This window comes from Leucoraja erinacea, chromosome 21 (assembly GCF_028641065.1).
Source record: "Leucoraja erinacea ecotype New England chromosome 21, Leri_hhj_1, whole genome shotgun sequence".
Lineage (NCBI taxonomy): Eukaryota > Metazoa > Chordata > Chondrichthyes > Rajiformes > Rajidae > Leucoraja > Leucoraja erinaceus.
Window position 1 is genome coordinate 18487260 of NC_073397.1, and position 282733 is coordinate 18769992.

General features: G+C 44.1%; 4 protein-coding genes across 6 annotated transcripts; all 4 read left to right on the plus strand.

Annotated features, from left to right (window-relative positions):
* The first annotated feature begins 58836 nt into the window (after positions 1-58836).
* On the plus strand, positions 58837-148525 carry unm_sa1614 (un-named sa1614). 2 transcript variants are annotated; one of them, XM_055652284.1, is made up of 28 exons: positions 58837-59338; positions 81590-81662; positions 87925-88070; positions 91394-91465; positions 93143-93192; positions 95789-95918; positions 99494-99579; positions 107838-107913; positions 110297-110383; positions 111069-111169; positions 115475-115544; positions 117032-117119; positions 118137-118185; positions 120788-120951; positions 124815-124948; positions 126964-127055; positions 128647-128833; positions 129242-129327; positions 130421-130536; positions 132149-132216; positions 133271-133378; positions 134475-134712; positions 137218-137418; positions 138525-138585; positions 138895-138953; positions 141461-141642; positions 143263-143385; positions 144181-148525. In XM_055652284.1, exons 1-28 carry the CDS (start codon positions 59231-59233, stop codon positions 144253-144255), a joined length of 3030 nt encoding a protein of 1009 aa, XP_055508259.1. In that variant the 5' UTR covers positions 58837-59230; the 3' UTR covers positions 144256-148525. The 2 variants fall into 2 exon arrangements, with proteins under 2 accessions (XP_055508259.1, XP_055508258.1); XM_055652283.1 differs by having other exon boundaries at positions 58841-59356.
* A 1394-nt stretch (positions 148526-149919) lies between these two features.
* On the plus strand, positions 149920-171886 carry znf341 (zinc finger protein 341). Its single transcript, XM_055652285.1, has 15 exons — positions 149920-149979; positions 153674-153784; positions 154211-154362; positions 155034-155186; positions 157663-157851; positions 158433-158652; positions 159889-159973; positions 161734-161996; positions 162825-163006; positions 163356-163564; positions 164077-164173; positions 164641-164773; positions 165539-165650; positions 168619-168689; positions 169829-171886. The coding sequence occupies exons 1-15, from the start codon at positions 149949-149951 to the stop codon at positions 170278-170280; spliced, it is 2460 nt and encodes an 819-aa protein (XP_055508260.1). The 5' UTR covers positions 149920-149948; the 3' UTR covers positions 170281-171886.
* A 312-nt stretch (positions 171887-172198) lies between these two features.
* Positions 172199-196484, plus strand: chmp4ba (charged multivesicular body protein 4Ba). 2 transcript variants are annotated; one of them, XM_055652287.1, is made up of 5 exons: positions 172199-172527; positions 185709-185886; positions 187700-187814; positions 193947-194073; positions 195357-196484. In XM_055652287.1, the coding sequence occupies exons 1-5, from the start codon at positions 172344-172346 to the stop codon at positions 195419-195421; spliced, it is 669 nt and encodes a 222-aa protein (XP_055508262.1). In that variant the 5' UTR covers positions 172199-172343; the 3' UTR covers positions 195422-196484. The 2 variants fall into 2 exon arrangements, with proteins under 2 accessions (XP_055508262.1, XP_055508261.1); XM_055652286.1 differs by having other exon boundaries at positions 172200-172527; positions 195354-196484.
* A 43498-nt stretch (positions 196485-239982) lies between these two features.
* On the plus strand, positions 239983-276349 carry raly (RALY heterogeneous nuclear ribonucleoprotein). Its single transcript, XM_055652288.1, has 9 exons — positions 239983-240330; positions 266297-266561; positions 267342-267414; positions 268148-268198; positions 269037-269197; positions 270908-271021; positions 271114-271280; positions 274468-274512; positions 275195-276349. The coding sequence occupies exons 2-8, from the start codon at positions 266306-266308 to the stop codon at positions 274507-274509; spliced, it is 864 nt and encodes a 287-aa protein (XP_055508263.1). The 5' UTR covers positions 239983-240330; positions 266297-266305; the 3' UTR covers positions 274510-274512; positions 275195-276349.
* Positions 276350-282733: the final 6384 nt, after the last annotated feature.

Here is a 282733-nt window from a genome sequence, read left to right on the forward strand (position 1 = left end):
AAAGAGTAAATTGTAACTAGTGTGTAGGATAGTGCTGGTGTACAGAGTGGGTGTGATCAGTGGTCTGTGGGCGTGAAGTGTGTGGGCCTGTTTCCACACTGTATCTCAAGTCTAAAGACTGAAGTCAAAGGTCACACACAGAGTACAGTGCGTCCATGCATATTATTAGACTGTACCTACTTACTATGGCACCTTTGTCACAGGGAAGCACAGTGGTGCAGCGGGTAGTGCCGCTGCCCCACAGCCCTAGACACCTGGGTTCGATCCTGACTACAGGTGCTGTCTGTACAGAGTTTGTACGTTCTCCCTGTGACTGCGTGGGTTTTCTCCAGATGCTCCGGTTTCCTCCCACATCCCAAAGACGTACAGGTTAATTGGTTTCGGTAAATTGTAGCTAGTGTGTCGGTTAGAACTAGTGTACAGCACTTTGTGTTCACCTCCAGCTATTGTCACTCACTCCACCTATCTGCCAATCAAACCCCCTTCACTTGAATCCACCTATCACTTGCCAGGCATTGCCCTGCCCACCTCTCTTTTCCAGCATTCTCTCCACGACTGCATTAGATTGAACAAGGGTCCTGACCTGAAACGTCATCTGTCCATTCCCTCCACAGATTCTGCCTGACCTACTGAGTTCCTCCAGCACTTTGTGTTTTGGTCAAGATTCCAGCATCTGCAGTTCTTCATGTCTCTCTTATATTTACTGTTAGTAATGCACTCTATCTGATCCATGGAACTGAATCCTAGTCAACGTCTCCAGTGGTAGAGTTGCTGCCTTCCCCAGAGACCCAGGTTCAATCCTGACCACTGGTGCTGTCTGTGCGGAGTTTGCACGTTCTCCCTGTGACCTCGTGGTTTTTCTCCAGGTGTTCTGGTTTCCTCCCACAATCTAAAGACGTACAGGTTTGTAGGTTAATTCTTCTGTAAATCGCCCCTAGTATGTAGGATAGAACCAGTATTGGTGGTCAGTGGGCCAAAGGGCCTGATTCCATGCTGTGTTTCTCAACTAAACTAAACGAAGATGGGAGCCATTTGAAAGTGAATCATAAAAATGGGCAGAAACACAAAAGGGGCAAATGGGGGAGAAAATAAATGAATGAAGTTTAAATATTCCTTGTAAACATGGAAGACTCAAAGGTTAATGTCATCAATACATGGACATAAAACATCGCAATGTATGCTGGTTCAATAAAACCTCATTAATTAATTTGAATAAAAATGTTTAGTCTGTAACAATTAGCTTCCAAACCATATCTGCCTGAGGACTCGGGAACAACACAAAGGACAACACAATGAAACAATTTAGACCGCCATATGCTAGGACTACTGAATATTTTATTAACCGCTGTGCATTTCTAATGTATGATAGATATAAATATTTAACTGGGGAAATAGACTTTAGTTTAGAGAAACAGCGTGGGAACAGGCCCTTCGACCCACTATGTCCGCCCAGACCAGCGATCCCCGCACACTACCATCATCCTACACACAGGAGGGACAATTTACAATTTTACCAAGCCAATTAACCTACAAAACTCTGTCTTTGGATTGTGGGAGGCAACCAGAGAAAACCCACATGGTCACAGGGAGAATGTACAAACTCCATACAGACAGCACCCGTAGTCAAGATCAAACCTAGTCTGTGGTGCTGTCAGGCAGCAACTCTAGGGCTGCGCCACCGTGCCGAGTTAATTACGAAGATCACCAAACTAGCCCTTAACGAAGCATGTTAGACAAAATAGTTGGTTGTTCCTCCCTCTTGGACTCCTCCTGTCGGCCAGTTTAGTTTAGTTTAGGCGCAAAAAAAGACGTCTCACCCCATCGAGTCCATGCCGACTTACGATCACCCGCACACTAGAACTACCCTAGGATCAATTGACAATCTTTACCGAAGCCAAATACAAACCCGTTTGGGACATGGGAGGAAACTGGAGCACCCAGGTCATGGGGAGAACGTACAAACTCCACACAGTCAGCACCCGTAGTCAGGATCGAACATAAGGCAGCATCTCTACTGCTGCACCGTTGTGCCGCCCCGAAGAGATGTTCTCCAGAGATGCTGCCCAACTGTGGTAGCATTGGCCAACTTGGCACTGCACTTGGCCACACAGTCATCATGAGTGTATATGGAGTGTACAGTGACTAGAGCAAGGGATGGACACACAAACCTGAGGGACACCAGTGTTGAGGAGCAGCATCTATAGAAAGGGTTTTCGAGTTAACATTTCAGGTCCAAGACTCTTTGTCAGTGTGGGGGGAATGCAAGGATGACCTCTTTCTGTCCTGTAAAATTCCATGACTGTCTTCATCAAATCGAACCAATGGCTAAGAAAGCACACCAACAACTCTACTTCCTTATAAGGTGTAGGAAGTTCCGCATGTTCCCAACGACTCTCTCCATCTTCTACAGATGCACCATAGCAGCATTCCATCGGGATATATCACACCATGGTTTAGGAACAGCTCCGTCCAAGTCCGCAAGAACTTGTGGACACAGTCCAGATCACCACATAAATCAACTCCCTTCCATTGACTCCATCTACACTTCACGCTGCCTCGGCCAGGCCACCAGCATAATCAAGGACAAGAAGGGTCTCAACCCGAAACGTCACCCATTCCTTCTCTCCAGTGATGCTGCCTGTCCCGCTGAGTTACTCCAGCATTTTGTGCCTACTTTTGATTTATACCAGCTTCTGCAGTTCTTTCCTACACATAGCCAGTCTCATCCCACTCCCTCTTCCATCAGGCAAGAGGCAGAGAAATTTGAAAAAGCACACCTCCAGATTCATGGATAGTTTCTTTGCAGCTGTTATCAGTCAACTGAACTATCATCCATCACCAACTAGAGAGCGGTCCTGACCTCCCATCTACCTCATTGGAGACCCTTGGACTATCTTTAATTGTACTTTATCCTGCACTAAACATTATTCTCTTTATCCTGTGTCAGTCTACTCGGGGGTTATGGGGAGAAGGCAGGAGAATGAGGTTGAGAGGGAAACATACATCAGCCATTTGGGTGCAGAGTAGACTCGATGGGCCAAATGGCCTAATTCTGCTCCTATAACTTATGAATATGTATACAAAAGCTACTCACTGTATCTCAGTACAAGTGACAATAGCAGAACTAGGATCATCCATGGATTAGTGTGGAATAGTTGGAATAGTATGCAACTGTAACTTATTTGTATTCAGGAGTACTGTGTGAAAAATTAAATAGTAGTGAACAGGTTTATCTAGTGAGAATAATTTGCATTCATTTTGTACTATTCATGACTTCAGGATATTCGACCAGACTTTATGATGAATAACTTATTTAATCTTGTTACTATTATAAATTACTGGATGTAATTACAGTGACAAATTTTCCAGCTGCTTCACGGGTAAAATGTTGTGTTCCCTCACTCATCGAGAGCCAAATGGACTGCCAAAAAGTCAAGAGTATTTCATTGTCATAGGCACCATGAGAACAATGTAATACTTACTTGGTGCAGGTTTACAGACATATTAATTACAAGCAGAATGATCCCAGGAATTATTGGGTTAACATATGATGAGTGTTTGACGGCACTGGGCTGTACTTGCTGGAGTTTAGAAGGATGAGGGGAGAACGTCATTGAAACGTACCAAATAATAAAAGGCCTGGATGGAGTAGATGTGGAGAGGATGTTTCCACGAGTGGAGGAGTCTCAGACCAGAGACCATAGCCTCAGAATAAATGGACATACCTTTAGAAAGGTGATGAGAAAGAATGTCTTTAGTCAATGGGTGGTGAATCTGTGGAATTCAGTGCCACAGACAACCGTGGAGACCGTCAATGCATATTTTAAGATGGATATTGACAGATTCTTGATTAGTAAGGGAGTCAAGGGTTGTGGGGAGAAGGCAGGAGAATGGGGTTGAGAGGGAAAGATGGATCAGCCATGAATGAATGGCAGAGTAGACTTGATGGGCTGAATGGCCTGTTTCTGCTCCTACAACTTATGAACTTAAGAACCTCACCACTAAATATATATAGAATAAATGCTCGGATATTGTAGGGAAACCAGTCCATATAGTGCAAGATAAAGTATGAAGTGCAATTTTAGAGCAGAGTGCATTGCAGTTCAGTGCTTTAGGTAGGGTTTCAACCCGAAACGAGTAGGGTTTAAAGGTGCTTTATTTGTCATATGTGCAACTGCACAGTGAAATTCGTATTGCATATTTACACATGCGGGCGCTGCCATATTTTGGCATCATTTGCAAAGTCCAAAAACCGGTTCGCTCAGTCCACTGGAGCGGTTCCAGATCCAGGTACAGGTACTGTAAGCCCCAGGCTTCTGCAGTGCCTTCCTCCATCGCCTTCTACGAAGAGAATCGCAAGAGGGAAGTGTTGAGAGTGGGGTTTAGGTTTATTGGTGTCACACATACAGTGAAAAGCTTTGTCCATGTTATCTAATGAGATCAGATAGTACTATATGTAAATATAATTAAGTCCAATTCCAAAGCACAGAGGAAGATACAGAATACAGTCTCAGCATTGTAGTGCACCAAATCCGTAGACAAAGTCCAATTTCTGCAATGAGTTCATCAGTTCATAACTCGTAGGAGCAGAAGTAGGCATCTCACCCCATCGAGTCTACTCCACCATTCAATCATGGCAGATCTATCTTTCCCACTCAATCCCATTCTCCAGCATTCTCCCCTTAACTCTTGATACCCTTACCATTCAAGAATGAGTTGATTGTGTAGGAAAGAATTGTAGATGCTGGTTTAAATCGAAGATATCGCAGAGATATCGCAGAGATGCAAGAGATATCGCAGCATCAAAGCCCAGACTACAAGACTGCTAAACAGCTTCCTGCCACAGGCTGTGAGGCTGCTAAACAGTCACTCTGTACTCACAGCCACCTGATTCTGCAGCTTGGCACTGGCCACTTTAATAACTGGCACTGGCCACTCAAATCAGCTGCCCCGGACATTTTTATGATTGGTTTTACTGTATTTTAACGTTGTTGGTTTACCTGCTTTTAACTATTTATACTGTTCCATCAGGGACTGGATTGTTTTTAGTGTTATTATGTGTGAAATGTTTTAAATTTCATGTGCGGTGCTCCGGTATTCCCTGGGAAACGTCTTTTCATTTTGCACTGTACAACTGTTGCTTGCAAGATGACAATAAAGGTTGATTGATTGAAATGCTGGAGTAACTCAGCGGGACAGGCAGCATCTCTGGAGAGAAGGAATGGGTGATGTTTCGGGTCGAGACCCTTCAAGAATCCGTCCCTTTGAACGCTTCAAGAAGGGTCTAGACCTGAAACGTCACCCATTCCTTCTCTCCAGAGATGCTGCCTGTCCCGCTGAGTTACTCCAGCTTTTTGTGTCTATTGGTCGGTTTGCGTTATGGTCTGGGCTTTCATGCTTCTGTATGTTCAGCCTGATGGGAGCTAGTAGAGGAAGGAATGACTGGATGGGACAATTCTGAGGGAGTGGGTACAGGGAGACGATGGAGCTAAGAGCATGTGTGTGTTTGTGTCCACATGCATGAGCTTAGAACATAGGGAATGTGCCTAGAGCACATGTGTGCGACGGAAAAAGATGTTTGTCCATGTGTTTATTCAGTATGTGCCAGAGAGCCTGGTCTCCAATTGTCCTGGACTTCCTTCACATTAAACCAATACCTCGTCCTGTCGTATCTGAGTACTTAAATACCCAAGAAGATAAAAAGATTCTCTGTGACACATCTTTTTCAAAGAAAGCATATTGAAAGATTTTGCATTGGAAGAGACCCTTTGGCCACCGAGTCCACGCGGTCCATCAATCACCTGTTCTCACTAGTTTTCTGGTCTTTGTCTAACCATACACCTATCAAACACACCTCCACACTGGTATCAACCTAATACCTGCCAGGCCTTGTCCTGCCCCTCCTCTCTTCGAGCTCTCCCTCCCCCCCCCCCCCCCCCCCCCCCCCCCCCCGACCCACCCCCCCCCCCCCCCCACCGACCCACGGTTGCCAGAGAATTCACAACTCTCTGGGTTAATTTTATTTTTTTTCTCATCTCAGTCCTAAATTCCTAAAAGGCCGACAATCCTAAATTCTTAAACTGTGACCCCCGGTTCTGGACTCCTGCAACATCGGAAATATTTTTCCTGGATCTAGCCTGTCCAATCCTTTAAGAATTTTATATCTTCCGATAAGATCCCCTCTAATTCCAGCGAATACAAGCCCAGTCGACCCATTCTTTCATCATATGTCAGTCCTGCCATCCTGGGAATTAACCTGGTGAACCTGTTGCACTCTCTCAATAGCAACAATGTCCTTCCTCAAATTAGGTCCTCTGTTTTGCTGCTTCCTGTGGCCAATTTATATGCCTCTTCGTTGGATTTAGCACTATGTTTGATTTCCCTCGTTAGCCACGGTTGAGCCGCCGTCCCCGTTTCATTTTTTCGCCAGACAGAGATGAACAATTTTTGGAGTTCATCTGTGCGGTCTTTAAATCTTTGACATTGCATCTCCACCATCAACCCTTTAAGTATAATTTGGCCATCTATCCTAGCCAATTCTCATCTCATACCTTCAAAGTTTCCTTTCTTTAAGTTCAGGACCCTAGTCTCTGAATTAACTGTGTTCCCATTCTAATGCAGAATTCAACCATATTATGGTCACTGTTGCCCAAGGGGCTCTGCACAACAAGATGACTAACTAATCTTTCCTCATTACACAATACCCAGTCTAGGATGGCCTACCCTCTAATCAGTTCTTCTACATATTGGTTTAAAAAAGCATCCCATATATATTCCAGGAAATCCTCCTCAGTGCTGTCACTAATTTGGTTGGCCCAATCTATATGTAAATTAAAGTTACCCATGATAACTGCTGTACCTTTGCTACACGCATCCCTCATTTCCTGCTTGATGCTATCCCCAACCTCCCTACTGCTGTTTGGCGGTCTGTATACAACTCCAACAAGTGTTTTCTGCCCTTGTCTATTTCCCGAGGAACAGTGAAAAGCTTTTTTGTTGCGTGCTATTTAGGCAGAGGAAGTACTATATATGATTACAATGAAGTCGTCCACATACAGATGCGGGATAAAGGATGTACGGAATAAAGTTTAGTGCAAAATAAAGTCTGATTAAAGATAGTCCGAGGGTCTCCAATGAGGTAAGTGGAAGGTCAGGACCAGTCTCTAGTTATTGATAGGATGGTTCATTTGCCTGACAACAGCTGGGATGAAACTATCCCTGAATCTGGAGGTATGTGTTTTCAAACCTCTTGCTTGATGGGAGAGGGGAGAGGGGAGAAGAGAGAGTGCCCGTCGTCAGACTCGTCCTCGATTATGCTGGTGTGGCCTTGCCGAGACGGTGTAATGTGTAGTTGGAGTCCATGGAAGGGAGGTTGTTTTGAGTAATGGTCTGGGCTGCGCCCACAATTCTCTGAAATATAGAAAAAATATATTGATAAAATATAATATATTTAATGTAATAAAATATTAAGCTCTGGGCTTAAAGTCTGGAAAATCCCAGGGAGGTTTCCTGTGTGAGACAGCCCTGAGGATTCCGTTATAGGTATGTCTCATATATATTTAGCAGTAGTGTAAAAATAAATGTATAATATTGAGCTTAATTAGTCACCCCAATTATATTACCCCCACCCCCCCAGGTCAATGAAGTCATTACCTACTGACGTTTTGAAACTGGGCATAGATTTTTTCACTGATTATTGCCTTAAGTGGCAATTGGAGGAAAAACAGGCGAGGAGTGTGTGTTTTTATTCCATCTCCCCGAGCCCTGATGGTTGGCAGCAAGCCTGAGGGCACAGACTGGGCAACCACTTGGAGGCTATTGAGACATTGTGCATCATTAATTTTTTTGCTTATCTGCGTTCTTGTTTCAGGCTGAGGAATGGTGTAGCATGAATCGCTGCATCCAACAGGCAGCCAGCATCGTCAGAGGCCCACGCCCAGGCCTACGTTCTCATCTCATTCCTGCCATCGGGAAGAAGGTACTGGAGCCTGAAAACTGTAACATTGAGGTTCAAGAACAGCTTCCTCATTACAGCCATCAGGCTTTTAAACATTGCCACCTCCAAATAAGCTCTTAACTGTATAGATTTAGCTGCATTGGTTTTGTGTTTTTGCACTATTATTGTTTGTTTATTTGTTTGTTTTTTTTGTTTGTTTGTGTGTGTGTGTGTGTGTGTTTGTATTTATATATATATATACTCACACCCACACACACACACACAAACACAAAAAAACAAACAACACACACACACACACACACACACACACACACACACACACATATATATACACACACACATAAATATATATATACACACACACATATATATATATATATATATATATATATATACTACTATGGGACCCATTGGTCTCAGTCACACGCGAGGGGGGCTTTCAGTGTTGAGTTAGTTTGTACTATTTGTTATTTGTTGATCACAGACACCCTCCACCACACACACACACCACACACACACACACACACACACACACACACACACACACACACACACACACACACACACACACACACACACACACACAGACTCATTCTCACACACACAGAATCATTCACACACACACACTCATTGACACACACTCATTGACACACACACACACACATTCACATTCACGCGCACACACACACATACTGAACTTTTTGTTTTTTATATTGTTTACAGAGTATTAGATACTCTGTCAGACATATGACCATATGACAATAAAAGACTCTTCTCAGGTCACGAGTGCCACTTCCAGTAATTATCAGCAGAAAAATGTATGCCAAAGTCTGTCGGTAATGATGTCATGGCCCGGAGGGGATGTAGGGGGGGGAGGGAGCGTGATATAATTGCGGTGACTAATTAAGCCTAATATTGGAAATGGTGCACTAGTATTTACTTAGTGCCTTTTGTATTCTCAGAATGTGTCTGAGAGCTTAATGACCAATGAATCGATGCTCAGTCGCAGCTGTTGGGAGCAGATGCAGCTGCCTATTTCACACTCGGCAAACGTTTCATGTAGCCATTCTGAGCTCATTCTGTCCGCATGATGACTGCTGGAGTTTAGAGTATTGTGCTCAGCTCTGGGCACCATGTTATAGAAAATGTGTTGTCAAGCTGGAAAGGGTACAGAGAAGTTGGATGTTGCCAGGGCTAGGGGGTGTGAGCTATAGGGAGAGGTTGAGTAGGCTGGGATTCTATTCCTTGGAGCGCAGGAGGATGAGAGGTGATCTTATTGAGGTGTATAAAATCATGAGAGGAATAGCTGGGTAGATGCACAGAGTCTCTTGCCCAGAGTAGGTGAATCAACGACCAAAGGACATCGGTTCAAGGTGAAGGGGAAAAGATTTTATAGGAATCTGAGGGGTAACCTTTTCACACAAATGGTGGTGGGTGTGTGGAACAAGCTGCCAGGTAGTTGAGGCAGGGACTATCCCAACATTTAAGAAACAGTTAGACAGGTACATGGGTAGGACAGGTTTGGAGGGATATGGACTAAACGCAGGCAGGTGGGATTAGTGTAGCTGTGACGTGTTGGCCGGTGTGGACAAGTTGGGCCGAAGGGCCTGTTTCCACACTGTATCACTCTGTGACGATGCTCACTAGAGCAGGTTGTGGAGTGCTGTTAGTTGCTGAGGGCCATTCCAGGGACTGCGCCAGAACTGTCAGGAGGACAGTGGATGGCACAGTGGAATAGCAGTAGAATTGCTGCTTCACAGCGCTGAGACTGGGGTTGGTTCGGTCCTGATTACGGGTGCTGTCTGTATGGAGTTTGTACGTTCTCCCTCTGACCATGTGGGTTTTCTCCGGGTGCTCCAGTTTCCTCCCACACTCCAAAGGCGTGCAGGTTTATTGGCTTCTTTAAATTGTCCCTCGTACTATAAGGTGAGATGTATGAGGTGAAGATTTAATGGAGTTGTTTGGGGCAAGTTTTTTTACATAGAGGGCGGTTGGAGCCTAGAATACATTACCAGGGGTGGTAGTGGAGGCAGGAGCATTAGTGGCATTTAAGAGGCTTTTAGATAGCCATGTGGAAGTACAGGGAATAGAAGGGGATGGATCACGTGCAGGCAGATGCGATCAGTTCAGCTGGCATTCATGTTTGGCACAAGCATTGTGGGCCGTTCCTGTGCTGTACTGTTTTATGTTGTACTTGGCATTCATGGAGTCATTGAGTCATATAGCATGGAGCTAAGCCCTTCTACCCAACTTGCCCATGCTGACCATGATGCTCCACCACTACTTCATGCCAGTCTCACCTACCCGCATTTAGCCACAATCCTCTAAACCTTTCCTATCCTTGTACTTGCCCAAGTGTCTTTTAAATAGTTATATTATCTGCCTCAACTACCTCCTCTAGCAGCTTGTTCCATATACCACTCTGCATATCCTGAGAATCATGGATAACCTGCTTTCATTAAAAAGTGGAAGGTGTCTGTGTGTACTCTGTTAACATAACATGCAGTTGCTGTTATACACCAGAGAACGTTTATTCATTGGAGCGCAAGAGGCTAAGGGGTGATCTTATAGAGGTATATAAAAACACAAGGGGAATAGATAGGGTGAATGCTTTAGTCTTTTACTCAGAGTAGGGAAATCAAGAACAAGAGGACATTGGTTCAAAGTGAGGGACAGCATTTTATAGGAACCTAAGGGGCAACATTTTCACACAGGTGGTTAGATAGAACGAGCTGCTAGAGGAGGTAGTTGAAGCAGGTACTATAGCAACATTGAAAAGGCATTTGGGCAGGTACATGGGTAAGAAAGGTTTATAGGGATACGGGCAGGTGAGATTCATGCAGATGGGATATGTGGGTTAGCATGGGAAGTTGGGCTGAAGTGCCTGCCTCCATGCTGTATGACTTTATATTATTTGATAGAACTACGTCTTGGGCCGGCAGCAAGAAGGTTTCAATACATTGGAGACTAGATCTGGTAACTTAAAATGTATGCATACATTTGCACATACTTTAAGTATACATAGAGTCTGAAACATACGCCGTGGAAACAGACCCGTTGGCCCAACTTGTCTATACCGACCAACATGTGTGTACTCTGACCATGCCCCCACCATGAACAACACAAAGTCCCACATACATTCTTTACCTTACTTACCGCTGCACCTTCATTTCACCACCTCCTCCCCTCACTCATTCCTCAGTTTCTTTTTTGCCCCACTCCCCTGTGCCCCACCTGGCCTCGCACCTATTTCTCCCCTCCCCCTCCACCTACCTTCCTTCCTCTAGCTTCACAATTTGTAACTTTTCTATCTGTATCTCACACCTTCTGTCTTTTCATCTCTGGCCTTTCTTCAACCATCTGCTTATCAAACCTCCCACCCCCCCCAATCCATTTTAAGAACGTTTCTGGCCCAAAATGTCACCTATCCACATTTTCCAGAGATGCTGCCTGACCTGTTGTGTTACTCCAGCATTTTGTGTTTATTTTGTAAACCAGCATCTACAGTTTCTTGTTTCTCCACCTAAAACTTGCCAGGTTTATCCCGCCCCCGTCTCTTTTCCACCTTCCTCTCCCCTTACTATAATCAGTGTGAAGAAGGGTGAGCCGCCAAGGTACTCCAGCATGTTGTGTTCATTGTGTCCACTCCTCACCAATCTCTGGTGTCATTCATTGCGAAAGATTAATGGATGTTGTCACACAAGTTGCGGTGCAGAAGTTACAGAAGGTGCATCAACGGGTTTGGCAAGTAGTCAGAAAAGCAAATGTCATCTGAGCTTTATTGTAAGGAAGTTAAATTTAGAACGCGGAAGACTTGCTCTGGAGAAATCACACCTGGTGCTCTCCCTGTTTCATAGTGCCAAAATAAATTCCTTCAAGTTTCGGTATAGCATGACAGAGGGTAGTGCTTTAAGGAGAGAATGAGTAATATTTGCAATGAGTAGAATTTGCAACATCACCCTGTGATGATTCGGGGTGTTTTTTTTAAATTAAAAAAGGCACAAAGACAAAAAGAGACAATGTGAGGGGCAGGTCTTTACACCGAGGGTGGCGAGTGCCTGGAATGCGCAGCCAGGGGTAGTGGTCGAAGCGATTGAAGAAAATACAATAGTCGCATTTAAAATACTTTTGGATAGGCTTATGAATATGCAGGGAATATAGGATAAGAGTTATGTGTGGGTAGATAAATGATGGTCTTGACATGATGTACAACACAGGCATTGTGGGCCGAAGGGCCTGATCTTGTGCTGTACTGTTTTATGTTCCATGAACCGCAGATGCTGGTTAACTTTTAAAAAAGGACAGCGGGCCAGGCAGCATCCCTGGAGAACATCCCTGGGTAGCTGCTGTTTTGGATCGGGACCTTTCTTTAGACTTTTCCTTTTTGCAGCAAAGATTTCTGAGGACGTTGCCAGGACTCGAGGACCTGAGCTATAGGGAGATGTTGAGGAGACTAGGACTTTATTTCTTGGAGCGCAGGAGGACGAGGGGTGATCTTGTGGAGGTGTATAAAATCATGAGCGGAATGGCTCGGGTAAACACACAGAGTCCCTTGCCTGGGATAGGTGAATCGAGAGCGAGAGAACATAGGTTAAGGTGAGAGGAGAAAGATTTAATAGGAACCTGAGATGTCACTTTTTTACACAAGGATGGTGGGTGACTGGAACGAGCTGCCGGAGGAGGTAGTTGAGGCAGGTACTATCACAACATTTAAGAAACATTTATACAAGTACATGGAAAGAACAGGTTTAGATGGATATGGGCCAAACTCGTGCAGGTAGGACCTGTGTAGATGTATTTTGTTGGGCATGGGCAAGTTGGGCTGAAGGGCCTGTTTTCACACTGTATGACTCTATGTAATGAAGGAGAACGTCTCTTGATGTTTGTATCTGGGGCCACCTGTGTTAATAAATACAGACATAGAACAATTATAATACTTGTTTTATCAGAGGCCAACGGTTCACTTGGAAGCAAAGTTAGACCATGACATAATCATGACAAGACAAGCAAGTGGTGTGAAGTATTTTGGGGGAAAAGCAAAAGGAATCAGACACATGAACCCAGTGGAATAGATGGAGGTCCAATTAGATCAGATATGCTATTCATGTTTCACCAGAGTACCACTGAATCCTTCTGCATGTCAGTAAAAAGTTAAGATAGTATCTAACACAAGTTAGAGCAATTGCATGAAGGACTGTTTAAACCTCTCTAATAAGGGCGGCACAGCGGTAGAGTTGCTGCCTTACAGCGCCAGAGACCTGGGTTTGATCCTGACTACGGGTGCTGTCTTTACGGAGTTTGTACATTCTCTCTATGACCGAGTGGGTTTTCTCCAGGTGCTCTGGTTTCCTCCCACATTCTGAAGATATACAGGTTTGTAGGTTAATTGGCTTTGGTAAAATTGTAATTTGTCCTCGGTGTGTAGGATAGTGCTAGTGGACGGGGTGATTACTGGTCGGCGTGGAATCATTGGGCCAAAGGGTCTGTTTCTGCAGTGTTTCTCTAAAGTGTAAAATCTATAATCTTTGGTAAAATCTATCAGGTTGGAAGAGATTTTTTAAATTATAATGTGAAACTGCTCCCCCTACTGGTCAGATGACCGCACAAAACAAAATAGCTTTGAAGGCATGAGGAACTGCGGGGGGGGGGGGGGGGGGGGGGGGAAAGAGGGGGGGGGGGAAGAGTGGGGGGGGGAAAGAGAGTGGAGGGGGGGAGTGGGGGGGAAGAGTGGGGGGGGGGGAAGGGGGGGAAGAGAGTGGGGGGGGGGAAGAGAAGAGAGGGGGGGGGGGGAGAGAGAGGGGGGGGGAGAGGAGGAGGGGGGGGGAGGAGGAGGAGGGGGGAGCGGGGCAGAGCCATTGTGATGTCATCAGCCAAAGCCGCTCAGTTCTACTTTCAAAGTTATTTCAGGTTCTTGAAGATTTTGATTAAAGAAATAATGCTTGAAGATTTTTGACTCCACGGGATCAATCACTATCGGAATATGTAAACATTTCACCATCAGCGCATCGTTCTTTTGAGAAGTTGTGACACACAAATAAATACACAAATCCACGTACAAGATAAAGCCTGATTAAAGTTAGTCCGAGGGTCTCTAATGAGGTGGATGGGAGGTCAGGATATTTGGGACATTTTCTATATTAAAAGCCAGAGCAATTGCATGAAGGACTGTTTAAACCTCTCTAATAAGGGTGGCACAGCGGTTGATGTTTTGTATCACCATTCCCCTTTAATATCTCAACTGAGAGATGTTTCCTCTAACACATCAGCCTGAAACAGCCTAAGGATGCCCAGGAGGTGTCCTCAGTTCACCTCTTGCACTTAAGTGACAGCAAGGCTAATTATCAGTTGCAACTGGCCCTCTTCACTCCCCCTCTCTTTCCCTTACACCACCCATGTGTACCCATTTCTCCGTGTCCCCTTTCCCCCTCCCCTGGTACCTTCATCACCTGCACCCCCCACTCATGTCCTCCCCCTGTGCACCCTTACTCCCCGTCCCCTTCCCCCCACCATTGGGTATATATAAAGGGCGTGAGAAAAATGGGTACTTGTTTAAATTAAAAATTGAATTTGATTCTGAACCAGCATCTGCAGTTTCTTTTAATCAATGATAAACAGCATAATCAAGGACCTGTCTCACCCCGGACACTCCCTCATTTCCCCTCTCCATCCAGAGGTATAATAGTATGAAAACGCATATCTCCAGATTCAGGGACAGTTTCTACCCAGCTGTTATCAGGCAACTGACCCACCCTCTCACCAGCTAGAATCCGGTCCTGACCTCATATTTACTTCATTAGAGACCTTCTTTAATTGGATTTTACTGGATTTGATCTTGCACTAAACATTATTCCCTTTATCCTGTAGCTGCACACTGTAGATGGTTTTATTGTAATTGTGTAAAGTCTTTTCCATGACTGGATAGCACACAACAAAAAAGCTTTTCACTGTACCTCGGTACACGTGACAATAATAAACGGAACTAAACTTGTATATCTATAAGGAGACAGCATTATGATTATATAGTTTAACTAAAACACAGTGTTGTATGCTCTCAGCACTGACCCATTAATTGAGTTTGGTTTAGAGATACAGCGCAGAAACAGTTCTTTCAGCCCACCGTATCTGCACCGACCAGCGATCCCCGTACACTAGCATGATCCTATACACTAGGGACTTTACAAATTCTTACCAAAGCCATTAACCTACAAACCTGCACGTCTTTGGAGTGTGCAAGGAAACCGGAGCACCTGAGCAAAACGCACGCGGTCACAGGGAGAACGTGTAAACTCTGTACAGACAGCACCTGTAGTCAGGATCGAACTCGGCTCTCTGGCGCTGTGAGGCAGCAACTCTACCGCTGCACCACCTTGCGGCCCCTAAATTAGATTGACGCGTTTAAATTCACGGAACTGGTTGCTTGCAGCCTCTGGGAATGCTTGGGTTAATGAGATTGTGGCCACAGCCAGCAGGGCGGCTCTGTTGAACCTCATCTATTTCCTGGGACAGCTGCTATCAGTTAATGATTTTTCTGCTGTTTGGGACTAGCTGTGTATTTAATGGAGGGCTCCAATTAAGGGGCCATCCTGGACAAAATAGCAAAGGCATAGATAACATTGTCAACTGATCTGGAGTCCTCATACACATTTATTTTGATAATATTTCCCAGAAAAGGAAAATATAATTGTATACTTTTGTTTGATTTTGTGCAGTTTAATATCTCGAAGGAAGGCATATAACTCACTGGTTGCCGTTGCAACCAATTCCCACCCTGCCTTTTCTGTGTGGATAAACCTCCACTCTTTGAATCAAAGATTATGATTGCATTTGGGAAATTGGTTCACTGTCTTTGTCAACGGCTACTTATAGCATCTACTGCTACAAGAATTCAGAATTGAATTCTTATTCTTTAATTAATTGAAAGATACAACATGGAAGCAGGCCCTTCAGCCCACCGAGTCCATGCCGACCACTGATCACCCGTTCACACTCGTTCTATGTTACTCCACTTTCCCATCCACTCCCTACATACTAGGGGCAATTTACAGAGAGCCAATTAACCTACAAACCCACACATTGATTACAGCTCGGCATTTAATACAATCATCCCCTCCAAGCTGGTTAGCAAGCTCTCAGATCTGGGTCTCTGTGCCACCCTCTGCAATTGGATCCTCATTCAAAGACCACAGACTGTTTGTATTGGTGGAAATGTGTCAGCCTCGATAACAATCAGCATGGGAGCACCTCAAGGCTGCGTACTCAGCCCCCTGCTGTACTCACTCTATATTCATGACTGCGTAGCTGATCATAGTGCGAACTCCATCATGAAGTTTGCTGACGACACCACTGTTGTGGGACATATCACTGATGGGGACGAGTCAGAGTATAGAAATGGGATCGACCGACTGACCAAATGGAGCCAGCACAATAACCTGGCCCTCAACACCAGCAAAACCAAGGAACTGATTGTGGACTTTGAACGGGGTAGGATGGGGACCCACAGTCCCGTTTATATCGATGGTGGAGAGGGTCAAGAGTTTCAAATTCCTGGGTGTGCATATTTCTGAAGATCTCTCCTGGTCCGAGAACACTGACGCAATTATTAAGAAAGTACATCAGCGACTCTACTTCCTGAGAAGATTACAGAGAGTCGGTATGTCTAACTCTCTCTAACTTCTACAGGTGCACAATAGAGAGCATGCTGACCGGTTGCATCGTGGCTTGGTTCGGCAACTTGAGCGCCCCGGAGCGGAAAAGACTACAAAAAATAGTGAACAATGACCAGTCCATCATCGGCTCTGACCTCCCTACCATCGAGGGGATCTATCGCAGTCGCTGCCTCAAAAAGGCTGGCAGCATCATCAAGGATCCACACCACCCTGGCCACACATTCATCTCCCCACTACCTTCAGGAAGAAGATACAGGAGCCTGAAGACTGCAATGTCCAGGTTCAGAAATAGCCACTTCCCCACAGCCATCAGGCTATTAAACTCAACTGAAACACATTTCTGAACACTAATAGACCATTTAGACCATTATCTGTTTATTTGCACTTTATCTGCATATTTACTGATGTGTGTGTATATATTTAAATATTGGTATGTGGAATCACTGATATGATATGTTGTGTATTCGTGCCTATTATATTCCATTGTGCCGATGCAAAGCAAGAATTTCAATTTCCTATCTGGGACACATGACAATAAACTCTCGTGACTTGACTTGACTTGACATTTTTAGGATGTGGGAGGAAACCCACATGGTCACAGGGTGAACATGCAAAGTCAACATACCCGAGGTAAGAAATTAGATTAGAAATTAGTACCGATAATATTCTCTACTTCATCCCATTTTCTCCCGTTTCCAAAGTCTGCTAGATGAAAAAATTAGTTAAGAAAAAAAGATGCAATAGAACTCGTTTAGTTTGATTTGGTTTGGTTTAGTTTATTGTCACACTAGACTAAGTGGGACCCGTTGGGTCCCAGGTTCACAGGGGAGTGCTGGTCCCCCAACACAATATTCCACCTCTCCACCAATTCCAATATTGGTGATCAGTGGGGGGGGGGGGGGGGGGGGGGGTTCTGGAGTGCAAGCATGGGTGTTGTGGGGGTCAAGTCAAGCACAGTGAGATCAGGGCGAACAACCATTTCAAGTCAATCTATTCCAAATTGAGTCAAGTCAAGTCAAGTCAATCCATTTCGTCAAGTCAATCCTTTTCAAGTCAAATCAATCCATTTCAAGTCAAGTCAATCATCTCATTGCATTGTCATTTCATTTCCATTTTGCATTGCAGTTTCAAGCACAGGGCAGGCCAAACAACTCATTGCATTTTCAATAAGGGCTAACAAATCATTTATTGCAAGTACATTGCAGACTCACAGTTAAGTTGATTCACAGCTTAGAATCACAGTTGTGGCCTCTACCTCTCGATCTTCCAGAGTGACTGACTCGCATCCAGGCATCCGGGGTTTTATAGTCCTGCCCCCCCACCCCCTGGAAGGGGCATTACTTTCATCATGGTGATTGACAGGCGAGGACCAATCAGCTGATCTCAAGATTTTTTAAACATTCAAAACTTTTTTATTTTTCTTCGATCGGAAAAATCGTTGGGGCTGCCTCGAGGAGGACTGTGAGTAAGATGGCCAAATATCATAGCGACATGGGGTAGCGTTTTTTATAAAAACCAATTAACAGCGCAGACTGGAAGTGGTCACGTTGAGACTTTTAGTTATATAGATGTATTGAGGTACAGTGAAAAGCTTTTGTTGTGTGCTAACCACTCAATGGAAAGACAATATATGATTATAATCGATTCATCCACAGTGTACAGTTACATGATAAAGGGAATAACATGAATAACTTTTAGTGCAAGATAAAGTCCAGTAAAGTCCGATCATAGGTAGTCCGAGTATTTGACTCTCCCTCTGTGCCTGTGAGGGGGAGAAAGGCTAGCAGACGCTGGTACTTAATAAGCATAGGAAGGAACTGCAGATGCTGATTTACACCAAAGAGAGACACAAAATGCAGGAATAACTCAGAGGGACAGTCAACATTTCTGGTGAGAAAGAATGGATGATGTTTCTGGTTGAGTCCCTTACCACAGACACTGGTACATAATAACATGGGTGAAGGGAACCCGCAGCACGCTAGTCTCCATTAGATTTTCTTCTCCGTTAATTACAAAATGACACTGGAATGTCATAGGGAATTTTGACTCCACTCTGGTGGAAATTAAACCTTCTAACTTGGTGTCAATTCTGCAACCAACTGTGGTAATCTTCGGACAATGGGACCGTGTTTATGCTGTTGTTCTGACACTGAGTATGCTGTATTTGGAATAGTGCTGACTGTTGTGTTGGGGCTATTTTGATGATAAAACAAAATGTAATGACAGTGTTTATACTTGAATGAGGTAAGAATGACTGAATGAATCATAGCTGACATCAGCAAGAACTGGATTTGCTGAAACAAAGAACTGCAGATGCTGGTTTATCCTAAAGATAGGCACAAAGTGCTGGAGTAACATGGGCCAGGCAACATCTCTGGAGAACATGGATAGGTGATGCTTCGGGCCAGGACCCTTCTTTTGAATGTCACCGTGCACCGAATCCTTGGGAATTTCTACATCACCCGGACTTGGAAAAATACCACCAGTCCTTCCCCATCACCATGTCTAAATTCTGTATCCCCCCCCCCCCGGCGCCACCCATTCCCAAGAGCTGTGTGGGAGCAAGCCAAAATGTAGAAACAAAGAACTGCAGATGCTGGTATATACCAAAGATAGACATAAAGTACTGGAGTAACTCAGTGGGTCAAGCAGCATCTCTGGTGAAAATGGACCAAGTCTGAAGAAGGGTCCCAACCCGATACGCCACCTATCCTTCTCCAGAGATGCTGCCTGACCCGCTGAGATACTCCAGCACTTTGTGTCTATCTAGGACTGGAGTTGAATTGTCAGGAATACCAATGCAACACCACAACAATTCATGATATTAAACTCACTGTTGCTCTAGGGTGTCTTGGGAATAGGAACTGTTGTGAGCAGGATGCTGGATTTAATGCAAAATAGTTCAAAGGTTCTTTATTATCATATGCACAGAGATACAGCAAAATTCTTTTTTTTGCAAACCGGTATGGCAGGTATTGCCATACCTAAGTACAACCCCCTAATTAGTACAAAGTGCATAGAAATAGTCTACTGAGACCGCAAGCAAGAGTCGCCAGGTTTAGAGCGCGATTATCGAAGTTCCATCTGGACCATGTGCTCTGTCTCCTGAAACAGTGCCTGATCCAGGCGAGCCCCAGGCTCCACACACTGACAAGGCCTGAGATCAGGATCGGACACGGGTCTCTGGCGCAGTGAGGCAACAGCTCTACCGGCTGCGCCACCCTGGATTTCTGGATATTGAGGGAATCGAGTGGTAGGGAAAATGGAGTTTTAAGTAAAATGTGAGATATGGTGCGATGGGATAGCAGAGGAAGACAGAAGGATTTTGTGCTCGAATTATTATTAAGCCCATGACAATCACAAGGCAACCCCTGCCTGTACATTAAATCATAATTGTTTTCAGCTGTTTTGCTACTTGCAAAGGGTTAACTGTGTTTAATTATATTGTTGCTTTCGTATTATGAAAGATTGACCTGGCTAACCGATTGGTAACGACACATCTGTCATCTTGTCAGATCTCTTCCATATTTCTCTTCTAATGGCCTACCCATCGCTTCAAGGTTACTTTGATCTGTTCAAAGTGAAGCAGACAATGTCGGCTTGCTGCTGCTACTGCAAGCAGGTTAATCAGTAAGATTAACCAGTGGAGCAAGAATTAACTGAAGCATTAGTAGTCTAAGTGTGTGCTGTGATGTCAAATTAAAGGTAATTGCTATGACACAACGGAAGGAGCAAAGGTCAAATCCATCAATCATTTGATCATCCCTCACAGTTTGTTAATGTACCAGAACCATGTCTTAAAGAATACTATGATTATTGTATGTATCAGAGCCAGCTCCTAATCCGAAAATAACACATTAGTAATTTTGCCTCTGAAACTTGTCTCGTGCCAACGTTAGATCAAAAATAGTTACAACAGTTATTTGGGACAACACAGTGGTGTAGCAGGAGAGTTGCTGCTTTACAGCGCCAGAGACCCTGATTCAATCCTGACAACGGGTGCTATCAGTACGGAGTTTGTACGTTCTCCCTGTGACCGCATGGGTTTTCTCTGGGTCCTCCGGTTTCCTTCCACACTCCGTGGAGTGTGGGAGGAAAAAGTCCAATGTTTACTATGGAATAGAGGGGAATCCGACAATACCCTAGCTTATAGCAGGACTGTGCTGTAGCCTGATAACAGAGGGGAAGAATCTGGTGCTGCGTGCTCTCAAGTTTCTGTACCTTCTGTCTGACGGAAGCAGGGAGGAGAAGGAAGGACCAGGGTAGGACACGAAGCGTAGATGGAGATAATGGTGGGGGAGTCTGGTATGTGTGATAGACTGGGCCACATCTACACTCTGCAATTTCTTGCGGGCTTGGGCAGAGCAGTTCTCAAACCAAGCTGTGATGCAACCCAACAGTATGCTTTCTTGGGTGTAGGGCTTTCTTCCTGAGGAAGTAGAGGTGTTGAAGTGCCTTCTCGGTTGTCACATCAATGTCTGAAGAAGGGTTTCGGCCCGAAACGTTGCCTATTTCCTACGCTACATAGATGTTACTGCACCCGCTGAGTTTCTCCAGCACTTTTGTCTACATCAATGTGGAACTTGAAGCTCTCAAACATTTCCACCAGCGCCATTGATGCTGATTGGGATATGTTCAGTGACCCCCCAATTTAATGGACTCCTTTATAATGGATTTCAGTGATAGTGGACAGACCTGTCCATGCCACCCCTGACTCGCAAGGTGTAGCATCGAGCCCTTCTTCACCAATCGCACGGTGACGCCGCTATTGTTGCGGATCACGTTGTAGCCCCATGGGTACAGCACCTTCTTCAGGCTGCCGCCACTGACAGGACATGCGTGCTCACTGTGTGGCTCCCTACCCTGCTCCTCGCTCCATCGCTCTGCTCCTCAGCCTCTCCACCCCTCCCAACCCCCCCCCCCTCCCCCCTCTGCTCCACAGTCACCTCCTCTTCCTCCCATTGCTCTGTCCACTCAGCCTCTCCACCACCCCCAACCCCCCCCCCCCCCCCCCCCACTGCATCACTGTCACCTCCTCCTCTTCTCCACCTTGGAAGATGTCAGCGACTGCGGGGGAGAAGGAAGAGGTGGAGTGGGGACAATGCGATGGTTCACAAAAAGAAGTGGCAGCTGGTGAGAAGGGAGGGAGCCCAGCGGTGACCGAGCACATCCTGTCAGTGGGGGTAGCCGAGAGAAAGATGGTCAGGGGCTACAACGTGAGCCACAACAAAAGCCATGTTAATCGGGCCATGCGGTAGCTGGTGAAGAAGGGTCACTGGTGCAGACCAGTGGCGTTGGCACCTAGTTTTAAGGTGAAATTACACAAAATGCTGGAGTAACTCAGACTGAATCAGTCTGAAGAAGGGTCCCAAAATCACTCACCCATGTTCTCCAGAGATGCTGCCTGACAGTGACACTGATTTACTCCAGCACTTTGTGTTCCTTTGTGTATTAACCATCATCTGCAGTTCTTTGTTTCAATTACATATGTACAATCGTACAATGATAATCCCTTAATTGGTCCTAGTGGACAATCGTCAATAATGAACACCATTCCCCCCCCCCCCCCCCCCCACCCTCCAGAAGTCAATAACTAGCTCCTTTGCCTTGTTCAGTCAATTGCTTAGTCACTGGCTCGAAGACTCAGCAGAAAATGATTTGGTGGAGCAAACACCACAACACAATTATGGGCAAAATAATAAAGCTCTTGGGTAATTTCACAAGATCCACCGCTTGCTGGGCTTTAAATAAACCAGCAGCCCTTTAAAACATTGTTCTGCTGCCTGTTCTCACCCACTGAGTACGGTGGCTAGTTTCCAACTGACCGTCTTACTAACTGACATTAGACAGCTGGTCGTCTCTAAGACTGTACTGACTGATCAATTTGCCTGGAATTTGAATGTCTGATAACCAAACAACCAGATGTTCAAGAAATCAGCTGGAACTTCCTTTGCTCTTAGGTACCTTGAGAGAACTAAAAATTATTGAATTTTCAGCATATTACTTCGTAAAATGAAACGTTAGTCAAGTAAAGCGTCTTTGGCTTTTTCATAGCAAAATTTAAAAGGTTTCTCTTAGAGGAAGAAATAAGACGACATTACTTGCATTGGCAGGAATATAGAATTCTGCAGAAAAACTATTATTTGTAATAATGTATGAGCCACATTATTTTTCCATGAGGGAATGATAGCAGTGATAAGAGAGCTCTACGTGTAGGAAGGAACTACAGATGCTAGTTTAAAACAAAGAAAGACACAAAAAGCTGGAGTAACACTGGGTCAGGCAGCATCCCTGCAGAAAAGGAATAGGTGACATTTCGGGTTGAGACCCTTCCAAGAGCCAGGGGAAAAGGAAATGAGGGGTATAGATGGTGATATAGAGAGATATAGAACAAATGAATGAAAGGCTGTAGGCTACGTGATAATGAGTTAAACAGACAGTGAAACACTACAGGACGACAGAGAAACTAGTACGACAACTATGGGGGAGGAATGGAAAGAGATAGGATGCAAGGGTTACTTGAAGTTAGAGAAAGCTCTGTTTAGCTAAATGTTCCCTAGAATGATAGGGAAAAAATGCTTAATCTTGTAGAAATTCCCATGTTATCAGCAACTGAAGACTGGATAACAACAGCGTGCAGAGCTGCGATAAGTTCCAGTGAGGGATGAGGAAGATGCTAAAGTCTGGGAGATTTTTTGTGACCTGGAATGCAAGAAGGCATCTGAAAGTGGAGTTGCAGAAATGAACAGAGGAAATTATGAGGCTATGGATTAAATGAGTGGTTTTAATTGGATGACTCTTTAAATTGGATGGCTCTTAAAGAGCTAGAATGAATACATGGGTTTGATCCTGACTATGATGTACAGAGTCTGTAACGTTCTCCCTGTGACTGTGTGGGTTTCTTCTAGGTGCTCCAGTTTCCTCCCACATTTCAAAGACATGCAGGTTTGTGTTAATTGGCTTCTGTAAATTGTCTCTAGTGTGTAGGATAATACTAGTGTGCGGGTGATTGCTGGACGGCATGGTCTTGGTGGGCCGAAGGGCCTGTTTCCACACTGTATCTCTAAACTAAACACGGTGATGGTGTAAATCAGTGGGTCAGACAGCTAGAGAACATGGATAGGTGATGTTTTGGGACGGGACCCTTCCTCAGTCAGTCTGGGTCTAATGTGCAGTGCCTCATTAAATGAAACAAAGGGGTCACTTCTCCAGAGCATTGGTCTGATATGTTGAATATTCACATTAGAACAGGAAATGCTAAGTATATTGTCCTAAATATCACCCTCCAACAGTTTGTACTGTAGAATGTTAACTTTGATTTTGTGCTCAGCAATTGAATCCACAGTCTGAGCCACAGCAATGGAGCCCTTGCACTGGGCTGAAAGGGGGAGGTATGTTAGGAAATAATAATGCAGTTGAAGTTGAAATGGCTCTTCTATGTCTCATATACTTCATCCCTGATTTATGAATTCTGACACTAAACATAATTGAATCCAATTGACCAGGTTTGATAGGGTTAGGACCACCTAGTGTCTCTATAGCTGAATTCTCTAAGACACCATCGACTGAATTATTACCCAAGGCTCCTACTAGTTATTTTTTTGTGCCTTACATTGTCTATTTTTAAAAGAACAATGTTCATATTAAAAGATAACAGATTATGATGCAAGAAAATCACAATACGCAATATTGATACTTAATACAACATTGTGGCCATGTGAAACCCATGCATTTAGTTAAGTTTAGTTTGGAGATATAGTGTGGAAACAGACTTTTCGGCCCACTGAGTCCGCATCGACCAGCAATCCCTTGTGCACTAGTTCTATTCTACACATTAGGAACGATTTACAGAAGCCAATTAACCTTCAAACCTGCACGTCTTTCGAATGTGGGAGGAAACCAGAGCACCTGGGGAAAACCCACGCGGTCACAGGGAGAACCTGCAAACTCCGTACGGACAGGATCCGTAGTCAGAGTCAAACCTGAGTCTCTGGCGCTGTAAGACAGCAACTCTACTGCTGCAGCCCCTTCCATTCATTCATTCATTCATTCATTCATTCATCTGTAAATTTAATTAGTACTTTCTATCTCTGGTATTTAATGTTGTACTCCAGCATTGTATCTTTTTTGTATTCATTCTAGCTCTTTAAACCATTCATTTAATCCATAGTCTCACAAATTCTGATCCATCTTCCTGTGGATAACATCAGAGGTAGAATTTAGTGCTCTGATCTCCATTGTGAACTAGCAATCCGAGAGGACTTGTTTGGGGTAAGTATAAATTAATGTTTCAGGCTGTGGGAAAAAAAAGTCACAACATGCTAGATTAACTCAACATGGACAGGGGATGTTTTGGGTCGGGACCCTTCTTCAGACTAATAAGCCATCACTGATCAAGCTGTAGATTTGTCATCAGAGTTGGCACGATGATAAGATGAAAGCAGAATTCAAGCCAATGGTCCTGGCTGGAGTCTCTACGACAGAGATTAGAGATATGATCATTATTGCGCATCTTTGGCTGTGTTTGCTCAATCAATGAGTAAAGTAAAAAACAAGATAATTAGATTTTGAGGCACAGAGGGAATCCAGAACTCTCAGGGTTGTGTGAAGCCAATAATGTCAAAAAGGCTGAGCAGGTTTAAGAGGTTACTCCAGTTTCTCTTCACTGCATTCCCACTATAGCAACATAACGTACCTGTCCTTTCTTCCTCGTGTTTGTTTTAAATGCATCTATGGTTTTCATTTCCACTGGTCCATATGGTAATATATTCCACATTCTCACTACTCTTTGGGTAATGGCCAAATTACCCCCAAATTACAAATTTTGATTGAATTGATTGAAAGATACAGCATGGAAACATGCCTTCGGTCCACTGAGTCCATGCCGACCATCGATCACCCGTTCACACTAGTTCTTTGTCATCCCACATTCTCATCCACTCCCTACACACTAGGGGAAATGAATAGGCCCTTTGGCCCATCAAGTCCATGCTGACCATCAATCTCTCATTCACACAGTTTTTGACATCCCACTTTTGCAGCCACCCTCTAAACACTCGGGGCAATTTACAGGCTCTTCGACCCATTGAATCCATGCCGGCCTTGGCTCACCCATTTACACTAGATCTGTTATCCCACTTGCTTCCACCCACTACACACGATGGGCAATTTACAGAGGGCCAGTTAACCTACAAACCCACACATTCTTGGGATGTGAGAGGAAAACCGGAGCGACCGGAGGTAACCCACGCGGTTACAGGGAGAACTTGCAAACTCCACACAGACAGCACCTGAGGTCAGGTTCAAAGCCAGGTGTCTGGCACTGTAAGGCAGCAACTATACTAGCTGCATCATTGTGCCGCCCATGTTACTGACTATTTTAATTGTATCATAATTTTGAAGGTTTCCCTGCTGTGCCTCTAGTGGAGTGCATGGGCATTCAACAGTAAAGCTAATTCAAAGTATAAAGTTCATTGCTCGGGGAAATTGAAAGCATTGACCTATATTTAAACTATTCGTGGAGCATATGTTGATGCACTTGACTAAGAGAATGTTGTCCATTGTGACCTCTTATGAATAGATAACGAAAGAGGCTGTGTAATGGCTCCTGAATCTACTCTGCAGCCTCTCATTCCAGTCTAATAAATTTAATTATATTTTAAACAATTTGTTTTCATTATCTGGACAGTGGCTGTTATCATGTTACAGAATTATAAAACATTTATTTATGTGCTGTAATACATTGAAGTTCTACTTCAGTAATCATTGTGAATTGAGCACGACTAATTCGCTTGGATCTCTCAATGCAAAAGGTGCCAGGATATTTGCACATTGTATCTCCAAACTGTAGCAAAAGATGTCTGAGAAAAGTTACAATCATGGTGCAGCTATTTTGATGCATAGGATTTCAATTTAGTTTAGTTTAGAGATACAGAATGGAAACAGGCCCTTCGGCCCACCGAGTCCACGACGACCATCGATCACCCGTTCTCACTTGTTCCGTGTTATCCCACCTTCTCATCCACTCCCTCCACACTGCCTACTCCACAATTTACAGAGGGCCAATTAACCCTACGAACCCGGATGGCCTTTGAGATGTGGGAGGAAATCGGAGCACCCGGAGGAACATGCAAACTCCACAAAAGACAGCATCCAATGTCGGGATCGATCCCGGATCTCCGGCTCCATGTGGCAGCAGCTCCACCAGCTGTGCTACTGTTACAAGACAACTAGTGGCTGTCCAAATGTCTCTTAAACATAGTGACTCATTCTGACTCCACCACCTCCCCTGTCACTGTGAGGCAGAGACTCTATTCACCAGAAATTAGAACTAATCTTTACTGCTGCAGTATTTTAAATAAATATTCCCCATCTTTGGGCACAACAGTGGCTGCTGCCTCGCAATGCCGGAGACCTGGGTTTGATCCTGACCTCAGGTACTGTCTGTGTGGCGTCTGTACGTCCTCCCTGTGACCATGTGGGTTTCCTCCTGTGCTCTGGTTTCCTCCCACATGGACATGCAGGTTTTGTCGGTTAATTGGACCTCTCTAAATTTCCCCTAGTGTGTAGTGAGTGGATGGGAAAGTGAGATATCATAGAACGAGTGTGAATGGGTGATCGATGGTCGGCATGGACTCGGTGGGCCGAAGGGCCTCTTTCCAGGCTGTATCTCTAAACAAAACCTCACTAAACTAAATCTTCAATCGTTTTTTTTTTATTTGGCTGAAGCCTGGAGCAGTATTGATCGCCCAGAAATGAGGAATAAAATTGCAGAGCCAAATCCAGGATAATACCACCCTGAAGGCATTTTAATCTAGTCTATTTAAAGCATTATTTTGACAAATAGGTTGCATTTGCCAGCTGATCCATGGTTTCAATGCACCGAGCCGAAGCTTTCAGGATCCTCATGATCATCATCAAGGTGAGAAATTCATTGCAAGAGAGCAAAACGTGTCTGGACTTGGTAGAGAGTTAATGTTAAGTACTCCACGCCCAGTCATCAATCACAGGGCTTTAAATGCATGCGGCATCCTTACATCTGCTCCTTTGTGACATCTACATCCACGTATCATTTCCGTACAGCGGGTAATGTTTTCAAATTAATCTTCTCCACCACATCCCTCTCCCATAGTCAATGTACCTGGGTACGTGTGACAAGAAAGCACCAGTGAACCGTTGATTCTTAGCAGTTTGCTGTTAATAACAAAACGAATAGCAATGGAAAAACACCCATAAAAAATTATAGCAGACACAAGGAACTGCAGATGCCAGTTTACAAAAAAGAAGACACAAACTGCTGGAGTAACTTAGCGTTCACACTAGTTCCATGCTATCCCACTCCCTACATACTAGGGGCTCCCTACATACAGATCCTTCGGCCCACCGAGTTCATGCTGTTCATAGATCACCCAGTCACACCAGTTTTATGTTATCCTACTTTCTTATCCATTCCCTACACACTAAGCACAGTTTCCAGAGCCCAACTAACCCACAAACCCGCATGTATTTGGGATGTGGGAGGAAACCGGAGCATCCAGAGGAACCCCACGCTGCCACAGGGAGAACGTGTAAACTCAACACGGACAGCACCCGAGGTCAGGATCGAACCTGGGTCTCTGGCGCTGTGAGGCTGCAGCTCTATCAGCTGTGCCTCTCTTCCAACCAAAATGAAAATTAAGAGCTCACTATTCCAGATGGATATAAAATAAATAAATAATATGGGCATATAAATAGATTATAAGAACAATTATGTTCACATCAATGGCATAGTCACTGGACTGGCATTCAAAAGCCTCAAATTATTCATCTGGAAACTTGCATTGGAAGCTCATAACAGAAGCAAGGGGATTTAAAAACCCATCTGCTTCACTTATATCCTCCAGGGTCAGAAATCTGCTCGCCCTTCCCATGCCTGACCCACCTGTGTATCCAGACACACTAAACAATGCTCTGAGTGAATCTGGCAATTGACTGTCTGGGTGGGGGGCAGGGGCAATCAGAGCTTGATAATAAATGCCGCTATAGAACAGTAGAGCACAGGAACAGGCCCCTTTGGCACACAATGTCTGTGCCGAACACAATGACCTGAAGAAGGGTCTCGACCCGAAACGCCACCCATTCCTTCCCTCCAGAGATGCGGCCCGTCCCGCTGAGTTACTCCAGCTTTTTGTGTCTTTCTCCGGTTTCTATCAGCATCTGCAGTTCCTTCTTACACAATGACAAGCCCATCTCTTATCTACCTGCACATAATCCATATCCCTTTATTCCCTGCACACCCTTGTGCCTATCCAAAAAACTCTTAAATGCCACTATTGTTTCTGCCTCCACCACCCCCCGGCAGTACATTCCAGGTACTCACCACTATGCGTAAACTTGTCCAGCTCTTCTCCTTTAAATTTTGCCCCTCTCACCCTAAAGCTACATCCTTACCAGCAAGCAATATCCATGCCCTGTGAAGGAATAATCTAAAACAATAATTTTAATTTTAAATACATTACATACGAAAGAAGAGATAACATTTTCACTTTGAACTGGGAGTTTTACAGGCCTCAAAGAACAATTTGAATCTCGGCAAGAAAATCGATTTTGATAATTTTGGAAAGCCACATTTCTATACGTTGTTATCAGTGTTACTTTTTAAAAGCATAGTTTCACATTCCTGAAAAGATTCCCCCTTGAGGTTTATGTTCCAAGTCGGTTTCCACTGAGAGGTGGGATTTACAAAGAGCAAGTCCCGGCATGTGTCGTTAAACAGAGACACTCATTGAAACTACATGGGATGACCCATGCTGTTATTACTGTTGAAACTACATGAACCTATTCATCATCTATGATATACATCTGCTGTCTTAACCTTTTTGTTTTGGAGAAAAGAGCCACAGCTTTCTCAATCCTTCCTGGCAGATGCACGTTCAGACTTCTGTTGACATGCTGCTAATCCTTCTCTGAATCTTTCCTCATGCTTCTGCTCAGTATTGTCTCATCAAGATTCTGCATGACTTCAAACGTAATGCCTTTGTGTTCTATTGCCAGAATGCTCTTCTATCTAAGAAGAGCAGAATGACGTTTTTAGTTTAGTTTAGTTTAGAGATACAGTGGGTATTCGGCCCACCGAGTCCACGCCATCAATTACCCATTCACACCGTCTGAAGAAGGGTTTCGGCCCGAAACGTTGCCTATTTCCTTCGCTCCATAGATGCTGCTGCACCCGCTGAGTTTCTCCAGCTTTTTTGTGTAACCACCCATTCACACTAGTTCTGTGTTATCCCATTTTCTCATCTACTGCACACTAGGGGCAATTTTACATTAACCTACAAATGCGCATGTCTTTGTAATGTGGGAGGAAAACGGAACATCAGGAGGAAACCCACAAGGTCACAGGGAGAATGTGCAAACTCCACATACAGACACCACCCGAGGTCAGGATTGAACCTGGTTCTTTGGTGCTGTGAGGCAGCCGTTCTACCAGCTGTGCCACTGTGCCGCCCGTCAATTACATATTGTGACGGCTTATACATCATTTTTCATGGTTATTGGCATCTGCTTTCAAACTAAGGTACACTATTCTTGCAGAAATTTGCTGAGCTTAAACTTTGCATTGAACTCATGTGGACACAAAGTGCTGGAGTAACTCAGTGAGACAGGCAGCATCTCTGGAGAACATGGACAGACAATAGGCACAAAATGCTGGAGTACTTCAGTGGGGCAGGCGGCATCTCTGTTGAAAAAGGACAGATGATGTTTTTGGTCAGGACTGATCCATGTATTCTCCTATTTTTTTTCATGTATTCTCCTGAACGTGTGTACTTGTGAGTATGTGTATATATACACACTGAACTTTTTTTTCTCTCTTGTTTATCATAATGTTTAGAGTATTCTATGTGCACATATTCTGTTGTGCTGTGGCAAGTAAGGATTTCATTGTTCTATCTAGGACATATGACAATAAAACACCCCTGACTTGTCAATTCCTACAAATCAGATTTATTTTCTCCTAGACTGTTAGCAATCAACAGACCTTCTTGGTCACATATGAAATTCTTGCAAGATTCTATCGACCATGGGCTGGAAAATCTTAACCATAGGGTATGTTTGATTGTGGAACACACTGTGCATTTTAACAGTCAGGATCTGCTGACTGTCTTTGTCAATATTCAATTATGCAACTTCAAGGGAGAGATCGAATTTTGTGAATACCTTTGATCCTGGTAAGTCCACTTACAAGATTCGCAAAGAAGATAGGAGATTGTTTGCAGTTTGATTTCATGTGATTTTGTAATCTCTTCACTAAACCACTATTGATGTGGTCCATTCTGGTGGCTTTACACAAATATACTTTTAACCAAGGCTGTTCAGTTCCTGTGGTGAGCTGGGGGGGGGACGAAGGGAAAGAAACCTGGAAGTTTCCCAATCCCCCGCATTGTCACAAAACTGCGTTTCTAGATGGAATCCAATTCACTGGAGCTGTGACGCAGATGCTCTATAAACTTCTATTGTTACAGTTTCATCCTTGTTTAGTTTAGTTTAGTTTAGAGATACAGATGGAAGCAGGATCGTTGGCCGACCGTGTCCATGCCAACCAGCGATCTCTGCACACTTGCACTATCCTACACACATAAGGGACAATTTACAATTAGCCTACAAACCTGTACATCTTTAGAGTATGGGAGGAAATCGGAGCACCTGGAGAAAACCCACGCAGATGACAGGGAGAACATACAAACTCCATACAGACAGCACCTGCAGTCAGGGTCGAACCCAGGTCTCTGGAGCCTTTCGGCAGAACTGTACTGCTGCTCCAACAGCTGCCCTGATATGTCTGCAGAGCAGCCTATCATGTGTATTTAGGTTCAGGCTTCAATTTCATACTCCCTAGAGATGAGCAACAATAGTGTTATAATTAATGACTGACAACTGTTTGTGAATTTTATCTTTCAAAAGATCTGATGTAAAATGGAATAAGGTTTACTTATTGTTTAAGAAAGGACTGCAGATGCTGGAAAAATCAAAGGTAGACAAAAATGCTGGAGAAACTCAGTGGGTGAGGCACCATCTATGGAGAATCTCCATAGATGCTGCCACACCCGCTGAGTTTCTCCAGCATTTTTGTCCACCTAAGGTTTACTTATTTGTCTGTTAAGGTATTTATTAATATTGTCTGTTAAGGCAGCTGTGGAGATTGGAATGATCCTGTTAGTTGCAACCCATGGCAAATAAAGCATTTAGACCGGGGAATGTGGATGGCTAGGGCTGGTTTTTGTGGGCTGCAAGTCTGGAAATCATTTTTTTGTGGAACAGAATATGCATCGTATCAGAAGAAAAATCTGATTGATCTTCTCCCCCTCCGTTATCGGGCTTCCAAAAGCTAGAGTACTGTCCGATCCACCTCTACACCATTGCAGACGAAGGACTTTGTCTATGGAACAGATGCGCTACAATGCTATATTCTGCACTCTGTATCTTCACCTTTGCTCTATCTATTGTACTTGAGTTTGACTTGATTGTAACTATGCCTGATATATCTGGTCAGTTTGGTGCACATGACAATAATAAACCAAAACCTTATGCATCTGATGCAATTTCCACACCAGACCAGAACTGAATGACTTCACTCTTCACTAATCCAATGAAACCACCACCCACAAAATCACTCCCAGTACCTTATGCTAGAATTGATTTGGGTTGGGACTCCAGTCAGATGAGTCAAAAGTATTTAATTGTCATATGTACTCACAACAGAACATTCTCACCTGCAGCAGCATAACAGGCCTATAAACACATGCATAGATAACGTGTAATCAACTAAATAAGCCAATTTGATTAGTCAGGGTGTCAGACTTTATGGGGTCTACAGAGGGCTATAATAAATGTACAAGAGTGGTCATATAAATGGGGATTCAAATTTTCTGTGGAAAAGACAAAGATAATGTTTTTTACTAGGAAGAAAATTGGTAGTGAGGTTAAACTAAAATTATATAACCAGGAATTGGAGAGAGTAAAATACTATACATTTTTAGGTTTATGGTTTGATGAGAGGATTACATGGATGGTTCATATTCAGAAAGTAGTGGACAAATGTAAGAAGATACTTAATGTAATGAGATGTTTAGTTGGATGTGATTGGGGGGCAGATAGAACAGCTTTGAAGGCTATATACACTGGGTTAATTAGATCTGTGTTAGATTATGGTTGTGTGGTGTATGGGTCCGCATCAAGTACTTCTCTTAAGAAAATAGACAACATTCAATATCAGGCATTGAGAATATGTACAGGTGCAATAAAAACAACTCCAACAGCAGCATTACAGGTTGAAATGGGGGAGATGCCTCTAGAGATGAGAAGGATACAGCTTTCATTGAATTACTGGATTAACCTACAGGGCCACAGTCAAGAACATCCAGCACAAGTTACTGTCAAACCATGCTGGGAAAAGGAGAGAAGGGAAACAAAAAGTTTTGGATGGACAGTGACCCAGAGAGCATTACAAATCAGCATAGCACAATTAAATGTGGTTCCAACGGTTCCATTACCTTCAATTCCACCTTGGATACTTCCAGATGCAACAGTAGACTTTACAATATTAGAACAGAAAAACAAGGATAAACAACGTATGTATAATTCATTCATCATACAGGAATACATTGACAGATACTACAGCTTTGTCCAAATTTATACAGATGCATCAAAAGATTCAGTAGATAAAGTAGGAGTAGCATTTATTGTACCAGAATTTCACATCAAAGTAGGGAAGAGGATCAATAATGAAGTCTCAGTATACACAGGTGAAATGATTGCAATATTGTTAGCGGTACCGTGAGTCGAGGATACCAGGCCTTTAAGGACAGTTATTTGTTCAGATTCAAGTTTAGCAATAAAGAGTTTACAGCACAGCCATTCAGACAGTAGACTAGTAGGCTTACAGTCATATTTTTATGGGTACCAGCACACATTGACATTAGAGGAAACGAAATGGCAGATAAGGTAGCAAAAGAGGTAACAAAAAGAAGTAAGATTGATTTAAGTATTAACATAGGTAAAACTGAAATCAAAGACATTATTAAGCAAAGACGGAAGGAAAGATGGCAAAAGCAATGGGAGGAAGAGCGGAAAGGACGGTGGTTCTACAGAGTCCAGAGGAAAGTGGGAGAAATGAGATGTGCGGGAAAAAACAGAAAAGAGGAGACAGTAATTTCAAGACACACTGGTCTGAACAGTACACTTTTTATAATAGGCAAGCATAATACAGGCAGATGTGAATATTGTGGGCAAGAAGAGACAATAGAGCATGTCATTGTACATTGTGAGAGGTATGAGGAAGAAAGAAGACAAATGAGTGAACGATTCAGAAAAGAAAGAGTACAATTTGATTTAATAGATATTTTACAAAAGAACTCCTATAAGTGCTATCAAATCCTAATGCTTTTTCTCAGGGTAACCAATTTGTTTGGAAAGATATAGGTTATTAGTATATAAGTTATATGTTATTTGATCCACACTCCATACCAGTTGGTGGCGGTAATGCACTAAAAAGTTGTTTGCCAACCGCCAAAAAAAAACTACTTAGAAGAAGAAGAAGAAGAAGACGTTATGGGGTAGAAGGTAGGAGAATGGGATTGAGAGGGAAAGATAGATCAGCCATGATTGAATGGTGGAATAGACGATGGGTTGAAAGGCCAAATTCTGCTCCTGGAAGTTATGAAAACAATTCAATAAATTAATAACCCAATGCTAGTGCAGCAAAGCCAGAAGTCCTGTTTCCTCCTCACCTCAGGTCCCATCCCTATGCCTAAAAGACCAAACTCACATAAACCAACCTCCACCCACTCTGATCCTCTAACCCGTTGTTAAGGCCATGCACCATATTTTGATTCCCATATTTTCCAAATTACAATCAACCCTCAACCCCTTGGCCCAAGCTCTTACATCCAGACTCCTGGCTACGACCCTAATTGTTCTCCACCCACAAGGTTCTGATGTTCTCCGTAACCACCCTGTCACACACCTGACTCAGCTATCTAGTCAGATACAGCAACCACCCCCATTTTGTTTTTGCTGTGACTATCTCATGAACAGTTTCCCTAGTGCCCATTGCAGCTTCATGGAACAGTGGTGGAAGGAGCCGACAGCGTTGCTCTGGGCCAGACTAACCCCTACGTTATCGATCCAATGCCGCCGGGACACAAGGCCTTACAGTGAGAAAATAATGAATTACACATCTCTCTGGGCCAAGTTTGGAGTTTTTAGAGACTGGAAGTTGCAAGATTGTGAAAGAATGTGGTGACTCTCGACGTGCTGTTCCAGAAGGGGATCTATTATACTCGTGTATTGCATGATTTAACTGGATAACATGCAGAACAAGCTTTTCGCTGTATCCTATACACATGACAATAATAAACTAAACTAAACTTAACTCTGCAAAGTTTATGAACTCTGTCAGTCTTGGGTTTTTCTTCATCTAACATTACATTCATAGTTACTATTTCCAAACAGAAATCCCTATTTGGCAATGCCAAACGATTTCTTTTCTGATTACTTGTATTTCCCTTTAGGAAAAAGATGGCTGTATGTTGAAGTGGCAGTTTTAACTTGTGGTGAAGATGAGGAAAGAACAAACTTCCCTTCTTGGATTTTACTTTTGAAAAGTAACTTTAATCAATGCACCAGTCTTCTCTTATCCCTCTGCCATAAACTGCCATAAAATTAATTCTCAATTAATGAAAGCCTTTTAAATAGCACATATTATATGTTCATGTATTAAAAAAGAATAAATCAATTGGACAAACCAGGGTTTAGTCATGTGTAGGAAAGAACTGCAGATGCTGGTTTAAATCGAAGGTAGACACAAAATACTGGAGTAACTCAGCTGGTCAGGCAGCATCTCTGGCGAGAAGGAATGGGTGACGTTTTGAGTCGAGACGTCTGAAGAAGAGTCACCCATTCCTTCTCTACAGAGATGCTGCCTGGCCCGCTGAGTTTAGCATTTTGTGTCTATCCAGGGTTTATTCAGTTTATTTCTCATTTTACTTCGGAGTCACGTGAGTGACTACGTGAAGAACCCACCCAGTGCGCAGGCGCGGCATTACGCCAGCAGCGCAACAGCGGCGGCAGCTGGAGTCAGGCTCTCCAGCTGCAGGATAAAAACAAGACCTCAGGTAAGTGTGTTTTTTGTTGTATTGGAAAAAGCAGTCGCTAGTATGGCTACGAGAAAGCGACTAGCAAAAAGGACTGCCTGCCCGACTACCCCCGAGGAGGGTTCGATATCCGGGCGGCAGCCACTGGCGGCGGGACAGCTGTTCGAGCGCTCCCAAACACCTGAACCCGAGCCGCTCCCTGTGCCGCCGACTTCTACACCGCGCACAGGGAGGAAGTCCACCCGAAAAACGGACCGGCCGGTGGTCTCCGATTCATCGGAGGAACGGGATGAGTCTCCCCCTGCGAAGCGGAGAGACAGCCGCCTGAGCTACATGAGGCAGCTCCTCGAGCAGATGCTCGAGCAGGAGATGCGAGAGAAGCATCCCTATGGAGGACGGGCTGAGGCCTCCTCAAAACTGTCATCACACCCCTCTGCTCCCTCTTTATTTGAGGTTAGCAAGGGAGGCCAGGGCTGGGCTGGCTTAACTCATGGGCAGGCGGACGACTGCGCCAGCATGCCAGGGGAGCAGGAGCACGAAGAGCTGCTGGGTGTAGTTGACCGCTATGCGGCACCTCCAAGGGCAGGGAGAATGCTGGAACCAAGGATGGCAGCAAGCATAAACAGACTCTCGAACAAAGCCCTGCAGGAGAAGGTGATTCTAGAGGCACTTGAAACCTACACAGCACCTGAAAACTGCGAGTCAAAACAGTCAATGGACAAATTTGGAGCCAGCTCGGACAACATATCCGTAGCCAAGAACTGAAGATGCAGCGCATCTTAAAGCTCCACACAGCGGCCATCACCGCCTTTGCTCGGTCCGCTGAAAACACCGATCTCACCACCTGTCAACAGGACGTACTGGCACTCATGTGCAACACCCAGTATGAGATGAATAATCTGAGGCGGGAGAACATTAGGCCTGCCCTTAACCCCAAATATGCGGGGCTATGCAAAGCCCCTGCACCAGAAAAAAAGGCACTGCTGTTTGGGGCCGACCTTGCAAAAAGGCTAAAAGAACTGGAAGAGGCAGCCAAACCTGTGGGCCTCATGAGGGCAGGCCCAGCACCGAGCAGGGCGAAAACACCCAGTTGGCAGCACCCCTCGGCATCCACCAGCAAATACCGACCAAGGACTGGTGAAAGCCTGGTGACCGCTCCTCAATTACCCCCACAGTTCTATTTTAGAGAGGGGCCCAGAGCGGAGCCGTGGGAAGATGCGCCGCCCTATGACAGCACCGTTAACAGCACCATCGACCCAAGCCTACAAAAGAAGACGTTCCCAAAAATAAGAATGAACTTGGAGGTAGGTGGGTCTGGTTCCTGTCAACATACGCTGAACAAGGGTGCTCTATTAACAGGAGGGCGACTACGCTTGTTCAAAAACGTTTGGGGTACTATCACTAACAACAAATACATACTCAACAGTCTTAGTGGATACAAAATTGAATTTAAAACAGGCATAATACCGCCGGTTCAGCATATACTCCAAAGGGTATTCCTTCCCACTGAGAAAGAAAAGCGGGAAGGACAAGCTGAACTAGATAGGCTCATGTCAAAAGGAGTCATTGAAAGGACCAGACATGAGCCATTGGAATTTGTATCAAACATATTTACCAAAACCAAAAAAGATGGTGGATGTCGCATCATCATTGATCTAACATCACTAAATGAATCTGTTGAGTATATACATTTCAAAATGGAGACATTTGTCACTGCCAGACAACTGATCTCAAAAGGATACTTCATGGCAAGCATAGATATCAAAGATGCTTACTATTTAGTACCCATTCATAAGGATCATTATAGATATCTAAAATTTATCTGGATGGGGCAACAATGGCAGTATAAAGCATTGCCCAATGGCCTAACGTCAGCCCCAAGATTATTTACCAAAATACTTAAAGTAGCCATGAAAATACTAAGAGAACAAAAATATATAGTCATGGCATATCTGGACGATATTCTCATATTGGGAAGCACCAAGGAATTAGCTGTGGCAGCAGTTTCAGCTACTAAACAGCTCCATGAAACGTTGGGGTTTATCCTACACCCAGATAAATCAAAATTGAAGCCGTCAACTAACATGGACTATTTAGGCTTCACTATTGATTCAATCCATATGACTGTTACTCTGCCAAGGGATAAAAAGGTTGCATTAGCACAAGCATGCAACAATTTAATGGTTAACAAACAACCAACGATCCGACAAGTTGCCAGAGTAATTGGAAGTATTGTAGCAGCAATTCCAGCTACACAATTCGGACCTTTGCGCTATCAAAATCTGCAAAGAGCAAAGGTACATGCACACATCAATGTTGGGGTCATTATGACCGAAAAATGTATTTACCCACTGAAGCTATATCAGAACTACAGTGGTGGTCAGAAAATGTTTGGCACAGTTTCAGTCCCATTGTCATCACTAATCCTAACTTAGTCATCAGAACAGATGCCAGTGCTTTAGGCTGGGGAGCTACTAACTCTATATCCAGCACAGGTGGCAGATGGACTAACTCAGAGTCATCGCTATTACACTCACTGGGCATAAACTATTTGGAAATGCTGGCCGCCTACTATGGGCTAAAAGCATATGCATCTAAGATGCAGCACGTGCATGTTAGGTTACAGAGACAATACAACGGTGGTGGCTTACATCAACCACATGGGTGGCATAAAATCATTATCATGCGACAAATTGGCTAATGCAATCTGGCTATGGTATGTCAAGAGACATATTTGGTTATCAGCTGCCTATCTACCAGGTAACCTAAACACAGTGGCAGACACCAGGTCACGAAAATTCAATGATAACATCGAATGGATGTTAGATCCAAAAATTTTTGCGAAAATTATCAAGCAATATGGAACGCCAGATATAGATTTGTTTGCGTCGAGATTGAATCACCAGTTACCATGTATGTGGCTTGGGAGCCAGACCCTGAGGCAGCAGCGGTAGATGCCTTCACGCTGGATTGGGGAAATTTCTTCTTCTATGCTTTCCCTCCCTTCTGCCTCATCAGTCGGGTACTCCGGAAAATTCAGACTGACTCTGTTTCTGGAATTTTGGTCATACCCGACTGGCCTACCCAACCATGGTTCCCAGTCTTTCACGACATGGTGGTTGAGTCACCAATGGTCTTTCATAGCGACCCACAACTGCTGACTCACCCAGTATCCGGCATGAGTCATCCATGCCATCAAAATATAAAACTCCTGGTTTGTAGGTTCTAATCAGACCTTACCAGGGACTGGGGCTATCAGAACGAACAATCGCCACCATGTCGGCAGCCCTGCGGGATTCAACAAAGAAGCAGTACCTGACGTACGTCAAGAAATGGGAAAAATACTGCTTGGACGCAGGGACATCATATGACAAAGCCTCAATCACCGACGTGTTGGAGTTCCTGGCCCACTTATACCATGATCAGAAGATGAGCTACAGTGCCGTGAATGCAGCACGAAGTGCCCTGTCTGCTTACCTTAGACCAACAGGACACCAGAGCATAGGGTCCCACCCGCTAGTGATAAAGCTCCTCAAGGGGATTTATAACAACAAACCCCCAACACTCAGATATACCCATGTATGGGATATTAGTGTTGTGTTATCACACCTCAGAGGATGGCCACCAGTGGGATCCCTCAGTCTAGAGCAATCTACTCTTAAGACACTTATGCTCATGGCGCTCGTATCTGCACAAAGGGTCCAGTCGTTACATAAGCTACGACTGGACAACATGGTAACTACCCCAGACTGCATCACATTTGTCATGCCAGGTCTAGTAAAACAAAGTAGGCCAGGTATGCCCAACTCACCAATTATCTTCCGGGCCTACCCTCCAGAACCTAGGCTATGTGTTGTGACCCATCTCCAGAACTATGTAGACACAACCCATGAACTTAGAGGGAGTGAGAAAGCCTTATGGGTCAGCCACAGGAAACCTTTTGGACGGGTAACCAGCCAAACCATATCAAGGTGGCTAAAACAGGTCCTGAAAGCTGCGGGAATTAATACTGACGTTTTTAAATCCCATTCCAATAGGGCAGCATCTACATCAGCGGCGGAACGGATGGATGTCCCAATAGACCACATCCTAAATACGGCAGGATGGTCAAGGGAGTCGACATTCCGCAAATTCTACGATAAACCGCTGATGAAACCAGACCTATTTGCAGAAAAGATCTTACAAACTGCAAATTTATAATTTAAGCCCGGGGGAGCTATTTTTGAATTTTGTTATAGTTAAATAAACATTTTTGTTTTAAAAAACAAACAGATTCGTTGGTCTTTAGATACCACTTCCTCCCTCAAAAACTTCGGCAGCGAGTGATATAGCTGTTACACGGTTTGAAATCACAGACCTTTGAAATCTTCACGTAGTCACTCACGTGACTCCGAAGTAAAATAGTAAGATTAAACGAGTACTTACCAGTACAAAGTTTGATCTGTATTTTATGAGGAGTTACGATGAGGGATTACGTGCCCTCCGCTCCCACCCTCATTATATGGATCAAACTAGAAAACTGATGTCTCCTTAATCTTTACTATCTTTACTTCAAATATTGTGTCTACCTGTGATTCCACACCGCTGCTTGGAAGTATGCCGCGCCTGCGCGCTGGGTGGGTTCTTCACGTAATCCCTCATCGTAACTCCTCATAAAATACAGATCAAACTTCGTACTGGTAAGTACTCGTTTAATCTTACTATTATACATGATACTGATAAAGAGACACGAGGAAATGCAGATGCTAGAATCTTGCATATAGCGAAACGTGCTGGAGCGGGTCAGTAACTCAGCGGGTCAGGCAGCATCTGTGGAGGACATGAATAGATAACTTTTCAGGTCAGGACCCTTCTGCAGACATAGGAGATCATTTTAGAGATAAGCTCTGGCTCAAAGATCCTAAAGCTCCTTCTATGTTGCAACAATTCTATGATCCATATAGGATCATAGAGCATAGAAACAGGCCATTTGGACATCGTCCATGCTCACTGTTGACCATTTTTACACTCATCCCAAATTACTCTCCTCCCATTCCCATTAGCACAACTCAGATTCTCTTACATACCTGGGACAATATAGACTGACCAATTAAACAGTCATTATATATTCGGGATATGGTAGGCAATGGGAGCATACACTTCATTTTAGCAGCTTTATTCGTAGGCTTACTTCTGATTAGTTGATAATTGTTCAAATGTTTACAATAATCAGCAGTTAAACATGAAACCCCTTCATACTGAAATGTCTCAATCAATTGGATGCTGCCGAGATCAATGGATGAGCAGACATTTGCTTTAATAAGCAAACAAGGGCAATTAAACTCAGGTGTACAAATTGTCAGATACGATTATAATTAGGAAAGATTGCCAACCAAAGAATCCATTATGCAATCACAGCTAAATTCTAATTTGTAAATATACCAACTTGTTGGAGAGTTTTGAACAACGGGGATATAACTACAAGAGGCTGGATATTTAAAACTGAGCTTTTTAGAAATTTCTTCCAGCAGAAGGTAATGTATCTGGAATTCTCCACCTTGTGGGTGGTGGAAACTGGATCATCGTAAACATTGAAATGGGCCTTTCTGATGCTTGGACTTCTTGTTGTGCTTGTTACTTTTCTTGCAACACCCAACTTGGCCCCTGGGGTGCCATTCTGCTGTGGTGTGCATCCGGAAGAAGAATTGTGTCACCAAACCAGCTTGGCAATAGCAATAACTGAAATAATAACATCTGCTTTATAACAGTATAATACTCCTCCTGCATGTATTGTCCATCAGCTCTATGTCTGCTGAGTTACACAGGCCCTTGGTTCAGTAACAGATTGAAATTACAATGGCCAGGTTCAACAGCAACTAATCAAGAAACAAATAAATGGGATATTTTACTTTCCATTTAACAAAAGGACATTGACAAGTTACAATATCATAGGATTTATGGGATATTTTATTTTGCTAACTCAGTTTGGTTAAAATAGAATATACTTTTGTCTAACCATCTGCCTATCAAACCCCCCACCCCCCTCGCCTGCGTTCACCTATTCCTTGCCCAGCTTTGTTCCGCTCTTCCTCTTTTCCAGCTTTCCTCCCCCCTCCTACAATTCATCTGAAGAAGGGTCGCAACCCAAAACATCACCTATCCATGTTCTCCAGGGATGCTGCCTGACCCAATTAGTTATTCCAGCACTTTGTGTCTGTTTTTGTAAACCATCATCTGCAGTTCCTTGTTTCTTTCATATACCATGCTTTCCATTGCTCAATGTGCTCCAAAGCGTTTGCATGTCTGTCACCTCCTCGGGCCTTCAGAGATCTTTATTCTTATCTAGTTTTTTCTACTTTTGTATCAACAATTTGTCTTGCAGCTCCTTTAAATTTCTGCTTAAAGTTTTGCCAATCGGTTGCTCGCCATTCGTTTGCTCGCCAACTTGTTTGAACATGTTGCCTAAATGCAACTTGGTGTCAGAAAATTGAAATGCCATTCAGGGATGTCTAAATGCTCAGAGATGCCTTTAAGCATTGAGAAGTCTTTTTCATAGCAAAATCAAATCTCTCTAAGCAATTGTTGGATTAGCACTGTGTTGCAAGAAACCGTTTCTTCATAAAGATATGCTTTCTTTATATAGAAAATACAAAATCTAATTTGCACAACATCCTGCATGAAGAAATGGCAGATGACGTATTTTGCTTTTGGGCCTATCAATCCCAAAATAAGCTACATCAAATATATGTTTTCTTAGTACATAAATGTCATTTTCTTTAAAGCCATCAATAGCTCCATTAAATGTTGTGCTCTTTGACATTTTACTTTTCAAGATTTTGACAGAATGATGCTAAAAATCATTAAATATAGTATTAACAATAATAGCCTGGTATGAATTACAATTGACAATTTAAATGTGAATAGTTTCACCTCAACATCAGAAGCATCTAGGTTCAAATTCCATTCCACTGATTTGATCATAATAGTCTGAATGAACACTTGCTGTATTTCTGATGGTGTGCAATTATATCAGAGATAGTAACTTTCTGACTACATTAAATTTAGGCTCCATCTACTCGTTCATTTGAGCATAAAAAAATCTCACACCACTATCTTGAAAATTAGAGCACCTGATCATGGTACCCTAGCTCTCCCACTCGATCTATATATTTTTTTAAATGGATGATATGTGTGAAAATGGGCTTTCTGATATTATTCTAGAAAGCCTAATTCTAACTTTTAAGGCTCTGGACAGTTTCTCAGTATCTATTAGTTTTGACACTTAAATATCCTGATTAGATCACTGTTTTAAATTAATTTTCAAAGCGATACAAACAATTAATGCATGTGACCGCTAAGTTTAACTCTTTAATTACCAATATCCACTGAATCATTATGTGATAATCAAGTTTGCTGATGACACTGTGGTGGTGGGTCTGATCTCAGACAACGATGAGAAGGCCTACCGGGAGGAAGTGGCTGATCTGGCACTCTGGTGTCAGGACAACAGCATCCTCTTGAACATCAAAAAAACAAAGGAGCTGATCGTGGACTTTAGGAGGGCACATCATCCGAGGACGTACACTCCATTGAGGATAAATGGGGATACTGTGGATAGGGTGAGCTGTTTTAAATATCTGGGAGTCCGCATCTCTGGATATGACATGGACATCACACGCCGCAGCACTTGTGAGTAAGGCAAGGCAGCGCCTTTACCACCTCAGGCAATTGAGGAAATTCAAAGTGTCTCCGAGGATCCTCCAGTGCTTCTACTCAGCGACTGTGGAAAGCATCTTGTCCGGAAATATCACAACCTGGTTTGGGAATTGCTCTGCCCAGGACAAGAAGGCTCTGCAGAGAGTAGTGCGTTCAGCCGAATGCACTATGGGAACTTCACTCGCCCCTCTGCAGGAACTATACATCAGGAGGTGCAGCTCCAGAGCCAATAAAATCATGGGAGACCCCTTCCACCCCTGCAACGGACTGTTCCAGCTGCTACGGTCAGGCAACCGCCTCCATTGCCATGCTGTGAGAACGGAGAGATGGAGAAGGAGTATCTTCCCAGAGGCCATTAGGACGGTAAACTCCTATCTCACCAGGGACTAACTTTTACTGTACCACTCTACTGCTTTCTTTTTTAAATTGCTGTTTTTTTTCCCCTCTGCCCACAATATTTAATATGTAAAGAATATGTGATTCAGTTTGGTTGTTTGTTTGTTTGTCTTTTTGCACAAAGTCCGCGAGCATTGCCACTTTTCATTTCACTGCACATCTCGTATGAGTATGTGACGAATAAACTTGACTTGACTTGACTTGATGCCGATAAGACTCGATCATTTTTCAGAACTTGATACTTGAAAGGTACATTCCAAAGATGTGCAGGTTTGTAGGTTAATTGGCTTCTGTGAATTGCTCCCATGTGTACGATGCAAAAGTGGAATAACATAGTGTACGGGTGACCATTGATCAGTGTGGACTCAGTGAGCCGAAGTGCCTGTTCCCATGCTGTATTTCTAAAACTATAACTAAACAAAGCCACTCCAAACTTCCAACAGATTTCACTGCTCGCAATTGTTTTAATGGTAGGCTTAAGACCCAAAAATATTGTGCAATGTTTTCCTTTCTTTCTGTACAAAACTGTGATGGTACGGCAAACCATTCGGGCCCAAGCAGAGCAACCACAGCTGATCTTAGCATTCTTCTCGCAGGACTGAATGCCAGCCATGACTAAACAAATTTAAAATGTTTGAATCCTCCTTTTCACATCCTATTACCCTTCAAACCACAATCTCTTCTTAGCTGCAGATAGCACAAGCAAGCACCTCTTAATTCTCCGAGCACCAAACTGTTCTCTTGTGCAATAAGTATCTAACCATCCTCCTTTCAACTATGCATAGTTCCAGTTCATGCCACACGTGAATGCATTCAATTTGAGCAGCTCTAGCCAAATTTACATCCATGGAGTTCAAGCAACAACCACTTTGAAATCCAATTTCAAAGCCTTATTATTTTACTGTTTTAAATAGTTCTGCTTTTTACTCTATTGTTTAACTGCATAAATTGTTCCCTTTTCTTGTGGTTAAGACCTTTCAGTTCCTTTGCCAAATTCAGTTTTATCATAAAGTCAAATAGGAAGCTGCATAAAATATCAGAGCTGGCATTGGGGACTGGCAGGATGTGTTTGTGGGGGGGGGGGGGGGGGGGGGGGGGGGGGGGGGGGGGGGGGGAGGGGGGGGGGGGGGGGGGGGGGGGGGGGGGGGGGAGAGGGGGGGGGGGGGGGCATCAATGTTTTCATATGCGCAACTACGGCCATGTGTCGATTTGGTTTAATTGTTGGGATCCTTGTGAGTTCAATTGCTTTGATGGATTTGTATCCAGGCTACTGATGGAACTCATCTATCGCCAAGAATCAATGTAAGGCATTGACAAAGATAACTGTTTGGTGTTGTTCATGGGCATGAAACTGAAAGGAGAGTTTCCAGTGCTTATTGGAACCTTAAGTTCCATGACCTATTCTAAGTATGGCCTGAATCAACATATTTCTAGATGCAGTCAAAAACTAAAGCTGCCATAGGATTATTGATGACGTTGTTCCTTACAATGGGCACTCTGTCCAAAGAGGTTAGATTGATGCTTTAGCTGTGTTATGCTTTTTGTATTGGTGCTCCATGTCACAATGTTGATTAGGCTAACTCTCGAGTACTCAATTAAGAAAATGCTACACCCTCAGGAGCATTATTTTCCCAAGTAGGAGGGATTGCTCTGGTGCCCGGTTCAATCAACTTCATAGAACATATTAGTCATTTAATCCACTGCAATTTCTGGAACCATCTTGTAGCCACTTTGGCTACCATGATTCCAAGTTGCCAGATTGACCGTAAACATCTGAGCTTCATGACTAGCTCTATATGTGCAAGTCTTTTTTTCCCTTAGTTGGTAAACAGGAAGATGGTACGTGTCTAATTTTGGAATGCATGTTAGATATAGGGGCAGCTTTCCATCAAATAATGATGCCTAATATTTGTACAAAAATTGACAATGCTTAAAAAGGGTTAATTAGGAATAAAGATCAAATCTGAAACCTCCTCAATGTATATAATTGAGTCAGCCATGAGGAAAACTATTCTGAACTGTTTCCTCTAATCTGCCATCTATTTCTGGGTACTTTTGGGAGTTCATGAATCAGCTGTAAATATTTCAGAAATATAATTGGAATTGGAATTCAATTAAATAAATCTGAAGAAAACAGTTATAAATTAAATTTAGAAGATAATTTGACCAATCTTAATATTGTATGTAATGCAGCCAATGTAATAGTACATCTCAATGCCCTTTTTGGGACATTCCTGTGTACAGGTTTGCTTTCATGTCTGCCTCCACAAAATAATTTGTCAGTTTTTAAGTACTCTAGGAAATTCTGAAGATTTGAAAAAATTATATAAATCCAAGATTTGCTTTCTATTTGCTTTCAAATAGCTCCACTTTCTCTTAGGAACACACTTGTCCACTCAACTGCAAAATCTCCTCAAGGTATGTCTATTTTGAAGAAGTTCTCCTCCTCTTTACCCGAAACGTACCAATTCCTTCTCTCCATAGATGCTGCCTCACCTGCTGAGTTTCTCCAGCATTTTACCAGCATACCTTTGATTTTACCAGCATCTGCAGTTCTTTCTCAAACACTTGTTTTAACAACAGGTGCTGAAATTATGATTAGATAGTAATTTTCTTCATAATTGAATTTCTGGGTTACTTCAGTATATGTTATTGCAATTCCCTTGTCTCATTTATTTGCTGATAATTCTGCCTATCATCAGGGTCTTGCCTCCAAGTCTTCTGTCTTTTATGGGATCTGTTATAAAAAAAACATTACATTCAGGTTACATTTTAACCAATTATAGTTGAAATACTGCAGTTTAATTTTCTACGTCCACACAGAAACTGTGATACATTCACTTTTTTTCTGCTGGTGAGGAACATCTATCTACAAGGTTCATATCAAAATTAAATGGTGGTGTAAATGAACAAATAGCTAAATCTAATCAGGTCTCATGTAAAAAATTATTATTGGCAAGAAGACAGCCAGGGCTATTTAAGAATAGGATCACCTCCCGAAAATGCAAATATCTTTGAATTAATGTGTGCTTTAAAGGTATAGTGGGACCCTGAATGAAGAAAATTGTATTTGAATACAGATTAGGTAATCTTTGAATTGGTCATTGACTTTAGTATAGGTTTAAGGTGAAGCGGAAAAGATTTAATAGGAATCTGAAGGGTAACCTTTTCACACAAAGGGTGATGGGTGTATGGAATGAGCTGCCAGAGGAGGTAGTTGAGGCAGGAACTATTACAATGTTAAATAAACAAATAGACAGGTACATGGAAAGGGCAGGTTTAGAGGGATATGGCCCAAATGCAGGTAGGTGGGACTCATGTAGATGGGACATGTTGGTCTGTGTGGGCACGTTGACTGAAGGGCCTGTTTCCACACTGTATGACTATTTACAACATGCAAGATAGGTTGCATCTGTATAAAAAATTACACTATGAAATACTGAAGAATGACCGCTGAAACAAAGCATCACAATTCAGATACCAGATTCCCAAATTCCCTTTCTATACCTCTGTAATGAGTTTTAAGATATCTATCCTAATTATCTGTAAATGGTGTAAAATTGCATCAAATGTTTGATAATGCTCCTATAACATGCCTTGAATATTCTACTTCATTATAGGCGCAGATTAAATTGTTCTCCAATAAAAGCATTAAAAGTCAACTAACAACCATGGATGATAAATTAAAGATGTGCAATTTTATCTTATTTTCCAACAGCCTATATTTTTTTTTTAATGGAATTGAGAAATCAGCAAATAATGCAACACTCTGGAAAGATTGCAAGACTAGTTTGAATGTCTACAATCGCTCCCAAGACAGAGTGCCTGCAATTGTGCAGACAGTTTTTTCTGACCATTCCATTTAAAAATTGCTGTAGGGAATTAAGTTGCATATGATTTCCAGTGTATGTACAGAGGAAATGAAAGCAAGTGCCTTCCAGCAACTGCCACTCCCTGCTGAGTTCTGAAGTAAAAATGTTAAAATTGAACATATGCTAAACTGTCTAACTTCCAACTTGATTTCACTGAAAAATCTAATTTTATTTTGAGGATAATGTCACATATTTTGATTAGGTATCTAATTTGGTTAGGAATTGAACTGGAAAATGGATGTTATTTCTTTTTTTGCTGCAAATTAAAGCATTAGTATAGAACAGATTCTTAACTTCCTATAAAATGCAATAAATGAGGAACTACCCATCAAAGAGTTGCAGATTGACATTTTACAGAAGAGTCATTCTCTGCACATTGAGCTGAGGAATCAAATACTTTTTGTTTTTCGTAAGCACCTATTATGATAGTTTGCAGAAATATAAGCAGACAAATTTTTCAACACAATAATGTAGATCAATTTTCCTTATAAAACATGGTTTCCATTTGCCACTTAGTTCAAGAAAATGATTAAAGAAAGTGTCTGTGGGAAGAAACCTATGTTCTTATGAATGACTATACAGGAAGGTTGTAGAAACTTTGGAGAGGATTCAGGAGGCTTACCAGAATGCTACCTGGATTAGAGGATATTAGCTACAAGGAGAGGTTGGATAAACTTGGATTGTTTTCTCTTGAGCGTCGGAGGTTGAAGGGAGACATGATTGAAGTGTATAAAGTTTTAGGAGGTGTATACATAGGATAGACAGTCAGAACCTTTATTTCCCAGGGTTGAATTGTCAAAGACTAAAAAGCACAGCTTTATGATGAAAGAGTTAGTTTAAAGGAGATGTGCGGAACATGTTATTTTTACACATAGTCAGACATACCATAAGTGTGCTTGGTGGTGTATACATATGATAGTGGCATTTAAGATGCTTTTAGATAGGCATATAGATATACATAGGTGGAGAAATATGGATTACATGTGGGGAGAGGAGATTAGTTTAACAGAGATATTTCCAATACAGCAGATAACTGTGATCCTCTCAGCCTAACAAAAGTAAAGTTCTGTTATTTTTGTTACTTCTTTAATTCATTTTAGATACCACTCATAAAGATACAGAACACAAAACGGAGTTTCAAAGCAGTTTTGGTTTTAACCTGGGGCAGAGACTTGAGCACAAATGACTGAACCAGTGGATTTTTTAAATAAAACGTACCAGTACACAGATCAATTAAAAATTAAGCTACATCTATCAACAATTTTATGCCATCAATATACAACGCCTCCCTACTGTTTTGAATTTTGTGGCCAATCAACTTCTAATTTAATAAAATTAGAGTAACTGAAACTGAAAGTATAAAGAAAAACTGAAAAGTATAAGGTTAACAAATCTTAAAAATTAAAACATTAATATTATTTTTAACCTTTTAGAAGTGCCGGTACACTGTACTGGTGCTTACTATCACAAATAAAAACACTGGCCTAATTGATAATTAAATCTGACATTTCTGTTTCATTTTAACATTTCAGTTCGGTTTCTTGTCCAAAGCTGTAGGTTTGCGCAGGAATTAAACAACTGAATGCGGAAGCCATTATGAACCTTAGCAAATGGCCCTTGACAAGAGAGATTATTTGGAAGCGAGTGAGGAGATTCTACACGACAAATGAAAGAAAACATTCTTTCTGAGATCCGAAGAAGAAGCCTGTTCCTCTGAGGTCCCAGGGAAGTTTGTTTTACTTGCCGTGGCCTCTTCTGGCCCTTTGCCTCATGGTCTATAATTGTTAATCTATTGGAGTACTAAATATCAACAAATAGCAGGAAGTGGCTGTCACTTGTTTTTTTCACAAAGTAACAGCTACTTCCCCATTTAAAAAAGACACAAAGTCAGCGGGTCAGGCAGCATCCCTGGAGAACATGGATAGGTGGCGATTCGGGTTAAGACTGTCCTTCAGATTGTTTAATCCAATTAGGTTTCCAAAGGGTTCTGACCCATACATTTTGTTCAGGGATGCTGCCGGACCCACTGAGTTACTCCAGCACTTTGTGTCTTTTTTTTGTAAACCAGCATCTGCATTTCATTGTTTCTACTTCTACATTATTCTCTGAAAACTGAAATATATGAACCCAGAAAGCATTCAGCTTTCTGAACCACTAAATATGTACAAGGTGGTTACTAAATGTATATCAAACCTGGACAAATCATTACATTCCTATAATTGTATGCAGACACCAGCAGAATATAGTGTGGTCTTGCATGTATACAACTGTCCAAACAAATCTTTGTACCACCAGATGAAATGCAAAATAACCACTTGTACGTAAAATAAAAATCTCAAGCAATAATTTGAAAAGATCTTCCATTTAAAATTGATATTAGATTAACCAAAGTATAGTAATTGATCTTAGAGTTAGATTCTTAATCTTCAGCTATTAATTACTGAAGCAAGCGCCAGGTGGGTGAGCCATTTCAAGATCAGTCTTCTCAATGTCACGCAAATGGTAGCTCACTATCTGACTGATGCAACTCAAATACCTAGTAAACCCATACTGACAGGCAAAGTGAAATTGGATTACCACAAGGCTGTTCTCCCAGTTCCAAAACATAAAACTTCTAGTGTAAAGTATACTTATAATTTCCTTAACATTTCAATAAGGTTTCAATGGTTCAATGGTGGATCAATGTTCCTTTACGTGTACCGAGATACAGTGAAACTTGATTTACCATAGTCACACCAAAAAAGCATAAAGATTAAACAAAAACAGCCACCACAGCGGCATGTGAGAATCCCTAGCGCACACAACATAAGCAGAGACCCACAGCCATCAGTTCAATATCCGGGACTCACACACGCTCCTTTACCATGATGTGACCAAAGTTGTAGCGACCGCTGTCACTATCTTTGCAGTGCCTGTCCACCCGAACAGTCAGAAAGCCATCCACAGACTCTGGGATGTCCTCATGGTGCAATGTCCCTGCAAACACTGAGATCACTGTACTCACGGTAATCCATCCGGGTCCTCACCCGTGCAGGCAGCACGTCCATCTTGTTTTTTGGCGACCTCACATTCCACACTGTGATGGAAGGAAGGCAAATAACTTTTAACTTCTTCCTCCTTATTTCCTGCGTTCGGGGCGATTGAAACATCCACAGTTGGGGTGATCGAAGCTCCCGCAGTTGGCAATCGAAGCCCCCACAACGGGGCGATCGAGGCTCCCGCGATCGGGACAGTCGAAGCTCCTGTGGTTGGAGCTCCCGAAGTCAATCCCTAACAAAGGGACCGCCAGCTCTACAATGTTAGGCCGCAGTGCAGACGGAGATATGATACGATACGGAAAAAGTCACATCTCCGTCGAGGGAAGAGGTAAAAAAAGTTCCCCCAAGGAAACTGTGTAGCTGTTACTCTGTGAAAATACAAAACTAAAGATACACTAAAACATACAAATAAAATAAATTAAAAACAAAAGAAGAAAGGAACAGACCGGCTGTTCGCGAGGCTGCCACATACAGCACCACCCGATTTAAGTTTTACATTGCCAATTAGTTTGTAAAAAGGTCCAGTGCTTCAATGGGGAGATGGTCCAGCCAACCATTGAAAGTCGTAGTCATAGATTTATGTAGCAATTTGACCACGCTGAACAAGTTGCCCACCTGGGCAAGTCTCCTTTGCCTGCATTCGGTCCATATGCCTCTAAATTGGTTCTATTCACTTACCTGTCCAAATGTCTTTTAAATGTTGCAATTGTGCCAGTCTCTACCGCTTCCTCTAACAGCTCGTTCCACATTCCAATTAAATTCTATGTGGGTCACTAAATCTACAAATTCCAATTCTATTCCACTATTCCAATATGAACTAATTCTGATCTGTTGATGTTAACTTCAGATTGTTAAATTTACCTTTAGTTTCTACTCGTCCGGTAAACAATTAGGCAGAACAATTATCTATTGCTAGATTTGGCCCATGACCAACTATTCTTCTAAACTCTCCTGCTTGAGTTTGAAGACTTTGCCCCTTATCGCTTTATTATTGGCTGCTACAAATATTGGGATTTCTTACTTTAACTCCTCCACCTCTTTATTATACTTTAAAGCAAAACCTCAACCTATCTCTTTGACCAAGTAATTAAAAGACTGTCTAATATTTCTTCATGGATTTGCAACCAATTTGTTTAGTAACATTTCTGTGATAGGTCGGGATGTTTTATTATGTCAAGGTGGAAAAGGTAGTAAAGGTAGATTGCTTTTACCTCATTTCATAGTGAGTGATATCACAACCAGTAGAATAGAAAGATAAACAGAGACGTAGTTGAATTCATGAAGGGATGTGAACACAAAAAAAGTAGTATTCTAAATCTGAGGCGATAAACGATCTGAACCTATTTCAGGTTAGCAAACATGGAAATATTCCATGGTAGTCAGGATGTGGTGAAGAATTGGATATGAACACCTGATCTTTGGATGTTGAAGATTATGGAGCATAGAGGAAACTTGGAGATTGTAATAGTCTCTAAAAATATCAATACTGAGTGTACAAAGCTGCAAATAAAGGCTTGTTTTAGACATGAATAATAGTTTTACCAAATCATTCTCTGTAGGATAAATGGCGTATTTAAAGTTGGAAGTAATTTCCGGATCCTGCAAGCCATATAGGGGTTTTAGGAGATCCAAATTAAAAATGGTACAGATTGGCTTAAGTGACAGATCAATAACTTTTGTGGTAGACTCGAAGATCAGTTATGAATCAATAACTTTTCAGATAGAATTCTTGATCAAATTTCCAGTATTTGGGAAATGTCTTTATTTGAGCAACTGATTCTACATATTATGGGTTTGGTTTAGCACTCTATACTTGAATTCTATTTACTGTATCTGGAGGATTACTGTGTCTCCATAATACTTTCAATACGTTCTGAATCCCAATATGCCAGTCAAGCTGTGATTTGGCATGGTGCGACATTAAACTGTGCACTTTAAACAAAATCTGTGAAAAATGAGAGAAATACATGAATAGTAAATAAAGAATCAACGGAAGGACAGGGTTAATTGACCAGCCAAAAGCTTCGTCTATAGACCCCCAAAGGCAAAGGAAGAGGAACCAAACGATTGCCTTGTATCAGTCTTCACTAGAGAAAGTAATCCTGTCCATTTCTCAGTAAATAGTGAGAAAGCAGCAAACTGAACAAGATAAAAACACAAATAATGTACATAAAACAGTCAATTATCCAACTTCAAATACATTGCTCCTGGTCATCTCAGAACTGGCCATCGTTGCTGCTTTTCTTTCATTTGTGCATTCTGGTTCCAGATGAGAGACAACAATGGCTTTAATTGGCATATGATATCAAAGGACACCAGAATACATTATAGTTTGTGATTATCTGTATTGGAAATAGAATCAGGTGACAAGCTTTTCCCTTTGAGAATAGGGAAGATTCAAACAAGAGGACATGACTTCAGAATTAAGGGACAGAAGTTTAGGGGTAATATGAGGGGGAACTTCTTTACGCAGAGAGTGGTAGCGGTGTGGAATGAGCTCCCAGTGGAAGTGGTGGAGGCAGGTTCATTGGTATCATTTAAAAATAAATTGGATAGGCATATGGATGAGAAGGGAATGGAGGGTTATGGTATGAGTGCAGGCAGGTGGGACTAAGGGGAAAAAAAATTTGTTCGGCACGGACTTGTAGGGCCGAGATGGCCTGTTTCCGTGTTGTAATTGTTATATGGTTATTATATGGTTATATGGTTATGTCTGCACCTTATTCAATTAGATCACTATTGACTTTCTACCTTAATTCAACGTTCTGGTCCTGATGTCCATTGTATCTCGTCGGGTCCAAGGACACGTGTGTATCTCTGACTTAGATTTATGCATCACCCAAACATAAGCAATATATTACACAGACAAAGAAGCTTAACTACCCACTTAATTACTATGTTCTTGGTATTGGTTTATTATTGTCGTGTGCAGCAAGTTATAGCGCATAAACTTTCTTTTGCATGGTATCTAGGCAAATCATACCATAATTAAACAGTACATAAGTACATCAGTAAGTGCAAAGAGAAAATAAACAGTGCAGAATACAATGTTACAACCACGGAGAAAATGCAGGTTAAAAAAACCGCAAGATCTGCAACGAGGTAGATTGGGAGATCGGGACAACATACTTAGCTTGTGCGAGGTCTATTCTATAGTCCGATAAGAGAAGCTATTTCTGAATGTGGTGCCTGAATGGGACTGGGGAGAAGAAGGAATGACTGGGGTGCAATTGGTTCTTGATTATGTTGGCTGCTTTCCTGAGGCAGCATGAAGTATAGATGGTGTCAAAGGGGTTGTTCTTCACGCAAATCTATCTTTGTTCTTGTTTGCTTTCTCTCTTCCTCAGTTCTGATGAAGGGCATTTGACCTGAAATATACATTGTATTTCATTCCGCAGATGTTGCCTGACCATCTGAGTTTTTCCAGTATTTTCTCTTTTTATTTCAGAATTCTAGTATTCAGTTTAAAAAAAATCTGTTTATTTAAAACAGTTGATGGTAGAAATCACTTAGTCCTGATAAGATAGTTCTCAGGCTACTGAGAGAAGGGTGGACATCGTAGAGCCTCCATTCACAATCTTGCAGTCCTCTTAAGATATGAAGGGTTGCAAATGTCAAAATTCTCATTTAAAACAAAAAGGGATAAATTCAGAAAATATACCAATTGATCAAACTAATTTTGGATGGATTTTTCTTTTGGAAAGAATAATCAGACAAAAAAAAGAATAGATTTGTTAAAATCATATGTTGGAACTACTATATTTTTTAATGATGTAAGTAGAATAATTCTTTGGGATTTTACAATAATAAATCAAAATTGATAGAGGGTTGCAAGATCATTGATTTAAAACATTAACTCTCTTTTTCCATGGATGCTGCCTGACTGCTGAATATTTCCAACAAATATTTTGTGTTCGTTTAGAGATTTATAACACTGGTAACTCACCAATCATCAATTCTAATTGCAATATTTTTTATTCCAGTTAATCAAATTTAAATTTCCCATCTGTTGAATGTTTGATCAGAACAGAACTCTGGAGTACATATCCAGTAATTTAACCACTCGATAAATTAAGATGCCATTTTCCAGTGGTTGACATTTCATGTGTGGGTTTTCAAACTGCATTTGGTGAAGTGTCATATAAGAGAGTTTGTAGAAAATTAAAGTCAAGAGGTTTAAAGGCGTTGTGGCAGCATGGATACAGAATAACTAAGGGGCAGAAAGTATAATGTTGAATGGCAGCTTCTCACGCCAGAAACACAGTAATTTTCTGCAGGGGTCCGTGTATAGAAACTGTTCTTTTTGATTGATTGACAGATACAGCATGGAAATTTGTCCTTCAGTCCACCAAGTCCAGGCTGACAATCGATCACCCATTTACACAAGTTCTAAGTTATCCCACTTTCACTCCCAAAGCACTTGGGGGCAATTTAGAGGCCAATTTATCTGGAGCACCCAGAGGAAACCCACATAGTTTGAGGGAGAACATGCAAATTCCGTAGACAGTGCCCGAGTCAGGATCGAATCCGGGTCTCTGGCACCAAGGCAGCAACTCTACCAGCTGTGCCATTGTGCTGCCCCTTTCTTATATATTACTGTTCTGTAGGAACGAACAGCTTATGGTCTTACTACGAAGTACAAAGAGTAACCCATTTACTTCAAGACAGACATTTGTTCACCAATCCCCACTTGAAGGGGGATAACTAGAACCAGGATATTTTAGCACTAAAAAAACTGAAATAGGCAGGCAAAAAGGCATAATAAAATTACAAAAAAGGCACAAAATAGGCATTTATTGACCAAAATAAGGCATAAAAGCATGTATTTCCACCACCAAAATATGGTTAAAAATGATAATATAAAGGTATACAACATTAAATGACCAAAGTTGCCTGGTTTCACATAATTACTAGCAATTTTTTCAAATTATCTGGTGTTAAACAATGCCGTCTGTCATCATAAAATGCTTGTTGTGAAAAATGTATTTCTACCTCAGTTGAGGTCACTGGTGCATACCCGAAACAAGCTACAGACTCTATATCCATGTCAATATCTTGTGCATTACAACTACCTTTGAGAACTTTAGCTATGTTGTGTATTTCTTCAAGATCTTTGTTAGCTACAATCACTCTCACATTTTCCTTGTCAGTCTTTACCTACATCGCCAGGAACTTTACGGATATCGTCAGTTACTTTGTTGCAAACCTACAAGTTATTCACTAATGTTTCGCCACGTTTCTCAAGGGAAGTGATAACATGTGGGAAGTTTGCAAAATTGGAAGCAATAAACACAAGATCGCTGTGGAGGGACTTTTTCTGCATGATTTCACTGACGATCCTGACTGCAGCAGATTCTTCTTCTTCAAAACAGTTGACGATTTATTTTATCTTTTTTTAATTTGCAGTATAGTCGAGTACATGTACCCCACCTAGTCAAAACGGGCTGAGGAGGTAGCGGAATCTCGGGTGCTATTTCCTTGAACAACTGCACACGTGACGGTGCTTTGAGGAAGATTTTCTTGACATTGGAAACTAGGCGATCGACATTTGGAAACAAGCTACGTATGTGCTTGGCAATTCTATGAAGTCCTGGAGCTAAGCATGTCAAATGCAACATTTTGGGGAATAAAACTTTAAGAGCAAGAGCAGCTTTTTTCATGTACTTTGCTGCATCAGTCACAAACAGAAGTACGTTCTCGTGCTTTATACCTTCTGACCAAAGTCCAACAAGTGAAGATGTAAACCACTGAGTAATAATTGAGCTGTTTGACTTCTCCAATACTTCCGATGTCAACATATATTCCTTTGATTGTTGACCTGCCTCCAGTGTACCGATGACCACATTGGCAACATGTCTCCCCACAGCATCGGTTGTCTCATCTTTTGAGATCCATATTTTGTTGTATGCAACTTCATCTCTAATTTTCTGCACAACAATGTTGAAGTTGCTGTCAACATAATTTTTCCATAATGATGACTTGCTCAGTATATGTTCCTCTGTGTATTTCTCTAAAAAACCTCTGAGGGATTTGTTTTCCAATTTCCACAGTGGAATTCCAGCATCAATGAATGCCTTGCACAGATCACTCAAAAACTCAGATTTGCAACTGGAGCCAGTAGTAAATGTAGTTAGGAGACCAGCTTGGGTATTTCGCTTGGGTAGTCTACACCCCAGCGGTATGAACATTGACTTCTCTAATCAGCGGTATTAACATTGACTTCTCTAATATTAGATGGCCCTTGTCTTCTCTCTCCTCCCCCTCCCCCTCCCCCATCCCAGCTCCACTTCTGGTCCTACTATCTCCGCCTCTTCCTCTGACCCCCACACCAGTCGCCTATTCCTTCTCTCCATAGATGCTGCCTCACCGCTGAGTTTCTCCAGCATTTTTTGTCTACCTTTGATTTTCCCAGCATCTGCAGTTCTTTCTTAAATAGATCTTGGAGAAGTCTGAACCAGCGGGCAGCGGAACGAACGAATGAATGACAGTGGCACCCCCGGTTTTAATATTAACGTGTTAACATAGAAAACATCATTGTAATCACGGTACATTAGAGAAAATAACCCGACCTTTAGCAAAACGGCAAAATAAGGCTAATTTATGCAATCGATCGTGAAAAAGGTATTATCCTGGTGAAATCATCAAAAAAAGGCATGAAAAGGCACATGTATGGCAAAATCCTGGCTGTAGTGATAACAAAGCACCAGACTCTTACTTCAGTTTGGATGTAACATCTTTTGGTTGGAATATGCTAAAGGGAGCCCCTTAACATCTCCTTCAGGTGGACACCAAAGGAGCCCATGGTATTTCTCTTGAGAAGGTCTGAAGGGGCCTGATCTGAAACATTGCCTCTCCATTCACACCACAGATGCTGCATGAACTACTGAGTTCCTCTGCCACTTTGTATATTTTGCTCAATACTCCAGCATTAGCAGATCCTTGTCTCCTTTCTTGAGAAAAGTTAGTTTGGTTTTGTCCCTGTAGGTAATTTCACAAGGAGCATCACTGTTGTCTTGGTCAATATCACACCATGCAATTTCATATCCATTTTCCTCTGCTCTTGGGAAAGGTTATATTGATTATTGATGTTGAGGCAACTTCATGAGGAGCATCTCTGAAATTGTTGGCATGGCCAATATCTCACCTTACCATTTCATGGGCAAAGTAGATGCTACCATTTGCAATAGTCAATACATTTTAAGGGAATCGGAGAAGACCTGAACAAACCCAAGAGAGAATTGTATACACTTCCAAAGTTTGGAGGCAACTGAAAAAAGACAAAAGATGTTGCCAGGACTCGAGCGCCTGAGCTATAGGAGGAGGTTGAGCAGACTATGACTTTATTCCTTGGCGTGGAGGAGGCTGAGAGATGATCTTTTAGTAGTGTGCCAAATCATGAGGGGGATAGGGTGAATGCACAGTCTTTTCCCTAGAGTAGGGGGATCAAGAACCAGATGACCAAGGTTTAAGGTTAGAGGGGAAAGATTTAATAGAAATCTGAGGGACAACTTAATCAAAGTGGTTGTATGGAATCAGCTGTCCGAGGAGGTAGTTGAGGCAGGTTCTATACCAACCTTTCCTATCCAGATACTGGATAGGAAAGGTTCGGCGGGGGCCAGTGCAGAAAGCAAGAACTGCAGATTTTGGTTTAGACCAAAGATGTACACAACGTGCTGGAGTAACTCAGCGGGTTAGTCAGCATTTCTGGAGAACATGGATGGGTGACGTTCGGGTCCGCTGAGTTACTCCAGCACTTTGTGTCTTGTGCTTGGAGGGATATGGGTCAAACACGGGGAGGTAGGATTTGCATTGATGGAGCATTTAGGTCGGCATGCGCGAGATGGGTCGATGAGCTGTGTGACTCTATACGAGTTACCGGGCATCATCATGATGGATGGTGAAGATGTCCCCATCCCGACTGCGTTGACCGTGACCTCGATGGACCAGAAGATATCCGACTCCCCCAGGGCGGGCGGCTATTCTACCCCTCTGACCGAGTGGGAAAGGGAGGGAAGAAGGCGCGGGGACGTTGGGCACGAGGCGCGCGCGGGATAGGACGCTTGGGCGCGAGCAGCAGGAATGTCAGGCGCGCGCGGGGTGGGAGACGGTTGGTTGCGAGGCGCGCGAAGAGATGGGAGTCGGTTGCGAGGCTGGGGGCGCGCGTGATGGGGACGGTCGTTCGCGAGGCGCCGGTCGCGGGAGCGCGCGCGATTGAGCCGGGCGCGCGTCCGTCCTCACCCTCCCTCCCTCGCTCCCGCTAGCGTTTCCTTCCCCTGTTGCCGGGCGGACGGCGCTGGTGTGAGGGCGGCAGCGGGGAGTCTCTCCCTCACTACATGTGTGTCTGTGTGTGTGGGGGGAGATCTTTCTCCTCCTCCTCCTCCTCCTCCCCCCTCTCTCCTGACGGGACTGCAAAAAATATATATAGAGATCAGAAAGAAAATCTATCAAATCCGGATAAAACAAACGAAAAGCAAACATGCCGGAGGTGATCACGGTGCCGGAATTTATCTGCGAGACCCAGGAGGACCACAGCTCGCCGACGACCTCCTCCTTCACCACCAAGATGGCAAGCTGCAGGAACACGGTAACAGCGCTGGAGGAGGTAAAGTCCCCCCTCAGGTTACCCCCAGGTCCCTGCCGTACATCCCACCCCCTCCCAGAGGCTCCTACCCTCCCTTTAAATGTCCCTCCTTGGTCACAGGTAGACAGGGTGCTGAAGGATGAAGGGTCCCAACCCTAAACATCGCTTGTCCATTCCCTCCGCAGATGGTGCGTGATCTTCTCAGTTCCTCCAGCACTGTGTATCTTTTCTCATTTGGTGTAGAAGTGTTTTGGCATGCTGCCCGTCGTTGGTCAGGGCATTGAGTATTGGATGGCACGGTCCTAACCTCGGGTGCTTTCTGTGTGGAGTTGCACACTTTCCCTATGAATGCGTGGATGCGGGTTTCCTCCGGGTGCTCAGGTTTTCCTCCCACATGCCAAAGACATACGTTTGTAGGTCAATTGGTCCTCTGGAAATTGTCCCTTGTGTGTATGGAGTGGATGAAAAAGTGGGATCACATATAACTAGTGTGTACAAGTAAGATACACACAAAATGCTGGAGTAACTCAGCATGTGAGGGAGCATCTCTGGAAAAGGAATAATAGGTGACATTTGGGGTCGAGACACTTTTTCAGAGTCTTCTCTCTAGAGATGCTGCCTAACATGCTGAGTGACTCCAGCATTTTGTGTCTATCTTCAGGGTAAGCCTGAATCTGTAGTTTGTGTGCAGGTGATCGATTTGTCAGCATAGATTCGGTGGGCCAAAAGGCCTGTTTCCATTGCTGTATCCATCATCAGACGGAGACAGGAGCACAGGTTGCCTCATGGCTGCAGCACTGAGGCAGTGCCGCACTGTCAAAGGTGCCATCTTCCCGCTCAGATGATAAACCAAGCCCTCGGGTGAATCTAAAGGTAGGGAAAAATTGAAAAATGCAGCACACAAACCGGACTTTCAGCTTAGCTTGACCATGCTGATCACCCTTTCATGCTAGTTCTATGTTATCCCTCATTCTCATCCACTCCCTACACTCTAGGGGTAATTTACAGAGAGCCAATTAACCTACAAACCTGCACGTCTTTGGGATGTGGGCAGCAACTGCACAGTCATGGGAGAACGTGCAAACTCCACACAGGCAAACTCCACACACAGGATTGAAGCCGGGTCTCTGGTTCTATGACACAGCAGCTCTAACAGCTGTGCCACTGTGCCACCTTAATAAATCTGTAGTGTTAAACATACAATTATAATAGTATTATAGTGATGCAATATAGCTTGATGATAAATTTCGGAGGGATAGAAGATAGAACAGTACAGCACAGGAACAGGCCCCTGGCCCACAATGTCCGTGCAGCATACGGCTGGTTTGTATGCTGCATCTTTCAATCAATCAAGGTTCCTAAGTTAAATGAATTTCCTTTGCCTGCCTATTATCCATATCCATCTATTCCCTGCACATTGATGTGCCTACCTAAAAGCCTCTAATGCCACTATCATGTCTGCCCCCACCACCACCCCTGGCAACACGATCCATTACATTCTGTGTTTTAAAAAAAATCTTGCCCTGCAGTTCACCTTTAAACTTTGCCCTTCTCACCTTAGAGCTGTGTATGCCCTCTAGCCTTTGACATTTCCATCCTGGGAGAAAGGTTCTGGTAGTCTACCCTATCTACTACGCCTTTCAAAACCTCTTTATACCAGGTCTCTTCTCAACCTGTTATGTTCCAACAAAAATAATCCAAGTTTGTCCAAACTCTCCTTATAGTTAATACCCTTTAATCCATCCAGGCAGCATTCTGGTAGCTCTTCTGCACCCTCTCCAAAGTCTCCACATCCTTCCTATGTTGGGGAGAGCAGAACTGCACACAATATTGCGAATGCATCCTAACCAAATTCCTCTAAAGCTGCAATGTGACTTCCTGACTCTTATGCTCAATGCATCATGTGGCATTACTCTTTGCAACATTTAGCCTTGCTGACCAGGGGTGAATATCTGGACATTTATAACACTGCAATAGCGAAGAACATGATTTTATTCCATAATGCATATATTAACATTTTAGCCAATTTAACAGATTATCGTCCAGAAGCTTGGACAATTCATCTGGAGATGGAGTCCCACCATACTGGCTGGAGATCTGAAATTGAACAAATGGTAGCGAAATAAATGAAATACTATTATCCATACTCTTGAAGTGACCAGATTGTTGTATAAAAAAACCCCCATCTGGTTCCCTAATTTGCTTGATGGAAAATCTGCATCTCCGGCCCAGTCTGGTAGATCTGTAACTGTAGTAGGCAAGCTGGGGAGCAGTTAGGTTTGGACAGTAAATTCAAGGTTTGCCATTAAAGTCATGGGATTGCCATCTGGATTTATGACCATTCATGATACTAACCTATTGTTACTAACCCATGCCAGATAGCGCTGGATTGTAGGGCAGCTTTGCCTGAGGATCTACTATCACCCAATACAATCACTCTACTCTTAAATTTATTTTCTTCACTTTGTATCTTTGCTTTCGCTCTACCTATTGTACTTGAGTTTGGCTTGATTGTGTTTATGTGTAATATCAGATGTGATTGGATAGTTTGCCAAACAAAGTTTGTCACTGTACCGCCTATAGCAGAGATCACTGTACATGTATAAACTTATAGTGATCTCCACGTGCTAATAATAAACCAAAACCGGTGTTGCGTAACATTATGACTCTATACACTTGGACAAATACATGATAGCGAAGTTTTAGAAGGACATGGGGCAGGGACAGGCACGTAGACTAGCTAAGTTAGGCAACTTGATTGGCGTCAACAAGTTGGGCAAAAGGGTCTATTTTCGCATTGTTTAGTTGCAAGACTTTATGACTCGCTTTCTACAGTATTTTGCTTTTTAGCTACCTAAGGCGTAGCAAAATTTTAAACTTGTTACTCTCCATTTTCCTTATAACTAATGCTATTACTTAGCTTTGTATCATCAATTAATTTAGATGTGTCACACTTGGATTCCTCATCCAAATCATTGATATAGATTGGGAACAATTGTAGCCCCAGCATTAATCTCTGTCGCTCATTATTAGTTACGGTCTCTCAACCCAACAATGGGATATTTCTTCCTACTCTCTAAGTTTTCTCTTTATTAACCAACCTTCAATCCACACCTGAAATGTCCCCTATCCATTTTCACCACAGATGCTGTCTGAGCTGCTGAGTTGCTCCAGCACTTTTTCCTTTGTATATTAATAAGCATCTGCGGTTCCTTCTATCTTCAATTCATACTAGTTTAATACCCTCTGTTCCATCAGCTCAAGTTTACTTTAATAACATCTTTTATGGAATCTTATTGAAAGCCTTTTTGAAAAACCAAATGCAGCACATCCGCTGGTTTACCTGATCTATTTTACTCGTAACAACCCCAATAAAACTCAAATTTGTCAATCGTTATTTCCCTTTCATGAATCCACATTGGCTGTGGGCAGCCCTTTATTTTTTTAAAGCGTTCTACCATTTTCTTCATAATAGATTTTAGAAATCTCCTTGCTATTGATGCAGGGTTAGCTGATCTGTAGTTTCCTGTTTCTTCTCACAAATAGTCGAGGTTACATTTGCTGCCTTTCAATTTGGGGAGGTATTTTGCAATTTCAGAAGATGACAATTTGCGCATCCCATTATCTTCATTACTATCTCCTACAAAACCTTGGGATGCAAGTTATCAGGATCTAGAATTTGATTTGCTTTTGATCACATTAATTTCTCCAATTGTTTTCACTAATGCTAATATTTTTTCCACTCAGTCTAAACCTGTTGTTCTCCACTATTTCCAAAAGTTTTGTTCTCCACCACTTCCAGGAGTTTTTTTTTGTTCGTTCCATGAAGACTGATGCAAATTATTTGTAGATCACAAAGTGATGGAGTAATACATTGGATCACAGAGCATCTCTGATGGGAATGAATAGGCGACGGAAGAAGGGTCCAGGCCGAAACATCACCAATCCATATCCTCCAGAGCTGCTGCTTAACTAGCTGAGTTCCTCCAGCACTTTGCATTTTACACAAGATTCCAGTATCTGCAATTCCTTGTGTCTACAAATTAATACTACCTCTTATCAATTCCTTACTCCCCATTATAATGGATTTGTTTTAACTTAGCATCATGTCATCACAGACATGCTGGGCAGAAGGCATGTTCCTGTGCTGCACAGTTCTATGTTCACTTGTCCCAGTCTGTATGAAATTTTATGTATCTGCAGAAATCTTTACAATCTTTTTTCGTTCCTCACTAGCTCACTTGTGTTCTGCTTTTTTTGTCATTATCAAATTATTGGTTCTTCTTTTGGGGAATTTTGAAATACTATATACTTATTGCTCTGGTTAGACAGGTATGTGCAAAGGAAGGTTTGTAGGAATATGGGTAAAATGGGGTAAATGGTTATATCTTAGATGGGGCATCTTGGTCGGCATGGAAGGCTTGTTATCGTGCTGTTTGACACTCATTAATTTTGCAGGAAAGAAATGGTAAAGTCATAAGGTCATAAGTAATAGGAGCAGAATTAGGCCATTCTTCCCACCTAGTCTACTGCATCATTTAATCATGGCTGATCTATCTCTCCCTCCTAACCCCATTCTGCCTTCTCCCCATAAACCCTGATATCTGTATTAATCAAGAATCTGCTATAAAAATATCCATTGATTTGGCCCCTACAGTCTTCTTTGGCAAAAAATTCCACAGATTCACCACCCTCTGAATAAAGAAATTATTTTCTCATCTTTCTGAAGGAACGTCCTTTAATTCTGAGGCTGTGACCGCTAGTCAGACTCTCCCACTAGTGGAAACATCCCCTCCCATCCACTCTATTCAAGCCTTTCACTATTCAGTAAATTTCAACGAGGTCTCCCCTCATTCTTCTAAACTCCAGCGAGTACAGGCTCAGTGCCATCAAACGCTATCATTGTCTATCGTAATTGTCGCACTGTCACATACAATAAATGCTATACTATCACTGGAGAATTGGTATAAGGCATAATATGTGGCTAAAGGCTGATAAGTCTGCTAGACTGGATATCTTTTATCCTAGCATCCTAGAAGAGGTGTCTGCAGAGAGAGTGGATCCATTAGTTATCTTCCAAAAATCTTTAATTCCTGGAGTGTGTCAGAAGATTAGAAAACTGCCAATGTGACATTCCTTTTTAAAAATGGAGAAAGGCAGCAAGGGCTAATTGAGCTGATTAGCCTGATATCCATTGGTGGAAAAAATGTTAGAATCAATTATTTAGAAAGTAATAGCAGCACATTTGGAAAATCCTAATCTAATTTTAAAAATGTTAACTTTGTTCATGAAGGGGAAATTGGGTCTGATAAATTTATGAAAATTGATGGAGGAAGTCTCGACCAAGTGGATGGTAAATTTATTATATACTAGACTAAGTGGGACCCGTTGGGTCCCTGTCACATGGGAGGCCTGGTCCCCCAACGCAACCAGTTCTCAAAGGCAATATTCCACCACTCACCCATAGCCCCCAACTGCGCAGGCGCGGCTCATTTCCCCTCATCCCCCAGCACTCCTTCCCCTCTCTCCCCCTCTCCCCTCTCCCCCAATCCCTCCCACCTCTCCCTCCCTCTCCTTTCCCCTACCCTCAGTCACTCCCTCCATAATTCTCCCCTACGTACTCCCTCCATAACTCTCCCCTCTCCCCTCCATACCCCCTCCTATATCCCCCACCTCCCCACTACACACCTCCTCCTCTCTCCCCACTATCCCTCTCCCCTCCCCAATTGCCTTCCTCTCCCTCTATACCCCACTCACTCACTACCTCCCCTACTCCCTCCTCTTCTCCCTCTATTCCCCTTCCTTCCTCCCCCACTCCCCCTCCTCACCTCCCCCACTTTCCCCCTCTCCCTCGTTATACCCTCCTCTCCCTCAATCTCCCCACTCCCTCCTCACCTCCCCAGGATCTTAAGGGTGCCACTCCTTTCCCTCCTTGCGTGCCCGGAGGAGTAGCAGCCGTCGGCCTCAGGGCCAGGCTCAGCCGCCAGGCCTCGGATCCTCGGCGCGGCATCAGCCCGCCGCCTGGGCTTGGAGCAGCAGCAGCGGTTGGCCTCAGAGCCAGCCTCAGCGCCCAGGCCCCGGATCGTCAGTGCGGCCTCTCCCGCCCCGGAAACTGGTCGCCGCAGCCAGCCACACCGCTCAGGCCCTGGATTGTCGGCGTGGCCTCTCCCCGTCCCCGACCCTGGAGACGGCAGCCTCAGCGCCCAGGACCTGGATCGCCACGGGCCCAGAGTAGCAGTAAAATGCTGTTTTTTAAATCTTACCTGAGTCGCCGTTGTGACAAAAAGATGGTGATCTCTATTCTGGAAAGGCCCCAACTGCGCAGGCGTGGCTGAAGACCCGTCGGGTGCCCTTTGCAAAGCCAGTAAAGATGCGCATGGGAACTCTCTCCCAACTGCGCATGCACAGGTGGGGACGCTGTTTTAATTAAAGTTAATTAAAAGTTAACTTTTAAAATATACCATCAATCTGAACAAAACTTGTTTCATTTACAGCACAAGACAGTGGTGAGTAATGTGAGCCAGAAATCGTAGCCCTATCGTGTATCGTTTTGCACATAGAGAAACAACGCAAACCTGCAGATAACAAGATGAGAGTTTTAGTTATATATATACTAGACCAAGTGGGACCCGTTGGGCCCCGTCCCCCACGCAATAATGCACCACTCACCTGTTCCCCCAACACAACCCGTTTCCACCACTCAACCGTTCCCCCCACTCACCTGTTCCCCCAACGCAACCCATTCCCCTAACGCAATAATCCATTACTCACCCATAGCCCCCACGGGAGGCCTGGTCCCCAACGCATCCTGTTCCCCAACGAAAGATTCCACCACTCACCAGTTCCCCCAATGCAATATTCCACCACTCACCCATAGCCCCCAACTGTGCAGGTCATTTTAAACTTTAAATAATGCAATTGCACTAAGATTTAATGTGATAGAGGTGCCATCGACAAGGCCATCTTTTGTTATCCAAATCTAATCATTAAACTTTGTTGTGCTGAGTTTTAGGCTGGCAGATTCTTTCCCTGGAGGACATTTGCTGTGAAGGACTCAGTGTTCTAGGATAGAAACATTGTAGCCGTTAGGGCATTGTGACGTCATAACTGCCAGTGCAGATTTGGAGAAATCCAACTATTAAATGTCACTTTCAAACTTTTAAATCTCCCCCACTACATCCCTCTCCTTACAACAATGTAAAAACACTCTCATAGCTCGTGTATTGGCAGTGGAGATCCCATTGTGATGTCATTATCGGTTTTCGGAATCTTCACGGCAGCTTGGGTAAATGAGATCCCATTGTAATTGATGACTGTGAGATGCCATTGCGACATCATCACTGGAAGTTACTGGAAGAGTCCCCCTCTCAAAGGCAGTTATTGTTTTCAAAGTTGCCTTTTATTAAACTTTAAATATCAATAACGCGAAATATAACATAAAATCTGAAGGAAACTTGTAAGAACGACGACGGGTAGAAGCTGAGTACGGTTCTGCAAAACCTTTTGCACTATTGTGTACCGTTTTGGCGTAGTTCCTTGAGATCGTTCACACGCACGCAGGCAGACAGACGTCCAAACAAGACGAGACTTTTAGTATAATACTAGACTAAGTGGGACCCGTTGGGTCCCTTTATCACACGGGAGGCCTGGTTCCTCCAAAGCAACATTCCACCATTAAGCCATAGCCCCCAACTGCGCATGATCTCCCTCATCCCACAGCACTCTGTCCCCCTCCTCTTGACACTCCCTCTACTTTCACCTAGGAGGGGGGGAGGGAGAGATAGAGGGAGGGAGAGAGGGAGGGAGAGAAGCAGAGTGAGAGGGAGGGAAGAGAGAGAGGGAGATGGAAGGAGAGAGGGGAGAGAGGAAGAGAGAGAGATAGAGGGAGAGGGAGAGGGAGAGAGAGAGAGGGAGGGAGGGAATAAGGGAGGGAGGGGAAAAACGGAAAGGGGAAAGAGAGGAGAGAGGGAGGGAGGGAAAGAGAGGGAGCGAGAGGGAGGAAGGAAGGGAGGGAGAGAGGGAGGAAGGAAAAGGGAGGGAGAGAAAGGGGAGAGGGAGAGAGGGAGTGAGAGAGAGGGAGGGAGAGAGGCAGAGAGAGAGGGATGGAAAAAAGAGGGAGGGGGGAAGGAGTGAGGGAGGGAGAGAGTGAGGCCGCGGGCGGGCGAGGACCCGAACGAGAAACGCCTCCGTTGCCATGCTGTGAAACATAGAAACATAGAAATTAGTTGCAGGAGTAGGCCATTCGGCCCTTCGAGCCTGCACCGCCATTCAATATGATCATGGCTGATCATCCAACTCAGTATCCCATACCTGCCTTCTCTCCATACCCTCTGATCCCCTTAGCCACAAGGGCCACATCTAACTCCCTCTTAAATATAGCCAATGAACTGGCCTCGACCACCCTCTGTGGCAGAGAGTTCCAGAGATTCACCACTCTCTGTGTGAAAAAAGTTCTTCTCATCTCGGTTTTAAAGGATTTCCCCCTTATCCTTAAGCTGTGACCCTTTGTCCTGGACTTCCCCAACATCGGGAACAATCTTCCTGCATCTAGCCTGCCCAACCCCTTAAGAATTTTGTAAGTTTCTATAAGATCCCCTCTCAATCTCCTAAATTCTAGAGAGTATAAACCAAGTCTATCCAGTCTTTCTTCATAAGACAGTCCTGACATCCCAGGAATCAGTCTGGTGAACCTTCTCTGCACTCCCTCTATGGCAATAATGTCCTTCCTCAGATTTGGAGACCAAAACTGTACGCAATACTCCAGGTGTGGTCTCACCAAGACCCCGTACAACTGCAGGAGAACCTCCCTGCTCCTATACTCAAATCCTTTTGCTATGAAAGCTAACATACCATTCGCTTTCTTCACTGCCTGCTGCACCTGCATGCCTACTTTCAATGACTGGTGTACCATGACACACAGGTCTCGCTGCATCTCCCCTTTTCCTAGTCGGCCACCATTTAGATAATAGTTGCTTTCCTGTTTTTTGCCACCAAAATGGATAACCTCACATTTATCCACATTATACTGCATCTGCCAAACATTTGCCCACTCACCCAGCCTATCCAAGTCACCTTGCAGTCTCCTAGCATCCTCCTCACAGCTAACACTGCCCCCCAGCTTAGTGTCATCCGCAAACTTGGAGATATTGCCTTCAATTCCCTCATCCAGATCATTAATATATATTGTAAATAGCTGGGGTCCCAGCACTGAGCCTTGCGGTACCCCACTAGTCACTGCCTGCCATTGTGAAAAGGACTCGTTGAGTCCTACTCTTTGTTTCCTGTTTGCCAGCCAGTTCTCTATCCACATCAATACTGAACCCCCAATGCCATGTGCATTAATAGCCCAATATCTGTTATTTGCACTTTATCAGTTCATTTATTCATGTGTGTATATATTTATATAATGGTATATGGACACGCTGATCTGTTTTGTAGTCAATGCCTACTATGTTCTGTTTGCTGAAGCAAAGCAAGAATTTCATTGTCCTGTCAGGGACACATGACAATAAACTCACTTGAACTTGAAAGAAGAAAACTATCATGCAAGTGCAGCAGTAAATTGGAAAGATTAGGAATGTTGGATCTTATTTCAAGTGGTTTAGAGTATAAATGTAGTTAAAGCTTACTTCACCTGAAAATGTTCCCCCTATTAACTGGGAGAAGATTCAGCAAGTTGATCTGTGACATGGAAGAGTTGTTTGACGAGGCATGCCTATACAGATTGGAATCTATTCAATGGAGATAAGAAGAATGAGAGGCGATCTTATTGAAACATAAGAATCGTAGGGGCTACACAGTAAATGCTGACTGAACATTTCCTCACATGAGAGAGTCTAAAACCAGAGTGCAAAGTATCAGAGTAGGGGTTGCATATTCAAGACTCTTGTCCGGAGAGTTGTGAGTCTTTAGAACGCTTTGCCACAGAGAACTGTGGGCAATAATTTTTAAGGCTAAGATAGGTAGATTTCTGTTCAGTAAGGTAATTGAAGATTAAGAGAAATTAGAAGAGTGGACTTGAGGAATGTCTGATCAAATGTGATCCATTTAGTGGCAGAGCAGCTCAGGGAACTAAATAATCTATTCGTATTCCTATTTATGGCATTAATTTTGTGGATGTTATCCATTACTTTATTTGTTATTGTGCCTTTTAACGTAATCTCAATCTACCATTGCCCATTCATACATCATACTTTTATAGTTAGCTTGTTTATTCAATTTAACACTCTGGTTTCAGATTTAATTCTATGTGAAATTATATCAAATAATCAGTTTGGTCTCGAGGCCCCTTAATTACCAGATTGCTAATCAATCTTTTCATGTTTGACAATACTAAATCTAAAATAGTCTGCAGTGCCACACTGATTGGAAAATAATTTCTTGTATACTCTGAATTTGTCCTCCACACTATTACTGTTTATATGGCCGCCCTGCTTATATGTACAGTAGATTGATGTCTCCCGTGACATTGCATTAATCTTGTTAAATTACCTAAGTCTAGTCTCCTGATTTATAGATTGCCGCTACTGTTAGGGGACATGTGGAACATTCCCACCCTTTGCTCTTTTATTTTAATTTCACCCAAACCAGTCTACTTAAATTTCCGAGCTAAGATCCTCCCATCCTTTTATTATTGCAGCTATGTCTTCTTTTCCATCAATAAAACGTTTTAATTAAGGTGTAAGTGTCCTGAAATATTTAATTCCCAGCCTTTGTTACTTTGCAACCATATCTCTACAATGTGAGCTTTTAGATCATATTCATTTATATGCAGCATTAATTCATCCACCTTGCTTTGAATTCTGCAAGCATCCAGATAAAGATCCTTTAATTTTGTATATAGTTGTACACTAATTTGAAGTATACTTTTAATCTGTATCCTTAATCACTTCCTGCCAGACTCTTGTTATCATTATCAATTTCACTACACTAACTACCACTTTTGTCTTAACTTTAGAAATGTTTGCCTCAACACGACAGGCCCTCCCTCCGAACTCCAACTATTTACCTTAAAATGGTTCCTTTTACCCAGCAGCACAGTAGCGCAGCAGCAGAGTTGCTGCCTCTCAGCACCAGAGACCTGGGTTTGATCATGATCTTGGATGCTGTCTATGTGGAGATTATATGTTCTCCATGTGACCACATGGATTTTCTCTGGTGCTCCAGTTTTCTCCAAAATTTCAAAGACGTGCAGGCTGGAAGGTTAATTGGTTACTGTAAATTACCCCAGTGTATTGGAACCGAAACTGGGATAACATAGAACTAGTGTATGGGTGATCGTTGTGTAGGAGGGAACTGCAGGTGCTGGCTTAAACCAAAGATAGACACAAAAAGTTGGAGTAACTCATCGTGATAGACAGCATCTCTGGAGAAAAGGAATAGGTGACGTTTTGGGTCGAGACCCTTCTTTAGACTGAGAGTCAGGGGAAAGGGAAACTAGAGATATAGGCGATGATATAGTGAGATATAGAACAAAAGAATGAAAGATATGCAAAAAAGTAACAATGATAAAAGAAACAGGCCATTGTTAACAATGGCTGATCTTTCATTCATTTGTTCTATATTTCTCTATATCACCGTCTCTATCTCGCTTTCCCATGACTCTCAGTCTGAAGTAGGACCCTGACCCGAAATGTCACCTATTCCTTTTCTCCAGAGATGCTCTCTGACCCGCTGAGTTACTCCAGCTTTTTGTGTCTATTTTATGGTTGATTGTTGGTCGGCATGGGCTGAAGGGCCTGTTTCCACGCTGTATCTCTAATACTAAAACTTGCATGGCCCTGATTCATCAATGATATTCATGATCTTATTAAATGGTGGAGCAAGCTAATGGGCTCTTCATGCTTCTGTTTAATTGTATTCTTATGGTCTTTTAGTAACCTTTTTCATTCTGCAATTTCATGAATTGTTATATTATTGTGTATTAACATAATCATTCCATTGCTGATCTTACTAATATTATTGTTCTGGTTGGCTAGAATACTTTCATTATATTGACATCAAATAGCCGCTTAAGCCCCTGTCCCACTTTCCCGAGTTACTCACAAATTCTCCCGAGTTTTCCCCTTGATTCAAACTCGGAGATGCCAGCCGTAGGTACTCGGGGCTATTTTTTTTACTCGTGGACATTTTTCAACATGCTGAAAAAACATCCTGACTTAACTGATGCCCCGAGTACCTACGGCTAGCATTACGAGCCGCCACAAAATATCTATGGACTCCTACAGACTCGCTACGGACATTCTCCGAGTGTGAATCAAGGGGATAACTCAGGAGAATTTGTGAATAACTCGGGAAAGTGGGACAGGGGCTTTAGGTATTAGATAAACGTATCTCTGAAATCCTAAAATAATTAAAAGACTGCTGGTTGGAGCAGACTGGGTGGACAAAAAAGTATGTTTCCGTGTTGTAAAGTCTAAAATTCGCTGTGAAGTAGGGAAGATCCACAGCTCTTTCATATAACAAAGTAATAATCCATTGCAGGTAGCTATGCGATAGTCCCATTCCCAAGGAAAGATTGCTTTATAGGAAGTTGTGTTAGAAAAGCAATAATGTTCGTGGGGAAAGTGGGTTAAGAGCCAGAGAGTTTCAGATTTGCAATAACAAGTTTTTTTTTCCAGCAGGATTTTTAGGAATAAAGGTCTTTTTAATAGCTCTAAGTTTCTTTTTTTGGTGAGAGGAAGCATAAAATACTAAAGGCTGTATGCAACTGTTTATTAGAGTATCATTGCGCATGTGTCAATATAAACAATTGCTTGTCAATTTCGGTGACCACCCAGGGTGAAACTAGCAGCTATTTTCTCAGGATACAATGTTTCTGATTAAAGTGGGGGGTTACATGGAAACAGGCTTTTTTCCGCAGACTGTTTTTTCCCAAGACAGTTTTTTTTCCAGGTTGTCAATTTCCAAAGTAACTGTTAATGATTCACTAGTTCCCATTTGAAATAAAGTTATAACTAATTTGGTTCACGTGTTCCCTAATTAATCAGTCTTGTTATATCCAATTAGTGTTATGGAAATACACATCATAACAAAATTGCCTGTACGAATATACTATTTCCAGGGCAATTAATTTTGAAAGTTAAAATATCAACCATACCAAGTAAGGTTTTAAAATGCTGGATAGTGGAACTGCTGGAGAGTCTTTCAAATCCTATGTTAACATATTATTGCATGTTTTCTGAAGCATCCAAAAGGTATATTGTCCTCCCTTGTCCAGTCCCTTCCCCCTACATCCGGGACATTTTATAAGCTCTCCAACATTCCAAAAACTTCCAAGTCCTGGCTTCCCCCCACTGCTTCACCTTTATCAAATGGAACATCAAGTTCCTTTACCCCTTCTCCATCACAAATGCATCAGAGTTCTCAATTTCTCCCGAAAACAGACATCCGTTCAGCTCCCTTGAAGTAATATTCCCCATGCCTGATGGAACTTTCCTTCCCCTCATCTACATTCCTTTTAATACCTCACTTTCTTCAGTCAAAGGTGGAGCCATGGTATCTCACATGGGCCCTAGTTATGCCAGTCTTCGTAGAAAGGAGGAACTGCAGATGCTGATTTACAGAAAAAGACACATAGTGCTGGTGCAACACAGCAAGTCAGGCAGTATCCCTAGAAAATATGGATAGGTGACATTTAGGGTCGTGACCCTTCTCCATGCATATCTTTTTGTTGGCTTTTTGAACATAATTTGCACTAAACCTAACCTGTCACCAAACCTCAAGTCTTTCTTTGCTTCATTGACAATTGCTTGGTGGCTGCCCCCTGCACCCATGCTGGACTCGTGAATTTCATCAACTTCACCACCAACTTTCACCCTGCCCTCAAATTCACTTTGACCATCTCTGACATCTCTCCACTGTCTCCAAAGACATCTACAAATCCACTGACTCCCACAAATACCTTTACTACAATCCCCCTCTCCCAAGTGGCTATATTTTAGCATTTGAATGCTTTTTCATACAAATTGGCACAGTCGCACATTACTCTGAAAGAGTCTTCACATGAGGAGAAGCTACGTCCCATTGCAATAACCCTATGTTCTATTTGTGTTGTTAAGATGCAAGTCATTACAGTATAATGATTACAAGTTGCTGTGCTTCTTTCATTTGTTTTATTTTTCTGTTTATAATTAATTGAGGATGTGGCAGCCAAAACAGAGCATTATCAGATCAGATATCACACTTTGTGAATTGGGCAGCATTTGAATAGTCTCTGCTTCCAAGAACTCCATGGGGAGCCCATTCATTGATTCATCAAATGCCTGGTAAAATAATTTGCCTAAAGACTATAGTGAGGAAAGAGACAAGTATGAATGTAAGGAACAGTGGACAAAATCCTCGGAGCTCCTGCTGAATTTACTATCAGAACCGTTAAATGTGTTGTGTTATTTATTTCCTGGTAGATGATCAGATAGGCTAACTAGGCAGAAAAGCCAGCGATAAAAGGCCATAGCTACAGACTGCAGAAACAAGGAACTGCAGATGCTGTTTTACAAAAAAGGACATAAATAACTCAACGGATCAGGCAGCATCTCTGAAGAACATTAACAGGTGATGTGTTGGTTCGGTACTCTTCTTCAGTCTGAAGGAGGGTCCCGACCCGAAATATCACCTATCGATGTTCTCCAGAATGCTGCCTGACCTGCTGAGTTATTTATGTTACTCCAACACTTTGTTTTCACAGCTACAGACACAGACTATTGTGGAACCTCCCAGGCAACTGAAACATGGAAATGGTAGCAGCCTGGTGGGGGATGTTGGTGGCGGGAGAGATAGGGGTGAGGAGATGGTTATTACAATGAAATCAAAGAGTGAGAGAGGCAATGAAATATTTTTACAAACAGAACAGAGACCTGCATGTAAACCATACTGCAAATGTATGGCTAACAATGCATTAAGGGCCTGTCCCACTTAGGCGATTTTTTTCGGCGACTACAAGCGACTTAGGCTTTTTTCACCTGGCCACAGGGTGACGCTTGTATGGTCGTGAGTAGTCTCCTCGTCGCCTAAAGAGTTATAATGTTTTTCTGGTCGCCGCTGGATTTTGAAATGTTCAAAACTTTTCGACGACTGGGCTTGACCATAGCTTGTCTTCTCCTTTCGTAGGTGCTGTCGTAGGTTGTCGCCAGGATGACGCATGTTGTCGCCAGGTGTCGCTGGGTGCTGACCAGTGAATTCCATTGGCGACTACTTACGTCAACCGGCGACAGGTACTGGCGACTGAATTGTCTTCTTAGTTGACGCCGACAGGGTCGTAGCTTGTCGTGGGTGGACGCAGGTTGACTTCGGTTGTCGTAGGTTGTCGCCTGTGTGGTCGTAGGTTACTGTAGGCATAGTCGTAGGTGGACGTTCTAAGTTGCCATAGCTTGACGTCGACTAGGTGGTAGATTGTCTTAGACAATGTCGTGGGGGGGGCGGGGAGGGGGTCCAGTCGCCGCTTTTTCGGCGACCTGCAATGACTGCAACCGCCGGCAGTCGCCAAAGAAATCGCCTAAGTGGGACAGGCCTTTACAGTCACACATTTTAATTTTAACATTTAGTTAATGGTTAATATGCAGGTTAGAATCCCATGGTGTACAAACAATCCTGATTCCTATTTCAAGAAGGAATTGATTTTGTAAGCCCCAGGCTGATGGATGAATGACTAGATATGACAGTTTACATCTTTGCTGCAGCCCTTTTTTACATGCCAATTGTCCATTACATACTAATATTTATTGTCTACCATAATTATTTTTAATGGCCAATTCTTTACATTCACACATTCAACAGTGCATTTAAAAATAGAAAATCTGCAGTGATTGGAATATATAACCATTAACAACTTTCAAACCAAATTGCATATGGGTGGCAGATCAAGTGAATGGGGAAACATCGCCTTTTGTGATCAGAAGTTTTATTGATTGTACAAGGTAAATAGTTACTGGAAAAATATCAGCATTATTGCAGTGATGACACAAATGGAGAACAATAATATTTTCCAATTTCTTTCATCACTGAAAAGTTTAAACACAAAGAGAAAGAAAACTTTATTTCTGTGTAAAATCGTCATTTAAATGTTTGTTACTGCTTATCCATTGTTATACCGTCAAAATGTAATTTTCCAATGTACTGTAGTATAATTTTCCCTTGTATAAGATTTATTTAAGAATAGGGTTTTTTTAATGCTTAGGTTTATATGACATTTTTACCTCAAATTGAATATGAAATTATAATTCTCTAAACTAAAAAACTAAACTAAACTAAAAATGTAATGTTTCCATTCATTGAGGAAAGTGACTACGAACACTGCCTTGATTTCTGCTTTATACACAAAGTGCTGGAGTAACTCAGTGGGACAGGCTGCATCCCTGGAGAGAAGGGATGGATGATGTTTCGGGTCGAGACCCTTCTTCAGACTGATGTCAGAGGGGTGGGAGATAGATAGATAAGGAAGTGGGAAGGTGTGAAAATAGGGCAAAGGGAATGGAGGTCAAGGAAAATATAGAATAGATTATTGTTAGCTGGGAGAAGGCAACAACAAAGCAAACAGATAAAATGTAGTCGGAGACAGTAAGACTGGTCGGAGAACTGGGAAGGGGGAGGATTTAGGAAGGAACTGCAGATGCTGAGTTAAACCAAAGATGGACACAAAAAGCTGGAGTAACTGATCAGTCTGAAGAAGGGTCTCGACACGAAACATCACCCATTCCTTCTCTCCAGAGATGCTGCCTGTCCCGCTGAGTAAAGGCCTTGTCCCACTTACGTGTCCTTGACACGCAAATTACGCAATCTCGTCGTCGCGTTGAGGCGCACGGGCATCGTGTGGCCGCGCAAGGCCGGTCCCACTGAGAAGCGCGGAGGGGTATGGGGTTGTGCGCGGTATCGCACGGCGCTCCGGGATTTTGTAGCGAACTAAATCTTCGCTCGCCACCGGCCTGTCGCGTAACTGACGGCCGGTGGCGACAAGCCCAAGACCCTGGCACGACGCAACATCTCACCTCCAACAGCAGCAGAAGCAGGCAAACGATCGTCGAACTCAGCCTGGGGCTTACGGCCGTTGCGGTCCGGATCCGCTCCCACTTCTACTCCCAGAGTGGGGCCAAGAAAAATGAAGATAGACACAAAATGCTGGAGTAACTCAGCGGGACCGGCAGCATCTCTGGAGAGAAGGAATGGGTGATGTTTCGGGTCAAGACCCTTCTTTCAGACTGAAGAAGGGGTCTCGACCCGAAACGTCACCCATTGCTTCTCTCCAGAGAATCTGCCGGTCCCGCTGAGTTACTCCAGCATTTTGTGTCCATCTTCAAATGACGTCACACGCTCCAGACAGCTGTGCGGACGCATGAAGTCCTGCACGACCTTCGCGCCTCCACGCGACGACGAAGTTGCGTAATTAGCGTGCCAAGGACACGTAAGTGGGACAGGGGCTTTACTCCAGCATTTTGTGTATCTGAGAAGAAAATTAAGATTGGTTGTCAACACTAGATTGAACACAAATTTGAGCAGACCTACATGCATGAGGGAAATGGACAGGCAGAGAGTATCTTGGGTAGATAATTTAAAAGATTTGCTTCAGCATGAAGACATTTCTTTTCATCTTAATACTGGATAACCAATTAATAGCTTTAAGACTATGACCCTTGGTAATAAACACTCCATCCTTTTTGAACTGTAAAAAAATTGTATTTTTCAACAAGATCACATCCCATTCATCTAAACTCCAGGCTAAAGACCAAGTCTCCCAACTTAGGAATCAAACTATATAACCTTTGTTACCCTCCAATTGTCCCATATGTCCTTGAGGTAGTGAGATCAGACTGGCACGCAGTATTTCAGCGTGTAGGACGGAACTGCAGATGCTGGCTTAAACTGAAGATAGACACAAAATGCTGGAGTAACTCAGCGGGATTGGCAGATTCAAGATTCAAGAGAGTTCATTGTCATGTGTCCCTGATATGACAATGAAATTCCTGCTTTGCTTCAGCACAACAGAAAATAGTAGGCATTGACTACAAAACAGATCGGTGTGTCCATATACAATTATATATGTATATACACACATGAATAAATAAACTGATAAAGTGCAAATAACAGATAATGGGCTATTAATGTTCAGAGTTTTGTCCGAGCCAAGTTTAATAGCCTGTTGGCTGTGGGGAAGTAGCTATTCCTGAACCTGGTCGTTGCAGTCATCAGGCTCCTGTACCTTCTACCTGAAGGTAGCAGGGAGATGAGTGTGTGGCCAGACTGACACAAACAGACTGTGGTCTGTGAATGAGGAAGTCGAAAATCCAATTGCAAAGGGATGCGCAGAGATCCAGTTCTGCGAGATTGGTAACCAGCTTGGAGGGGATGATTGTATTAAATGCCGAGCTGTAATCAATGAATAACAGCCTGACATATGAGTACCTCTGGAGAGAAGGAATGTGACGTTTCGGATAGAGACCGGAAACGTCACCCACAGTATTCTAGTTGCAGTTTTCCAAGGGCCTAATGTAATTGCAGAAATAAGTCATTACCCTTCTACACAATTTCTCTTTAAGTATAGACCAACATACAATTTGCCTTCCATTCTGACATGTTCAGATGGCTTGTAGGTTGGATTTATGTTGCCATTTAATTTTATATCCAAGCAGAACTCTATCATTGCTAATATGACTAATGAAGCTGTAATTGCTACACTTTCATTTATAATTTCTTGAAATATGTGGGCTTAATTCCAATTTTATAAAAAATTGTGAATTCCTCCTGTTGCCATTAAGATTATTCATGAAGGATCAGTGGACAGTTTAGGCATTAGGACTTGTTTATAATGGGAACTGGAACCATGTTAAGCATTACACTTCAGGAGAGGATGTTGTAGGCTTGGATTTGAAATATAAAGAATGCTTTAAAATAATGTCAGCACTGAAACCAAATGAGGAAATACACAATTGCACTTCATGGTCTTATGGGATTTCCAAAACTATTTCAACAGGGGTTTGGGCTTTATCTTTCCATATATGGTAATAAAGGCCATTTGGCAAAGAGCCAGTCACATCATTGAAGTTCCTGAACAGAGTTCAAAATGAAGACTATCTTTACTCCCTGTTCACTTTGCTCTAATAGTTGTTTCATGTTTGCTTGTACATCATTGTACTTTATAAGGAACCAGACAATTTCCTCAATTCATCTTCTCTATGTGTCATTTGTGTTCGCACTTTGATATCGACTGTTCATTCTTTGTTACAAAACCCCACCATAAAACACCTATGGTAATTTCTATTCTATTGGGAATAGCATACATTTATTTAGGGGCAACATTTGATTGATGTGTAGAATGAACTATTCCCTCATTTTTCAATCTCAGAAAATTATAACTATTTACCAAATAGATTGCTGATATAACACCAGAGATTACATAATCTATTGCCATTTATAATCAATATTTCTGTAAATTCTGCCTTAAAATTACAGTACAAGAGCCAATAATAAGAAACGTATTTATTTATTTTGATTTCACTTTGAATATTTGAGATTTTTGAAAACATTTGAAGAAACTTTTTAAGGGTATATTCAAACTCATCTCTTTTTATTTATTAAGTTGTAAGCAATTAGTTGCAACCTATGGCATAATGATTAGTGACTAAGCTATTATACAAGAGCTATGTACAATCTAAACTGCATTTTAGTTCAAAAGATTGATGAAATAATTGTTTATGGCATTATAGGACACAAAAAAGATATGAGGAGAAATTCATTTCCCCAGATGATGGAGAATTATTGAAATTCCAAGTGGAGGCTATTTTTCTTGAGCAAAGAAAGTTGAGGAATGACGTTACAGCTTTGTAAAATTATGAGGGCCATTGATGGTCGTCCTTTTCCCATAATATCAAAGTCTAAAGCTCGAGAGCATAGTTTTAAAGTGAGAGGGGAAAGATTTAAAGGAAATTTGAGGAGAGTTTTCTTCGCAGAGAGGGTGAAAGATATCTGGATTGAGCTTCCCAATTTCCCGCTAACCTACATTACTTGTAGTCCACCAAAGTTACAATGTTTAAAAGACCACTTTCAAAAGTATATGGATATGACAGATTTAGAAGGGTGTGGGCCAAAAGCAGGCAAATGGGATTAGTGTAGGCAGGCATCTTGGAAAACATTGACTACTCTCAAGCCTTCCGGAACCAGGCCTGTGGCTTGAGAGGATACAAAGACCTTTGTGAAGGCCTCACCAATCTTCTCCATTGTCCCATCTCCAGGGATAGATACCAGCAAGCCCTGAGGACTTCAAGAGACCCAACACCACCTCCTTCTTGATCTGAAAATGCCCTTGCATATTAGTGATTTAATAAAAGTGTTTTAACTTAACACCTCTGATTGCAGATTGTATCTTTACATGCAAACAGGCCACCCCCTCCCACTGCCACAAATGAAACCTCATTTTGGCCCTTATACTTTTTTCAATTCTGCATTTTCTCTGTAATTCTAACTGTAATCCGCACTCAGTTTATTTTCTCTTTTGCACTACCTGATCTCAGTAAGCTACGATTTACCTGGGTAATACACAAAACAAGGATTTTCACCATTTTGGTACACATGACAATAATAAACGTAAACTAATTTAAGGATGATGCTTTCTCGCCACTAGATGCACAATACTCCTTTAATGTCAGGAGAAATAAGTTAATGGGATTCTAAAATGTGCCAATTCTTGCACCAGAGGTAAACCACTGACTTTCCTTCCAACCAGCTCATCATATTACTCTCCTCCAGTTCCCCACAAAACAGAAAATGTTGATATTGTATAATATACCTTGGCTATACCTTGGCAGGACAAATCAAAATAGGACGTACATGGTAAATGGTAGGGAATTGAAGAATACAGTTGAACAGAGGGATCTGGGAATAACCGTGCATAGTTCCTTGAAGGTGGAATCTCATATAGATAGGGTGGTAAAGAAAGCTTTTGGTATGCTAGCCTTTATAAATCAGAGCATTGAGTATAGAAGTTGGGATGTAATGTTAAAATTGTACAAGGCATTGGTGAGACCAAATCTGGAGTATGGTGTACAATTTTGGTTGCCCAATTATAGGAAGGATGTCAACAAAATAGAGAGAGTACAGAGGAGATTTACTAGAATGTTGCCTGGGTTTCAACAACTAAGTTACAGAGATAGGTTGAATAAGTTAGGTCTTTATTCTCTGGAGCGCAGAAGGTTAAGGGGGGACTTGATAGAGGTCTTTAAAATGATGAGAGGGATAGACAGAGTTGATGTGGACAAGCTTTTCCCTTTGAGAAAAGGGAAGATTCAAACAAGAGGACATGACTTCAGAATTAAGGGACAGAAGTTTAGGGGTAACATGAGGGGGAACTTCTTTACTCAGAGAGTGGTAGCGTTATGGAATGAGCTTCCAGTGGAAGTGGTGGAGGCAGGTTCGTTGGTATCATTTAAAAATAAATTGGATAGACATATGGATGAGAAGGGAATGGAGGGTTATGGTATGAGTGCAGGCAGGTGGGACTAAAGGGAAAAAAAGTTGTGTCGGCACGGACTTGTAGGGCCGAGATGGCCAGTTTCCGTGCTGTAATTGTTATATGGTTATACCTATTTGAATTAGTGATTAAAACAAAGGTCGTGATAATATTTAAGAATACAATAGTTGTATGATTTGAAGGAAAGGAGAGTATTTCAAAAGTTTAGCTATATGCATTAAGACCACAGTGTTGCTTATTTGGGAAATAAATACTTTCTTATGTTGAAAAGGCTGATAGTTCTGAATCGTTGCAATTCCATTGCTTATCTCAATTATCATTTCCAAAATTGAGATAATATTGTCCATCATCATCCATCAGCTCTGCATTTATAATGTTGAGATTTACTTTGCCATTGCTTTCCCAAACAGCTACCCATCTTCCACTTTGTAAAGGTAAATTCGTCCAATACCATGTTGCTTGTATCTCACTCATCAACTTCACTTCACCCAATTTCCCACAAACCTACATTGTTTCCAGTCACCCAACATTCACATCTATGTGTTGTGTAAACCCTCTGTGGCTTTGTCCTTTTCTATCACCATAACCTCTGAAAGCATTTTTTTTTCACCTTGTTCCAAATTCCAAATAAACTTGCATGGTCAAGTGCAAATTTGAGACTGATGTTTTTTTTTAATATAACCAATAACGTCTTAAAATCATTGTGCAAATTCTCCAACTTATGGTCACTTTTATTAACTATTATACTTGTAAAGATCCATTGACGTTTTATACATGAATGTCTTATTGTCTTTCCCTAGGCTTTAGACAAGGACAGATTTGTACTCCAGAAAATGAAGAAGGCAGTCAAAACAAGATACACCACAGGGCAAGGTAAAGAGTTCTGGTACATCTTTAAATTTAATAATATTTAAAAACACATTCAAGGACGGTCTTTTGTTATACATAATTGTGAATATTTAGATCTTATAATTTTGCATTTAACACATCAGGAATCTCAGATAGATCCACCACGCACCTGCATCAGACTCTTCTTTGTTGATTATTACTTCACCTTCAACAACGTAATCTCAACAAAACTCCTAGACCTAGGAGTCAGCACCTTGCTCTGCAACTGGATCTATGACTTCCTGAGCCACAGATTACAATCAGTGAGGACAGGCGACAAAACATCCTCCATGATAATGCCTAACATCAGTGCCCTTACTATACTCTTTATACACTTATAACAATGTGACCAAATTGTGCTCTAAATCCATTTTGAAATTTGCAGATGACATTACCATGGTGGGCTGAATCTCGAACAATGATGTGATGGGGTACAGGAAGGAGTTAAAGCTTAGAAACATAGTGTCAAAACTACAACCTATTTTGTGTTGTCAGCAGGACAAGGAGCTTGTTATGAACCTCAGGTAGCAAAGTGATATACGTGCCCATGTCAGCATCAATGGTGGCGACCATCTCCAGATGGTTGAGAGCTTCAATTCCTTCTGCATAAATATCACCAACAATTTGTCCTCGATCAACATTGGACAAAAAAGCAGACCAACACCTCTACTTCCTGTGAAATGTAACAAAGTTCGGCATGTCTCCAACAACTCTTACCAACTTCTTTGTTGGAAACATCCAATTGGAATCTTCAGTCGAACAGAAGATACAAAAGCTTGAGTGCCACCAAACTCAGGAACAACATCTTTCCTGCTTTTCACTGTAGTTCGGTACACATGACAATAATAACCAAATCAGTACCACTTTCAGTTGAATCCAAAATAAAATTGCCGGCTTTTGACTTCACATATTTAGTTTTGTTGATGTAGCCCTATCCTTGTCCTTAACATCTCTAGACTTGATCGCTCCAAGACATTCTTGGATGTCCTCCTATCTTGTGCCCTTCATAACTTGAAGTTAATAAAACTCTGTTGCTTATTTTCTATCTACCAACTCGTGCTCACGCCTGTGCTTTCTGACCTATATTGGTTCTTGGTTAGGCAGTTCCTGAAATTTAAAAAAAAAGCACACTTGTTTTCAAACCTCTCCAAAATCTCACCCTTCTGTGGTTCTATAATCTCCTCCAGTCCTGTAAAAATCCCAGATAATAACTGAAAATAATGGAAACACTCAGCAGATCAAACACAATAAGTGGGGAGAGAAGCAGTCTGCAATCAGGTGCAGACCAAAGTTGTCATGGTAACAATTAGTTTTAAACTAGGAGTTCGGGACAGAAAACAAACAAACAGTTTTTTTAAGGTGGCGCAGTGCCTTACAGCGCTACAAATCCGGGTTTGATCCTGCCTAGGAGTGCTGTCTATACGGAGTTTGCATGTTCTCCATGCGACCACATGGGTTTTCTCCGGGCGATCTGGTTTCCTCACACTTTCATAAGACGTATAGGTTTGAAGGTTAAAATTGGAAAATTTTCTGTAAAATTGTAAATTGTCTCTAGTGTGTTGGATAGTGCTAGTGTAGGAGGTGATCGAGGTCGGTGGGCCAAAGGACTGTTTCCTTGCTGTATCTCTAAAGTCTAAGTCTAAAGAAATAAGAGACACAGTCTGACCTGCAAAAGATGAAGGTCAGTTCTAGGGCATCTTCATGCAGCTCTAACCGAACCTTGGCTCACCCATGAGCATCAGGTCATTGTCTCCTAGACGGTCACTGATCTTCTATAGTTCCAATCTTATTGTTCCTCAACCTCCCAAATACCTCTCTTATTACACCTCCCCAAAATCCACAAGCAAGACCATTCCGATAGACCAAAGATAGATACAAAATGCTGGAGTAACTCAACGGGTCAGGCAGCATCTCTGGAGAAAATGGATAGGTGACATTTCGGGTCGAGACATTTCTTCAGGGCTGGTAAACCATTATTTTTTGCATGCTGTTGTCCCATGGAACTTATTTCTTCCTATCTTAATTCATTTTCCCTCCTTGTATACTCCTTTTCTTTCATATCTGTAATGCCTTTGAAGCCCTCCACCACACTTTTCAGTTTACCGGTTCCAATCAGCTCTTCTTCACTATGGACTTCTGATTCTTGTGTATGGCCACCAAGATGTTATGAGGACCCATCACTCATGCTTGAATGGAAGACAATCTGTTCTCTTCCATCACCCTATTCCTTTACTGGTTGAACCTTTGTGTACATTAAACAACTTTTTGACTCAAATCCGTTCTCACCAACTCACTTTCCATAATTAAAAGGTGCAAATTGCCTTTCTGGATTGTTTGATATGAGGAAGAGTCCTTGCTAAAGTGCTTTTCAGGCTTTTTCTGCCTCATCTGTCTTCTTGTCGTACAGAACACACATATTCCAATTTGCCCCCCTTGCCAATATGTCCCCCTTGTAGTATTCATATGGTAAAATTGAGACGCCTCCCTTTCTTTACATCTCTATCTCCATTTCAGATAATAGGTTAGCCAATATCCCATTATAAATTCACCAACTCCCATAGTTATCTCAATTATTACTCTGCTTCCGGTACATTCCATTCTCCCAGTTTCTTTATCTTCATCATATCTGCTCACATTATGAGTCTTACTACTCCAGTACATCTCCTCCTAGCCAGGACAAAGGTATCACCTTGTGTCATCTGTCTCACCGATCTACACAGTCATTGGATTACCCTCAATAGTTTCTGACAACTCCAATGAATTTTCACTATCAGACACTCTGCATTTTGAAAGGACCATTCCCTTAATAATTATTTGGTCCTCTCCTCCATCTCCACCATCTATTCTCCTTCTCATGGCAGTTTTCCATGCAACTTCTGGAGGCTCAATACATGGCCTTGCAGTATGTAAGGACCGAAAATCTTTAGTAGTTCACTTGCTCTTCTTCCAATCTCATGCATTGTATTTGGTCCTCGCAATGCATTCATCTCTGCATTGAAGAGAAGCAAAAGATGAGGGGATAATTGCTTTTCAGAATACTTCAATTCATTCTGCAAGAGCATCCTTGAGCACCCATTTTTGCTTTGTGCGTCTCACCCATTTGGCCCAATATATGCTCATGGATCAGCAATCAGCACCTGTGTCTGAGTACATTGGTACTTAATATTGAATTTGACAATTTCAAATTATTTTCTTTTCTCTCTGGAGTAGTGCTTGTATCTGATTTACAAACTTTATTTTTTTCGTTTTTGGTCACAAACTTTCCCTTTAAATTCTGCAACTTAAAACATATTTGCTTTCTAATTTTTCCAGTTCTGATGAAGGATAACGTTCAGGAACAGCTTCATCTCTACAGCCTACTACCCTCCTTAGGCTAATAAACACTACAACCTCCAAATAAGCTCAGAACTACATAGACTATTATTGTTATTATTACATTATTAATGTTTGTTTGTTTTTGTGTGTGTATATTTATATATGTTTATATGGGTGTTTTTTGGGGGTGGGTTTTCTCATTTATTCTATTTTCTACAGTGTATTATGTTTAGATATTCTGTGTGCTGCTGCAAGTAAGAATTTCATTGTTCTTTCTGGGACATATGACAATAAAACACTTTGACGTTTCTGCTGAGTGCTTCCATTATTTTCTATGTTTATTTACAGGACCTGCAATTTCCAAGATATTTGTGCACCTTCACTACTAATTTTCTAAATAACCCCTCGTTTAGTTTGATTTATTGTCATGTGTTCCGAGGTACAGTGATAAGCTTTTTGTTGCATGCTATCCAGTCAGCAAAAAGACTAGACATTATTACAATCCACAGTGTCCATTATGTCCACAGTGTGCAGATACAGGTTAAAGGGAATAATGTTTAGTGCAAGATAAAGTCCTCAAAAGCCAGATTAAAGATAGTCAGAGGGACTCCAATGAGGTAGATGGTAGCTCAGGTCTCCAGTTGTTGATAGAATGGTTGTTGTTGATAGAATAGTTCAGTTGCCCGACGACAGCTGGGAAGAAACTGTCCCTGAATCTGGAGGTGTGCGTTTTTACACTTCTGTACCTCTTGCCTGATGGGAGAGCGGAGAAGAGGGAGTGACTGGGGTGAGACTATGCAAAGGTATGCAAAAAAAGAAATGTCACTACTGAGATATGCGTGGCAATAAAGTACCATTGAACCAAAACTTCCAAGATATTTGTGCTCCATCAGTTCTAACCTCTTGAACAGCCCTACCTTTAAGTACTTAAGCATTTCAGCTGCAAGACATTTAAACTAACTACCCTTTGAAGGACCTTGTTGCGTAAATACAGATCGTTGTTGTTGATGCATTTATTATTATGGAATTTGATATCCAAGGCGTCCATGTGATTGATGTTTGACGAATGTATGCATTGGGTGTATTGTAATTATGGCTTATTGATGTAGGATTCTTTCACTTCATTGTATAACAATCCAAATGACCAGATTTGAATCTGAATTAGTCACTATAATTAAAATGACCTATTTTTGCCAGTTTTAGCCAATCTCATGTGACGTGAGTGAGTTGTGAGGGGAAAGCTGCTGCTGATTTTTTCATCAAGCTGAATGAGATTTTAGCCACTTTTGTATCTGCACAGAAATTAAGCAAAAGATACACCAGGTCATTTGTAATCTTTACGCATTGATTGTTTCTAATGAAAGCTGTTGTCAGGTTAGTGTGCAAAAAAAGTAATCAAAGCTACAGTCAGCATAATAACTCTTATAAACATATTACTACTGCATTTAAAAAGGTAAATTTGTACTGTGATTTGTCCTGAAGCTTTGTAGCTATCCCGACTGCCACAATAAAATTGACGGCGCTGATTCATCACTAGACTTTACAATTGTCAGTTTGGTATTAGAAATTCAATTTTGAAGGCATGCTTCTTTTAATTGCGTCTGCAGCCATTATACCAATTTTATAACATCAGAGCTCATCAGAAAAGGAATGCTTGTTTATGTCTTTTAGATAAAGAAGGAGTATGGTATGCTTGCCTGTATCCGTCAGGCGTTGAGTACGTCAGGTATTCATTTTGCAGCTTTATAAAATTTTGCTAAAACATTTGTAGTATTATTTGCAGTTTTGTCACCTCATGAAGGATGTGGAGAGGGTGCAGATGATAGTGCCCAGATTAGAGGAGATATAAGTGGTTGGGCAAACTTGGATTGTTTTCTCTGGAATGTTGGAGACTGAGGGGTGACCTGATAGAAGTTTATAAACTTATAAGAGGCATAGATAGGGGTAAACATTTAAACTTTATTCCCCAGGGTGGAAATGTCAAATACTAGAGGGCACAACGTTAAGGTGAAAGGAGATGGTCAGAGCATATTTTGTTTACACAGAGTGAGGTGGGTACTTGGAATGCACTACCAGATGTGGTAGTGGAGACGGATGCTATTGTGGCATTTAAGGGGCCATTAACATGCAAGGAATGGATGGATGTGGGTAATGTGCAGGCAGAGGATATTAGTTTATCTTAGCATCACGTTCAGCGCAGATACTGTGAATCGAAGGCCCTGTTCCCTTGCTGTTCTATATTTATTTCACAATTTCTCATGACATTCTGCTTTCTAAGGGTTGAGTGCAAGTGACACATATTCAAATTATCTGTGTCATTATAAACCAATTCATTGACCTAGTAATGAAGTGTAGAGCTCAAAATTGTTGGGCAGCTTCAAATATTGGTGGCTTTAAAAGGTGACAGAATTGGATTTCATATTTTCTATGAATTATAAGAAGTTTACATCACATTAAATGTCTGCCATAAACTACAAAATCCTGCAATGGTGAACTATATTATGGTAACAACAAACATATGCTGAACACACAAAGTAAAGCATCACCATGGATGACACAGTGTGGACTTCATTAACAAATATAAAGTGCTCTTTAATTCATTATTCATTATTGTGATTTATTTTAATATATTCTTTTATTTCTCCCCGCCTCAACTAGAGAAAGGAATATTGTTCTGAGTTTTGCAGTACTGATGGATGTCTCTTGTGATTTTTTTCTGGTAAATGTAGATCATGCCTTTTTTCCCATTACAGGTTGGTCAGAGCTCAATTGCCAAAAAGTAATGCTTTGAGATGTGAGAAGATGAATCAGTTTCTTTTTACATCCATGAAAATAAATGCAGTAGAGTCAAAGAAACATTAGTAACATTAAGCTATATATGGGAATATATCCATTTCCAGAAAATAACTTCTGTTTCTATTTACATTTGCAGAAGACATATCCCTACAGGAAACATTCATAAATGAACTGGAAAAACTTGTAGCTAATTTCCAAAGTAATGAAGAGCTAGTACTGGCTGAAGCTTTCAGTAAATTTGCGGAATACTCTAGAGAGCTGCTGACACCAATGAGAAACCTGGTAAGGCCCGCAGTCGATGTGCAAAAATTAACTCTGAAGAATTAAGGATTTAGAGGATATTTTTCTTTTTTTGACATTTCTTGAATGTTTGTTTCAAAAGTTTAGTGATATAGCACCAAACTTGTGCCTTGCTTGGAATGTTTAGAACAGAACACACACCACATAATTGTGCATAAGATTTACAGAAATTGTTTTGACAGCACCTTCTAAATGTTTTGTATGTTTCTAAACAAAGTATGTATTTTGTTTGAAGATAGACACAAACCTCTGGAGTAATTCTGCGGGACAGGCAGCATCTCTGGAGAGAAAGAATGGGTCGAGACCCTTCTTCAGACTCTAGTCCCGAAATGCCACCCATTCCTTCTCTTCACAGATGCTGCCAGTCCCGCTGAGTTACTCCAGCACTTTGTGTCTTTTTCTTTGGTTCAAACCAGCATCTGCAGTTCCTTCCTATATATTTTGTTAAATATTTGCAGTTTACTTGTATTTGCAAAACACTGGTAAACATTATTCTGTAAGTCGGGTTGACACTCGTGTCCAGCTTTGTTCAATTGGTTTTAGTTGTTTAAATATAAGGTATGAATAAAAGGAAACAATTTAGAAAAATTGAATAAATCACAAACATTTAAGAAAAAACCAACAACTAAAATTAACTAAAAATTGTGTACTGTCACGTGTACCAGGCTACAGTGAATAGCTTTTATGGTGTATGCTACCCAATCAGCGGAAAGACTATACATTATTACAATTAAGCAGTCCACAATGTACAGATACAGGATAAAGGGATTAACATTCAATTCAACATAAATTCCAGTAAGGTCCGACTGAAGATAGTCCGAGGGTCTCTAATGAAGTAAATGGGAGGAATGATGATAGAAAGGTTCAGTTGCCTGATGACAGCTGGTGTCTACCGAACTTGAATATGGTGTGGAATGGTTAGAGAGTGAGCCGTGACTATCTACTTGACTGATATGCTGTGTAAGCTACTTGTGAATCTGTGGTTCAAAATATATAGTGACTCCAAAATACCTACTTGTATTCGAATTTATCTTTAATGGAAACTAAAATGAAACAGAGAGCCAAAAAGTTTAGATACATTTATAGATAAAGCTAAAGTTAAAATTCTAAATTAAAATGGTTTAGAATTCTAAATTGAAATGGTTTGGTCTTCTGATCAATAATACCGACCTGCTGTTGTCATCAGAGATAGCCTATATATCTATTTTGCACAGTGACAGCACTGCAAGAAATATCGTAACCCAAAAATAAGACTTAGTTCACCTTTGGATAGTTGCAAGTTTTGGGGAATACATGTAGTTCTGCTGTAATGCATGTCCATTGGGAAACATGCTGTTCTTTTACACAGTAAAAGTCGAAGGCCTTTAGGTTTTACTGAATACTTATATCCATTTTCATTGTGAACCTAGAATTCAAGCACAGCAAAAGTTTTTATGTACCCCAAATATCAAAATATCCCAGCTCATGTAAACTCGCCCTTAAAGTTAGGTTTTAAATCAAATGTTGATATAATAAAATAATATTTGATGGAACGAGGTTAATGGCAATTAGCCTTTCGGTTTGTGAGGGCAGGGAAACGTAATTAAAGTGAGAACAAACAGCAGGGGGATAGATTGGAATGTGGGGGAAATGGAGAAGAGCGTTTGTGGCTTCATTTTTCTAGAACGGAAGTTCATCTATTCAGCTTAAGATGATGTCACACCTTAAAGCTATCTATTGTATTATTTTTGCTCTGCAAAAGGTTTTGTAGAGTACAAAAAGTTGTATGCCCTGTGATACATAAACAATAATTGCACTATTGTTAGTCAAACAAAGGTTATTATGATTCTTTGCTTAGGCACAACCTAGTTAGCTATCGATGAATAACATTGTGATATCACAGTGAATAAGTTACTGGATCATCTTACAAATTTCAAACCAAGCTGGGGAATTGAAATTAAAATAATTAAATACCTTACATTTAAATAAAATTCTAAGCAACGATGTTAAAATTGTTGTATAGTTGTTAAAAGGCCATATATTATCTAATGTCCAACAGGAAAGGATATATACTATCATTGCTCAATGTTGCCGTTATTGTTCCAGAGCCACCACCATTGTAACTGTCAACTGCCTCCTCAGTTCAAGGTGATTAAGGGTGGACAGTAAATGGCAATATCAAAAGAATTAATATAGAAATTCAATCTGACACATGCATTGATGTGTAACAGTTAATTTGCACATTCTAGTTATAGTAAAAGTTTTTATTCTGACCTAGTTTCTCAAGTGTTACTTTATCCAAATGTTTAAAATTCAATGAGCTAAATATTACAAAAGGATATTTGGGAATTATTAGTTCAAATGAGGATGCTAGATGAAAACATCCTAGTGCAAGATGTGTCCATTTCGATGATGAAGAGAATTTCAGTATTCTACCAGTTATTTTGATAACACCAATATTTTTAAAGTGTTCCAAAACATGACACAACTTGCTTTTAATTCCAGTTTGCGAAAGACAAGCCAGAACAATGTCAAGAAAATATCTAACTCTTCAAGTAATTCCCCTGTGGAACTCATTTAAGAAAGTTTGCCATAGATCAGTATATCATAAATGAACTTTATACCAGGACTCATTAGCAAAGTATTTAAATAATCTAGTTTATGTCAAAAGTAGAAACTGGATTCAGTGTCCCTGCCTTGTTCAGTTACAGCATGACTAACCTGTTTCTTTTTACATGGTTATGCTTCATGTCCTTTGATAACTTTACCTAACAAAAATCTGGCAGCTTCATTGATTTAAATGAAACACACACTGTATTACAAATAATATGGCATAGCTCACTTTTCACGATTCATCTTTTCTGAAACTTCTCTCTCCAATTGTTTAAAAGGCACCAGTTTCTTGTTACAATTCTAAGAAGCAAAAAGCAGTAAATCTTTATGAGGTTTAGGAGAGTACTGGCAGACAATTATACTGCAACAGGCATAACCATGCCCATTCTTGTCCTAACCTGACATCCAAATGAGCATTCTTACAGCATTGTCTACTGAACATGACTGTGGAACAGTGCTCCTCACTGAATCTCCCATTCAGGTGATATACATTTTTCAAATTATTGCAAGCTGAAAATTAAAGCTGGCCCTCCCTTTTTTACTTACCTCCATAACCTTGTTGTCTTTATAGAAAACATAATTGTCATTATATTTACATGTCCTAATTTTACAGTTGCTGTACATGTATTCCCTATCACTCCTTCATTTATTTGATCCATGTTATCTTTCAGTTCTTTCACCATAATTTTCTTGACCATAATTTTCTCTTTCAGTTGCAGAGTGCGAACCATATTGTATTTTTTCTGAACTCCCTGCTAAGAGGAGAACTGAAAGGAGTCAAGGGGGTAAGGAAGTATTGACTATGATCTGACAGAAGTTGTTTGAAATAAGTTATATTATAGAGTTATCATCCATACTGAAAATGGCTCTAAACAATCCTCCTGTATCAGACTCTTGTTACCAGATATATGAACCATATTAAGGTTGATCTGCAGAAGTGAATCTCAACAAAGTGGAGCAAGACTTTTGGGTACTTAGCCTTGTCTGGGGACATTGAGGAAGGGTGGCTCATCCCAAATCATGTACGTTCTTGATTGGAGCACCCTTAAAGTTCTTGACAGGATGAATGTTGGACTGGATAAATTAAAAAAACACATTATCAGGAAAATGGAATACACCAAATGAAGGCAAGCACAGCAGTAAGTGTTGAGGTATTCGGCATAAGAATTTCTCTGCCTAGTGGAAGCTGAATTATTACTGGCAAAGATATGATACAAACAAGATAAAGATTTGATTGTAAAACAGAAACAATTATTGCAACTCTGTTTCATGGAGAGCTACCAAGATTAAGATCAGTAAAGATAGAACAGGCAAGTTAATTTTGTTTTCTTTAGAATTTCTTCATAGAATTTGGAGTGCATTCTACGTGTAGCTTTATATTTTTGCATAATTCCCATAACTTTCCAAGCCGCTGAGGAATGTTTCACCCGACGCCGGAGTTCCATCTTCACGACAAGAGGGCCCTGAAAATTATCAGACTGGCTGCAAGGCCACAAATGGTACCTCGGGTGTTTCACAGAGGAAGAGGACTTAACTTTCTGGTGCCTTTCCCCACAGTGGAAATTTTTGATTCTGCTGTGGGGGGACGTTTGTGTTGAACTCTATAATGTATTGTGTCCATTTAAAAAAAAAAATTTTTTAACCTTTTTCTATGGTTTGTATGGAAACTTATTATCTATTTTATGTAAAGCACTTTGGTGTCAATGCGAGTTGACTTAAAACGTGCTACATAAATAAAACTTACTTAAGAAAGCAATATTAGCAGCAGGAATGCAGGAAGCAGTCAGCAGGTTAGGCGACATTGGAACGTCGAAGAATCGTCAACTAGACCCATTAAATGTTTCTCTTTCCATAGATGCTACTTGATCTGTTGAATGTTTTCAGTATTTTATTTCAAATTTCCATCATCTGTAGTTTTAATTTATAAAGCAGTTGCAGGCATAGTTGGGTCACACAATGTGTTGGTCAAAAGGGAATGTGCAACGTACGCCTCATCATACTCGGGCTTCTTAGCATTTGAACTTGCAACTGGGGAAGCGTAGTGGTAGAGCTGCTCCCTTACAGTGCCAAAGACCCTATCATGACTACGGGTGTTGTCTGTACGGGATTATACGTTCTCCCAGCGACCGCATGGGTTGTCTCCTGGTGCTCCAGTTTCCTCCCACACTTCCAAAGACATACAGGTTTGTAGGTTAATTGGCTTTGTTTACCAAAATTTACCAATAAATTATTTCCCAAAAAATTGTTAAATGTCCCTTGTGTGTTGGGTAGTGTTCGTATATGGGGTGATCGCTGGTTGGTGCAGACTCGGTGGGCCTGTTTCCGTGCTGTATCTGTAAAGTCTAATGTCTAAACATGAAACGTGAAAAACACGTCAGATATTATAATTCCAATCATACCATTAATCTGCATAACAGACAACATATTTACTGATTCAATTTACTTTTTATATTTTGTTGCAGGATATAAAGAAACCTTTTGACAAAGCTTGGAAAGATTATGAAGGCAAATTGTGAGTTAAAAAAGATCGTTTTAACATGTCATGTATTTTCTTTTTTTCTTCCTTTTCGCTTTTGATAGTTATTAGCAAAGATCACAGAATCTCACAGCACAGAACAAAGCATTATGATCTATTCTGTCCACTGAATATTAGAGCTATCCAATTAATCTCTCTCCCTTTCATTTATGTTGCTGGGTAAATTTTGGTTTTGCAATTAAATATCCAGTTACCTTTTTGAAGTTGTTAATGAATCTACCATCATAACTTGAGATCACTTCCTTAAAATAAAATTGTTAACTAACTAAACAATAATGAAATTTAGATAAACTTTGCTTTAAGTTTTATTTTGAAGGATTCTGCTGGAAGTTGATACAGAAACCAACGAGCAATAAAGATTAACTGAAATGTTTTAAGGAAGTCTTTATGTTTATTATGAATGAACAAGACTTTGGTTTATGTTTGTGTCAAGACTTTCCAATCTGAAAGCATGATTAATCCATATTCATAAATCTGACCAATTATGTTATTGGCAGGATTTCTGAGTTATGCATTTTAGATTGGATAGTGTAGAGATATTGAGGAGTGCACCAGACATTGTTTATTACTGTTATAAGATTGAAATCAGGAAAATATGATTTAAAATTGAAAGGTGCTTGTTTAGTTGTGTTACAAAAAGTTGGTCCGTGGCAGGCGAACACTTAGTTTGAGGGCAACCCAGGCGTTGCTGTAACGCGTCACTTGGACCACCAAAGACTGCAGGTTGAAACTAATGGTGTACAAAGGTCTTTGATTGTGTCATTGCAAAGAAAATCAGAAAAGTTCCAGATCAAGTTACAGGGATGGGGAAGTTCAGAAGGGAGACTTGCTTGAGTATCAGGAATTGTGGAGGAGTGTCACACGTCAGGTGGTGGGTAGAGGGGCAAAGTCAGCTGTTGAGGATTGGTGAGGTTGGGGGCTGGCGGCAGGGGGGTGTGGGGGGTGAGGCAATGGTTGGGATGTTGGGCATGCAGATCAAGTCAATGGAGCTGGGGATAGGAGAACGTCTGACAAGGGGCGGCAGGTGGAATGGGTAGGGGTAGGTTGGAGATTCATAAGTTCTTGTTCTTTAGTTATAGGAGCAGAATTATGCCATTCGGCCCATCGAGTCTACTCCACCATTCAATCGTGGCTGATATATCTTTCCCTCTCGACCCCATTTTCCTACTTTCTCTCATAACCCCTGACACCTTAACTAATCAAGAATCTGTCAATCTCGGCCTTAAAAATATCCATTGATCTAGCAAGATTCAGCAGATTGGTTGTAAGGGAAAGGGTTGTGAGCTTTTGAGTTGGTGGTGTAGTGTTCTAAAGGAGATCTATTAATTACATTATTTAAAGAAGACCTAAACTGGCAGGATCCTCATTCCTGGGCTTCTCATCTCTGCTTGGGAAGATCCCATTTAATTTACACAGCTGCATGGCAAACAATATGATGAACATTTGTTTGAGTTGTGAGTGCCCAGCAAAATTTGGGTCAGCTACACTTAATTTCTCCGGGTAATACCATTGCATTTGCAACAAAATTATTATGTCTCCACCCAACACAAAAATGCTTATGTGGACAAGTTTAATTCATTACAGGAAGTGCCTGATTGAGTTTCTACAATACCTAGGTTCTATTTGGAAAATAAAGTAATCATGTTGTACTTTATGAATATCTATTTTCAAACTTGTAGCACTGGAAAGAAAAGACAAAAGAATTTCCAGTCACAAAATTGAAAGCAGTAGCCCAGGTGCAATCTCACGAAGCTCACAAAGTAGGCAATTACTTGTCTCTGGCTAATTGGTCTAGTCTCGATCATCAGTAAATGGTGGAAGGTTTATCCATACTGGACACTTTCTCATCAACGACCTCCTTATCCTTACAGACACATACAAGGAATTGCAGATGCTGGAAACTTGAGCTAAACACGAAGTGCTGGAGAAAGTCAACGGGTCAGGCAGCATCTGTGAAGGGAATAGACAGACAAAGATTGTGTTGGGGCCCTTCTTCAGAAACGGGCAAAATTTGACCAAGTGTGTTATCAAACGGAAGTCAATGGAATACAAAACCATCTAAGTACTTGGAGTTATGCTTTATAGGGATGTTGTCATTCTTCTTGATTGCAGACTATTGCTGCAGGAGTTCCTCAGGACAGTGTCTTGACCCCAATCATCTTCAGTGGGCAAGAATCAATGACTATCTATCATAAGGTGAAAACTGAGAATATTCATTGATGATTGATAGTGTTCAGACCAAACTTTCCACATTGTTCAAATGGTCACAATTCCTGACCAAATGAAGCAGCCCGTGTCAGCATGCAGCAAGACCTAGGCATTAAAAGAATTGGCACCCCATTAAACAACCCAAACATCAACCTAATTCCCTTCATCATCACACAGCAGATGCAATATGTGCCGACTGCAAAACTACTGAAATTATTCACCAAGACTGTGGGCACCTTCTAAACCCATGATCCCAACCACCAGGATGGTTAAGCACTCATGGCGTACATACTTGCATCACCTGTGAGTAACCTTTTAAAATAAGATAAGTTTGTCACTTGAATGCATTCTCTTTGTTTGACAGTACCAAAATTGAAAAAGAGAAAAGAGAACTTGCAAAGCAGTACGGAATGGTTCGAATTGAGGTAACCGGAGGTGAAATAGCAGAGGAAATGGAAAAAGAACGGAGGATGTTTCAGCTACAGATGTGTGAGGTTGGTGAGAATTTCTGATGCAGCTATTTTACGGTTCAGAGAAGGTGACATTGAAACAGAAAGCCCCCCGCTACTTGTTGTGTTTGGCTTAATGCAATGATCAAGTGAGAAATCATTTACAAGGCTGACTTCAGTCATCATATATCTATGTAATTGATTTCCAGGAGATTCTGCCATTTTTCCTGAATTGCAGCCTGTTCAATATCATCTAGATATTTATGGAATTTTTCCTGATAAATTATCTTTCAAATGTGTCACCTGTTCATTCAAAATAATTAATAATCACTGTGGATTAGTTTTGCCCAACACAATATTATTTAAGAAGACACAAAGTGCTGGAATAACTCAGCGGGTCAGACAGCATCTCAGGAGAACATGGATAGGTGACGTTCCTGGGTCAGGAGTCTTCTTCAGATTGAAAAAGGGTCCCAACTCAGAACCTGAGTGTTCTTCAGGGATGCTGAGTTACGACAGCACTTTGTGTGTTCCTTTGTAAACCAGCAATGACAACCAGCATCTGCAGTTCCTTGATTATACAATATTATTTCAATTATCCACAATGACATAATACAAGATATCAACGAGAACCACTTTTCAATGTAAAAGGTATTTCTTGATTTTTTTTTTCCACTCTTTTATTCATAATCTTTATAACAGTTTTGCTGCATGAATAATGGCTCCAAAATTGGTTAAATCGTAATAGTTTTGGGGGCAATCACATATTTTAATACAGCAGTAGTTTGTGGCACCATCAAAAAATGTCAGACTATTTTGATGTTCAATGTTCAGCTCACAAAAGCTAATCTTACAGACTTCATATGATTTTCAAACAGTTGCTGATAAATATGAATTTGACGCTGCAGAAAGTTAGGATTTGTATGTAATGACATATTAACCTTTTAATAACAAGATCTGTGTTCCTGCAATGCCACACATATTTGGAAACCATGAAAAGAACCAACTGGAATTGAGGAGTCTCACTCCTGCAGGTAGTGAATTGTTCCTTGAGATTTTGTCATTTTTATGTCTTTCCCTTCTATTTATTCACTTTTTATTTACCATTTTGTATCTAGTAATTCCAATTCACTATGTGCTCATCATATCTCTGCTCTCAAATTTAATTGCTAAAGGAGATAGTGTTAGTGTGGTGGTTCACCAAAATCGCTGATGCGAGCCATACCATTAGCAGTTTATAAATGGAATAATATTTCATACAACACGGAAACAACAGCTCTGCCCAATTCGTCCATTCCGACCAAGATGCCCCATCCAAGCAAATCCCACCTACCAATGCCTGGCCTACATCCCTCCAAATAGTTCCTATCTATGTACCTGTCCAAATATATTACCAATATTGTTATTGTATCTGCCTCAGCAAATTCATCTGGAAGCTCTGTCCATATACCCACCACCTTCTGTGAGGGAAAACTCTCAGGTTCCTGGTAATTATTTCCCCTCTCACCATAAACCTATGTCCTCTCGCTCTTGATTCCCTTGCTCTGGGAAAAGACTCTGTGTATTTGCTCCATCCATTCCCACCATGATTTTATACACCTCCACACAATCATCTCTCACCTCCTGCGCTCCAAGGGATGAAGTCCTAGACTACAGCCAACCTCTCCCTGTAGTTTAGGCCCTCGAGTCATAGCAGCATCCTTGCAAATCCTCTCCGCACTCTTGCCAACTTAATGGCATCTTTCCTGTAGCAGAGTGACCAATACTGAACGCGGTACAACAAGTGCAGCTGCACCAGTTTCATGTATAACTGTAACATAACACCCCAACTTCTATATTCACTTCCCTGACATATGATGGGCAGGCAGAGGCATTCTTCACCACTCTGTCTACCTATAACACCATTTTCTGGGAATTATGTACGTACTCCTGGAATCCTCAACTAAGACATTCCCCAGGGCCCTACTGTTCACTGTAAGGATTTTACCTCCCAAAATGCAACATCTCAAATTTTGCTGAATCTATCTATATTTGCCACTCCTTGGCCCACTTGCCGAGCTGATCAAGTTCCTATTGTAATTCTTGATAACTATCTTTACTGTCTATTTTAGGTTTGTCATCTGCAAAGATAGTAATCATACCTATTACATTCTCATCCAAATCATTGATAAATCACGCCTGAAGAAGGGTCTCAACCCGAAACGTCACCCATTCCTTCTCTCCAGAGATGCTGTCGGACCTGCTGAGTTACTTGAGCATTTTGGCTTTACCTTCAATTTCAACCAGCATTTGCAATTCTTTCCTACTTATTGATGTGATTGACAAACACCAAATAGCCCAAAACCAATCCTTGAGACACCCCATTAGTCACAAGCCTCCTGGCTGATCCTGTCCTCCTGCTAATTATACATAAACCTTCCCAGTACACTTGAAAACCTGTCCGCCAGGATAATGGTCCTCCTATTATTGTGGTGCAATAATATTTCAGCCTGGAGAGGAAAAAATAATTCAGCTCAGTAGACACATTGTGAAATCTCCCATTCTAGAAAATGCTGACGTATTGTGTTGATACGTCAGCTTGCCTTTAAGGCTTGCCAGTAGTATCCACACTAGTATTTTCTCACTTTGGTATTCAGTTCCAGCAATTTGCAATTCACCTTGCTCAGCGAGAAAAGCCAATTATTCTGTGCCACTGGTGTGCTTGTGTACAGGAAATCTAATCATTGTTTGTGTCTTGTTGGGTGTGGGTAGTGCAGATATTTTCAGAGCTGGTTGAAAATTCTGTCTTGAGCTCAGCCAGAAAGTCCACAATTATCTGTAGACAGAAGAAATTAATGCGACTGAAAGGATGTCATTATACCTTTTGAATCTTCGTGTAATAACAAACATTTTACAAGATCATCTTAATTGTTTTTTATTCTTGACAATCTCATCAGATTTTTGGAAGATCATTTCTGTTTCCACATGCTTTGTACAAAAGCTGGAGTCTTCTCTTCTACCCTTGTTAATAATTTTTATTTTTCCACTAGCTCAGTCGTCCACTGATGACTAATTTTCCTTCACTGTTGATTGTTATTGAAATTTTCCAGGAATCTTTCTGTGACAAATGCAGTTTTTCACTGCCAGGTTTACTTTCCTGCTTGAAGATATAATGGTTCAGCGGTGGTGCCAAATAATGCTAAGTTGGCTACCTTTCTCTTTGTCAACACGTCATTTTTATTTCTATAAACAATTATATCAAATTGTTGATTTTAATCAAATTTTCTAACAACATTGCTGCCAAAGAATACCTGACATTTTTACTGTCAGCAACAATAATTTTTTGTGGCATATTACAATAAACAGATACAATATAGATGTGCTTCAATGTATTTGGGCTTCTTAGTTACGTTAACATGGTGAAAATGTCGGGCAGATACTTTTCCCCAAAATCAATAGTGCTATTCGACCTGCAACATCAGCTGAATTTGTAGCACATGTGCAATAGTATTTGTTGTCTTCCTCTGAAACAACTGGCTTTTAAGAACCTTAAAACACAGCCACTCACAAAGTAATCGATTTCTTGAAGGGAGTAAAGGAAGTATAATTTATGCATTGTTTTTGTTTTGGTTTATCTTTAGTATCTGATAAAAGTGAATGAGATAAAGACGAAAAAAGGAGTGGACTTACTGCAGAACTTCACCAGCTATTGCCATGCACAGTTTATGTAAGAATCAACTGTTTTTATTTTCATGATTTTATCCTATTCATAGGTACACTTCTGGACTGATTAAATAATGTTTAGGGCTGAAATTGTATTGTGTAAGGAGATAGATGTGTGGGTCATAATGACATATATCTGAGTTTCTGGTAAGCATGGAGCAGTGCCACAAAGCTTATTCTGTTTCAGCACTACTTACCAATGTCATCTCGGCAAGCCACAGGATGATTAGTTCAGAAAAGAAGATTGCTGTACTGAATTTAGTCGAGGAGTTCATGGGTACTGCGAATTGAGGCACTTGGTTGCCAGAGTGTAGTGAACCTTACAATGAGAAAGAGTTTTTAAAAAACCCCATAAAATGCTGTAGTAATGCAGCAGGCCAGGCAGCATCCCTGGAGAACATGGATAGGTGACCTTTTGGGTTGGGACCCTTCTTTTTTTTTTTTTTTGTTTTTTTTTTTGTTTTTTTTTGTTTATTTTATTAGAAGTTAATACAGTACAAAACAGTACAGTGGAACCTAATTTTAGGTGCCAACTGTGTCATACCGTAATCCATTCTATGTACAACCTCTAGTTTTATGTTTTGAGAAGGAAGTAAGTGAAGTGTGTATATAAAAAAAAGAAAAAGTGGAAAGTAGAAATAGGAGAGAAGGCCCCTTAAAAGAGAAATTTTCGAATCTTTATTCGGAGGTGTAGATCTATCCACGGCATGAACTAAAATCAGCAATCTTTACGGTACCGCTGCATCACATGATTCCAAAAAGTCGATGAAAGGGGACCAACTCCTTAAGAATTGGTCATATTTATCTATTAGTCGGAGTCTCATTTCTTCAAGGCATGCTATGTCCATCATATTCCTAATCCACATTTTAACAGTTGGTGTGGTTGTATTTTTCCAGAATTTAAGTATCAATTTCTTTCCAATTATTAACCCATAATTTAAAAAAATATTTTGGTCTTTATTTAAATTGATATCTTCTACTATTATTCCAAATATAATCCATTCCGTTTTAGGTTCTATTCTTGACTTGAAAAGCTTTGTAAATATATCAAATATATCGCTCCAAAATTTATTCAACTTTGTACATCCTACAAATTAATGTGTTATATTAGCGTTTTGAAACAAACATTTATCGCATCTGGGAGAAATGTTTGGATAAAATTTATTCAACTTTGCTTTTGAATAATATAGTCTATGTAATAATTTGAATTGAATTAAATTATGTCTTGCATTAATAGAACAATTATGTGTGTTCATCAGATACTTTTCCCATCTATCCTTCGAGATCTTTATCATTAGCTCATGTTCCCAATCTTCTCTTAGTGCTTCTGTTGAGGGTAATTCTCTATTTAATATATTATTATAAAAGTATGATATTAGTTTTTGTGAATCAGCCTTAATATTCATTGCTTCTTCTAAAGGGTCTAAAAATATAGTTTGAAATCTATGTGTATATTTCTTCATAAAGTCACATATCTGTATTTATTTAAAATATTGATTATCCTTCAGTTTAAATTTTAATTTTAAATGTTGAAATGATAACAGTTTGCCCAATTCATACAGGGTTGGGACCCTTCTTCATTCTTCAGACCTCTTTAGGGAAGTGTATGATGTATAGTGTGCCTAAAATAACCTGTACTCGTGGTTCATTTTTGTGGACATAAATAAAAGCCACAGCCAATAATGTAAGTGATAAAAAATTATTCAATAGGAAATCTGAGATACCCCGGGAAGTGCAAGAGGATTTAAAGGATTCAAATGAAGCTGATAACATTGCTGATACATAAATACATAGAACATAGGTGCAGGAGTAGGCCATTCGGCCCCTCGCCAGCTCAGCCATTCATAGAAACGGAAAATAGGTGCAGGAGTAGGCCATTCGGCCCTTCGAGCCTGCACCGCCATTCAATATGATCATGGCTGATCATCCAACTCAGTATCCTGTACCTGCCTTCTCTCCATACCCCCTGATCCCTTTAGCCACAAGGACCTCATCTAACTCCCTCTTAAATATAACCAATGAACTGGCCACAGCTACCTTCTGTGGCAAAGAGTTCCAGAGATTCACCACTCTCTGTGTGAAAAAATGTTTTTCTCATCTCAGACCTAAAGGATTTCCCCTCTATCCTTGAACTGTAACCCCTTGTCCTGGACTTCCCCAACATCGGGAACAATCTTCCTGCATCTAGCCTGTCCAACCCCTTAAGAATTTTGTAAGTTTCTATAAGATCCCCCCTCAATCTTCTAAATTCTAGCGAGTACAAGCCGAGTCTATTTAGTCTTTCTTCATATGAAAGTCCTGACATCCCAGGAATCAGTCTGGTGAACCTTCTCTGTACTCCCTCTATGGCAAGAATGTCTTTCCTCAGATTTGGAGACCAAAACTGCACACAATACTCCAGGTGTGGTCTCACCAATACCCTGTACAACTGCAGTAGAACCTCCCTGCTCCTATACTCAAATCCTTTTGCTATGAATGCTAACATACCATTCGCTTTCTTCACTGCCTACTGCACCTGCATGCCTACTTTCAATGACTGGTGTACCATGACACCCAGGTCTCGTTGCATCTCCCCTTTTCCTAATCGGCCTGTTTTTGCCACCAAAGTGGATAACCTCACATTTATCCACATTATACTGCATCTGCCATGCATTTTCCCACTCACCCAGCCTATCCAAGTCACCTTGCAGCCTCCTAGCATCCTCCTCACAGCTAACACTACCCCCCAGCTTCGTGTCATCCGCAAACTTGGAGATGTTGCATTCAATTCCCTCGTCCAAATCATTAATATATATTGTAAATAGCTGGGGTCCCAGCACTGAGCCTTGCGGTACCCCACTAGTCACTGCCTGCCATTGTGAAAAGGACCCGTTTACTCCTACTCTTGGCTTCCTGTTTGCTAGCCAGATCTCTATCCACATCAATACTGAACCCCCAATACCATGTGCTTTAAGTTTGTATACTAATCTCTTATGTGGGACCTTGTCGAAAGCCTTCTGAAAGTCCAGATATAACACATCCACTGGTTCTCCCTTGTCCACTCTACTACTTACATCCTCAAAAAATTCTATAAGATTCGTCAGACAAGATTTACCTTTCGTAAATCCATGCTGACTTTGTCCAATGATTTCACCACTTTCCAAATGTGCTGCTATCCCAACTTTAATAACTGACTCTAGCAGTTTCCCCACTACCGATGTTGACCAACTGGTCTGTAATTCCCCGTTTTCTCTCTCCCTCCCTTTTTAAAAAGTGGGGTTACATTAGCTACCCTCCAATCCTCAGGAACTACTCCAGAATCTAAAGAGAATTCAATGTGATCATGGCTGATCATCCACAATCAGTACCTCATTCCTGTCTTCCCCCCATATCCCCGATTCCGCTAGCCATTTTAATTCCTTCATCTAAATCATTAATATATATTAAGAATAGTTGCGGTCCCAACACCGAGACTTGCGGCACCCCACTAATCACTACCTGCCATTCTGAAAGGGAACTGTTAATTCGTACTCTTTGTTTCCTATCTGCCAACCAATTTTCTATTCATATCAATACCCTACCCCCAATACCATGTGTTATAATTTTGCCCACTAATGTGTGTTGCGGGACCTTATCAAAGGCTTTCTGAAAGTCCAGATTCACTACATCCACTTATTCGTTTTACTTGTTACCTCTTCAAAAAATTCCAGAAGATTAGTCAAGCAAGATTTCCCCTTTCGTAAATCCATGCTGACTTGGACCGATCCTGTTACTGCTAACCAAATGCGGTGCTATTACATCTTTAATAATTTACGCCAGCCTCTTCCCCACCGATATCAGGCTAACTGGTCAATAATTCCCTGCTTTCTCTCTCCCTCCTTTCTTAAAAAGTTGGATAACACTAGCTATCCTCCAATCCACAGGAACTGAATCAGAATCTACAGAACATTGGAAAATGATCACCAATGCGTCCACGATTTCCAGAGCCACCTCCATGAGTACCCTGGGATGCAAAACACCAGGCCCTGGGGATTTATCAGCCTTCAATCCCATCAGTCTTCCCAACACCATTTCCTGCCTAATGTGACTTTCCTTCAGTTCCTCCGGCACCCTAGATCCTCTGTCTCCTTGTACATCTGGGAGATTGTTTGTGTCTTCCTTAGTGAAGACAGAACCAAAGTACCTGTTCAACTCGTCTGCCATTTCCTTGTTCCCCATAATAAATTCGCCTGTTTCTGTCTTCATGGGACCCACATTTGTCTTCACTAATCTTTTCATTTTCACATACCTAAAGACGCTTTTACTCTCCTCCTTTATATTCTTGCCTTCGTACTTCATATTTTCTGCCCGTATTGCCTTTTTAGTTACGTTCTGTTGTGCTTTAAACATTTTCTAATCCTCTGGCTTCCCGCTCATCTTTGCGACTTCTCTTTTCGATTTATACTGTCCTTGACTTCCCTTGTCAATCACAGTTGCCTCGTAATCCCCTTAGAATCTTTCCTCCTCTTTGGAATGAAATGATTCTGCATCTTCTGGATTATTCCCAGAATTTCTTGCCATTGCTGTTCCACCGTCAACCCTGCCAGGGCCCTTTTCCAGTCAACTTTGGCCAGCTCCTCCCTCGTGCTTCCATGGTCCCCTTTGTTCAACTGCAATACTGACACTTCTAATGTTACCATCTCCCTCTAAAATTGCAGATTAAAACATATCATGATCACTACCTCCTGATGGTTCCTTTACCTTGAGTTCCCTTATCAAATCTGGTTCATTGCACAACACTAAATCCAGAATTGCCTTCTCCCTGGTAGGTTCCAGTACAAGTTGCTCTAAGAATCCATCTTGGAGGCACTCCACAAACTCCCTTTCTTGGGGTCCAGTACCAACCTGATTTTCTCAGTCTACCTGCATATTGAAATCTCCCATAACCACCGTAGCATTATCTTTGTTACATGCCAATTTTAACTCCTGATGCAACTTGCACCCTTTATCCAGGCTAATGTTTGGGGGCCTGTAGATAACTCCCATTAGGGTCTTTTTACCGTTACAATTTCTCAGTTCTATCCACAATTACTACATCTTCTGATTCTATGTCACCCCTCGCAAAGGACTGAATTTCATTCCTTACCAACAGAGCTACTCCACCCCCTCTGCCCACCTGTCTATCTTTTCGATAGGACGTATACCCCTGATTATTCAGTTCCCAGCTCCAATCCTCTTGCAGCCATGTCTCTGTAATTTTCACAACATCATACCTACCAATCTCTAACTGAGCCCCAAACTCATCTACTTTATTTCTTATACTTCACGCATTCATATATAACACTTTTAATTCGGTATTCACCTTCCCTCTCACACCGGTTCCTATTTTCACTTAACCTTACTCTCTTATCCCTACTTGAACTTTCCATCCCATTAATTAGGGTACCTTTTGTAACTTTATCTGCACTCTCTTTCCCTGTAACTCCATCCTTATACTTCCAATTTGTCGACCCCCCCCCCCCCCCCCCCCCCCCCCCCCCCCCCCCCCCCCCCCCCGAATCCACCCTTGTAGCACTAGCAAATCTGCCTGTCAGAATGTTGGCCCCCTCCAGTTAAGGTGCAACTCGTCGCTTTTGTACAGGTCACCCCTACCCCCAGAAGAGATCCCAGTGGTCTATAAATCGAAATCCCTGCTCCCTGCACCAGTTCCTCAGCCACACATGCAGATCCCCTATCTCCCTGTTCCTGCCCTCACCAGCACGAGTAACTGGAAGCAAACCAGAGATAACCACCCTAGAAGTCCTGCTTTCCAGCCTTCTTTCTAAATCTCTAAACTCACGTTGCAGAACCTCCTTCCTCTTCTTCCCGACGCCGTTTGTGCTGATATGCACAACCACGTCCGGCTGCTCCCATTTCCCCCTTGAGGATGCTCAGCAATCGATCCGACACGTCTTGGGAGGCAACACACCATCCTCGAGTCTCGCCTGTTGCCACAGAATCTCCTGTCCGCACCTCTCACTATTGAGTCACCTACCACTACGGCGTTACCTGATGTAGGTCTCTCCGGTTGAGCCACAGCGCCAGGATTTGATTGAAAGACATATCCGTCACTCGGACTGGAAGATAGCACCTTTCATTGATGATCAAATTCTCACACAAGTTTTACACTAGCAATTTCCCTTCCCATTTAAAATAAAATGGTATACCAGTACAAAAGAATAGTTACTCTATTTTTTGAAATGTAAGCATTTTTGTGTCAGTTACAGTGGCCCCAGAAAAACAATATGGCATTGCAAAATTATCACAGATGCTGGAGGTGGTTTTGGCCCACCATTAGTGGTATTATATTAAGGTGTTATATTTCGGTTGGCTAACAGATTGCTAGCCTTAATTGTAAAAAGGATACATTTGTACAAACTAGAAATGCCTGGTGGAACTCTTAAACATTTAAATTAGCCATTTTAAATTTAAATTACTTCAGCTTGTAAAAACATAAAATTGGATGGTCTGTGGTTTGTCTGGCGGTTCATATTATTCTCCCGAGATATATCTAGAGGGCAGAACACTCAAGGGCCTGCTGCCAAAGTTGAATCTCATTAGATATGAATGATGGTTTGGAGCTGGGTCTGTAATATTGTCAAACTGATTCTGTGCCAAGATATTATACATACTAATCCGCAGCTGGAAGTTGCTGAAAGGAATATAAAGCAGCGAGATCTAAATTATGTTGTCCATTCCCATGTCAATTTCTTGCTACTACACCTGATGTTGTTATTAGAACATCCATTAAATTTTACTGTTGAAAGAGAGCAGGCTATCTCATTAATGTTGGATTTGGGATTTTTCCACCATGCCTATATGCCTAGAACATGCATTTCAACAGCCTGGTTGTGCTAAATGAGCAGAACACTTCATAAAATCATAAGACATAGGAGCAGAATTAAGCCACTTGGTCCATCGAGCCCGCTCTGCCATTCGATCATGGCTGCTCTATTTTTCCATCTCCTGCCTACTTCCTGTAACCTTTGATTCCCTTACTAATTAAGAACCTATCAATCTCCACTTTAAAAATACCCAATGGCTTGGCCTCCAGAGCTGTCTGTGGCAATAAATTGCACACATTCATCACCCTCTGGCTAAAGAAATTCCTTCTCATCTCCATTCTAAATGCATGTCCTTTCATTCTGAGACTGTGGCCCTCTGGTCCTGGACTCTTCCACTACTGGAAACATCCCCTCCACATCCACTATCCAAGCCTTTCATTATTCGGTAGGTATTAATGAGATCCCCCCCCTCATCTTTGGCCTAATGTCAGTTCAAAGGTCAGCAAAAAAGTTAATTTGCTTAAAGAAATTGTTATTGAAGTTTCCTCCCTTAAATCATTAAAGCTTCACCTGTATGATTAAGCAGACAGTTGCACACAACATGTTGGCTCATGAAAAGTTAGTTGTGTCGTTAAGGGACTCTGTCCATGGTAGCCTCTGGCTGAGGGAAAGTGAAGGTGTTGGGGAAAGGGGGTCGGGTTTGTATTTACAGCGAGTGGTAACAGCAGAAGATGAAGGAGATGGAGAAACCCCTCCCCACCCCTGAAACAATGATGGGCAATTGAACCCATGTCATGGGGAGCACAAGCCATTATGAAGATGGCATCATCAGGACCACAGATGAAGGCATCTGTGCACAGATGTTTTGAACTATTCTCAGCCTTATTGGCAATGACATTAATGCATTAAAATGACAGTGAAGATTTAGAAAATATAAAACAATATTCCAGTGGAGACACTTTTTAAATCATCCATGAGATATTTCTTATTTTGTCATGAATTAAGGTTATTAATTGTCAGTATGTGTTCCAATTATTGTTGTTATGTAATTAACCCATGCCATGAATACTGATTACATTATAATGTACACATATTTCATTAAATATGCTGAGTTTAACAAATACACTTATAAAGTAATAGTGCAGACATAATGAAGTTAAATGAAGAAATGTAAACTATTAACTTGAAACATAACTTGGTGGTAGTTTGTCCTCAATTGGATGTGCTGAAAATGTTCATTTGTGTGCATGTGCTGAAAATGCTCACTTAGGCAGGAGAGGGGAAAATGTTCATTTATATTAAATGCCTTTTGAAAATTTAGTTCCATTGACTTGTTGTGGACCTGTAATCACATGCAGCTGAAGACAAATGTAGACCCTGGAAGTCTGCTATCAATGGAAAAATGTCGATGTTGGAAAGTCTAATGATATTAGTCTAATATTTAAAAACAATGATGAGGCTTTACTGTCATTGGTTACAGATTCTTTCAAGAAGGCTTGAAAACAGCTGAAAAGATTAGGCATTACGTTGAAATGCTTGCAGCAGATTTACAGAACGTGAGTACACTATACAATGTTCCAGTTCACCTGACCCTGTATTACATCATGATCAACAGTGTTGATTGATTACAATATAATTAGAGACGTTGTTTAGGCTTGCATGAAATGAAGAGAACAGCTCAGTAAGCATAATAAGCAAAATAAGGGAAAATACAACAATGTTTTATAAAGACAAATGGTAAGAGGAATGACTGGCGCCCAATAAAAGCCTTTGAAATAGAGAAGTAAAACATGGATAAGGTCCAAATGTGTCTGTGCCTGTCTTCACAGAAGGATGGGGGGGGGGGGGGGGGGGGGGGGGGGGTTGAATCCAGAATGTGATAAATGTGAAAATTTGGAGAATGGAAATATTAAGATATTTCCATCTTTTAAAATAGGTATATCATTAAACCCACATAAATTATAATAGAGTCTATAAAGAAAATGAAAAAAAGGAAATGGTGGATGTTCTACCCATCATTTTGTGGTTTGTATGTAATTATCTAAGTGAGTAACATATTTTGGGGATTTAGTGACGTCAAGTATACATATATGCATCATGTGGAGGGAGTTCCTTCCTATTAGAGTCAGAATAAGCACCTTTGTTTGAAGCTCCTGAGTCATGCAGCTGTTGTCAGAAATATAAGTTACCAACAGCATCAGTTGCCCACCTTGATATATATATTGCAATTAGTGACAAAATTTGATAAAGATTAAAAAAGAATTGAGCAGAAAAACAGTAAAAAATATTCACAGCCCTAATCTTAGAGCTGATGTATGGATACTACGTAGCTGTAAGGGAAAACAGCCAAAGATGGGCCCAGATGGTTCACTCTCTTTACTATAGGTTTAGAAGGTTCATTTTTCAAAGGACTACATGGGTCAGATTAAAGGCAGACATGGAGAACAGCAGACAACAATGTTTGATTGATAGATAGCCAAAGTCTACCTGAATTATATACCCTCTGTTCTACAGCTGGGAAAACAAACCTAGTCACCCCAGTCTCTCCAACCCAGCAACATCCTGGTGATTCTCCACTGCACACTCTCCAGTGAATCACATCTTTCCTACAGTTAGGGGACCAGAGCCTCATGCAGTGCTCCAACTGAGAATAATCTGTCTGCTAACATAAACTGCAGGTGCTAGTTTACAAAATGACTTACAAATAACCGCTCTATCTTTGTATTCAATGCCCTGACTAATTAAGGCCAGTATCCCTTATGTCGTCTTAAGCATGATTAGCTACCTGCACTACTACCTTCAAGGATCTTTGAACTTGTAAACTAAGATCCGTCTGCTCCTCTGTATTCCCAAGGATTCTACTCTTTGTAGTGCGTGCCCTAGTCTCCTTAGCCCACTGAGGCATCAAATTCCTTCTTATTATGGAGGTTTGCACTACACTTCCACCTCCCCTTTTGTTGAATCGTCCAATTACTAAGTCAATTTTTACTATTGCTGATTAGTTTTTATTCAGGATCTCACCTATAGACCCTGACTCCAGAGATAATAGTAGTTTAGGAAGAGTGGGTATTTTTCTCAATTCTCACTGAATCAATATTATCAAAAAGATATTTAAAGGTTTTTCATGCGGTGACTATGAAATTTCACATAACAATTAATTACAGCCCATTGTGACCACATTTAAGAAGGATGTCAAAGCTTGGAAGAGAGTGCAAAAGAGGTTTACTGTAATATATTTTCAGAGTGACTGACTTCATTTATGCAGAGAGACTGGGGTTATTGTCATTTGAGTGGGCAAGGACACAATATGGATATTTAAAATCAGCTATAAGTTTGACAGGAAAGAAGAAAAAATTACTTCCAGCAATACAAAGCTTGGTAACCATAGGATACAGATTGCATATAATTGAAACATTGACAAGAGCAGCACAGCTGGTAGAGCTGCTGCCTCACAATGCCAAAGACCCAGTTTAACCCTGACCTCGGGTACTGTCTGAGTGGAGCTTGAATGTTCTCCCTGTGACCACGTGGGTTTGCTCTGGGTGCTCCGGTTTCCTCCCAAATCCCAAAGACGTGCATGTTTGCAGACTCGGTGGGCCGAAGTACCTGATTCCATGCTGTATCTCTAAGCTACACTAAACAAAGCTAAACTGCATGAAATGTTGGAGAATTGGTTAAGTGGTCAGAGGTCAGCATGTGTAAATTAATTTTCAGCAAGCTAGGAATTAAAACCTTGATGATTTGGAGTAAAGAACAACAAACACAGGGAAGCCAGTTTAAATGAGTTATTTTATCTTGGCCCAAGTCATATAGTGTTGCCAAAGAATACGCTTTGTTCAGGGAGGAACTGCATGGAATCCCTTGTAAAATGCGTGGGATGAAAAGAACAAATTCCTGATGTGCAGTTTCAATTAAACCATTTGTCTGTCATTGCTCCAGATTAAACAGAACCAGGAGGAGGAAAAGAAGAAGCTATGTAGCCTTCGAGATCAGCTCAAACCAACTTTACAGTTAGACCACAAGGAGGTTTGTCAAATCTGTTCTGTTTATTGAATTGCCATGATATAGATTTGCTTTAATATATAGTGTTCTCATTGTCTAGTAATGCATTGAATATAAAGCTGAGAACACAATTAATTAATATGCTGTTTCCAGATCTAATGAGGGAGGAAAAAGTCAGCTTTGTTCAGTCATGTTGGCGCTCATGTATTATTTAAGTCACATGTGGTGTATGTATCAACGGAATGTGCTGTGGTCTTGGCTGTGTTATGTATAACACTTACCTGCAATTATATGCAATTTTATTGCTTAATTAAGAAATAAATATTAACATTATAAATATTACAAAGACCCTACTGCTCAGATCAGATACTATAACCCCTGAAACTACAAAGAAACTTGAAAAATTGATGAATAGCTCAAATGAAAATTTAATCTTGACATTATGGGTATGCCATCTAGATTTCTACTTTACAATGGGATGAATTTCTCATTATTAGTTAAATCAGCCCTTGTTTTAATCATTTTATTTATTTTCTATTCTTTTCAAGCAAAGTTTTCGTACATATTATTTCCAGCATATGTTCTGCAAGAACATGTTCAATAATAATAAACTCTGCTTATTTGTGAAGTGCACAAGCAAAGTTTTGAACACCATGACCAAGGGACTTTCACCGATGTTGTCATTTGTTTATGATTTCTTTTCCTGTAGGATTCTACGAACCGCCAGTCCGTTTACAGTATGCACCAACTTCAGGGCAATAAGCAATATGGTACTGAAAAAGTGGGAATCCTGTACAAGAAAAGTGATGGGTTAGTATGATTGTAATCTCATCTACCTGGAAATCATAGGTCTTACAAGTATTTCACTCCGGTGGGATATGCCTTCAAACTGTGATTTATTTTGTGGTTTAGTCTGCAGCAGTTAGAATTTGTATTTGCCAAAAAGAAATCAAGGAAACTAATTGCTCAGAGTTATAATAGTTAGGAGGACTCGCCCTCTGTAATAATCAAGCTGCTGAGGATATAGACGAGTATTTTTGAATTGCAAAGATCTTGGCTAAGTGACTTCTTATGCTTTTGGGTATTTTATATCTATTGTTGTCATCTAACATAATGTTAATACTCTGGAAACAAATAATATTATCAAGGATTTTGCTGGAATAAAGTCTGGTATGAACATTTGCATGCTCTTCATAAATATTGAACTTTGAACAATGTTTGTTAAGAATAATTCAAGAAGGACTAAGTACTTCAAATTGTTCTCACCTCCCTCTCCTAAAAGGCATTTCAAATGCTGTTTTCAAAATACTCATTTTGCTGCAAGCAATTCTCCTAAATCCACTTTAAAAGACATTTTAACTCTTCTCCACACAGAAATGCTGGCTGTGCCAATAATGCTTACAATAATGCTTTAAAAAAAGTTGCGCCATATCTCATCTTCCTATCCCTCTGCTGCTGATCACTTTGCATCTTTTCGACCAAACTTGATGGGCACAAGGTTAAGCCATATCAGCTTTTAAAACCATGCATCTAACCATGATGAAAAACAGAAGTATCATTCATGTTCTTAAGGTAGACAAAAATGCTGGAGAAACTCAGAGGGTAAGGCAGCATCTATGGAGCGAAGGAATAGGTGACGTTTCGGGTTGAGACCCTTCTTCAGACTGATGTGGGAGTGGAGGGGGGGAGGAGAAGAAAGGAAGAGGCAGAGACAGTGGGCTGTGGGAGAGCTGAGAAGGGGAGGGGGAAGAGGGAGAAAGCAAGGTCTACCTGAAATTGGAGAAGTCAATGTTCATACCGCTGGGGTGCATACTACTCAAGCGAAATATGAGATGCTGCTCATTTGCAGTGGTACTCATTCTGGCCATGTTCTTAATGCTTGTCTTGTGCATGTCTTTGCCTGACCCTGTACTCTGCTTCTCCAATGGGTATTCTGTGGCTAGTAAAAGGCTGTTGTATAACAGGGAAGAAGGCCACAGTTGAGTGTCTTGAGCAATATGGACCAGCTCACTGAGAGGCAATAGTCTAGACCGTCTGGGACACAGACAGCAGAAGAACACTCGTCAAGTAGCAGGGGGATGGGAATGCTGAATACTATTATCCCGAGAGAAGGCAAAACTTTGTAATGAAACCACCGCGTCATGCCAAAGATTGCATCTCAGCGATCCTAGCAATCCTAGCAGGCTGCTAGTGTGTTGTGATACCCTCAAAATGTCACCGAACATCGATATTGAGAGCCACGTCAGGAATAGCTGCCAAGCCACACATCTGGGATTCCACCGTAGCAAGCACATATCCAATGGATTCCTCATGCTCCTGGAGGAGATGAGATATTGATCATCAATGCTGCATAATGGTTGGATCCGCAAGTTAGGCTGAATCTGCAAGTTGAGATGGGCATTATTTACGTTATGGAAAAATTGACTCCAGGCTCCAACCAAAGACATGTGGAAGGTTGGAGCTCGACTCCCCCTCACATTGCTTTATATTTATGGGTAATTTAAGGTATGTCTGCCAATGGACCAACCATTTCATTGTGAATGCTTCCTTCTGTAAAAGCATTCTTCTTAATCTTTAGGGAACGGGGGTTCCCCTCTTCTATTATGGATGAGGCTCTCACCAGGGTCTCCTCTATATCCCGCAGTTCTGCTCTCACTCCCCATACTGCACTCGTAACAAGGACTGAGTCCCCGTTGTCCTCATCTTCCACCGTATCAGCCGTTGCATACAACATATAATCCTCCGACATTTTCGCCACCTTCAACGGGATCCCACCACTGGCCACATTTTCCCATCCCCTCTCCTTTCTGCTTTCCGCAGAGACCGTTCCCTCCATAACTCCCTGGTCAATACGTCCCTTTCCACCCAAACCACCCCCTCCACTTTCCCTTGCAACCGCAGGAAATAATAATAATAATAATGATAATAATAATATATTTTATTGTATTTGGTATGCAGCTTCCATCCGATAATCATAACTTAAACAACTAATTAAATTTAGATACCCCGAGAAACATTTTATATTTAAAAAAAAACAGTAAAACAGTCAAAAGTGCAAATATGTCTGTGCCGGGTCGATGTGCGTGAATACTGTTCATGGGGGTGGGGGGGGGGGGCACTCAGCAGGGCCGGTTCAGAGCAGCGATAGCTCTGGGGATTAAGCTGTTCCTGAGTCTGGAGGTGCGGGCGTAGAAGGCCTTGTCACGTCTGCTTGAAGGTAGGAGTTTGAACAGACTATTAGAAGGGTGTGAGGAGTCTTTGTGGATGCTGACGGCCTTCCTGAGGCACCGTGTGTAGTAGATGGCCTCCAAGGCTGGTAGCTGTGTCCCAATAATCTTCTGCGCTGAAGAGCTATCCTCTCCGCCTCCGTGCAGCTGAGATACCACACAGAGATGCCATGTGTTAGTATGCTCTCTGTGGTGCTGCGGCAAAAGGTTGTCAGCAGCTGTTGGGGCAGACCAGTCTTTTTCAATGTTCTTGGGAAGAACAGTCGTTGCTGTGCCTTCTTGACCAGCGCAGCGGTGTTGGTGGACCATGTAAGGTCCTCTGAAATGTGTGTGCTCAGAAACCTAAAGTTGGACACTCTCTCCACACTGTCCCCATTGATAGAGATTGGGGCGTGTTCCCCATTTTGTGTCCTCCTGAAGCTGATAAATGCTACACTTTACCTCCCCCCTCGACTCCATCTAAGGACCCAAGCAGTCTTTCCGGCTGAGGCAGAGGTTCACATGCACCTCTTCCAACCTCATCTACTGCATCCGCTATTCCAGATGTCAACTTCTCCACATCGGTGAGACCAAGCACAGGCTTGGCGATCGCTTCGCCCAACACCTCCGCTCAGTTTGCAATAACCAACCTGATCTCCCGGTGGCTCAGCACTTCAACTACCCCTCCCATTCCGAATCCGACCTTTCTGTCCTGGGCCTCCTCCATTGCCAGGATGAGGCCCAGTGAAAATTGGAGGAACAGCACCTCATATTTCACTTGGATAGTTTCCAATTCCAGGTAGTCCTTGGTTTCTCCCTCCTTCCCCTCCCCTGCCCAGCTCTCCCACAAGCCTACTGTCTCCGCCTCTTCCTTTCTTTTTCCTCGCCCCTCCCGACATCAGTCAGAAGAAGGGTCTCGACCCGAAATGTTGCCTATTCCTTCCCTCCATAGATGCTGTCTCACCCGCTGAATTTCTCCAGCATTTTTATCTTAACCTAAGAGTATGTGGGTAACAGTTTGAGTTTGTGATCGAGAAGGTGTTGGTTAGCCACCTTCTTGAACCACCATAGTCCTTCCAGAGAAGGTAATCCTACAGATCTAATGGGTAGTGAGTTTTTGGATTTAGAGCTCGCAACAATTTAGGATGGGTAGTATGAACTGATTGAATTAGTGGAAATAAAGTAGTTTCCCTGCTTGAAAAGTCATCAAATATCTTGCAGCCTTGTATCTATCTTTGGGGCTTGATTCCTCGTTTTGACCTTGTTTCTCTTTATGATTGACTCTCTGCCATGGGAACTTAACCAGCACATGTGAAAAGAGGTGTTTGTCCTTCTTTTCATCAACCAGAGCCATGTCAGAGAGGTGGGGTGCCCACAGCAGTCCATTCTCTGTTGCAGCTTTCTTGCCAACTTCCATCACTAAATATAGGCACAAAACAAATACCCAAAGCCATCAAACCGCAATTTTAAATGTATCTCTCTCCACAGCTAGTACCTGATCTGCTGCATATTCCAACAGATTCTGTTTTTATTTTAGATTTCCAGTGTCTACTGTCTTTAGCTTGCTACTTTCCCCTTTAAGAACTGTAGGCATTGTTTAAATTGGCTTTGGCTAGCTTAAACTGATTCTAATCACTCAATAAATTGAAACATGGTCCTGGGCCAATACAATAAATAGCAGTGCTTAGAATGTTCCAACATTTTTTTAATGAGGTTGCAGCAGGAATATTGTGTGCGTTCTGCACCTTGTTAAATGTGCATGGGTCTATTTCACTTCACAATCCCAGCATTCACTTTCTGTGTATACATTTTTTACCCCATTGTTATATAAATGGGTTTGATGATATTTTCTTGATTAAAAAATATTTGAAATTGAGCAGTATTGTTTTATAAATATTTTCTCATTCAGGTTGAGGAAAGTTTGGCAGAAGAGGAAATGTATCGTAAAGAACTGTTACCTCACCATATCGCATGGAACAGTGAGTTTAACATGGGAAATCATCTGTTGTTGATTTTATCTGCCACCAAATGCCCCTCAGTTTACAATCGCCTGGTGACTGAATAAATTCAAATTTCTTCACACAACTTTGTCTTTCACACTGACTAGTGCTAATTTCCCCAGAGCATAAAAACACATAACTAGGAGCATTCATGGAAATCAGATGGAATTTAAAACGGAATCACCATCATGATGAAGTGTACAGCAAGTCCAGGAACATTGGTACACATTTAATTTGGAAAGGATTTTTTTTTTCCTCTCATGGCGGATCCACACATGGCCACTGTAATTGTAACAATGGTCAATTGAAATACTCTTGCAACAAAAATGAGAAGTGCACAGATTAGCAGTGAAAAGCCAAGCCACCCTCAGCCATGCATGAGCTTCAGGCTATGTGGCCGGGATAGGATATAGAAGTAAGAGTGGGAGTTGAAGGCTGAGAGGCTTGTAAGTTAGTTTTGTGACTCAATAAAGTGTCAGCTCTTCCTGTTCCTGTGTGATGAAGTTGTGTACTGATTTGAATAATACTTTCCATGTTTCCATACAACTGCTCTACTGTAGAAACAAGAAACTTCAGGTGCTGGTTTACAAAAGAAGACATAAAGTGCTGCAGTAACTCAGTGGGTCAGGCAGCATCTCTGGAGAACATGGATAAGTAACGTTTCAGGTCTACAGGAAGGGTCCTGACACGAAACATCACCGAACCAGCACCTCCGGAGATGCTGCCTGACTCACTGAGTTACCCCGGCACTGCTATATTGTATTTGCCAAATAGAAAAGCTGAGGTGACTAGAGGTGGATAGAGCCAATGAGCAAAAGAGGATCTTAATTTGCACCAATGCTTGAGACTGCTGCTACTACAGGAAAATGTTTTGTTACCTACAAAATTCTGCCACTTATTATTGAAAACGGTCAGGAATTGAGTGGATAGTAAAATGCCTTTTACATTGTTATTTACCTTCCCAATTTCCAATGCACAAACAAAGCAAACTATCCCTACAATGTATTCCATGCGATTGTGAATATTTATTTCCTCCATGAACATAAACAGCTTGGATCATGACATTTGGTTTGGGGCAGAATCACACTAAGTACGAACCATTAGAGACTGAAACGTTTTGTTTTAGAACATAAAGACTGGCATTGTTCAGTAAGTACATCATCGGTACCTTTTTTCTTTAACCTCACGTCTCTATTTTATAGACTTCCCCAAACTAATGTGAGAATACCTTATACTGCCCCAAATATAATTCTTAATCTTACAACTGCAACAGAGCTACATCCTATATTACTATGCAGTCATGATTTATTTTTGAACTAGCATGATATATTTTCATGCAATTGCAGGAACCACATTGTGTTCAGCAGTGAGCAAATGTTCTTTTTTCCCCTGTGCTTTTATAACGTGGAATGGAATAGTAGGATACATTATCTTAATGTCCTTTTATTCATTTCTATTTTTTCCAGCCAAACCGACAGCCAGCAAAGCTCAACCTCCTCACCTGTCAAGTGAAGCCTAGTTTGGAAGATAAAAAATGCTTTGACCTAATTTCACGTATGGACAATCATTTTGCTTTTTTTCCACTATTGAATATGTGCTTATTCCCTAATATGTGCTTATTCCATCACTCTATGAATCATGCTGCTTAATAAAACTTACTTATGATTAGCAGTTGGCATATCATTTGTCAGTACTCAGAGGTTTTTACATATTGAAATATGATACTCCTACACACCATTATGAGCAGCATTATTTGTTGCCCAGCATGTCAGTGCTGACCAGCAAGTATCTATCTTTGCTAATCCAATTCACCAGCACTTGGTCCACAGCCTGCGTGCATTGTGTGAGTATCTGCATCCGATGCTTACTCAGGCACTGTTTTCCAGATTCCAATCACACTCTCGGTGAAAATTGTCTTCATCAGATCATTTCTAAACCTCTCAAATATTGCCATATATTATCTCCTCTTGTTTTGGTTACTTTTGCAGTGGAATGTTCTGTGCCATGTACCCTATTGTGGCCCTTTATAAATGTGTACATTACTTTTGGGTCATCTGAGCCTCCCCCATTGAAAAAAAGAAAGCCCAGCCTACCCTTAAGTGAATGTACTCAGTCCCAGGCTACATCCTGGTAAATGTCTATAAATCCTCTCCATTGCAATCCTACCTACAGAGTGGTGAACTAAACTATAGACAGTAGTCCAGATGTGGCTTTGCCAGTGTTTTATAAATTTGCATCATCACCTCCCCGCTCATATGTGCACACATGTACATTGTCTTTCTCTAAGATAAAATTGTACTTTATTCTAAGTACAAATGCAAGCTATGAAAGAAGCAGTTGCATTGCAGAGAGTTCCAACCCCATTTTCTCACTTGTGTCCCTTCACTTGGTATGTGGTGAATAATTATAATTCTAGATCAAATTATATGATCTTTATTTTCATTTGCTTTGAGATCCAAATATAACTAGATTTAAAGAGGAATTAATTTCATATCATAGAGGTAGGTCTACAATGTAGTTGTTTTATCTCATTCAGTTATTCTAATGTAATATAATTTGTTTTGCTTTTAGATAACCGCACCTATCATTTCCTGGCAGATGATGAGCTGGACTGTATGGCGTAAGTAGACAGCTGACCAGTTGTGGGTTCGCACATGTAGATAATAGATTGCTGAGCATTTTAGAAAGCTCTCAGTCTATGGGCTCAAATAATTTGAGACTTTTCCTTTGAAAGCTAGCCAAAACCAACTATGTATTTTGATGTTAATAAATCTATAGTTTCTTATCATTTAACACGTGGGTGAATTTTTTATCTGCAGGACAAATTTTCTGAATATTTTACTTGGTTGTATTTTTTTTATGTGCTATTGCTGTCACTTTTGAAATCTCTTCAATTTTCTCGTTTATTTGATTACAGCAATTTGTTAATTTTCAAACCGAGTGTAGAAAGGATTGCTTATGTTAAAATTGAGCGTGGATTTTATTGCAATGCTTTGATTAACTGGAACGGTGTAGATGTATTTGCACACAAATAGACCTAAAATCAGCAATGGTTTTGTCCAGATATATTTTTCTCATATTTTCTTTATGGTTATACATAGAACAGTACAGCATAAGAAGCAGCCCTTCGGCCCACAATGTCTCTGCCGAACATGATGGCGAGACCAGCTCCTATCTGCCCGCATGTAATCCATATCCCACCATTCCCTGCATATCCATGAGCCTATCCAAAAGTCACTTAAATGCCAGTAGGTGGCACCCTTTTTCAGACCCTAAAGTCGCCAATCTATGTTCTTCAGGGTTGCTGCCTGACTGCTGAGTTACTCCAGCATTTTGTGAATTACTTTGGTAAACCAGGATCTACAGTTCCTTGTTTCTGCACAACCATGTTTGATGTTAGATATGCATCCAGTGGATGGTTTTCCATTGCCATACGACTAGTTTTAGATGCCTTAAATCAATCAATACTACCTTCATATTTAGCTACTCTCTCCATCCTGATACTCTGTTCTTGTATCTATCTGGATCAAGGCTGAAATATTTTGATCAAATGTTTTTGGCAAAAAGAGCATTGGAGAGAGAGTTATTGGTGAGTGTCAGCAACACATGTACTTCCTGTGTCTCTTCTCTGTTCTTGGCTTTCACACTTGAACTTAACTCCATATAGAAGTGAGCATCACTTTCAATTTGAGTGCAGCTAGAAAGCTGCTGCTTGCAATTTAGTCCCTTTTTATGTACTGATAGGTGCTGATTACAGTCAATTAACAGGAAAGTAATTCAGAATTATGATGGTTACCACTGGCATCTGAATTGACTCTCATACTTTGAGTTCTGCGTTTGTGGTTAGACTATTTTAGGCTGTTGCTTCACAGTGCCATCTGCACATATCTGATTGAAACTTGCCTCTCATTTTATATTGCATTGCCACTTCCATGTTCCATTCGTGCTATTGAGGGAGTGCAGCATTGGTTCACCAGGTTAATTCACAGGATGGCGGGACTGTCATATGTTGATAGAATGGAGCCGCTGGGCTTGTATACTCTGGAATTTAGAAGGTTGAGGGGAGATCTTTTTGAAACATATAAGATTATTAAGGTTTTGGACACGCTAGAGGCGGGAACCATGTTACCGATGTTGGGGTAGTCCAGAACCAGGGGTCACAGTTTAAGAATAAAGGGTAAGCCATTTAGAACGGAGATGAGGATAAACTCTTTCACACAGAGAGTTGTGAGTCTGTGGAATTCTCTGCCTCAGAGGGCAATGGAGGCTGGTTTTCTGGATGCTTTCAAGAGAGAGCTAGACAGAGCTCTTAAAGATAGCAGAGTCAAGATGGGGAGAAGGCAGGAACGGGGTACTGATTGTGGATGATCAGCCATGATCACATTGAATGGCGGTGTTGGCTCGAAGGGACAAATGGCCTACTCCTGCACCTATTGTCTATTGTCCATTGGGTGTCCCTTTTTTTTTTTTTAAGTTGATATTTTTTATATGTAATTATTTTTCTGTCACCTTTCAGGATTAAATTCCATGTGTCATTGCCCTGCCCATCTTTGAACTGATAAATTGGGAAGGGCTATGGCAGATGGAAATTAATAGGCAATCCTACCAGGAAGGCTAATAATATGTTCCTTGAATGATTGTGCCCTAGGGAACATTGAGGAATTAAGGGACCTTGCTCTACAGATATCCCTGAAGCTGAGGGCATAGGTAAATAGGGTAGTCCAGAAGCCATAGGGAATGCTGGCCTTCATTAGCTGGGACACTATATATAACAGCAGGGAGGTCTTGACAAAATATTATAAAAATATTGCTTACTCCACAGCTGGAATATTGTGTGGAGTTCTGGTCACTGCACCATAGGAAGTATGTGCTTGCACTGGAGAAGGTGTAAAGGAGATTGACTAGGGCATTAGGTATACAAAATTGCTGGAGAAACTCAGCGGGTGCAGCAGCATCTATGGAGCGAAGGGAATAGGCGACGTTTTGGGCCGAAACCCTTCTTCAGACCCTTGACTAGGGCATTGACTGGGATGGAATGTTTCGGTTATGAGGAGAAACTGGATAAGCAGTATTACAGCTTTAATGTCTTATCGTTATCTTTGCATCATAGTTGTAACAATAGATATTTGTACATTTACGTTTCAATAAATGTCTCGGGCTAACTAGATATTGTGAATGACCAGAGATTAACTTAATGAATGCTCCTCTCCATTTTTGTCAAGGTGGATTTCTGTTTTAACTAACTGCAAGCAAGAGGCTCTAAATATGGCTTTCCATGAAGAGCACAGTAGTGCAGAGAGTAGTATTGAAGACCTAACCAAAGCCATCATTGAAGATATCCAACAAATGTCGGGGAATAGCGAGTGTTGTGATTGTGGAGCAGAAGGTGAGACGATGGTGTTAAGAAAGTGAGATGAAATGTCTTTGTTCTTATCCAAAATAAAAACAGAAAATTCTGGATATATTCAGCGCATCAGACTTTTGTAGAGAGGTTGATGAACTTTCATCAGTACCCACAAACTCTGCTTAAGAAATAAGAGCAGGAATGGACCATGTTTCCGGGAAGTCCAAGGTTAATGGGCGTTTCCTAACCTCTCTATCTCACCTTCCTCTCTTTCAAAATCGTGTAATTTCTACCTATAGGTTTATTATATAGACTGCAGTATTTCAGTCGGGGTGGCTCACTGCACCTATTTCAGAGATGAACCATAAAGCCGTGAGCTTGCCAGTGATACACAATCTTGCGTATTAAAAGAAGAAAAGTTGCTTAATTCAGGCCTGTGTTTTATAGCAAAGGCTAATATTTAAAGAATAAGTATATTTACAAGAAATACATATCCCTTTAAGTCCCAAAATCCAACCTGAGGAGTAATCTAGCCATAGATAACAAGAAAAATTAAACAAGAAGCGCAGATCCAAAAGAAAAGAACAAATTGAGACATTAACATTATAAAGGGTACCGAGAGGGTAGACAGTGACAAGTGTCATCACCACTTTATTAACCTGCGATGCCACTTTCAGGGAACTATTTACTTGCACTCCTGGAACCCTCTGTTCTGCAAAGGACCCAGGGCCCTACCATTGATTGACTTCCCAAATGTAACACCTCACACTTACCTGAATTAACCTCAATTTGCCATTCCTTGGCCCGTTTGCTCAACTGATCAAGATCCCACTGTAATTCTTGATAGCCATCATCACTGTCTACGATACCACCAATTTTTGTGTCATCTGAAGACGTACTAATCATAAGGTACAAGAGAACTTTATTTATCCCAGGAGGGAAATCGGTCTGCCAAGAGTCATAAAAGTGAAACATGAAATTAAAGTGGCGAGTGGAAAGTCCAGGATTGGGGATGTGCAAAGATTGTGGGGGGGGGGGTTACTCAGTCAACCCCACGACAAAAGGGGAGGGGTTGTACAGTTTGATAGCCACAGAGAGAAAGGATCTCCAATGGCATTCTGTGATGCATCTTGGTGGAACCAATCTGTTACTGAAGATGCTCCTCAGGTTGACCAGTGTGTCATGGAGGAGGTGAGCTGCATTGTCGAAGATGCTCCGCACTTTGAGGAGGATCCACCCCTCCAAGATCACCTCCAATGTATCCAACTCCACTCTCAGGACAGCCAGCCTTCCTGATGAGCTTATTGAATATGCCTTCTATATCCACATTCTAATCATTGACATACAGTGCCCTCCATAATGTTTAGGACAAAGACCCATCATTTATTATTTGCCTCTGTACTCCACAATTTGAGATTTGTAATAGAAAAAAATCACATGTGGTTAAAGTGCACATTGTCAGATTTTATTAAAGGGTATTTTTATACATTTTGGATTCACCATGTAGAAATTACAGAAATGTTTATACATAGTCCTCCCATTTCAAGGCACCATAATGTTTGGGACACATGGCTTCACAGGCGTTTGTAATTGCTCAGGCGTGTTTAATTGCCTCCTTCATGCAGGTATAAGAGAGCTCTCAGCACCTAGTCTTTCCTCCAGTCTTTCCATTACCATTGGAAACTTTTATTGCCATTTATCAACATGAAGACCAAAGTTGTGCCAATGAAAGTCAAAGAAGCCATTATGAGACTGAGAAACAAAAATAAAACAGAAATATCAGCCAAACCTTAGGCTTACCAAAATCAACTGTTTGGAACATCATTAATAAGAAAGAGAGTACTGGTGAACTTACTAATCGCAAAGGGACTGGCAGGCCAAGGAAGACCTCCACAGCTGATGACAGAAGAATTATCTCTATAATGCAGAAAAAAACCCCAACACCTGTCTGACAGATCAGAAACTCTTCAGGAGTCAGGTGTGGATTTGTCAATGACCACTGTCCAAAGAAGACTTCATGAACAGAAATACAGAGGCTACACTGCAAGATGCAAACCACTGGTTAGCTGCAAAAACAGGATGGCCAGGTTACAGTTTGCCAAGAAGTACTTAAAGAGCAACCACTGTTCTGGAAAAAGGTCTTGTGGACAGATGAGACGAAGATTAACTAATATCAGAGTGATGGCAAGAGAAAAGTATGGAGGAGAGAAGGAACTGCCCAAGATTCAAAGCATACCACCTCATCTGTGAAACACGGTAGAGGGGGTGTTATGGCCTGGGCATGTATGGCTGCTGAAGGTACTGGCTCACTTATCTTCATTGATGATACAACTGCTGATGGTAGCAGCATAATGAATTCTGAAGTGTATAGACGCATCCTATTTGCTCAAGTTCAAACAAATGCCTCAAAACTCATTGGCCGGCAGTTCATTCTACAGCAAGACAATGATCCCAAACATACTGCTAAAGTAACAAAGGAATTTCTCAAAGCTAAAAATGGTCAATTCTTGAGTGGCCGTAAATCACCCGATCTGAACCCAATTAAACATGCCTTTTATATGCTGAAGAAAAAAATGGACTATCCCCCAAAACAAGCATACGGTAAAGATGGCTGCATTACAGGCCTGGCAGTAACTGGTGATGTCCATGAATCGCAGACTTCAAGCGGTCATTGCATGCAAAGGATATGCAACAAAATACTAAACGTGACTACTTTCATTTACATGACATTGCTGTGTCCCAAACATTATGGTACCCTGAAATGGGGGGACTATGTATAAACACTGTTGTAATTTCTACATGGTGAAACCAAAATGTATAGAAATGGCCTTTATCAAAATCTGACAATGTGCACTTTAACCACGTGATTTTTTTTCTATTACAAATCTCAAATTGTCGGATGCAGAGGCAAATAAATAAATGATGGGTTTTTGTCCCAAACATGGAGGGCACTGTAGATGGCAAACTGCAACTTGGGCTGTGCATCGATCCATGGGGCAGACCACTAGCCACAAGGTTCCAGACCGATAAACAACCTTCCACTGTCACCCTCTATTTCCTACATTAAGCCAATTCTTATGCAATTAGACACAAAGTGCTGGAGTAATTCAGAGGATCAGGCAACATCTCTGGAGAAAAGGAAAAAGTGACGTTTTGGGAAGGGTCGCGACCTGGATAGTCACCTATAATTTTTCTCCAGAGATGCTGCCTGACCCACTGTGTCACTCCAGTACTTTGTGCCTATCTGGTATAAACCATCATCTGCAGTTCTTTGTTTCTGTATGCAGTTAGCTAGCTCTCTCTGATTAAATTTGATCTAATCTTGCAAGATCCCACTTAATTAAAAGCAATATTAACATTAATAATGAGCATTATGTTGGGAGACTATTCCTAGTATTTCTCCAGTAGTAATCCTGCTCAGAATGAGAGGCACCTCTAGGTCAAATATTCAGTATATGTGCTTGGCTGAGCTAATAGTGCAAAGCTGCCATCCATGGGATTATAACTGGACACTTGCAAAACCATTTACCATTGAGAAATACAAAGTCTGAAATGATCTTCAGAATGCTTAGAAGAAAACAAAATAATTTATTCCAATCCTTTTCAAGAATTGGCACCAGGCTGCACAATTGGTTGGGCAATTGGAATTTACAAATGGCTAAACTGATGTAATTAATTACGAGGAAGCACAGTACTTGGAAATAAAAACAGAATATGATTTTCTTTGTCCTCTTTCTGGCTAACTATTTGACGATATTATTTTTAGAAATGTTTACTATTTCCCAACCGCGCCAGCTACCACTTGCACAGCACATCTGTATTTATTTTTTGTCATTTTTAATTATATTGTGTATTAGTGAGTATTTGCAATAATTACATGTAGTTATTTTCGATTTTCCCCGCAGGTCCAACCTGGCTTTCTACCAATCTTGGAATCCTGATTTGTATAGAATGTTCTGGAATTCATCGGGAGATGGGTGTACATTACTCTCGTATACAATCTCTCTCTTTGGATAAACTTGGCACCTCTGAACTTTTGGTGAGATTCTGTTTTATTGTTCTATTTTAATAGCCTATTTTAGAATTGTTTTGCTGTAAAGAAAAATACATTCTGTTGGACAACCATCATGTCCCTGATATTTATAGGAAGGAACATAGTAACATGGAGATAGGTTGGAGACACAAGGAACTGCAGGTGCTAGAATCTTAAACAAAGCACAAAGTGTTGGAGTAACTCAGGAGGTCAGGTAACATCTGTGGAGGGAACGGATCAGTGGCATTTCAGGTCGAGGCTCTTTTTCAGATTGAAGACGGGTCCTGACTTGAAATGTGCTTGTCCATTCCCTCCACAGATGCTGCTTGACCAGCTGAGTTCCTCCAACATGGTTGTTTAGCTTCTTAAGCATGTTCAGCTATTCAGTGAGGTAATATCTGAACCGGGCCCCTAATCTGTGCATGATTTGTCTCTTTCTGGAACTTAAGTGCATAATTTAGTACTTTTTAAAGGAAGTTTTGTCTTCACTCAGTGTGAATTCTATATGCAATGGAGAACTGAGTGCTGAGAGTGAAGAGGATGCGTATAATTTGGTACCCGGACGTGGCGCCGACAGACAAGAAGCCGAAGCAAAGAAGTCGAAGCCAAAGAACGGAATGGAAACGAGGCCGAAACGACAATAAACCGAAAGAGTCCGAAGACAAAACGCCTGCTAACCGAAAGGATGGGACGCCTAAATGCAAACTAAAGGAAAGGGCGGGACGCCTAAATCCCAAGGAACCGAAAAGAGAGATGGGAGAGAGAGAAGGGAGGGAGAGAGAGAGGGGGAGAGAGAAGAGGGGAGACGGGAGCGTGGGGTTCATTTTCCCACACAAGCCATAGGTGACTGGGCAATCTGAACCCAAGCACCAAGTTGATAGCGGCCGAAGGTGTGCATCGCACGGGACAGCCCCCACTCTCCCACGACCACCCTCCGCGGGCTGCTGGTCGGGTGGAGCAGAGGTTTGGGACAATGTTCATCCCTTCACAGTGATGTGATGGACGCGGGGGTCTGGACCAATCGCTGAAAAGTTCCACCCCCCCCCCCCCCCCCCCCGGCAACGTCAAGCCCGTTATTGGACTTTTCTGTTGAGCGGCAGTCGGTCTTTTGGCCTGTAGGTGACGCCGCCTTTCGGGTAGGTGGCGTTTCGACAGAGCGGCCATTCGGTAAGTTTGCTTTTAGGCGATGCAGCTTTTCGGTTCCTTGGGTTTTAGGCGTCCCGCCCTTTTGGTTAGTTTGCATTTAGGCGTCCCATCCTTTCGGTTAGTGGCGTTTCGTCTTCGGACTCTTTCGGTTTATTGTCGTTTCGGCCTCGTTTCCATTCTGTTCTTTGGCTTCGACTTCTTTGCTTTGGCCTCTCATCTGTCGGCGCCACATCCGCACAGGGTATAATTTATGGTCATTAGTGAAGTCACACGTCAATTTAGAGAGCTCCATAATACATATAGAAAACTTAATGAACACATAATGTAAATCATTTGGGCTTTACTAAAATACTCACAAAATGCTGGAATAACTAGGTGAGTCAGGCAGCATCTCTGGAGAAAAGGAGCAGGTGACATCTTGGGTCAGATCTCTGAGTTGAAGAAGACCCAAAACGTCACCTATTCCTTTTCTCCTGAGATGCTACCTGATCTGCTGTTACTCCAGCATTTTGTGTCTGTCTTTGGTGTAAACCAGCATCTGCCGTTCCAGCCACACATAGGATTTACCAAATTAGAAACAAAGATAGTAATTTTGAATAGCAAATAGAGGATTATTTCTGTAGGTACAAGGAACTGCAGATGCTGGTTTAAAAAAAGACACAAAGTGCTGGAGTAACTCAGCGGGTCAGGCCGCATCCCAGGACAACATGGACAAGTGCCGTTTCGAGTCGGGAGCCTTGTTCAGACTGACCAGCTTAGTACTCCAATATGTAGAGATTGTTTAGCTATTCGGTGAGGATTACTTCTGATGTTTTGATAGGTTGTGTTTGTTCAAGAATTTGTGAAAATTAATTTGTGATGTGCTTATTTTACAGTTGGCAAAGAATGTTGGGAATTCAAAGTTCAATGAACTTTTGGAGGCTAATCTTCCAAGTTTACCAGTAAAACCAAGTACAGACAGTCCCATGTGAGTAAAAATCAAAAGGAAATACTAAACATTAAAAAAGCTGTTGATGCTAACTGAACAAGACCATAACTTTTCATTATTTCTGCTATCAATTATTTTATTCTTGTTTTTTGATTTAAATAACAATAAAAAACATTTGTACATATACATCTATATATATTTTTAAAATGTTCCTGAAACCAACTGCTTATATACTTACACTCAGGACCAAGAAGAAATCTTTAGTTACAAGGATATGTAACAATTAGCTAAACAATTAGCTTCAAACATTTTCCCAGTACCTGTCACATACTCCGCTTGCTGGGGAGCTTTGGAAACTCAATTGGAAAGGCATTCCTTTCTGCCCTGCCATGCTTAACAAACTTCCTTTGTCTTTTTAGAAACCAGGAACTGTAGATGCCTATTTGCAAAATAAAGTGCTGGAGTATCTTAGCAAGCCTTGCAGCATCTCTGGAGAACATGGATAGGTGATGTTTTGGGTCGGGTCTGAAGAAGGGGACTCGATCGGAAATGTCACCTATCCATGTTCTCTAGAGTTGCTGTCTGACCCTCTGAGTTACTCCAGCACTTGTGTTTTCTATTCCTTTGTCTTCTTTTCAGTTTTGACGAAGGATTGTCAACCCAAAATGTTGACTCTGTTTTTCTTCTCACAAATGTAACCTGATTTGCTCAGTATTTCCAGCATTTTTTATTTTGGATTTCAAGTGCCTGGAGTTTTTGGATCTCCACTCGTGCCTACCCATTCAATCCCCATGAACTCTGGAACAATCCCTCTTTCCCGACATCCCCATCTTCCATTTTGGCTAGTTCTGATCCTCATCCCAACCTCATAATCAACTTGTGTAGGAAGAAACTGCAGATGCTGCTTTACACTGAAGATAGACGCAAAATACCGGAGTAACTCAGCGGGTCTGGCAACATCTCTGGAGAAAAGAAATAGGTGATATTTTGGGTCAAGACCCTTCTTCAGACTGATTGTAAAAGAAAGCTGGAAAAGGGGAGGGGCAGGACAAAGCGTGGCAGGTATAAGTCAAAACGTGAGGGGGGTTTAACATGCAGATGATTGCAACAAAGATTCAGTAGGTGAGAGACAGGTTTGATGATTTGCTGATTGTGCAGCCAAGGGGAGAAAAGTAACATGTGAGTTACTGGCGTGGAGCAGCGATATAGGTGGGAGTCTGAAGAAGGGTTTCGACTCGAAACTTCACCCATTCCTTCTCTCCAGACATGCTGCCTGTCCCGCTGAGTTACTCCAGCATTTTGTGTCTACCTTTGATTTAAAACAGCATCTGCAGTTCTTTCCCACACAATATAGGTGGGAGTCCAGGGCCTGACTTTGTCCCAGTTCTGACTGCATGGGGACTGCAAGTGATAGAATAATGTTTATAGTTTTAATAGATTTCAAGATTTCAAGGGTTTGACCCCCTTCTAGTGTTTGCTTTAAGGTGCCTTTTCAAGCATGATACACTTTCTAGTTGTCTACATTATGTTTGGTTGTTTTACCAACATCTAAACTGATTGAGATGTTCTGATATTTAAAATAGACCCTCAGCGAAAGTTAATCTAATCAAAATGTTCTGTTGTTTTAAAGGGCAACACGAAAAGATTACATCGTTTCCAAGTATATAGCTCATCAATATGTAAAAGAGACCAATGGTACTCCTGTGACAAAGCTGAATAATTTGTACATTTCCGTGAAAGGCAAGGATATATTTGCATTGTTACAGGCCTATGCAGAAAAAGTTGACCTCAGCGAATCACTGACGTTATTTGATCAGGTAAGAGAGGCACTGCACAGGAGTTATTGACAGAATAAATCACTGAACGAAAATTAAAACCCAGTTATATCATTCCTTGTTACGTTTTGGAGGCGCTTCCGAAACCCCCTCAAGCATGATTACTTTTATAGAGTAAGTGTTGCAGTAAAGATTAATACAGCAGTATTTCTTCACGCAAATAGTTAATTCAGTTGTTTCTCTTTGATGTTAGCAAGAATACATAAGAAATAGGGTGAGAGGTAATCGCACAAGACTTTGAGCCTGCATTATTATTTAACAAAGTTATGGTTGACCTTCTGGGATGTTAAAAAATAAAATAATGAAATAAATAAATAAATAAATAATATGGTGATGTAGGCCGCAGCCTCCAGATTAAATATGCATCCTGTGTGTACGTTTAATTTGCAGGAACCTGGAGAAACCGCTCTGCATCTTGCCATACAGCATGCAGACCGCACCTCATTGCACATTGTGGATTTTCTGGTTCAAAATTGGTAAGTTAGAATCTTCATACCTACCTTTCCATGACCATACAAAGTGCATTTGCTAGTTCTGTGATAGCAGATGGGTTTTGGATGGTAGTATCTTTTGCTGTGAGAATTGCTGATGTTTGATGGACTGTCCTACGTCACAACTCGGCAATTTCGTACGTTTAGAAGTTATAGGAGCAGAGGTAGGCCATTCGGCCTATCAAGTATCTCCACCATTCAATCATGACGGATCTATCTTTCCCACTCAACCCCATTCAACTGCCTTCTACCCATAACACTTGGCACCTTTACCAATCAACCATCTGTCAATCTCCATCTTAAAAATACCCTATTTCTTGCAGTCTTTGGCAGAGCAATTGCCATTTCAAGAAATAACATATTTCAGAGATGTCATTGATAAATGCTCTCCTTTTCTTCTTGTCCGTGCTCCAGTGACTGCAAGCTAATGAAAGTGATCAAGCAACCAGGACCATGGACCGCAAACCTCACCAAATACATTTTAGTGCACACCACATGGGTGTTGGGAGATTGGGAGCGTGCTGGGACCAGTGCCTGCTGCATAGCCTTTCATGCATGGTTATCATTTCCTTTGTCTAGAACATACTGGCGAACAGGAGAGCTGAGCTATTGCCTGAGGGCCTCTAGTATGAGGAGGAACACGATAGGGGATGGCAGAGGTTAAGGATCTGGAGAGACTGCAAAGGAGGAAGGTTCACATTTATGGAATCTCCCATTGCTGTATAGGTTGCACGCCTGGTTCATAAGTCTTAGGCGCAGAAGTAGACAATTCGGTCCATCGAGTCTACTCCACCATTCATTCATGGCTGATCTATCTTTCCCTCTCAACCCCATTCTCATGCCTTCTCCCCACAACATTTGGACACCCTTACCAATCAAGTATCTGTAAATCTCCTCCTTACAATATGCATAAACCTTCGCGTGGTCTTGCATCTGTGGAACATGGGAGAAATGCTTCCCCGTAACAGCAAAATGTATTATTTATTACTCATCTCACACTGTCTGGAATGTGTGTAATCCAGAGAATAGATGATCTATTCTCATTTATGAAAATAGTATAACTTTTTTTAAATCCTAGTGGGAACCTCAGCAAGCAGACAGTGAAGGGAAACACAGCCATTCATTATTCCTGTCTACTCAATAAAACAGAATGTCTCAAACTCCTTCTGAAAGCCAAGGCCAACACCAGTGTTTGTAAGTACTGCATTGTTCAACACACTGGTAATAATGCAATCATTTTTACGTCAGATATGTTACTTTTGAGATTATAATATGGTTTATATATTAATCACCTGATTAATTCACGTATCCTTACATCAATTTTAAATTATCTTTCTAAGAAAATCACATTATTATATAGAACACAGAACAGTGCATCAAAGGAACATGATGTTTATGCGAAAGATCATACCAAATTAATTTGATCCCTTCTGCCTGCACGTGATGCTTATTCCTCCATTCTCTGCATATCCATGTGCCTACCTAAAGGCCACCACTATCTACTATTGTATTTCTTCCACCACTCCCCCTGTCAGTGAGTTCCAGGCCACTGCCATACTGTGTGAAACAATGAGCCCTAAACATCCCCATTAAATTTTCCCCCTCTCGCCATCAAACTATGCCCTATATTATTTGACATTTCCACCCTGGGGGAAAAAAGACCACCTATCTTATCTATACCTCAGATAATTGTTAACTTATAAGAAGTCATCCCTCAGCTTCTCCAGAAGCTCCAGAGAAAACAATCCAAGTTTGTCCAACCACCCCTTATAGCTGATACCTTCTGATCTAGGCAGCATTCTGGTAAACCTCTTCAAAACCCTCTCCAAAGTCTCCACATCCTTCTTGTAATAGGGTGACTAGAACTGCACACAAAACTCCAAATGCTGCCTCGCCAAAGCTTCATAAAGCTGCAGCATGACTTCCTGACTCTTAAATGGTCTGACCAATGAAGGCAAGCATACCATATGCCTTCTTTACCACTCTATGTACTGTGTTTCCCAGTAAACACCGGGAGAAATATACTTAAAATGGTGCGACAGACTACCACCACCGATTATTTCAATTTTAAAATGTTTTGCCCATTCCTGGAATTTCCATAGAGGTAATAACCATCGTTGTTATCCTTATCATAACTACAATGGAAGATCAATAAAATCCGTCAAAAGAATGACAAAAATAAACAGGAGTCATCAAGAAGCTTGTGAAAAGAGTAACCTAGGAGCCAATACAGACTTGATGGGCTAAATGGTCTGTTTTGTGGTGTTCTGTTCTCTGACTTTACTGTACCTTTGAGTTAGACAAATCCTGAAAAAAAGGAAACCATCCTTTGGTGTGCTCCTAGCTTTGTAGTGTTCAGCAGAAAACAGCTATTTTTATGTGGCAATAATGGAAAAAATCAATTCCAATACAGCATAGAAACATGCCTTTCAGTCCACCGAGTCCACAACAACCATTGAACACCTGTTCACATTAGTTTAAGGTTATCCCACTTTCTCATCCACTCCCTACACACTATAGGGGCAATTTACAGAGACCAATTAACCTACAAACCCGCTCATCTATGGGGTGTGGTGGAAAATCCTTAGCACCCAGAGTAAACACAATGGTCACAGGGAGGACGTGCAAACTCTACACAGACAAAACCTGAGGTCAAGATCAAATGGAGTTTGGAATTGGGAACACAAAAAAAGGAAAGAGCAGAGAGGAACACAGATGTCCAAAGGCTCATTCATTGATCAAGTTCACCCATGAACATTTTACTGCAAAATTAATACCTGAAGTTTTGTGTTTGATTCTTAAACAGTAAATGACGATGGAGAGACTGCGATGGATATTGCTCGAAGACTGAAGCACCAATGTTGTGAAGAGTTGGTATGAAATAGTCACGTTCATCTGCCTGTTTACAATAGCTGTATAGTAATCAATTTGCTCTTTATTAACTTATGAACCATTTTCCTTGGTTCTCTGAAGCTTCTTTTCTATTTAGATAATGATAAGGGATAGGCTAAAATATGAGCTGAAAAAAATATGGTTGACTTTAATCAATTTTGACCAACTGGGGACCGAGTTCCTCCTCTAATCAACAGATTGTGTTTATTTTAATGAATATTAATTTGATTTTCTGGCATAAAATCCACGTTGGTTTGGAACAGCCAGAGTTAATCAATCTGTCAATTAGATGATCTGATCTTTAGATCATATGTAAACAAATATAAATTCTTCTAATTGAAACCAATTGTTACGTTTGCACAAAATAAATACAAATAATATTTTTATGCAAAGCACAACATACCTTTGAAGCATCTTAACGTACTTCACACGATGAATTTATTTTTGAAGCACCAAAATTCTGGTTTTCAAGGTGATGAGGCAGATGGAAAATTCAAGAGGGAAACGGAAAGAGGGCATGAGAGGAGGAGAGGGAAAGAAGAAGAGAGAGAAAAATTCACTGCTGTCGTTCCTGAAATAAGCCAGCTAATATGTGTACTGTCAATTCCCATACTTAGTAGGAAGACATTAATCTGATAACGATTATTTGGCATTGTGATTAAAATTGGTCAGGATGCTGATAGAAATGCCCATTTTTCTTTGGTCATGCTGCAGTATCATTTATCTAAAGGACAAACTGGTTCTAGGTCCAACATCCATACAAAGACTACAACGTTGACCCTGCAGCTATTCCGGCGTATGTCACTGACCATGGCTGCTAAACATTCTGATAGAAATTACTATTCAATTGCATTTGTGAGGTAAAATAATGGGAATGTTAAACAGAAAGCTTTTGCATCATTGGAATAACACTTCAAGCTGTATCACTGCTTTCAAAGAAGAAGCTAATGAATATTTATTTTGTTTTTAAGTTAATTGTAATGTTTTAAAATTATTGATTGCTTAAATATTCTAAACTTTGTCTTTTGTTTTAAAGTTGACCCAGGCAAAATTAAACCAATTTAATCTCCACACTAATGTGGAGTATGAATGGCGACTAGGACAGGAAGATATTTATGAGAGTGACGACGATTTAGATGAGAAGGTTGGTTCTTTGATATTTTCTTTGGGGCAAAAACGGTACAATGGCACTGCAAGGCGGCACAGTCGTGCAGTGGGTTGAGCCGCTGCCGCACGGTACCAGAGACCGGGTTTGATCCTGACCTCGGGTGCTGTCTCTGTGGAGTTTGCACGTTCTCCCTGTAACCGCATGAATTCCCTCGCGGTACTCCGGTTTCCTACCACATCCCAAAGACTTGCAGGTTTGTGGTTTAATCGGTCCTCTGTAACTTGCCCCTAGTGTGCAGGGAGTGGATAAGAAAGTGGGATAACATGGAACTAGTATGAACAGATGACCGTAGACTCAGTGGGCCAAAGCGCCAGTTTCTAGGCTGTATTCTTAAAATAAGGACACATTTGGGGAACTGAATTATGGAGCTGATATACCCAAGACTTTCACTTGAGTAAATAAAAAATAGTTTTTCACATTCCGGGTCTTATCCTCTACCCACTGATCAACCATCATTGCAATACCTGAACTCTGGTACAGGGAGACTGTTTACCGCAGAGCAGCAGGTACCATTTGAATGGCAGCATCATGTTACAATGCTCTCACCATTTTAACAGTGGGACAATGTAGAACTAGTGTGAACGGGTGATTGATGGTCTGTGGGCCGAAGGGCCTGTTTCCATGCAGTACATCACTGGTACTGACCTCCACACCATCAAAAGGAATTGTAAGAGTCGTTGCCTCAAAAAGGCAGCCAGCATCATCAGATACCTATACCACCCTGGCTACACACTCATATCACTCATTTCATCTAGGAGAAGTTATAGGAGCCTGAAAACTGTAACGTCCAGGTTCAGAAACAGCTTATTCGCTACTCCCATGAGGCTATTAACCACCACTACAATCTCTGAATTACATAGACTTGGGGGCATTGGTTTTGTTTTATTTACACTGTTATTGCTTGTTTGTATATTTTATGTTTGTGTGTGCATGCGCATGAGTATGTATATATATTAAAACAATTTCCTTTATTATATTGTTTACAAAGTACTATGTTACATATTCTGCTTAATATGTAACATAGTACTTATTATTAATATATTAGATTTCTGTTCCTCGGTTCATTCAACAGGGACCTGTTAAGAAAGAGCGCTCTCGGCCCTATAGCTGCTACCAGCCTGCCAGCACTTCTTCCCGGAGCCTGGAGAAGCCTAATACAGCTGCCGTCAGCAGAGACTCCACATACCTGCCAAGAGAGCGGCGACGGGAGCTGCCTTCTGGATGGGCCAGTCAGCCGCGAAGCTTGGAATCTCAGCTTCCCTCTCCTTTATCAGAGGGGCCGCCTATTCCCCCCAGAATCCCCATCAGAGGTTTGCAATCAAGGACTAATAAGTCCATTCACTAATACATAGTGTGTTTCTACATAATTACCGTTGAAACTTAAATATGCAGAATAACTTAATTTAAAATGGGTACGAGATGGTTTTTAAATATTCATGTGAAGAGGGGAAAGATTTACCAGAAATTATCTTTAGCATTCCCGCTCCATCTTTTCTCCCTCAAGGCAGTCCTTCCTATCTGCCCAAAATGTAGTCATTCGCCTGTGTCAAATTATATTTGATAATGCTACTCTGAAACACCTTGATCTGTTAAAAATTCTACATAATTGAAAATTGTTGCTATTGTTGGTTTCCTAAAATGACTTGAAATATTTTCTAAATCATGCAAGGACTGTCATCGAGTCAAACAGCGAAGAAGCAAGTCCTTCGGTCCAACGCCCACGCCAACTAACATGCTCCTCGACACGTCACACTTGCTTAAAAAGTTGTCTCCACTCCTTCTCCCCCCTCTCCATCCCTCTTTTAAAGGACTTACTTGGTCTGAGTTTTATGTGCTTAAGCCGTCTTAATTACAGCGCTAACCTTCCTGTTCATCGCGGTGTGTGTCTGTATCACTTTGGCTTTGCAGCGTGTGGTTTTTAAGACAGCGTCCCCCCACACCCCCCCCCCCCCCCCCCCCCCCCACTCCGCTTTCTACGAGATTACCCCCTCTTTATCCTGCGCTTCAAGAAATTAAGTCCTAGCCTGCTCAACTTCTCCCTATAGCTCAGGCCATGGAGTCCTGGCAACATACTCGTAAGTCTTCTCTGCACCCTTTCCAGCTTAACAACATATTTCCTATAACAGAGTGACCAAAACTGAACACAATATTCTAAATGTGGACTCACCAATGTCTTGTACAACTGTAACATAACATCCCAACTTCTGTACTCACTACTCTGATGAAGGCCAATGTGCCGAAAGCCCGCGACCTCCCTGTCTACCTGTAACGCCACTTTCAAGGAACTATGTACCTGCACTCCTAGATCCTTCTACTCAACAACGCATCCCAGAGACTTGGCATTCGCTGTGTAGGTCCTGCTATGATTAGACTTCCCAAATTGCACTTATCTGTATTAAACTTCATCAACCATTCATCAACCCACTTGCAAAATCGATCAAGATCCTACTGCAATTTTTGACAGTCATCTTGACAATCTACAATACCACCCACTTTAGTGGTTCATTGTCCATCTTTAATTGCCCCCAAACTATGTGTTCTGGAATTACATAAAACTCAGACCAAGTAAGGGCAAATGGGGCTCACTTAGATGGGCATCTTGCTCAGCATAGACGAGTTGAGCCAAAGGGCCTGTTTCCGTGCTGTGTGACTCTGTGACTCTTATCAGTGATGGGATTTGTGTGCACTATCATTACCATTACTGATGTATCAAATAATTTCATACGATTTTTGTTTTCGGATTATTTAAATTTAAGATTAAAGATAAGACTCACCCCGAGCACTCCTCTCCCTTTGGTAAGAGGTACAGAAGTGTAAAAATGGATAACTCCAGATTCAGGGACAATTTTCTGCCAACTGAAATATCCTATCAATAACTAGAGCGTGGTCCTGAGCTAGTAGCTACCTCATTGGAAACCCTCGGATTATATTTAATATTTACCGGACTTTAAATGCTTTATTTATTGCCACATGTGACGTCACATTTAAATTCTTTGCTTGCATACCCAAGGTATGCAAAGAGTCACGCATAAAGGGGGCTTACAAAGTATCAGCGCCATGTCCCCCTTTGTTCTCCCCCCCCCCCCATCTCCTCACGCAGGTCCCCACATGCTGGGTTGTCCATTGTTCTTCCTCCTCCCTCATGGCAGTCCCCCCATGCTGGGTCCTCCATTGTCCATTGTTTTTCCCCCTCCCTCACGGTGGTTCTCCCAAGCCGGGTCCTCCTTTGTTCCTTCCCCCTGCAGCGGCTTACTCACTTCCACACGGTCCATCCTCGTCCGTCTGTCGGTGCCATCATCCGCGGCCGAACGGACCTCTCCACTATCGCTGCCAGGTCCTCTCCAGACATCTCCCTGGCGCCGACCCAGGCCCCAGCCGCAGGCTCCGCAGACCCAGGAGCCATTGACCATGGGCTTCGTCGATTCGCGAGGCTCGAGGCCTGCGAGGCTCCAGCCCGAGGGGCTCCGGCCTGCGGATTCTCAGCGGCCTTCCCGGAGGCGTCCTTTTCGTCCGACTTTATGTTGCTCTAAACATTATTCCCTTTATCATTTATCTGTACAAGCACGGCTTGATTGTAATCATATATAGTCTTTCCGCTGACTGGACAACACGCAACAAAAGCATTTGTTGTACCTCGGTACATGTGACAATAATAAACTAAACCAAGCACTGCTGTCAAAATGTTATATTCATAATCTTAAATGGATGTACAGAACGGTGATGTACTGCAAGTCATTTTTTTTTTTTAAGAATGCTCAACATATATGAAAAATATTTCTGCAAAGCTAAGTTGTGTGTACTTTGTTGATTGGTAGCTCCAAGTGTCCCACCACCTCCACCCCCACCATCTGCTGTCTCCACTCCCCCTGCTGGAACGGGAACATTTATCTCTGAAAGTCCGTCAATGAAGAAACGACCACCCCTACCTCCACTCATAACAAAACATAAACGGACACTCTCTGAACCAACGCCAGCAGTGCCTCCTTGCCCTATGAATCGCAAGCAGTCATCATTCGGTACGTTTTATAAGCAGATGTTCTCAGTTTAATTTATACTGGTAATTCAAAGAACAAATTGGGAAAGAACTTTGTTTTATGTATAGAGTTTTATGTCTGAATTTAAATATATAGCTGCAGAATAAAATTTTGTTCAAAAATTTAGAGGTGCCACATTTTTTATCTGGGCTAATGCCAAATGTATTCATGACCTTTCCCCCTTTCCTCATGGTAATCCTCTGCTTCGAAGCAATTGAGAGTGGTATTTTTGAAGTGCAATTTGTAATCATCTTTACAGAGGGACTGCATATGTCAACAATAAGAGTAGATATGAAATGCATGCTATTACATTCCACTTTAAATCAATGTTAAATGTTCTAATATGTGGAGGAATCTGGTATGTTATGCACTTTAAAATGCAATCTAATATTAAAGTGCACCAGAGGTTTTTTCATTATTCTCTGTGCTGCCAATTAGGCGTTACTTTAGACTTTAGAGATACAGAGCGGAAACAGGCCGTTCAGACCACAGAGTCTGCATCAACCAGCACTAGCACGATCCTACACACTTGGACCAATTTGCAATGTTTTACCAAAGCCAATTAACCTACAAACCTGTACATCTTTGGAAGGTGGGAGGAAACCAGAGCACCCAGAGAAAACCCACGCAGTCATGGAGGATGTACAAACTTTATACAGTCAGCACCCGTAGTCAGGATCGAACCCGGGTGTCTGGCACTGTAAAGCAGCAACTCTGCCACTGCACCACTGTGTCACCTTGATCTAAAATTTGGAGCCAAATATTAATCCACCACCTCCTTCAGTAAATTGAGCAACTTAGAATTAGATCATTTTCCAGAAGGCACCATATTCAGGTTATCTTGACAATTAGCTAAAATCATTGTCTTCAGTGAGTCCAGTTGTATCTTCAATGAGGGAAACTAAGTTGGTGTACAATTATTATTTCACTGGCCTGTATAGAAGGCAAACCTTGTTCAATTGAGCCAGGGCATTATAAATTGTAAAGTTTGTATGTGTTTGAGATTTGCAGAAAAAAATGTTTTAATTATTGGTGAATATATTATCAATGTGTTTATATATTGTTCTCTGTTATTTTTAAATGTTTAGATTCTACTCCGCCATCTAGCCCTTCTGCTACTATGATGGATAGATTTTCACCAAAATCAAGGTTAGACATTGCTTTCCCCTGCTTTACTATTTTTCTATTTTGTTACTTTATACAATATTTGCACAGTACTGGACTTCAAAATGGTTTATTTGTTTTCTTTGCAATCAGGAGAGAATAAGATTTAGCTTGAATGAGTTCTAAAGATAACATGGTCTCTCACAGTTTTCTTGCACAGACTATTTTCAAATGTGTCAATGGACATTATGGAAGTTAATTTTATTTTCTATTGAAATCTACAACAGTTGTATGAAAGAGGTAATATTTTTCTCAAGCTACATCATATTCCTTTTCATTCCAATTACATTTTAGTATTGGCTCTCCAAAAATCTCACCTGGGCTACATTCTCTCCCAGAGTTACCAGAGACAGGTAAGGACTCCACATAAATGTAAACCAGAAGCTTTGGTGCATTATCTTTGCATGTTGTACAATTTGTGAGTTACAGGTTCTGTTTCACTATTTGTTTCTGTAGACTGAAGTACTTGCTCGTCAGATGTTCTTGAAAAGAACAAAGTGTTTATAAATAGAGAATGAAAGAATGAAACTAGATATGTTTGATTTTTGATTGTTGATTTTTTTTATTCCTGCCTTGCCATTTAAAATGGTGCATAGAAGTTTTTGTCCCTTCAGGGACTAGGAAAGTATATCGAGCATGAATACAGAATGTTCTCACCTTCTCCAGGTAATGCCAATCTTCTGGTAACTCAGCTGCCTGATCTCCTTTAATATGCGAGCTTGGACAATGAGTATTGCTATGGGGTTCATAAGTAATAGGAGCAGAAGTAGGCTGTTCGGCCCATCGAGTCTACTCCGCCAGTCAATCAGGGCTGATCTATCTTTCCCTCTCAATCTCATTTTCCTGCCATCCCCATAAACCTTGACACCCTTACCAAACAAATATCTGTCAAGCTACGCCTTAAAAATACCCAATGACTTGGCCTGCACGGCTGTCTGTGGCAATAAATTCCACAGATTCACCTCCCTCTGACTAAGGAAATTCCTCCTCATCATTCTAAAGGTATGTTCTTTTATTCTGAGCCTGTGCCCTCTCGTTCTAAGCTCTCCCGCTAGTGGAAACATCCTCTCCACACCCAGTCAATCCAGGCCTTTCACTATTCAATTAGGTGTCCCCTCATTCTAAACTCCACTGAGTACAGGCCCAGTGCCGTCAAATGCTCATCCTATGTTAACCCAATTATCCCCGAGATCATTCTCGTAAATCTCCTCTTGACCCTCTCCAACGGCAGCACATCCTTCCTCAGATATGGGGCCCAGAATTGCTCACAATACTCCAAATACAGTCTGACCAGTGCTTTATAAAGCCTCAGCATTACATCCATGTTGGATGTTGCATCCTACTGCGATATTGTATTTTTCCTTATATTTATCCAGTATTCCTGTGCATGGTGAGGATGCTCTTCATTGACTATAGCTCTGCATTCAATACGGTCATCCCCACCAAGCTCACCACCAAACTCCACCAGCTAGGCCTCAGCTCGCTGATATGCGATTGGATCTTGAACTTTCTGATGGAGCGACCGCAGGCAGTGAGACTGGGCACGCACCTGTCCTCCACTATCACCCTGAGCACCGGCACACCACAGGGCTGTGTACTAAGCCTCTTGCTCTATTCCCTCTTCACTCACGACTGTGTTCCTGCATTCGACACCAACACCATCGTGAAGTTTGCAGACAACACAACAGTGATTGGGCTGATCACCAATGGTGATGAAACAAAATACAGAGCGGATGTGCAGAACCTGGCGGACAGGTGCGCACGTAACAACTTGTCACTAAACACCTCCAAGACCAAGGAGCTGATTATTGACTTCAGGAGGTCCCATAATAGAGAATACGCCCCAATCTCCATTCACGGGGAAAGTTTGGAGAGAGTGTCCAGCTTTAAGTTTCTGGGCACTCACATTTCAGAGGACCTCACATGGTCCACCAACACCGCTGCGCTGGTCAAGAAGGCACAGCAACGACTGTTCTTCCTGAGGACATTAAAAAAGACTGGTCTGCCCCAACAGCTGCTGACAACGTTCTACCGCTGCACCACAGAGAGCATATTAAAGTAATGCATCTCTGTGGTATCTCAGCTGCACAGAGGCGGAGAGGAGAGCTCTTCAGCGCGTCGTCCACAGAGCGCCAAGGATCATTGGGACACAGCTACCAGCCTTGGAGGGCATCTACCACACACGGTGCCTCAGGAAGGCCGTCAGCATCCATAAAGACTCCTCACACCCTTGTAACGGACTGTTGGAACTACTTCCCTCCGGCAGACGTTACAAGGCCTTCTACGCCTGAACCTCCAGACTCAGAAACAGCTTCCCCAGAGCTATAGCGGCTCTGAACCGGCCCTGCTGAGTGCCCCACACCCCCCCCCCCCCCTGGACTGTCTCCCTCGGATGGTCATGTCACACAGCTTATTTATTTATTTTACTTTTCTTTTACATCGGTTGGAAGCTGCATACTAAATCTCGTTGCACTGACGTGCAATGACAATAAAATATATTATTATTATTATTATTATGCTTTTTCAGCAAAGGTTTTCTAGGTAATAGCCTGCATTGTTGCTTGAACTTCACTTCTTAGTTCAGAAGTGGAGGTCAATTGAGACAACCAATTGCGCAACCCAGCACAATAAGGGACTGGGTCAAATGTGCAAGACTCAGAACCTTCATAGGTGGCACTCGCAAAACATTCACAGCCTTGAGGGGAAACCATTCATGCTGTTTTGGGAGTATGGATTAGAAAACTGTGCATTTGGTACTTTTTATTTTTCTACTTCAAGTTATTTCTATTAAAAAGTTGAAAGCATTGTGCAAGTAACTAATTCACTAAATTGTGACCTCATTAGACACATTATTTTCTAGTGGTTCAGAAGAAATCAGAACAAGTCTACTCCATACCCAAAAAATCACAAAATATTTCAGACGTCGGTCAGAGGTCACCATGGTCTACTAGTTTACCTATACAGTCTTCATTTCCTGAGCCATGCAACGATACCTATGCTGTGCCTGGAAACCCCAAACCACTTCCCCGTAAAACATACATGGTAAGAAATTAAATATATCTTTGTGCAATAGAATAAAAAGGACCTGGCTCTGTGCTGTTTCTCTATAAGTCTAAAGCTGGAATTGGGATTGCACTTCCTAACAGGGTGGTGGAGGCGGAAACACTCATGGCAATAACCAGACAGGCACTAGAGTCGCCACGGTATAGTGAGCTATGGACCACTCGTTATAAAATGGGATTTATATAGAATTCATTGCAAAAGGATTTGAGTATAGGAGCAGAGAGGTTCTAATGCAGTTGTACAGGGTCTTGGTGAGACCACATCTGGAGTATTGCGTACAGTTTTGGTCTCCAAATCTGAGGAAGGACATTATTGCCATAGAGGGAGTGCAGAGACGGTTCACCAGACTGATTCCTGGGATGTCAGGACTGTCTTATGAAGAAAGACTGGATAGACTTAGTTTATACTCTCTAGAATTTAGAAGATTGAGAGGGGATCTTATAGAAACTTACAAAATTCTTAAGGGGTTGGACAGGCTAGATGCAGGAAGATTGTTCCCGATGTTAGGGAAGTCCAGGACAAGGGGTCACAGCTTAAGGATAAAGGGGAAATCCTTTAAAACCGAGATGAGAAGAACTTTTTTCACACGCAGAGAGTGGTGAATCTCTGGAACTCTCTGCCACAGAGGGTAGTTGAGGCCAGTTCATTGGCTATATTTAAGAGGGAGTTAGATGTGGCCCTTGTGGCTAAGGGGATCAGGGGGTATGGAGAGAAGGCAGGTACGGGATACTGAGTTGGATGATCAGCCATGATCATATTGAATGGCGGTGCAGGCTCGAAGGGCCGAATGGCCTACTCCTGCACCTAATTTCTATGTTTCTATGAGTACTCAATGTTCATCATGAACAGGATGGGCTGAAGGGTCTGTTTCAGTGCTGTACAATTGTATGGCTCTATCCCAAATACATGCAACATCTTTGATTGCAAAAAATGGAGAACTGCTGGAGGAGCTCAGTGTCCAAATGAAACTCGTCTCCAAAGTCTGTACATGATCCATATCCCTCTATTCTCCGCATATCCATGTGCCTATCTGAAAGCCTCTTAAATGCTACCATTGTATCTGCAGATTAAATAAAGACAATTTAAAATAAGAATCTCTTGCAAAGGTGTGGATTAATAAAGGAAATGGACCTTGAACTTGTTAAAATAAAATCATGTTTAATTCACTCGGTTGAGCTTTTTGTTGTGAATGACAAGGGAACACAAAATGCTGGAGTAGCTCGGTGGCAGGTAGCATCTCTGGAGATCTGTGGAGCATTTCGGGAGATAGGTGGTGTTTGGGGTCAGGACCCTTCTTCAGACTGATTGTAAGGAGAGAGAAAGCTGGAAGAGAGGGGGGCTGGACAAAGCATGACAGGTAATGTGAATGAACACAGGCAAGGGGGAGGTGGAGGGGGGGTGGGCTGTTTTGATATCCAGATGGTTTGAAAATGGCCAGATGAGAAGGTGTGAGACAAAAGGATCAAAGAGTTGCGATTTGTAAAACCCGAGGGAGAAATGTGTGTGGTGGGGGGAGGAAGGAAAGCAGTTTAGTTGGGAGCCGATGTTAAAAGGAGCCAATTAACTAAAGTCAAGGTATGTAAAATTATTTGTTCCCAGACAAAACCAAGATTTCGTAAAGGAAGAGCCATTTACAACTGCACAGCAGATCATGCCGATGAACTTACATTTGAGGAGGGCGAGGTGATTGTAGTTATTGGAGAGGATGATAAGGAGTGGTGGGTATGTATTTACCTAGTGATGTATGATTATGTTGCCGGAGATTTACCAACCTCAGCCAATTTGGTGTTGATGTGACTTTATTTATCAAAATATGGAAATTAAATCCTTCATCCTCCATGGCACAATGGTAGAGTTGCTGCCTTACAGCGCCAAAACCCGGGTTTAATCCTGACTACGGGTACTGTCTGTTGATCTTTTAGAGGGATATGAAGTTTTCAGATTCAGATTCTCAATTTAATTGTCCTGTACAGTACAGAGACAACGAAATGCATTAAAAAAGTTTTATGTTCTCCCTGTGACTGACTGAGTGGGTTTTCTCCGGGTGCTCCGGTTTCCTCTCACTCCAAAGACATACAGGTTTGTAGGTTAATTGGCTTTGGTAAAACTGTAAATTGACCCTAGTGTGCAAAATAATGCCAGTGTATGGGGTAATCGCTGGTCAATAGACAATAGGTGCAGAAGTAGGCCATTTGGCCTTTTGAGCCAGCACCGCCATTCAATGTAATCATGGCTGATCATCCCCAATCAGTATCCCGTTCCTGCCTTCTCCCCATATCCCCTTACTCTGCTATCTTTAAGAGCCCTATCTAGCTGTCTCGTGAAAGTATCCTGAGAACTGCCCCCACCGCTCTCTGAGCCAGAGAATTCCACAGACTCACAAATTCCACGAAGGGGGATGAGTGTTCAGATATCATTTATTTGGTGCCACTACATGGGACCCCAGTGAGTCTTCTTATTGCTGTCAGTACATTGAATTGGTTTAATAATGTAACCATTTTTTCCTCCTTATATTAGAATGGCTACATAGATGGACAGCCTCACCGGAAGGGTCTCTTCCCAGCATCTTTTATCCAGTTGCAAACAAGTTAACGGCTGCAATTCCTCAGACAAGGAGCATTAAAGATGTGCGTCAAGTCCAATGTTATTCGCTTCTTCCAATTATTTTTTCATTGAGAGCTTGAAGCATTTATCTGAAAGGCATCATGCGGAGGCCACCTTTTGTAACCATGAAGACTGAGCCAGCAACCCCTCTGAGGGAAAGAGCTAGAATGGTTCATCGGGTAGTTTGGTGGAAGCCAAGTTTGTGGGTCACCTTCAGGAAAGATCCAAATTGCTGCTTTAAGGCAGGTGGTTGTTTACTTAGTGTGGCAAAAAATGTGCGTTTTACTGTAATTTGCTATTGCTCGGTGGTATATAAAAATCTTTGTTTCCAACCAGTAAAATAATTCAGGATTGTGTTTGAGGATTTTGAATGGTCACCAACAGCATTGCTATGAATTGGCCAATGCCTTTGGAAAATGCCTATCACGGCTAGAAATGATTGCAAGGAGACAGGAACTCTCTCCAATTTCACTTGAGAATGTCACTTGTAAGCAAGCAGCAATCATGACAATCTATCCTGGCCAGCAGACTCTTGTGTGGTAGGGGAAGAAGAATGTGAAAAAAATTATGAGCAAGTATGTGGACTTTTAGTTCTTAAAAAAAATGGAAAGTAATAATTTTACAAATGTTACATGTTCATGTTGTATATTTAAACCAGAAAATTAATTCCTAGACCATTCTTTAAAATATGGTATACTTTAAAGATTAGGCATGTGTAGAATAAGGGTCCCGATCGGAAACATTATCGGTCCATTTCCCTCCACAGATGCTGCCTGACCTGCTGAGTTCCTCCAGCAGTTTTTTTTTTTTGCTCTTAGGTTTGTTTTACTGTGCAATAAGTGTGCAAATATGAATGACTGATATTTGTAATATAAAGCAAATTGAAATAAAAGGATATTTCTTTGTAACCATCCCTCCAAATAAATGGCAGGAGGAAGCAAGAAGGGTTAGGAATTAATGTCCTTGTGAACCTACCTTAGCATTGGGAATGCTGGCTGGATTTTTCTTAATGTTGGGAAAGTTGGCCGGAATTTTCTTAACGTTGGAAAAGTTTGCTGGATGCTTCCTAATGCTGGGAATGTTGGCTGAATTTTTCTTGGGTGGATTTGTACAAGTCAGCTACCTCTGCGGAGAGTGAACTGCTTTTCCATTGAAAATTAGTATTTGAGTCTCGAGAGGAGACCTCAGGACTGCAGCTACATCATCGAGAACTCGAACAAAGTAATCATGACTGATTTGTGCATTTCATTTGTGTCAAACATGCCACTGTTTATCTTGTAACTGATCAATTGGACGATGAATGGATTGTTATAATCCCACACACATGGACAAAAATAAGATTGGTGTCATAAATTATAAAGTACACATTGTTTGGAAGTGTTCAGTTAGAACAATTACATCAAATTATGATATTTACCTCCAAGTCAAGTGGTGATTCTCCTTATCCCACCAGTGGATTTGGTTCGTTTAAATTCACTATTACTATGGAGGGAATAAATGGAGCACGAATGCTGGATTATGCATGGTCGATATGGAACCTGAAATCAAATTGCCAACTCATTACAGAGAAAGCTGTAAATGAATTTTGTATTCTGTGTATGACCTTACATAAAGTGTTGATATTTGCCTTTGAACCGTTCTGCCAACATGCAAATATTGTGGTGAGGTTTGCAATATTTTATTTGGTCTCAAATAAGACTGTTTCTGAATCTGAAATGGAACCAGAGTTAGGATCAATATGAAATGGATCAGTGCAATCTGGAGTTATGAAACTGTTGGGGGGTTTTGTTGTTTTTATTAACTTTTGTTGATTCCAAATCATTTCAGAATTTTGATAGCTAACTCTGAATAATGTGCTGAGTATTTTCGTATGTGTATTTTAAAGGTATATCCCACCTTAATTATCATTGTGAATAAATTGAAAACTCAGTTAATGACTGAATCATTGTGTCCAATTCAGACATACTTCAATTTTTTGACACAGCAAATAGAATTTCCATCCGGAGCACCTTCCAGTAACCAAAAATACACTTAATATCACATTTCATAGAAGTTCAATTGTGCTCTCAGAGAATGGCACAGCGGCGTAGCAGGTAGAGCTGCTGCCTCACAGCTCCAGAGACACGGGTTTGATCCTAACCTTGGGTGCTGTCTGTATGGAATTCCCACATTCTTCCTGTGATTATGTGGGTGTCCTTGGGTGCTCAATTTCCTCCCATAACCCTAAGATTTGCGGGTTTATAGGTTGAGTGGCCCTCTGTAAATTTCCCCTAGTGTGCAGGGAGTGGATGTGAAAGTGGGATAACATAGAACCCGTATTAACGGGTGATCGATGAGCTGTATCTTTCAATCAATGAATCAATCAAGGACCTTAAAGCTATCCCCTCTTATCTTTGACATTTCCACTGTGGGGATAAAGGTTCTGACTGTTTACCCTATCTATGCCTCTCATAATTTTATATACATACTAGACCAAGTGCAGACCCGTTGGGTCTGCTCCCCCAACGCACCCCTTCCCTACCCGTAGCCCCCACGGGAGGCGTGGTCCTCCATCTCAAGTTCTGTTCAACAATAGGACAGTTATGCTGTGGTGGAGTTGCTGCCTCACAGCGCCAGACACCCGGCCTCAATCCTGACTACGGGTGCCATCTGTATGGAATTTGTACCTTCTCCCTGTGACTGCGTGGCTTTTCTCCAGGTTCCTTCCACATCATAAAGACATGCGGGTTTGTAGGTTAATTGGCTTCTGTAAATTGTCCCTAGTATGTAGGGCAGTGCTGGTGTCACTGATGGGCATGGATTTGGTGGGCCAAAGGGCCTGTTTCCGTGCAGTATCCCTAAAGTAAAGTCTAAAACTGAAGTAAACCCTTTTCCCCTCCCAATGTTTCTGTAAGACACGAGGGAATGATTTTCCCAGATGAATGTGTTCAGTCAAGGCAGATGTTTATTTCTGTGGCAACAATTCCTTGCACGTTTCTGCTTCTGGGGCCAGAACTCAGGGCACATACATTTTTGGGGAGTTCCAGGACTTGTTGCAGGGACGGGAAGCTGAGCTTTCTGTCTAAGGAGACTAAAAGGTCTCCAGCCCTAGGCATTGCAGCAGACCATGTGTGGGAGGTAGCTTCTATCCCCTTCACCACCAATACCCGAGTGACACAGACTCACACCAAGTTCTCTTGGTGGAGGTTCAGGACTCGAGGGCCTGAGCTATAGGGAAAGGTTTCGCAGGCTAGGACTTTATTCCCTGGAATGCAAGAGGCTGAGAGGTGATCTTATAGAGATGTGTGAAATCATGAGAGGAATAGATTGGGTAAACGCACAGAGTCCTTTACCTGGAGTAGGAGAATTGAGAACCAGAGGACACAGGTTAAAGGGGAAGGAAGAAAGATTTAATAGGAACCTGAGGGGCAACATTTTCACACAGAGGCTGATAGGTATATGGAACAAGCTGCCAGAGTATGTAGTTGAGGCAGGTACTAATATAAAGTTTAATAAACATAAACAGGCTTGTAAACCACCATCTGCAGTTCCTTGTACTTCATCCCTCTTTGTTGGTGAGAATGCAAAGCTAAAATTAACTTTCAAGTTCATTTTAAAAGTAAAAAGTACAAAATATATCCTACAACAGTATTTGTGCGTGTGTGTGTGTGTGTTCATTGGGCATATGGTGGCACTCCATTGTTTCTTTGCAATCTCCTCAAAGTTTGAGCAAGTTCCTTTGAATAAGTATTCTGATTGTAACTGTTTTGTGGCAGAAATGTTGATTCCACATTTGTACTGTGAACAGACAAAATATAGAGTTTTTGTTTTGTTTGAGGGGGGACTCTTGATGCTGCTTGGTTTATTATAATTTTTTACTTGTTCATAATTTAAAACGCAGGAAAAGTTTGCAACAATATAGTGCCTTCCCACTTCTCCAAACCATCTCAATGTATTTTCTCACGAGCATTAATTAGTTTAAAGCATGATATTAGGTCTTAGTTAAGCAACTCTATTGCACTCAGCGTTGCTCAATATTAAAGTGTATTAAATTGTATTTATTATGTCATATGTTTATTTTGAAAATCAAGTTAATAGAATTTGATTTGCTTTCACTGTATTCTATGTACAGTCTGATGTATCAAGCATCTGTGGCACATTCCCATTTTTATTTTCTTTGTACTATTGTATCAAGGAAGAGTTATGTTATTTTTAGAAAAAATGTGTATGATGTTACTTAAAACTGTGGTATTTGTAAAAATTAAAAGGAATGCAAAGACCCTGCTTATTTTTCTCATTTTAGAACCATTGACATGAACAGTAATATAAGGACTTCCCTGGTTGTATGTTTAAATGGATTCCTAGATTGTGCATTACCTGCCAGGTTTTGTCCTTGCCCTCCTCTCTTACAACTTTCTTTCTTTCCCCCCCCCCACCTAAAAAAAGATTTTCTAAAGCTGCAGCATGACTTCCTGACTCTTGTGCTCAAAACATCAACAGATAAAGGCAAATGTACACACACACACAGAGAGAGGGAAAGCACAGAGAGAGTAAAATAATCAGTAATACAATAAATTATGAATGATACTAAGTAATCGGATCAATAGTGCAGGCCAAAGTACATAGTGCAACCTTATACAAAGTCCATTGATCATTGCTGAGGTAAGACTGGAGTCTGAAGATGGGTCCCAACCTGAAACATCACATATCCATGTGCTCCATGGATGCTGTCTGGCCCACTGAGTTACTCCAGTACTTTGTGTATTATTTTGTAAAACAGCATCTGCATTTCTGTGTTTCTAAACTACGATCTTTTCAATTGTGATTGGAAGGGGAATCAATTTCAATTCCTACTGTTTATCCCACCGACCAACATATTTCCCCCACCAGAGGTCAACAGCAACTACAGCCAGACCAGCACTGCCCAGTCTAATTCCTCAAGTGATACAAAATGATGCTAAACTGGCCATTATCGTCCTATGCTCCATGGTGACCACCCATTGGATTACGTAGCATCAGAAACAGTCCAAGACCCACAAGATGGTCAATGGTAGAACACGATGGGTGGAAGGTAGCTGTTTGTGTGATGACAAGGACGTTGGATATGGAAGAGATCCAATCTTAATGAAAAACCAATTGTAAAGAAAATCAAGGATTCACTGTGAACTTCCTTGCAGAGGCGTTGCCTGATACACCACTGAACATCATAGTTCTTGAAAAAGTACACAAAGTTCTGGAAGAACTGCGGACCAGGCAGCATCTCTGGAGAACATGGAACAGTGACGTTTCACGTCGGGACACTTCTTCAGTCTTCAGAAGGGTCCAAACTCTTAGCGGGGGATAGGAGAGGAATGGACAGATGGGGTGAGGAGGGGAGGATGGGGAGTGGAAGAGGGGAGAGATGGGTCGTGATCAGGAGGAAGGGAGAGATGGGAGGCAGGGGCGATGAGTAGGAGGGAAGAGATTGGGGAGTAGAAGGAGAGTTAGAGTGGGAAGGGGGTGGGACGAGATGAGGGAGGGAGGGAGGAAGGGGAGAGACTGGACGAGACGGGGGGGAGGTAGCACGTTCACCAGACAGCCCCACCGCCCGCCAGCTGCCTGATTCAGCGGCCGACGGCTCCCTCTGCTGGGACGGGATCCGGTTCTCGCCCGCTCTCCATTTCCCTTCGTCCCAGCCTCAAATACAGCAGCGAAGCTCCAAGATGGCGCAAGCAATATTCGAGGCGTTGGCAGGTAGTAAAAATGCAACGTTTCACCTACTCTTGCGCACTTTAATGCTCGCCCCCGACCATTGCATCCGTGCATTCTCGTTGCATGCACCAGCGCTGACATTCACGCCGCCTGCAATTGATTACAAAGTCTGGCCAAGCACAAATGCTAGCAAACTATTGTTCTGCAATCTCCCCTTCTCTTCCCATCTAATGCAGATGGGAGCGTGTTTATTTGGGGGTGGAAGGAGAGGAGAGGAGGGTTAATGAATGATCCTGCCCCGGGAGGAGGCGGTGACTCCGGGCTGCCCCGGGGGGAGAGCAGCCGGAACAGCGGCCGCTGAGCAAAGGCGCCGCGGGAGGCACGGGGGGCTGTTGGAAAAGCCAGACAGGGTTTAAAAGGACACAGTCCCAGCAGCAGCAGCATGCAAGCAGAAGATTGACTGCCTTGCAATGTTGCAATAAGGCTGAATAAATGGGTCCCACAAACAAGGGAAGGGGTATGAGTCCACAACGCTAACAAATGTATGCATAGGCGCTGAGAATGTCGGAAGAGTTATCACGCAGTTCTTCTGTAGCGATTTTAAATTCTGAAGAAAGTTTATTTTTGCGGGGGGGAAATGCATATATATGCAGGTCTGAGGCAGGCACACGTAGACCAGAGCGGACATGCAACTTGCAGCACGACTGTTTGGGTCTCAGAGTCACACAGCCCGGAAACAGGCCCTTCTGCCCAACTCCTCCATACCGACCAAAGTCTCTCATCTAAGCGATTCCCATTTCCGTGTTTCCCCGTGTCCCATATCCTCTGAACCTTTCGTATTCGAAACGGCATTTCGTTTGGACCTCAAGGGGTCCAAATGACAATTAAATTGACTCTTGACTATCCATGAACCTTTCCCGTCCAAGTGTCTTTTAAATGTTGTTATGGTACCTGCTTCAACTTGCTATTATGGTCTAGAAGTAGAAACAAGGAACTGCAGATGTAGAAACAAATAACTGCAAATGCTGGTTTATGAAATGGACACAAAGTGCTGGAGTAACTCAGCGGCTCAGACAGCATCTCTGGAGAAAAAGGATGGGTGATGTTTCGGGTCGGGACCTTCCTTCCGACTGACGTTTCAGGTTGGGACCCTTCTTCAGGCTTCTTGAGACTGAACAAGGGTTCCAACGCAAAACATCACCCATCCTTTATCTCCAGAGATGCTGCTTACCTCGCAAAGTTACTCCAGCACTTTGCGTCTATTCAAGGAACTGCAGATGCCGGTTTACACAAAACGGTTCAATGGTACTTTATTGTTATGTGTAAATGCACAGCAAAATTATTTTCCTTGCATCGGCTTGTACACGCTAGAACATGCTAGAATTTAGAAGATTGAGCGGGGATCTTATAGAAACTTACAAAATTCTTAAGGGGTTGGACAGGCTAGATGCAGGAAGATTATTCCCGGTGTTGGGGAAGTCCAGAACAAGGGGTCACAGTTTAAGGATAAGCGGGAAATCTTTTAGGACCGAGATGAGAAAATCATTTTTTACACAGAGAGTGGCGAATCTCTGGAATTCTCTGCCACAGAAGGTAGTTGAGGCCAGTTCATTGACTATATTTAAGAGGGAGTTAGATGTGGCCGTTGTGGCTAAAGGGATCAGGGGGTATGGAGAGAAGGCAGGGATGGGATACTGAGTTGGATGATCAGCCATGATCATATTGAATGGCGGTGCAGGCTCGAAGGGCCGAATGGCCTACTCCTGCACCTATTTTCTATGTTTCTATACAGCTCAGTCAAGTATTGCCATACCTAAGCGCATCCTCAAACAGTAAAGTGTACAGAAATAGTCCACTGAGCTTGCATGCAAGAGGCACCTGGTTTCGGCATCATCTTCAAAGTCCAATCCGCACTCTAGGCCATATGAGCGGTGCCTGATCCAGGCATGCCCCAGGCTGCTGCAGGAACTCCAGCCATTGCCTGCCATGGACGTCTGGATTGTCCAGCAAACCGACAAGGTGAAAGGCCTGGATGTGGAGAGGATATTTCCACTAGTGGGAGAGTCTAGGACCAGTGGCCAAAGCTTCTGAATAAAAAGACATTCCTTTAGGAAGGAGATGAGGAGGAATTTCTTTAGTCAGACGGTGGTGAATCTGTGACAGAAGGCTGTGGAGGCCAAATCAGTGGATATTTTTAAGGCAGAGGTAGATAGATATTTGATTAGTACGGGTGTCAGGGGTAATGGGAAGAAGGCAGGAGAATGGGGTTGAGGGGGAGAGATAGATCAGTCATAGACCTGATGGGCCGAATGGCCTAATTCTGCCGCTACCATTTATCAATAATGACGTCCCTCTCCTCACCTGTCCAAAATGACGCAAAGTGTTGGAGGAACTTGGCAGGTCAGGCAGTATCTGTGGAGAGAATAGACACAACGTTCCGGGTCAGGACCCATCTTCAGACTGCCTTTTTCTTCCACAGGTGCTGCCTGACCCGTTGGGTTCCTCCAGCACTTTGTGTTTTGCTCAGGATTCCACCATCTGCAATTCCTTGACTACCTACATTCAGTGAGGATCCTTTGAACCCATTTTTTATTTTGTCCCTGTCGGGCGGCACAGTGGTGCAGCAGTAAAGTTGCTGCCTTACAGCGCCCGAGATCCGGGTTCAATCCTGACTATGGGTACTGTCTGTACGGAGTTTGCACGCTCTCCATGTGATTGTGTGGGTTTCCTCTGGGTGTTCTGGTTTCCTCCCACACTCCAAAGACGTACAGGTTTGTAGGTTAACTGTCGTCTGTAAACTGTCCTGTTGTGTAGGAAAGAACTAGTCCTAGAGTCATACAACATGGATATGGGCCATTAGGCCCAACTTGTCCACACCGACCAACGTGCGCCATTCACAATAGTCCCACCTGCTTGGCCCAAATCCCTCTAAACCTAAACTAGTGTACGGGTGATCTTTGGTCGGTGTGGACTCGCTGGGCCATAGTTTAGGTTGTCAAAGACTAGAGGGCATCGCTTTAATGTGAGAGAGGCAAGTTTTTAAGCACACAGGGTGGTGGGGCCTGGAACACATTGCCTGTGATGGTGGTGCAGGCAGATACGATAGTGGCGTTTCAGAGGATTTACGATGGTAATGATGACAATAGTGGTGTATGGAACATGTGCAGGCAGAGGAGATTAGTATATGGACTGTGGGCCGAAAGGCCTGTTGCTGTGCTGTATTATTCTAAGTTTACTTTAGACTTTAGAGACAAAGGCCCTTCGGCCCGCTGAGTCCACACTGACCAGCGATCCCCATCCACTAGCACTATCCTAGGGGTGGGAGATTGCAACCTTCACGTGGTCCGCCCTGTTTGGACGAATGCAATCAACCTGGCGTGCACAATCAAGTAAGATCAAATAGAACAAGTTGTCCTACAACTTTAGGCTGTGCACGCCATACGCAAGAAGAAGAAGAAGCACTATCCTACACTCTAGGGACAATTTATAATTTTTACCAAAGCCAATTAACCCACAAACCTTTACGTCATGGAGTGTGGGAGGAAACCGGAGCACCCGGAGAAAACCCACACTGTCACAAGGCAGCAACTGTACCGTTACGCCACTGTGCCGCCTCTGTTCTATGTTCTTACACTCCCTTCTTTATCTGTGAGGACCCTTGCTCTCCCTCACCGTGCTAAGTGCCCGTCACTCTCTCTCTCCCCCTCTCTCTCATTCTCTCCCTCTCTCTTCACAGGGATAGACAACCAGACGGTGCTGGCCGTACAGTCGCTGCTCGACAGTCAGGGCGGGGTCTCTGACCCAGGTGCGCAGGGGGTGCAGCCCCCCAGTGTACAGACCCCCCTGGGTGAGTAGCAGAGGGATCAGACTGGGATTCCCTCCACCCCTCCCCCCCCCCCCCCGGCCCAATGATCCACTCCTCCCCCCCCCCCCTGACACCCCCCTCTCACCGTCCAAACCATAAACTGGTCCCTCTCTCAACCCCTAACCTTACTCCCCCCCCCCCCCCCTCTCTCTCTCTCTCTCTCTCTCTCTCTCTCTCTCAATTTTCTCTCTCTCGTCCTCCCCATCTCCCTCTCTTTTTGTCTCTGTCTCTGACCCTGTGACATCTCTCTGACCCTGTGACCCTGGCTCTAACCCCGCGACCCTGTCTCTGACCCTGTAACCCCATCTCCGACCCAGCGAACCCATCTCAGACCCCACGACTCTGTAACCTCTGACCCCGCGACCCTGTGACTTTCTCTGACCCTGTGACCTCTCTCTGACCCCGCAGACGAGGAGGACGTCTTCCTGTGCGGACGATGCAAGAAGCAGTTCAACTCGCTGCCGAGCTTCGTGGCCCACAAGCGGGAGCAGTGCCAGGGCAGCAACACCTCCCTGCCCCCCGGACCCTTCACACCCGCACCCCCCCCGCCCAGCCGACAGGTGAGGGGTGAGGGTCAGAGGGCAAGGGCAGCGGCAACAGGGGGGGTGGCGTTTCTCCCTCTCCCACTCTCCTCCCTGCCCCCTTATCTCCCCTTCCCCTCCTCCTACTACCCTCCTCCCTCTCTTCTTCCCCTTCTCCTTCCCCTCCTCCCCCCTCGTTCTGGCTCCTCATCCCTCCCCTCACCCTGGGTGTGTGTCAGGAAGAGGAGAGGAGGGGGAGTGTGACAGGGGGGTAATGTGTCATGGGGTGTGGGTAGGATTGTGTTGTTGACACTGGCTCCGTGTGAGATTAATCACATCTCTCTGTGTCTCTCTTTCTCTCTCTTTCACTTTCTCCCCCTCTTTACTCTCTTTTACTCTCTCATGTTCCGTCTTTCTCTATTTTTCTCACTTTCTCTCTTTCTCCCCTTTTCTCTCTCCATTTCCTTCCCAGTCTCTCCCCCTTTCTCTCTCTCCCTTTTCTATTTCTCTCTCTCGCTCTCTGACACTCTGTCTATCTTTCTTAATCTCTTTCTCTCCCTCTTTTCTCCCTCTCTCTACCTCTCTTTTCCTCTTTCTATCTTCTCTTTCTCTCTCTCCTTCCGTCACATTCTGTATCTCTTTCCCTTTTTTTCTTCATCTCCCTCTCTTTCCTTCCCTCTCCCCTCTTATTCCCCCCCCACGTCTTGCAGCAAGTGCCGACGTACATCACGCTGCCCCACTCTCCCCTCACCCAGGCGCTGGTGCAGGGCAACATCGTGGTGAGTGACGAGGTGCTGATGTCGGCCATGTCGACCTTCACCTCGCTGGACCAGCCCATGGGGGCCCTGTCCCTCCCCCAACAGGTAGGTGCTGGCGAGTGGGAGGAGCGGGGAGGGAACCACCCACCGCCTATCCCCCCCTCTCCCAGTGTCGGGGGGGGGGGGGGGGGGGGGGGGGGGGGGGGGGGGGGGGGAGAGTGGGGGGGGGGATGGGGGGGGGAGTCACTGGGAGAGTGGGAGAGTGGGGGGGGGGGGGAGCGGGGGTAACTTGCAATCACATCACACGACCGGGATACGGTGACAATATTTATCACTCAAATCATACTATACTATACACGGCGGCACAGTGGCAAAGCGAGTAGAACCGCTGCCTCACAGCACCAGAGACCCAGGTTCAATCCTGACCTCAGGTTCTGTCTGGGTGGGGAATTTGCTTGTTCTCCCTGTGACTGCGTGGGTTTCCTCCTGGTGCCTCGGTTTCCTCCCACACCCCAAAGACATGCGGGTTTGTTGGGTAATTAGCCCACTGTAAATTGCCCCCTAATGTGTAGGAAGTGGATGAGAAAGTGGGATAGTGTCGATCTGGTGGTGGGGTGGTACTAGTAATGAACGGGGTGATCGATGGTCGGTGTGGACTCGGTTGGTCGAAGATTCTGTTTCCATACTGTATCTCTTTAAAAGAAAATCAAGCCATGCACAAGTACAACAGGTACAAAGGAAAAAATACCAGAGTGCAGAATGCAATGTAACTGCCACAGAGAAAGTGCACCTAAAAAAAGTTCACAGGTGGCAATGAGGGTGGCTGGAAGATCATGACCCAGGGGAAGAAAATGTTCCTTTGTCTGGTGATGCGTGCATTCAAGTTTCTGTATCTTCTGCCCAATGGGAGAGAGGGGAAGAGATGATCTGAAAGTGGGATGACATAGAACTGGTGTGAAGAGATGATGGATGGTCGGCATGGATTTGGTGGGCCGGAAGGCCTGCTTTCATGCTGTATCTTTCAATTAACCACTGGAGTATGTTATCTGGTAACTTTTTCTTTGGTCTATCTCAGCCGACATAAGCACTTTGGCTGGGACATTTGATGAACTTTCTCGTGGTCAGGGCCTGCTATACAGAGAGTTTACACCACTTGTTTGTTCTTGGATAGACCGCCTTGCCAATCATAATGGTATCAGTTTATTATTGTCTCGTGCACTGAGATACCGTGAAAAACTGTTTTGTGTCTATCCAGTCAAATCACAGTCCTGGGGAGAAGGTCAGGGATAGATTTAATAGCCGTAACTTTGGAAGGGTAACGCAAAGGGTAGTGGTGTATGGAACCAGCTGCCGGAGGAGGTAGTTGAGGCAGGTACTATTGCAACATTTAAGAAGCAATTAGACAGGTACATGGCTAGAACTGGTTTGGAGGGGTATGGACCAAACGCAGGCAAGTGGGACTAGTGTAGATGGGACTTGTTGGTCGGTGTGGGCAGGTTGGGCTGAAGGGCCTGTTTCCACCCTGTATGTCTCTATGATTCCTGGGTAGACGGTCAGAGGTGGACTCAACATCAGCGGGTCAGGCAACATCTTTGGAGAAAAGGAATAGGTGACGATTCGGGTCAAAGGCTTTCGACCCGAGAGGGAAACTAGAGGTATGAAAAGGTACAGAACAAATCAGAGCCGGCACCGATGACTCGGTAAAGGTGAAGCCCACATTGGTCCATTGTTGGCTGTGGAAGAGGTGATTACAAAGGGATAAGAACAGTGAAACTAGCAGGACGACTGAGGTGGGGGAGGGTTGGAGAGAGAAGTACAGAGGCTACTTGAAATTAGCGAAATCAATATTCATACCAGGAGGTTGTAAGCTGCCCAAGCAAAATATGAGGTGCTGTTCCTCCAAATTGCATTTGGCCTCACCCTGACAGTGAAGGAGGCCCAGGACAGATAGGTCAGTGTGGGAGTGGGAGGGGGAGTTAAAATGTTTGGCTATCGGGAGATTAGGTAGGCCAAGGCGGACGGAGCGTAGGTATTGAGCAAAACGATGGCCCAGTCTGCGCGTTGTCTCGCCGATACATAGGATTTCACATCTGGAACAACGGATACAGTAGATGAGGCTGGAGGAGGTGCAAGTGAACCTCTGCCTCACCTACAAGGACTGTCGGGGTCCCTGGACAGAGTCGAGGGGGAAGGTATAGGGACATGTGTTGCAACTACTGCAGTTGCAGGGAGGAGTACCTGGGGAGGGGGTGGTTTGGGTAGGAAGGGACGAATTAACCAAGTAGTTGCAAAGGGAACGGTCTCTGCGGAAAGTGGAAAGGGATGCAGATGGGAAGGTGTGGCTGGTGGTGGAATCCTGTTGGAGATAGCGAAAATGTCAGAGGGTTATGTGCTGTATGAGACAGCTGATGGGGTGGAACGTGCTGGAATCCAGGGGAGAATGTCGGGGGGAGTGTGCTCCTGCCCATTGCCATCGTGAGATCCCCCTGACTGTCTACCCCTGTACTTTGTTCTGTTGGCGTTGTGACTTTACTCTGATGACTAACGATGATCTCCTTCTCCTGCCCCCTGTGCCCTGCAGAGCGGCCACAACCTGGCACCGGGACCCTTGTACATCCCAGCCCCCCCTCCGCAGCCAGCACCCGCCGCCCTGCCCCCGCCGGTGCACACCACGGCCAACGGCGGCGCGGTGGTACAGGTCTACAGCGCCTTGGCATCGCTGGGCAGCGGCTCCACAGACGGGAACTCGCTAGCCATGCCGCACTTCCAGGTGGGACCACCGGGGGGAGTGGTGGGGCGATGGAGGGGGGGAAGGCAGAAACCCAGGGGTCAGTCTGAGGCACAGCCACTCCCTTCCCATCGTTCCTTCCTCCCCATCCCCCCCTCCCCATCCCCCTTCCCACCTCCCTCTCCTTCTCTCCCTCTTCCTTCACCCCCCTCCCCCATCACTCCTCCCCTCCCCCTTTCTTCTTCTCCCATCCCTCCCATTCCCATCCCCCTTCCTCCCCATCCCTCCCCCTCATCCCTCTCCCTTCCCTCACCTCCTTCCTCTTCATCTCATGTTGCGACATTGGACCGTACAGCACAGGAACAGGCCCTTCGGCCCACAATGTGCATGTTGAACATGATGCCAAGTTAACCTAATCTCCTCTGCCTACATGTGAACCACTTTCCTCGTTTCCTGCATATCCATGTGCCTACCTTGTTTACCCTGCCAGCCTCCTCCATTCCCCCAGAGACCCCTGTCTGTGAGGGGGTGGGGGGTGGGGGCTGCCTGTGGGATCCCCCCCCCCCCCCCCCACTCACCTGGTCGTGGAGTTCCCGGCTGATGCTCCCCCTGCACCTCCCCAGGTTCCGGGCCCGTGTGGGGAGAGTTCACCGTTCACCAGCCCCCCCGTCTACAGCCCGGGCAAACATGGCTTCAAGACCAAGGCCGGCAGCATGGCGGCTGCTCCGGCCCTCAGCCCCGTCAATGCCCACAGCAACGGCACCGGCAATGGGACACTCACCGGCTACCAGCCCGACCCACCCAAGGCCCGGCTCACCAAACAGCCCATCAGCATCCAGGAAGGTAAGACCCACACCCAGGCACTGCATCCATCCTCCCCTTCCTCCGCTCTCCTTCCCCCCTCCCCTCTTCCTTCTCCTTCCCTCTCTCCCCTCTTCCTTCTCCTTCCCTCTCTCCCCTTCCACCTTTTCCCTTCCCCTCGCCCCACCCCTTCACCCCCTCCCACTTCTCCTTCCCCGTCCATCCCCCTCTCTCCTTCCCCCTCTCTCCTTCCACCTCTCCCCTTCCACCTCTCTCCTTCCACCTCTCTCTCTCCCCCTCTCATTCCCCCTCTCTACTTCCCCCTCTCATTCCCCCTCCCTCCCCCTCTCCCCCTTCCCCCTCTCTCCTTCCCCCTCTCTCCTTCCCCCCTCTCTCTCCTCCCTCCCCCCTCTTTCCCTCCCCCTCTCTCCCCATCTCTCCCCCCCCCTCTCCTACCCTCGACCCTCTCTCCCCCCCCTCCTCTCTCCCCCTCTCCTACCCTCGACCCTTCTTCCCCCCTCCTCTCTCCCCTTCCCTCTCTCCTTCTCCCTTTCCCCCTCTCTCCTACCTCCGCTCCCCTTCCCCCTCCCCCATTCACCCCCTTGAGTCTGTTCTGCTGGTCAATGTCAGGACTGACCTCAGACCTCCCCGCCAGACAAGATCTCCAATGGCTCTCGGGCAACGAGGAGCGGCGAGAGGGAGAGTTGGGGGTGTTTAATTGTCTTATGAAATGGAACAAGGAAATTCTTACTTGCAGCAGCATCACTGGTCTGTAAACACAATACACATAGATAACATAATAAACCAAAAAAAAAGAATTACAAATAACTCTATTAGTGCTTAAAAAACCCAAAGTCCTAGTGCAACCAAGACAGTTTGTAGTTCATAGTTTAGTTTGGTGTTGCAGTGTTTAAGAGCCTGATGGTTGTTGAAAATAATCTGTTCCTGAACCTGGCGGTCACAGTTTTCAGGCTCCTGTTCCTTCTTCCCGATGGCAGGAGTGAAATCTTCTTCTTGCATATGGCGTGCACAGCCTAAAGTTGTAAGACAACTTGTTCTGTTTGATCTTCTGTTTGTGCACGCCAGGTTGATTGCATTCGTCGAAACAGGGTGGGCCACGTCAAGGTTGCAATCTCCCACCCCAGGAGTGAAATGAGAGCATGGCCAGGGTGGTGCGGGTACTCTAATGATGTTGGCTACCTTTTTTGAGGTAGCGACTCTTGCAGATCCCTTCAATGGTGAGGAGCCAGACACAAACTCTTCCTCTCTCTCTTCCAGGTAAAAGCAAGTTGCAAAAACTCAAATGCCACTATTGTGACAAAATGTTTGCCAAGAACTTTGATCTCCAGCAACATATCAGAAGGTACGTTCCATAGAACACAGAACTGTACAGCACAGGGAAAGTCCCTTCGGCCCACAATGTCCGTGCTAAATGCAATGCCGTTAAACTAATTTCCACTGCCTGCACGTGATCCATATCCTTCCATTCCCTGCATATCCATTTGCCTATCTTAAACACCACCATCGTATTTGCCTCCACCACCACCACCCCGAGCAAAGCGTTCCAGGCATCCACCTATGTAAAAAACATGCCCCGCATATCTCAATTAAACTTTGACCCTGTCACCTTAAAGCTATGTCCTCCAGTCTTTGTTATTTTAACCCTGGGAAAAAGCGTTCTGTCCGTCTGCCCTATCTATTCCTCTCATAATTTTATATACTTCATTGGTTTAGTTTAGAGACACAGCATGGAAACAGGCCCTTCGGCCCACCGAGTCCACGCCGACCATCAATCACCCGTTCACACGCTAGTTCCATCTTATCCCACATTCTCAACCACTCCTTACAGAGGGCCAATTAACCTACAAACCTGCACATCTTTGGGATGTGGGAGGGAAAGCAGAGCACCCGGAGGAAACCCATGCAGTCACAGGGAGAACGTGCAAACTCCACACAGACAGCACCCGAGGTCAAGTTCGACTCCGGGCCTCTGGCGCTGTGAGGCAGTCACGATGTTCCAGAGAAAATATTCCAAGTCTGTCCAAACTCTGTAGCTGATACCCCCTCATCCAGGCATCAATCAATAAAATGCAGGAATAAGGCCATGCACAAAGACACAAAGTGCTGGAGTAGATCAGAAGGTCAGGCAGCATCTCTGGAGAACATAGATAGGAGACGCTTCAGGTCGGGGCCCTTCTTCAGACCTTCAGACCTGAAATGTCACTTATCCATGTTCTCCAGAGATGCTGCCTGACCCGTTGAGTTACTCCAGCACTTTGTGTCTTTTTATAATCATTCTGGTAAACCTCCTCTGCACCTCTGAAATATATCCTCTGGCATAGTGCCTACCGTATATATGTCTCTCATAATTTAATATATTTCTATTAGGTCTCCCTGCAATCTCTGACATTCCAGAGAAAACAGTCCATGTCTGTCTAACAATCTAAGTCTATCCAACCTCTACCATTAGTTTGGTTTATTACAATCAAGCCAGCCACATGATAAAGAGTATAACATTTAGTGCAAGACAAAGTAAAATCCGATTAATGATAGTTTGAAGGTTTCTAATGAGGTAGATGAAGCCAGGACTGCCGTCTAGTTGGTGAGGGGATGGTTCAGTTGCCAGATAACAGCTAGGAAGAAACTGTCCCTGCATCTGGAGGTGTGCGTTTCAACGCTTCTATACTTCTTGCCTGATGGGAGAGGGGAGAAGAGGGATGCCCGGGGTGAGACTGGTCCTTGATGATGCCGGTGGCTTTGCCAAGGCAGAGTGAAGTGTAGATGGAATCGATGGAAGGGAGGTTGGTTATGTGATGATCTGGGCTATGTCCAAAATTCTCTGTAATGTCCTGTGGTCTTGAATGCAACTGTTCCTAAACCATGTTGTGATGCATCTCGATACAAAAAACATTCTGCGGCGCATTAGCTCTGGATTCCTTCCACACTCCAAAGGCATACAGGTTTGTAGGTTAATTGTCTTTGGTAAGATTGTAAATTGTCCTTAGTGTGTAGGATAGTGCTAGTGTACGGGGATCGGTGGTCGGTGCGGACTTTTTCCGCGCTGTATCTCTAAACTAAACTAAGGTGCTTGCCTCCCCTCTCTCTCTCTCTCTCCCCCTCCAGCCACACCGGGGAAAAGCCGTTCCAGTGCATCGTATGTGGCCGAGCGTTTGCGCAGAAATCCAACGTGAAGAAGCACATGCAGACGCACAAGGTGTGGCCAGCAGGTCAGGCCCGATCCTCCGTCTCCATGCAGGTGGTGACGGTCAGCCCGGAGAGCAAGCGGCCACGGGGAGAGCGTGACGCCATCGGTCAGTCCACCGTCCACCAAACGCCAGCGCCATTAGCCTGCGCCCTTTTATTTTTAGATGGCTTACAACCCAGTGGTATGAATTTGATTTCTCTAATTTCAAGTAATCCCTGCATTCCCTCCCTCTCCGCCCCTCCCCCACTCTAGTCGTCCTGCTAGTTCCACTGTCCGTATCCATATATCACCTCTTACACAGCCAACAATGGACCATTGTGGACTCCACTTTTCCTTGGTCATGGGTGCTGGCTCTGATTTGTTCTGAGTGAAAAGTCAAACCTTTCCCCTCTCACCTTATACCTGTCCTCTGATCCAGGTAAAAGACTCGGTGCATTTCACCTGTCTATTACTAAACCATGAAAAGACACAAAATGCTGGCGTAACTCAGCGGCGCAGGCAGCATCTATGGAAAACATGTCCATTACCTCCACAGAAGCTACCTGGCCCACCGAGTTACTCTAGCACTTTGTGTCTTTTTAGTTAAACCTGCGCTTGCAGTTCCTGATATCCACATCTGCCTGAACCATCCTTGGCCCGTTCAGACCTAAAGGGGGCGAGAGGTCTCTCTATACACACGCAACGATTACTCCCAATAGGAATGGGCAGATGGGTGTGAGAGTGCTGAACCCCTGGGGTGGGGGTGTAGTGTGGGGGGAGGGGTCTCCCTTCTCTCTGTCCCCACCTTGTGCAGGATTGGAAACTTCTGAGCCCAGGTTACTGATGTCTTTAATGAGCACTTGTTCCTCTCTCTCCATCCCTCTCCCCCTCCCCACCCCATCCTCCGTTCCTCTCTCTCTCTCCCTCTCTGCCTCTATCTCTCCGCATCCCTTCCTTCCTCCCTCCCCCTCCTTTCATCTCTCCACCCTTTCTCCCACCCCCCCCACTCCGCCATCGTTCCCTCCAGCAGGTCTGTCGGAGAGCATGGAGCAGGATGGGCGGCTGAGCTCGGAGCTGCCCCCTGGTGACGGGGGTGGGGAGGGGCGGCAGATGCTGGTCATCGACAGCTCCTACCAGTGCCAATTCTGCCCCTGTAAATTCCTCACCTACTTCCAGCTCAAGTCGCACATGATCCAGCACAAGAACCAGCAGGTAAATTGTTCCCAAGGTGTAGGCTAGTGCTAGTGCACGGGGCAATCGCTGGTCGGCGCAGACTCGGTGGGCTGAAGGGTCTGTTTCTGCCAAAACTATATCCGCTGTATCACCAAAACTAAAAAATAGACAGTGCTGGAGTAACAGTGGTTCAGGCAGCATCTCTGGAGAACATGGATAGGTGACGTTTAGTATCGGATGTGAATAAGGGTCCTGACATAAAACGTTGCCTACCCATGTGCCCCAGAGATGCTGCGTGACCCACTGAGTTACCCCAGCTCTGGTAGCGACTGGGAACGATAGCTCTGTCCGTGGCCACAGGTGATTTGTTCCCCTCTTCCCCTCCCAGGTGTACAAGTGCGTGGTGAAGAACTGCACGCAGACCTTTATGAAGCTGGAGGAGTTTGTGGAACACATCAAGAACCACGATGACGAGATCACCTACCGCTGTCACCTCTGCAACAAGATCTTCCCCTCGCTGTACGAGCTTGGCGTGCACCAATACTCCCACAGCTTGTACCCACAGCAGCTGCCCAAGAAAGGGCCCACCTTTTACAGGTGAGTCTCCTCCTTCTCCACACTCGACATGTCCACATTGGGCGGCACAGTGGTAGACTTACTGCCTTACAGCGCCAGAGACCCGGGTTCAATCCTGGCTACAATGCTGTCTATACAGAGGTTGTACGTTCTCCCGGTGACCACGTGGGTTTCCTCCGGGTGCTCCGGTTTTCTCCCATATCCCAAAGACGTGCGGGTTTGTCAGTTAATTGCCCCTAGTGTGTAGGGAGTGGATGGGAAAGTGAGATAACATAGAACTAGTGTGGACGGGTGATCGATGGTTGATGGGGACGAAGGGTCTGATTCCATGCTGTATCTCCAATCTAAAATATTGAAAAGACACTTGGACAGCTACATGGAAAGGAAAGGTTTAGAGGGGTATGGGCCAAATGCGGGCAGGTGGAGGTAGCGTAGATGGGGCATCTTGGTTAGCATGGACGGGTTGGACTGAAGGGCATGTCTCCGTGCTGTGTGACTATGACTCTATTCCTCTTGTGCTTGTGTGTCCACAGGTGTTCGAGATGTTTGAGTAAATACTCCACACCGGAGGCTCTTGAGCATCATCTACAGACTGCCACTCACAACTACCCCTGCCCACACTGCCAGAAGGTGAGACACAGACCGTGTGAACTCCCTCCAACATGCAGCGTTCAGTGTGTGGGCAAAGCTTACAGCCCATGCGCATGGTCCAGTTTAACCCCTCTTCCGTTATCGATCAGAAACCTGGCATGCACAGACACGGTGGCGCAGCGGTAGAGCTGCTGCCTCACAGCGCCAGAGACCCGGGTTCGACCCTGACCCCGGGTGCTGTCTGTGTGTTTGTGGTTTCCACGTTCTTCCTGTGACTGCATGGATTTCCTCCGGGTGCTCCGTTTACCTCCCACATCCCATAGACGTGCGGATCTGTAGGTTAATTGCCCCTAGTCTGTAGGGAGTGGATGAGAAAGTGGGATAACATAGAACTACTGTGAACGGGTGATCGATGGTCGGAGTGGACTCGGTGGGCTGACGGTCCAGTTTCCGCGCTGTATCTCTAAAGTCTAAAGTAAAGTGTCAACCCGCCTTCCTCTCCACAGGTATTTCCCAGCGAGAGGTATCTGAGGAGGCATCTCCCCGTACACGGTGGAGGGGGGGTCTTCAAGTGCCAGATCTGTAAAAAATCTTTCAAAACGGAGCACTATCTCAAACTTCACCTGCTTATTCACTCTGGTAAGTCCACGCGTTCCATCTCTCTGTCTCTCACAGCGATCACATCAGAGATACGGTGCAGGAACAGGCCCTTTGATTCACTGAGTCCGCATCAACCATCGATCACCCTGTTCACACTAGTTCCATGTTATCCCCCTTTTGCATCCACTCCCTACACACTGGGGGTAATTTACAGAGGGCCGATTAACCAACAAACCTGCACATCTGACTTTAAAGATAATACGCAGAAACAGCCCCTTTGGCCCATCGAAAACGTGCCTACCAGCTATCACCCGTACACTAGCTCTATCCAACACACTGGGGACAATTTACCAAAGCCAATTAACCTACAAACCCGCACGTCTTTGGGATGTGGGAGGAAACGACCACCCGGAGAAAACTCACCAGGTCACGGGGAGAATGTACACACTCTGTACAGACCGCACCCGAGGTCAGGTTTGAACCCGGATGTGTGAGGCAGCAGATCTACCAATTGTACCACCATGCCACCCTTATTGTGCTTCAGGTGCGGTAGGGTATATGTGTCGTATGATTTTACTAGATTGTATGGCAAAATAAAGAACTTCACTGTAACAAGGTGCATGTTACAATTGAATACTATTGACTATTAGAGTTGCAGTCATACAGTGTGGAAAAGTATGAAAGATATGTAAATCCTTGGAAAAAGCCACAGTGGGGCAGCAGTGGTCATTCTTTGTTCTGGGCTAATCTCTTCCAGTTTATTGCAACATATTTTTATCCCCCTTTTCTTGTGCTTCCGGACAGGTGAAAAACCATTCAAATGCTCGTTATGTTCAGCAGCTTTCAATCGCAAAGATAAAGTCAAGAGGCACATGCTGACTCACGACCCTGTCAAGAAATTCAAGTGTCCCTTCAGGTAGGTTCTCTCTCAGTCTGAGTCTCAGTAGACCAGTATAGCACAGGAACAGGGCCTTCAGCCCGCAATGTCTGTGCCGAACATGATGCCAATGCCAACCCTTGCCTGCCTGCGCGTGATCCAATAAAGAGGAGATTTACTAGAATGTTGCCTTGGTTTCAGCAACTAAGTTACAGAGAAAGGTTGAACAAGTTAGGGCTTTATTCTTTGGAGCACAGAAGGTTAAGGGGGGACTTGATAGAGGTCTTTAAAATGATGAGAGGGATAGACAGAGTTGACGTGGATAAGCTTTTCCCACTGAGAGTAGGGAAGATTCAAACAAGGGGACATGACTTGAGAATTAAGGGACAGAAGTTTAGGGGTAACATGAGGGGGAACTTCTTTACTCAGAGAGTGGTGGCTGTGTGGAATGAGTTTCCAGTGAAGGTGGTGGAGGCAGTTTCGTTTTTATCATTTAAAAATAAATTGGATAGTTATATGGACGGGAAAGGAATGGAGGGTTATGGTCTGAGCGCAGGTATATGGGACTAGGGGAGAATACGTGTTCGGCACGGACTAGAAGGGTCGAGATGGCCTGTTTCCGTGCTGTAATTGTTATATGGTTATATGGTTAAACAGAAAGGTCTGAAGGTGGATAGGTCACCTGGCCAGATGGACTGCACTCCAGGGTTCTGAAAGAGGTGGCTTTAGAGATTGTGGAGGCATTAATATTGATATTTCAAGAATCACTAGTCAGGTTCCAGATGATTGGCAAATTGCCAATATTATCCCGCTATACAAAAAGGGAGCAAAGCAGAAGAGTGGAAACTATAGGCCAGTTAGTCTGACCACAGCAGTTGGTATGATTTTAGAGTCCATTATAAAGGATAATGGTTCATGATAAAATAGGCCAAAGTTAGCTTGCTTTTGTGAGGGGGAGATCTTGCCTGACGAATCTGCTGCAATTCTTTGAAGAAGTAAATAGCAGGACAGACAAAGGTGAGTCAGTGGATGTTGTTCACCTAGATTTTCAGAAAACCTTTCATAAGGTGCCATACGTGAGGCTGCTAAGGAAGATGAGAGCCCATGGTATCAGAGGGAAGATACTAGCACGGATAGCAGGTGGGATGGATGGCAGAAGACAAAGAGTGGCAATAAAGGGGGCTTTTTCAGGGTGGCTGCCAGTGACCAGCAGAGTTCCGCAGGGATCAGTGCTGGGGCCGCTACTCTTCAAGGTGTATATAAATGATTTGGATAAAGGTTTTGTGGTAAAGTTTGCAGATGATACGAAAATAGGTGGAAGGGCAGGTAGCGTAGAGAAATCAGGGACTCTGCAGAAGGATTTTGACAGGTTGGGAGAGTGGGCAGAGAAGTGGCAGATGGAATATAGTGTAGCAAAGTGTGGAGTCATGCATTTTGGTAGCAGTTATAAAGGCGCAGATTACTTTCTAAATGGGGAGAGAATCCAGAAATCGAAGGTACAAAGGGACTTGGGAGTGCTGATGCAGGATTCCCAAAAAGTGAATTTGCAAGTCGAATCGGTAGTACGAAGGCAAACGCAATACTAGCATTAACTTCAAGAGGGCTTGTTTACAACAACAGGGAGGTAATGCTGAGGCTCTTTAAAGCGCTGGTCAGGCCGCAATTGGAGTATTGTGAGCAATTTTGGGCCCCATTCTGAGGAAGAATGTTGGCTGGAGAGGGTCTAGAAGAGGTTTACAAAAATAATCCCAGGAATGAATGGGTTAACAGATAATGAGTGGTTGATGGCACTGGGCCTGTATTCGCTGGAGTTTAGAAGGATGAGGGGTGACCTCATTGAAACTTACCGAATAGTGAAAGGCTTGGATGGAGTGGAGAGTATGTGGGAGCTAGACTAGTGGGAGAGTCTAGGACCAGAGGTCATGGCCTCAAAATGAAGTACTTTCCTTTTGGAAGGAGGAGGAGGAATTTCTTTAGTCAGAGGGTGGTGAATCTGTGGAATTATTTGCCACAGAGGGCTGGGAAGACCAAGTCAAAGGTTATTTGAAAGACAGAGGTTTTTGATTAGTATGAGTATCAGAGGTTATGGGGGAAGGCAAGAAAATTGAATTAGGAAGGAAAGATGGATCAGCCTTGACTGAATGGTGGAGTAGACTTGATGGGCCAAATGGCCTAATTCATCTCCTATCTCATGAACTTTTGACCTTATGTCCACTGTCTGTCCAAAGGTTTCTTAAAGACCACTATTGTATCTACCTCCATCACCATCATGTTCCAGGAACTCTACACCCTCTGTCCTGGCAACATCCTCGTAAATCTAATCTGAATCCTTTCAGGCTTAACAACATCTTTCCGGTAACAGGGTGATCAAAACTGAACACAATACTCTAAAGTGTGTAAGAAGGAACTGCAGATGCTGGTTTATACCAAAGATAGATGGGCAAGGCAGCACAGTGGCGCAACGGTGGTGTTGCTGCCTTACAGCGCTAGAGACGTGAGTTTGTTCTTGACTACGGGTGCTGTCTGTACAGAGTTTGAACGTTCTCCCTGTAACCACTTGGGTTTTCACTTGGTGATCTGGTTTCCTCCCACACTCCAAAGATGTACAGGTTTGTAGGTTAATTGGTTTGGGTTAAAATCTGTAAATTGTCCCTAGTGTGTAGGGTAGTGCTAGTGTGCGGGGATCGCTGGTTATCGCTCGGTGAGTCGAAGGCCCTGTTACCACACTGTAACTCTAAACTAAACTAAACTAATAATATACACAAAATGCTGGAGTAACTCAGCCGGTCGGGCAGTATCTCTGGAGGAAAGTATTAGGTGACGCTTCGGGTCGGAACATCTGAAGAAGGGTTCCAACCTGAAATGGAACCTAATCCATTTCACCAGAGGCTGCCTGACCCACTGAGTTACTGCAGCACGTTGTGTGTGTCTACAATAAATAGGTCCACGAGACATCTTGCAGGAGTCACTGACTAGGAGTGGTCCCTCTGTTTTCTGTTGTCTACAGGGTACATTCTGGATGCACAAAAGAATTCAACAGGCCGGATAAACTCAAGGCGCATATAATCGCACACTCAGGTAAGCTCTGTCCACTACGTAACTTTATCTTTAGGGTTTAGGTTTATTATTGGAGAGGGTCCAGAGGAGGTTGACGAGAAAGATCTCAGGAATAATTGGGTTAACATATGTTAACATTGGATTAACAGCCTGTACTGGCTGAAGTTTAGAAGGATGAGGGGAGAACTCATCCTTCTCATCCCGAATAGTGAAAGGCCTGGAGAGAGTTGACGTGGAGAGGATGTTTCCACTAGCCTAGGACCAGAGGTCATAGCCTCAGAATAAAAGGGCGTACCATTAGGAAGGAGATGAGGAGGAATTCCTTATCAGGTATTGTCCCACCCCTCCCTCTCTTCCAGCTTTCTCCACCCTACTACAATCAGTCTGAAGAACGGTTCCGACCCAAAACGTCACCTATCCATGTTCTCTAGAGATGCTTCCCGACCCACTGAGTTACTCCAGCACTAGGTGTCCTTTTTTTGTAAACCAGCATCTGCAGTTCCTCGTGTCTAAGTTTAGGTGAGATATAGTGAAAAACATCCATTGAAGTGCTGCAGTAACTCAGCGGATCAGGCAGCATCCCTGGAGAAAGTGGACAGGTGACGTTTCGGGTTGGGACCCTTCTTCAGACATCCGAGTCAAAACATGGTGTAGAGCAGCAGGAATCAGAGAGGAGGAGTGCCGAGAGGGTGTCACAGAACTCCTGTCGGAGAGAGGAGGAAAATTGCTTCAATGTAGGCTTGAGGAGATTTCACAGTGGAGCGGTAAAATGTAGAAATAAAGAATGCAGATGCTGATTAATATACAAAATGATACAACGTGCTGGAGTAACTCAGTGGGTCAGGCAGCATGTCTGGAGAACATGGATAGATGGCATTTTGGGTCGGGACCCTTCTCCACCAGTCTGAAGAAGGGTGCAAAGGTGTCAACCCAAAACATCACCTAATCATGTTCTCCAGAGATGCTGCCTGATCCGCTGAGTTACTCCAGCACTTTGGTCTATCTTTGGTATAAACCAGCATCTGCCGTTCCTTCCTACACGCTTTAAAGTATTGTGTTCTTGTCTGGGTAGGAAGGGATCCGGGCAGGTGGGATGAGAGAGGGGTTGGGCCAAAGGGCCTAGTTCTAAGCCTGAGCTTCTGTTGCTCTCCCTGTCGCAGGTATCAAGCCGCACAAGTGCCAGTACTGCAGCAAATGCTTCAGCCGCCGGGCGCACATGACGGAGCACCAGCGCTCGCACACGGACTCGTACGCACTGCGCTGTGTGCCCTGCGGCCGCGGCTTCACCCGGGAGAAGTACCTGAAGCAGCACCGCTGTGGCTCCCGCGCTGACGAGCGGCAAGTCAGGAAGAGGCGGTGCGCCGCCCGCCGGGGCCCCAGCCGGCCCAGGAGAGCTCCAGCCGGGAGCCGCACGGCCAGGCGGACCGAAGGCGAGGACTCGCTGCCCGGCTCCGGGGTGGCCGAGGCGAGGGACGGAGCCGCTGCCGACTGGCCAGAGCCTGAGGGCAGTGAGGACTCAGTGCTGGCGGACGGTGCCAGCGTGCCCGGGCTGCCTGCTGGACAAACCCTGCCCATGGCCCCCGTCCCCGCCTACGTCCAGACCCCAGAGTGAACCTGCTCTCCCCTGGACTTTACACAGCAAAGGGGAAAAGTCGCCGAGATTTCATCCGGTGAAGAAACGGGGCATTAGTGCATCCCTGGCAACTTTTACAGAGCGGGGAGCTGATTTGTTACACATGGACCAAGCCACGGGGCAAGCAAGCTGCAAATAAAACAGATTTTTTAAATAAAACTAAAACAAAACTTTTCCCTGCAATCTTTTACATCCTGGGAAATAACATACACAAAGTGCTGGAGTAACTAAGAGGGTCAGGCAGCAATGGGGTAGGGGTGAATCAGACAGAACCCTGGCTTCTGGAAGGACCATTTAGGAGCCTGATATCAGAGGGGAAGAAGTTGTTCCTGAGTCTGGTGGTGCGCACTTTCAAACGTCTGTGCCTTCTACCGGAAAGGAGCAGGGAGAAAGAGGAATGATCAGAGTGGGACAAGTCTTCAATTGTGTGGTGGTGTGCACTTTCCTCCTGGTGCTTCGGTTTCCTCCCACATTCCAAAGACGTGCGGTTTTGTAGGTTAATTGGCCCTCTATAAATTGCCACTAGTATGTAGGGAGTGGATGAGAAAATGGGTAAACTTAAAACTAGTGTGAACGTGTGATCGACAGTCGGCATGGACTCGGTTGCCGAAAAACCTGTTTCCATGCTCAGTGCACAGTGGCCCAGCAGTTGAGTTGCTGCCTTACAGCGCTAGAGACACAGGTTCGATCCTGACTACGGGTGGTGCCTGTGTGGAGTTTGAACGTTCTCCCTGTGACTGGGTGGCTTTTCTCCGGTTGCTCCGGTTTTCTGTTACATCCCAAAGACATACAGATTTGTAAGTTAATTGGCTTTGGTAAATTGTAAATTGTCCCAAGAGTGTAAGATAATGTTAGTGTAAGGGGTGATCGCTGGTCGGCTCGGACTCGTTGAGTTGTAGGGACACACCGTCTTTGCTAGCTCCCTCTAGTCTTAAGTCTGAAGAAGGGTCCCGACCCAAAAAGTCACCTATCTATGTTCGACAGAGATGCTGCCTGACCCGCTGTGTTACTCCAGCTATTTGTGTGTTTTTCTGTAAACTGCCACCTTCCTTGTTTGGAACTCCTTCTGGATGGAGCCAATGAATAACTCTTCTGTGAATCATATGTTGTGTATTTCATGTACATAGTTTCCATGTGACTGTCATCCACTCTGCATATTTGGGGAAATTTTCATAATCATGAGTAAAATGGGTGAGAACATGACAGGTGCAGATTGTGCTCACCTTCTCGAGAGAAATTTGAATATTTAACTTCCATTTAATTACTAAATTAACTTTTTGTTATAGGATGGAAAGTTTCTGCCTCATCCCCCCTTGCATCTCATCGGCTGACACAGGGCTGGTAACAGACATTTGCCTAGAACATATCTGGTGACTTTCCTTAACTTCCTTTAATTTTATGAAACATTTCCTTGAATTTAATTGAACATTTTGTTGAATAAGTATCGGTAAATCGTAAATAACCAGGGTACACCGCCCCTTTAAGACACAGCGGCCATAGCCCCGCCACGTCGGGACACGATGCTCCTGCCCATATATGGCATTAACCACGCCCCCTTTCCACGTCGAGCGTCCTGCGTCATTAATGCGTACATGCCGCGCACTCATCGCAGATGCCTCGCCCCTAATAACGTGCAAGAGCATAGGCCCCGCCCACGGAACATGTAGAGACCCCGCCCTCTTTGTGCCTGAGTTCTGTTAGTACCAAAGATCTCTGCTCTAAGATCTTTGGTTAGTACCGCCAACCGCGCCCACCTATGACGTAATGCCGCAGCTCATTAAGGCGCGGAGGCCCCGTCCACTTCTGACATCATTGTGGTTCTGCGGCCACGCCCACATATGACATCGATGTCGCAGCTTATTAAAGGACTGATGCCACGCCCACCTTGGACGGCCAACGTCACGGCGTCCCGGTGGTTGACGTCAGGTTGACGTGAGCTGGGCCTGAGGCAGGCGGGCGGTCGTCGAGACGAGTCCGTGTGAGGAGATCCCGGCGGCGGATTAGCGGCACAGCCGAGGCCCCGGGCCGCACCGCATCGCATCATGAACGTCTTCGGCAAGTTGTTCGGCTCGGCCGGCAAGTCGGGCAAAGGGACTACCCCGCAGGAGGCCATCCACCGGCTGCGGGAGACCGAGGAGATGCTGACCAAGAAGCAGGATTTCCTGGAGAAGAAGATCTACCAGGAGCTGATCACCGCCAAGAAGCACGGCACCAAGAACAAGAGAGGTAGGCCGGGGCCGGGGCTGGGAGGGGGCTGGTGCGGGGGCAGCCGTGTGGGGCGGTTATCGGTCGGCCGGATCGATAGAGGGTCGGCCGGATCGATAGACATATAGGGCTCGACAGAGGTAAGGCCCGATAGGGAGGAGGGGTTGGGCGACTATGTTCCCAATTGATCATAAATAACTGACCGGAATTTATAAATGTAGAATGTAATTGAATTTTAAAATATTTTCAAGTAAAAAATGATCAAAACATTTTATAGTTGGGATATTAAGCAGCCACAATCTTAACTGATGAACCTTGAGGGAGACAGAGATTTTGGACTGTGAATGTGGGCATTTCCTGGAAAATCAAGGGAGACAGCTTCCTGGTGTATTGTTTAATCGCCTGGTGTTTATTTATTAATTTCTCAGGTGAATTTTAAGGAAAGTAATTGAACTAAAAGTTATAAAACGTTATAAATCTTGGTATGTTGGACCTATATAACCAAAATTAAATATTTTGATGGGTGTCTGGAAAAATAACCATTAACATTGTGTTATTTGTAATAAAAGTTTAAAGCCATTCATATGGACAGAATAATTGCCTAATACAGAATAAATGATTTGATGTCAATATCCTCATCAATAGCCTCTCTGCCATTCAGGATGTTTATTCAAAATAGTAATAAGTATCGGGCAACGCATCTTGGTTTTGTAATGTGGATTCAAAATTAACTCAAAGTTATGACATTCTTGGGGGATGCATCATTTTACTACAAAGGAAGTTTAAATGTTGTAAATGCTGTCCAGATAGAGATGTTAAATTGAGGCCTGTTTGCTCCTTGTAGTTATAAAATATCCCAGACTTGTGCTCTTTCCAAGGTGGCCAACATTTGCCATCAAATTATGATGGCATAACTTATCAAGTTATACTTCAAGATAGACACAAAATGCTGGAGAAGGTTGGGAGATCGGGACTACACCCTTAGTTTATCAATAGTCTAATAACAACGGGAAAGACACCATTCCTGAAAAATACCGGAGTGCAGAATATATTGGTATAGTGTAATAGCTTTATCATTACCAAGTCGATTTTTTTTTAAAGGTTTATGGTTCTCAATGAGTTAGGTTGGGAGCTCGGGACTGCACCCTGGATTTTGGAGAGGAAGATTGAGTAGTCTGATAATGGCAGGGAAGAAGCTGTTCCTGAATCTGGTGCACCCGCTTGCCAGGGGAAAGCTGCCAGGGGAGGTGATAAAAGCAGACATGGTAGCAATGGTCAAGAGACAGATATGGAATGGAAGAATACAGATACTGTTGGCAAATAGGGTTATTTTAAGTTGGCATCATGGTTGGTGCAGATGTGGTGGGCTGAAGGGCCTGTACTGTGCCATAGTGTTCTGTTCTATCACTATTTTACATTGTTGCTGCATATTTAAATTGTTTGAATACAGAAAACAAGATGGTAAATTTTCTTATAAATAAAAAGGAAATATTTCCCTCTCTCTCTCTCTTCTTTTTTTTTTCTCTCTTCCAGCCCACATTGATTAAAAACAAAACTCTTTTGTTTTTGACCAAGCTCTCTTTATCTAGACAAAAAGGTGATTCGATGGCTGTTATAATTTGTTTGCTATCAGCCCTGTGCATTGACATTTGATACTTTAGCAACAATTTTGTCTAATGTTTGACTGGTTACTCAACAGCTTAAACATGAGGAAATGAATGTACATTTCCCTTCCGTCATGATGGCATTTGAAACATGATCTTTGTCCTGCGATCTGTTGGTTTCTTGGAGTAAACCAATTGACCAAAATGTTTTTTGTTTTTTTTGTTTCAAAATAGACTTTATTCGAGAAATCAATATATACAATACATGATCCTTACAAAATTCCATCCGCTATACAGTTTCCCCAAATTACAACTTTACCCCACACCCTTGCCACTCATGTGGCCCACTGGCGTGGAATCCCTTCCCTTATTTTGAGGGGCATCTCCACCACAACCTGCCCCCCATGTCCAGCAGCAGAAGGACCCTAGACTGTGGTTCTACCCCACCGAGCCTTGGCGTTAGCTGCACCGCGCTTCAGTGAGACCCTCAGCATGTACTCCTGCAGTCTACAGCGGGCCAGTCGGCAACATTCCCCGTCTGACATCTCACTCCGCTGGGTGGACAACAATGCTCGGGCAGACCAAAGAGCGTTTTTCACCAAGATGATGACCTTCCAGCAGCACTCAATGTCCGTCTCAGAATGCGTCCCTGGGAATAGTCTCTAAATCTCATAGTCCTCTGTGGCAGAGCTGTTCGAATAAACTGTGACAGGGACCCTTGCGGACCTCTCCAGACATTATTTGCGAATCCATTCTGCAAAGAGATAGGCAACCCGCTCCATAGCAGCGTGTGCTGGCAGTGAGGTTCTGACGGTGCAGGAAGAATCTGACTGGGAGGGCTCCCCTCACTGCCAGCGTGACTTATTTGAATGAAAGGGAGTGGTTGCAGTTTATGGTGGCAGAGCCTGCTCTATTTCCGTGGCCAGCCTTGAGCTGTGATGAATCTTAGTCGCATTGACAGACTAACAAGTTTCAATTTATTTTAGCTAAAGCTATAGTTTGAACACAGCTCGCTCTTATGTTCTTCCTTTCAAATTCTGAACCATAAATAACCAGGGTACACCGCCCCTTTAAGACACAGCGGCCATAGCTGATGGTTGTCTTTCCTAAAGGCTATCCTTTGAAAAGGAAATGTTCTGGGAGGAGGATGACTGCTTAAAGGGACAAGTCATCCCAGTTAATCATTCTTGTATTATTTTAAGATACTATGAGAAGTGTATGGTGACTTCAGCCCACATACATTTTGACGCTTAAGACTTGGCTATTTCATTGCCTTCCTTGCCATCAGGTAAACTCTGTTTATTCTGCCGTATCCTCTCCTCCCTACTATGTTTACTGACCTGCTTCAAGTCAGAATTTCATTGTCTGTTTTGGGACCTATGACAAAAAAACACTCTTGACTCCCTCATCAACTCCCTGGTTAACTCATCCCTTCGCACCCAAACCACCCCCTCCCCAGGTACCTTTCACTGCAATCGCAGAAGATGCAACACCTGTCCCCATTCCTCCTCCCTTGACTCTGTCCAGGGACCCCAACAGACCTTTCAAGTTAAGCAGAGGTTCACTTGCACCTCGTCCAACCTCATCCACTGTATCTATTGTTCAACACGTGGACTTATGCATCGGCGAGACCAAATGTAGACTGGCCGATCGTTTCGCTAAATACCTTCGCTCAGTCTGCCTGGACCTACCTGATATCCTGTGTTAAGAAGGAACTGCAGATGCTGGAAAATCGAAGGTACACAAAAAAGCTGGAGAAACTCAGCGGGTGCAGCAGCATCTATGGAGCGAAGGAAATAGGCGTTTCGGGCCGAAACCCTTCTTCAGACTGATCGGGGGTGGGGGGGGCGGGGACAAGAAAGGAAAAAGGAGGTGGAGCCCGAAGGCTGGGGGATGGGGAGGAGACAGCTGGGGGACTGAGGAAGGGGAGGCGATAGCAAGGACTAACAAATTTGGGAGAATTCGATGTTCATGCCCCCAGGATGCAGACTCCCCAAGCGGAATACGAGGCGCTGTTCCTCCAATTTCCGGTGCTGCTCGCTGTGACCATGGAGGAGTCCCAGGACAGAGAGGTCGGAGACAGAGTGGGAGGGTGAGTTGAAGTGCTGAGCCACCGGGAGGTCAGCTTGGTTATTGCGGACCGAGCGGAGGTGTTCGGCGAAACGATCGCCCAACCTCCGCTTGGTCTCACCAATATAGATCTGCTGACATCTAGAGCAGCGGATGCAATAGATGAGTTTGGAGGAGATGCAGGTAAACCTCTGTCGCACCTGGAACGACTGCTTGGGTCCTTGAACGGAGTTTAGGGGGGAGGTAAAGGGACAAGTGTTGCATCTCTTGCAGTTGCAAGGGAAAGTGCCCGGGGAGGGGGTGGTACGAGAGGGAAGGGAAGAATTGACAAGGGAGTTATGGAGGGAGCAGTCTTAGCGGAAGGCAGATATGGGGGAAGATGTGGCGAGTGGCGAAAGTGACGTAGGATTATTTGTTGTATGTGAAGGCTGGTGGGGTGAAAGGTGAGGACTAGGGGAACTCTGCCCTTGTTGCGAGTGGGGGAATGGGGAGAGAGAGAGCAGTGTTGCGGGGTATGGAAGAGACCCTGGTGCGAGCCTCATCTATGGTGGAGATGGGGAACCCTCGTTCCCTGAATAACGAGGACATTTCAGATGTCCTGGTGTGGAACGCTCCCGGTGGCTCAGCACTTCAACTCCCCCTCTCACTCCGTCTCTGACCTCTCTGTCCTGGGTCTCCTCCATGGCCACAGCGAGCAGCAACGGAAATTGAAGGAACAGCACCTCGTATTCCGCTTGGGGTGTCTGCATCCTGGGGGCATGAACATCGAATTCTCCCAATTTCTCCTCCCCTTCCTCAGTCCCCCTGCTGTCTCCTCCCATCCCCCAGCCTTCGGGCTCCTCCTCCTGTTTCCTTTCTTGTCCCTGCCCCCCCCACCCCCGATCAGTCTGAAGAAGGGTTTTGGCCCGAAACGTTGCCTATTTCCTTCGCTCCATAGATGCTGCTGCACACGCTGAGTTTCTCCAGCTTTTTTGTCTACCTGATATCCTGTTTGACAAACACTTTAATTCCTCGTCCCATTCCCACACTGACTTTTCTTCCCTAGGCCTACTCCATTGTCAGAGTGAGGCTAAACGCAAATTTGGAGGAACACCATCTGATATTAGCATTGGAAGGTTTCCTCAAAGTGACAGGTTCAAGGATTTCACCTCGGCAAAGAAGTCAGCCAAAGCTTAAGCAATCTTCTTTACTTTGTATTGAAATTTGTATTGCCCTGCAGCACCTTGGGCTGTTTTACTATTCATCCATGCAATGTAACTGATGTTCCCCTGCCTTGTTTTTATTATCGAGGTTATAATTAATTTTAAGTTGTTTGCACTAAAGCTTTGGTGCATAAAGGAGAATACTTTATTTTATGAACTCTAAGCCAGATTAAAGTTTTACCCCATGGAATGTTTGCTGTATGATGCATTTCTAGTCTTCAGTTCTTCATCCATCAATACTTTCCAAGCAGGATTCACCTAGAGTTATTTGTGTTTTTAAAGGAATTGTGCAGATTTACTGAAGGACTCAGTTGGTTTGTGGATCTGGATCTAATCACTCCAGAGAAATCATTGGTAGTGGGGCTTATAACATGATTCTTTGCCTGCAAAAGCCCAAATGGCAGTCCACCCATAGAATTGGAAGTGACTGCAAAGTCAATAATGTAATAATGAAGTTGAGATAAGCCCTCATTTGGTTGCTTGTTTGAACAGGCAGCATTCCATCCATAAATGACTAATACAAGTCTGTTTTCTGTGTGTAAAGTTTACCTTGGCTTACTTTTTAAAAAAATGCAAATCACTACATCACCTAAGTATATACTCTGCAAAAAAATACACTTGTACTATATTGTGTGGGTGTTCATACATGCCTGTTTATAATATGTCTATCTTAACTCCTTTTGTTGTGATGCTGCAAGTAAGAATTTCATTGTTAGCCTGAAGAAGGGTCTTGACTGAAAATGTCACCCATTCCTTCTCTCCAGAGATGCTGCCTCTCCCACTGAGTTACTCCAGCATTTTGTGTCTACCTATCATTGTTCAATCTGGGACATATGACAATAAAATACTCTTGACTAGTCAGATTAAAATTTTGGCATGTTTGACATAGTTTGGAAAGACATCAACATAAATATAGTCTATATATGATTATGAAGAGAGACACTAAAGGCAAGATTGTTTTTAAAAGAGAATGTTTGATTTTTTATAATGTATTGGGGAAATAGCAGAACAAATAACAGAAATCCTATTGATGTAATTTATTTGAATTTTTGGAGGGCACGATAAAATTTCACACTGGACGGAGATTGCTCTGTGAGGGGAGGGTTCATAAAACTGGGTAAAGTGGTCACCATTTTGATTAATAATTGGAAAACGTGCCGGATGCATTTACTGCCATCCGCATCTGCCTTTGATGGTGAAATCTTTCTAAGGTCGTATGCTGTGTGATGCAGAGGGATACTTGTTCAAGCTCTTGTAAGTGACTCGGATGAGAGGACTTTGTTGTAACACCAAAGTTTGCTGGTGATGTAAAGCCAAATGAGGAGGGTTTAAAGTAGTGCAAAGAAATAGACAAGATGGTAGTTAAAATTTTGGGCATTAGTTATCTGTTTTTAGTTTATTTAGTTTTTAGCTTTCCATTGTAAATGGAGTTTAATGAGTGGGAGACCTGGGTTCAATCCTGACCTCGGGTGCTGTTTGTGTGGTGTTTGCACCTTCTCCCTGTGAACACATGGGTTTCCTCTGAGTGCTCTGGTCTCCTCCCAAATAAGCGGAGGTTTGTAGGTCTCTGTAAATTGCCCCTATTGTGAAGGGAGTGGATGATAAAGTAGAGCTTGTGTGAAAGGGTTATTGATGGTCAGATTGGGCTCAGTGGGCCGAACGGCCTGTTTCCATGCTGAATCAATCAAAAATGGTGAGGCAGCAAAGAGACCGACAGATAAATTCAACTAAATGGTCATTTTGTTTCTTCTTGTTTATATAAATCTTTCCTGTATCATTGCAAAACACTAATTTTTGGTATGCGTGGTTGAGCTTCAGCAATCTGTGGTGAATACAGTGATCTCGTGGTCGTGGACACTGCTTGCTGAGATTCACTATGTGACGCCTGATTTGTGCACATGACATTTGGGTGTGGCACTGTTAAGATGACAGCACCAAACTACTGTTTTATTTTGTTTAAACTAGCCATTCTGGTTTATTTTTAACTTTATGTATTAAAGAGTAGAATTAAACCTTAGCGGTAAGACGGTGGTATAGTTTTAAGTTTATTATTGTGACATACTGAGTTACAGTGAAAAGCATTTTTGCATTCTATTCAATCAGATCAGATACGCCACTCAGATATCATCTATTCAAACTCAAGTACAATAGATAGAGCAAAGGGAACAATACAGAGTGCAGAATATTGTTCTCAGCATTGTAGCGCATCAGTGGCGAGTGATCAGCAGTTGTCCTGGTTGGTTTGCTCCTGGGCCTGGCCAAGCTGGCCATTCGCAGGTCAAGGTGCCAGGCAGACGAAAGCTTCACCTGAGCCGACTGCCTGCCCCTTTTCTGGGGTTACGTCCATGCCTATCCCTTGAGAAAGAATATGCAGTGTCCACTGGCACCATGGAGGAGTTCTAGGTGCTGCAGGGGATTGATTGTGTCCTGGATCAGGACTGTAATGTAGGAGTACATGAAGAAGGATCCCGACCCCAAAAGTCACCCATTCTTTCTCCAGGGTTGCTGCTTGACCTGCTTAGTTACTTCATCACTTTGTGTTTATCTTCTTGTAATGTAGTAATTTGATGTGTAAATTGTAAGGAATATTTGGCAGTTTTGAAGTATGGTGGCGGATGTTATAGTTTGATGTGTAAATACCATTGCAAATAACTATAATTTTAAGTTAATTTAAAATAAGTTGATTTTGGGTGAGCTGAGGCAAGCAGTGAGGTACAGGTGAGCAAGGAGTTCCTGGAGCTGACCACCAGCTGCTCCACATACTGTCAAACAGCCCAGACCCCATGTCACCATCTGTCGGGTGCAATGGCGGCTGCTGTCTCCCATTGTGCTCCGCTTCCCAGCTCTTCACCAGCCCAGCGACTTCAATGTGGTAACGCCCTCTTAGGTCAGAGCAACCAATGCTGGGTGTTGGCCGTTGCTAGAATTAGGCCTTTGGCCCAACCCCAAACCATTGCTCATTTTCTCACTTGCTCATTCCACACCAAATTATGCAGCACTCTAACTGTATCATTGCTGGGCAAGTGCCAGTGAAGAGCTGGGACTGTATCTAGGATTGCCGCACAGCAGCTGAGGGAAGGGCCGAAATACCAGATCACCAGCACAGCAGCATTGTTACCAATACGTCTCTGTATAAAGTAGCATGGGACGGCGCAGTGATAGAGTTGCTGCATTACAGCATCACAGTTCTCCCTGTGACTGCATGGGTTTTCTCTGGGTCCTCTGGTTTCTTTCCACATTCGAAAAATGTGCATGTTTGTAGGTTGAGTGAATTCTATAAATTGTCGTATTTCCAACTAGGGATAAACTAATCTCTGCCTGCACATAATCCATATGCCTCCATTCCTTGCATATTCATGTGCCTATCTAAAAACCTTTTAAATGGCACTATTGTATCTGCCTCCACCGCCACCCCTGGCAGCACGTTCCAGACACCCACTACCTCTGTGAGGAATAACTTGCCCCGCACATCTATTAAATTTCCTCAGTCTGAAGAAGGGTCCTGGCCCGAAATGTCACCTATCCATGTTCAAGTCAAGAGTTTTATTGTCACGTGTTCCAGATAGGACAATGGCATTCTTAATTGCTGCAACACAACGGAATATGTAAACATAATACAGAATGGGAGATAAAGGTTCCGTGTGTCAATAGACCATAGACCATATATATACAATAAATTAACAGATAAAATGCAATAATAATAATAGACTGTTATTGTTCAGAGCTTATTTGATGTTGTGTTTAAGAGCCTGATGGCTGTGGGGAAGCAGCTGTTCCTGAACCTGGTTGTTACAGATTCCAGGCTCCTGTACCTTCTTCCCAGTGACAACAGAGAGATGAGTGTGTGACCAGGATGGTGTGGGTCTGTGATGATGTTGGCAGGCTTTTTGAGGCAGCGACTGTGATAGATCCCTTCAATGGTGGGGATGTCAGAGCCGGTGATGGACTGGGCAGTGGTCACAACTTTCAGCATTCTTTTCCGCTCCTGGACATTCAAGTTGCCGTACCAGGCCATGATGCAGCCAGTCAGTATGCTCTCTACTGTAGAAGTTAGAGAGAGTCCTCCTTGACATACCGACTCTGTAATCTTCTCAGGAAGTAAAGGCGCTGATGTGCCTTCTTTATAATTGCATCAGTGTGCTGGGACCAGGAAAGATCTTTGGAAATATGCACGCCCGGGAAATTGAAGTTTTTGGACCCTTTCCACCATCGTCCCATTGATATAAACGGGATTGTGGGTCCCTATCCTGCCCCTTCCAAAGTCCACAAACAATTCCTTGGTTTTGCTGGTGTTGAGAGCTAGGTTATTGTGCTGGCACCATTTGGTCAATCGGTCGATCGCACTTCTATACTCTGACTCATCACCATCAGTCGGCCAACTTGATGATGGAGTTCGCACTATGTCCGGCTACACAGTCATGAGTATAGACCGAGTACATCAGGGGGCTGAGCATGCAGCCTTGAGGTGCTCCCGTGCAGATTGTTATCGAGGATGACATATTTCCACCACGAACACGTACAGACTATGGTCTGTGGATGAAGAAGTCGAGGATCCAATTGCAGCGGGAGGAATGATATATTGACCAGTTCCACATTAGCAGCCTGTTACTAGGGGGTGTCAGAATGATGATCTCATGGCCCTCGATCAATTTTAATTGATGGTAATAAGCTGCAAGAAAAGTTTCTGTTTTATCTCCATGATTTTAAAAACTCATCAAATTGTTCCATTTGCTGACAGAATAAATCTAAAGAAGGAAAGTGAGCAAAGGGAAGCACATTGTCTAGTTTGGTAAGCAAAAGGAGAAGAAATACTTTATAAATGTGGGCATATTTGTTTTTTTAGTTTAGAGATACAGCATGGAAACAGGCCCTTAGGCCCACCGTCCACACCGACCATCGATTTACTGTTCACATTAGTTCTATGTTATCCCAATTTCTCATCCATTCCCTGCACACTAGTGACAATTTACAGAGGTCATTTAACCTACATACCCACATGTCTTTGGGATGTGGGAGGAAATCCATGTGGTCTCAGGGAGAATGTGTAAACTCCACACGGACAGCGCCCGAATCAATTTGAAGCCAGGTCTCTGGCTCAGTGATGCAGCAGCTGTGCCGCTGTGCTTCGCCCAGCTATCCAATTTGGCAAGAAGAATAGAGAACAACCCTTTTTTTTAATGTGTAGGAAGGAACTGCAAATGCTGGTTTATACCGAAGATAGACACAAAGTGCTGGAGGAACTCTGCAAGTACTTATAAAAAAAAAACTTCAATAGTTCAAAGGTGCTTTATTGTCACGTATATAACTGCACAGTGAAATTTGATTTGCATATATTACACATGCAGGCACCGCCATTTTGCGCCATACTTTTAAAACAAAAGTAAACTAAACTAAAAACTTTGAATGCAAAAGTATTAAAATACTATTTCATGTTGAGAAAGCAGTAGACGCTGGTGTACTGATGCAGAAAGGTGCAGAAAGTAAATGGGTGTAAGCTTGTAACAGGTGGGAAGGTTTGTGGACCATTAACCTTTATGGAAAGCAGCTTAGAGTACAAAAGCAACTAAGTGTTGGTATTGATGTACAGGGCAGCTGGGCCTTCACTGCAACTCTTGCGAGCAGTTCTGATATCACCACACAAAACCAGACATGTTTATTGTGAGGCGATGTTACTGAGGAATGGCAGGGGATTCTTTTATGCAGAGAGAGAGTAATATTGGTGTGTACCTGTTCGAATTTAGAAGAGGGTGCCTCATTGAAACAACATTTTGGGAGTGGATGGCAAGAAATTGTATTCCCAGCTCCAGCACAGGAACGGATCCTTCGGCCCACAATGTTTGTGCTGACCAAGTTAAACTGAATGGATAAGGGAGAGCCAGTGGATGTGGTGTATCTGGACTTTCAAAAAGCCTTTGACATGGTCCCACACAAGCGATTAGTGTACAAAATTAGATAGACACCGAGTCCATGCCGACCACCGATCACCCGTACACTAGTTCTATCCCCCACATTACCGACATTAGTCAAGAGTATTTTATTCTCTCAGGTCCCAGTTAGAACAATTAAATCCTTTCCTTACTTGCAGCAGCACAGCAGAATATGTAAACATAGTACTTATATATAGTATAGTATCGTGTGTGTGGGAGGAACTGCAGATGCTGGTTTAAACTAAAGATAGACAGTAATTGGATGTTGAATCATGATTGTGGTTTGGTTGAAGCAGAAACATCGTCCAGTGGAGGTGCTGATGGAATGTTTTGCCTACGGGTTCACTCTGTGTATATGTAAACCTTTCTCTCATTTGTAAGTTGAGATCGTTTGCAGCTACACCGGTTTTATTATTGTTTTATGTTACGCTTGTTTAGCAATCCAGTCTGTCAGATAAAAGCATCTGTGGCTATGTTGCCATAGTAATTTTGACGTTAGTATTCACGAGCAGCGCTGTTTACTGCAAACGGCTGTATTTTGGCAGTAGGATAAGGCTGCTACAGCTCTGCTTGTTTATGTATGTATGTATGTATGTATGCATGGTAAGCCTCCACACTGTGATCTTGCACAAGGGCTGAGTTAATCATGGCCAGCTTTCAGTACAGCCGTGAACTTATTTTCAGGGAGACGTTTCCTGGTTCTCAGCTGTACAATGTGACCAGGCACATGCCGTGAGTAATTACTCAGGGTATGCAGTCAGTCGGCTTTTTTAAAAAAATCTTAAACCGCGCATGCGCAGATTATTCTCCTCTCCGTAAAAATAAAAAGAAGTAAAGTAACAATTCAATTTGCCCAAGGCTTCCAAATCTCCTTCATTCTGAATTGCTGAATGGGTGGGGCGGTGGGGGGTGACAGCAGGTGGAGAGATGGAGGGAAAAATGTGAGCACACTGGGACAAGTTGTGATCTTATTGAATGACAATACTAGTTCAAGGGGCCAATTGGGGGGAGAGTTCCTTTCACATCATGTGGGGAGTCTGGCTAGGGGTAAAGTTGTGGGGAGGGCAGGAGCGTTGAGAAGGAGTGGGTCGGAGATCATGCCAGTAACGCACTCACTCACCGCTGCAGCGGCACTCCGGTCTAGGGTGGCTGCGAGTGGCCGCCGGGACCTCAGCGCTTTCTGCAGGCCCGCTCGCCTCTGGCAGTGCTCTCCGTCTGAACAGTGAAGGGACCAGCTCAAGTGCAAAGATCATGGAGCGGAGTGGGTCAGCGGGCGATGGATAACAGGACAGCGGGCAGTGGAGCTTCTGTGTCAGCGCGAACTAAAGACCAATTGAGGTTACTCCCACTGACACATGGAGTAAGCTCCACCGCCCGCTGTCCTGTTATCCATCACCCGCTGACCCAGCTCTTGAGCTGGTTGCTGGCATGATTCCCGACCCCTGCTCCTCGATGTTCCTGCCCTCCTGCAACTTTACCCCTGGCCAGACTCCCCACACGCTGTGAAAGGAACTCTCTCCCACCCCCACCCCCTCCCCCCCAGCACCGCTGTCCTTTTACAGCTGCTTCCCACTGCGCATGCGCAGTACGCAGTCCGCGCTGCAAAGGCAGAATTTCAGCTGCCTTTAGCTCCCCTTGAAATTGACGGCTTGAAGCAGCGTCGACAGCTCGTGGGCTAGATCTCTTAGGTAGGCATAATTCTCCCGTGCCTTTACTATTTATATTTAATAATTATCATTTTATAGTTTTAGTCAGGGTAGGCAGTGCCTACCTTGCTTACCCTGATGGCACGTGCCTGAATGACTACTCTCATTCCACAGCTTCTCAGTGTTCCCATTCAGAATCCTTGCATCCCACCACAAATGCTCCCCTTCATGTCATAATATCGCCGGATTCAGGGACAGTTTCTTCCCAGCTGTTATCAGGCAACTGAATCGTCCTCTCACCAACCGGAAAGTGATCCTGACCTACCATCTACCTCATTGGAGACCCTCAGACTATCTTCAATCGGACTTTGCTGGACTATTCCCTTTATCCTGTGTCTGCAGATGACGGTCTGCTTGATTTATTGACTTTCCGCTGACTGGATAGCACGCAACAAAAAAGCTTTCAGTGTACCTCGGTACATGTAACAATAAATTAAACTAAACTAATATCGGGGAGATCCCAAAGCATCAAACATATTGGGTCATTTTCGCTGACTGGTAGCATGCAACAAAAGCTTTTCACTGTACCTCAGTACAGGTAACAATAAAATAAATAAGAAATAAAAACTCTGCTAGCGGTTTGGGTGCAGGTATGTTTTCATAGTGCGCCTGCTTTGGATGTGCCAGACATATTGGTGACATTTTTTCTAAGTTGAGCTTACTCACAATCTTTTATTTGTCCCCATTGTACAGCTGCTCTGCAGGCCCTAAAGCGCAAGAAGAGGTACGAGAAGCAGCTGACACAGATCGATGGCACGTTGTCCACAATCGAGTTCCAGAGAGAAGCCTTGGAAAATGCAAACACGAACACAGAAGTACTCAAGAACATGGGCGTCGCTGCCAATGCAATGAAAACTGCTCATGAAAACATGTAAGGGCAACATATTTCCCATCTTATTCTAAGTCTGGGGAGATCCGTAGTGAAATCAACAATTATGATATATTCCCCCCCCCCCCCCCCCCCCATTGTAAGTGAAAAATATAGCATTTGTTGGGGCAATGCCTTACATGGCCTGTAAGATGCTACTAACTCAGCTGGTCAGATAGCATCTCTGGGGAAAAAGAATGGGTGAAGTTTTGGGTCAGGTCTGAAGAAGAGTCCTGACATGAAACATCACCGATCCTTTTTCTCCAGCGATGCTGCCAGACTAGCTGAGTTGCTCCAGCACTTTGTGTCTATCTTTGGTATAAAAGGGCATCTGCAGTTCCTTTTTCCACAGTCTATAAGATCTTAACTTATGCATACCACTGTTCCATTTTATCCCCATTATATGAATCTCATGTCCAGTCTATAATGTGTAATGGTCTAATATCTCTGTGCAGAGATCTATAGATATGGGTTTTGCGGAAATTGAGGGATATGTTCATTGTGCAGGCAAATGGCATTGAGTATAGATCATCATAACTATGATGTAAAAGCAGGGAACTGCAGATGTCTTTTTACAAAAAAAAAATACACAAAGTACTGGAGTAACTCAGAGGGTCAGTTAGGATCCCTGGAAAACATGGATAGGTACTGTTTCAGTCTGAAGAAGTGTTCTCAACCTAATACCTCACCTATCCATTTTCTCCAGAGATGCTGCTTGACCTGCTGAGTTACTCCAGCACTTTTTTTCCACAATGAGTTTGATGACTAGTGGAGCAGACACAACAGGGCTAATGGCCCAATGCTCCTACTTCTTGTATTTTCACCATTCTTTTCACTTCAAGAATGCCATGATTGGATCTGCTTTGGGTACCCCACATGCGCGCGTGTGCACGATTGGTCAGTTCCCTGCTTTATGGAGTGACCTCCGTAAGCCTTCTAACAAGCTGTTCCTGAATCTGGTGGTTTTCACTTCACCTTCTGCCAGACGGGAGCAGCAAGACTGTAGTCTCCCAGGAATTAGCTGCACAATTAATCACATCAATCATTGAATAATTCCAATTAAAACCTCTTCAGCATCCTCTGAAAGACCTGCATATCTTCCCTAAAGGGTGATAACCAGAAATGCCCTCTTAGATCAAGTTGTTACTGAAGCAGTGTTTAGGCAACCTCGCCACCTGCTTTTATACTCTATCCTTTTTAAAGGATCCAATATTCTTGTACAACTGATTTCTCAACGGACTCACTTTCAACATAAATACAGATCCTCTGTTACAGTACCCTGGTGCGTTACCACCAGAGTACAAGAATAGGTTTTAAATTCCTGCGTGAATCCTCATAGAGTGTATGAAAAATCAAAACTGTACGCTGCAAGGGTCAGGAAGCGAGTGGGCAAGATCGTCTCTGACCCCTCTCACCCTGTGCCACAAACTCTTTGAATCACTTCCCTCTGGAAGGGGACTCCAGACTGTCAAAGCTGCCACAGCCAGACATAAAAACAGTTTTTATCCACTAGTAATTGCTCTACAGCCAAAAATCTGTAGCCTTACTTTGATCTGGTATCTTGTTGGTTCACATGCTTGATCAATGGTGTTTTATCATTAATGTTTGATTATTATTAATGTTTAGTGTTTTCTGAGTCATTCGTAACTGTCACTGTATGTCATGTTACTTGTGGGCGGAGCACTAAGGCAAATTCCTTGTATGTGAATACTTGGCCAATAAACTTAAAGTTTTTTTTCTAGCTTACGAATGTAAATGTGACTGTGTAAAGTTGGTGTGGTTCATTTGATTCAGCATAATGTTTTCCTCTTTTCAGGGACATTGATAAGGTAGACGAACTAATGCAAAACATCACAGAGCAGCAGGAATTGGCGCAAGAAATCTCCGATGCCATTTCAAAACCTGTCGGATTCGGCGAAGAGTTTGATGAGGTAAATATTGAAGTGTAATAAAACTTGAAGCAAAATCAAATGGGTTTCTGTTTACCCAAATGGACTCAAAACTAGAGATCAGGTAGAAACTAGGAAATGGAGTCACAGACATAGAACTGCAGAAGGTACACAAAAATGCTGGAGAAACTCAGCGGGTGCAGCAGCATCTATGGAGCGAAGGAAATAGGCGAAGTTTCGGGCCAAAACCCTTCTTCAGACCAATATTCTTGTACAACTGATTTCTCAACGGACTCACTTTCAACATAAATACAGATCCTCTGTTACAGTACCCTGGTGCGTTACCACTGGAGTACAAGAATAGGTTTTAAATTCCTGCGTGAATCCTCATAGAGTGTATGAAAAATCAAAACTACGCTGCAAGGGTCAGGAAGCGAGCTGGCAAGATCAGCATAGAACTGCAGATCTGGTTTACAAAAAAGGACACGCAGTGCTGGAGTAACTCAGCGGGTCAGGCAGCATCTTTAGAGAAGATAGGTGACGTTTCTGGTCAGGATCCGATCAGACTGATTGTTTGGGGCGGGTTGGGTGGGGATGAAAGCTGGGAGAGAGGAGGGGCAGGACTAAGCATGGCAGGTAACACTGGTGAGGGGGGTTTTGATAGGCACATGGGTGGACAAAGGCCAGTGATTAAAATTGAAGGTGAAAGACTGGATTAAGGGATGAGAGGAAAAATAAGCAGGAAAATGTAACATCTGACAATTTTGAAATGGGGTGAATGCGCAGTGTTTTACCCAGATAGAGGGATCAAGAATGTGAGGACTACGTTTAGGGTGAGAGGGGAAAGATTTAATAGGAACCACAGTAGGTGGCTGGTATATGACAGCCGCTGGAGGCAGATCTATCAACAGCATTTAAAAGACACTTGGCCAGGTACACGGATAGCAAAGGTTTAGAGGGGCTATATCCCAGGTGCAGACAAATAGGGCTAGTTTAGATGGGGTAGCTTGGTCAACATGGACAAGTTGGGCCGAAGGACCTGTTCCTGGGCTGTATAACTATAACTAAGTTTAAAATATACAAGTATGAAATCAGTTTAATCGCTTAGCTCAGGAGAAATTTGTTACATTAAGAATTGAAGGAACTTTTTTTAATTAATGAGCCAGACTTTCAGTAGTGAGCTGAGTGGGGAGTTACGGGTAAATTCTGCACTCGTTCTAGAAGTAACAGTTTGCATGAAGCCAACCATGAGGTGGCAGAAAGTTCTGGCGATAACAGTGAGTGATTTGTGAGCAATACAGGAATTTGGGCATATTTTGCACTGCGTTTTAATTTGTGGGTCAATAAAGATTCCTTTTAACATTAAAATAAAGGTGGAAAATACTGGAAAGATTTGGCAAGCTAGGTTGTATCTCATGGTCAGAGTTTACAGCGTGGAAATAGGTCCATCAACCAAACCTGACCGTGCGGGCCAGATACCTATTTACAGTAATCCCATTTGGCTACATACATAGAAAATAGGTGCAGGAGTAGGCCATTCGGCCCTTCGAGCCTGCACCGCCATTCGATATGATCATGGCTGATCATCCAACTCAGTAACCCGTACCTGCCTTCTCTCCATACCCCCTGATCCCTTTAGCCACAAGGGCCACATCTAACCCTCTTAATATAGCCAATGAACTCTCTGTGGCAGAGTTCCAGAGATTCACCACTCTGTGTGAAAAATGTTTTTCTCATCTCGGTCTTAAAGGATTTCCCCCTTATCCTTAAGCTGTGACCCCTTGTCCTGGACTTCCCCAAAATCGGGAACAATCTTCCTGCATCTAGCCTGTCCAACCCCTTAATAATTTTGTAAGTTTCTATAAGATCCCCCCTCAATCTCCTAAATTCTAGCGAGTATAAGCCGAGTCTATCCTGTCTTTCTTCATATGAAAGTCCTGACATCCCAGGAATCAGTCTGGTGAACCTTCTCTGCATTCCCTCTATGGCAATAATATCCTTCCTCAGATTTGGAGACCAAAACTGTACGCAATACTCCAGGTGTGGTCTCACCAAGACCCTGTACAACTGCAGTAGAACCTCCCTGCTTCTATACTCAAATCCTTTTGCTATGAAAGCTAACATACCATTTGCTTTCTTCACTGCCTGCTGCACCTGCATGCCTACTTTCAATGACTGGTGTACCATGACACCCAGGTCTCGTTGCGTCTCCCCTTTTCCTAATCGGCCACCATTTAGATAATAGTTTACTTTCCTGTTTTTTGCCACCAAAGTGGATAACCTCACATTTATCCACATTATACTGCATCTGCCAAACATTTGCCCACTCACCCAGCCTATCCAAGTCACCTTGCAGTCTCCTAGCATCCTCCTCACAGCTAACACTGCACCCCAGCTTAGTGTCATCCGCAAACTTGGAGATGTTGCCTTCAATTCCCTCATCCAGATCATTAATATATATTGTAAATAGCTGGTGTCCCAGCACTGAGCCTTGCGGTACCCCACTAGTCACTGCCTGCTATTGTGAAAAGGACCCGTTTACTCCTACTCTTTGCTTCCTGTTTGCCAGCCAGTTCTCTATCCACATCAATACTGAACCCTCAATACCGTGTGCTTTAAGTTTGTATACTGATCTCTTATGTGGGACCTTGTCGAAAGCCTTCTGAAAGTCCAGATACAACACATCCACTGGTTCTCCCCTATCCACTCTACTAGTTACATCCTCGAAAAATTCTATAAGATTTGTCAGACATGATTTACCTTTCGTAAATCCATGCTGACTTTGTCCAATGATTTTACCACTTTCCAAATGTACTGCTATCCCATCTTTAATAACTGACTCTAGCAGTTTCCCCACTACCGATGTTAGACTAACTGGCCTGTAATTCCCCGTTTTCTCTCTCCCTCCCTTCTTAAAAAGTGGGGTTACGTTAGCTACTCTCCAATCCTCAGGAACTATTCCAGAATCTAAAGAGTTTTGAAAGATTATTACTAATGCATCCACTGTTTCTGGAGCTACTTCCTTAAGTACTCTGGGATGCAGCCTATCTGGCCCTGGGGATTTATTGGCCTTTAATCCATTCAATTTACCCAACACCACTTCCCGACTAACCTGGATTTCACTCAGTTCCTCCATCTCCTTTGACCCGCGGTCCCCTGCTATATCCGGCAGATTATTTATGTCTTCCTTAGTGAAGACGGAACCAAAGTAGCTATTCAATTGGTCCGCTATATCCTTGTTCTCCATGATTAATTCACCTGTTTCTGACTGCAAAGTACCTACATTTGTTTTAACTAATCTCTTTCTCTTCACATATCTATAAAAACATTTGCAGTCAGTTTATATGTTTCCTGCCAGTTTCCTTTCATAATCTATTTTCCCTTTCCTAATTAAGCCCTTTGTCCTCTGCTGGTCTCTAAATGTCTCCTCTGGTATGCTGCTTTTTCTGGCTAATCTGTATGCTTCATCTTTTGCTTTGATACTATCCCTGATTTCCCTTGTTATCCACGGATGCACTACTTTCCCTGATTTATTCTTTTGCCAAACATGGATGAACAATTTTTGTAGTTCATCCATGCAGTCTTTAAATGCCTTCCATTGCATATTCACCATCAACCCTTTTAGAATTAATTGCCAGTCAATCTTGGCCAATTCACGTCTCATACCCTCAAAGTTACTTTTCTTTAAGGGGGCACGCGCAACAAGACTGCTAGCTAACCCTTCCTCATTACTCAATACCCAGTCTAGAATAGCCTGCTCTCTCGTTGGTTCCACTACATTATAACCATAGCTCCCTACTCCTTTCCTATCCATGTACCTGTCCAAATGCCTTTTAAACGTCGTAATTGTATCTGCATCCACCATTTCCTCTGGCACTTCATTCCATATAACCACCTGTGTGGAAACATTTCCCCTCGGGCTCATGTTACATCTTTATCCTCTCACCTTAATACTGTGAACTCTAGTTTTAAACTTCCCCACATGAAGAAAATGACTAACTATCTATCGAAGTCCCTTATGTTACAAACTTCTGCAAGGTCCCTTCTCAGCCTCTTACATTTCAGTGAGAATAAACCCAACCTATCCCCTCTTACATACAGCCCTGTATTCCATGCAACATCCTGGTGAATCTTGTCTGTATTTTCTTTATTGCTACCACATCCTCCTGCAGCGTGGTGACCAGAACTGTACACTATACCCCAAGAATCAGTCTGAAGAGGATCCCAAGCTGAAATATCTGTCCGCAGATGCTGCCTGACCCGCTAAATTCCTCCAGCATCAAGTGTTTGCTCAAGATTCCAGCGTCTGCAGTTCCTTGCATCTCTACAATCCTCCAGGTGCAGCTGTTTTATACAGCTGAAATATGACATCCTGCCTATTTGTCGGAGCTGAAATATTACCTTGTTTTCACTCCCACAGATATAGTGGACCTACTGAATGTTTCCAGCATTTTCTGATTTTATTTTAGATTTCCAGCATCCGCAATTTTAAAATATTAGTTTTGTTTATTGTCATGTGTGCCGAGGTACATTGAAATGCTCTCTTATTCTAATCAGTGGAAATACTATACATGACCACAATCAAGTCACCTACAGTGTACAGATACAGGATAAAAGGAATAATGTCTGGTACAAGATACATTCCAGAAAAGTCTGATTTAAAAAAAAAAATGATCCAAGGATCTCTAATGAGATAGATGGGAGGTCAGAAGCGCTCTCTAGTTGGTGATAGGATGTTTCAGTTGCCGGGACAGCTGGGAAGAAACTGTCCCTGAATCTGGAGTATGTGTTTTCACACTTCTGTACATTTTGCCTGGTGGGAGAGGGGAGAAGAGAGAGTGACTCGTCTTTGATTATGCTGGTGGCCTTGTTAAGCCAGTGTGAAATGTTGATGGAGTCAATGGATGAGAGACATGTTTTGTGTATTGGTCTGAGTTGTGTCCACAGCTCTCTGCAATTTCTTGCTGTCTTGGATGGAACTGTTCCCATACCGTGCTGTGATGCATTCTGATAAAATACTTTCTATGGCGTATCTGGAAGTTGGTGAGGGTTACATAGAAAATAGGTGCAGGAGTAGGCCATTCAGCCCTTCGAGCCAGCAGCGTCATTCAATATGATCATGGCTGATCATCCAAAATCAGCACCCCGTTCCTGCTTTCTCCCCATATCCCTTGATTCTGTTAGACTCCAAGTGCTATATCTAACACTCTCTTGAAAACATCCAGTGAATTGGCCTCCACTGTCTTCTGTGGCAGAGAATTCCACAGATTCACAACTCTCTGGGTTTTTAAAGTTTTGAAACGTTTTTCCTCATCTCAGTCCTAAATAGCCTACCTCTTATTCTTAAACTGTGGTTCAGGACTCCCCCAACATCGGGAATATTTTCCTCTGCATCTAGCCTGTCCAATCCCTTAAGAATTTATATGTTTCTATAAGATACCCTCTCATCCTTCTCGATTCCAGTGAATATAAACCCAGTCGATCCATTCTTTCATCATATGTCAATCCTGCCATCCCGGGAATTAACCTGGTGAACCTACGCTGCACTCCCTCAATAGCATAGGAGACCAAAACTATGCACAATACTTCAGGTGTAGTCTCACCAAGGCCCTGTACAACTGCAGTAGTATCTTCTTGCTCCTATACTCAAATCCTCTCTTTATGAAAGCCAACATGCCATTAACTTTCTTCACTGCCTGTTGAACCTGCATGCTTACTTTCAGTGACTGATGTACAAGGACACCCAGGTCTTGTTGCACCTCCACTTTTCCTAATCTGACACCATTCAGATGATAATCTGCCTTGTTCTTGCCCCCAAAATAGATAACCTCACATTTATCCACATTATATTGCATTTGCGCACTCGCCCAACCCCAAGTCTCTCTGCAGCCTCATAGCATCCTCCTCCCAGCTCGTGCTACCACCTAGCTTTGTGTCACCTGGAAACTTGGAGATGCTACATATAACATTGTTGTTGGGAACATGCTGAACTTTCTAAACCTCTGCTTCATATTCATGTTCCTTTGAACACTGATAGAGAAGTAATGGGAAGATTTGCACTCCCCAAATGAAGCAATGATCTATAAAATTATAGCTTTGAACGCTGTAAAGCTCAAAACCATTTGAGGTATGAGGTTAGTGTTGTGACAAGAGTATAAACCTTCCTCTCTGCAGGATGATCTGATGGCTGAGCTGGAAGAACTGGAGCAAGAAGAGCTGGACAAAAACCTGCTGGAAATCGGAGAAGCAGAAAACGTGCCTCTTCCCAACGTCCCTTCAACCTCTCTCCCAGAAAGACCAGGTAAGAAATTCTTCCCGATTGAACCATGGCGTGTAATTACCACAGGGGCCCTTCATAGGAAAGCACCCTTGGGTTTATGTTTATTATTGTCATGTGTACTGAAGTACACAGAAAAGCTTTAATTTGCATGCTATCCAAACAGATCAGACATGTCAGACAAATCCAATCGTCAAACTTGGGTATAGTAGACGGCAGCTCTTCCTTCTCTTTACTCTGATCATAAATCCATGTCCTCGGGTTCTGAAACTTTTGCTGTGCGTTTGTATTAAAGGACAAACTTCTTGTTAATTTCACTTGATGTCAAAATGTCAAAGACTCAGAGGGAATAGCTTTAAGATTAGTGGGGCAAAGTTTCATGGAGGTGTGCAGAATAAGTTTTTTTTTTTCTCAGAGTGGTGGGTGCCTGGAACGAGCTGCCGGGGTGGTGTGGTGGAGGCAAATTCGTTAAGGGGCACTTAGATGGGCACAAGGATATGGAGAAACCTGGTTCACATGCAGGCAGAGGAGATTAGTTTATCTTGGTGTCAGGTTTGGCATGGACATTTCAAACTGATGGGCCTGTTCCAGTCCATTCTGTTCCATGTTCTAAATATTCTACTTTCTGAATATGGCACAGTGGAGCAGAGGTTGAATTGCAACCTCACAGCACCTGTGACCCAGGTTTGATCCTGACCATGGGTGCTGTCTGTACAGAGTTTGCACATTCTCCCTGTGACCGCATGGGTTTTCTATGGGTGCTTCAGTTTCCTCCCACATCTCAAATGCGTGCAGGTTTGTGGGTTAATTGGCTTCTGTAAATTGTCCCTAGGGTGTAGGTTAGAACCAGTGTGAATAGGTGATCGTTGGTCGGCGTGGGCTGAAGGGGTAGTTTCCAGGTTGTACTTCTAAACTGAAAACTAAACTAAAAAGACATTCTAATTTGTCATTTCCAATGTAGAGTAGCCAAGTCTTATTCAGGGGTGGTGGTTGAGGCAAATTCGATAGTGGCATTTAAGAGGCTTTCAAATAGACACATAGATTTGGAGGGATAGGATCACGTGAAGGCAGATGAGATTAGTTTAATTTGGCATCATGTTCTGCACGAGGACCCGTTCCAGTGCTGTGCTGTTCTACGTGTAGAAAGGCACTGTGGTGCTGGTATATACCAAGGATAGATATAATTTGCTGGAATAACCGTGCGAGCCAGGAAGTATCTATGGTGAAAAAGGTGGGTTACATTTGGAATCGGGACCTTTCTTCAGACCTGTACTGTTCTATGTTGTGTTTGTTTCTGCTTCAAGTAGCCAAGAAGAAGGAAGAGGAGGATGATGACATGCGAGACCTGGAAGAGTGGGCTAAGGCGATGTGAGAGTGGCGACCCCCTGTAACACATGGACATTGTCGTATGTCATGGCTGTGGGTGTTTAGTTGTACGTCGAGGGTTGCGAGCAGAGTAAATTTCTGAATGGCCGCTTGAATGCATTTTGCGGAGGGGGAAGGGGGTGTGCAGTGTGGCAACGTGGTTTGTTTCTACGTGATGGGGAAAGAGAAAAACACTCCTTTTGGTACTTTTTTAAATCTTATCATTCATTGGATTTTCACTCGTGTTGATGACTACAGGGCAGACGTTCGATTCTTGGGACATCTCTCTCCCTCTCTTTCCACCCTCCCGGGACAGGTGCGCCACACCCCTCTCCCCATCCCACCCATTGTAGTGCCACTCATTATATAATGTCCTTTAGTTCCTTTCTAAGTGCTGTGGTGCCTATTTTCATTTTTACAAACAATGGAATTCCTGTAACACATTCATAATTGTTTGAGGTGGTGGCATATTTGATCAACACAGTGGCTTTTCTGCTATTTTTGATTAATTCTTTCTCAAAAAAAATCTCAATTGAAGACCTTTTTCAAAAAGTTTTTTTTTTCCAGCAAGGAGCTCTTTATTTAAAAAGCTTGTAAATTATTCACTTCCCCACAAAATTTAAGCTGCTTAAGAATATATTTTATTCAGATATAAGGAAATGATTTGGTGAGTTTGTTTGCTGTCCTTGTGCCTCTGCGATTTTTGCTTTTTGTTTTTGCTTAAAGGTTTTTTTGTTGTTTTTGGGTGCAGTTGCTGGTTTAAGATGACTATTTCTAAATTCCTGGGTGTCTTTCAAAGATTAAGGTGTGCTTGCTTGTATTTTTCTGCTCATCTGGTACAATTTAGTTTTCTTTTTTCTATTCTGGACTTACAGAAGCCTATAACACACCGCCTCGCCTGTATGCTGCTTCAGCTAAAAAATATATTTTCCTCATAAACATGGGCTGTATACGGCACAATGGTGGCATGACGGAACTCCTCAATCCAGTACAAAATCAACCTAATCTTACTTAAACATGCTGTAAATATGTTAAGAGAAAAAAAAATAAAGTTTCTTTTAATGTAATAATATGTTGTGAACTGGAAGTTTGAATGCTATGTTTATATAAAAAAAACCCTGAATCCGTGTAATGATTCTTGTTGCTATGCACTGTAGGTGACAATGGTTAACGTTCTCTTACCTCTACACCCAACACTCATACGTCATAGGACCAAAATTAGGTCATACGGCCCATCAGGTCAATTCTGCCATTCAATCGTGGCTGATCAAGAGGGCCGGAGAATGATCCTTCTCAACCCCATTCTTCTGCCTTCTCCCCATAACTGTTGGCAGAGTCTGGACTGAAGAAGTGTTTAGGTTTAATTGTATTGCATGTTGTCCATTCAGATCAGATAGTGTATATATACATACAATCAAGCCAAACACAAGTACATTTGGTAGAGCAAAGGGAAAGATGCAGAATGCAGAATCTAGTTCTCCGCTTGCAGCACATCGCTTCCATAGACAAAGTTCAATGTCCGCAATGGACTAGAGGTGAATCGGACAGTACTCAAACTTATGGAAGGACCGTTCAGAAGCCAGATAATAAAGGGGTAAGCTGTTCCTGAGTCTGGTGGTGTGTGCTTTCAAGCTTCTCCATCTTCAACTGGGTTCCATGTTACAAAGGCAACAATCCTTCCAAAGTCCTTACTTTCCTGCAAAGTATTTTGAGATATTTGAAGACGTAATGTGCCAGTCTTAAACGCGACTGGTGAAGGTAGCCTGACTTTCCAAACTGCAACACCTGCCACTCATCTGCATTAGCCTTTCCTTGGCCAACTTCCCCAGCTGATCAAAATCTTGCTGCACTTTTGACGCTGTCGATCAGAGGCTCCATTAGCTGCATTGGTCTGCTGCCCACCATGCCACAAAGACTCGCTGTATCATGGGTAAGTCCATTGAATAGTAGCCAAGATCCAGAGCTGTGGTTGTATCCCAGTGCTATGATTTCCAGTTAATTGGGCGGGAACACTTGCCCAAAGATGCTAGAGATAGTCCATTCGACAAAAAAAAAACATGGATCATGGGTAATATTTACCCCATTTCCGTAACTGGCGTCCATCTCCGCTCAAGTCTCTTTGCTTTGGCCACGGCGTCTTCATATTGCTATTATTTTACCAAATACCAAAGATACTAGAGTGGAGCAAGATAGACCACTACTGCAAAATTCAATGGACTGACGTGTAGTACGCAACGGAGCGTAACTTCCGCCATTTCAGTAAACCCGCCCCTATCTTTGACCCAACCCGACTTCAGTTAAAGCTGCACATACCTTGCACAGGGAGGAACTGCAGATGCTGGTTTAAACTGAAGACAGACACGAAAGGCTGGAGTAAATCAGCGGTTCAGGCAGCATCTCTGGAGAAAAGGAATAGGTGATATTTCGGGTCGAGACCCTTCTTCAGACTGACAGTCGAGGGAAGCAGGAGATATAGGCATTTCTTCCATTCATTTGTCCTTAGTACCGTCTATATCTCTTGTTTCTCTTTCCCCTGAATCATTCTGAAGGAAGGATCTCGACTCGAAATGTCACCTATTTCCAACTATGATCATTGCTTTCGTCCGTCTGTCCGCGCGTCCACTAGCTCTTGATGCCAGCTACTCCCCTCAGACTCCGACACACTCCGGCAGATCGGTGTGGGCCGAGACCAGGAGCAGGGCAAAAGATGGCATCAAACATGGCAGCTATCGAAAATGTTGGCCTGAAATATCACCTATTCCTTTTCTCCAGAGATGCTGCCTGATCCGCTGATTTACTCCAGCCTTTTGTGTCCATAGAAACATAGAAATTAGGTGCAGGAGTAGGCCATTCGGCCCTTCGAGCCTGCAACGCCATTCAATATGATCATGGCTGATCATCCAACTCAGTATCCCGTACCTGCCTTCTCTCCATACCCCCTGATCCCCTTAGCCACAAGGGCCACATCTAACTCCCTCTTAAATATAGCCAATGAACTGGCCTCAACTACCCTCTGTGGCAGAGAGTTCCAGAGATTCACCACTCTCTGTGTGAAAAAAGTTCTTCTCATCTCGGTTTTAAAGGATTTCCCCCTTATCCTTAAGCTGTGACCCCTTGTCCTGGACTTCCCTAACATCGGGAACAATCTTCCTGCATCTAGCCTGTCCAACCCCTTAAGAATTTTGTAAGTTTCTATAAGATCCCCTCTCAATCTTCTAAATTCTAGAGAGTATAAACCAAGTCTATCCAGTCTTTCTTCATAAGACAGTCCTGACATATTTGTCAGTCCTGACATCAGCTATATTTAAGAGGGAGTTAGATGTGGCCCTTGTGGCTAAGGGGATCAGGGGGTATGGAGAGAAGGCAGGTACGGGATACTGAGTTGGATGATCAGCCATGATCATGTTGAATGGCGGTGCAGGCTCGAAGGGCCGAATGGCCTACTCCTGCACCTAATTTCTATGTTTCTATGACATCCCAGGAATCAGTCTGGTGAACCGTCTCTGCACTCCCTCTATGGCAATAATGTCCTTCCTCAGATTTGGAGACCAAAACTGTACGCAATACTCCAGGTGTGGTCTCACCAAGACCCTGTACAACTGCAGTAGAACCTCCCTGCTCCTATACTCAAATCCTTTTGCAATGAAAGCTAACATACCATTCGCTTTCTTTACTGCCTGCTGCACCTGCATGCCTTCCTTCAATGACTGGTGTACCATGACACCCAGGTCTCGCTGCATCTCCCCCTTTCCCAATCGGCCACCATTTAGATAATAGTCTGCTTTCCTTTTTTTTTTGCCACCAAAATGGATAACCTCACATTTATCCACATTATACTGCATCTGCCAAACATTTCCCCACTCACCCAGCCTATCCAAGTCACCCTGCAGCCTCCTAGCATCCTCCTCACAGCTAACACTTCCCCCCAGCTTAGTGTCATCCGCAAACTTGGAGATATTGCCTTCAATTCCCTCATCCAGATCATTAATATATATTGTAACTAGCTGGGGTCCCAGCACTGAGCCTTGCGGTACCCCACTAGTCACTGCCTGCCATTGTGAAAAGGACCCGTTTACTCCTACTCTTTGCTTCCTGTTTGCCAGCCAGTTCTCTATCCACATCAATACTGAACCCCCAATGCCTTGTGCTTTAAGTTTGTATACTAATCTCTTATGTGGGACCTTGTCGAAAGCCTTCTGGAAGTCCAGATACACCACATCCACTGGTTCTCCCCTATCCACGCTACTAGTTACATCCTCGAAAAATTCTATAAGATTCGTCAGACATGATTTACCTTTCGTAAATCCATGCTGACTTTGTCCAATGATTTCACCACTTTCCAAATGTGCTGCTATCCCATCTTTAATAACTGACTCTAGCAGTTTCCCCACTATCGATGTTAGACTAACTGGTCTGTAATTCCCCATTTTCTCTCTCCCTCCCTTCTTAAAAAGTGGGGTTACGTTTGCTACCCGCCAATCTTCAGGAACTACTCCAGAATCTAAAGAGTTTTGAAAGATTATTACTAATGCATCCATCTTCGGTTTAAACTAGCATCTGCAGTTCCTCCCTGTACCATGTAAGTGCCGTTTTAACTGAACGCATAACTGGGGTTGGGTCAAAGATAGGGTCGGTCTGAGGCCAGGAGCAGGGCGAAGGATGACATTAAACAGGTCATGGCAGCTATCGAAAAAGTACGGAACTGGTAAGGGGGGAATTAAAAAAAAAACACCCAAAGGAAATAGATGTTTAACAAAAAAGAGGTGAGGGGGGGAGTTTGCTCTGTGTCTGTGTCAGAGGGAGGGGGGAGGATGGCTTGTAGGTGCTGGATTTTCTGGCGCTCCTTCCTAATGACGATATTATGTATGTTCAACTTTAATAAGGAAGACTAGGCAGGAATATCAAAATGATCACCTGCAGCTGAGGAAAAAAAAAGATAATTTGTGTGGTATTTGGCAAAGATACTAGAGCGAAGCAATTTGTACTTGCCTTTACATCTCTTCAGAAAGACAACACCACCGACTGCCCCCACTTCCTACTCCTGCTATACTAAACTTTTGGTTTTTAGCACATCAGTACAGGGACATAACTTAATAAGATTATTTTGCAATAGCAAACGAGCGGCAGAAATGCTGGGGGCACTTCATTTCACCAGTTTCAATGGTCTGAGTCAATCAAGCGTGTTTAATTGTCATGCACCAGGAAGTTCTTAGTAGTTGCAGCTTTACAGGTACATTAAACACAATAAATGCAAGTTTCTTTAACCTCAACTTCTACCTTATAACTGGACCTCGGTACACATGACTATAAACTAAACCTTATACCCAGCAGTCTGAGGAAGGGTTTCGGCCCGAAACGTCGCCTATTTCCTTCGCTCCATAGATGCTGCTGCACCCGCTGAGTTTCTCCAGCATTTTTGTGTACCTTCGATCTTCCAGCATTTGCAGTTCCTTCTTGAACACTTATACCCTCTCATCCCAGCATCCCAGTCTGTTCAATCCCCACTCACCTGTGTCCACCTATTACTTGCCACACTTTGCCCTGCACCTCCTATGTTCCAGCTTTCTCTCCCCCCCCCCCCCCCCCCCCCAGTCTGAAGACGGGTCCCGACCCAAAACGTCATCTATCCATGTTCTCCAGAGATACTGCCTGACCCGCTGTTACTCCAGCCTTTTGTGAACTTTTGTGTAAAGCAGCATCTGCAGTTCCTTTTTGCTAGCATTCTGTTAAACCTGTGCACCCTTTCAAATGCCTCCACATCCTTCCAGTAATAGAAACATAGAAAATAGGTGCAGGAGTAGGCCCTTCGAGCCTGCACCGCCATTTGATATGATCATGGCTGATCATCCAACAAAGTATCCCATCCCTGCCTTCTCTCCTTACCCCCTGATCCCTTTAGCCACAAGGGCCACATCTAACTCCCTGTTAAATATAGCCAATGAACTGGCCTCAACTATCTTCTGTGGCAGAGAATTCCACAGATTCACCACTCTCTGTGTAAAAAATGATTTCCTCATCTCGGTCCTAAAAGTCTTCCCTCTTATCCTTAAACTGTGACCCCTAATTCTGGACTTCCCCAACATCGGGAATAATCTTCCTGCATCTAGCCTTAACTCCTTAAGAATTTTGTAAGTTTCTATAAGATCCCCCCTCAATCTTCTGAATTCCGACGTGTACAAGCCGAGTAATGGGGCGACTAGAACTGCACGCAATACTCTGAATGCAGCCCGACCAAAGGTTTATAAAGCTGCAATGTGACATCATGATTTGTGCTCAATTCAACAATAGATATATGTGAGAGAGAGTGAGAGAGCACCTTATACAAAGTCCATAGATCTTCGTTGAGATTAATTGTAGTTAGAGCTGTGCGGATAGCTTTGAGTCTGAAGGTCGATGGGATGAAGTTATTCTTTAAGCTACAGTTAATGATTAGCAGTATGAACATTGACTCCTCTAATTTCAAGTAACCCCTGCATTCCCTCCCTCTGCCCCTCCCCCACCCGAATCAAACCAACAAGTTTTGCCATTTCCATCCTTGTATCCCTTTGTTCTCACCTCTTCCCCAGCCAACAATGGGCCATTATGGGCAAAGATCTTGGAGCAGAGATCTAAGATCTTTGATTATGGGTTCCACCCTTCCTTGATTGTCTGTTACCGGCCCCGATTAGTTCTGGCCTTTTCCTACCTCCACTTCTCTCCACTTTATTTTCACTCTGAAGAAAGTTTCTGACTCGAAACTTCATCCATTCTTTTTCTTCAGAGTCGCTGCCTGACCCACTAAGTTACTCCAGCACTTTGTCTATCTTTGGTATAAACCAGCATCTGCAGTTCCTTTCTGCACACCTGTTTTTGCATACAGTTCAGTAAAAATCTTACTATACATAGGCACAATCAAATGTTCAAAGTTCGGTTTATTTTCACGTACCAATTCAGGTACAGTGAAATTCGATTTATCAAGAACAAGAGTGTAAAATAGTGGATTACACTGAGACAGTACTCAAGTCGCCATGTTTCCAGCACCATCTTGTACCCTTCAAGTTCAGCTTTGGTAAAAAAAAGTTAAGAGTCGTAACTTGGCCATGTACAGTGCCCTCCATAATGTTTGGGCCAAAGACCCATCATTTATTTATTTGCCTCTGTACTCCACAATTTGAGATTTGTAAGAGAAAACACCACATGTGGTTAAAGTGCACATTGTCACATTTTATTAAAGGGTATTTTTATACATTTTGGATTCACCATGTAGAAATTACAGTTGTGTTTAGACATAGTTCCCCCATTTCAGGGCACCATAATGTTTGGAACACATGGCTTCACAGGCGTTTGTAATTGCTCAGGTGTGTTTAATTGCCTCCATGCAGGTATAAGAGAGCTCTCAGCACCTAGTCTTTCATCCAGTTTTTCCATCACCTTTGGAAACTTTTATTGCTGTTTATCAACATGAGGACCAAAGTTGTGCCAATGAAAGTCAAAGGAGCCTGAGAAATGAGACTGAGAAACAAGAATAAAACTGTTATAGAGATATCAGCCAAACCTTAGGCTTACCAAAATCAAATGTTTTGGAGATTATTAAGAAGAAAGAGAGCACTGGTGAGCCTACTAAACACAAAGGGACTGGCAGGCCAAGGAAGGCCTCCACAGCTGATGACAGAAGAATTATTTCTATAATAATGGGAATATCGCCAAACCCCTGTCCGACAGATCAGAAACACTCTTCAGGAGTCATGTATGGGTTTGTCAATGACCACTGTCCGCAGAAAACTTCATGAACAGAAATACAGAGGCTACACTGCAAGATGCAAACCACTGGTTAGTCGCAAAAACAGGATGGCCAGGTTACAGTTTGCCAAGAAGTACTTAAAGGCAACTTCAGTTCTGGAACAAGGTCTTGTGGACAGATGAGACGAAGATTAATTATATCAGAGTGATGGCAAGAGCAAAGTATAGAGGAGAGAAGGAACTGTCTAAGATCCAGAGCATACCACCTCATCTGTGAAACGTGGTGGGGGGTGTTATGACCTGTGCATGTATGGCTGCTGAAGGTACTGGCTCATTTATCTTCGTTGATGACACAACTGCTGATGGTAGTAGCATGATGAATTCTGAAGTGTATAGACACATCCTATCTGCTCGTTCAAACAAATGCCTCAAAACTCATTGGCTGGCGGCTCATTCTACAGCAAGATAATGATCCCAAACATACTGCTAAAGCAACAAAGGAGTTTTTCAAAGCTACAAATTGTCAATTCTTGAGTGGCCAAGTCAGTCACCTGATCTGAACCCAATTGAGCATGCCTTTTCGATGCTGAAGAAAACTGAAGAGGACTAGTGCCCAAAACAAGCATAAGCTAAAGATGGCTGCAATCCAGGCCTGGCAGAGCATCACCAGAAAAGACACCCAGCAACTGGTGATGTCCATGAATCACAGACTTCAAGCGGTCATTGCATGCAAAGGATATGCAACAAAATACTAAACATGACTACTTTCATTTACATGACATTGCTGTGTCCCAAACATTATGGTGTCCTGAAATTTGTGGTGGGGGGGGAGACTATGCATAAACACTGCTGTAATTTCCACATGGTGAAACCAAAATGTATAAAAATGGCCTTTATTAAAATCTGACAATGTGCACTTTAACCACATGTGATTTTTTTTTTTCTATTACAAATCTCAAATTGTGGAGTACAGAGGCAAATAAATAAATGATGGGTCTTTGTCCCAAACATTATGGAGGGCACTGTGGCCCTGTTTTGGCGACGGCATTGTGTCGGAGTTGCAGGGGTCGGCCTGACCAGGCAATATTGGTGTCCTTCACCGCTGCTCCTTGCCGCTGCAGGCTGTATCCTCTAGGAGCAGCACTAGAGCACCAGGCTGCTGAAGGGCCTATTCCACACTGTGTCTCTAAAGTCTAAATGGCTAGAAATTCCACTTTGTTGCACCTTTTAGCAGTGGAGCGAGTTGTATGGAGCTGCTGCCTTGTAATACTGTGAATGAACACCAGATGGAGGAAGTGGCCCATCTTTATGATAAATGCCCTGGCAGCACAGTCTGCTTTCCCATTAGAGTAGAAAATATTCACAGTGTGACATCTGGCGAACTCCTTCCCTGTTTATTGCTCGATCCAATGTGTTTAATCAGTTTTGAGCAGAGTGACTGGAAGAGTGATCGCCATTCAGCACGGAAATAAGTCCCTCCGTCCAACATGTCCTGCCATAGTCATAAAGAGTGGAAACGGGCCCTTTGGCCCAACCTGCCCACACCGACCAACATGCCCCATCTTCACTAATCCCACCTGCCAGTGTTTGACCCATATATCCCTCTAAACCTATCCTATCCATGTACCCGTCCAATTTTTTTTTAAAACACTGATAGAAACTACCTCCTCCGGCAGCTCATTTTATATACTTGCCACGCTTTGTGTAAAAAAACAAGTTGCCCCTCTGGTTCCTATTGCTCTTATTTTGCTCTTTCTCATCACCCTGAAAGTCTTCATCTGATTTTATGTTGAAATTGGTTGTTGAACGATACTTTCTCAGGAAGTTGAATCAAATGCTGATTTACAAAAAAGACAAAATGCTGAAGTAACTCTGTGGGTCAGGCAGATTTTCTGAAGAACATGGAAAGGTGACATATAGACTCCAGTCTGACCTCAACTATTGTTGAAGTGAACACGTCGGGAAGTCACGTCGCGGCTTTATAAAAGTTTGGCCAGGCCGCATTCAGAGCATCGCCTGTAGCTCTGGTTGCCCATTACAGCAAGAATGCGTAGGCATTGGAAAGGGTACAGAGGTGGTTTAACTGAATGCTAGAAACCAAGCAACTGCAGATGGTGGTTTATACAAAAGGACACAGTGCTGGGGTAACTCAGCGGGTCAGGCTGGGGCTCTTCTTCAGACTCCAGTCTGAAGAAAGATCCCGACCTGAAGCATCACCTATCCATGTTCGCCAGAGATGCTGCCTGACCCGCTGATTACTCCAGCGCTGTCTTTTTTTGATACTCTTTCAAGTTCATTCTCAGATCAATGTTTTCAGTTTATAGAAAAATGTCCCCATTTCTGGAGCTGCTTTCCTGAGGTGACCAGTGCTCCCCCAGAGGCAGTCTCTATATTTACTCTCTGCAGACCATCATGTTCACAACTCATTAGCTGGATATCAATTATACACCAGGGTTTAGTTTAGTTCTGAACTGCATGCTTTCAAGCTTCCTTGTCTATAGTCCAACGGGAGCAGGGAGAAGAAGGAATGACTGTGGCAGGACAAGTCTTTGACCATGTTAGCTACTTTTCCAAGACAGCGTGAAGTGTAGACGGAGTTGATGGTGGGGTGTCCTGCCTGTGGGATGGACTGGGGTACATCCATAGCTCTCTGCAATTTACTGCGGTCTTAGGCTAAGCTGTTCACAAACCTAGTTGTGATGCAACTCAACAGTACGTTTTCTGCGTGCAGCTGTAGAGCTTTTTCAGTCATTGGAGACTTGCCAAATTTCCTCAGATTCCTGAGGATGTCGAGGCATTGGTGGGCAGCCTTGGCTGTGGCTTCGATGTGTTTGGTGCACGACAGTTTAGTTTATTATTGTCACGTACCGGCGTACTATCACTAATAGTGAAGTAAGTATCTCACTAATCTCTTCAACTCCACATTGTCCCAAGGAATTGTCCCCTCCGCTTTCAAAACTGCTGCTGTTACACCAATCTTAAAGAAACCTGGTCTTGATCCCTCCTCTCTCATTAACTACCGCCCAATCTCAAACCTCCCCTTTCTTTCAAAAACCCTGGAGCGTATCGTTGCGTCGCAACTTCATTCCCACCTCCTTGCATATAACCTACTTGAACCCCTCCAATCTGGCTTTCGCCCCCTCCATAGCACAGAAACTGCTCTCCTCAAAGTCCTCAACGACCTCCTCACCTCTGCTGACACTGGTTCCCTCGACATCCTCATCCTCCTCGACCTGAGCGCTGCCTTCGATACAGTGAACCATAACATCCTGCTCACCAGACTCAAAGACCTCGGCATTGAAGGCTCTGCACTCAGCTGGCTCCGTTCCTACCTTTCCAACAGATCCCACTTCATCTCTCTCCACAACCACACCTCTGCTACAGCCACAGTCACTCAAGGCGTTCCCCAAGGCTCCGTACTCGGCCCCCTCCTCTTCATCATCTACATCCTCCCCCTTGGTCAGATACTCCGCCACTTCAACCTGGACTTCCACTGTTACGCCGATGACACCCAGATCTACCTCGGCACCAAATCCCCCCACAACCCCCCCCCCCATCCCCCCTCTCCCATATCAACTCCTGTTTGTCAACTATAAAAACCTGGATGCAACATAATTTCCTCAAAATCAACAGCGATAAGACAGAATTCCTCCTCATAGGCTCCAAAGTCACACTCAGCAAAATCAATAACCCCACTCTCACCATCGACGGCACCACTGTCTCCCCATCTCCCCAGGCCCGCAACCTTGGCGTGATCTTTGATTCCACCCTCTCCCTTGAGCCTCACATCCGCCATGTCATTAAAACCTCCTTCTTTCATCTCCGCAACATCGCCAAACTCGGACCCTCTCTCACACCTCCCGTTGCTGAAAGACTCATCCATGCCTTCATCTCCTCCCGACTGGACTACTGCAACTCACTTCTCCTTGGCATCAGCTCCACCTACATCAACTGACTCCAACTGGTCCAGAACGCAGCCGCCCGACTCAATACCCACACCAAATCCTGGCATCACATCACTCCAGTCCTCAAACAACTTCACTGGCTTCCCATCTCCCACCAGATCACCTACAAAATCCTGATCCTCACCTACAAAGCCCTCCACCATCTGCCCCCCCCCCCCCCCCCCATATCTCACTGTCCTCCTCTCCCTCCTCTCCCTCTACCAACCCTCACGGTCCCTCAGATCCACATCAGCCGGTCTCCTCTCCATCCACAAGTCCAACCTCCGCAGTTTTGGGGACAGAGCCTTCTCCAGGGCAGCTCCCAGGCTCTGGAACTTCCTCCCCCAACTGATCCGCAATTCCGTGTCCCTCATCATCTTCCAGTCCCGCCTCAAGACCCATCTCTTCACCTCTGCCTATCCTTAGCCCCACGTCCCCCTCCCTTTTCATCTGTGCATTAATTGCCTCATATTGTGTTTTGTATTGAATTCTGTCTTTACTTTGTGTACTAGTCATGTCTCTACTATTTATTTCATTCCCCTTACAGGTTTTTCCTCTACCTGCTAATTTTTTGTAAGGTGTCCTTGAGACTCTTGAAAGGCGCCCATAAATAAAATGTATTATTATTATTATTATTATTATTATTACTATGAAAAGCTTTCTGTTGCGTGCTATCCAGTCAAAGAAAAGACTGCATGATTAAAAGCAAGCAGTCCACAGTGTACAGATACAGGATAAAGGGTATAATGTTTAACGTAAGATAACGTCCATTTAAAGGTAGTCCGAGGGTCTCCAATGAGGTAGATGGGAGATGGGGACCGCTCTCTAGTTGATGATAGGATGGTTCAGTTGCCTGATGACAGCTGGGAAGAAACTGTCCCTGAATCTGGAGTTGTGCGTTTTCACACCTCTGTGCGTCTTGCCTGATGGGAGAGAGGAGAAGAGAGAGTGATCAGGGTGAGACTGGTCCTCGATTATTCTGGTGGCCTTGCCGAGGCAGCGTGAAGTGTACATGGAGTCAATCGAAGGGAGGCTGGTTTGCGTGATGCACAACCCTGCAATTTCTTGTGTTCCGTGCACTCGATGTACTGGGACGCCTCAGATCCAGGCTAGCCCCGGGCTGATGCAGGGCTGCCAGCAGCTCACTCCTCCTGAGCTCTGGTCTCCAGGGCCGAGCTCAGCGGCTTCCGAGCTTCCCCTCTGTCTGGCCCATATTGTGGCAAACAAATGATTACCTCAATGTGCAGTTGGCTGATATTCCCGTTGCTTCAAATGCATCCTGCAGCCACATCAGACGGTGCAGGAAATACAATGCCCTGCATTATTTAATACAGCTACACTGCTATGCGGCCACTCTCCCACCATGTAACTAATCCATTATTGGATTTCTGAGGCAAATAACGGAGGGAGGGTTAATACATCAATATAACAATTGCAAAACAAAATTTACCTTCTTGTGACCTAATCCCCAAGTAGTTTACATTACTAGTTTCTAATCCAAGAGATCAAATATTTTGAAATTTAGATCACTATAGTACAGACAAAAAGCTGGAGTAACTCAGTGTCGGGCAACATCTCCGGAGAACATGGGTAGGTGACGTTTTCGATCGGAACTCTTTTTCTGAAGCCCACAATGCTTGTGCCGAACATGATGCTTTGTTAAACTGATCTAACCTGGCTCTGAAGGATTCCGACTCTAAACGCTACCTGTTCTTTTTCTCCAGAGATGCTGCCTGGCCTGCTGAGTTACTCCAGCACTTTGTGTGTATCTTCAGTATAAACCAGCATCTGCAGTTCCTTCCCACACTGGAGTGCAGCACAGGAACAGGCCCTTCGACCTACAATGTCTATGCCGAACAAGATAGCGTTAAATTAATGCTCTACCAGCACAATATCCATGTCCCTGCATATCTACATGCCTATCTAAAAGCCCGTTAAACACCACTGTTGTATCTGTCTCCATCAACACCCCTTGGCAACGCGTTCCAGGCACTTGCTACTCTGCATATTTTTAGTTTATTGATACAGCGCGGAAACTGGTCCTTCGGCCCACCGAGTCTGCGCCGACCAGCGATCTCGCCTTACACTAGGACGATCCTACACGCTAGGGACAATTTACAATCTTTACTGAATCAATCAACCTACACGTCTTTGCAGTGTGGGTGGAAACCAAAGCACCGGGTGAAAACCTATGCGGTCGTAGGGAGAACAGACAAACTCTGCCGACAGCTCCTGTATTCAGGATGGAACCCGGATCTCTGAGGCTGTAAGAGGCAGCATCTCTACTGCTACGCCACTGTGTCACCCCCTTTTCTATTGTTGACCCTGTTTTCTTCCCATTATTTCCCTTTCTTCTCTCTGGCTGTGCTCTTTCTCTGCCAAGGGGTTGTGAGGTGGAGATGGGGACAGGCAGGTTTGCAGATACGTTCGTAGCAGGCTGCTGGTCTTTTCCTGCCCTAGTTACACAGACGCAAGTGTACAGTATCCAGCGCGTCGTTCATGAATAATGTAATCAGCAGTGAGGCAGAACAGAATCCGATACAACCACATCACTTCTAATCCCCAGGCACTGCCCATTCCATTTATCACCTGCCCTGTTCACTCAGTTATCACCCAGCCAGCTACTTTGCCATTGATTCTATGTGGCTTTTTATTGAAATAGCTAAGATTCACAACCTTATCAAAGAGCCTTTGGAAATCCTGTGCATTTCTTGCAAGAAATACCAGCCTGTCATAGTCACACAGTACGTAAAGTGACCTTTATTTTACAGTTTTGTTTAGTTCACACAAAGGGTGGCGGGTGCATGGATAGAACCGATCAGGTGGGACTAGTGTTGATGGGACATGTAGGTCGGTGTTGAGCTGAAGGGCCTGTTTCCATGCTGTGTGATTATGAGAAAGAGGTCCTTCACCCAACCTAGTCTGCGCTGACTACCAAACAACCATTTGAACGTTGAATTGTCTAATTTTAGGTAACTTCTACAAACACTCCCCTTCCCCCTCCCCTCTATCTTGTCACCCCCTCTCCCCCCACTGAATGTTGCTTAACCAGTTCCACAGTTTGGAATGATTTATCCCTCTTAGGATCACACCTATTCAAGCCAACACTCAGTCTATCAGGGAGCCACCTAATGTCATCTATTTCTGGCCCTCATTTATCCTGGGTTTTTTCCCCTGCTTCTGGTCCTTTCTTCTACTACAATCTGTCTACATTGATTGATTGAATGTTACATATGACGAGGCATAGGCAATAAAAGATACAATAATTGAAAAAATACCTTTAGCTCTCCGATGACAGGGATGGAGGGGAATGGGAAGAGCGCAATCAAATTATTTTTTTTTACCCAACTATACTTGCCCCAGAGCATGGTTAGCAGGTGATTGCAGGGGAAAAATGCATTGTCTTAGAATGCAACACAGCTAGGATTGCAGCAGAAGGCATCATCATTGCAAGCTGCACTGCTCTGCACTCCACCTCGTTACTGCTCAGGACATGGGTGGCAAGGTGGCGCAGTGGCAGAGTTGTTGCCTACAGCGCCAGACACCTGGGTTCGATCCTGTCTACGGGTGCTGTCTCTACAGAGTTTGTACGTTCTCCCTCTGACCACATAGGTTTCTCCGAGTGCTCTGGTTTCTTCCCACATTCTAAGGTCATGCAGGTTTGTAAGTTAATTGGCTTTGGTAAAAATTGCAAATTGCCCCTAGTGTGTGGGACTAGTGTTAGTGCATGGTGCAGACTTGGTAGGCCAAAGGGTCTGTTTCCGCACTGTATCACTAAACTGAGCTAGAAAGATTTACGAGGATGTTGCCAGGACTCGAGGGCCTGAGCTATAGGGAGTTTGGCAGACCAGGACTTTATTCCTTGTTCATGGATGATCTTAAAAAGGTGTACAAAATTATGAGAGGAATAGATAGGGTGAATGCACAGTCTTTTACCCGGGGTATGGGGAATCAAGAACCAGAGGAGTAGAAGCTAGATGAGAGGGGAAAGATTCAATAGGAACCTGAGGGGGAATCTCTTCACTTCAGAGGGTGGTGGGTGTATGGAACGAGCTGCCAGAGGAGGTAGTTGAGGAAAGTACTATCGCAGCATTTAAAAGACAATTGGAAAGGTACATGGATATGTAAGGTTTGGAGGGATATGGGCCAAATGTGTGCAGGTGGGACTTGCTTAAATGGGGCATCTTGGTCGGCATGGACAAGCTGGGCTGAAGGGTCTGTTTCCATGCTCTATGACTATGAGCTCGGCCTGAGTTTCACCGCACATGAGAACAAATTCTCATCATCCTGATCTCTGCGCTGTGGGTCACCTGCCAACCAAGGTGCCCCATTCAGTCTAATCCCATTTGTCTGCTTTTCGCCCAGATATCTCAAAACCTTTCCTATCCATGTACCTGTCCATGTGGCTTGTAAATGCTGTGATAGTACCTGCCTCAACTACCTCCTCTGGCAGCCAGCCCGTTCCATGCACCCACCACCCTCTGTGGAAAATGTTGCACCGCAGGTTCTTATTAAATCTTTCCTCTCTCACCTTAAATCTATGATCTCTGGTTCTAGCTTCCCCTCCTCTGGCTAGAAGACTCTGTGCATTCACCCTGTGGCCACCCCCTCTTTATATTGATAATGGTCTTTCTCCGTCAAAGAGATTTATGCCATTAATCTGCGAGGGGAAATTATACCTAAAGTTAATCACAGCGTTAAATCTTAAGAGGTTTTAATACTTTAAGAGCTGGGTTAAATTCTGCTGCGATCACGTCATTGGAGGGGATAGATGGGATAAAAAATAGCGCTGAATTGTAAGCTTGTAAATGGCTTTACATTACTTAGCGCTTCTGCTCCAGGCCAAGTGTCGATCCAGATTTATTGTATTTAATACATTAAATTAAACATTCTTTCGGCACGTGTAGTCAGACTGGTGTTGGTAAAAAGTCAATGCAAATAATTCTTACTGCCTTATCAAGGCAAGTACAATGTGGCATCACCATTTGGCATGATAAGCCATTGGGTATTGGTTTCTTGATTGAGCATTGTTGATTAGTAAGGGTGTTAAAGGTTAGGGTGGGGGGGGGGGGGGGGGGGTGCGTAGGCAGGGGAATGGGGTTGAGAGTTAAAGATAGATCAGCCATGATCAAACGGAGTAGGCTCTTTTGACATTAGACTTTAGAGATACAGTGTGGAAACAGGCAATTTAGCTCATCAGCTCCATGCCAACCAGCAATCCCTATACACTGGCACTATCCTACACACTAGGGACAATGTACAATTTTTACTGTATGTCTTTGGAGTGTGGGAGGAAACTGGACCACCGGGAAGAAGCCCACATGGTCACAGGGGGAAACTACAAACTTGTACAGACAGTATCCATAGTCAGGATCGAACCAAGGTTTCTGGTACTGGACCTGTCCCACAGGTGATTTTTTTTCCAGGCGACTATCAGAGTGGAACACGCACATGTGCACGTACATCGCTTCCTTCACCAGCCCGTTATGCAGGCAGGGGACAGGGCAAGCGGGGGGAGCGCTGTCTGAGTGAAATTCACACGGTGCAAAGCCAATGTGATACAGACACACATCGCAATGAACAGGAAGGTTTGCGCTGTAATTAAGACAGTGAAAGCACAGTGTACGGGAAGGATCACGCAAGTCCTTTAAAAGAGGGGGGGAGAAGGAGTGGAGACAACTTTTAAGAAGCCAGAGATACACGGCTGTGAAGCTCGGCGGACATTAACATTACCAGTCGGTTATCCTTGGCTCTGAAAACTACTACCTGTACTTACGTTTTTTTTCCCCAATGAGCCAATGAAATTCACCAGTCAGCACCGGCTACAACCTACGAGAACCTTCGACCTCCTGGCGACTGACCTACAGCACGAGAATTCTCGCTACACTCCGTGGCGGCTTCATTCATAATGAGGCCGCGACTAGTTCCGAGAATGCGGGAACTCCTCACGACCATGAAGGCGACTCCCCAGCAACCACCCCAGCAACATGTGGCACCCGCATAGTTTCCTGCAGTCACCTAAAAAGTCGCCTAAGTTGGACTTAAAGGCATTAAAGGCAGCAACTCTTTCCCGCTGCGCGACTCGATAGGTTGAATGGCTCCACTGTCTTATGGGTTGTTCGTAAGGTCATAGGAGCAGAATTAAGCCATAAAGTCTACTCCGCCATTCAATCATGGCTGATCTGTCTTTCCCTCTCAACCCCATTCTCCTGCCTTCACTCCATAACCCTTGCCATCCTTACAAATTAAGAATCTGTCAATCTCTGCCTTAAAAATACCTAATGACAGCCTCCACCTTCATCTGTGGCAATGAATTCCACAGATTCACCATCCTCTAGCTACAGAAATCCCTCACCATCTCCTTTCTGAAGATGCATCCTTTCCCCCTGAGGTTGAGCTTTATTTTAGACTCTCCGACCACTGACAACATCCACTCTATATGGACCCTTTCACTAATCAGTAAGTTTCAATGAGATTCCCCCCCCCCCCCACCTTTCACCTTTCCCCCCTTAAAGGTACATATGACAATACCTTTATTATTGTCATATGTACCAATGTACAATGAAAAGATTTGTTTTGCATGCAATTCCAACAGGTCAGATATACCTTGGATGAATGCAATCGTCAAACTCATGTTTAATAAATATGGTAAAAGGGGATGACAGTGGGGACTATAGTTCTCTGCATCGTAGAGCATCAGTTCCATAAACAAAGTCCAAAGTCAGCAATGGGGTAAAGCTTATGGAAGGACCATTCAGAAGGGGGAGAAGCGTGGGATTACTCCAGGTGTTCCGTTTTCCTCCCACATCCCATAGATGTGTGGGTTTGTGGGTTAATTGGCCGTCTGCAAATTCCCCTTAGTGTGCAATGGTTCAATAGTGCTTTGTTGTCACATTTGCGAAGTGCAAACACACAGTGAAATCAGCACTTGTATAGAAATAGTCTAGTGAACCCACATGCAAGAGGCACCATGTTTGATGCCATTTGCCAAGTCCAGTCCACGCTCCAGTTGTTTTGAGCGGTGTCTGATTCAGGCAAACCCCAGGCTGCTGCAGGCCTCCAGACGTCGCTTCCCCTCAGTCGACCAGCATCTGATGTCCTCTCCTCGTGGATACGAAAGGGGGATAACACTTCAGTGAACATGGGTCATCGATGGTTGGCTGGACTCGATGGGCCGAAGGGCCTATTTCCATGCTGTACCTTTCATACAATCATTGGGTCTCAATGCTGTAACTCCCTTCCGAACAATTCCATGGAGCTTGGTTGTTTAAGGCAGTGCTTAACGGCCAATCCTCAAGTGATACACAATGTGCTGACCTTATCAAAGAGACTTACTTACAGAGGAATAAACTAAAGAATAAATAGTCCATGAAGTTTTGGATGACAAAAGCTATATGTGGCTCCAAAAGTTGACAGCCCATTAAACAATCTCACAATGGCTTCTTGACCTTGTCAGCGTGAGAGACCTTGGTCTAGCCAGGTTTTGCTGCTGTAATGGTCAATAAAGATACTTGGAATAGTCAAATAAAACCTATTTAATGAGAAGCAGAATTCCTTGGGGAAAGATTAGGGAACAGTTTGCAGATTCCATGAGCACTAATTTGGTATAATTAGGTAGATTGACTGATTGATGGGTTTCGATCTTATCCCTGAATCGCTTAGTCAGACTCCAGGCTTATTTGACCAGAAACCTCGGCCTGCATTGCTACCTGTTGCTTTGTATTCATCTCCATGAACTAACTTCTCTGGGTGCTCTGGTTTCCTCCCACATTCCAAAGTCGTGCAGGTTTGTAGATTAATTGTCTTCTGTAAATTGTCCCTACTTTGTAGGATCGCTGGTCGGCACAGACTTGGTGGGCCAAAGGGCCTGTTTCCACGCTGTATCTTAACTCTAAAAAAATCTAAAGTAAAGTATACAGTTCACTATACATAAGCACTTAGATACATCTTAGATAAGCATCTCAGGTACAGTATGTGTGTATAGCAGTAGTACCACTGAGAGTATACAGAGTCGCAGATTTGGTGCCATTTTCAAGTCCCAGTTTGTAAGTGCAGGGTTCTTGGCCTGACCATGAAGGCCCGTTGTCCTGGCAATGTTGGCCTGGCCAAGCAAAACCGTTGGTGTCCTCTGCTGCTCCACAGCTCCGTGCCGCTGCAGGCCGTGTCCGGTCCACGTGCTCGACCTCTTGGAGCGGAGCCCGGTCCAGCCAAGCCCCAGGCAGGGTCTCCAGCGGCCCACCCCACCGTCGAGGCACTGCAGAGCCTCCTGCCTGCACTTGATGTATGAGACCTACGTCAGATGGTTAGATCCTCAGACAAGGACACTCTGAAAAATAGTTTTTGATTGCTTGGATATAAAATATGTTGTCAAGGCCATTGCAGAGCGAGGCAGCTCAAGATAATAGAAACTCTGCTCTTTGTATCTAATGCCATTGGGTATCCCACGTATAGATTTTAATCTAGAGCTTGGAGTCACTGGTGGCAGAGACCTTGACAGCGACATGTCGATCCATAATCCAAGAATCATAAATATCACTTTAAAAATGAACAACTAAACCCTTTCCACAATGGATTTTGAAATGTCTCTCAAAAATGATGGCCCGATTTCAAATCCTTCTAATACCTGGCCCAATAAGGCATCAAATCATTCCGGGATGGGAGTTTGACAGATATTTTATCCTTGGGTCCAAGCTGAATTCTGATGAAGGCGTTAACACCTTCCTCTGAATCCCAAACTGAATCGCCAGACTTTCCTCTGTCTCTCCTCTTCCACAGCCACTCCTTCAGGGACTTCTGCTTCCACAGCCTTGTCACCTCCGCACCCAACTCATCCAAAGCCCCAGAACTCTTCCAGTTTTCCAGCTTTCTCCTCCCTACCCAGTCCATCACACAGACCAGACTCCCCACCATCGACTCCATCTACACTACGCTGCCTCGGAAAAGCAGCCAACATAATCAAAGACTTATCCCACCCCTGTCATTCCTTCTTCTCCTTCTTCCCGTCTGGCAGAAGATGCAGAAGCTTGAAAGCGCACGCTGCCAGACTCAGGAACAGCTTCTTCTCCTCTGCTATCAGACTTCTGAACAGTCCTTTCATAAGCTAGGGTACTGTCCGATGCATATCTACCCCATTGCGGACATTGGACTGTCTCTGGATCTAATGCACTACAATGCTGAGAACTATATCCAGCACTCTGTATCTTCCCCTTTGCTCTACCTATTGTACTTGAATTTTGCTTGATTGTATTTATGTGTGGTATTATCTGATTTGATTGGATAGCATGCAAAACAATTCATCTATTGTACTTTAGTTTGACGATTACATTTATATATGGTATATCTGATCTGTTTGGATAGCATGCAAAACAAAGCTTTTCCCTGTACCTTGGTACACTCTTTTACACTCCCCCCCCCCCCCCCACCCCCCCCCCCCCCCCCCCCCCCCCACACTCCCCCCCCCCCCCCCCCCCCCCCCCCCCCCCCCCCCCCCCTTATAGCCTTCTCAAGAGATGTACGGATCTATTGACCAGGGCCTTCTGAGGAAACCTTTGACATGGGTGGGAGTAAGGGAGGAGTTTATAAGAGCTTGGGCAGCACAGTGGTGCATTGATAGTGTTGCTGCCTTACAGCGCCAGGGACCCCGTTTTGATCCTGACTGCAGCTGCTGTCTGTACGGGATTTGTACGTTCTCCCTGTGACAGCGTGGGTTTTCTCCAGATACTCCTGTTTCCTCCCACATTCCAAAGAGGTGCGGGTTTGTAGGTTAACTGGTCTTGGTAAAAATTGTGAATTGTCCCTAGTGTGTAGGGCAGAGCTAATATACGAGGGGGTGCTGGTCGGCGCGGACTGGGTGGGCCAAAGGGCCTGTTTCCGCGCTGTATCTCTGAACTAAAACTCACCTGGACTTCTTGCCTGTGTCTTGTGGGCTGTCCGTGTTTTTGGTGAGTAGGGGGCCTTTACATTGTGACAGAGGTGGTGTGTGGTGGGACAGAGTGAGCTTCAGTGTTCCCCCACACCACTCATTTGTCACAGGCTGGGAGGAGCAGGCTTGATGGGCTGAATGGCCACTTCCCCATGTCTTGGTCAATCTGACTCCGTTGGCTGATATTGTTTCAGATATGTGACAGATTCCAATGTCAAATGTCTACTGAAGGGATCACAATAACACAGGACTATAGACCAAGCAGTATCTTGTAGACACTGGAGTTAGCATCATGAGTTTGCTGGCTAGCATGGGCTCAGTGGGCCGAAGGGCCAGCATACATTTTATGACTATGAGAAGGCAGCCTGAACGTTTCAGGGTCAGATCATGGCTTCCTTTCCAAGGGACAGGTATTTTGAGAGAGGAGAGGTTGAGGGAGGGAGGCAGTGTATAAAATTACTACCAAATGACTTAGTTCATATTGAACCAATCAAATATATAGGGCAACCGAATAGCTTCTATAGTGCGGATAAAAGTATCAAATGTCCTGTCTGCATCCCTGCGCACAGTCTTAAAATAGATCCCGACACGGTATAAATGCTCTATAAAAATTCCTCCCAATTGCATGCTTATTCTTTGGGGGATTCAGACTGACCCTGGTGATGTTTCAGTGGAGATGCTTGCAGCCTTTATAATGTTCTGATGAGACCAGCCAGTTAATGCAGCATGGCAGGCTCACAATGCTTCTCATACCGGCTGCAGTCATAGATTTAGAGTAATTAGGAATCAGGTGAGTGGGATAGATACCTGCTGGGATCTGACCTCACCCCCTCTGGGTTAGGTCAGGTCTGGGAGGATGGTTTGCCAGGGGGACTGTGACTGTATCTGTCATAAGTTTGTAAGTTCTGGGAGCAGAATTAGGCCATTCGGCCCATCAAGTCAACTCAGGAGTTCAATCATGGCTGATTTCCTCATTTGTATATATTGTCTTAATCACACTTTACAGCTTTGCACTCTGGTTAGATGCAGAACTGCATTTAGTTGTACCTGTACTTGTACTATGTGCAATGACAATAAAGTTGAATCTAATCTAATTTATCGTTCCCTCTCAACCCCATTCTCCTGCCTTCTCCCCATAACCCCTGACACTCGTACTAATCAAGAATCTGTCAATCTCCACATTAAAAATATCCATTGACTTGGCCCCCTCTGCCGTCTGTGGCAATGTATTCCACAGATTCACCACCCTCTGATTAAAGAAATCCCCTGCTCATCTCCTTTCTAAAGATACGTCCTTTTATACAAAGATTGTACCCCCTGGTCCTAGACTCTCCCACTAGTGGAAACATCCTCTCCACATCCACTCTAACCAGGACTTTCACTATTCAGTAAGTTTCAATGATATATCCCCTCATCCTTCTAAACTCCAGCGAGTACAGGCTCAGTGTCGTCAAATGCTCTTCATATGTTAGCTCAATCATTCCTGGGATCATTCTCGTAAACCTCCTCTGGACCCTCTCCAGCTCTAGCATCACGAGCCTTTAAGGTGAGAGAGGAAAGATTTAATAGTAACCTGAGGGGCAATGTTTTCACACACAGGGTGATGGCTACATGGAATGAGCTACCAGTGGAGGTGGTTAAAGCAAGTACCATAACAGCATTTAAGAAACATTTGGGCAGGTACATGGACAGGAAAGTTTTGGAGGGATATGGGTCTAGCGTGAACAGATAGGGCTTACGTAGACGGGTCATCATGGTTGACATGGACACATTGGGCTGGAGGGTGTGTTTCTGTGCTGTACCTCTAAATCTCATTAGTATGCAATTTTGGCCGGTTAGTAAGGACAATGCTTTGTAATTGGTTCCGTTCTGGTAACTATTAAGAAAATGAATGCAATGAGTGAGTGTCAATGTGTGTGTGAATAAGTGTATGAGTAAGACTCTGTGAATGTGCGTGTGAGAGTGAGTGTGTGTGACTCAGTGAGTATCAGTGTGTGTGTGTGAGTGTATAAGAGTATGAATGTGTGAATGTGTGTGTAGGAGTGAGTATATCAGTAAGAGCATGTGTGTGAGCGTGTGAGTAAAGGGCCTGTCCCACAGGCGATTTTTCAGGCAACTGACATAGTAATAATCGCTGAAAAACCGGCGCCTGGAACGCACGCGCACACACACACACACTGCACACACACACGCAGCACACACACACACACACGCACGCACACACGCACGCGCACACACACACATCGCACACACACACACACACGCACGCGCACACACACGCACGCACGCGCACACACACACATCGCACACACACATCGCACACACACACACACACACAGGCACGCGCGCACACACACGCACGCGCACATACACGCACGTGCACACACGCACACACACGCAAACGCACACACACACACACACGCACACACACACACACACCACACGCACACGTCGCTCCCCAACACCAGCCAGTTATGCAGGCGCGGTACAGGGCAAGCGGGGGGAGTGTGCAAAGCCAATGTGATACAGACACACACCCGCGATGAACAGGAAGGTTGGCGGTGTAATTAAGACGGTGAAAGCACAGTGTACAGGAAGGGTCACTAAAATCCTTTAAGGGAGGGGGGGGAGAGGGGGGACGGGGGGGGGGGAGGGGGGGGGGGGGGGGGGGAGAGAAGGAGTGGAGACAAATTTAAGAAGCCAGAGATACACGGCTGTGAAGCTCGGCGGACATTAACATTGCCGCTCGGTTATCCTTGGTTCTGGAAACTACTGTTTACATTTCTATTCCCCAATGAACCAATGAAATTCACCAGTCAGTGCCAGCGACAACCTTCGACCTCCTGGCGACCCACTACCACTGCACCTACGTCACGAGAATTCTCATGTTGAAAAATTAGCGGCGAACAGAGTGAAGCCGTGACTAGTTACGAGAATGCGGGAACTACTCACCACCATGAAGGCGGCACCACAGCAACCTCCGGCGAACATGTGGTGACCTTGTGGCGACCCCATAGTCTCCTGTAGATGCCTAAAAAGTTGCGTAAATGGGACAGGCCCATAACTGGGTGTGGGTGCGTGTGTAAATCTATAACAAATATACTCAGTGTTACCTTTGATTGAAGTCCTACTTTACCAATCTACTGCAGCGGTGATGGGACGATTACAACAAGCTGCCCACTCTACACCCACCCTGTACCAGCAATTCATCACCCCTCAGCACAGCTGTGATCTGAGCGATTGATTCCCTGTTTCAGGGACTCTGTGTCCTGTGGGAAGCAAATAATTTCTGTTCTGCTCTGACTTTATTGCCAATTCATCAACCGATTCAACCCGTGCGTGTGTCTGCACACGTATGACTCTAATTGAACTTCCCACAAAGCTGCCGTGCTCTTTAATCACCTCCCCTTGCCTGTCTGGATCGTAACTGCTGGAGTCCCGGCCACTACTAAATCCAATGTCCTGCAGCAGCCATTAATACACTTCCCATCCCCTCCGTCCCATCAATTATCCTTGTGCCCACCCCACCCCCACCCCACCCCACCCCTCCCCCATCCCACCCCACCCCACCCCACCCCACCCCCCCCCCCCCACCCACCCACCCCCCCCCCCCACCCCACCCCACCCCACCCCCCCCCACCCCCCCCCCCCCCCCCCCCCCCCCCCCACCCCACCCCCCACCCCCCCCCCCCCACCCACCACACCCCCCCCCCCCCACCCCCCACCCCCCACCCCACCCCACCCCCCCCACACCACCCCACCCCCCCCCCCCCCCCCCCACCCCACCCCACCCACCCACCCCACCCCACCCCCACCCCCCCCCCCCCCCCCCCCCCCCATCACCCCCCCCCCCCCCCCCCCCCCCCCCCCCCCCCCCCCCCCCCCCACCCCCCCCCCCCCCCACCCCCCCCCCCCCCCCCCCCCCCCCCCCCCCCCCCCCACCCCACCCCCCCCCACCCCACCCCACCCCCCCACCCCCCCCCCCCCCCCACCCCACCCTACACTATGGTAAACAATTTGTGGTCCTCTGTATTAATCTTGCTATAGGTGACATAGAAACATAGAAACATAGAAATTAGGTGCAGGAGTAGGCCATTCGGCCCTTCGAGCCTGCACCACCATTCAATATGATCATGGCTGATCATCCAACTCAGTATCCCGTACCTGCCTTCTCTCCATACCCCCTGATCCCCTTAGCCACAAGGGCCACATCTAACTCCCTCTTAAATATAGCCAATGAACTGGCCTCAACTACCCTCTGTGGCAGAGAGTTCCAGAGATTCACCCACTCTCTGTGTGATGGCAATGCCAGGAAGATTGTTGGAAGGATCCATGGGGACCAGCCATTTACTTTATCTCCGCCCAATTAAATTCCCGACCCCCTCCTCTCCGTTCTGTTATCTGTGGAGAGTTGGGAATAACTAGGTTCCAAAACGTGTCTGAGAAAGCACCGACTTACACGGTCAAGCAAATGGAGACCTTCAACACATTGGAGGCCACAACAGACACACTCGGTCAAAGAGGTACTCTTGGTCGCACTCGTGAGAAGGGGCTGACTTTCATCTCTGGCCCAGAGTCTAGGGCAGAAACTGCCAGCGCTGGGTGAGTGGGTGTAGAAAGGAATTGCAAATGCTGCTATACACCGAAGATAGACACAAAGTACTGGAGTAATTCAGCAGGTCAGGCAGCATCTGTGGAGAAAAAGAATAAGTGACGTTTTGGGTCAGAACCTTTCTTCAGACTTGAAGTATATGGGACGGAACGAGGTAGGAAAAGGCCAGAAGAAACCAGGGGCAGTGACAGATGACCAAGGAAGGGTGTGCTCATTGTTGGCGGGATTGGCGGGACTGCCGTATGCTGAGAGAATGGAGCAGCTGGGCTTGTACACTCTGGCGTTTAGAAGGATGAGAGGATATCTCATTGAAACATATAAGATTGTTATGGGTTTGGACACACTAGAGGCAGGAAACATGTACCTGATGTTGGGGGAGTCCAGAACCAGGGGCCACAGTTTAAGAATAAGGAGTAAGCCATTTAGAATGGAGACGAAGAAACACTTTTTCTCACAGAGAGTGGTGAGTGTGGAATTCTCTGCCTCAGAGGGCGGTGGAGGCAGGTTCTCTGAATGCTTTCAAGAGAGAGCTAGATAGGGCTCTTAAAAATAGCGGAGTGAGGGGATATGGGAAGAAGGCAGGAACGGGGTACTGATTGGGGATGATCAGCCATGATCACATTGAATGGCGGTGCTGGTTCGAAGGGCCAAATGGCCTACTCCTGCACCTATTGTCTATTGTCTATTGGCTGGGGAAAAGGTGATAAAGGACATGAACGTGGAATTAGTAGGACGACACAGGTGGAGGGGGGGAGGGAATGCAAGGTTGGGAGGAGGTTGTACTGCCCAAGGCATTGCGTTACTAAAGAACATCAAAATCAGCGTGAGAATCAACCTCAAAACGGCCTGGGAGGATTCCTCTGTCACTGGGGAGATCAGGGGATGTCTGTTTAGAGAACACTTCACTCCAAGTCACACGCATTCCATCTTTGGAAATGTATCTCCATTGACAATAGGTTGAAATGCTGGAAGTTCCAACTTCATTGATGCTTGGGAGTCCCTTTGCCATGGAGACTGCAATGGTTAAATGCAAAGGCTCCCAATCAGAGTGCTTGGGCCATGATCAATTGCTGTTGAGCCTGGAGTGTATTATTGTCATGTGTACCAGGTACAGTGAAAAGCTTTGTTTACGTGCTGTCCAGACAAATCACACCATACGCGAGTAAACAAGTTCATCAGGTAGTGCAAATAGGAAAATAGCAGAGTGCAGAATATTGTGTAACAGAGTTATAATGTAACAGTTACAGAGTAAGTGCAGATAAAAAAAAGTGCAATGAGGTAGGTTGGGAGATCAGGACTATACTCTTAGTTTATAAGAAAATTGCTCAGTAGTCAGATAACAGAGGGGAAGAAGCTGTTCCTGAATCTGGTGGTATTCAAGCTTTGCATCTTCTGCCTGACAGGAGAAGGGACAAGAGGGAATGACTGGGGTCAAAATGGTGCTTGATTATGTTCAAAAATCATAAGTGCTGGAGTAACTCAGCGGATCAAGCAGCATCTGTGGAGAACACGGATAGGTGAAGTATCGGGTCGGGACCTTTCTACAGATTGGTTGTGTTGGTTCCTTTCCCGAGGCAGTGTGAAGTGTAGATGGAATCGATGGAGGGGAGGCTGGTTTGTGTGATGGACTAGGCTACAGCCACAACTCTTTGTAAGGTCCAAGGACTGCAGTGAGGTAGGTGGTCAGTTCGGGGTTCTCATGGGAGGACCGTTCAGTAGTTTGATAATGACGGGGAAGAAGGGTTTGGGTAGGGCCAGCCCTTAGATACAGAAGACAGGAAGGAATCGAGGTGCCAATTCCAGCTTCCCTCAGGTAAATGCACAGAGCCTCTTGCCCAGAGTAGGTGTATCGAGAACCAGAGGTCATATGTGATTTAATGGGAACCTGAGGGGCAACATTTTTACACAAAGGGTTGTGGGTGTATGGAACAAGCTGCCAGAGGAAGTATTCGAGGCAGGTACTATCGCAACATTTAAGAACCATTTAGACAGGTACATGGATGGATAGATTTGAGGGATATAGGCCAAAGGCAGGCAGGTGAGACTAGTGTAGATACGACATGTTGATTGGTGTGGACAAGTTAGGCTGAAGGACCTGTTTCCACGCTGTATGACTCTACGGGTACCCCGAGACACTACACAAGAGTTTGATCCATTGCCAGAGAAGCTGAGATGTAGTGAGGCTGATTGTAAATCAACACTCTACTTTATTTTCTACTCATTCTGTAATATGAAGTAGCAGTTTAAAGGTTGCATTGATTTTCTTAATAGTTTCCAGAGCAAAGCAAATTACAAAGCTGTCCTTATTAACTGGCCAAATAACTAATGAGATTGAGACATACAACACAGAAACAGCCCCTTCAGCCCAACTTGTCCATGCTGGAACAAGGTGCCCAATCTATGCTCGTCCCATTTCCCTGCATTTGACCCACAACCGTCTGAACCTTTCCTATCATGTAACATGATTTAGAGTCATATAGTTGTGGAAAGATTATGGGAGATGGCAGGAGAATGGGATTGTGAGGGAAAGATTGAATGATAGAGTAGACGATGAGCCAAATGTCCTAATTCTGCTCCTATGACATGAATTTACGAAGGTAGGGTTGGGTGGAGATTCAGGGCTTCTTTGCGATGCCTGAGTTAATCTTCAGCTAAAACCTTCCTTATGATTTTTTTTGTGTTTTTGGCGAGCGTTTAGGAAGCTTTCAAGTCTTCGTGAGTTTTCATCAATAGAATGTTTGCAAGTGTGTGCTTAATTTTTATTGAGTGCCTATTAATAGCGTTGTCTTTGGCGGAGGTCGGCTGACTATTCAGAACTTCAAACTGGGGGAAGCAACCATCGCATCTGATGTTAAATACACTCCTCCTGTTCCCCATCGTAACCTGACCTTTTACAGAAGAAAATGTCACCCATCCTTTTTATCCAAAGATGATGCCTGACCCGTCGAGCTACTCCAGGATTTTGCGTCCATTTTTTGGTGCTGACCCGTGACAAGTCACAGGAAGGGTCCTGTCGCAAAGGCTCCAGCACTTTGTGTCTTTTTTTTTTTGGTAAACGCAATCCTTCCTTCCCTTATCAGCTCCTACAACCAAGGAATAGTAAGGGGAGAACATCTGCTGTGAATGGCAGGACATCAAAAAGTACTGCAGAACAGAAGGAGGCACATGGAACTGCAGACGCTGGAATCTTGAGCAGAACTCACAAAGTGCTGGAGTAACCCAGCGGGTTAGGCAGCGTCTGTGGAGTGAATGGACAGGCGATGTTTTGGGTCGGGACCTTTCTTCAGATCAGCAAAAGAGTGTCCTTGATGTATTTGACTATATATCCCTGAAGATGGCAGCACTAGCTAGTCATGTGGTGTCCAAAGTAGACCAAGGTCTTTAATTGGTGGGATTGAAACCAGATGAGCAGGGAGGTCATGCTACAGGTTAAGAATTGGTCAGGCCATGCAGCGGCATGGAGCGGCGGTGAAGGACATTGACAACATGTGGACAGCTCACACATTTAACTTAATCTTTCTAGCAACCCAGGTCAACCTCACAAGCTGCCAAGGGGAAGCTCGTACATAGTCTCCCTCTCCCTCCCCCTCCCCCTCCCCCTCTGGGACCCTCTCCCTCCCCCCCCCCCTCCCCCTCTCCCTAGCAACCCCTCAACCTCACTCCCTCTCCCTCTCTCCCTCTCCCTCTCCCTCTCCCTCTCCCTCTGTCCCCTCTTCCCCATTTATCAGCGCTCTCTCACTCTTCCTCTCTGTCCGTGTCTGAATCTCTCCGTTTCTTTCATTTTCAACCTTCCCCATGTGAATGGATAGCTAACAATAACAAAAGCTTTACACTGACAATACTAACTTAAATGAAGCTAAACTAAACTAAATGATTTAATGATTCAATGATACTTTATTGTCATTTGTACATAGGTCCAGTGAAATGCTTTGTTTTGCATACAACCCGGTAACAACATACGATACATCTCACCCAGACAGTACACATTTCAGCACCAACAAAGTTACAAAAGTTCATCGAACTGAACAAAACTCATTTAAACTAAACTAATAGCACTGACCATCGAGCCCTCGCAACATCCTTGACTATAATAAACTTAAACCTGAAGCTAAACCGTGTCCCCAGCGATTCCACCTTGCAGCTTACACTGCCCACCTTGCCCCTTTAAAGCACAAGGAAAACAACTCCAGGTTTAGCCGTGGACCTTGTACCAACTGCAAATTAAAATAAAAGGGAACTTGAATGCTGTACTCCTAGTCGTCACTTGGAAACACTATTGAGTTACAGCACAACAGTCGGGTTATTTTGAGCAACAATAACAGCTGCCTTCGCCCACACTGCCCCTCCACAAGGCCTCAGCTCTCTCCTCTCGTTATCCACATAACTGCTTGGACAGTGTACGGGAGGAGCCCTTCACACGCCATCGTCCTGACCCGCCATAAACCTGTCAGAAACCTCTTCAGTCCCTTCGAGCTACACCCCCAGGCTCGCACTTTCTCCCAAGGTCACTCATAGAACCTTATCTTTGTCCTCTACTCTCACTTTCCCCACTCAGGCATTATCTGGAACCTCAGACATCTGAAGATGTCCTTGACGTCAATCTGGGTCATTGACAGCATTGGCATTTCTGGAGGAGCCCGAGGGAAAGAGGCTTCAAGGCAGGAATCCTCCCAGCACAGAAGACATTTGGTCTTGAAAAAGGAGATAAGAATTGGCCTGAAAATCTCCACTCCAACGTTACCTTTCAGCCAAGACCATAGTGAAAGAAATTACAGAGATGTGGACGCAGGATGCAGCCCAGACCATCACATAAGCCAACCTCCCTTCCACTGACTCCATCTACACTTCACGCTGCCTCGGCAAGACCACCAGCATAATCAAGGACCAGTCTCACCCCGGGCATTCCCTCTTCTCCCTTCAGCGCACACCCCCAGATTCAGGAGCAGTTTCACAGGAGTATCTGACGTTAGTTTGTCCATGTCCAACGCGCCGGCACAGAATAGTATTGTGGCTCCAGAACCAAACACATTGGTGTGTAGGGAATATTCACAGAGTGCTGGAGGAACTCAGCGGGTCAGGCAGGATCTGGGGAGGAAATGGGCAAATGATGTTTCGGGTCAGGACCCTTCTTCAAACTGACCCTAGCGCATCTGGTAGAGCTGATGCCTCCTGGTGTGACCCTGACCTCTGTCGCTATGTGTGTGTGGAGTTTGCATGCTCTCTGTGTGACTGCGTGGGTTTCCCCCTGCATCCCAAACAGGTGTGTGTTTGTAGGTTAATTGGAGTCTATAAGTTGCTCCGAGTGTGTAGGGAGTGGAGGGGAAAGTGGGATAACACGCAACTTGTGGCAACGGATGATCAATGGTCAGCGTGGACTTAGTGGGCCAAAGGTCATCTTTCCACCATGTATCTCTAAACCAAACTAGAGCTTTTAGTTGGAGTAAAATGGAGAAAGGGTCTCGACCCGATACCCATGTTCTCCAGTGATGCTGCCTGACCTGCTGAGTTACTGCAGAGCTTTGAGCTGTTTTTCTGGTGTAAGGTGAGACAGTAAAGATCTAAAGGAAATTTGAGGGACAAGTTCTTCATGGGATGTCCACAGATTGAGCTGCAAGAGGAACCTGTAGACGGGTTCATTGGCAATGTTTAAAAGACAATTGGACAGTACATAGAGAAGAAACGTTTAGAGGAATATGGGCCAAATACAGGCAATGGGACTGGTGCTGTTATAAGCCTGTTCGGCATGGATGGGTTGCAACGAAGGGCCCGTGTCTCTACTGTGTCACTCAATGACTCTGTGATCATTGCAGTCAGAAAATCTAAGTGCAGGCATCAAACCCGATCCCCACTAGGTTTCAATAGTACACCACACAAGAATCTTCCACATGGAAGTAATTCACCTTAAAAAAGAAATCTAAAACCACTTCAGCTCTCAGCAGGGATTGTCCTTCTGGTAATATTGACTGTTTGTGCTGAGTTCAGGGACCTTAAATTAATGAAAGCACTCGAAAGTTTCAAGAGCTTGCGTTCAGCTCCCTCAGTCCCACAGATCACAAGGCTTGATGCATTATTAATAGTTCAATTATTGTCACTTTATTGTCACTTGTACAGTGTAATTTATTTTTGTATTCAAATCTCAGATACATCTTAGATAAGCATCTTAGATACAATACAAGTGTATAGCAGTAATACACTTAGACAGTATACAGAGTCGCCAGGTTTTGGCACCATTTTCAAGTCCTAGTTGCTGTAATTGCAGGGTTCAAATCCTGCTCATGAAGGCCCATTGTCATGGCAACGTTGCAGGTCGGCCTGGCCAAACCTGGCCGTTGGTTCCCCCGCTGCTGCTCCACCGCTGTAGGCCGCGTCCGGTCCACGTGCTCGTTCTCTTGGAGCAGCGGCGCCCAATCCAGCCGAGCCCCAGGTTGGTGCAGGGCCTCCAGCAGCCCACCCCACCGTCGGGGCACTGCAATCAAAGCCTTGCATTGAAGCACCGCATTCTCCTGAGAGCAAGACCCATTGTCAGCTGCCCGTCCAAAGATCCTTGAGTTAATTTGAACATGGCCTGCTTATTCAATGCCAAGTGGCCCTAGGCCAGGACTCCGACACTGACAGACTGCAACTGCCCCGGTCAAGCAGAGCAGGAATTACAACTCACATGCATAACACAGACAAACACCTCGAGAGCTTTGGCAACGCAAATATAGCATCAAATTGAATAAAGGGCAGCACAATGACCCAGCGCTAGAGTTGCTGCCTCACAGCGTCGGGTTTGATCCTCATCTCGGAAACTGTCTCTATGGAGTTTGCAGGTTCTCCCTGTGACCTGGGTTTTCTCCGAGTGCTCCGGTTTCCTCTCACACGCCAAAGGCATGCAGGTTTGTAGGTTGTAGATAAACACAAAATGATGGAGTAACTCAGCGGGACACGCAGCATCTCTGGAGAGAAGGAATGGGTGATGATTCCTACCGGAAACGTCACCCATTCCTTCTCTCCAGAAATGCTACATGTCCCGCTGAGTTACTCCAACATTTTGTGTCTACTATTTAAACCAGCATCTACAGGTTTGTAGGTTAATTGGCTTATGTACATTGTCCCCAGTGTGTAAGACAGAACTAGAGTACAGTGGTTGGCACGGACTCGATGGGCAGAACGACCTGTTCCCATGCTGTATCTCTAAATGAAGCTAAATTAAGGAGACGTTAGGATGGGTTCCAAGTACGAGGATTAAGGATTACAGAGTGAGCAAGAGAGAAGGAAGCAGTGATAGGAAAGAACTGCTGATGCTGGTCTATACTAAAGATAGACACAAGGTGCTGGGGTAACTCAGCAGGTCAGGCAGCATCACTGGAGAAAAAAGATAGGTGATGTTTTGGGTCGAGACCCTTTTTCAGACGGAAGAAGGGACCGAAAAACCCCTGAAGAATGGTCTCGACCCGAATGTCACCCATCCGTATTCTCCAGAGCTGCTGCCTGACCCACTGAGATACTCTGGTACTTTGTGTATATGTAGGGAAGGGAGTAGTGTTTAGTTTAGATATGCAGCATGGAAACAGGCCTTTTGGTCCACCGGGTCAACGCCAATCTTCGATCACCCGTTCACACGAGTGCGATGTAATCCCACTTTTTCATCCACTCCCTACACATTAGGGACAATGTACAGAAGCCAATTGATATACAAACCCACATGTATTTGAGATGTGGGACGAAACCAGAGCACCCTGAGGAAACCCACACAGGTTGAAGGTACGAACTCCATGCAGACAGCATCTGAGGTTGTGATTGAACCCATATCTCTGGTGCTGTGAGGCCAGCTGTGCCACTGTGCTGCCCTATTCTGTATAAAGTCGCTGAAACTTTCCACAAAACATGATTGCAACCCAGAAAGTAGTTCATCAAATTACACTCTTCTGAACAATCACATGCCACATGCTAGTTCTGGGGATGAGTCTTTGACCTGAAACTCTAACTCTGTTTCTCTCTCCACAGATGCTGCCTGACCACGTGAGTGTTTCCAGCGTTTTCTGTTTTCATTGAAGATTTCCGGCATCTGCAGAAGTTTCATTTTTTCACTGGCTGCTGCTACATGTTCGAACCTAAAGATATTTCTCCTGAATTCACCACCTTTACCTTCTGTTCCCATCCAACCACCAATACCAGATAACGGAAGAGTTGAAATTGAACCAGTAGACCCAAGGAACTGCAGATGATGGTTTGCTAAAAAAAAACACAAAGTGCTGGAATAATTCAGCGGGTCAGGCAGCATCACTGGAGAACATGGATAGGTGACGTTTCGGGTTAGGACCCAATCAACCTAAAGACAAGTTGTGATCTGAAACATCACCTATCTATGTTCTCCAGAGATGCTGCCTGACCCGCACTGGTTACTCCAGCACTTTGGGTTCTTGTAACGAGCCTCAGTTTAGATTTATATGTGCCTTGAAAATGCCACAATTCATTAGCTTCCAGGGCGAGAAGTCTTTGATGATGTTGGCTGCTTTACCGAGGCAGTGTGAAATGTCGCTGGAGTCAAAGGCTGTGAAGTCTGGTCAGTAAATCTTCACCATGCTGTTTATGTGAATATCTCCTGGCAAACTATGTGCGTGACCGTCCCTTTACAACTCTGCTGTTGCTGATAATGGAAAGTTGCAAGTTTCTAAATCAGTCTCTTGCTCTTTCTGCGTGCTGCTGTAGTGTACATTCTTGCCTGCTACCTAGGATCAAGAGAAGCCATTAAGATCCTCAAGGGTATTCCACTACTCAGAAATGGTGTTCTCTGAAACTCCGTTGATCCATCTTAGTTGCTTTATATACAAGAAAATGAAAAAAGCACTGTGTGTCCTTTGGCCCTTATGTCTATCCCAGCATTCAATTTGATCATGGCTGATGTGCCTCAGATCTTTCAGCATCCCTTGGCTTTCAATTCCCTGATTCCCTGAAAAATGCATCTACCTCCCCTTTAAATAATAGAATATGGAACAGTAAAGGACATGAACAGGCCCCTTCAGCCCACTGAGTCTGAAGAAGGGTCTCAACCCAAAACGTCACCTATTTCTCCAGAGATGCTATCTGACCCGCTGAGTTACTCCAGATTTTTGTGTCTATCTTCGGTTTAAAACAGCATCTGCATTTCCTTCCTACACACTATTTGTTTAATTGTCATACGTACTGAAAACAGAACAATTATTTTTTTACTTGCAGCAGCACATAAGCAAAAACATCTAATGTAAAACAATTAAATCAATTTAAATCCCCAACTTTAGAGCAAAAAAGCCCAAATCCCAAAGACAGTTCATTGATCAGTTTGCATTTGTACTGTTCTAGAGTCTGATGGTTGTTGGTGAGGAACTGATCTTGAACCTGGGTGGTCACAGATGGCAGAAGTGAAATGATGGCCAGGGTGGGGCGGGTCCTTGATGATGCTGGCTGCCTTCTTGAGGCAGTGCCTCCGATAGATCCCTTTAATGTTGGGGAGGTCAGTGTGTGTGATGGACCGGGCAGTGTCCACCGTTTTTGTAATCCCTGTCGTTTCTGGGTGTTTGAGTTGCTGAACAGGCCATGATGCAACAATACTCCCCACTGTACACCTATAAACATTCAGGAGAGTATGTCTATCTTCAGCACTGTCCCTCATGACCACATTCACCTCAGTCATTGTCCTCACTTCCCCACCCCTGCCCTGCTGTAGTTTGGAGACATCTGTACAACAATCTCTCCCTAATTTGTCACATTCTACAAATTCTGCCCATTCATCACACCCACCTCGCTCCTCATTCACGATCTATTTTCAGCAGACATTAAACTAAAGAGATGTTTCAGATTCCTCGGTTTAATCTCTCGCTGAAGGGATGTACTGCAGGCTCCATGAGTATGAAAAAACGCCAATTAACAAAGGTTCCTGACTCCTTCTGTGCTTCCAGCTATGAACCGTCACATTACCTCACGTGCAGAGCGGGTGACTAGGAAGGCAACCGATTGCAGAGCATTGCTGCAAGGAGGTTGTAGTCTGAAAGAGTCATAGAGCACGGAAACAGGCCCGGCAATGATGACAAAGATGCCCCCTCTACACTGGTCCCACCTGCCCGCATTTGGCCCATTTCCCTCTAAACCTTTCCGTTCAAATACCTGTCCAAATGTCTTTTAAATGTAGTTATTATCCCTGCCTCAACTACCTCCTCTGACAGCTTGTTCCATGTATACACCACCCACTGTGTGAAAAAGCTGCACTATTAAATCTTTCCCCTCTCACTGTAAACCTTAAACCTAAGTCTTTTTTTTTAAGAGCTATGACATGGAAACTGGCCCTTCGGCCCACCGACTCCATGCCGACCATCGATCACCCGTTCACACTAGTTCCATTTTATCCCACTTTCTCATCCACTCCCTGCACACTCGGGTCAATTTACACAGGGCCAAGTAACCTACAAACCCGCTGAGTTACTCCAACGCTTTCTGTCCTTATATTAACGACAGTCCCTTCTTCAAAAGTGACTTCAAGAGGCTTTTGCACTTCTTTGTTCCAGCTACAAATAGGAGCTTATTCTGGAGGTGGAGACTTTCTTTCTCAGAGCCAGCGTCACTCAGTAACTAAGCATTGAGCAGCATATATGAAAATCTATATATAGAGGAGTTTGTGAAAGAGTGTGTGCCTGTGTATTTATATACGTGGAACTCTCCTGTTAAGGGAATAACTGATAACTGAAGAGCAATTCTGTTCAGCCACAAGATATTTGAAGTACTGAAGCACGTTTTGTTCCCTGGGTCCAGTTCAAATTATCTCCTGGTTTGGCAATACAAATCAGCGAAAGGTCATTTATGCTAACTATCCCGCTCCGACACTTAATCAGATGCAAATTGGTCAGATATTGATTCGAGCCAAATTTCGGAACAACTGTGCAGAAAATGACTAATGAGAGGAAAAAAGTGATAAGAAGGAACTGCAGAAGCTGGCTTGTACCAAAGATGGACATAAAGTGCTGGATTAACTCAGCGGGTCAGGCAGCATCTGTGGAGGCAATGAATGGGCAACATTTTTCAGATTGGGACCCGTCTTCAGACTGAAAGGGGGTGGGGAGAACTGGAGGTGAGAAAAGACCGGGACAAATCAGGGCTGGCAACAAATCAACTCAGGCAGGGAGGTTCCCTGATTTTCCAATTGTTTGCTGGGGCGGGTGTGATCTCAAGAGGGATATATAGTTGTGAACTGTGGAACTGGTTACAAGACTATGGAGGAGGATGGGGGGAGGGAGTGGAGGGAAGTGTTTCTAGAATTCTTTAAAATTAAACAATTCAGCAAGCTATCCAAGCGGAATATGTGGTGCCGTTCTTTCAGTTTGTGTGTGGCCTCACTCTGGCAGTGGAGGAGGCCCAGTACAGAACGGTCAGTGTGGGAATGGGAAGGGGTTGGACTGGTTGGCAAACAAGAGATCCCTGACATTTCACGCTTGTGGGAATCAGACACTTGCTGCATCATTGGTGTGGAGGCCAAGATGTGATGCATTCCTGAATCGACGAGTCAATCCCTACTGAGATCGTTCTGCAACAATGAATTGTCTTTCGATTGGGTCCAGTTTTGGCACAACAAGTGGATGAGAAAGTTGCATAACATAGAACAAGTGTGAACGGGTGATCGATGATCTGCATGGACTCGTGGGCCGAAGGGCCTGTTTCCATTGCTGTATCTCTGAACTCTAAACATTTCCTCCAGTACTGCTCACATTTTGACCTGTTGCTCCAAAACCATTTCCAGTCCCCCCTCCCCCTCCTCATTGTTCCCCACTCCAAGCCCCTGTTTATAGGGATATGGACCAAACACAGGCAAGCGGGACTCATGTAGATGGGGCATCTTGGTCGGCATGGATAAGTTGGGCCTTAGAGCCTGTTTCCATGCTATATGACTCTATGACTCCATCTGAAGATGAGGTTGGCTTTGTCGGGAGTTATGCTTTCAATGATGACTATCACTACTAGGCATCACACAAATACAATGAAACCTGTAATTACCAATGATCAAACATACACAATAACAACTATTATTGGTAATACCACATAAAGTCACATTTACTCGCATTCACCAGGGGGCTGGGACTGAGGGACTGGTTGAAGTGTTTTAAACGCAGGGGTTATTTTCTCTCATTCATCTTTCTATTTCCCTCACCTCGCTATTGACACAGTGATATCAACACTGTGGACAAAAGCAAGTCCGTGGCTGCTGTGAATGTTCAGAATTAGTTTAGGTTCAGGTTAATTATTGTCACATGTGCTGAGGGACAGGAAAACACTTTGTTTTGCGTGCTATCTAATCAAATCAAATAATGCTATACATAAATACAATCAAGTCAAACTCAAGTACAATAGGTGGAGCAAAGGGAAAGATTCAGAGTGCAGTATATAGTTCTCAGCATTGTAAAGTAAACCAGATCGGGAGACTACAATGCAATATCAAGGACCTGCACCACCCTGGCCACACTTTCATTTCACTCCTGCCATCGGAAAGAAGGTAAATCACCATCATCATGGTTGAAAACATCAATGGGCACGGTGTCTATGTACGACAGTGATCGCAACTTCCACTGAAGTGTGGATGGCCGTTGGCTCTCCAGGAGCTCATCCGCCCTTTGACAGGTCTTGTTTTTTGTCCTGCTGGGGGTCCACTGCCCCCTCCAAACCAGGTGGTGGAGACGGTTTCGTCACCGACTATCCCACCATGGAGCAGGATTACATGGTATTTGTGGCGAATATAGCACATAATGCATCATTTTTGCCACCTCCCAAGGGATCCCACCGCTAGCCATATCTTCCCATCCCCACCCCTTTCCGCTTTCCGCAGAGACTGTTCCCTCTGCAACTCTCTGGTCAACTCGTCCCTTGCCACCCAAACCACCCCCTCCCCAGGTACTTTCCCCTGCAACCGTGGGTGATGCAACACGTGACCCTATCCATCCCCCCTCGACTCCGTCCAAGGACCCCAACAGTCTTTTCAGGTGAGGCAGAGGTTCACTTGCACTTCCTCCAACCTCAATTACTGTATCCGCTGTTCTAGGTGTGGGCTCCTGTATATCGGTGAGACCAAGCGCAGGATCGGCGATCGTTTCGCTGAACACCTCCGCTCCGTCCGCCTAAATCTACCAGATCACCCAGCTGCTAAACACTTTAACTTCCCCCTCCCATACCCACACTGAGCTTTTTGTCCTGGACTTCCTCTATTGTCAGAGTGAGACCCAGCGCAAATTGGAAGAACAGCACCTTATATTTTGCTTGGGCAGCTTACATCCCAGCAGTATGAACATTGACTTCTCTAACTTCAAGTAACCCTAGCTCTCCCTCTCTCTCCATCCCCTCCCCCTTCCCAGTTCTCTGACCAGTCTTACAGTCTGACTACATTTTATCTCTGTTTGCCATGTTATTACATTCTCCCAACTAGCAATGGTCTATTCTACATATTCCTTGATCTCCATTCCCTCTGTCTCGTTTTCGCACCTTTCACTTCCTTACCTATACATGTCCTGATCTATGTATCTTCCACTCCCCCGACATCAGTCTGAAGAAGGGTCTCGACCTGAAATGTCACCCATTCCTTTCCTCCAGAGTTGCTGCCTGTCCCGCCGAGTTACTCCAGCATTTTGTGTCTATCATTAATTTAAACCAGCATGTTTTTGCACTATATTGGCTTTTTAATTTTTTGGACTTTTTTAAAATGAGTTTATTATATTATCAGCTGCGTACTGTGTTTACAAACCTGTTGTGTTGGACTTTTTAGAATGCTATTGTTCTGTTCTGTATATACGATATTAAAACGCTCCGTACTCCATAGTTTACTCCATAAAACCCCTGAGTTTGTCCAGCATTTTTGCCGCAAGTAAAAGAATGTTGACTTTTGTTCTGTTTCTGCAATGTGCCACGACATCCGTGAAATAAAACGTCATTTTCCTATTCTGGGTGCTGTTTTCTTTAGATCCTCCATCACATCCATGGAAATGCCCTGCCTCACCCACTGATGCCAACCAGTGATCACCTGTTCACACTAGTTTTATGTTATCCTACTTTCTCACCCTCCCTCTGCACTAGGGACAATTTACAGAAGCCAAATAACCTACTACCCCGCTCGTCTGGAATGTGAGATGAAAGCGGAGCACCTGGAGAAAACCCACACAGCCACAGAGAGAACATGCAAACCCCACAAACAGTCAGCACGTGAGGTCAGAATATTACCCGGGTCTCTGGTGTTGTGAGACAGCGGTTCTACCCGCTGCACCACTGTGCCGACTTTAAATTGTGGATCAGCACCTTTTATATGGCAATAAAGGCACCGTGCTGCTGGATAGTACTGTGGTAACGTCTCCACAGTGTCCCCGCTGAAGTTACAAAGTATTCCATTTGAACCACAGTCAGATCACCGCCAGGTACTAATGTGTTCTGTTTAGTTTATGTTCATTACCCCTGGCAGCACAGTGAAATCATCCTATCCATCTGTGTAACACTTGGAACCATATGGCCCTTGGCCCACAATAATACTCGAACACAATGGCAAGACCATCACTTATCTGGTAACCCATTTCTCCAGAGATACCATGCCTGATCCCGCTGAGATACTTTACTCCCAACATTTCAGTGTCTTGTTTTGCATTCCAAGGTTAAAGAAACCAGCATCAAAGCTACAAGGAATACAAAAATCAAGGATAGAACTCAGCAAGAGGCAGATCTAGATACAGAAATGGGAACGTTTCGGGTCGAGACCCTTCTTCAGCATTGGGGGGGGGGGGGGGGGGCGCTTCAAGTAACTCCTGCACTCCTCCCCTCCCCTCTTTCCCTCCTCCCCACTCTAGTCGTCTGACCAGTTCCACTGTTCGCATCCTCTTATCCATTTTGTTACACTAATGCCTTCCCCCCAGCCACCACCCCCCCTGGCAGGTCCCATTGTGGGCTTACTCAACTTGAAACATAACCTTTCCATTTGAGGTGCCACCTGTTTCCCAGCTCTGATTTGCTCTGGCCTTTCCTCGCAGCAGAATGCGGAATATTGTTCTCAGCATTGTAGCGCTTCAAGTAACTCCTGCATTCCCTCCCCTCCCCTCTTTCCCTTCTCCCCACTCTAGTCGTCCGACCAGTTCCACTGTTCGCATCCTCTTATCCTTGTTATCACACCTTCCCCAGCCAACAATGGGCCATTGTGGGCTTCACCCTTTCTGAGGCCACCTGTTGCAGCTCTTTCTGCCTCAAGAGGGTTCTGACCTGCTTTCCTGCCTCAAGAAGGGTTCTGAAAACGTCACCTATTCTTTATCTCCAGAGATTCTTTATCTCTTTATCACCCACTGAGTTACTATTTTGCGTCTATCTATTGTAGCACATCAAGTCCAATGTCCGCCATCGGGGTAGAGGTGAATTGGACAGTACCCCAGCTTATGGAAGGACCGTTCAGAAGCCTGATAACAGAGGGGAAGAAGCTGCAATTGCACTGTGACAGTTTAGGTGGAAGTGAAGCTATTTAAATCCAAAAACAGCAGAGAATGTTGCTAGATTTGAAGGTCGCAGGCTGAGTGTGAAAATCACACAGCAGCAAACAGATTGCTTGAGGAACATGAAATTCAAGTGGGCACCTCGGACAAGAACCCTGTTTACAGCAACCGTGCACTGGAGGTCCAAATTAAAGGCAGCCTCTAAATGAAATAGGGTGAGAGGGCATAGATTATTTTGTATCAAGTGTAATTCAATCTTCCTTTTGATGTCACAGATGTTGTCCTTGACGTTATATTCTCAGCATCATGCCGGTAATGGAGACAACAATGTTCATTTTAGAAATTTGCTCTTGAGATATGTTTATTTCCGTCTACATTGTCCTTGAGAAACAAGTGCTCAATTGCCTTCTTTAGCCATCGCTGTGCAACAACGGACCTGACTCAAACCAACTATAAACTTCTGCGGACTGTCTTCAGTTGCACTAAGGACAATGGACTTTTGTATTGTGTTAATAATGTTATAGTAATAATATTAACATTGATTTTTTTTGTTGAATATATATTATCTGTTTGCACTTGTATGTTAATATTAACTTATCAAACTTTTGTTTATTATATTATCTGTTCAAATAATGTTAATAATATTGTTAATAATATTAAATGAGATTTTGTTATATATGATGTTTACACAATAATATAATAATAATAATGTTTTCAATTGTTTGTTTCTTATATATTATCTGTATGTATTGTGTTTACAGGCCTCTTATGCTGATGGAACAGACCCTTCGACCCACCCTGTCCACACAACTATTGACCACCTGTTGACACTAGTCCTATGTTATTCCACTTTGTCATGCGCTCCCTACACGCTAGGGGACAATTTACAAAGAGCCCATTAACCTACAAACTCGCACATCTTTGGGATGTGGGAGGAAACCAGAGCAACTGGAGGAAACCCATGCAGTCACAGAGAGAGCGTGCAAACTCCACACGGAGAGCAGCCAAGATCAGGATCGAACACGGGTCTCTGGCGCTGTGAGGTGGCGGCTCTACCAGCTGCGCCACTGTGCCCTGAATAAACATTCTTCATTCTAGATATTTGAAAGATCACCAACATAAAGCACTAACCCTGTCTCCATCTCCACGACTGTACGCCAAATGTTATACAGCACCAGACCCCGTCCCCACCAGTAATGTACCCCAGTATTATAAAGGGACAGACCCGTCCCCTCCAGTACTACACCCTGGTATTATACAGCAACAGACCCATCCCCACCTGTACTGTATCCCAATGGTATATAGTGACAGCCTCCATGGAAGGAAGCAAGGGGTGATAGTCGAGGGTTGCTTCTCAGACTGGAGACCTGTGACTCGTGGTGTGCCTCAACCTCAGGGTTCGGTGCTGAGCCCGTTACTGTCTGTCATCTACATCAATGATTTGGATGAGAACATACAGGACAAGATTAGCATGTTTGCTGATGATACAAAAGTGCAGATAGTGAAGATGGTTGTGAACGTTTGCAGCAGGATCTGGATCGATTGGCCAGGTGGGCTGAGGAATGGTCGATGGAATTTAATACAGAGAAGTGTGAGGTGTTGCATTTTGGGATGTCTATCAAGGGCAGGGCATACACAGTGAATGGTAGGCCTCTGGGGAGTGCAGTAGAGCAGTGGGATCTAGGAGTGCAAGTTCATGGTTCCTTGAAGGTCGAGTCGCAGGTAGATAAAGTGGTCAAAAAAGCTTTTGGCAAATCGGCCTTCATCAGTCAGAGTATAGAAGTTGGGAGGTCATGTTGCAGTTGTAAAAGATATTGGTGTGACCACATTTAGGATAATGTGTTCAGTTCTGGGCACCATGTTATAGGAAAGATATTGTCAAGCTTGAAAGGATTCAGAGAAGATTTACGAGGATGTTGCCAGGACTAGAGGGTGTGATCTATAGGGAGGGATTGAGTAGGCCTGGTCTCTATCCCTTGGAGCGCAGGAGGATGAGGGGTGATCTTATAGCATACAAAATTATGAGAGGAATAGATCAGGTAGATGCACAGAGTCTCTTGCCCAGAGTAGGGGAATCTAGGACCAGAGGACATAGGTTCAAGGTGAAGGGGAAAAGATTTAATAGGCATCTGAGGGGTAACTTTTTCACACAAAGGGTGGTGGGTGTATGGAACAACCTGCCAGAGTAAGTAGTTGAGGCTGGGACTATCCCAACGTTTAAGAAACAGCTAGACAGGTACATGGATAGGACAGGTTTGGAGGGATATGGACCAAGCGCAGGCAAGTGGGACTAGTGTAGCTGGGACATGATGGCCAGTGTGAGCAAGATGGGCCGAAGGGCCTGTTTCCACACTGTATCACTCTATGACCTATCCCCACCAGTACTGTCCCCAGTGTTAGATGTAAAAAGGGAGCAAATAAATTAGAAAGAAAACACTTAAAAATAACTTGATTCTCTCTCTCTCTTCCTGCACTGACCAAATCTTTGACCTGAAACTAAACATCGCTCTCTACAGATGCTGCCCGACCTGCTGAGTGTTTCTGTTGGTATTGCAGATTTTCAGCACCTACAGTTTATTTGATTTGAACAATTCCTGTTCTCTGGGTGGCCACATGAATCATTAATGACAAGAATCAGATGCAAATCAAAACCCAGGGACATCAAATATTAAACGTGCCTGCCCTGTGCGCGGGGGTGGGTTGGGACTCCGGGTGGATGCTTGTACAGGGATGCAGGGGCGAGGGTTTCATTTATTTTTAATAAAGAATATGCATTTTAAAGGTGAGGGGGAATGTGCAGCTGTTGAAAATCTGTCTCCACTCATTCCTCCACCCGCCTACCCTGGGATTGGGGATTAACTGTGATCCAGGAAGCTTCCACTAGTGGAGAGGGAAGAGAGGTTTGGTTGGTGGTGTTGCCTGGTCTCCGCGCTCCACAACCCACAGCTCCAACCCGTAGACTGGCCAGAGAGGGGGGGCAGCGAGACAGAGAGCTCTCTGCTTGCGGGCTTGCAGTGGCTGGGGAGCGGGGCGTGTGTCGGAGCCGACCCCACTCACCCCTGCGACTGCGGTGGAGAGTGCTGGGACTCAGTGGAATTGGCTGCGTTGTTTCTTCCGCCTACAACCAGTCTCTCTCTCTCTCTCTCCCTCTCTCTCTTTCTTATTCTCTCTCTTTCTCTCTCTCCTCCTCTCTCTTACCTCCTCTCCCTAGCCCTCTCCCTCTCCCTGACGTTTTTTAACTCCTGAATTTTTCTTGCCTCTCTGGTGAGTAGTTTTTTTTTAACTGTCTCTCGACGTTTTGATTTTTAAAGCAGGGGAAATACCCAGTTTTTGATTTTTTTTTTTTATTGCATTGAATATATATTTAGATAGGGGGGTAGATGAACAGGCTGTGTGTAAAAGGGGAGTTCTTGTATTGCACTAGAACCTGGTGTGAATCTTTGTGTGTGAGAGACGGGAATAGGATCAACGAATCTGGACTATTGTTACATTTATAAATGAAGTATATTCTTGCACACATTCATTGCTGCACACACACACACACAGACTGGCGTCAAGATTTTTATGCATCTTTTATCAATTTTTGCTTTTTTTTTTTCTCTCTCTCTTTTTAGAACATATATGTTAAATCAGCACTGCAATTTAATCAGGGATTCCGTTCACCCCCCTCTCTACTTCCCCCACTAGCTTTCCCCTCTAAAATAACCCATCACTGAAGCAATTGTTTGAATGTCTTTTTAACCAAATGTAATTTTATTGTTTCGAATCTTGTACATTTTTTCCTTGCCTTTCTGGAAGAAAGTTTGTCAGTTTCTCCCGGTTAATCGCGTTTTGGTGACCGATTTATCTCTCTCTCTGTTTTTCGATGGTGGGGGTATTATCTCCCTAAGATAGATGATGTGTGAGAGAGGGTTTTATTAACATAGCCCAGTTTGCGATTAGGTGTCGGTAGGTTTTGCAAATAAATACAAATCTTATCAAAACCAACTCCTCACTGGTACTTAGTAAACAATTGTATATAAATAAATTAAAACGGGCTTGAGTGTTTACAGAGTTATGCAGCACTGAAACAGGCCCTTCGGCACAACTTGCCCATACCGACCAAGATGTCCCATCTACACTAGTCCCGCCTGCGTTTGGCCCATATCCCTCTAAACCAGTCCTATCCATGTACCTGTCTAAATGCTTCTTAAACGTTGTGATAGTACCAGCCTCAACTACCTCCTCCGACAGCGCGTTCCATACACCCATCACCCTTTGTGTTTAAAAAAAGGTTACCTCTTGGGTTCCTATTAAATCATCCCTCCTTCGCCTTAAACCTTATCCTCTGGTTCTCGATTCCCTGACTCTGGGCAATTGACTGTGCATTTACCTTGAGAGGTCAGGTAAAAGTATAGACAGGCGTTGGAGACATAACCAGCAATGTGAAATTGTTGTATTCAATTCGACTTCAATGAAAACAACTTTAGAATGAGTCTGAAGAAGGGATCCAACCTGTAAGGTCACCACCCATGTTCTCCAGCGATGCAGTCTGACCCACTGAGTTACTCCAGCACTTTGTGTTCTTTTGTGTATTAACCAGCATCTGCAGTTCCTGGTTTCTAAGCATTAAAATATCATACTTTCAACTTACTCCTAAGAATTTTATGGTAGTTATTTTAATTATCTTGAGATTTTTAAATGTTGAAGGAACTTTTAAACGATTTCTGCCCGTGTGCAAGAATTTATTTATTTTTGTAAATAATTGTTGCTGTACATGGTGTATCAAAGTATGGTGCAGGCAGTTTAGGGGTGACCCAGTGGCACAGCGGGTAGAGCTGCTACTTTATAGCGCAAAGACCCGGGTTCGATCCTGACTACAGGTGCTGTTTGTACATTCTCCCTGTGACCTCGTGGGTTTTCTGGTTTCCTTCCACACTCCAAAGACGTCTGTTTTTTTAGGTTAATTGGCTTTGGTAAAAATTGTCCCTGATGTGTAGGGGGGCGATCACTGCTCGATGGGCTGAAGGGCCTGGTTCCACGCTGTATCTCAAGGTACCAATATGGCAAGGGATGTCAGAGTAAGTCACATAGAAATACGAGGAACAGCACCTCATATTTCGCTTGAGCAGCTTACAACCCAGTGGTATGAGTATTGATTTCTCTTGCTTCCCCTCCCTCCCCCTAGTCAACGTGCTGAGTTTCTCTGTTTGTATCATTCAATATCATCTTCCCCACCACCAACAATGGACCATTGTGGGCTCCACCTATCCTTGATCATCGTTGCTTTTTACAGGCCTTTCATTCATTTGGTCGATGTACCTTCTATATCTCCTGTTTCCCTCTCCCCTGTCTGATGAAGGGTCTCGACCCTAAACGTCACCTGTTCCATCTCTCCAGAGTTGCTGCCTGACCCTCTGAATTACTCCAGCATATTGTGTCTATCAAGTGATATTCTTCTGTCTTTTGGGGACTTTGGGATTGGCAGCGAGGAGGAGGATGTATTCCAGTAAAATCACCTCTTAACACAACAGCCACTCTGCCCCAACCCTGGGTATATTGGATATCCTCCCCCCATCTCTGGTCTCAGTCTCAATCTCCCACACAATGACTGCATGAGCATCAGGCCTGGTTACCGTGGCTGTTGCTATGGGTTAGCCTGCCGGTTTGATGTTGCCATGGGTAACAGCATTTAGTTATCCATTCACACAGCGCGGCACTCCCATCGTGCGGCACGCTGACTATGTGATTGAACGTTGCACTAGAACAGTACAGCACAGGAACGGGCCCTTCGGCCCACAATGTTCATGCTGAACATGATGCCCAGGCCATCTCCCATCTGCCTGAACGTGATCCATATCCCTCCATTACCCGCACTTCCATGCAGCTATCTAAATGCCTCTTGAATGTCACTATCGTATCTGCCTCCACCACCACCCTGGTAGCACATTCCAACACTGTGTGTGTGTGTGTGACCCCAACTTGCTCCGCACTTCTCCTTTTAACTTTGCGCCTCTCTCCTTAAAGTCATGCCTTCTAGTATTTGATTTTTGCAACCTAGGGAAATGTTCTGAATGTCTACTCCGTCTATGCCTCGTGCAACATTATGTACTTCTATCAGATCTTCCACAACTTCTGCCGTTCCTGAGAAAACAATCCAAGTCTGTCCAACTCTTCTGCTCTCCCCTCTCTATAAGCCCCACTTTTTTCCAAATAACTTATCTTCACCCTCTCTCTGTTCTACTTTACACATGTGAGGGTGTGCCTGTACTTTGTGTAGTGCTTAGTACAGTACAGCTCAGGAACAGGCCCTTTGGCCCACTTTGCTTATGCTGAACATGATGGCAAGGTAAATTAACCTCCTCTGCCTTAACCTGATCCAAATCCTCCCATTCCTTTTGTATCCATGTACCTATTTAAACACTAATATCTGCCTCCGCCACCAGCCTTGGCAGCGTGTCCCAGGCTCCCACTACTCTGTAAACGAAAAACTACTTGCTGCACGCATCTCCATTAAACTTTGCCCCTCCAACCTTAAAGCTCTGCCCTCTAGTCATAGTTGGACGACAGATGGCGCAATGGGCTAAGTGTTCGGCTGGCGACTGGAAGGTAGCCGGTTCGAATCCCGCTTGGAGTGCATACTGTCGTTGTGTCCTTGGGGCAAGACACTTCACCCACCTTTGCCTGTGTGTAAATGTAATGTAATTATGTGAAGCACTTTGGGGTCAATGCAAGTTGACTAAAAATGTGCTATATAAATAAGATTATTATTATAGTCATCGAGTCATACAGGGCGGAAACAGGCCCAACGAACATGCCACAATTACACTAGTCCCACCCGCCTGCATTTGGCCCATACCCCTCTAAACCTGTCCTTTCCCTGTACCTGTCTAAATGTTTCTTAAACCATAAACCTACCACACTATGTGTGAAAACGTTAACCCTTAAGTTCCTATTAAATCTTTCCCCCCCTCACATTAATCTTTGACATTTCCACCCTGGTTGATAAAGATTCTGACCGTCCACCCTATTTATGCTTTTCATAATTTTATATACTTCTATAAGTCTCCTCTCAGTTTCCAGCGTTCCAGAGAAAACAGTGCAAGTATGTCCAATCCCTCCTTGCAGCTAATACCCCCCCCCCTAATCTGGGCAACATTCTAGTAATCCACGTCTGCACCATTTCCAAAGCCTCCTCGTCCTTACTGTAATGGGGCAACCAGAACTGCATGCAATACTACAAATTGTGTATTTTGTGTGTGTCTGTTCCTCAGTGAAAAGATTCTTCACCCTGCATGTAGGCTCCAATCGCTCTGTGGATCTCTGCTCTGGAAATGATTAATTGAATGAAAGGTACAGCATGGGAACAGGCCCTTCGGCCCACCGAATCCACGCTGACCCTCGATCACCTGTTCACACTAGTTCTATGTTATCCCACTTTCTCCTCCACTCCCCCTAAAACACTAGGGCAATTTACAGAGGCCAATTAACCTACAAACGTGCATGTCTTTGAGATGTGGGAGGAAACTGGAGCACCTGGAGAAAACCCACACGGTCACAGGGGGAACACACAAATTCAGCAAAGACAGCACCTGAGGTCAGGATCAAAGCCAGGTGTCTGTGGGTGTGAGGCCCCAGCTCCACCAACTGTGCTAATTGTGCCGCCCTTCTTCCGTCTGCTATTACTTTGGGTTTGACTTTGGACCACAAAGGCACAGAGTCTTTTGCTAAACGCACAGTCTTTTACCCAGAGTAGGGGAATGGAGAACCAGAGGGCACAGGTTTATGGTGAGGGAGGAAAGATTTAATGGGAACCCGAGGGGTAACTTTTTTACACAAAGGGTGGTGGGTGTATGGAATGAGCTGCTGGAGGGGGTAGTTGAGGCAAGTACTATCGCAACGTTTATGAAACATTTGGACAGGTACATGGACAGGACAAGTGTAGAGGGATATGGGTCAAACACAGGCATGTGGGCAGGTGTAGATGAGGCAGGTGTAGGCAGATGAGTCTGAAGAAGGGTTTTGGCCCGAAACGTTGCCTATTTCCTTCGCTCCATAGATGCTGCTGCACCCGCTGAGTTTCTCCAGCATTTTTGTGTACTGTAGATGAGGCATGTTTGGTCAGTGTGGGCAAGTTGGGCCGAAGGGCCTTGAAGCTTGAAAGTGAGAGAGGTTCTCCCTGATCAGTGGGTCTGACAGGCTGGACAACTGGCAACTGCACTGCACACACATTGCCAAAATAATGCCGACTATTTAACAATTGCTTCTCACCATTGAATATTTGTCTGTTCTGGATTCAGCTCTTGATGAGATGTGGGTTTATCAGCTGTGTTGGAAGGAATTCCTGGAAGGTCTCCAGTATTTTTTTTTAGTTAATAAACTGGTAGACTTTAGAGATACAGCATGGAAACAGGCCCTTCAGCCCACCGAGTCCGCACCGACCAGCAATCATCCCGTATGCTAACACTATCCTACACACCTAGGGACAATTTTACCAAAGCCAATTAACCTACAAACCTGCACGTCTTTGGAGCGTGGGAGGAAACCGGAGCATCCGGAGAAAGTTTATGCTGCCACATCGAGAGTTTACAAACTCCGTACAGACAGCACCCGTAGTCAGGATTGGACCTGGGTCTCTGGCGCTGTAAGGCAGCAACTCTACCGCTCCTTTCTGCCGGTAGATAGCAAGGAAATGAGGGGGAAAAACAGCCACGCAATCTTTAGCACCTCAGTAAATTTTCCGTGGCTTTTTCACAGCGGGATCTGGGAGACCCCTGGGAGAACTTAATGGTGAATCGTGGATCTTGTTTCCACATCGGGATCTTGGAGTAACTCAGCGGATCAGGCAGCGTCTCTGGAGAACAGCATTAGGGCGATGCTTCGGATCAGGACCTTACTTCAGGCTACCTGTCTGAAGAAGAGTCCCGAACGGACACGCCACCTATCCCTGTTCTCCAGAGTTGCTGCCTGACTCGCAGAGTTACTCCAGCACTTTGTGTCTTTTCATCTATTAAACCTGTATCTGTAGTTCCTTGTATCTCACTGTCTTTGTGTTTAGGTTTATTATTGTCATATTGTACAGTGAAAAGTTTGTTTAGCATGCTGTGCAATCCAATCAGATAGTACTAGGCATAAATACAATCATGCCAAACTCAAGTGCTGTAGCTAGAGTGAAGGGGACAGTATGTGAATGCAGAACAAGACTGAAGGTATTGACTACCACAAACTTGTATGGGTTTAAAGGCAGATTGCAGATGGAAGGCAGCTGGGGAACCTGAAGACTTGGAGAAACTACAGAGAGATTTGCAGGCAGCCATTTGGCCCATCGTATCTGGCCCTAGCCCAGCTCCCAGTCGATTTGAGTTGTAGATTACACCTCGTGTACATCCACGTTCTCTCTTTCTGTTCTAGACCACCGCCAGTCGCTGAAGGAAATTATTTATGCCATCTTTAATCGCCTGAGAGTTTGGCAAAGCCAATTCAGGCAGGAGTTGGCCTGGCATTGGTGGGTCTTCAAGCATGGCTGATCTATCTTTCCCTCTCAACCCCATTCTCCTGCCTTTTCCCCATAAAACATGACGCCAATACTAATTGAGAGTTGGTCAGTCTCCGAATAGGATAGGTTTGTAGTGGTATGGGCCAAACCCGGTCAGGTGGGACGGGTGTAGATGGGGCATCATGGTTGGCATGGACAAGTTGGGCCGAAGGGCCTGTTTCTGTGCTGTATATGACAACATTTCCAGCCATCTTCACTTATAACCCTGGTTCCTGAAGGAATGGATTAGCATTCTATTATGTTGTGCGATGCAGGGATTGGTGGCATGGTCACCATTCCTTGTCCGTCCCCAATCGTTCCTCACTCAAGGAGTTGCCTTGGCCAAGAGGAGAATCAAGAGTCAGCCACATTGCCAATGTTTCCACCGACAGAGGATTAGTGAGGCAGATGGGCTTCCTCTACAATCTAATCGTTGACAGTCGCCATTCCCTTTTAAATCTAGAGCTTTGATAACTCTCCATCTGGTGTGGTGGTGGATTTGAACCCAGGCCTGTGACTGCTGTTTCAATAACTTTGTCTTTTGCACAATTGGTCAGGAACAGTGGATAGTAGGTGTTTTAACTTGAGCAACTCAGCAGGTCGGGCAGCATCTGTGGAGGGAATGGACAGGTGACGTTTCAGGGCGGGTTCCTTCTTCAGACTGATTGTAGTCGGGGAGAGAAACGGTATAGATGCTGGACTCATCTGTACCTCACTAAGTGTTGCAAAACAAAGAGAAGTACAGAAAAAGAAATAAAGTGCTGGAGTAACTCAGCGGGTCAAGCAGCATCTCTGCAGAGCAATAGTAGGTGACGTTTTGATTAAGGACCCTTCTTCAGACTGATTCTGGTTGGGGGGGAGAGGTGTTTGATTGGCAGATGATTGGACAAAGGCCAGAGATGGAAAAACAAAAAATGTGCGGGATGGAGATAAGGGTAGAAGCGGAGCAAATAGTGAAGCCAGAGGAAGGAATATATAGGGGAGGGGGAAGGTGGACAAATGGATGTGCATTCACGTGGAAGACGGGGAAGGGGGAGAGAGGTAGGGGAGAAGGGGGAGTTTTTTTTTTAATTCAAATCGGCAACTAACTGGTTGGGAGTGTTTGGAGTATTGGCAGTTTCCCTAGATCTTTCCCCATTTACCTCATTCTTTCTTATCTCCCTCCGACCCCCCCCCCCCCCTCCCCTTTTCCCCTTCCACCTGCTATTCCTCCCTCTGGCATTACATTTCACTCCTCTTCTCTTATCTCACAGTCAGTGGCGGACTGGGTCTAAAAATATTGGTTGCCAGGAGACAAAGGGGGCCCACTTCACTTCATCAGGGGCCCACTTGTCATCGGGCAAGCTGACACCCGGGCCAGTCCGCCACTGCTCAGAGTCATACACCACGGAAACAGGCCCTTCGGTCAACATGTCCATGCTGTCCAAAGTGACCCACTTAAGCAAAGCTATCCTATCCATGTACCTGTCCAAATGACTTAAATGTTGTGATAGTACTTGCCTCAACTACCTCCTCCGACAGCTCATTCCCTATAACTACCACCAATTTAAAATTAAAAAAATGTCCCTCGGGGTTCTGGATTCCCCTACTCTGGGTAGAGCACTCTTCTTCTGATGCCCTTTTCTCTCTCATTTCCCCTGTAGCCTTTGTCACTTACTCCACTCATCTGCCAATCACCTCCCAGCCTGTGTCCACCTATCATGTGCCCCAACCTCTCTCTCCCAAGCTATCTGTTCCCCAGAGTCTAAAAAATGGTTCCAATCTGAGACGTTCAAAGGTTACTTATGATCACGTGTATTAGAGTACAGTGAATATTTTTTTTGCATGCAGCTCAACAAGACTATGCCCGTACATGATACACCCTCCAGTTAGTACATAATCTACAGAATAGCCCACTGAGTCTAGATGCAAGAGGCACCAGTTTGGCAGCATTTTACATCCCAGCTGCAGCTGGCCACTAAGTCGTCTGTCCATTCCCTCCACAGATGCAGCCTGACCCGCTGAGTTCCTCCAGCACTTTGTGTTTTCCTCAAGATTTCAGCACCTGCAGTTCCTTGAGCCTGAGTCTAGACACAAGATGCTGGAGTAACTCAGCGGGTCCGGCAGCATCTCTGGAGAAAAGGAATATGTGATGTTTCGGGTCGAGACCCTTCATCAGACTGAAAGATAGAGAAGACCCGATACATCACGTTCCTTTTCTCCAGAGATGCTGCCTGACCCGCTGAGTTCCTCCAGCACTTTGTGCCTATCTCCTCTATAAACCAGCATCTGCAGTTCCTTCCTACACATTTTGTCAGTTCCTTGAGCCTGTGTGGATTTCAAGTGTTGAGGGGGAGATTTCACAAATCCTTGTCTCTTGATGCGATGACTATAAATGTAAACTTGTCCTCTGAATTTATAACACCTCACCAGTTGATTTCTGAGGAAATGCACACAGTGTGCCTGTAAAATGCTGCTGGCGAGATTAGTGTTGCAGCCTCTTGTCAGGTGCATGGCATGCTTGATCAACTCGCAATAACAACGGCGTACATTATTCATCCCTCACTCCCAACTCTCTCCTGTTTACTTGAGGAAGCAGGACTGAGGGCTGGGACAAGCCCCAATAACTGATCCATACTTTAGTTTAGAGATACAGCATGGAAACTGGCCCTTCGGCCCACTGAGTCTACAGCGACCAATGATCACCTTGCACTATCGCTAGCACTATCCCATACACAATGGACAATTTATAATCTTTACCGAAGCCAATTAACCTACAGACCTGTACATCTTTGGAGTGTGGGAGGAAACCGAAGCACCTGGAGCAAAGCCATGCAGTCATGGGGAGAATGTGCAAACTCCGTACAGGCAGCACCCATATTAAGGATTGAACTTGGGTCGCTGGCATTGTAAGGCAGCAACTCTACCGCTGCGCCACTGTGCTGCAGCCAGAGAGAGGTGCAGGGAGTGGAATGGGCAGCACAGTGGTGCAGCAGCGAAGCTGAGTCATAAATAACTACAATAGAAGAGTGCAACGATCTCCGGGTTGCCAACCAGTTCAACCCCCTTTCACGTTTCCACACGGACCTTTTTGTCCTGGGCCGCCTCCATTACCAGAGTGAGGGCACATGCACATTGGAGGAACAGAACCTCATATTTTGCTTGGATAGCTTTCAACCCAGTGGTATGAACATTGAATTATCTAATTTTAAGTAACTTCATCTGACACTCCCCCCCCCCCCCCCCCCCCCTCCTCCCGACTTTCAGTCTGAAGAAGAGTTCTGACCCAAAACGTCACCCATCCTGTTTCTCCCCAGAGGTGTCTGACCCACTGAGTTACTCCAGCACTTTGTGTCTGTCAGTATAATGTAGGAATAGTAGGGGAATCAAGCACCAGAGGACATTGGTTTAAGGTGAGACTAGAAAAATTTAATAGGAATCTGAATTTTTCACAGAGAGGGTTGTGGGTGTATGGAATGAGCTGCCATAGGAGATAGTTGAGGCAGGTTCTATAACAAGATTTAAAAACATTTGGACAGGTACATGGATAGGAACAATTTAGAGGGATATGGGCTGAACATGGGCAGGTAGGACTAGCTTAGATGGGACATCTTGGTTAGCACGGACAAGTTGGGCCGAAGGACCTCTTTCCATGCTATATGGACAGAGCAGAGAACTGGTAAATATGAATGCTTTAGGTGCTAATGCTTTGTGAAAGATTTGTGAACTGGTCAAATTTATCGTCATTTGCACAAGTGCGGTGAGGTACAGGTACAATGAAAATCTTGCTTGCAGCAGCATCACAGACACAGCATAGTTTAGTGTCACGTGTACGCAGGTACAATGAAAACCTTTTTGTTGTGTGCTATCCAGTTTAGTGCAAGGTAAAGTCCGATTAAAGATAGTATGAGGGTCTCCAATGAGGTAGATGGGAGCTCAGGACCGCACTCTGGTTGTTGATGGGATGGTTCATTTGTCTGATAACAGCTGGGAGGAAACTATCCCTGAATCTGGAGGTGTGTGTTTTCACACTTCTGTACCTTTTGCCTAAAGGGAGAGGGAATGACCATAGTGAGACTCGTCCTCGATTATGCTGATGGCCTAGCCAAGGCAGCATGAAGTGTAGATGGAGACAATGAAAGGGAGGATGGATTGTGTGATGTGCTGGGTTGCATCCACAGCTCTCTGCAATTTCTTGCGATCTTGGATGGAGCTGTTCCCAACCCATGCTGTGATGGACCCTGATAAAATGCTTTCTAGGGCGCATCTGTAGACGTTGGTGCGGACTTGCTGAACTTCCTAATCCTTCCAAGGAAGACGCAGACAATAGTTAACGATTTATCACTGATATCCACCCCAGTGCAGGGTCTACAGGACAAGGGAAGATCGCTGTGGAATGATGCAGGCCGATTGTAATTCCAGGCAAGGCAATAGGAAGTTTCAGGTGTAAATTGGAATATTCCTGGCATTGGAGATTGGGGCCAGCTCACAAACCCGATCCCACAGCTGCAAGGAACAGCAGAAGAAGCAGCATGGCCGGAAACAAGAACAAGAGTTCACTAAAAACGACATAAATCATCTCCTTAAGTACTAATTAACCTAGACTCATCATTTGTCGTGGTCACTTAGCTGCCAGTGGGAATCGGTAACCTTTCAAGAAACACTGCAGCTGTCTAAAAGCAAGGTCAGGCCGCATTTGCAGTAATGCATGCAATTCCAGTCGCCCCTTCACAGAGGATGTGGAGGCTTTGGAGAGGTTGCAGAGATGGTTTACCAGAATGATGGCTGGATTAGAGAGTTAGCTACCAGGAGAGGTTGGACAAACTTGGATCGTTTTCTCTGGAATGCCAGAGGCTGAGGGGAGACCTGACAGAAGTATATAAAATTATGAGAGGCTTAGAGAGGGGAGTGCAAAAGAGGTTTATCAGGATGTACAGCACAAGAGACTACAGTTGCTGGAATCATGAGCACATTATTTTACTGTCAGGATTAGATGTCTGGATTAGAGGGCATTAGCTATAAAGACAGTCTTGGTTTGCATTCCCTGCACTGTCAGAGATTGAGGGGAGACCTGATAGTAATACAGAGATATTCTTGTAATTTGTAGGCATAGATAGGGTATGCAGTCAGTCAGTCAGATACTGCATGGAAACATGCCCTTCGGCCCATCGAGTCCACGTCCGACCAACGATCACCCATTTACACGAGTTTAATGTTATCCCGCCTTCTCAACCACTCCCCACACACTGGGGGCAATTTACAGAGGAACAATGGCTTTGGGATGTGGGAGGAAACCGGAGCACCTGGAGGAAGCCCATAAGCTTCCAGTAAGAAACCTGCATAGTTTAGATTTTTAGTCTCGAGATACTGCATGGAAACAGGCCCTTTAGCCCATCAAGTCCAGGCTGACCATTGATCACCCGTTCACACTAGTCCTATGTTATCCCACTTTCTCATCCACTGCCTAAACCAGGAAAGGTTGCCCTGGGTGGCATGTCTTGGAACAAAGTTACGGTTCCATTATGTGCGGGTGACATTACCATTGAGTAAGTCGAGGTGATACAGACCGATTTAGACTTTCTCCGGCACCAAAAATAATCTAAATTTGACCTTAGTTTGGACTCACTGAAGCTTAAAGATATCCTTGTAACTGTAGGACATTGTGGGCTTGTGTGAGCAGTGTTATTTAATTTGTTTAAGAAAGAACTGCAGATGCTGGAAAATCGAAGGTACACAAAAATGCTGGAGAAACTCAGCGGGTGCAGCAGCATCTATGGAGTGAAGGGTTTCGGCCCGAAACATTGCCCATCTCGTTCGCTCCATAGATGCTGCTGCACCCGCTGAGTTTCTCCAGCATTGTTGTGTAGCTGTTATTTAATTTGTGTTTCTCTGCTGCTGGTAGTGGGAATAACAGCTACAGGGGCCCATTTCTAAAGCTATAGGAATCAAAAGCAGTTGCATAATTTGGTAACAAATCTCCTCACATGGAGCACCAAGCACAGTACTGATTACACGAACCACAAGGAAACAGGTCCTTCACCCCATCAAGTCCACACCGACTACCAGGAGCCCACTAATATAACACCAATCCCATTCTATGTTACCCACTTTACCTGAAAGTGGTGACACAAGTAGATGGTAGAGTGGTCAATAAGGCGTTTGGTAGGATCGGAGGCAGGGTTACTCCAGCACTTTGTGTCTGTCTTAGGCATATGGTATGCTTGCCTTCATTCATTGGGGTATTGAGTATAAGAGTCAGGAAGTCATGATGCAACTCTATAAGACTTTGGTCGGGCCGCATCTGGAGTATCTGCTCGCCCCATTACACAAAGGATGTGGAGGCTTTGGAGAGGGTGCAAAGAGTTATCAATATGATGACTGGATTAGAGGATATTAGCTACAGTGAGATATTGGACAGACTTGGTTTGTTTTCTCTGGAATGCCAGAGGTTCACAGGAGACATAGTCAAATAATGAGAGGCATAGATAGGGTAGACAGTCAGAACCTTTTCCACATGGTGGAAATATCATAGCTTTAAAGTGAGAGAGGAAAAATTTAAAGGATAGATGCAGAGCAAGTGTTTGTGCACAGAGGGCAGTGGGGGACTGGAATGAGCTGCCAGGGATGGTGGTGGAGGCAGGTACAGTAGTGGTGTTTGAGATGCATTTAGATGGACACATGGATATGTAGGGGATGGAGGGATTTGGATCATGTGCAGGCAGAGGAGATTAGATTATTACTTGGCATCATGTTCGACACGGACTTTGTGGGCCGAAGGGCCTGTTTCTGCTCTGTACTGTTCTATGTTCTGTGTATTTGAAAGAAAAGCTGGTCAGGGGACCAACACTGGTCGTGAATGTGTTAAATTGCCAGGGTGAAACCTGCCTGCCTTCTCTCCTGGGTAAGCGATTAACCAGTGACCTAATTGAGTTGCTTAAGATGATTAACATAGCTTGATACAGTAGATGGAGAGGAATGAGATCTGTTGGTGGGGGAGCACAGAACTAGGGCATGGACTGTCATAGTGTCATCAGCAAAGAATGGAAAGAGCCGCCTCCCCCCAGAGGCCCCTCACCCCCCAAAATAATCTGGTGCCGGGCGAAATAACATTCAAACATTGAAATTGCTGTTTAATAGACACAGCACAGAAACAGGCCCTTCAGCCCAACTCATCCATGCAGACCAACATGCCCATTTAAGCTAGTCCCACCTGCCCATGTTTGGCCCATATCCTTCCAAACCTGTCCTATCCATGTCCCTGTCCAATCGATGTAGGCTCTGCTTTGTTTTGTACCTTCCCATACCTCTAGTTTCACCCTCCCTGAGTCTGGTGAAGGATCTCGACCCGAATGTCACCGGAACTGCTGCCCGACCCAATGAGTTACACCAGCATTTTGTATCTATCTACAATTTCTTCCCAGCTGTTGTCTGTCAGGCAACTGAACCGTCTTCTCATCAGGCAGAGTGCTATCCTAACCTCCCATCTAACCTCATTGGAGACCTTCGGCCTATCTGTAATCGGACTTTACAGGAGCGCTCTCGAGTTGTTGATAGGATGGTTCAGTTGCCTGATAACAGTTGGGAACAAACTGTCCCTGAATCTGGAGAAATGCCCGTGAATCTGTGGAGTCATTCTGTGTTCTGTCACTTCCTGAATTTTGCCCCACCCTCAGGTCAGTTGCTAGGTAACCGAGCCATTGAAAAAATGAATGGATACTAAAAAATGGAAGCAAAGAACATTGAAAATCTTCCTTCAATCAGAGTGATTTTTAATGGAATGCCGTTTAATACAGCTTAATTGGATTTGTAATTAAGATTTCATCCTTAATCACTAAATTGTAAATTATGTGGTTTGTACAAGGAGTGGGAGTGTGTTCCTAATGAGACGCTCTGTGATAAAATTGCTGGATCGAGTTGGCTTCCCATGGATCGAGAGACGGCGGCTCCTGCTTAACTCAGCATTCATTCTATCTGTGATCTATTGCTGCCATTAAGTTCTAAATTAACACATGGTTAAAGGCTTCACTATTAGTCCGAAAAAAGAAGGCTCCAATTTAATTTATTATCGACCATAGACATTGTAAAATAGCTTCAGCAATCCAGGACTTGGTTACTCTGTCTGTCTATCATTGTCTCTGTCTCTTTCTCTCTCACTCTCACTTTCTGTCTGTCTGTATGTCTCTCTCTCTGTCTGAGAGGGACACACTGATCTGTTCTGTATTCATGCCTTCTATATTCTGTTGTGCTGAAGACAATTTCATTGTCCTATCTGGGACACATGACAATAAACTCTCTTGAATCTTGACTCTGTCTCTCTCTGTCTCTTCCTGTCTTTATCTCTTTCTCTGTCTCTGTATCTGTCTCTCTGTCTCTCTTTGGCCCTCTCTCTGTCTCTCTGTATCTCACTGTCTGCTTCTGTCTCTATCTGCTTCTGCTTCTGTCTGTGTCTCGCCTCTGTCTCTGTCTCCATCCCCTCGTCTCCCGTCTCTCTGTCTGTCTCTCCCGATCTCTGCATTGAGCTTCAGTGTTGTTCCAATGTGCAGTGCATTTGGCAGTGTGCCGGGATGGTTTGCAGGTTACAGCGCGTGCCCGAGTTTTACCTGACCGTGAACCTCTGCCTTCTTTGCCCGTGTAACAGCCGTGATTTCATGTCAGTGTAAACTCTTTGTATCTATTCTGATAATATTGCATACGTTATGTATTTATATTGATTGATTGAAAGATATAGCATAGAAACCGAAGAGACTGACTCAGCGTGTCAGGCAGCATCTCTGGGGAGAAGGAATAGGTGATGTTTCAGGTCAAGACCCTTCTTCAGGTGCAGCCTCACCGACTCATGTACAACTGTAACATAGTGTCCCAATGTCTCCACTCAATGCTCTGACTAATGAAGGCCAATGTTTCAAACGCATTCTTCACAACCTGTGTCACTTGAACAGAGTTGGAATAGGAAGGCATTGGGACAGGTACATGGATAGAAAAGGTTTAGACAGATATGGGCCAAACACAGGCTGGTGGAACTAGCATACATGGGGCATCTTGGTTGGGCTGAAGGGCCTGTTTCTGTGTTATATTACTCTTTGTAGGGTTCAGATGCCTAAATGAGACGAGGCCAATATGGACAAGGTGTGCTGGAGGGCCTGTTTCTGTGATGTATAGCTCTATAACTTTAAAGCATTAATTGCCACTGCAAGGAGGATAGTTTAAGAGTAGGTCATGCTCAGCTAACTTGGCAGATGCATCAATAAGATTTAGTAGATGCCATCTACATAGATTCTCAGGTGATGTTTTATAAAGCCCCAGAAGAAATCTATGAGTTAGTGGCAAAGTGGATGGATGTTAGTTCAAACGGAGTAGGAAGAGAAAGATAGAAAATGAAATGCATCTTATAGGGGGGATGGAATAGAGGGGTACAAATAATGAGGGGTATAGATAAGGTGAATACACAGAATCTTTTACCCAGCGTAATGGAATCAAGAACCAATGGACATAGGTTTAAGGTGAGAGAGGAAAGATTTAACAGGAACCCGAGGTGCAATTCTTTCATACAAAGGGTGGTGGGCATACGGAACAAGCTACCAGAGGAGGTAGTTGAGGCAGATACCATAACTGCATTTAAAAGACACTTAGATGGGTACATGGATAGGAAGGGTTTGGAGGGATATGGCAGGTGGGAAGTGTACATGGTGCATCTTGGTCGGCATGGACGAGTTTTGCCAAAGGGCCTGTTTCCATGATGTATGACTGTCTCACACTAGGGGGCAATTTACAAAGGGTCAATTAACCTACAAACCTGCACGCCTTTGGGATGTGGGAGGAAACCAGAGCACCAGGAGGAAACCCACACCCACACGGTCACAGGGAGAATGGGTGAACTATGCACAGACAGCACTCAAAGTCAGGATTGAACCTGGGTCTCTGGCGCTGTAAGGCAACAGGTCTAACCACTGCACAGCCCTTTTTTAAGACAGATCTTAAACATCCTGCCCAATTTGTAAAGGTGTGAACCAATGAGTAATGCTGGACCAATGCTGGGTCTCATGTTATCCCGGTGACATGTTGACCCATACACCATGTGTGGCCAGTCATTTAGTTTAGTTTAGAGATCGATCACGGAAACATCGGCCCACCGAGTCTATGCTGCCCGACGATCACCCCATACACTCGTGCCATAAACATACTGACGACAATTTACAACTTTACCGAAGCCAATTAACCAACAAACCTGCACGTCTTTGGAGTGTGGCAGGAAACTGGAGAAAACCCACGCTGTCACAGGGAGAAGGTACAGACTCCATACAGACAGCAGCCATAGTCAGGGTCGATGCGGGTCTCTGGCGCTGTGAGGCAGCAACTCTACTGTTGTGCCGTTTTGGTTGTGTGCTATTTTATGTGTACACCCACATATTGTTCGATAAAATATCTGTTTTAAAGAGTGATCTCTGCAGGATTTTGTTTTCCTGAGTTTAATTCACCCCTTCAATGGATGATTTGTCTGCAGTGGTGATTTGTAAATAGCCTCTCTTATCTTGTGGGTGGGGTCAAGGAAAATGCATTCACGTCGCGGCCCTGTTTCCACCAGTCTGTCCACCGCCACGCACAGGAAGCTCAAGGCGACATTGTATGCAGCTGCCGAGACTTGTGTTCAGCTCTGGCTGAACAATTTCGAATCTTGTGATGTGGACTCGACAAGAAGATCTCGTGGGTTGAAGCTGTCTGTTTGAGCTAACATTCTGACTCAACCATAAATGCTCCCATTAGTCAACATCGTTTGTTGTCAGGGTTTGGCGAGCTGTGGCTTCTACATTTTTCGACAATGCTTTTGCTTGTTTGACTCTGAAGATCTGTGATACCGAGTCCTCATTAAATGGTGGGATCAAGGCGCAGAGAAATAGCGCTGGGCTGTTTTATGTTGTTCCTTGTCTCGGGCAGTGCAGCGGTAGAGTTGCTGCCTCACAGCGCCAGAAACCCGGGTTTGATCCTGACTGCGGGTGCTGCCTGGACGGAGTTTTTATGCTCCCCCTGTGACTGAGTGGGTTTTCTCCGGGTGTTCCAGTTTCCTCCCACAATCCAAAGATGTACATTTGTAGGCTAATGGGCTTGTGTGTAATTGTAATTAGCCCAAGAGTGTGCAGGATAGTGTCGGTTAGGGCCTGTTTCCACATTGTATCTCTAAAGTCTCCATGGCCTCCGTCTCCAGCCCTAATCCTACATCTCCATCCTCATCTTCCTGCCTCCCCTCGTGACAGGTTACAAGCTACAGGAGTGGAATTAGGCCATTCGGCCCATTGAGTCTACTCCGCCATTTCAATCATGGCTGATCTCTGTCCCCTAATCCCCTTTTCCTGCCTTCTCACCATAACCTGAGACACCTGTTCTTATCAAGAATTTGTCTATCTCTGCCTTCAAAATACCCACTGCCGGCCTCCACAGCCCTCTGTGGCAATGTTCCACACATTAACTACCCTGTGACTAACCCTACTCCTCTCAACCCCCCTCATCCGACTGCATTGACTTCACACCAACATCCCTATTTCCTCAGGAGCTTGAGCTCTGCCCAAGACCGCAAGAAATGACAGAGTTGTAGATGTAGCCCAGCCCCATCACACAGGCCAGGCTCCCTGCCCACTGTCGACCCTGTCTACACTTCACGCTGCCTCGGTAAAGCAGCCGACAAAAATCAAAGGCTTGTCCCACCCTGGTCATTCCTCCTTCTACCCACTTCCATTGGGCAGAAGATCCAGAAGCTTGACGCACGCATCACCGGACTCAGGAACAACTTCTCCCCTCTATTATCAAGCTTCTGAATGGTCCTTCCATAGCTGTTCGATTCACCTCTACCCCATTGTGGACGTTGGGTTTTTTTCATCCTTTAAAGGGGCGACCAGAACTGTGTGCAATAGTTCAGTTTATTTGAGAGATACAGCTTGTAAACAGGCCCACTGGCCAAGCAAGTCCTCGCCGACCAGCAATCACCTGAACACTGGCACTACCCGATACACTAGGGACAATTTGCAGAAGCCAATTAACCCTCAAACTTGCACGTCTTTGGAATGTGGAAGGAAACTGGAGCACCCGGAGGAAACCCACGCAGTCTCAGAGAGAAGTTAAAACTGTGTATAGACAGCACCCGTGGTCAGGATTGAACCCAGGTTTGTGGCGCTGTAAGGCAGTAACTCCTCCACTGTGCAACTGTTCTGCCAAATGTGACCTGACGGAAGTCCTAGAGTGCTGCATCATGACTTGAATCCAGGTTTGTCCAACATGTCCTTGTAGCTGATGCCCCCTAATGCAGGCTGAAGTATCCCAAGCGCACCAGGGGTGTCCCCACTCCCTCACACGGACCGTGGAATAAAGGTAAAGTCTCTGAGTCCTTTCTCTGCCCCTGACACAAACAATGGGACAGTCACAGCCCACAGATGTAGGGCTGGAGCAGGAGATAGTAAATCACTGATAGCCTGGGAACGCTGGATAACAAGCATGCCAGGATCAAAGCTGATTCCGTTTGGAAGGTGAAGCATTTTAATTTGGCTTTATGCTGAGAAGAGGCATTACAATGTGTGGTGATGCTTTGGGAAACATATTAAGTTCTCTTCAGAAGATAAAACAGCACAGCACTGGAACAGGCCCTTCGGCCCACAATGTCCGTGCTGAGCTTAACGCCAAGTTAAACTGGAAAGGTACTGTTAAGGAACTGCAGATGTTGGCTTACCAAAAAAGGACACACAGTCCTGGAGGAACTCAGTGAGCCAGGCAGCATCTATGGAGAACATGGATACGTGATGATGAGTGAGGTTGCGATCCTTCTTCAAACTGATTCACAATGTGCGCTTCTTCTATCCCTATCTCACACGTTTTATTTTTTCATGTCCCGGCCTTTGGCCAGCCACCTGCCAATCACCCCCCCCCCCCCCCTCCTCATCTGTATCCTACCATTTGCCAGGCTTTTCCCCCCCCCCCCCCCCCCCCCCCCCCCCACCCCCCCCCCCCCCCCCCGCCACATTCAAAGTGAAGAAGGGTCGCGACCAAAAACATCACCTATCCATGTTCTCCAGAGATGTTTCCTGGCCCGCTGAGTTACTCCAGCACTGTCTTTATTATTGCCAAGTTAAACTGATCTCCTCGGCTGCCAGTGATCCATATCACCATGGTGTGGTAAAGAATGGGTCAGGATTCTCCATGGTTAGTCACGGGGCTGGATGGTGTCTGGATATCCGTCCGTGAGACAGCAAAGAGTTGAAAGTAGAGAACTCACTGAGTCCCATGTACCCAGCAAGATGGTCACAAACTCCATTGACCAATGTCCTCATCAGGTCTTGCCAAGCCATGGTGGACAACAAGGAGAGTTCAGAAGGAGCGGCACAGTGGCCGACCAGTAAAGTTACTGTAGATCTGGGATCCATCCTGACTACAGGTGCCGGCTCTACGAACTTTGTATGTTCTCCCCCGTGACCACGTGGGTTTTCTCCGGGTGCTCCAGTTTCCTCCCATACTCCAAAGACGTGTAGGTTTGTAGGTTAATTGGCTTCTGGAAATTGTCCCTAGTGTAGGTTGATTTTGGTCGGCACAGACTTGGTGGGCTGAAGGGCCTGTTTCCATGCTGTATCGCTAAAGTCTAAAGGCAGGCACTTCCACCTTCCAGCGATACAAGTGATAAAGAAGGCAGTGTGCTTGCCATCATCAGTCGGGCATTGAGTATAAGAGTCAGGAAGTCATGATGCATCTTTAGAAGACTTTGGTTAGGCTGCATTTGGAGCATTTTGTGCAGTTCTGGTCGCCCCATTACAGAAAGGATGTGGAGGCTTTGGAGATGAGATTTACCATAATTCTGCCTGGATTGGAGAGGAAAGGTGGGACAAACCTGGATTGCTTTCCCTGAAATGTCTCCGAGAGGAGATCTGGTAGAAATATATAAAATTATGAGAGACAGAGACAGAGACAGACAGCCAGAACCGTTTTCCCAACAGTGGAAATGTCAAAGATTAGAGGGCATATGTTTAAGGTGAGAGGGAGAACATTTAAAGCAGATGTGTGGGGCAAGTTTTTTTTAACACATGTTCTGAGTGGAGTCTGAGAATTTCCAGTGTTTTCTGTTTTTGCCTCAGATTTCCAGCATCTAAAATCAACTTTAGTTTAGTTGATTAACTAAATCAATTAAAGCATGGAAACAGGCCCTTTGGCCCACCGAGTCCACACTGACCAGCGATCCCACACACTAGTTCTATCCTGCACACTAGAGATAATTTTCAGAAGCCAATTAGCCTACAAACAAGTACTTCTTTGGAGTATGGGAGGAAACTGGAGCACTCAGAGAAAGCATTCGCAGTCACAGGGAGAACGTACAAACTCCATACAGACAGCACCCGTAGTTAGGATCAAATCTGGGTCCCTGGCGCTGTGAGGCAGCAACCTCTACTGCTGCCCTACTGTACCGCCCTAGCCAGATCATCTCAAATAGTCTTTCAGACCCGTGAAGCCTGCTCTAACCACCCTTAAAGAATCTGACCTCACAAGCAGTCTATGGAGTTTGCACATTCTCCCTGTAACCACGTGGGTTTTCTCTGGGTGCTCCGGTTTCCTCCCACATTTCAAAGATGTGCGGTTTTGTAGGTTAATTGCAGGGCTGCCAACATTGGGTGAGAGACCAAGCCCGAGGGAGCATAGCGACTGGGGGTGGGAGGAGGGGTTCCCCCTCCCATTGGAACGGAACATTCGCATTTTTCAGCTTGAAATTGTGCAATATGGTGCTTACTGTAGCGAGTCTTTTAACTTACACTTGAATGCAATATATACGCTTTAAATTGGATTGGAGCGTTTTTGAAAGGGGGGAGGCTGTGTGATCACTGATCACTGGCCTTGGGGGTACCCGATGAGGGAATGGAGCAACTGAGTGGGGAGAGGGTGTGGAAGAAGGGTGTGTGTCCCCCCCTCCCAGAGTAGGAACTTTTTGAAATTTGATGTATTAAAATCATGTTTTAGTGCACTGTAGAAGTATGATTTTAATGTTTTTTGTATGAAGTATTTTTAAGAGGTAACTTTTTAAGGGATAACTTTATCCACACAAAGGGTGATGGGTGTGTGGGACAAGCTGCCAGAGGAGGTAGTTGAGGCAGGGACCATCCCAACATTTAAGAAAAAGTTACATTGATAAATGGATAGGACAGGTTTGGAGGTATGGACCAAAAGCAGGTGGCGTAGCTGGGACATGTTGGCGGATGTGGGCAAGTTGCACCGAAGGGCCTGTTTTCACGCTGTATCACTCTATGAATACATTATGCCTCCACCATGCATGAATGCTTCAAAATCAAGTGATCGAGTTTTATTGCCATATACTCAAGCATAGAAACATAGAAAATAGGTACAGGAATAGGCCATCGGCCCTTCGAGCCAGCACTGCCATTCAATATGATCATGGCTATTCATCTAAAATCAGTACCTCTTTCCCTGTTTTTTCCCCATATCCCTTGATGTCGTTAGCCCCAAGAACTAAATGTAACTCTCTCTTGAAAACATCCAGTGAATTGGCCTGCACTGCCTTCTGTGGCAGAGAATTCCACAGATTCACAACTCTCTGCATGAAGAAAATTTGTTCTCATCTCAGTCCTAACTGGCCCCCCTTTATTCTTAAACTGTGACCCCTGGTTCTGAACGCCCCCAACATCGGGAACGTTTTTCCTGCAGTTACAGTAAGTGAAAATCTAGCAGGCAAGCAGGATGCTTTCACCAACCACCCCCATTTGAAGTCCACTATCTTCCACCATTTCTGCCCAGTGCTTGGTACTTACTTCCAGCAGCCACTGGTTGTCCTCCAGGATGCACCGAGCCGCAGCCTGATCCATGCCGGTCACCTGGGCGAATTTGGCACAGAGACTCTCACGGCAGCGGCGCAATGCTTCAACGCCTCAGATGGCCTGGGACTCTTGCACTGAGGCTGCTCCATGGCCGGAGCTGCAGTGAGTGACTCGCCAGCCCAGCAAACACTGGCCAGCCCCGCTCCCCGTCTGCATCTGTCCCCACCGCTGCTTCTGCCTCCAACACCCGCGGCCCATGCAGTTGATATGAGTTTTGACATTTTCGTTGATCACAGAATATCTCACAACAGAGCGAGAAAAATTTGTGATCAGCGTGAGAATTTGGTGAAATGCGTGATTCTCACGCTCAATGCATGGGAGTTGGCAGCCCTGCCTCTCTATCCCCCTCTACCCAACTCTTTCTCCCCCTCTCTCTTCTCTCTCTCTCTCCCTCTCTCTCTCTCCCCCTCTCTCTGTCCCCCTCTCTCTTTCCTCTCTCTCCCACCCCTCTCTCTCCAACTCTCTTTGTATCCCCTCTCTCTCTCCCTCCCACCTCACCCTCCTCCTCTCTCTCTCTCCTCTCTCCTCTCTCCCCCCCTCTCTTCCCTCTCTCTCTCCTCTCAACCCCCCCCCCCCCCCCCCTCTCTTTCCCCTCTCTCCCCTCTCGGTCTCTTCTCTCACCCCCTCTCTCCCCTTCTCCCCCTCTCACTCTCTCCCCTGCCATCTCTCATCTCTCCCTCCTCTCTCTCCCTCTCTCTCCCCATTTCTCCCTCCCACCTCACTCTCCCCCTTGCTCTCTCTCTCCCCTCTCTCTTTCTCCTCTGTCTCTATCTCCTCTTTTCTCTTTGCCCCCCATCTCTCTCTCTTTCCCCCCTGTTTCTCTCTTTCCCCCTCTCTCTCCTCTTCCCCCTCTCGCTTTTACCACCCCTCTCTCTCCCATTCTCCTACGCTCTCCCACCTCACTCTGCGCCCCCTCTGTCTCTCCCCTCCCTCTCCTCTCTCTCTCCATTCACGCTCTCTCTGTCTCCCCCCGTCTCCCTGTCTCCTTCCCCGCTCTCTCTCTCCACCTCCCTTTGAGAGTCTGTCCCTTCGGCACAGAGACTCTCGCGGCAGCGGCGCAACGCTTCCGACGCCTCCGACGGCCCGGGACTTGCTCGCACTGAAGCTGCTCGATGGCCGGAGCTGTTGCGGGCGACTTGCCAGCCCCGCAAACACTCGACTGCCCGGCAAACACTCGCCAGTCCCGGCTCCCCGCATCTGTTTCTGCCGCTGGTTCTGCTCCCATCCCATCCCTCCCTCAGCCCCGGCTCTCCAACACCCATGGACCATGCAATTTATCCGAGTTTTGACATTTTCGTGATCACAGAATTTCTCACCACAGAGCGTGAGAAATTTCTGATCAGCGTGTGGGTGTGAGAGTTTGCTTGAGGGCGTGATTCTCACGCTCAAAGCGTGAGAGTTGGCAGCCCTGTTAATTGGCTTCTGTAAATTGTGTAGGTGAGTTAGAATCTGTGAGTTGTTGATGGGAATGCGTGGAAAATAAGATAAATGGGTTTAATGTAAGATTTGGGTAAATGGATGGTTGCTAGTTAGCCTGGACTTGGTGGGCCGAAGCATTTCCTGCAGCATTTCACAATGGCACAACGAGAACTTAATGATGACAGAGAGACACAAGGAACTGCAGATGCTGGTTGACAAATAAAGACAGAAAGTGCTGGAGTAACTCAGCGTATCTGTCAGCATCTCTGGAGAACATGAATAAGTGACATTTCAGGTCAGGATCCTTCTTCAGGACCTAATGATAGTTCTCGATCATCCAGTCAAATAAAATGTCTGTCTACTTTGGAAAGGTAGAATGGTACAGCACAAGAACAGGCCCTTCAGCCCACGGTGTCAGTGCCATTGTGTCAACAATGATGCTGAACAAGACTAACATATCTGCCTGCACATGATCCATGTCCTTCCATTCCATTCCCTACTATGTCTCTTAAACGCCACTATTGTATCTGCCTCCACCATCACCCCTCACAGCGCGTTCTAGGCACCTGCCATCCTCTGTGCAATAAAGAGAAAACATGCCCCATCATCTCCTTTAAACTTTGCCCCTCTCACCTTAAAGTTACGCCCTCTAGTATTCCAGTCTATTTTCTGACTGGCTAAATTGGATCTTGAGATGATAAACATTATCCAGTCAATGACAGGAGGTTTGGGGCGGGCAACAGTGACACAGCGGTAGAGTTGCTGCCTCACAACGCCAGAGTCGCGGGTTCGATCCTGGCCTCAGGTGTTGTCTGTATGGAGTTTGTATGTTCTCCTTGCGACCGGGTGGGTTTTCTCCAGGTGCTCCGGTTTCCTCCCACACGCCAAAGACTTGCAGATATGAAGGTTAATTGGCTTCAGTAAAGATTGTAAATTGTCCCCAGTATGTAGGATAGTGCTAGTGTACGCGGTGATCGTTGGTCTTTGCGGACTCAGTGGGCCGAAGGGCCTGTTTCCGTGCTGTATCTTTTAAATAAGATGTCAGATGGTCACATCATGTAGTCTCCTGGAGAGGGTCCATGTGGAGATTGCTGATCCCTTGGGCAGTGTCCCCGCTTGTGATGGACATCAGTGTAGTCTCAGTGACCACCCAGTGCTGGGAAACATAGTCATACAGCATGGAAACAGGCCCTTCGGCCCAACTAGTCCATGCCGACCAAAATGCCCCAACTAAGCTAGCCCTGTTTGCCAGCATTCGGTCTATTTCTCTCTAATCCTTTCCTATTCATGTACCTGTCCAAGTGTCTTTTCAATGCAGTTATTGCACCTGCCTCAACTAACTCTTCTGACTGTGTGTGAATCAATGCTGAATCAGAATTGGAACCAAACGATACAAAACAAAATTCATACTGGGTCATTTTGGGGGCAAGAGCCCAGCAGGCACGTTCTGAACCGAGACACTCTGCTTGGGAGTGATGGGCCTTGGGTTGACACCACCATCTGCTGGTGCTATCCAGTACTGCAACTGGCTGAGATTAATTGCATTCCCTGTATAAAGTAGCTGAAGATAGACACAAAATGCTGGAGCAACTCAGCGGGTCAGGCAGCATCTCTGGAGAAAAAGGAAAAGGTGATGTTTTGGGTCAGAAACCTTCTTTAGACAGAGTCAGGGGGGAGGGAAACTATAGGTAGGCAAATGTTCAGAACAAATCAGAGCCGCCACCGATGACCAAGGAAAGGTGGAGCCCACAATGATCCATTGTTGGCTGTGGAAGAAGTGATAATGAAGGGATAGATGGATGCAAACAGTGGAATTGGCAGGACGTCTGGGTGGAGAGAGAAGGAATGCAGGGGTTGAAATTAGAACAATTACAGAAAGTAGTTGCCTCAGTACTAAAATATCATGAATGGCATTGGCCTTGGATAGACTCGGCTTGTACTCGCTAGAATTTAGAAGATTGAGGGGGGATCTTATAGAAACTTACAAAATTCTTAAGGGGTTGGACAGGCTAGATGTAATAAGATTGTTCCCGATGTTGGGGAAGTCCAGAACAAGGGGACACAGTTAAGGATAAGAGGGAAGTTTGTTAGGACCGAGATGAGAAAATCATTTTTTACACAGAGAGTGGTGAATCTCTGGAACTCTCTGCCACAGAAGGTAGTTGAGGCCAGTTCATTGGCTATATTTAAGAGGGAGTTAGATGTGGCCCCTGTGGCTAAAGGGATCAGGGGGTATGGAGAGAAGGCAGGGATGGGATACCGAGTTGGATGATCAGCCATGATCATATAGAATGGCGGTGCAGGCTCGAAGGGCCGAGTGGCCTACTCCTGCACCTATTTTCTATGTTTCTATGGCCTTAGAATCACTCACTGTACAGGGGTGAGGGAGAGGGTGCCTCTTCAGAAAGAATTAGAATGGCAGCTGAGAACTTCACGCACTGATGGATATTATTCTCTGCGATTCCAGGCGTCAGCCATGTCGCTGAAAGTACAGACCAGCAACATCACCAACAAGAACGACCCACGCTCCATCAACTCCCGCGTCTTCATCGGGAACCTCAACACGGCGGTAGTGAAGAAATCTGACGTGGAGACCATCTTCGGGCAGTTCGGCAAGGTGGTGGGCTGTTCGGTACACAAGGGCTACGCCTTCGTGCAGTACACAAACGAGAGGACGGCTCGTGTCGCTGTGGCCGCAGAGAACCGGCGGGTCCTGGCTGGACAGACCCTCGGTGAGTCCGACCACCGGCCCTGCGAGCACCACCACCACCCGATGGTCAAGAGGAGAAGCTTTTAATGTTCCAGAAAATATATACAAAAACCGTGCACAAACTCTCCATACATCCCCATTGCCAGAGGAGGTAGTTGAGTCAGGTGGTGCAGCGGTAAGAGTTGCTGCCTCCCAGCTCCAGAGGGCCGGGTTGGATTCTGATCACGGGCGCTGTCTATACTGAGTTTGTACGTTATCCCCGTGACCGCGTGGGCTTCTCGCGGGTGCTCCCGTTCCCCCTCACATTCCAAAGACAATTGAGTTTGTAGATTAATTGGCTTCTGTAAATTGCCCTCTGGTGTGTAGGGAGTGGTCAAGAAAGTGGTATAACATAGAACTAGTAAATAGGGGGACTTGGTGTCAGCGCCAAACTTGGTGGACCGATGGGCCTGTTTCAACGCTGTATTTGCTAAACTAAACTAAGCTATAAACTAATCATCAACGACATGTGGACAGGTACATGGATAGGAAAAGTTTAGAAGAATATGGGCAAAATGGGCAGGTGGGGCTGGCATAGATAGACATCTTTGTCGGCATGAACATTTTGGGCCGAAGGGCCTGTTTCCGTACTGCATGATCTATGACTGTGTTTTAGTTTAGAGATACAGCAAGGCAACAGGCCCTTCGGCCAAGCAAGTCCATGCCGCCCATTGATTCCCCGTTCAGGAACAAGGAGCGAAGAGTCCGGTAGGAATTAGATGGTTTATACTTTTCTTCACCTGGTTTGGTTTGTCTCTTGCAGATATTAACATGGCCGGGGAGCCCAGGCCCAACAGACCCAAGGGACTGAAGCGACCCAGTTCCGCTTTGTACAGGTACCGTCCTCACCACGTCTGGTAGCTCGGTCAGGCAGAACACCGGGGCTATGATGTAGGAGACAGAGTTTACGGCCATTCGGCCCAACTTGTCTATACTGGGGGTTCCAGAAAACCAGATCCCCCCGCGCACTCTTCAGTCGCTGGTCCCTTGTGTGTTGATCCAGCTTCTCCCTAAGTTCCATCACTCCGACACTCTGAGCCATGGGCATTGAATGTTGCTAGTTGGGTGTTGGACATTGGGCATTGTGTGCTGGGTGTTGGACATTGGGTGTTGGGTATTTGGTGTTGAATGTTGGGCATTGGAAATGGGGCATTGGCCGTTGGACCATGGATATTGGACACTGACGTTAAACGTTAACACTGGACATGAAACAGTATAGCACAGGGACAGGCGCAATGCCCGTGCTTCATTTCACCAAGTTAAACTAACCTCCACTGCTTGCATCTGATCCATATCCCTCCAGTCCCTGCATATCCATGTGTCAATCTAAACACCTCTTAAAACAGAGATGGTTGAATCGGATACAGTCCCCGCATTTAAGAGATATTTAAATAGTCAAGGCATAGAATGAGACGGATCTAATGAGGGCAGATGGGATCAGTGTGGAGGAGCAAAAGAGTCAGCATGGACAATGTGGGTCGAAGGGCCTGTTTCTGTGCTGGAATACTTTAGTAAGTACTTCATTCACAGTTTTACCTCCAGTGATTATTTTTTCCTCTCTCCTTAAAGCACCAGCTACGACTTTGCTTACGATTACTTCAGGGATGATTTCTACGAAAGGTAACGTCCGTGATTTGTATCGATTCTGCCGCATTTGGGTCAGTGATTAGATCGTAAGATATATCCAATGCAAGCTGTACGGTCAGCTGTGGCTCAGGGGCTGGGTCCCAATCTCCCCCCCCCCCCGACACTGGAGCCAGGGACAGGGACAGGGGCGAGCTCCACACTGGTGGGGAGGTTCCTTATTCGGGCAGGATGTCGGTTTGGGTCCTGCCTCTCCCTCTCAGGCACATATCCCGACCAATATGTCTCCATCCACTGACGTCACCAAAGCAGGTGATTTACTGGGTTACGGGGAGAGGTCAGGACAATGGGGTCCAGTGGAGAAACATAGATCAGCCATGATGGTGCAGACTTGATGGGCCAAATGGCCTAATTCTGCTCCTGTATCTTATGGTATCATGTTAGTCCTGGTAGAAACGCTGATAGTTTACATTGCTGTAGATTTGTTGGCTGCAACGTGCTTTGGAGTGGCCGACCTCCAAACCTCCGAGCACAAGCCTTCCATGGCTTCTGAAATATCTGTTCATCAATTAGCACAAGAGGAAGCCATGGACAAGGTGGGCCGAAGGGTCTGTTGCCAAGCTGGATGACTAGAAGCCAATCAGCTCTTCAGATTGTTCTGCCATAGATGATCCGTATCTTAACTTTGTCAACCAGATTTCCTTCAGTTATCCTTTTATATATCTCTCTCTCTCTTTCTCTCTCTCTCTCTCTCTCTCTCTCTCTCTCTCTCTCTCTCTCTCTCCCTCTCCTCTCTCTCTCGCCCTCCCTCTCTCTCTCTCTCTCTCTCTCTCTCTCTCTCCTCTCTCACACACACTCCCTCTCTCCACTGCAGGATGCACGAATATTCGAGTCGACCCTCTCTGGTCCCCAGGGCTGTCCCGGTGAAACGGCCTCGTGTGATTGTCCCCGTGCTCCGTCGAGGGAAGTCCAACCTCCCGCTGAAGCTGATGACCCGTTCCAGCACAATGGCAAAGAACGCTAACAAGTTAAAACGTGAGTCGTGTCTGACTTCAGCACGGAATAAAACCAGTTAGCCTAACTGCTGGGCCAGAAATATATGTCTACATGTGTTTATATGTAGACACAGGGAACAGCAGATGCTGGGATCTTGTGCAGGACACAAGTGCTGGAGGAATTCGGGACACAAGGAACTGTTTTGCAAAAAAGGACACAAAATGCTGGAGTAACTCAGCCGGTCCGGCAGCATCTCTGGAGAACATGGAAGGTGGAAGGTTTCGGGTCAGGACCCTTCTTCAGACTGATTATGGTGGTGGGGGGAGAATGCTGTAAGAGAGGACAAAGCCTGGCCAATGATACAGGTGGGTGGGGGCCGACAGTTAGACAAAGGCCAGGGGTGAAAAGACAAAAGGTGTGAAGCAAGGATGAGAATTGTGAATCATTCTGAAGAAGGGTCCCGACCTATCCACGCCCTCCAGAGATGCTGCCTGACCTGCTGAGTTACCCCAGCACTTTGTGTTTCCATGCCATACAACCACTTCCCCAATCATAGAATCTTCTGCTTTAAGTGCTTGGCTTGAGTATATGTTGTTGCTTGCGAGCATTGAACAGTACAGCACAGGAACAGGCCCTTCAGCCCACAATGTCCGTGCCGAACATGGTGCCAAGTTAAACTAATCTCCTCTGCCTGAACCTGATCCATATTCCTCCATTCCCTGCATATCCATGTACCTATCCAAAAGCCTCTTAAATGCCACTATCGTATCTGCCTCCACCACCGCCCCTGGCAGCACCACTCCAGACACCCACCACACTTGTTCCGCACATCCCCTTTAATCTCAGGATAACCAGAGTAGTGCAAAACCGAGTCCGTAGTCATCCAAAGACACAGTCCACTGAAGATTCTAATTACTGAGGTTGGTGTTATGCAGTGTTCAAGAGCCTGATGGATGTTGGGAAGAAGCTGTTCTTGAACATGGTGGTCATGGTTTTCAGGCTCCTGGATCTTCTTCCTGATGGGAGACATCACCTCCTGTAGATCCCTTCGATGGTGAGGAGATCCGCACCCGTGATGGACCGGGCAGTGTTCACCACTCTCTGTAGCTTCCATGGTTCCTGGGCGTTCAAGATGTTGAACTAGGCCATGATGCACCTGATTGATATGGTGTGTGTGTGTGTGTGTGTGCGCAGTGCGCAGTGTGTGTGTGTGCATGTGTGTGTGTGCGCAGTGTGTGCATGTGTGTGTGTGCGCAGTGTGTGTGCAGTGTGTGTGTGTGTGTGTGTATGCATGTGTGTGTGCTTGTGTGTGCATGTGCGTGTGTGCGGTGTGTGTGTGTGTGCAGTGTGTGCATGTGTGTGTGTGTGCAGTGTGTGCGTGTGTGTGTGTGTGTGTGTGTGCGAGTTCACCACCAGGTCCCGGGTCAGTTATCAACATCACTGCAAGATTCAGGCTCCTGCGTGAGATCTAAAATATCAAAGTTTTAAAAACCGTTTGGGAAAATAGATAGTTTTGGCAGAAGCGCGAGCTCTCTGTCCGTTACTGTCTCTTCATGCGATGTTAAACGTCTTCTTCTGTCCCTCTCCCTCTCTGTCTCCTCTCTCTCTCTCCCCATCTCTCCCTCCCCCTCCCTCTCTCTCCCCCCTCTCTCCCTCTCCCCCCCCTCTCTCTCTGTCCTCCCTTTCTCCCCTTCCCTCTCTCCCCACGGCCCCCTCTCTCTCCCCCCTCCCTCTCTCTGCCCTTCCCAGTGAAATCCAATGAGCTACAGCGGATCAAAGTCGAGCTGACACAGATCAAGTCCAACATTGACTCGTTACTGGTGAGACTGGAGGAGATCGCGAAGGAGAAAGTCAGTCACACAGGTCGGTGTGTGAGTCCCTCCGTCGCTGCTGCCCCCTCCCCTCTGACCCCATCTCCAGACCTGACTCCGCTCTGAATTTGGATCTTTCTCCAGAGTCGAGGAAGAAGGCAGATGAAGGACAGACTGAGGCGTCTCACGGAGATTCTACTTCAGAAACTGCAGAGACAGTCACGGAGGAGGCATTTGAGGTGGAGGAGGTGGACACTGTCGATCTGGAGCAGGAAGAGGCAGCGGCAGAGGATGATTGCGAGGAGGAGATGGTTAGTGTGGCTCTGCAGCAGTGATCGTGGCACCCTCAACCTCAACCCTCAATAGTTGACAAAGAGTTTAGATTAGTGTCGTTTAGTTTAATTTAGTTATGGTTTAGTTTTAGTTTTTAATTTTAATTTAGTTTTGTATTGGTTTTTAAATTACATTATTCGATTGGTTTAGATTAGATTGGTTCAGTTAGTTTAATTTGGATTAGTTTCATTGGTCACGTGTACTGAGGTATTGAAAAGCTTTTATTTGCCTGCTGTCTAGTCAAAGAACAGACTAAATATGATTACAATCGAGCCATCCACTGTGCGCAGGTAAAGGATAAAGTGTACAACTTCAGGGCAACTATAGAACATTGAAATCCAATAAAGTCTATCAGCGTGGCAATTACTCTTTGCATGTTTCCTTAAGACATGTTCCAGTTGTACAAGACGTTGGTGAGGTCACACTTGGAGTATTGTGTTCAGTTATGGTCACCCTGCTATAGGAGGGATGGCATTAAACTGGAAAGAGTGCAGAGAAGATTTACGAGGATGTTGCCAGGAGTCGAGGGCTTGAGCATGGGGCATCTTGGTCGGCATGGTGCCTGTTTCTGCGCTGCATGATTTAAAGATTCTATACCTTGATTGACATTTAACTCTTCCCATTAATATCGCAATAACCAACCAGAGTGCAGTGGAACCATTGCCCAGGGATGGACCAAGTTTGACCCTGCATTGTGTCCCCACATAAATCTTCAATGAAACACCCTTCGTAGCAAACTGTCTTCACTATTTACACTTTAGACACTTTGTGAAATAAATTGGGGTTTTATTTAAATTAAAAACTAATAATTAAGATTATGCAACCCTTGATTCCTTATTGAGGTCACATTTTAAAAACTTGCTTTTAAAACCTAGCAGATTTGTTAGTTCATGATCCAATTTGAAAAGTAGAAAGGGGGCTGGTTCAATATACTTTACTGGTACAGAATGCAGCCCAGTGGGCTTTAGAGAACGGAATCCACTGTCAGGGTTATCTGAGCACCAGCACTCTCTTGGCAGTGTAGGGTCGTGCTGCAGCTTGGATGATTTAACCCGTGCAATCTACCCTGTAACACCTTGCTCTCCGTTGTAAAGAGAAATGCAAGGACTTGTTCTTCTGCAACACCTCTCTTTGGTCAGCAGGGGGCACGGCACTGACCCAGCGATCAGCAACTCCTGTCACCACGCTGGTAAAGCTGCCGCCTCACGTCGCCAGAGACGCAGGTTCAAATCTGACCTCGGGTTTAGTTTAGTTTATTGTCACATGTACTGAGGTACAGTGAAAAGCTTTTGTTTCGAGCTAACCAGTCAGTGGAAAGACTATACATGATTACAATTGAGACAACTAAACTATGTAGAAGACAATTGGACAGCTTCAGGGATAGGAAAGGTTCAGATTAATGCTTCTTAAACTATTTCAATGTCATGGATCCTTGAGTCTTTATCACAAAATTTTATTCACCCTCGACTAAAATTTCTTCTTTTTCTTTGTAATTTTCGTCTTATTCTCCCGTGTATAATTTTATATATAATTAATTTTGTCACACGAGCAAAAAACAAAAATTAACTCACTTCTTAAGTGTTTATTGCATTCAATTTTTTGAACGTCCTAAAAGTATGTACAGAAAACTAGGAGTGAAAAAGAAAAAAAAGTTCAATTACCACTGGAGTTGAAAAATCATTTTATTAGAATGATAAAAAAAAACATTCCAACGTCTAAACTCTGGGCTTCAGCCCCATCCAACTCTTTCGGACTTTGATTACTGCAGTTTTTTTTCTTGGAAAACGAGCTAAAAAAACCATGGAGTATGCGATTTAATATATTAGTATCCAACTAATATAACTTTCTATAACTCCCCCTCACAATAACAGCTATAACAGCTCACAATACCACCAAATATCAACTTTGGTTGCTAAATTGCTACACAAAGTTAAGTTACAGTTCAACAGTTGCCTGCGGCGATCCTCCAGTGTTGTCATTTATAAAGTTATGACCCCACTAGCTAGTCTGGTCTTCCCGAAAAGACATATCCCAGGCATATTACAGTAAATTTGGGAAATATCCTGCTACTTTGAAATTAGGAAACCATAGGTAGAGAGAAAAAAACATATCAAATTTCCAGCTCCATTGCCATTAAAACCAATAAGAGCTCACTAACCACTTTAATGGCAATGCCTTTTTTAAGTATAGAAAATGATATATAAATATCTGAATAAATTAAGTCATTCACCCTTCATTCATCCCTCTAGTTTCATTCACCCCAAAATAATTTAATTCGCCCTTGGGTGAACCATTCACCAATTTAAGAAGCACTGGTTTAGAGGGATATGGGCCAAATTCATAGTGGGACTAGTATAGATGGAGCATATTGATCGGCATGGATGAGTTGAGCTGAAGGGCCTGTTTCCATGCTGTATGTCTCTATGACTCTACACACTGCCATCATCACAAAGTCAATGAGAGCTAAGTTTGAAATATTATGAAAGTTAATAAACAGAGGACTAACATGGAAGGCAGACAAAAAAGCTGGAGAAACTCATAGGGAGTTTCCTTTTCTCCAGAGAGGCTGCCTGACCCGCCGAGTTACTCCAGCGTTTTGTGTCCTCCTAACTCTTGTGTCCTCCTAACTCTTGTGGCCTCCTAACTCTGGGCTAACTCAGCCCAAAAAGTACATAGATTCTCGCTATAGGTCCACTCTGGACTGCCCTCAAAGACGAAGCAAGCTTGGAAATGTTGCCCAAAGGCGGAGACAGGCAAAATATGTTTTGCCTGGCCACGCGAGAGGGATGTGGAGTACAAGGAAGGTGATGAGCTGGAGGCCTGCAGCAGCCTAGGGCTCGCCTGGATCGGGCACCGATCATAAGAACTAGGGCCGACTGGACTTCGAACATGGTGCCAAAACCTGCTGCCTCTTGTATATGTGGATGCTATAGGTTGAAGGGCCTGTTACCATGCTGAATCTCTAAACTAACCTAAAGAGCTGATCTCTATCAGATGGCGACATTACAGCCATGACTCGGTTTGTAGTGTAAAATTCCATTGTTCTAAACTCTCGTTGCTTCACCTTTTCTGGGATTGTGTTCTGGTTTGATCACCTCTACCCTTGTCCCCTCTCTGACTGTCCCGAAATAAACATTGATTTATCTCCATTCTCTCTCCCTGCAGGAGGCTCGTCACAGAGCAATGGCAGAGGCAACGTTAGAATAGAAGGTTTGTGCTTTTATCATCCAATTTGCTTTTGTATCATGAGAGGAATAGATCGGGTGGATGCACAGAGTCTCTTGCCCAGAGTGGGTGAATTAAGGACCAGAGGACATAGGTTCAAGGTGAAGGGGGAAAGATTTAATAGAAATCTGAGAGGTAACCTTTTCACACAAAGGGTGGTGTGTGTATGGAACAAGCTGCCAGAGCAGGTAGTTGAGCTGGGACTATCCCAATTAAGAAGCAGTTAGACATGGATAGGACAAGTTTGGAGGAATATGGACCAAACGCAGGCAGGTGGGACTAATGTAGCTGGGACATGTTGGCCTGTGAGGGTAAGTTGGGCCGAAGGATTTTGGTTCGGACATATTTGGAGTATTGCGTACAATTCTAGTAGAGTAAGCTCATTGGACGAGGAATTCTGGGAGAGTGTGTTCATTGGGCAAGGAACTTGGTGGAGTAGGCTCATTGGACGAAGAACTCAAAGAGTGTGTTCACTGGCGCAAAGCTCTGGGACAGGAAGCTCACTGGACGAGGCATCAGAGCAGTGGGCCATTATTAATGTTGATGGTTCTCTAGTTAATGAAGTGAAGCTTTCCCATTGAGTCCACCTGTCACACTGTGTTGGGTGAATGTTTGACAGTTTAGACAGATTGCTTCCTGCATAAATTGGCTTTTTTTATTTTTACAGACTGAAAGCCAGTGGTTCCCAGCAGGCAACAAGTAACGGGGGGAGCGATGGAAACGGACTGAGCCTCGTGTCGCTTAATTAACCGAGAAGCCACCAAAGGACATCAGTGTTTCACCTCAGCTAGACCAGGAGGATGGGGACATCTGAAAACATTTGGGCATTCCCACATCACTGGGCAGATGATTAAAACAAAACCTGTTTGTGCCTCAGGATTGGCTGCAAGAAATACCGTGCACAAAGATCAAACTGATGGCCAATCAATCGCCTGTAATGCTCTGGGATAATCAGTAGATGTCAGATTACTCATTCATAAGTTGTATTCTCTTGGCATGTACAGTACTGTTGTCAATCTGCATCATTCTCGAGAATATTACCAATCTGGATTACTTTGTCGATGAGGGAGAATAAACCACCTCTTTCAAATTTTTAGACTTGAGGAACTGCAGATGCTGGTTTACAAAAAAAATACAATGTGTTGGATTAACCCAGCAGGTTAGGCAGTATCCCTGGAGAACATGGACAGGTGACCTTTCAGTTCAGGACCTTTTGTGTCTTTTCAGCACTTTGTGTCCTTTCAAATAATTATTTCTTTCATCATAGTCCGTTTGGCGTAACAGTGCCAGCCCTTGCCTGTGGGTTCCCAATGGCATGTTATGGAAGAGTGCTGCCCACACTAGTTCCATGTTGTCCCAGTTTCTCATCCACTCCCTGAACACTAAGGTCAATTTACAGAGGGCCAACTAACCTACAAACCCACACGTCTTTGGGATGTGGGATGAAACACCCGGAGGAAACCTACACGGTCGTAGGGAAGAACGTGCAAACTCCACACAGACAGCGCCCGAGGTCAGAATCGAATCCTGGGCCTCTGGCACTGTGAGGTAGCGGCTCTACCCGCTGCACTACTGTGTTCTTACTGACCTGCCTCTTTAGCCATTTACCAACACAGAACTAGTGTGAATGGGTGATCGATGGTCGGCATGGAATCGATGGGCGAAAGGCCTATTTCTATGCTGTATCTCCATAAACACTCTCCTGTAATGTTATCATCTCCTCCAGTTGGACATTTGTTGAACATAGAACCTCCCACCTCCTTCCCTCAATGGCAAATCCATATTAGCCAAATGGAAAGTGAATAAAGACCGCATTATCTGATTGGCTGACTCTCAGTCAAATAATTTTGCGTATTTATTTGAAATTGTTTAATACTTGATAAACAGAATTGTGCAAATAAATGGTTAGCTGCAGGTTGTGGAGCCAGGCCCAACTACAGCTTGCTGGGACTGAACAGACAGCAGAGTTGGGGCCAGTTGAGCAAGTCCTCTCTTTCTGTAATCTTGCAGTGGAGAGGCTGAGGGAATAGTCACAGATTACACTGACCAGGGCAAAAAAACTGCAGATTCAATTCCCCGCCCCTTGTCTGCTTGTTTAGGTGAATTACTTTCCCATCTTCTGCCGATGATCCTAATGAGTCTATCGTCAATCTGAGTGATTTGTGTAGGAGGGAGCTGCAGATGCTGGTTTACACCGACGATAAATACAAAGTGCTGGAGTAGCTCAGCGGCCCATCAAGTAGCATTTCTGGAGAAAAAGAGCAGGAGGCGTTTTGGTTCTGACCCGAAACGTCACCGATTCTTTTTCTGCAGATATGCTGCCTGACTTGCTGAGTTACTCCAGCATTTTGTGGCTTTTTAAATGATTTGTGAATTGTATCATACGTCATTTTTTTCTAATGCTAATAATATTTCCTTTCAATTCAAAGTTTTCTTCAGTGTCTAAAAAAGACCTACTGAAGAATTAACTTGTGATTGCAAAATGAGAGCTTGCTTTGATTGATAGGTTAGGACAAGCTTCAGAGAATGCCAACTAAACACAGAGTGCTGGAGGAACTCAGCGGGACAGACAGCATCTGTGCAGGGAATGGATAGGTGACGTTTTTGGGGGAGGGGGGGGGGGGGGTCTCCTGTGCTGATTATGCCCTGGCCTTAAACGGGATCTGGAAATGGAGGGCATGCACTGTCAATCTTAAAACCCTCATGGGGTCTGAGTCAGTATTTTGTTGCCTATTTCTCGTGAAGTGTTAGTTCACCGTCTTGTTGAACATAGTACAGCACAAGAACAGGCCCTTCGGCCCACAATGCCTATGCCGAACATGATGTCAAAACCCACTCATATCTGCCTGCACATGATCCATATCCCTCCATTCTCTGCATATCCATGTGCCTATCCCATAGCATTTTAAACATCACTACCGTATCTGTTTCCACCATCACCCCCTGCTGTGCATTCCAGGCACTATCACCCTCTGTGCAAAAACAAGTTTGCCCCCGCACATCTCCTTTAAACTTTGCCCCTCTCATCTTAAAGCTACAATTTGTTTACACGGGTGGTGTGGGCCTGGAATGTGCTGCCGGGGGGTGGGTGGTGGAGGCAGGCACAATAGTGGCATTTAAGACACTTTTAGATTGGCAGAAGGGGAAAAAACAGTTCTTTGTTCTATAGAAAAGAACAAGGCACTTTGGAGAAGATGTCGGGATAATATATGTTTATATATTCTCAGTAAAACATAAAGTGTTGAAGAAGTCAGCGGGTCAGGCAGCATCTGTTGAGGGAATGGGCAGGTGACGTTTTGGGTCGGGGTCCCTTCAGACTGATTGTAGTGCGTAGGGAGAAAGCTGGAAGAGAGGTGGGGGTGGGATTTCTCTCAGCGTGACCTGGTGCCTGCAGGGTGCCAAAGGTTATTTGTGGTTCACTACTTTAAAGAATAGTTTATTTATTCATGATCTACAAAGTATTCATGAGCAACATATCATTATGAGTTGTACAGTACTCCAATAAAACAAATTGCTATTAAGAGTGATTACAATTAGTTTTTATTTCCATCTACCTAACCTTTCGTAAGCCCAAGGAAAGAATTACATTTCGATAATGCTTTCAGACTTTGTAAAGCACGCCACACTGAATGGTAGAAAGATTTGATTTTAGTTTAAAGGCACAACATGGAAACAGGCCACCAACTGCATGCTGACCATTGATAACCAGTTCACACTAGTTCTATGTTATCAAATGTTCTCATCAACTCCCTACACACTAAGGGCAATTTACAGAGGACCAATTAACCTACAAATCTGTACATCTTCCACACAGACAGAACACGAGGTCAGGAACGCACCCGGGTCTCTGACTCTGTGAGGCAACGTCTCTATCAGTTGTGCCACCGTGCAAACTAAAAATTAAAATGCTGGAGGAACTCTGGGTCAGGCAGCATCTGTAGAGGGAAGGATGGTTCGGGACCCTGCCTCAGACTGATACACTAAATGGAAGTAGTTTTGAGTCTCTGCAGTAACATAAAGTCTGTTGGTTTTTACTCTGGGCAGTGCACACTTTCCAAAGCATCAGTGATGTTTGTCATTCAGACCCTTTCATAAGTAGGGTCTTGACTCGAAAGGTCATGTATTGATGTTCTGCAGAGATGCTGCATGGCCTGTTGAATTACTTCAAATAATCCACTATAATTGGCGCAGGGGAGGAAGGAAGTCAGATGGTTTGCAGATGTACACCAAGGTCTTCTTCAAATCAGTCTAAGTTGGCAAGACATCACCCCTTAACATTTACATAGGACTTCATGTATGAAGCAATGAATGGTGCTAGGAACTTTAGCAGATGTGAAACTAAAGAAATTTTTTCATGGTCAGAATTAATAATAGTCAACAAGTGTAGAATGGTGTAATTTACAAACCACAGTATTCCGGTTGTGGGATAAGGGACTGTCCCACTTACGTGTCCTTGGCACTCAAATTATGCGACCTCGTGGTCGCGTTGAGACACGTGGGCATCGTATGGCCGCGCGGGGCCGGTCCCACTTAGAAACGCGGAGAGGTATGTAGTTGTGCGCGACATCGCGCGGGGCTCCGAAATTTTTGTAGTGAACTAAATCTTTGCGCGCCAACGGCCTGTCGCGGAACTGACGGCCAAAGTGGGACAGGCCCAAGGCCCTGGCGCGATGCAATGTCTCACCTTCAACAGCAGCAGAAGCAGGCAAACGGTCGCCGAGTTTGGCCTGGGGCTTACGGCCATTGCGGTCCGGATCCGCCCCCACTTCTACCCCCAGAGCAGGGCCAAAAAAATTGAAGATAGACACAAAATGCAGGAGTAACTCAGCGGGACTGGCAGCATCTCTGGAGAGAAGCAATGGGTGACGTTTCGGGTCAAGACCCTTCTTTTCAGACTGTAAAAGAGTCTCGACCTGAAACATCACCCATTGCTGCTCCCCAGAGATGATGCCGGTCCCGCTGAGTTACTCCATCTTCAAATGATGTCACGCGCTCCAGACGGCTGTGCGTACGCATGTAATCGCGCCCAACCTTCGCCGGACCATCGTGGCTCAACGTGACCATGAGGTCGCGTAATTTGCGTGCCAAGGACACGTAAGTGGGACAGGCCCTATAGCTTTATTCCACATTAATGTAATTAAACTTCCTCACAGCCGGCAGTGGGGAGATGGAATGAGCTGGCAGTGGAACTAGACACAAAGTACTGGGAGAACTCAGCGGGTCAGGCAGCATCTCTGGAGAAAATACATTTAGGTGATGTTTCGGTCTCCTGAAGAAAGGTTCCAACCCGAAACGTCACCTATTCCTTTTCTCCAGAAAAGCTGCCTGCTCTGCTGACCTCCAGCATCTTCCGTGTATACCTGAATCTGCTGTTCCATCCTACACATTTTGCCAGCGGAAGAAGTTAAGGCAGGTACATTAATATTTAAATGACATTTGAACAGGTACGTGGCTGGGAATGGTTTTGAGGGGATTGTGGACAAATGGGGCCCGATTAGATAGGGCATGTGGACAGGTCGGGCTGAACGACTCTATGACCTTATAATATTTTGCCTGGTGGAGTAGACTGCACACTCTTCACATTTCCCACCACGGATCATATTTTAAAACCCAGTACATGAAGTGTCTGTTACCTTTTATAATACATTGGATCGCTTGAAACACCATTCACTGAGGAGCACACAGGAGGCAGAGAGGGTGAGAGTTGGGCTGAAGGGCCTGTTTCTATACTGTATGAGTTTGTCTCTACAAAGGGATCTTGGGGTGCAAGTTCAAAGCTCCCTCAAAGTTGCAACACAAGTGAATGGGATGGTAAAGAACATGTACGGCTTATTCCCTTCATCAGCCTGGACGTTGAGTTAAAGGTTAGGAAATCAAATGGCAGTTGTACAAAACTTTGGTTTGGCAGCATTTGGAGCAGTATACAGTTCTGGTCACCACTCTAAAGGAAGGAGGTGGAGGCTGGGGTGGAGATGGTGCAAAAGGGTTTCACCAGGGTATTAACATTATGAGGTTGGACAAACTTGGTTTGTTTTCTTTGGAGCTTCAGAGGCTGAGGGACGATCTGGCAAGTATATAAAATTATGAGAGGGATAGATATCTAGGGTGGAAGTGTCACATACTAGAGAGTATAGCTTTAAGGTAAGAGAGAGATGGTTTAAAGGAGATTTTGGCAACGTTGTAGATGCCCGGAACACACTTCTGGGGGAAATTGTGGAAGCAAATGCAATAGCAACATTTTAAAGGCATTTAAACCATCCCACAAACAGGGTGGGAATGGAGCGTTTTGTCATTTGCAGAAAGATGTGTAGATTAAATTGACATTATGGTGAACACAGACATTGTGGGCTGAAGGGATATCAGAAAGAGTACAGATTCCAGGCAGAACTAATGCCTGCCATGATGATGGCACATATTGCCTTTGCAATAGCCAATGCCACGGGGAGGAAGTTGAAACTGCATTGGGTCAGGGAGAAGTGAATGGAAAACAGAAAGTGTTGGACACTCTCAATAGGTCGGGCAGCATCTGTGGAAAGAATTAACCTTTCAAGTCAAATATCTCTGGGCTTTATCCAGGGATGATGTAGAAATATACCCAAGGTAGAATTCAGCAATTAGCTGTTTCTCTTACCATTTCTCCTGCCCGTACTATGCATTTCCCGCAATATCTGCTTTCAGTCCAGATTTCCAAAGGTTTCATTTTCATTCATTGGAATGGAAATAGATATTGCAACGTGTCAGATTAATGAGCTACAGAATGGGATCTATCTGGGCCTTTATGGCCAGCTGCAGCTTGCACTGTGTAAAATGGCACCGCAATAGGTGGAGGGGCAGGTCATGTAGAGAAACGAGGGACTCTGCAGAAGGATTTGGATAGGTTGGGCGATGGGCAGAGAAGTGGCGGAATATAGAGCAGCAAAGTGTGGAATGCATTTTGGTAGGAATAAAGGCATAAAAGAATAGATTATTTTCTAAATGGGGAGAGAATCCAGAAATCAGAAGTGCAAAGGGACTTGGGAGTGCTGGTGCAGGATTCCCAAATTGTTAATTTGCAAGTCAAGTTGGTAGTAAAGAAAGCAAATGCATTGCTAACATTTATTTTGGGAGGGCTTGTATACAAAAACAGGGATGTAATGCTGAGGCTCAATAAGGCGCTGGTAAGGCCGCATTTGGAAAATTGTGAGCAATTTTGGGCACCGTAACTGAGGAAGGATATGCTGGTTCTGGAGTGGGTCCAGAGGAGGTTTACAAGAATGATCCCAGGAATTAGTAGGTTAACATGGTGAGCGTTTGAGGTTTAGAAGAATGAGGGGGGACCTCATTTAAATGTACAGAATAGTGAAAGGCTTGGATCGGGTGAATGTGGAGAGGATGTTTCCACTTTTGGAAAAATCTAGGACTAGAGGTCATGGCCTCAGAATTAAAGGACGTTCTTTTAGGAAGGAGATGAGGAGGAACTTCTTTAATCAGATGGGGATGAATCTGTGGAATTCTTTGCCACAGAAAGATGTGGAGGCCAAGTCAATGGATATATTTAAGGCAGATAGAAGGATTGTTGATTAGTACAGGTGTCAGGTGTAGGGAAGAAGGCAGGAGAATGGGGTTAGGTGGGAGAGATAGGTTAGCCATGATTGAATGACAGAGTAGACTTGATGGGCCGCATGGTCTAATTCTGACCTTATCACTTATGATCTTATATGGACTCTGAGGGCTGTTTCCATGCACAGGGTACATAATCGGGGATTGTTTTTATGTATGGCAATAATTGCACTCAGCTATATGCAAAGAATTGTATTTCACTGTACCTTTACATGACAATAAAAGAACCATTGAAGTCTGAAGAAGGGTCTCGACCCGAAACGTCACCCATTCCTTCTCTCCAGAGATGTCGCCTGTCCTGCTGAGTTATTCCAGCATTTTGTGTCTATCTTCATCAAGCCATTGATCCCAGGATACTGAAGGAGGCCATGGTTGTTGTTTTTTTGACAGAGATCCTCTTTAGCCACAGGTAAAATCCTAGAATACTGGAGAAATGCCAATGTTCTTCCAAATTATAAACCAATGGGATTTACATCAATGGTAGAGAAATTACTGGTGAAAATTCTTAGGACCAAGATTTACTCTCATTTGGAAAAGCATGCACGTGTTAGAGACAGCGTGGCTTTGGCCAGGGGAGATTCTGAATCACTAATTTAATTAAATCTTT

Bases quoted from the DNA above. Each gene is read 5' to 3' on its own strand.
- unm_sa1614 (XM_055652283.1), top strand. From the start codon at position 59,231: ATGCCGGAGGTGATCACGGTGCCGGAATTTATCTGCGAGACCCAGGAG. The intron at 132,217-133,270 runs GTATGAAATAGT...TTTGTTTTAAAG, and splicing joins ACCAATGTTGTGAAGAGTTG to TTGACCCAGGCAAAATTAAA. The intron at 141,643-143,262 runs GTAAGAAATTAA...ATTTGTTCCCAG, and splicing joins TTCCCCGTAAAACATACATG to ACAAAACCAAGATTTCGTAA.
- znf341 (XM_055652285.1), top strand. From the start codon at position 149,949: ATGGCGCAAGCAATATTCGAGGCGTTGGCAG. The intron at 149,980-153,673 runs GTAGTAAAAATG...CTCTCTTCACAG, and splicing joins AATATTCGAGGCGTTGGCAG to GGATAGACAACCAGACGGTG. The intron at 168,690-169,828 runs GTAAGCTCTGTC...TCCCTGTCGCAG, and splicing joins GCATATAATCGCACACTCAG to GTATCAAGCCGCACAAGTGC.
- chmp4ba (XM_055652286.1), top strand. From the start codon at position 172,344: ATGAACGTCTTCGGCAAGTTGTTCGGCTCGGCCGGCAAGTCGGGCAAA. The intron at 185,887-187,699 runs GTAAGGGCAACA...TCCTCTTTTCAG, and splicing joins AAAACTGCTCATGAAAACAT to GGACATTGATAAGGTAGACG. The intron at 187,815-193,946 runs GTAAATATTGAA...TCCTCTCTGCAG, and splicing joins TCGGCGAAGAGTTTGATGAG to GATGATCTGATGGCTGAGCT.
- raly (XM_055652288.1), top strand. From the start codon at position 266,306: ATGTCGCTGAAAGTACAGACCAGCAACATCACCAACAAGAACGACCCA. The intron at 269,198-270,907 runs GTGAGTCGTGTC...TGCCCTTCCCAG, and splicing joins GAACGCTAACAAGTTAAAAC to TGAAATCCAATGAGCTACAG. The intron at 271,022-271,113 runs GTCGGTGTGTGA...ATCTTTCTCCAG, and splicing joins GGAGAAAGTCAGTCACACAG to AGTCGAGGAAGAAGGCAGAT.